Raw genomic sequence first — 216,997 nt, 5'->3', positions numbered from 1 at the left:
AGCTTGTACCAAGAGGCTTCTTTAGAACAGTACAAATGGGATATTCCAGATCTTATGTAGAGTGTGTGTTTCTCTTGAAAGAAATCCAAAATAGGAACCTTGGAGAGCAAGGCCTGGGCAGGTCAGACGCCTATAAGACCTTCTCAGGGAGATAACATCTATCCTACACAGCAGGCTGAGCACCCCAGCAGCAAACAGGAACCAAAACACAGATTGTGGTGTCCACCTATTCTTAGAACATCCAGAGTTTAAGAGGAAAGAAAAGGGAGTGAAGAGACAGAAGAATTGGTGGTCTTCCCCACATATCCCTTACTGCACTGAGTTTCATTAATTTGCTCTCTCAGAAGAAAAAAAAAAAAACCAAAAACCTAGGTATTTTTAAAAAGAAGTTCAATTATGAGGACATCCATCCTGTCTTCAAATATAATGCCTTAATCTTTCCTACTTCTAAATATATCCACAGGTCCCTCCAGCTTTGGCCTGGTACGGGTCTGAGTGACTGCATTTTCTAGGTTCTCTTTCTTCTACTCTGAATTTAACTTCCCTTTTCCTCTCCCTCTATCTTCAATTTCTTCCTGAATGCTTCTTTGGATTTCAGACTCTAGGTGCAAAGGGGAACCCCTAGGGAGATTGATTCCTAGCTCAGTCAGCTCAGTGGGAGTATCCCAAAGGCCATTCTCCCCTTCTTGAGCCTCTGGGCAAGGAGGGCGGGATCTTGGTTCCAGGGTCTCAGTACCCCCTGTGCCATTTGAGCTGCTTGCACTCATCATCTCTATTAATAACCATCCTCCCTCCCCCACTGCCAGTGCTGCCCCCACGCCTGCCCAGCTCGGTTCTCCGGTCACAGCAGCTGGGTCCTCCAAAGCTGCTGAACCCCAGGGAGAGCTGATCACCAACTAAGCAGCCGGTAAGTGTGCGGCTCTATGACTTAAGGTGCTGGAGCTCACTTGGTTAACTTCTGTGTCTGCAATTGTGATTCTTGACCCTTGGGTAGTAGCCCTTTCCCCTCCTATTATGCTTAGCTCCCAGCTGTCCAGGGGAAACCAGAGAGCTGGAAAAAGAAGAGCCCAGAAAGTTGCAGGGAGGCATTTGATGAATGGGTAGGGGTTCTGAGGCCCCAATAAGTTAGTAGAGTTGTAGATGTGTTTGTGAGACAAGACTCAGCAGAAGACTCAGCATGTCTCTACATGCCAACTGCTGTTAAGGAGGGGCTGGAGTCTCTATCTTTTCCCAGCTTGTCCCCAACCATGGCCAGATCCTATTACTATGTTCTTGTCCTCCCTCAATTCTCTACTGCTATGGTATTGACTGACTTGTGACATGGTTCAAATGCTCCTTGGTTCCCCAAACGCATTTGAGCTCTGGGGTCTGGGGAATGAGTGACTGTAGCAGCAGGGAGCACAGCCATGACCTCCCAGGCCATGTTCCAGCTGGCCCATTGGAGGAGTAACAACCTCTCCTTCCTATGGAGAATGTTTTTGGCTGAATGTCCTGAACCCTGGCAGAACATTTCTCCACCCCCTTGGGACTTGGAGGAAGACTGAGGAGAGACCAGAGCCTGAAATCAACCCCAGTCTGATATCCCAATACAAGTAAAAACTTCAAATCACACCAAACCCATGAAACTTGGGTGCACTGTCCTATGTGAGTTGTTCTTGTTTTCTTTTAAACATCCCTTTCCCTCAGCTATGTTTCTTATAAAATATTTCTATGTAAAATAGCCCATAAGAGGTTGGTAGAAGGTAAGGACAGGGTACATCTCTGTTTCCGAAGAAAACAGAACCCCTAAGACAGTGGATTTTCATCTTTTGGGGAAATACATATTTCTTTGAAAACCTGAGGAAATTTTCCCCTTAAGCCTTCTCAGGTTAAGAAATATTGCTCTACTATAAACACTTTTCCCAGTTCCTGTAAATCCTCTAAACCCTATTCCTACCCCATCCAGGTAGAATATACCTCCAAAATGCCGCTCTCAGGAACCCCAGCCCCCAACAAGAAGAGGAAATCCAGCAAGCTGATCATGGAACTCACTGGAGGTAGGCATGTTTGCAGCTCCCTCATGTGGGACTTCTTATTAAAAGCATCCCTAACCCACCAATCCAACAAATAACATAAAGTTATAAATGTGTTGGGGTGAACAAACGAGAGCAATTCCAGGGTGTGGAGTATGGGTATGAGAGGAGAAGTAAGAAGGGCAGACAGAATTCAACATTGACTACTCACCCTTCCATCCTTTTTACCTTATAATCTGGGACAATATCCTGCCATATTAGCCAGCTCAGTTCCAGGACCACAGGATCTATGGTCAGTGAGGTATGTTTGAGGAAGAAACTATGATGGAGATTGACATAGACTAAGGTTCCAGTATATGGTTAATTTCCTTACATCTTTCCACAGAGCTAGGGAACTGGTTTAACATTTAAAATGGGAAATTGCACAAGTATGTTTCCTGGGAATAAACATGAGTGCATGGATGTGAAGAGCTCCTTCTTCTTCTTCCTTCTCCTCTTGTCCTTTCTCCTCCTCCCCTCCCTTCCTCCTCCTCTTCCCCATCCTTCACTTTTCCTCCTCCTCCTCCTCCTCCTCCTCCTCCTCCTCCTCCTCCTCCTCCTCCTTCGAGTTCTTCTGATAACTAGAGGCTCTTTGAAGTCAAAGAGTCCACTAAGAAGAAGAAAAGGGAACTTAAAACAAAAGTATGTGGTTATATGTGGCCAATTCCACATAGGATTAACCTATCAACTTTCTCTCATGCCACAATTTCTTCAGTAGCTCCATCTATGATGTTCTTTTATACCTTTTGTCCCAAGCCTGTGACACTTTTTTTTTTTTTAAAGAAAGAGTGAGAGGGGCTGGGGATGTGGCTCAAGCGGTAGCGCGCTCTCTTGGCATGCGTGCGGCCCGGGTTCGATCCTCAGCACCACATACAAAGATGTTGTATCCGCCGATAACTAAAATATAAATATTAAAAATTCTCTCTCTCTCTCCTCTCTCACTCTCTCTTTAAAAAAAAAAAAAGAAAGAGTGAGAGAAAGGAGAGAGAGAATTTTAATATTTATTTTAGTATTTGGCCGACACAACATCTTTGTCTGTATGTGGTACTGAGGATTGAACGCGGGCCGCACGCATGCCAGGCGAGCGCGCTACCGCTTGACTCACATCTCCAGCCCCTGTGCCACTTTTAACTCTGTTTACCTCTCTATTCTAGTATTTCCACTGTCTCCCAGTACTCCAACTTCAAACCCAGGAAATAAAAATCTCTTATATACTAGACAGACCTTGTTCAGACATCACAGGCAACATCCAGTCCTCTAAAGGGTTTCTAATAGGACACTAGTTGTGGACAAGGTCTGCATTCTGAGTCCAGGAAACTCTACTTTTCCTCTTTCTCTTGCCTCTTTTTCCCCACCTCCCTGAAAGGTGGACAGGAGAGCTCAGGCCTGAACCTGGGCAAGAAGATCAGCGTCCCAAGGGATGTGATGTTGGAGGAGCTGTCACTGCTCACCAATCGAGGCTCTAAGATGTTCAAATTGCGACAGATGCGGGTGGAAAAATTTATCTATGAAAACCATCCTGATGTTTTCTCTGATAGCTCAATGGTGAGTTCGGAATTGTAAACACTTTCTGAAAGTCTAGTATCTTGTCTTTTTTTTTTTTTTAAACATTTTTTTAGGTGTAGATGGACACAACACAATGCCTTTATTTTTATGTGGTGCTGAAAATCGAACCCAGGTCCCGCCCGTGCTAGGCGAGCGCTCTACTGCTGAGCCACAATCCCAGCCCCCCAAGCCTAGTATCTTTTCTGACAGCTTGTTGGTGGTAGGCACCTCAACCTCTTCTTCCTTAAAATGTATAAGTTCATTAAGCCCCAGATATATTGAGTCCCCAGTAACTCTAAAGTGAATTATAGTTCATCTCTGAAACTCAAGTCTCCATCTTAGAGTCAGTAAGGGATGGAGAACACCACACCCTCAGGTAAAATATTCCTTCCCAGTATGGGTAAGTATTAAAATAGAGTTATCAGATAAAACACAGAATGCCAGTCCTGTACTTTGAGGTTAAGATTCACAATGATTTTTTTTTTCAGTAAAGTATGTCCCTTGCAATATTTGGGACAAAAGAATAAATGAAGAATTAAAAATACAGAATAATAGGGTTGAGAGTATAACTCAGTGGTAGAGTATGTGCTTAGATGTGCAAGGCTTTGGGTTCAGTCCCCAGCACCAAACAAACAAAAAAACCCGAAAAGACCCAACAAACAAAAAAAGCAAAACCTAACCAAATAAAAAAACCCAAAATGGTATACCCAGTTAAATTTGATCTTTGAGTTTATATAATGAATATTGTTTTTCTATAAATACATCTCCCTGCCCAGCGAGGTGGCATACACCTGTAATCTTAGCAGCTCAGTAGGCTGAGGCAGGAGGATCTCGAGTTCAAAGCCAGCCTCTGCAAAAGGGAGGTACTAAGCAATTTAGTGAGATCCTGTATCTAAATAAGATACAAAATAGGGCTGGGAATGTGGCTTCGTGGTCAAGTGCCCTTGAATTCAACATCTGGTGCCCCCCTCAAAAGAAAATCCCCTAGAACATTTGGAATATACGAGCAAAATAAAAATATAAGATACACATTTAAGTTTGAATTTCATAGACACATGAATAATTTCTTAGTATAAGCATGCTCCATGAAATATTTAGGATATATTTATACTGAAAAATTATTTGTTGTGCATCTGAACTTCAAATTTAAGTGGTTTCCTGTAATTCTATTTGTTAAATCTGGCAACCTTAGAAATAGTTAAATGAGTTTTACAGCCATCTCCTTCTTTAGTTATCTTTTATTAAAGGGTTAGGGTTAAGTTTTCCCTAAGGACCCCAAGCTGTGGTGACTGAAATCATCTTTCTTCAATATCCTACATTTTTGGCAGGGTGTGGTAGTATACATCTATAATCTCAATGACTCAGGAGGCTGATGAAAGAGGATGGCAAATTCAAAGTCAACCTCAGCAATTTAGCAAGGCCCTAAGCAACTTAGCAAGACCATGTCACAAAACAAAAAATTAATATCTCAGTGGTAAAATCCACCTGGGTTCAATACATAGTATTAAAAAAAAGGCGGGGCCAGGATTGTGGCTCAGTGGTAGAGCAGGTGCCTAGCATGCATGAGGCACTGGGTTTGATCCCCAGCACAACATAAAAATAAACAAATAAAATAAAGGTTAAAAAAAATCCTACATTTTCTAGTTAGGCTTCTTCTCCAACTAAAAAGAAGCAGGGATTGGAAAGGGGCAAGGTCCAGGGTATTATGGCTGAGAAAGAGTGTACATTCTCCATTTTCTTTCTTCTTCTTCCACCTTCTCTAGGTGCCTGCAGGAGAGTGGAAATAGATGCCTATGGGGCCAGGGTAGGAATGTCCGTCATTGGCCCTTACGTAGGAACCCAGTAAAAGCGCTGAGCCTGTCATATCTAACTTTAGGAGGCCAAAACCCCTCCTCTCTACTGGGTCTGGTTACACTGGGTGGAGCATAGGGGAATACTTGGTAAGATGACCAGGAAAGACTCTTCAAGAAGTTGGCGGGGTTATTTTTAGGTTTCAGGACTGAATCCAGTATTGCTCTTTTAGCCACCCTACTTCACTTGGTATAGTTTCACTGTCAGAAAGTTGTGCTCCAGCTGAGTGTAGTGGTCCATGCCTGTAATCTTTTTAACTGGGGAGGTTGAGGCAAGGAGAGTGCAAGTTCCAGGCCAGCTCAGCAATTTAGTGAGGCCCTATGCAACTTATATTTTATTTCAAAATAAAATAAAGAAAAATGGGATGGGGGTGTAGCTCAGTGATGAGCATCTTTTTTTTTTTTTTTTTTTTTTTTTTTAAAGAATGAGAGAGAGAGAGAGAATTTTTTTAAAAAAATATTTATTTTTTCAGTTTTCGGCAGACACAGCATCTTTGTTTTGTATGTGATGCTGAGGATCGAACCCGGGCCACACGCATGCCAGGCGAGCGCGCTACCGCTTGAGCCACATCCCCAGCCCAGTGATGAGCATCCTTGAGTTAAAAAAAAAAAGGAAAGTTCTGCTTTCACAGGCACCAAGTGGAGAGAGGAATAGAAAGATGAGGGAGGAGGGGGCAGAGATTTCATTAGTTCTTTAAATTAAGACTGTGTTCCCCTTTGCAGCCATGTCCACTCAGAATGAGCTGCCCCCACCCTAAGGTGTAATTAGGGAAACTGGGCTAACCAGGGGATTCTACCTCTTTTTTTTTTTTTTTTTTAAAGAGACATTTCAGCAGTGGTGGAGACAGAAGCCAGACTACCTAGAGCTAGTACAAGAAGCTTAATTCAAGAAGGGCAGGAAACAATAGAAGGGGGCTCTGTGTCAAAGGAGGTGTTTGTTTGTTTGTTTGTTTGTTTGTGTGTGGTGCTGGGGATTAGAACCCAGGGCCTTGAGCATGCAAGGCAGTCTACCAACTGAGCTATATCCACAGCCTGAGATCCCACCTCTAAAGAAATGTTTAATTCCTCTCAGTCAGATTATCCACTATCCATTTATGGGGTTGGGGAGATCTGGAATCTCAGAGGATTCATAGTCTTCAGTTTGGCTCTTGTCTCTGATCACCTCCTCCTTTGGTATATACACATTTGTCTTTGTATATTTTCCATATCCATTTCTAACCTTCCCCTCACTTTATTGTTTCTTTTCAGGATCACTTCCAGAAGTTCCTTCCCACAGTGGGGGGACAGCTGGGCACAGCTGGTCAGGGATTCTCCTACAGCAAGGGCAGTGGTGGTGGCCAGGCAGGGGGCAGTGGCTCTGCTGGACAGTATGGTTCTGACCATCATCATCATGAGGGCTCTGGGTCTGGAGCTGGGGGTACAAGTGGTCCTGGGGGCCAGGCTGGCAGAGAAGGAGCTGCTGGCACAGCAGGGGTTGGAGAGACAGGATCAGGCAAGTACTCACATCCAAAAATAATGTATCCGTTCTCTAGAGCAGAGTTGTCTGCAGAAATGAGGTCTATCCTGGGAATGGGAAGCAGGGGGAGATAAACTGAGATGTCATGAATACAGGAGGCATCCAGAAAAGATAAAGATAAAGATATATATATATATATATATATATATATATATATATATATATATATATTTTTTTTTTTTTTTTTTTTTTTTTTTTCATATTCTACTCAGAGAAGCCTTGTTTTTGAGTCACCTTTCTGGGTTTTCTGATTTGGTCACAGATCTGGCCCCAAACTGTCACTATACTATAAAACTGAAACAATTGGCGGGATATTATACTTTTGGTACCTGGCCTCAACAATTTCCCTAGTGTAAGGGTGTGGGATTAACTTTTATTAGCTACTACCTAATAGCTATTATTTGACTTCTCTCTCCTATGGTTACCAGGAGACCAAGCAGGTGGAGAAGGAAAACATATCACTGTGTTTAAGACCTACATTTCCCCATGGGAGCGAGCCATGGGGGTTGACCCCCAGCAAAAAGTGGAACTTGGCATTGACCTGTTGGCCTATGGGGCCAAAGCTGAACTCCCCAAATACAAGTCCTTCAACAGGTGAGATGGTGGGGAAGGAACTAGATGCATACTAGTGGTGGCACTGTATCCCTTAGTAAGCATGTTACTGTATTTCAAATGTTTCAGAAGGAGGCTGTGGAAGGTTGACAGGACTAAGGGAGTCTTAATGGAAAGTCCTTGCTCTTTTAACTCCAGCTCAGCTTCATCATAAGAGTGTGATAAAGGAAAAATTTGCTGGAAGTCAGAATTTGAATTTTGGTTTTTAGCTTACTTAGCTGTTTGGGCATGGAATAATCACCCTACTTCTGAGCCTTGTTGCTTTTTTTTTTTTTTTTTTTTGGTACTAAGGACTGAACCCAGGGGGCGCCTAACCACTGAGTCACATCACCAACCCTTGTAATGTTTTATTTTGAGACAGGGTCTCACTAAGTTGCTTAGGGTCTCGCTAAATTCTCAGGCTGGCTTTGGATTAATAATTATCCTCCTGCCTCAGCCTCCAAGCCGCTGGGATTACAGGTGTGTGCCACCACACCCAGCTCCTTGTTGCTTTTAATGTAAAATGGAAATTATATATAATATGTGGTTGGAGGCCTCTTTAGGTCCCCTTTCAGTCAAGGTGTGAATGCCATTATTCTCCCTGTAGTATGATTTTATTTTCTCATATCCTGTTATGGTAAGGTTCTAAGTATCTTTCTTTCTTTTTTTAATTAGGCTTCTCTAAACTATGCCTAGAAGATCTATGTCAAAGCAGATTAGGAAAGGCCTAGAGAAGTGATTTTGCATTTGGTTGTTAATTCCTTTCAGCTAGGCCATCCCCTATTCACCTGGGTTGGGGGTGGGGTAAAGGTAAAGTTGGTAGGGTCTCTACATTTTAATTTAAGGTGATCTCAAATCTTTGGGTCTGTAGTGTTTGGGGTACTTTCTCTGAAATGCTAGTCTGGGTCATGACTGTTTATGAGACTCTGTCTCATACCCACTACACTCCTTTTCTCATTATTAACTTTGGGAAAACAAGCAAACCAGGAAGGGGAAATAGGGTACTAAGGGAGAAGAAGGATAAGAGGTAAAGAAGCATCTCAGAAAAACAGAATTTATGAACTTCCCCTTCCTTCAAACTGGTTGACAAGGTTCTGTTTCTTTTGTTCTGATCCTTAATCGAATAATATGTCCCCTTCTCAGGACAGCAATGCCCTATGGTGGATATGAAAAGGCCTCCAAACGTATGACCTTCCAGATGCCCAAGTTTGACCTGGGGCCTCTGCTGAGTGAACCCCTGGTCCTTTACAACCAGAACCTCTCCAACAGGCCTTCTTTCAACCGAACCCCTATTCCCTGGCTGAGCTCTGGGGAGCCTGCTGACTACAACGTGGATATTGGCATCCCCTTGGATGGAGAAACAGAGGAGCTATGAGGTGTTTTCTAATTTGTATCGAGTTTCCCCTCTGTGGTTCCAATTTGGAGAGGGAATACTGATCAGGATGCCCCCACTGTTAATACAGTATTCTTGTGGGAATGGAGAGGGAAAGGTGGGAGAGATCTGTCTTTCTATCTTTTACTCTAAGTCCCCATCCCAATATCCTTCCTCACCAATTCAGAGCTCCCCTTTCACTCCTCCACATGAAACCTGCTCTTTTATGAAATTTGCTCTGCTACCAGTAACAGTCAATAAACTTCAAGGAACTGAATTTATTCTTCCTCTGATATTTGAGGGCAGATGAAAGTTGAGGCTGACAATGTACAAAGATCAATTAAAGCCAAATACCAAACACTCATTATTTAGACTGGACCTGAGCTCTGGCTGCTTATATATCCACACCCACAAAACCACATTCATAGGTATATACGAAGTTATACTTACTCAATAGTTCATGAGACAAATAATCATAAACAAATACATGTGCTGGCCTATATGTGGGCAAAGCACAGTGATTAAGAAACAGGTGTTAGTAATACTGGTGTTAACTCTCGGTGTAGCCAATTAGAAGCTGCAAAATGAGCAAATCAGGAAAGGAAAATGGGAAGCTAAGGAAGATGTAAGAGTTACTTTGATTATCACAGAACTAGAACATGTGAATTTAGGAATACATACGTCACAGATTCCCAAAGGGATGAAATAGAATAAAGCACCATGTGGAATCCAGAAGGGAGTGGGAGAAACCAGATGCAGTACCTTGGCTAACCAACTGCACTGCTGAAGCTCCAGTGGCAAGCTGCAGTTATACTATACCTGGCTTTGTGTGAACATAACAAGATCTGAGGATTACAATAGCACCAAAGTGGTGCCCAGAAAGCACTGATTGGAAAAAAAACCCTGAGAGCTCAACAGGAATGGCTGACAATGCTCTTTATATTGATTTCAAACCTGGGGTCTCTTGAGTCCGAGATTCGTCCTATGTTCCACAAAATAAGAAAGATGGAATGATACAGACCAGGAAGGAAGGATAATGAGATGACAGTAAGGTCTGGGAGCTTTTTTTTTTTTTTTTGGTGATGGAATTGAACCTAGGGTTTCACAAATTTGGCAAGTGCTGTACCATTAACCTACATCCTTAGCCCTGGGAAATAATTTCTAAGGAAAGCTGGTTGAATTCAGCTAATTCCATGAGCTGTTACTAAATTGTCAGACTTCACAGGAGATGGATCAAATCTTAGTGAGCTTTGGTCACATGACATTTACCCTTGTCACCTTCATTTACAACTTAATGAATTTTGGGGGATACATACATCCTCTAAACTCATACACAAAACTCTATGTGGATTTTCCTAAAGAGAGGGTTTTCATAGTTTGGATTTTTCCCCAGATTCTGAAACGAAGATATGGATACAAGTAGTTCATTTGGACTGTGTCCCAGAAAAACAAACCATACAAAAGAGTGAGGAAGAAAACCAATAAAGGGCGCTTTGGGCAAGGGGGCTGAATTCTATAGGAAATGCTATTAAAAGAATGGTCCATGGGTTGGTAGGATCAATATCTCCTAGGAGCTTTATTAGAAATGCAAAATCTTGGGCACAAGAATCTGTGTCTTATTCTCTCCAGGTAATACTTATGTGCTAGAAAATCATGAGACATACTACCTCAGAATTACCTCATTTACAGTGTGAGAAGTGAGATTATTTAGCCACCAAATTCCATTTCTCATTGGTTTTTAATGTTAATTACACTGGCATTTCCAGGCAAAGAGATATAGATATATTCCAGGTACATTTATGGCTCAAATTATTAAATGGAAAATTTCAGAAATAATTCACAAGTTTTAAAATTGCATTATTCTGTCCTGTGTGGTGGTGCATGCCTCTAATCCCAGCAATTTGGGAAACTGAGGCAGGAGGATCACAAGTTCAGGGCCAGCCTCAATGTTAGTGAGACCCTGTCTCTAAATAAAATAAAAAGGGTTAGGGATGTAGCTCAGTGGTAGAGTGCTCCTGGGTTCAATCCCCAGTACCACAAACAAAACAAAAACAACTCAGGAGAGGTACTCCCTTTATTTATTTTTATGGCACCCAGCATTGAACCCAGGGGCGCTTAACCACTGAGCCATAACCCCAACCCCTTTTATATTTTATTTAGAAACAGGATCTTGCTGAGTTGTTTAGAGCCTGGTAAATTCCTAGGCTGGCTCTGAATTCACCATCCTCCTGCTTCAGATTCCCAAGCCTCTGGGATTACAGGCGTGGGTCACCAAACCCAGTAAATTTTTAAAAAATTATAACTTATTATTTTTTGTGGTGCTGGGGATCAAACCCTGAATCCTGCACATGCTAGACAAGCATTCTTACACAGAGCAACACCAGCAAATTAGCCCTTTTAGATGGTCAAGGTCTCATGGTCTCCAGTTGGTCCTATTACTCACTACTACTATTTTACATAAGACAATGTTTTATTATTACTTGCCTAGCCTCTGCAGCCACTTAAGTTAGCAACCTCAAGGGTGACTTTCATAAACCACATGCCCATGACACCACCTTTGTCAGTAAGGTAGACTGCTCATTCATTATTCTAGAGATTAGGTCTGCGGCTTTTTAATACTGTAGTCATAAGCTGCATGGGACTATTGAGCTCTTCGAATGTTCCCAGTCCAAATTTAGATGTGCTGTTCTACTTAAAAAAAAAATTCTCAATATCACCTATTGAAATATCATTTTGAATGTGTTGGATTAAATATATTACTAAAATTAACTTCATCTGTTAAAAAATGCGGCAGCTGGAAATCTTAAATTACACAACGTGGCTTGCCATATATTTCTACTGGACAGCCATATATTTCTACTGGTCTAGAGTGAAGAATCTCATGAGAGCTATTCAGGAGATTTAAGAGGTGAAATTGAATTCACCTTTTTAAAAATTTCTATTCCCTGGGCTGGGGTTGTAGCTCAGTGGTAGAGTGCTTGCCTTGCACGTGTGAGGCACTGGGATAGATTCTCAGCACCACATGAAAATAAAGATATTAAAAAATATATATAAAAATATATTAAAAAAATAATAATTTCTATTCCCTTAGTCAACCTCCTAATCCAGCTGATTTCACTCTTCCTTGTTGACCAGCTTTCTTTAAAATCCATCTTCTGAGGCATTACTGCGCATGCCTGTAATTTCCAGCTACTTGGAAGACAGAGGCAGGAGGATCACAAATTTGAGGCCAGCCTGGACAATTTAGCAAGTCAGTACCCCCCCTCCCCCGCAAAAAAAAAAAAAAAAAAAAAAAAAGTTAATAAAAAAGGGGTAGCTGGGGATTTGGCTCAGTTTGCTAACATGCACAAGTTCCTGGGTTCAATCCCCAGCACCTCCTCCCCCCCCAAAAAAAGGGGGCGGGTAGGGATCCTGGGTTCAATCCTCCAGCAAAAACTAAAATAAAATAAATGTCGGATACTGTTCAGACTATTTACAGTAGACTGAGCAGAGATCAAAAGTCCTACAACTAACTGTTGGGAGAGCAACTAAATAAGGATGTGTGCATGAACAGAGAGTGCAAAGTACAAATCACACACCAGGTACGATTCCCTTCCATATCCTAGGCCAAACATCTGTTCTTACATGTTGGTTTTTATTGAAAATTTTTCCTATTTTGGTCTCCTGAGTTGGCGAGGCGGGGCATCAGGACAAACATTTCTGTGAAGCCAAATACTTTTTACAAATCAGGGTGGGGGAAGAACGGATGAAAACCTCTTACAAGAAGGTAATGAGGAGATGGGAAGGTCAATTTTTGGCCTGCCTTCTTCATCTCCAACTTCTCCATGTCGAACGAAAAAACCTGGAAAAACGGAACTTCCGTTAAAGATACTGATCTAAGTTTGAGAAGTTTGAAAAAGAAGGCTATATCCCTAAAGTTATGCCGGTACAGAGTCCTCCATACTAACTCGCACCCGCCCGAACAGACCATTCCGCTTCCAATAATTTTCCGACTTCTGGTCAGTTCAGGGTTGATCCTCGTCCGCGCCCCACCTCCAAATATTTCCAGACAACCCGTGGAGCGCCTTCCGTCCGTCCGCCATTTTAAAACACTACTATCGCGAGATATACTTAGCGCTCTCGAGCCTGATTAATTTACTTTCTTGCGAGACTCTCTTCTCGACTGTTCTCGCCGTAGCTGAAGAAAGTGTCGCGAGAGCTGGTTGCCTTGGCTCCCTGTAGCTATAGCAGCCGCGGCGGTTTAGGATGCGGCGGCGGCGGCGGCGGGAGCAGTGAGTTCGACAACCTCAGGGGGGCGGGGCCGAAGGTAATGGGGTGCTGGGGGTAGCGCCTGTGGAGGGATAAGGGAAGGGTCGGGTCTTAGGGGAAATGAACCCTAGTGTGACGTGTGGGGAAGGATCCAGGTCCCGTGGGTTCAGGGACAGGGCGCGGGTCTGCGCCGGGGCACGCGGGGAGGGCTGGAGCTGCTGGGAAGTCCAGGGGGAGGGACCCGGGTGTAGTAACGCTCGAGGGACTGGGCCGAAGCGTAGAGGGGTGTGTGTTGGGAGCGGGCGGTGGGTAAGGGGACTCGGAACTGGATAAAGACACCGGGCTAGATCGGGGAAGTAGTGGGAAGAAATGGGGTACAGTGAGGAGGAGGGTATGTTAAACCGGAGCATAGAGGTTGGGCCCAGTTTGCTCTCACTGTTTGGGAGGTTGGGGTGAGCGGTGCAGGGAGAATCAGACCTTTACAGCACTCTGGGCTACTCCTAAGGCTGGTTGGGTACAGCGCACCAGGACCTGGGACCTAATTGCTTTGGTGGGAGTGGTGGCGCCCCAGACCCTCTCCGCCTCCCTTCCTTCTTTGCAAAGAAATACCCAGTGACCACTCCGACAGGTGAAAGGAGTCCTAGTGAATTAGTATTAGTTGAGAAGGTTTTTTTCAGTGAATAGATTATGAGTAGGATAATGAATAATTTAAAGTGTGGGGTGGGGGTGGGAGAGAAATTGTTGAGGAGGAAAAAAAAAAAAAAACACTACTAAGGTGTAATTCCCTTGGAGCGAATTGAATTGGAAGTAGGGGTTGTGTGCTAACGTCATGTTTCTTCCCAGATTCTAGTGTACTTAAAAAATTATATATGCATAGGGCTGGGGTTGTGGCTCAGTGGTAGAGCACTTGCCTAGCATGCATGAGGTACTGGGTTCGATCCTTAGCACCACATTTAAAAAAAAAAAAAAGTATTGTGTCCATCTACAACTAAAAAATTTTAAAAAATTATATATGCAGTGTAAGATCAGTGTAGTTGATATAGCAAAAGATAGAGTAGAACACTTAAACCTTCCACAAATGTAACTTAAAACTGTTTCTATTGCAGCAAGTAGGCTGAACACTACTAAATCCAGAGATAGTTTATTCACACGGATATAAAACCTTGTCTTCCCAAAGTCTGCCTAATCAAGTTATTTCCTTTTTTTTAGTGTAGATGGACACAATAACTTATTTTTAAAATTTATTTTTGTGTGGTGCTGAGGATTGAACCCAGTGCCTCACATATAGGCAAGCCACTACCACTGAGCCAGGACTGCAGCACTGGTTATTTGCTTTTTAAGCAAGTATATATATACACACACACACACATATACACACACAAATATACATATATCTGTATTTATATTTGAGGGTATTGGGAAATTGAGCTCAGTACCTAATGCTTGCTAGGCAGGCGCTCTACTACAGAGTTACATCACCAGCCCTTTTAAATTAAATTAAACTTAAATTTTATTTTGAGAAAAAAAGATGCTCCCTAAATTGCCCAGGCTGGTCTGGAACTTGCAGTCCTCCTGCCTCAGTCTCCTGAGTAGCTGGGATTACAGGCATGTGCCACCACAGGGAACTGGATGATGAGGTTTTTTTTTTTTTTTTAATATTTATTTTTTAGTTTTAGGTGGACACAATATCTTTATTTTACATTTATGTGGTGCTGAGGTTTGAACCCAGGGCCTCATGCGTGCTAGGCAAGCACTCTACCACTGAGCCACAATCCCAGCCCCGAGGTTTTATTTTAGGAGACAGAACAAGTTTCCAGTGTTTGTCAGTGTGGAAATAAAAAGAGTCTCCCAGGAGTGAAAATTACTGAGAGGGAAAAATATTTAATCTGAGTTTCAAGGGCTGAGGCTCAAGAGCAAGGTTTGGACTATTTGGTTCTTTATCTTTCATTTCTAGTGAAAACTGTGGCTTCAAGTCAGGCGTTAAAAAATTTATTTATTTATTTTAATTTACAAATACAAGTTTTTCCAATCATTTGTCTCTATCTTTTGTATGCATTAATTTGCAAGGGCTAACTCCCTGTTTTGATTATGTAACTGGATTTTGCCATGTTGAGATTCACAGATTCATTAATTAGAATAATGGCTTTTAAATCCTTCTTGAGCTAGCCTAAATGTAGTTATTCAACCCGTTATTTGATATGTATCAGAGTAAAACTTTTAATTTGTCCTGTTGGTAGCTAAACTTTAAGGTAGATGTGCTTTTCTGAGGCAAGATAAAGCCTTGTGTGGTGGTTGGGTTCCCAAAGTTTCAACATGAATCCAGCAACAAACTTTCCTGAGATCCTGTTCCATGTAGATTGCTGTGTAAGGCATTGCAGGAGAAAAATCACTTAATTCATTTATCTATTCAACACACACTTATTGAAACCAGTTTTTGTCTGACCAGGATTGACTTCAGGATTCAAATACAAGTAAAACTTTAACTCTGTCTTGGAACCTGGCAGACCCTATGAAGGAAGACAGAGAAACAAATAAGTATAATGTAATAAATGCAAGGTTCTGACCTTGAGTTTAAATAATAGTTGACAAGGGCTGGGGATGTGGCTCAAGTGGTAGCGTGCTCTCCTGGCATTCTTGCGGCCCGGGTTCGATCCTCAGCACCACATGCAAACAAAGAAGTTGTGTCTGCCGAAAACTAAAAAAAAAAAAAAATATTAAAATTAATTCTCTCTCTCTCTCTCTCTCTCTAAAAAAAAAAAAAATAATAATAGTTGACAAGACTAAAAGGGAATGAAGCATTTTAAAAATTGTAAACTAGTAACTGAAGTCTAAACTGTGTTGCATTAATAAAACAGTAAGTTTCTCAGAACAGAAAAAGAATGGAAGTTTAAAGAGAAAATTTACTTTATTACTCTTTCATTAAAATTTTTAAATTTGTGTCTTTATTACTCTTTTAAAGTAAATATCAACATTCTTAAGTCAATAATAATGGCCAACATGCATTAAGTTGATAATTAATGTGCTAGGCATTTTACTTTGTTTTATCTTCACAATGTTCTGAGGCTGGTACTAATACCTTAGTTTTTAATAATTTGTTATTTATTTATTTCAATATTTATTTTTTTGTTGTAGTTGGCCACAATACCTTTATTTAATGTATTTATTTTTATGTGGTGCTGAGGATGGAACCCAGGGACCTGCAGGCAAGTGCTCTACTGCTGAGCCACAACCCCAGCCCCTAAAATTTATTTTTTAGTACTAGGGATTGAAACTAGGGGCATTCTAACACTGAGCTACATCCCCAGCCCTTTTTGTTTTTATTTTGAGACGTGGTCTTCTTAAATTGACCAGGCTGGACGCAAATATTTGATCTTCCTGTTTTTTTTTTTAGTTGTAGATAAACACAATTTCTCTCTTTTTTAAATTTTTTTAGTTGTAGATGGACACAATACCTTTATTTGATTTATTTACATTTTATGTGGTGCTGAGTATCGAACCCAGTGCCTCACAGGTGGGAAGCAAGCACTCTACCACTGAGCTAATACCTTAGCTTTAAAGATAAGAAAACAGGTTTAATCCCAGTGTGATGGTACGAATTTGTAATCACCTGCTAATCTGGAGCCTATAGCAGGAAGATGGCAAGTTGGAAGCCAGCCTGGGGAATTTATTGAGACCCTGCCTCAAACTAAAATAAAAAGGGGCTGGGGGCTAGGGGTGTAGCTCAATGGTAGAGCGCTTGCCTAGCATGTGTGAGGCACTGGGTTGGATCCTCAATACACATAAAAATGAATAAATAAAATAAAAAAAAGACTGGGGTTGTAGCTCGGTGGTAGAGCACTCCAGTAATGGGGTGGGGGTGGGAGAATACATCATAGAACCAAAAATCAAGGTTTAAATAGTTAAGGAAATTGCCAGGTATAGTGACATAAGCCTAGAATTTCACTGACTTGGAGACTGAGGCAGGAGAATAGCAAGCTGAAACCTGGTCCAGGCAATTTAGCAAGATCCTATCTCAAAAAATTAAAAAAAGGGGCTGGTAGTTCAGTGATAGAGTGCCTTTGGGTTCAATCCCCAGTACTGTACCTCCTCAAAAACACAACAAAAAACAATGTTAAGGAAGTTGCCAAAGATCACAGAGTAGTAAATGGCAGATTAGGAATTAGAGTTGGAAATTTATGTGTTCTTAAAAACTAAAAAAGCTGTGTATAGTGGCTCATGCCTGTATAAACAGGGACTTGGGAGGTTGAAGCAGGAGGATTGCAAATTTGATCTGGCATAGGAAATTCAATGAGACCTTGTCTCAAAAAATAATAAAGGACTGGGTTGTAGTTCAGTGGTAGAGCACCCTGGGTTCAATCTCTAGTATTGCAAGAAACAAAACAGGAAAAAAACCCACCTTATTCCTCCAAAGAACTAAGAAAGAAATCCATTGCTATGGTGCTTGCCTGTAGTCACAGCTACAAGGGCATTGAGGCTGGAGGATCACTTGAACCTAAGAATTTGAGACCAGTTTGGGCAACATGGAACAAATAATAATAAAAAAAGTAAAAAAGTAAATAAAAAAAAGGAAACAAATGAAGAAAGATTTCTTTCTTCTGCAGATGGGCAGTCTCTGTGTAGAGGTAGAGAGAAGAGGTTATAGTTGAAATTGGTTAGGGTATGGGAATTCAGCGTGGTGACCAAGAAGGTATACATTTATCATGGGGTTATCTCCTTGTTTTTAATTCATAGGTATTTTTTTTAAATATCTTTATTTTGTTTATTTATTTTTATGTGGTGCTGAGGATCGAACCCAGGGTCTCTCACATGCGAGGCAAGCGCTCTACTACTGAGCCACAACCCCCTATCTCAAATATTTACACTACCTACAAGGAACTAATTTGAATATCAGCATAATTCTGATTATAAGATTGGTATTGTTATAGACAGAATTTAGTAAATTACCATATCCATGCTGGGTATAATTAAATAGGAAGCTATGTTTGGGAAAATAGTTGTAACAAGCAATTGTTAAAATATGTAAGTTTCCAGAAAGTGATCATTTTAGTAGTAGAAATACTTATCTGTTTTCATATATAGAACAAATATTCTTAGAACAGATCTTAAGATATTTAATCAAACATTTTAATTTTTTTAATAATTATTCTAATTTGTTATATACAATGGCAGAATGTAATTAATTTCATATTACATATATAGAGCACAATTTTATTTAAAATATTTTTTTTAGCAGTTGATGGACCTTTATTTCATTCACTTATTTATATGTGGTGCTGAGAATCGAACGTAGGGCCTCACACATGATAGGCAAGTGCTCTACCATTGAAACACAACCCCATCCCTAGAGAATAATTTTTCAAGTCACTGATTGTACACAAAGTATTTTCATACCATTCGTGTCTTTATACATGTACTCAGGGTAATGATGTCTAACTCATTACACCATCATTCCTATCTCTCTTTCCCTCTCCTTTTCCCTCTCTCCCCTTTGCCCTATTTAAAGTTCCTCCATTTCACCCATGCTCCCTCCCCATTGCCATTTTGAGTCAGCATCCTCATATCAAAGAAAACATTTGGCCTTTGTTTTTTTTTTTTTGGGATTGGCTTACTTAGCTTTATAAAAATCTCCAATTCCATTCATTTACCTGCAAATGTTATGATTTCTCTTTTAATGCTGAGTAATGTTCTATTGTGTATATTTACCAAAGTTTTCCTATCCATTCGTCTACTGAAGGGCATCTGAGTTGGTTCGACAATTTAGCTATTGTCAATTGTGCTGCTGTAAACATTGATATGGCTGTGTCCCTATAGTATGGTGTTTTTAAATCCTTTGGGTATAAACTGAGGAGTGGGATAGCTCGGTCAAATGGTGGTTCTATTTCCAATTTTCCAAGGATTCTGCATAGTGCTTTCCATATTGGCTGCACCAATTTGCAGTCCTACAGCAATGTATGAGTGTGTCTTTTTCCCCACATCCTCACCAACACTTATTGTTGTTTGTATTCTCTTGATAGCCGCCATTCTGACTGGAGGGAGATGAAATCTTAGAGTAGTTTTTTTTTTTTTTTTTTAAGACAAGCATTATTATGATCAAACAGTTGACTTTATTTATTTTTTAATATTTGGCAGACACAACATCTTTGTTTGTATGTGGTGCTGAGGATCGAACCCGGGCCGCACACATGCCAGGCGAGCGTGCTACCGCTTGAGCCACATCTCCAGCCCTTAGAGTAGTTTTGATTTGCATATCTCTAATTGCTAGAGATGTTGAACATTTTTTCATACATTTGTTAATTGATTGTATATCCTCTTCTTAGAAGTGTCCAGTTAAGCATTTTTATTTTGATTACCTTTTTGTGATACTGGGGATTGAACCCAGGACCTTGCTTTTGCATGCTAGGCAGTCACACTACCACTGAGCCACACCCCCAGTCCCAGTCAAACATTTTTATACTTCATTTTTTTGGTTTTGAGAACAATGTATGTATTTATCTGAGTTTATGTTACTGGAAAAGGGTCTGAGGAGGTCCCCTAAAAGCGAGAAGATGACCTCAGCTCAGCCTTGTCAGGTTCTTGACTCACACCACAGAAAGAAATTTTAGGATGTCTCAGAAGAGACACAGCCAAAATTTTATTTAAGAAATAAAGGTATTGCTGGGTGTGGTGGTGCACTCCTATAATCCCAGCGGCTGGGGAGGCTGAAACAGGAGGATCCTGAGTTCAAAGCCAGCCTCAGCAAAAAGCTTTTTTTTTTTTTTTTTTTTTGTTTGTATGTGGTACTGAGGATCGAACTCGGGCCGCATGCATGCCAGGCGAGCACGCTACCGCTTGAGCCACATCTCCAGCACCTCTTTCTTTTTTTTTTTTTTTTTTAGTTGCAGATGGACACAATACTTTTATTTTATTATTTTTATGTGGTGCTGAGGATTGAACCCAGAGCCTCACACATGCCAGACAAGCGCTCTACCACTGAGCCACAACCTTAGCTTTTCTTTTTAAAGAAACTTTGTAGATAGAGAACATGAGAACTATGTGGAGGGCTTTTGGGGACTGCAAGATCCAGCCCAACCGAGGACTTCAGATTTCATTGTCCTTTTCAGTGCTTCTTCATTACTTACCCCTTACCTCCAGTCTCCTGTAAAATGATTTGACCCTAGCATTAAAAAAAAGGGGACATGATATTAGTCTGTTGAATTCAATTATCTTAATCAGGTAGCACAGGGCAGGTTATGGTGGGAAGGGTCTTTCAGGATTTTTTTTTTCTTTTTCTTTAATTTTTTTAGTCGTTAATGGACTGTTTATTTTTATTTATTTATATGCAGTGCTGAGAATCAAACTGAATGCCTCACACATGCCAGGCAAGCACTCCACCACTGAGCCATAACCCCAGCCCTCTTTCAGGATCTCTAGGTTAATACCATCCAGTCAATAGATGATATTTAAAACATACCCATGTCATAAGTCTCTTAATATTTGCCCTTGGACTTATTTAGTCTAAAGAAAATGAGTTGTACAAACTAGCAGTGTATGTAGGCTTTAATCATCTAGATATGTAGATTCACAATACTGTATTTTCAAGGGATTTTTTTCAAATTAAGGCCTGAAGGAAAGGGAATATAGGTAAGGGTGTTCATGAAGCTTCTTAGATTAAAAGTCACATTTTCTTTTACCTTCTCTGTTAGTCTATTTATCTTTATATCTTCTCTCCTATCTCATTTATATATTTGCTTTTGTAGTTTTTTTTCACTCTGTATTCCAAAATTCAAAAACTGTTTGCTGGTGGCACATGCCTATAATCTCAACTACTTGGAAGGCTGAGGCAGGAGAATCACCAATTTGAGGCCAGCCTTAGCAGTTTAGCCAGACCTGTTTCAAAAAAATTTTTTTTTAAAGCCTGGGGATGTGGCTCAGTGGTAGAGTGCCTTTGGGTTTAATCCCCGTACCACCCCACAAAGAAAGAGGGGTACAACATTGTTGTAGTACATAATATTCTCAAGAAATACTTGCACACCGGGCTGGGGTTGTGGCTCAGTGGTAGAGTTCTTGCCTAGCACGTGTGAGGCACTGGGTTTGAGCCTCAGCACCACATTAAAAAAAATAATAATAAAGTTAAAGAAAAAGAAATGCATGCACATTGAAGGATGAATCAGTGATGTAGGTTTTTTTTTTTTTCTTTTCATTGAATTGACTTTTGGCAGTACTCCCCTCATCTGTATAGATTTTAGCTGGACTGCATATGTGTATGAATGAGATTTTTTTTTTTAACACTTTTAACTAAGTGGGCTGGGTGCTCATGTTTTTTATGTGAATTATTTTAGAAGTATTGAGACATAATTTTGCAAGAGAACCTTAGAGTAAAAGAATGAGAGCAACAACCTTGAGGATTGAGAATGGAACTTCACCAGGAAGGATGAAAATAAATGACTGATGATATATAAACAGTGGGATCTAAAAACATTTTTTGGGGGAGGGACTGAATTGAGCCCCACCCAGGGCCTTTAGCACACTAAACAAGTATTCTGCCACTAAGTTGTATTCCTAGGCCATCCCCCACACCTCACCCTTGCTTTTTGAAATTTCATTTTAAGACAGGGTCTTATTAAATTACTCAAGTGGCCTTGAATTTGAGATCCTCCTGCCTCAGTCTCCCAAATAGATGAGATTATAGACCTGTACCATCATACCCAGTTTAAAAGCATTCTTTAATTCTCACCCTTTACGGGAATTTTTTTTTTTTTTTTCTGCTTTAATACATTCTCTGGAATGGTTCTGGGTTTTTTGGGAAAGATTTTATCTGTTTATACTCCTTCAGGGGTATATAGAAGTGTTAATTTCCTATCAGTTGCATTTTAAATAGTAAATGAACATTGAACAACCCCCCCCCCCAAACAATTTATACTGCATGATAGACAAAAGCGATCCCATTTTAAATTTTCATTTCTTTGATTCAAAGGTAAACATTTCCTCTATTTATTTTTCTTTCTTGACTTCCCTGTTTATGTCTTTTTAAAAAATTCTTAAAATTGCTGGAAGTGCATGCTGTAATCTCAAACTATTCCAGAGGCTGAGGTAGGAATATCACAAGTTTAAAGCCAACCTGGGCAACTTTGTGAGAGACCCTATCTCAAAATAAAAGGGGCTGGGGATGCTAGGCACTTCAGCACACACCTGAAATCCCAGTGTCTGAGGAAGCTGAGGCAGGAAGATGAAAATTTGAGGCAAGCCTCAACCGTTCAGCTAGGGCCTCAGCAACTTAGCAAGACCCTGTGTCAAAAAAAGGCTGGGGCTATATATAGCTCAATGTTAGAGGGTCCCAGGGTTCTACCCCAGTACTAAAAATAAATAAATTAATAAAAGGCTGAGATTTTAGTCCAATGATCGAGTGTTCCTGGTTCAACCTGTTGTTTGGAGGGATAGGGGAACCTTAAAATTTTTATAAATTTAAATTTTATAACTTAAAATATCTTCAAAATGGGGAGAAAGAATATGTTCTTTATTTTTTGCAGTACTGGGAATCAAACTTGGGAAAACATTACGATTGAACTATATCTCCAGCCTTGGTCTTGAACTCCCAGTCCTTTTGCTTCAACTTCGTAAGTTGCTGGGATTATAGGTGTGTGCCATTATACCCAGCAAGAATGCATTAAAAAAAAAAAATAATCTTTATATAGGCAGTTAAGAGGCAAAAGTTTCCCTTCCTACAAATATTTTGTTTGGTGGGTTTTCTTTTGGTCCTTTTCCTGTACATTTATAACTCACCTATTTATACTTCTTTTTTTGTATCCCAGGCATTGAAACCAAGGGTGCTTCACCACTGAGCTACATCCTCAACCCTTTTTATTTTTTATTTTGAGACAGGGTCTTGCTAAGTTGCTTAGGTCCTTGCTAAATTGCCGAGGCTGACTTTGAATTTGCTATCCTCTTACCTCAGCCTCATGAGCTGCTGTGATTGATTACAGGTGTACATCACCATGCCTGGATATACCCTTATTTTTGTATGTATGTATGTTGCTGGGAATCTAGCCCAGGACCTTGCCTCAGCCTGTTGAGTAACTAGAATCACGGGAGTGCACCATTATGCCTGGCAAAGTGCCTGAATAAAATAAAATAGTATTTTCATAGTGAAGTTTGTAGAAAAAGTCATTCTCAAACTGTAGAAACAGAACTTATTTATGTGCCATTGTTTAATTTGTGACCTGGGCTTAGCTCTTATTTGTGCAGATTCATTTCATTTGGTGGTTCATTCTGCCTGAATATTGACCCATTCAGAGCTCTGTAGTACCAAAAGGAGATAATTTTTTTATCATCCTTTCCCGTTTATTCAGCCCCTTATGTTTTTCACTCATGGTCATTGAAGACCAGAAGGGTGTATTTGAACGATTGAAAATTTCATCTTGTGTTCCTTCAGTTTTGGGGGAACCCCAGAGTAAGTATCATTTTAGGCTGGGGTTTTCATCCTTCCTGGGACCTGCTAGACCTGAGGAAAGGTGGAACTTATTTTTCAGACTTGATTACAGGTGTGTGCTATAGCACCCAGCTGCGAGTTATTTTGAGTAGAAAACCTGTATAAATCAAACTCTGGCCATGATTTTAATTGAGCAGAGTATAAGAAGTTGGATTTAGAGTTGTATTTTTCTATGCCTTTTCAAACAAACTCATATTCATAACTCCTTTCTTTTTTACTCAGGTTAGAGTTGTAATTTCACGCTGACTTTTAACCTTCTATTCCTATTTCAATAGATTGTTACTGAGGATCTTTATAAAAAATTAATTTTAGCCAAGTGTGGTGTCACACATAATCCCAGCAACTCAGGAGGCTGAGGTAGGAGAATTGCAAGTTTGAGGCCAGCCTCAGCAAAGCAACTTAGGGAGATCCTGTCTTGAAATAAAAAATAAAAAGGGATGGGGGTGTAGCTCAGTGGTAAAGTGCCCCTGGGTTCATTTCCCAGTACAAAAAAGCAACAATAACAAACCCCAGCAATAATAAAAAACAGCTTTATTGAGATATATCTTAATATTATATATGATTATAATTAATATATTATTTATTATTACTTAATATTATACAATTCATCTGTTCAAGTATACAAAAGTTTTTAGTGTAGTTACAGAGATGTGCAACTATTACTATGATCAATTTTGAAACATTTTTATCACCCTAAAAAGAAACCCTATATCACTGGTGCAGTGGTGCATCCCTATAACCCTGGCAGTTTGGGAGGTGGAGGCAGGAGGATTGAAAGTTCCAGGCCAGCCTTCGAAATTTAGTGATTTCCTCAGCAACTTAGCAAAACCTTGTCTCAAAAAATGGGGGAGAGGCTGGGATGTAGCTTAGTGGTAAAGCATCCCTGGGTTTAATCATCAGTCTAGAAAAGAAAAAAAAATTAGAAATCTTGTACCTATTAGCATTCTCCACATCTGTCAAACTCTGCGTCCTCCCTCACAGCCCTAGATAGTCACTGATTTTGCTTTTATCTGTGGGTTAAGCTATTTTGGACATTTCATGTAAATGGAGTTAAATACCAATATGTGGTCTTTTGTGTCTGTATTAGTATTTCATTCCCTTTTACAGCCAGAAACTGTACATTGAGTAGACATAATATATTTTATTTACCCATTTATGAGTTAGTAGACATTTTGTTTGTTTCCACTTTTTCTCACATGAGTGAGATGCTTAGCCTACAAAATAAGGAGATAATGGTATTGTGCAATTGTAAAATTTAAAGTAGGCACTCAGTTTCTGGGTTGAGCTAGTGTAGGGTACTTTTTTTTTTTCCCTTAATATCTTTATCTTTATTTATTTATGTTTAATGTGGTGCCGAGCGAACTGAAGGCCTCACGCGTGCACTCTACCGCTGGGCTACAACCCCAGCCCCAGTAGTGTAAGGTACTTTGAGATTGGTTGATCATCAGTGGCTAATGATGGAATCAATTATGCCTGCACAAGGAAGCCTCCATTAAAAACCCAAAAGGATAGGAAGCCTCCATTAAAAACCCAAAAGGATAGGGATTGCATGTGGTGGTGTAAGCCTGTAAATCTTAGCAATTTAGGAGGCTGAGTCAGGAGGATCACAAGTTCAAGGCAAAGCCTCAGCAACTTAACAGGGCCCTAAGCAATTTAGTAAGACCCCATCTGAAAAAAATAAAAATAAAAAGGGGATAGGGATGTGGCTCAGTAATAGAATGCCTCTTGGTTCAATCCCAGTACCTGCCCCTGCAATAAAAAACAAAAACAAAAAAAGGGCTTGATTGGAGAGCTTCCAGATTGCTGATCTCATGGATTTGCCTGGTGGGTGGTACACCTGGAGAGGGTCCTGGAAGTCTATACTCTTTCCTACATACCTTGCTCTATGCATCTCTTCCTTCTGACTGTATCCTTTGTAATAGCCTTTGTAATACATGGGCAGATGTAAGTAAATTATTTTCTTCTGTGAACCACACTAGCAAATTAATTAAATGTGAAAGGTTACTGGAGATAATAAACTGATTGGTCAGTAGTGCGGGTCCCAACTTAGTACTTGTGATTGTCATCTCAAGTGAGGGAGTTTTGTGGGATTGAGTCCTTAGCCTATGGGATCCGATGCTATCACTAGTTTTTGGCTATTACAAATAAAACTGCTTGGGCAGGAGGATAGTTCAGCAGCAGAATGTGTGCTTAGAATGTGCAAGCTTCCATGGCAGAACTGATTACTTGGTGTGTGGACAAACTCCCACATATATGGTGTGAGGTGTATTCTGTGCTGTAAAAGGAATGTGAGTAGAAGAGAAAATATTTTTTTCTTGAGATCCTTTTTTTTCTGTTTTGTTTTTAGTGCTGGGTGTGGAGCACCCATGATTTCATGCAGGCTAAGTAGGTGCTGTACCACTAAGCTACATTCCCAGTGAGATCCACTTTTTTATTTGAAAATTTTATTTTACATGTAACTATAGCAAATAATACAGAGAGATCCCTTGTATATTTTGCCTAGTTTCCAAAAAGGCAACATTTGCCAAACTATTATGTACTATTAACAACCAGGATATTGGCATTGATGCATACCACTAATTTACACAAATTCCTATTTTACTGGTACTTGTTTTTGTGTGTTTTAGTTCTTTTTAAAATTTTTATTTTTTCCTTGTAATTAACTAGTACTAATTATATATATTTATGAGGTAAAGTGTGATTTTTTAAAAAAGTTTTTTATTTAAAAAAAATTTTTTTTTTAGTTGTAGATGGAAACAATATCTTTTATTTATTTTTTTGTGTGGTGCTGAGGATCTAACCCAGTGCCTCACAGATGTGAGGCAAGTGCTCAACCACTGAGCTATAACCCCAGCCCAATAAAGTGTGATTTTTAAGTACCTGTATATAATGTGCCCTGATCTGTGTTTTAGTTCTATATAACTTTATTATTTATTTAAATTTAGATGTATCTATCACCACAGTCAAGACCACAAGGATGTCTAATGTTACTCCATAGCCACCCTTATTACATCTCTGGCAACCACAAATCCATCTTTCCTCTAAAATTTTATCACTTTGAAAGTGTTATATAAGCAAAATCATACAGTACATAGATTGTTGGGATTAATTTCCTTTTTAAATTTTTAAAAAAATTGTTTTTAGTTGGACACAATACCTTTATTTTATTTATTTTTATGTGGTGCAGAAGATCGAACCCAGGGCCTCACACATGCTAGGTGAGCCACAACTCCAGCCCCCTTTTTAAATTTTTAGTTGTAAATAGACAGAATACCTTTATTTTATTTATTTATTTTTATGTTGTGCTGAGGATTGAACCCAGTGCCTCACAGGTGCTAGGCAAGTGCTCTACCACTGAGTCACCCCAGCCTGGTTAACTTCTTTTATTTATTTATTTTTTAGGTGTAGTTGGATACAATACCTTTATTTTTATTTATTTTTTATGTGATGCGGAGGATTGAACTGAGGGCTTCACACATGCTAGGCAAGCGATCTACCACTGAGCCCCAACCCCAGCCCTGATTAACTTCTTCTTCTTTTTTTTAAATTATTTATTTATTTGTATGTGGTGCTGAGAATCAAACCCAGTGCCTCATGTATGCGAGGCGAGTGCTCTACCCCAGAGCCACAATCCCAGCCCCCTGGTTAACTTCTTTAATTAGGATAGTTCCTTGGAGATTTATTCAAGTTGTGTACATCAAAAAGTTCTGGGATGTGGCTAGGGATGTGGCTCAGTGGTTGAGTGCCCCTGACAAACCGCGATACCTGCCCCCCACCCCCAACCCCCAATTTTTTTTATTGTTGAGTAGTGTTCTGTGATGTGAATATACCTTTGCTTGTTTAACCATTCACCTGTTAAAGGACATTTGTACTGATCCCAATTTTTGGCTATTATAAATAAAACTGCTTGGGCAGGAGGATAGTTTGGCAGTAGAATGTGTGCTTAGAATGTGCAAGGCTATGTATTTGATCCCCAGCACCTCATAACAAAACTAAAACCAAATAAAACTGCTGTGAACATTTGTATACAGGTTTTATAGAAATGTTAAGTTTTCATTTGTTTGGGATATGTGTCCAGGAGTATAATATTTGTTTGTATAGTAGTTGCATGTTTAGTTTTTTAATAGACTACTATTTATACACACACACACACACACACACACACACACACATATATACATGTATATCATTTTTTTTAAGTTGTCAGTGGACCTTTAATTAATTAATTAATTTATTTATTTATTTATATGTGGTGCTGAGAGTAGAACCCAGTGCCTCATACATGCCAGGCAAGTGTTCTACCACAACCCCAGCCCCCAGGAACTGCTATTCCCCCCCCCCCCAATTTTTTGTAGTTATAGATAGCATGCCTATATTTATTTATTTATTTTTTAAGTGCTTTTTTTAACATTTATTTTTTAGTTGTAGTTGGACACAATACCTTTATTTTATTTATTCATTTATATGTGGTGCTGAGGATCAAACCCAGGGCCTCGAATGTGCAAGGCGAGTACTCTACTGCTGAACCACAACCCCAGCCCCTATTTTATTTATTTTTATGTGGTGCTAAGAATCAAACCCAGTGCCTCACATGTGCTAGGCAAGTGCTCTGCCACTGAACTATAGTCCCAACCCCATAAACTGCTCTTTTTCAGAATGACTTTACTATTTTGCTTTTTAGTCCAGTTTCTTTGCATCCTCACGAGCACTTTGGGTTGTCACTGTTTTTTACTTTTGTTTTGTAATAAGGAATTGAACCCCAGGGTGCTTAACCACTGAGCTACATCCCCAAACCTTTAAAAATTTTTTTTTGAGACAGAGTCTTGCTAAGTTGCTAAGAGCCTTGCTAAGTTGCTGAGGCTAGCTTTGAACTTATGATCCTCCTGCCTCAGCCTCCAGAGCCACTAGGATTACAGGTATGTGCTACAGAACCTGGCTTGTTTTTTGTGTTTTATTTTAGCTGCCCTATGCAGACTTAAAACTTGGTGTAAAATATGATAAGTAATAATAACTATTTTCTTATTTCGAAGCTACTACTTTCATATTTTGAGACTATGATCTTTAAGTTAAAGTTCTCTTTTTTTCCAGCAAGCCCTAATGATGATATTTACTACATTTTTTTTTTTTTCTAGTGCTGGTGATCCAATCTAGGATCTCATGTATGCTAGGCAAATGCTCTGCAACTGAATTACACTCCCAGCTCCTAGTAGCTGTCTCTTGAATTATGTAAGATTCCCTGAATATATAAAGTTTTCAATTTGTGTGAAAGTAATGAGTAATAATTTTGTTGTCTTGCACATCAGGTTTATTTTTTATTTTTACTCATTAATTTTCTTGCAGTGCTGGGGATTGAACTCTGGGCCTTTGCAAGCTAGTCAAGTGCTTTACTATTGAGCTACATCCCCAACATCCCAGGGAGGGCCCCCCCCCTTTTAAAAATATTTTATTTAGAGACAGAATCTCACTATGTTTTTTTTTAAATTTTTTTTTAGTTGTAGATGGACATGATAACTTTATTTTATTTATTTATTATTATGTGATGCTGAGGATCAAACTCAGTGCCTCACAATGTGCTAGGCAAGTGCTCTACTACTGAACCACAACCCAACCCTCTCACTTAGTTTTTTTAGGACCTTGCTAAGTTGCTGAGGCTGACTTAGCTTAGGATCCTTTTGTCTCAGCCTCCTGAGTTGCTGGGATTACATGCATGCACCACCACACCCAGCTGGGTTTTTTTTTCAAACCTTAATAAATCTTGAATTGATTTTTGAAAAAAGAGAAAAGCAACAGACTTTGAATTTAGTGTTTCTTACTCAACATCTTATATTGATCAGACTAAGACCAATTTTGATTAGTTTTGTTTTTTTAAATTGTAATATATACATAATATTTACCATCTTAATCATTTCCCCCCTTTTTTAAATTAAAAAAAATATCTTTTTGTTTGTGCTAGGGATTAAACCCAGATCCTTTTTTGTGTCTTGACTCCTTAGTCTGTTAATGTATTAGAAGCTTATGGCTGAAGTAAAAATACTGCAGAGGTTCTGTGGAGGAAGACTAAGGTGAGAAAAGTTGGTTTTTAGATTTCTGTTGTAGTTCAAGTCCTGCTCAGCACCCCATCAGAGATCTTGTGTATAACAGGTCACAGAAATATTTCTTTTTCTTTTTCTTTTTTTTGGTATTGGGGATTGAATCCAGAGGCATGTTACTAATGAGCTACATCTCCAGCTTTTTAAAAATTTTTTTGAGACAGTGTCTTACTAAGTTGCTTAGGGCCTTGCTAAGTTGCTGAGACTGGCCTCAGACTTTTGATCCTCCTGCCTGTCTCCCAAGTTTGCTGGGATCACAGGTATGTGCCACCACACAGGGCCAGAAATACTTCTTGCATGACTATTTGGTACCCATGTACTTCTGATTGAAGATATGTTTTACCCCTCTTGAATCATTATGAAATGAAATGAAATCTATCTTTGGGCTAATATTTTTGTTGTTGTTGATTTAACCAATAAATAGACAGCTATGGGAGTAAGTATTTTCTTAGAGGTAGTTAAACTGAAGGGCAAACTTAATTTGGAAGTACTTAGCTCTAACTGAATATAGTGCATTTAGCTGCCTTGGCTAGACTTGTGGACAGAGCAAATGGAATAGAGAAGATACAGAGAGAGGCACTACATTCCTCATTTAGGAAAATGGGTTATAAATTTTGAATGAAATAGTGATTCCGGTAAGGTCTGACAATGGGCAATGGGCAAGGACCTATTGAAATTAACAGCTCTGTTTCCAGGGTGGTGGTGAAGGACCTGACCTCCATTATAACTGAGAATAAAGTATTTCTCTAATGAGGCCATAATAGCAGCCACAGCAGCTGCTGCTGCCACTTCTGTCTGAGTTCAGTGGCAGTCAGTACGGGGCCAGAGCAGGATATGACTTCATGGTACTAGGTAGGTATGTACAGGGAAGAGGACTTGTTTTGGCTCTGGCCATGTGATTGCACAGGTTGTGGGTGTCACTTTAAACATACAAAGACTTGCTTGCTGGAGGAGGAGCAGCTTCTTTGAGGATCAGGTGCTCTTCTGAAGGGATGAGCTCATCCTTTTAACCAGACCTGCCCTAGATGCTGAGTGAACATTTTTCTAATTGCAAGGCCTGCAGCTGGGAGAAGCAGGAAATGGTTAAGGCTTCAAGCATTTTGTGAGTAGCAAAAAATAAAGCAAAGTAAAACAAAAGAAAATTTGGGAAATCTTTTGAAGTGTGAGTGACTCTGAATATCGGGTTGAAGGTTATCCATGCACAGTGAGCCTTTCTTAAGTTGCAAATTGCAGTAAAGAGCATGGTAGGTTGAAGGAAACTTTGGTGGTGGCTCTAACTTTATTCTAAGTGTTTTTTTTCTCCTCCCCTTTCAATATAGGGTATAGAACCCAGGGACTTGTGAGTGTTCTACCACTGAGTTGTGCCTCTGGCTCATTGAGATGACTTTTTAAGACTTAATAAATTTGTTTCCAATATTGTCATTTTTTTGGTCTGTTTTATCTGTTACTTATTTAATTACCCACCCTTCCTTTCTTCCTTCTTTCCTCCCTTTCTTCCTTCTTTCCTTCCTTCCTTTTGCGGTGCTGGGGATTGAGCTCAGGGCCTTGTGCATGCTAGGCAAGCGCTTTACCACTGAGCCACATCCCCAGCCCTCTTGTGTTGTCTTGACTGATTTTGTTGCTTTGGGAAGTAAGAATCCTAGGGGTCCCTTTTTTCATTTCCAAGGTTCTCTATGGCTTATTTTAAAGCTTATGTTAATGGGGTTTATCCCACTTTTCAAGTCTTCTCTGTTGGATTTTAAGCTCTGATGAATGATCCTGTTTCATTTTGTTTTAATTTATTTAAGTTTTCCTATTCAGTTTAAGGTTTTTAAAGATGAAAAGTATAAATTATTATTATTACTATTATTTTAATATACTAAGGATTGAAACCAGGGCCTCACACATGCTAGGTAAATGCTCTACCACTGAGCTACATCCCCAACCTCTTTAAAAATATTATTTTGAGACATTGTCTAAGTTGTCAGGCTGGCCTTGAATTTGGGATCCTCCTGCCTCAACCTCCCCGGTAGTTGAATTACAGGTGTGTCTGATAGTTATTTTCTTTTTAAATTAAACTCTTTATTTTGAGAGAATTCCAGATTCACACAGTTATAATAAATTATAATTAATATAGAGTGATCTGATATATGCTTTATGTAGTTTCTTCTAATGGTAAAATTATAATGCAGCATCACAATCAGAATATTGAGATTGCTACAATCAAGGTACCAAATATACACACTCTCTCTCACACATCCACCCCCCCCCCAAGTTTGTATATATATATGTATATTTTGATCCAGGGTCTCCCTGTGTTGCCCAGTTTGGTCTTGAACTCCTGGGTTCATGTAGTCCTCCCACCTCAGCTTCTCTAGTATCTGGGTCTGGAGGTGCACACCACTGCACCTGGCTCCCTATTGTGCTTTGATAGCCACTCCCACTTTCTTTCTAGCCTATACGTTCTTTACCTCCTGTCAGTCACTGATCAAAAAATCACTTTTAGGGGCTGGGGATGTGGCCCAAGCGGTAGCGCGCTCCCCTGGCATGCGTGTAGCCCGGGTTCGATCCTCAGCACCACATACAAACAAAGATGTTGTGTCTACCGAAACTAAAAAAATAAAATAAATTAAAAAAACAAAAACAAAAAATCACTCTTAGCCAGGTGCAGTAGCAAGTGCCTTTAATCCCAGCTACTTGGGAGGCTAAGGTGGGAGGATTGCTTTACCCAGGAATTTTAGACTAGCCTGGGCAACAACATAGTTAAACGTGACCTATATATAAATAAATAAACAAATAAGTAAATACATTAAAAAATTAGTTTTTAGCAAAAATTTAGTTTTGTATTAGTGATCTATGTGCTTTATGAAAAGAGCCCTAGACTGCAATAGGTTATTTTGGTTCATTGTAACTCTTTGACCTTGGGAAAATAATTTTAATTTCTCTGTGATTCAGTTTCCTTATCTATAAATGGGGAAATGGTATATTAATTTCTATCTAACCCATTTTATAGGATTTTTGAGAAACTGTATAAAGTTTGTTAAAAAACATACTATATAGATTATTATTAGCATCCAATTCAGTAGTTATTAAATTAGAAAGTATATATAGCAAATTGAAAACTCTGGGAACTATACCACAAGATGACGAAACTCAACATTCCCTATCCCCCACCCCTGAGGTGCTGGGTATTTTCTTTTTTATTTGTTCTTTTCAGATATATATGACAATAGAGCATATTTTGACATATTATGCATATATGGAATATAACTTGTTCTAATTAGGATCCTATTCTTGTGATTGTACATGATGTGGAGTTTCACTGTTAGGGTATTCATATATGAACATAAGAAAGTTATGGAGGTGCTGGGTATTAAATTCATCTCTCATGAACACTAGGCAAGCACAAGAGTGAATATTTGTGTTTCTTTTTTAGAGCCAGAGGGGTCTCAGTATTACCTAGGCTGACCTTGAACACCTAGGCTCAAGTGATCTTCATCAGCCTCAAAGTAATTAGGACTACAGGCATGTATCACCATGCTCAGAAAGAATGAAACAATTGTTAGGTAATGTGATGCATGTCTGTAATTCCAGTGGCTCAGGAGGCTTAGCAGGAGGATCACAAGATCAAAGCTAGCCTTAGCAACTTAGTGAGGCCAGCAGCTTAATGAGATCCTGTCTCAAAAAATAAAAAAGGGAAACAAATTTTTAAAAATTAAAACATTAAACATAAAATGTCATGGAATATGAGGCTTTAATTCTTCTTCCTTATGTTCTGAATGTTAATGTAATTTGGGGATTATATCATTGTTTTCAGTATTTGGGATTGAACCTTCTTGCACTTTATAACTGAGCTATGTTCCCAGCCTTTAAAAATTTTTTTGAGACAGGGTCATGCTAAGTTGCTGAGGCTGGCCTTGAGTTTATAATTCTCCTACCTCAGCCTCCCAAGCTGCTAGGATTAACTATGCCACCATGCCCAGCTCAGTATTGTTTGTTTTACACAAATATTGAATCTGGGCTACATAAGGTCCTATGACTATAATAATTTTGTCGTACAATTTATTTTCCTTAGATAAATAATTGTCTTGCTTTTTACATGTGCTCAGCTTTTAAAAAACTAATTTTTTTTTTTTTCAGCATTGGGGATTAAACCCAAGGTCTTATGCATACTAGGCAGGTATTCTACTCCTGAGCTACCTAAATTCTCAGATCCATTTTATTTTTTTTCAGCTTCATTTTATTTCATTTTTATAAGAACAATGATAGCCCAGCTTGGTGGCCACACTTGTAATCCCAGTGTCTTGGGGGGCTGAGGCAGGAGGAGGATCACAAGTGTGCAGCCAGCCTCAGCAATTTAGCAAGGCCCTAAGCAACTTAGCATGACCCTGTCTCAAAATAAATAAAAAGTGCTGTGGTTATGGCTCAGTGGTTAAACACCTCTGGGTTTATTTCTCCATATCAAAAAAAAAAAAAAAGAATAAACGATAGAGCTGGGTATGGTAGCACATGCCTATATAGTCCCAGTAACTTGGAAGGTTAAGGAGGAGGATAGCAGGTTCAAGGCCAGCCTTGATAATTTAGCAAGAACATGTATCAAATAATAAAAAGGGCTGGGGTATTACTCAGTGTAGACACTTCACTAGCATTTGTGAAGCCCTGGATGAAATCCCCAGTACCATAAAACAAAGAAAAAAAAAATGGACATTTATTAAATAAACATGTAATTTTTGGTAAGGCAGATTGTGGATAGGATTTGCAATATGTGCATTTTACTTTGAAATTCTACAGAAAATTATCATGGATTTGGGATCAGACTGACCACTGAAGTAGTTCATCATTCTCTCTCTCTCTCTCTCTCTCTCTCTCTCTCTCTCTCTTTTGGTAATGAAGATTGAACCTAGGTGTGCTCAACCACTGAGCAACACCCCCAGCCCAGCCCTTTTTTATATTTTATTTAGACAGGGTCTTGGTGAGTTGCTAAGTGGCTCACTAAGTTGCTGAGCCTGGCTTTGAACTCACAATCCTCCTGTCTCAGACTCCCAAAACACTGGGATTGCAGGTGTGTGCCACCGTACCCGGCCTCATTCTTTCTTTAAAAAGCTTTATGTTGGGCTGGGGATATAGCTCAGTCGTTAGAGTGCTTGCCTTACAAATCCCCTGCAAAACACACACACACACACACACACACACACCAAAAAAAGAAAGAAAGAAAAAAAGTTTTATATTTTTATATTGGTGGGCATGGTGTTGCATGCCTGTCATTCCATAGACTCAGGAAGCTGAGGCAGGAGGATTACACGTTTGAGGCCAACCTCAGCAATTTATAGTGAGGTCCTAAGCAACTTAATAAAAAATAAAGATAAAAAGGGCTGGGGAGCCCAGGGTTGTGGCTCAGTGGTAGAGTGCTTGCCTTGCATGGGTGAGGTACTGGGTTCGATCTCTGTCACCACATTAAAAAAATAATAAAAAAAACAAAACAAAGATATTGTGTCCATTTACAACTAAAAAAAAAAAAAAAAAGGTGGGGAGCTGGGGCTGTAACTCAGTGGTAAAAGTCCTTTGGGTTCAATGTCCAGTAAACTCCCCCACAAAAAAAGTTTCATATACATAAAATTTATTGTTTTAAGCTTTTAAAAAAATTTTGTTGTTGTTGTTGATGGACACAATACCTTTATTTTACTTATTTTTTTATGTGGTGCTGAGGATTAAACCTAGTGCCTCACACATGCTTGCAAATGCTCAACCTCTGAGCTACAACCCCAGCCCTGTTTTAACCAAATGTGTAGTTCTTTGACATTAAGTACATTCATTGTTATTATTCCATTCTGATTCTCAATTTTTTTGTGTATGACTCTTTCTTCCTCTCTAGAAGCATATAGAAATTTCTCTTTATCCGTAATATTATGCAGTTTAATTTTGTTTGTGCTTTAGTATGGATTTTTGAAATTATTTATTTATTTATTTATTTTTGTTTTTTGCTGGAGATTCAATCTCCAATGGCTTTGTGCATGCCAGGCAAGTGCTCTACAACTGAGCTACATTCTCAGCCCAGAATTTTTTTTTAATGACTGAATAATATCCCATCGTTTATGTATACACCACATTTTCATCATCTACTCATCTGTTGATGGATACCTACGTTGATTACATATCTAGGCTATTGTGAATAGCTCTCAGTGGATATGTAAGTTCATACTAATTTCCCTCCTTTGAATATCTATGCAGTAGTTGGATTGCTGAATCATATGGTAGTTCTATTTTTAGTTTTTGAGAAATCTCCATACTATTTTCCATAATAGATGTGGTAATTTACATTTCTACCAGCAGCATGTGAGAGTTCCCCTTTTTCTGTATCCTCACCTGCATTTGTTATTTTTTATCTTTTTAATAGTAGCCATTTTAACAAGGATAATATATTTTTGTTTTGATTTGCATTTCCATTGTGATTAGTGATGGTGAACATTTTTTCATTTATATTTTGGCCGTGTGTATAACCTACTGAGAAACCTGTATTCAGTTTATTCACTCATTTTAAATCAGATTATTTGGTTTTGTTTTGCTGTTTAGTTGAAGTCCTTATATATTTTGGATTTAATCCATTGTCAGATTAATTTGTGAATTTTTTCCCCATTCTGTATGTGGTTCATTCATTCAGTTTTTTTTTTTTGTGGTGCTGGGAATTGAACCCAGGGCCTTATGTGTGCTAGGCAAGTGTTATACCACTGAGCTACTCCCCCAACCCCAAGCTCTGAAGCTTTTTAGTTTGACATATTCTATTGTTAGTTTTTGTTTTTGTTGTCAATGCTTTTGTGGTCATATCCAAAAAATCTTAGATCAGTGTCCTGAAGCATTTCTCCTATATTTCCTTTTAGTAGTTTCAAATACTATTATTTAAGTCTTTGATCAATTTTTTTATTTTTGTGGTGCTGGGATTGAAACCAGGGCCTTATGCATATGAGGCAAGCACTCTACCAACTGAGTATTACCCCAGCCCTCATCAATTTTAAATTAATCTTTATATATAGTGAAAGACAGGGATCTAATTACTTTTTTTAAAAAATATTTTTTAGATGTTGATGGACCTTTATTTTATTCATGTATGGGGCTGAGAATTGAACCCAGTGCCTCCCGCATGCTAGGCAAGCACTCTACCACTGAGCCACAACCACAGCCCTGGGATCTAATTCCTTTATTCTACATATGTATATTTTATTCTAACACCATTTATTGAAGAGGCTTTCCTTTTCCTAGTGTATATGCTTGCTGCCTTTTAAAAAAATCAGTTAGCTCTGGGATTGGGGATATAGTTCTGTGGTCATCAGCACTGGGGGAAGAAAATCAGTTGGCTGTAAATAGGTGGATTTATTTTTGGGTTCTCTGTTCTGTTCCATTACTTTATGAGTCTGTTTTTATGCCAGCATTGTGCTATTTGTTTGTTTGTTTTTAGTACTGGAGTTTTAAACCATAGCCTTGAACATACTAGCTAGGCCAACACTCAGTGAGTTACAGCCCTAGATCTTTAAAAAAAAAAAATTATCATGGGACAGAGTCTTGCTTAGTTGCCCAGGCTGGCCTCAAACTTGGTGATCCTCCTACTTCAGCCTCCCAAGTAGCCAGAATTATGATTGTGTGCCTTCACGCATGGTCCATGCTATGTTTTGAAGTTCTGGGGATTGACCCCGGGGTTGTTCTACTACTGACCTATATCCCCACTCCTTTTATTTATTTTTTTTTAAATTTTGAGATAGGGTCTTACTAAGTTGCCCAGGCTGGCCTCAAACTTGTAGTCATCCTACCTTACCCTCCAAAGTTGCAGGGATTACAGGAGTGGGCCACCATATGGGCTAACCTTGTGAATTCTTAAACTAATTCCTCTAGAGTGTTTTTGATGGAGATATGACATTACTCAGTGTTAGTTAAGATTTTGTAAGGGTATAGCCCTCCACAAAACTGTCCTCATTTTAGATAATAGTTGCAAGTTTGAGTATCCCCAGACATCCTGTGCTTATCACAAAGATGCTACAAAATCAGGGGTTCTTAAAACCCCTTCAAATTTGATAATTTGTTAGAACAACTCACAGAACTCAGGAAAGCAATATACCTAATGATTAAAGTTTTATTATAGCAAAAGGTTACAAATGTGAACCGACAAAAGAGAGAGATGCACAGAGTGAGATATGGGAGAGTCCTAAAGTTAAGCATCAGTGTCCTTGTAACCATGAAAGGTCCAGTTCTGCTGCTACCTCTTGTAGCCAGAAACTCAAGAGAGTAACAGTAGAAGAAAGGACTTTATTTATAATAAGCTAGCAGATGAAGGAAAAATTGCATCTTTCCGGGGGTGTAGTCACAAAAGCTCATATGAAGTTTCTGGGGAATCTAATTTATTCATAGATGGTAGGCACTGGAATGTTCATTAATTTTTGTAGTGATCAGTTTTCTGTGTTTGTATATGCAGTATTTGGATTGAAGCCAGAGCCTTACACATGCCAGCCTTTTAAATTTTTATTTTGTTTATTTAGTTTTTGGTACCAGGGATTGAACCCAGGGATGTTTAATCACTGAGCCACAGCCCCATCCCATTTTATTTTGTATTTTGAGACAGGGTCTTGCTAAGTTGATGAAACTGGCTTTGAACTTTCTATCCTCCTACCTCAGCCTCTTGAGTTGCTGGAATTAGAGTTATGAGCCACCATGCCCAGCTTATTTTATTTGTGGATAGACTCTTGTTCAGTTGCCTAGGTTGGCCTGGAACTTTGATCCTCTTGCCGCTGTCAGCCTTCCCAGTAGCTGGGTTTCCAAGTGTGTGCATGATGCCTTGCCAATGATCAGTTAACAGGTTTTTTTTCCCCTGGTTGTACTGGAAATTTTATTTTTTATTTGTTCTAATTAGTTCTAAAGGACAGTAGAATGATTTTGACACATCATACATAAATGGAATATAACTTCTCATTCATCTGGTTGTAAATGATTTAGAGTTACACAGGTCATGGAATCATATATGCACATAGGGTAATAATGTCCAATTCATTATATTATTATTCCTAGCCTCATATCATCTCTTCACTCCCCTCTATCTAGTGCAAAATATCTCTATTCTCCCTCCATCCCTTATTGTGAATTAGCATCCATATATCAGAGAAAACATTTGGCCTTTGGTTCTTTGGAATTGGCTTATTTCACTTAACATAATATTCTCCAGTTCCATCCATTTACCAGCAAATGCCATAATTTCATTCTTCTTTATGATGGCTGAGTACTATTCCATTGTGTATATGTACCACATTTTCATTATTCATTCATCTGTTGAAGGATACCTAGATTGGTTCCATAGCTTGGCTATTGTGAATTGCACTGCTGTAAATATTGATGTGGCTGTGTCAATGCTATATTATGCTGATTTTATGTCCTTTTGGGTATAGACCGAGAGTGGGATAACTGGATCAAATGGTGGTTCCATTCCAAGTTTTCTAAGGAATTTCCATACTGCTTTCCATATGGTTGTACCAATTTGCAGTCCCACCAGCAATATGTGAGAGTACCTTTCTCCCCACATCTTCGACAACATTTATTGTTACTTGTATTCTTGATAATTGCCATTCTGACTGCAGTGAGATAGAATCTTGGTGTGGTTTTAATTTGCATTTCTGTATTTGCTAGAGATGTTGAACAATTTGCATATATTTGTTGATTGTATTTCTTTTGTTAAGTGTCTGTTCATTTCCTTTGCCCATTTATTAGACTGGGTTATTTGGGGTTTTTTTGGTGTTAAGTTTTTTGAGTTATTTACATATCCTGGAGATTAATGCTCTATCTGAGGTGCATGTGTTAAAAATTTTCTCCATTTTGTAGACAAAATGGAGAAATTTATTGATTGCTGTGAAGAAGCTTTTAGTTTGTTTCAACCCATTTTTTGATTCTTGATTTTACTTCTTGTACTTAGGGGTCTTGTTAAAGAAGTTGACATGATGGCTATTTGGGCCTACTTTTTCTTGTAGTAGGTGCAGAGTCTCTGTTCTAGTGCCTAAGTATTTGAGTCACTTTAAGTTGATTTTTGTGCAGGGTTAGAGATAGGGGTTTAATTTCATTATGCTATATGTAAATTTCAAGTTTTCTCAGCACCATATGTAGAAGAGGCTATCTTTTCTCCAGTGTATGTTTTTGGCGCCTTTTTCTGGTATGAGATAACTGTATTCATATGGGTTTGTCTCTGTGTCTTCTATACCACTGGTCTATGTATCTGTTTTGGTGGGTACTGGAGATTTAATGAACATACCTCCAGCCATTTTTAATTATTAATATATTTATATTGGGGATTGAATCCAATAGCACTCAACCACTGAGCCACATCCCCAGCCCTTTTTATTTTTTATTTTGTGACAGAGTCTTGCTAAGTTGTTGAAGATCTTTCTAAATTGCTGAGGTGGCCTTGAACTTGCCATCCTCCTGCATTGTTAGAATTATAGGTTTACTCCACTGTGCCTGGGTCTTGAGGGATTTTGACGTTGTCCATTGGTCATCAGGTATTCCAGGCTTTCCTAGTTCCTGTAAACCTAAAGAAAGATTACTGATCGGGAAGTTGAATCACTGGTGTGTCTGTTTTTTTTTTTTTTTTTTTTGGATGTTTTCCTTTATTATTATTTTCAGGAAAGGATAACTTTATTGGTTAATTATTTGAGGAGTGAATAAAAGCAAACAATGAAAAACAGCCTTGTTAGTGCTAGGAGAGAGTTAACCTGTTTGTTCATCATCTTCATCCTCAGGCTGTATCACCCTCCTGACACAGTGTATATTACCAGCCATGGAAGCTCACAGAGCCTCAGTGTTCAGAGTTTTTATTGGGGCTTCATTGTGTAGGCATGATTAATTGAATCATTGACCATAAGATTAAACTTGGTGTCCAGCTCCCTCCTCTCATAAGAAGTCAGACTGATTATATGACTGAAAGTCTGAGCCTTGTCATCATATGGACTTTTCAGCATGGCCAGCCCTCATCTTGAAACTGTTTAGGGTCTCACTATGAGTCGCCTGGTTAGCATAAGCTCATTTGGTCCCTACCATGAATAACACAGTCAGTCATATCATTTGGGAAATTCCAAAGGTTTAGAGACTATATCCTAGAAACCTAGGACAAAGACCAGTCTTTATTATACAACACTGTCAAAACTCAATTCGGTTATTATTTTCTTTTCTTTTTTTTAAAGAGAGAGTGAGAGAGGAGAGAGAGAGAGAATTTTTAAATATTTATTCTTTAGTCATTGGCGGACACAACATCCCCGTCTGCACGTGGTGCCGAGAATCGAACCCCGGCCGCAGGCATGCCAGGCGAGCACGCCACCACTTAAGCCACATCCCCAGCCCCCGGTTATTATTTTCTCTGTAAACTTTTTATAGACTTCTCAAGATACTTTATTCATATCTCTAGTATGTGTTTTCTTTCTCTTACTTTGGACAGTGAACGTTTTGAAGGTCCCATGATTTTTAGGCATCTTTGTATCTCTAATACTAATACTAATACTATGTCTAGCTTATAGTAAATATATACAGTAAATATTTATTTAAGATATAACTTAATGACATGAGACATTCATTATAGAAGTCTCTTAGACTTGTTTTAAGAGTAAATAAAATCAGTAATATCATTTTATTCCTTCTGCATTTGTCTTGGTTTAATCTTTAAATATTTTCATAACATTTTTGTTTTCATATTTGTAGTACCGGGGAATATTTTCATACTTTTATGTGGACATCAGATTTACAAAAGAAAGGAAAAGGAGATTTTGATTTTATAAATTTTATAAATTTGCTTTTATAAATTTTGTTTGATATAAATTTATATTCTTAAATAATGAAGCTTTTGTTCATTTAAAATAAAATTCCATTTATATATAGTTTATAAAGATTATATTATTGTTGGTGGGTACCATACTCCTGTAATCTTAGCTCTTGGGGAGGCTAAGTTAGGAAGATCACAAGTTTGAGGCCAGTTTGAGCAACTTATTCAGGCCCTGTCTCAAAAAAAAAAAAAAAAAAAAAGGTAAAATAAATAAAAAGGGTTGGTAGTGTAACTAAGTGTTAGAGTGCTTGCTTATTAGCATGTAGTTCTGTTTATCCCTAGTACCCCCAAGGCAGGGATTGGGAGAGGATTTACCTTATTATCTAGTCATGTAAGCATTCTCATGCTTAACCTTTCTGAATCTCAGAAGTTCTTTATGGTTCCATTTGATTCTAAGGATGAATAAGTTCTTTTTTTTTTCTTTTCTTTTTTTTTTTTTTTAGAGAGAGAGAAAGAGAGAGAGAGCCACATCCCTAGCCCATGAATAAGTTCTAATGATTTCCTGTTTATCTTGTTTGTGCATAGGAAATATTGAGTACTTAATAAAAATGTAAACATATTCCCTAAATTATTCTCTTTGTGGTATGACTTAAAAAATATTCTGAGTATCTTTATCATAATGTAAACTAGTTCTTGTATTTCACAGGGCTATATCATTTTTGGAGTATGATATACACTAGAAATTATTTGCATGTCATATATTTTTCTTTTGTGAGTTAGTTTTCCATTTGTATGTGAATTTTTAGAAATATGATACTGATTTTTATTAAGTTCATACCTTTTTAAAATAAAAAAAATTTTATACATTTTTGGGTACTGGGGATTGAACTCAGAGGCATGTTACCACTGAGCCAAGTAGTTGCCAGCCCTTTTTTATTTTTATTTTGAGACAGAGTTTTGCTTAGTTGCTTAGGGCCTCACTAAGTTGCCGAGGCTGGCCTTGAACTTGTGACCTCCTGTCTTAGCCTCTTGAACTGCTTGGATTACAGGTGTGCACCACCCCTCCATCAGTTCCTACTTTTTAAAATAAATATTAAAACCAGATTTTATTTGTAGAATAGTTTTAGATAATACAGTTAAAAAAAAAAAAGTTGAGAAGATAATACAGAAAATTTCCCACTATTCCCTCGCTTAGTTTCCCTTATTATTTACACCTTAAATTAGTTCAGTATATTTGTTATAATTGAGTATCTATTATTGATATGTTATTATTAACTAAAGCTTATAGTTTATTCAGTTATAGTGTTCTTTTTCTGTTTCAGGATCCTGTTCCAGATATCCATTTACTCATTTGTACATTTGCTTATATACCCTTTCTGCTCCCTCCTCCACCCCCCAGTACTGGGGATTAAACCTTGGGTTGCTCTACAACTGAGATATATCTTCTGAGCACCCCTGACCTTTTTTTTTTTTTTTTTGGGTATTGCTGCAGAGTGAACCCAGAGCCTTATGCATTCGAGACAAGCACTCTACCAACTGAGCTATATTCCTATCCCTCTAACCCTTTTTGTTTTAGAAAAGGTATTGAATTGTCTATCAGATGTTGAGGGCCACAGCCTAGGATGACGCATGGCATTTTGCCAGAAGGAAGTGGTTGAGGGGTGACATCAGCGAGCCATTGAGATGATGATGGTTATGTTAAGCTGTGTATTCAATTGTATATAGACACCTGCTGTCCGCCTTGGGCGCCACTACTTTGGAGTTCTCTGGGGGATTCCTGGGGAGTTCGTGTTGGTTGGTGAAGTTCCGGTGGAGGGAGTTCCGGTTGGTGTGTGGTGCTCCTGGAAAGGGCCACTTGGGTGGCATTCACTGGAGTTCGGAAATAAAGTCAGTTCCTGCTTGAGTGGCTCATGATTTGTGCCCAAACAGACTGCGGCATATCTTCATGCCTCAGCCTTCTGAGTAACTGGGATTACAGGCATACATTACTGCATCCAGCATCACTTACCCATTTTCATGTATAGTGGTTTTAGAATTATTAACCTGTATATCTGTAGGAAAGTTTTGTTAGCAAGTATACATTGTTGATGTACAATTCCTTATGACTTCTTAGTTTCAACAAGCTTCAGTCTTTTTTTTTTTTTGGTATTGTTCTTTCTAGCTGCACATGACAGTAGAATGATGTATTATACATACAGGAGAATAATTTAGTCTAATTAGGATCCTTTTCTTGTGGATGTACATGATATGGAATTTTACTGATCATGTATTCATGTATGAACATAGGAAAGTTATGTCTGATTCATTTCACTGTCTTTTCTATTCCTACCCCACCCTTTCCTTCATTCCCCTTCTTCTAATCCAAAGAACTTCTATCCTCCCGCCCATCTGTGTTAGCATCTACATATCAGAGAGAACATTTGGCCTTTGTTTTTTGGGGGGATTGGCTTATTTCATTTAGCATGATAGTCCAGTTCCACCCATTTACCAGCCATAATTTTGCTCTTCTTAATGGCTGAGTACTATTCCATTGTGTATACATACCACATTATCCATTCATCTCTTGAAGGACACTTAGATTGGTTTCATAGCTTGGCTATTATGAATTGAGCTGCTATAAACATTGATGTGGCTGTGTCAATGCTGTAGTAGGGTGATTTTAAGTACTTTGTATATATACCAAGGAGTGGGATAATGGGTCAAAAGATGGTTCCATTCGAAGTTTTCTGAGGAATTTCCACACTGCTTTCCATAGTGGTTGTACCAATTTGCAGTCCCACCAGCAATATATGAATGTATTTCAGTAGTGTCAATCATAGTGTTCAGTAGTGATGATATTTCATTTTTCATCATGAATTTTAGTAATTTTGAGTTTTTCTCTTTATTAGTTTGGCTAAAGGTTTATTTATTTATTTTAAAGAACCAACTTCTTGGTTTGTTGTGTTTTTTTTTAATATTTATTTTTTAGTTTGTAGTTGGACACAATACCTTTCTTTCTTTATTTTTTGTGTGGTACTGAGGATTGAACCCAGGGCCTCGCACATGCTAGGTGAGGGCTGTACCTCTGAGCCACAACCCCAGCCCATGGTTTGTTGATTTAAGAAAAAAAGTTTTTTTTTTTTTTTTTTGTTTCAATTTCATTGATTTTGCTTCTGATTTTAATTACTTCCTGTGTTATACTGCATTTGGTGTTGATTTGTTCTTCTTTTTCTAGGGCTTTGAGATGTAATGCTAGGTTATTTATTTGGTGACTTTCTGTTCCTTAATGGATGAGCTCAGTGCAATGAACTTTCCGCTTGACACTGCCTTCATAATGTCCCATAGATTTTGAAATGTTATATCGCTATTCTCATTTACCTCTAAGTATTTTTTAAAAATTTCATCCCTGATTTCTTCTGTTATCCATTGGTTATTCAATAGCATATTATCTAGCTTGTATTTTTTATTTTATCATTGATTTCTACTTTCATTCCATTATGATCTGATAGAATGCCAGGTATTATCTCTATTTTTTTTTATATTTACTAAGAGTTGCTTTGTGGTCTAAGATATTGTATCCATGGCCTACTAAGAAGAATGTATATTCATTCGTTGGTGTATGAAATATTTTATATATGTCTATTAGTCTAATTGTTGTGTTTTTTAGTTCTGTAGTTTCTTTATTTAGTTTTTTTTTTTTTTTTTTAACGTACGGGAAACTTTATTACATTTTTTTAAGAGAATTTTAATATTTATTTTTTTTTAGGTTTTTTTTTGGCGGACATAACATCTTTGTTTGTATGTGGTGCTGAGGATCTAACCCAGGCCACACGCATACCAGGCGAGCGTGCTACTGCTTGAGCCACATCCCCAGCCCTACATTTTAAAATTACACTTGTCCATAGTTATTGGAAAATTATAAAACTAAAGACAAGCTCTTCAAATATTAACAAATCTTTCAGTTACAGATTGGGAAAGAGTGTGTGTTTTCTATTTATGTGCTAAAATTGAAGCCCAATTGCCTAATAAAATAATATGTATCTTATTTTTAAAATAAAATAAAGCTACACAAAACAACAGAGAATAACATCAAAACTAAAAGCTCCCTGTTCCCATAAGCCTTAGTCTTAATATTCCATGCTAGACCACATCAGCGCTTCCTTGGTTATCTTGCAAGTTTTTATCTTTTATTTAGTTTTTGTTTGAAGGATCTATCCAGTGGTGAAAGAGGCATATTAAAGTCACCCAGCATTATTGTGTTGTGGTCTATTTGATTCTTGAAATTGAGAAGAGTTTGTTTGATGTACACAGATGCTCCATTGTTTGGGGCATAAATATTTACAGTTGTTATGTCTTGTTGATGAATAATTCCCTTTAGTAGTATGAAATGCCCTTCTTTGTCCCTTCTGATTAACCTTGGCTTGAAATCCACTTTATCTGAATTGAGGATAGAAACCCCTGCTTGCTTACAAGATGCATGTGAATGACATATTTTTTGGCGGGGGAGTACCAGGGGTTAAACTCATGGGCACTTGGCCACTGAGCCACATCCCCAGCCCTATTTTGAATTTTATTTACAGAGTCTCACTGTGTTGCTTATTAGCACTTCACTTTTGCTGAGGCTGGCTTTGTACTCCATCCTTCTTGCCTCAATCTCCTGAGCTTCTGGGATTACAGGCGTGTGCCTGGTGTTTCCGCCCCCTCCCCCCATCCTTTTATGTTCAGTTGTGGATATCTTTGCCTAAGAAGTGAATCTTTTGGAAACAGCATATTGTTCGGTCTAGTTTTTTTATTTTTTCTTTTTTAAAGAGAGAGAATTTTTTAATATTTATTTTTAGTTTTTCGGTGGACACAACATCTTTTTTATTTTTATGTGGTGCTGAGGAGCGAACCCAGGTCCCGCCCGTGCTAGGCGAGAGCTCTACCACTGAGCCACAATCCCAGTCCCTGGGTCTAGTTTTTTAATGCAGTCTTCTGATTGATGAATTTAGGCCATTTACACTCAATGTTGTTATTGAGAAATGTTTATTCCCTATCACTTTGATTTATTCTCATTTTTAATTTGAATTAGTTTCTCCTTTGATTGAATATTCTTCTAGTGTAGTTACTCCCTTTGCTGGTTTTCAATTTTGTTTTTCATTTCTTCTTTATGAAATATTTTATTGAGTATGTTTTGTAGTGTAGGCTTTCTAGTTGTGCTTTTTTTTTTTTTTTTTTTTTTTGAGAGAGAGAGAGAGAGAATTTTAATATTTATTTTTTAGTTTTCGGCGGACACAACATCTTTGTTTGTATGTGGTGCTGAGGATCCAATCCAGGCCCGCAAGCATGCCAGGCGAGCGCGCTACCACTTGAGCCACATTCCCAGCCCCAGTTGTGAATTCTTTTAAACTTTGTTTATCATGGAAGGTTTTTATTTCATTGTCAATTCTTTTTTTTTTTTTTTTCTTTTGGGGGTACCAGAGATTGAACTCAGGGTCACTTGACCCTTGAGCCACACCCCCACCTCTATTTTGTATTTTATTTATAGACAAGAGTCTCATTGAGTTGTTTAGTGCCTCACTGTTGCTGAGGCTTGCTTTGAACTCGTGATCCTCCTGCCTCAGCCTCCCAAGCTCCTGGGATTACAGGTATGCACCACTGTACCTGGATGATCACGTTCTCTTAATATCTTTTCTCCATAGTTAACTTCATTTTCAAGATTATATATTTTTTCTTCATTGCTTGAAATTCTTCCAAGTGATGCTAGTGATGCTTTCCTTTGAATTTTTTATTTGGTTTATTGATTCCTTCATTTTGAGGATTTTTGCTTGATTTTTTTTTTTTTTCAAGAATCTTTATCTATTGAAGTGATCTTTCACTTCGTATGTTTTCTCTCTGATTTCACTCCTTGCATTGTCCTTTACCTCACAGATTAGTTTAACTCTGAACATTCTAAACTCCTTCTCTGACATTTCTTCCACTGTGGAATCTGTTATTGGAGTATCTTGGCATATTTGGGACAATTTGTTCCCTTTTTCAGGTTGTTGTGTGTCTACCTGTCTGACAATATAGATCTGAGGCAGTAGACTTTCTACCCTGTAGACTTATAGTGTCCCTGAAGGTTTCCATTGCCTCACCATTTAGGGGCAGACACATAATAACAAACAACCAATGCAAGCCGTATATAGCATTAACACAAATAGTTGCTGCTCTCACATCTACAGTGTTTTAAGAGAAGAATAATGTCTTTATTAAATTGAACATTTTGTCATATCTTGATTGCTTGTTAGCAGAAACCAATAAGGAAAGGATGTGGGATCTGACCAAACTGAGCTTTTCAGCCTGTGTTCTTCTACTCTCCTTCCCTCCTTCATTGAAGGATTTTTCTTAATTCCTTTATTCCAATCTTAGAGGTAGATTGTGCTTGCTAATAATAATTATAGTTTTTCACAGGTCTTTGCATTTTTTTTCTTTTTTTGTACCAGTGATTGAACCCCAGGGTACTTAATCATTGAGCCACATCCCCAGTCCTTTTTATGTTTCATTTTGAGAGGGTGTCTCGCTAAGTTGCTTAGGGCCTCACTAAACTGGCTTTGAATTTACAGCCCTCCTGCCTTAGCCTTTGGGCCACTGGGATTACAGGTGTGCAGCACCACACCTGTAGCCTTTGTCTTTTATGGTTTGAAGTACCCAAAAACATGAAAAACATGACTTGCTTAGTTTTTGTTTGAAGCACAACTTTCAAAAGTACTGTTGTAACTAGTCATCCAACTTGAGAATCCCTGGGTAAACAAAAACTACATGACTGTTTCTTGACTTAGCAATCATATAGTTAGTTAATATGATACTTACTAGGCACAGATCTGTAGTTGCCCCAATTTATTTTCACGTGCAGTATTCTCTCTGGGTGTATATCATGTGCAGTCTTGAAGGAATAATATATAATCTCCAGTATAACTTATAAAAGGCAGAATGTGAGTGCTCTAGGAGATTTTTATGGAAGCGTTTTCTGGGGGGCTTCAGAAAAGATTACAATCTGTAAGGGTGAGATTTCCCAATGGATCATTTCTTCCTGTCTGAGATGTGAAAAGTCTTGCTATTTAGTTGCATTACAAAGTTGAAACTCTGTAACTGTTCTAGTACTCTATAGTTTTATTTGGTTAGTTCCACAAAGAATATTCTCTTTTTTCTTTTTCTTTTTTTTTTTTTTTTTGTGGTACTAGTGTTTTTTGGGGGGGGTGGGGTGGGTGGGTATTGGGAATTGATTCTAGGGTCTTTCACTTGCAAAGATGCAAAGTACAGACTCTTTTACTGATCTATATCCCAGCCCCTTACAATGTCTTAATAACTAGAGTGCTTGACTTTAATGTTTGTACATGTTTTTGCATTTAGTACTGATCAGTAGAAATCCTGTGTTTCACACTTGAGATGGCTCTATCATACCCTTCCCAGCCTGGCACTAAGAGACTTAATTAGAATGCTGATAGTTAGCAAGAGAAACCAAGTTGTACACTTTTTTTTTTTTTTGTAACAGGGATTGAATCTAGGGGCACTTAACAACTAAGCCACATCCCCAGCTCTTTTTTAGTTTTCATCTTGAGATAGGGTTGCACTAAGTTGCTTAGGGTTTCACTGTGTTGCTGAGGCTGGTTTTGAATTTGCAATCTTCCTGCATTGGCCTTCCAAATCACCGGAAGTATGCTACCATGTCTGACATCAGTAGTACCTTAAAAAAAAAAAAAAAAAAAAAAACAAAACTGGGGGCTGGGGTGTGACTCAGTGATAGAGCACTTGCCTAGCATGTGTGAGGCACTGGGTTTGATCCTTAGCACCCCATAAAAATAAATAAAAATAAAGGTATAAAAATATAATAACATTATAAAATTGTCACCTTGTTGCCAAAGGACTACTTTAGTTTATTGTTAAATATTGTTAAAATGTAAGAGTTTATTTGGGGGGCAATGTCCATGGCTGTTTAATTTTACCCATAAAATCTTAAATATTTTTTTAGTCAGCTTATATTGTCTCTCAAACTGTAGAAATATAATAGACCTTCATATCTTGCAAGGATTCTGCTGAGATTTTTTTTTTTCATCAGTATGCTTAGAAAACAAATTCTTTCAATAAAGTTTCAATAAAGCTGTTGTATAACTGGAGTAATACATAAAAGAGTGTGTTTTGGTCCTCTGAGCCTTTGTGTCCTGCCTGCAAATGCAAGTTTGGGTTGACTGATCATTTGTTTGGGGGTGGGACTCTGTTTACTGTTTGTTCTTAGTGATGTAACTTGGTCTCTTCCCTGAGAGGGGTGGGGAGCTTTCACTGTTCTCAACTTTGGTTTTTTTCTCTTTTTCTTTTTCTTTTCTTTTCTTTTTCTTTTTTTTAAACATTTTTTAGTTGTCAAGGGACCTTTTATTTATTTATATGCGGTTCTGAGAATCAAACCTAGTGCTTCACATATGCTAGGCAAGCACTGTACCACTGAGCTACAACCTCAGTCGCTCAACTTTGGGTTTGAGAACCTTGAGATACCAAACATTTTAAATTGATTAACATGATCCCAACAGTTTGGTTTATATAACTTCTTTGGTAGTGTGGCCTCTTTTAAGGTTTAAGACAGTTGGGGGAGTTTTGCCTATCAATATGATTTGACTTAGATGTTCAGATAGTCTTGGAATTCTGAATTAGGGATTAAGAATTGTTTTAGTTATTCTGTAAAGCACTGTAAAAGTCTCCCCCGCTCCTTTTTTTTTTTTCCCCAGAGTAACAGACATAATTTATGCTTTCCTTTCCTGCCCTCCAGTTTTATTGGGAGTACCAGGGAAGATTTTCTAGAGTCCCACCCAAGTCCACCTTCTGTCTTGAAAAAGTCTCTTTTAGTATTCCTTTTGACTGACTGTAGTGCAAAGGACTGCTTTTTTTAGGGATGACTTTTCTTTGGAAGCAGTGGCCACCTCAGAAAGCCTTATTGTTTAATGACTTTTGTCATCAGGAATGCCCTTAGAGGAAACAACCTCATACTTTGTTTTTCTTAAGCCTCTAGTAAAATTTGTGATTTGTCCTTTCAAGTTACTTTTGGTTGGTTTCCTTAGTTTACTTTTGTATTTAATTGGAGGCTCTCCTTTTTAGTATTATAGTGAATTGTCAGTGCTGAGTTCCTGGTAGTTAGCTAAAAAAGAATTGTATTCTTTGATATCCTGTTCTGTGGGAAGCCTTTGTGGTTTAGATTAACAGTTTCCCATTGTTGCTAGTTGCAGTTGTCTCCTCCCTCCATACCCTTCCCTCCTGTTCCTGTATCACTTATCCCACAAATGCCTTGTGATTGCTTGAGGTCTTTTGCTGGCAGTTGTGTGCTGTCTGGTAAGTATTGTAGTTTTGGTAAAACTGGGTGGATGGAGGGATGTATCAATCTTTGTGATGTGTTTCTTTTAAAGGCAACAGTTTATCCTTTGAAACAGACACTTTAGGACTCTTTTATGAAATGTCTTTCATGCTGACTGTTGTTTCTGCTTATTCTTCCTCTTTTAATTGTTAAGTTTTGGAATTTTGATTTTTTTTTTTAATCCATCTTCGTAGATTTTCATGAACTTCATAGAATTAGAGGAAAGAATTTGTGAGTTTAATATTTAAAATTTTCTTTAAACAGAAAGTTGTGAGAAGGTTGTTTGTGGATTTTTTTTTTCTTTTTCCTCTCTCTCTGTTTTTTTTTTTTTTTTTTTTGGTGGAACTGGGATTAAACCCAAGGTCTCACGTAGGCTAGGAAAGTACTACTATATCACTGAGCTCTATTCCCAGCCAGTCTTTGTATTTATTTTTCAGTATTAACATACTAGTTAGAGAAATAATGGAGAGTCTATGTTGTGGCTAACTGGAAGGTAGCATTTACTTCTAGAATCAAAGCGATTCTTTTTCTCCAGAATGATGTTGGCAGACTTTATTGGGATTTTGGCAATAGGTTGTCAATTCTGGGAAGTGATATTCTGAGAATTTCTGGGTAGCAGATGTTTCTGGGAATTATTTTTGGAAGTTAAATTTGTTCTTTATTACCTGTTCTTTTTTTTTAATATTTCTTTTAATTGTACACAATACCTTTATTTTTATTTATTTATTTTTATGTGGTGCTGAGAATCGAACCCAGGGCCTTGCACGTACCAGGTGAGGGCTCTACCACTGAGCCACAACCCCAGCCCCAGTACCTGTTCTTTTGAGGTAGAAGGTCTATAAACCTCTTGAGTAAAATATTTGATATTTGGTATTCAGTTTCAGTCAAATATCACTTTAATAATGTTTCATAATGGGCTTTTCTTTAGGTTGTATGTTTTGATCTTCAGCTAAGAAACTGTGTGTGTGTGTGTGTGTGTTTGACCAAATAGATGATACTTTGGTATTTCAAGGAGTTATAAGTGATAAGCCTTGGGTTTTCCATAGGTACCACTAATACTGTGAGGAAAAACTTGTTTGTGGAATTTTATTGCTGTTCATTTGTGTCACTTAATCAAATGCAGGTTGCACTTGTACAATAGTGATCTCCTGAGATCCTGTTAGGCAAGTACTAGGTCCAATGCTAAATGCTATGAATTTTTTTACCAATTCCCAGTAAGAATACTCTATTAGGCAGTATTGTTTACATGGGAGAGTCATACATAGGTAGGAAAATCATGTTTACCCCACACTGCAAAATGAGAAAATGATTCCTATTAGTAGGAGGTTAATTCTGAGAATTAAAATGCATACTATATATGCATTGATGTTCATTACATGATAGTTAATGTTATAATTTTGTAGCTGAAAGAGTCAGAGAGGCTGAGTGGTGTGGCCCCTCAGTTGTAAGCGGAAGAGCTAGGATTTGAACTGGCTCAGAACTTGGGGTTAAATAGCATGTTTTCATTTGAATACTCTAAAGGCTTTTAGAAGATATCAGTATATCCCTGCTCATCTCTCCTCTCCCTGCCCTCACTGCCCCCACTGAGGAGTGGTTCTTTAGATGTCTTTTTTCCTTTGGTATCCTCTGTCACCTTCCCAGTCATGTGCTTGCTCTCTCATACTGGAATTGCTTGTGCCATTCAGTACCAGTGTTATCCCAGCAGATATGAGTCAAACTGGTGCTGTCATTGCCTTTCTGTTCTATTTTCCACTTGTTGATACAGGCATCATACTTACATTATTTGTGCTGAAATAACTTGAGTACTGATGTGCTCATGATTTTTAAATATAGTATAGTTAAAATCAAGTATTAAATTTAAAAAAGCATTTCTTAATGGTTTAAAAATTAGAAAAATAATTCTGCTTGTAAGTTTTTGAACCAGAGTGTTATATAAGACAACTTTATGGAATTCATGGTTATAATTTTGCTACTTAGGAGCCTAATAAGTTGCTATCAAAACTCTTTTCCTTTACCTATTGTGACTTTGCCTCTATTGGCTATGTAGTTGAGAAAGAATGCCCTGTTTTTTCTACTAACCATAAAGGAGAGTGTCTTTCTTCCATTCTTTCATAGATCTTTTAGAAAAACAAAGTATGATTTTATTTATTTATTTATTTTTGTACGGGGATTGAACTCAGGGGCACTCAACCACTGAGCCACATCCCCAGCCCTATTTTTTTTTTTTTTTAAGTATTCGGCGGACACAACATCTTTATTTTGTATGTGGTGCTGAGGATCGAACCTGGGCCGCATGCATGCCAGGCAAGTGCGCTACCTCTTGAGCCACATCTCCAGCCCCCCAGCCCTATTTTGTATTTTATTTCAAGACAGGGTCTCACAGAGTTGCTTTAGATCCTCCTGCCTTAGCCTCCCAAGCTGCTAGGATTACAGGTGTGTGCCACCACACCTGGCTATTTTTTTTTAAATTTCTGTTTATTAAAAATTTTTTTTGTAGTTGTAGATGGACAGAATGCCTTTATTTTATTTGTTTTTATTTTTATGTGGTGCTATGGATTGAACCCAGTGCCTCACAGGTGCTAGGCAAGCTCTCTGCCACTGAGCTATGACCTAGCCCCTGATTTAGGTTTGATAAGTTTGATTTAGGCAGGAGGTTCAGGGAAGAACTAGAGAGGTGATTGGTTATACCTATAACTGAGTTATCTCTAAACTGAAACAGGGAGTTTGTTATATTTCACAATACTTAGTTCTTCATTTTTTTTTTTTTACTTAACAGGTATCGAGTGTTAGGCAGTGTAACTTTCTATACTACATTTTAATAAAATATTTATGTACTAGTTAATTACTGATTAATGAAGTTCCTAGTAGGGAAAGATGAGGAATGATATTTAAAAAGATAATCCTTTGGAAAATAAATTAATATAAATGGTTACTTCTTCCTAATGATTTAAGATTATTAGTCCTTGTTACTATAAGTTTCTGTCTTCAAAGTTTGTTGAGGGGAAGAGATTGCTCATATTAGGTAGGACTGGGAAGATGGGATGGGGAGGAGATAGCATTCTTTATTTAGCAAAATGCTAGGCATATACACGAAACCATTCTTTTTGTGTATTTTAAGAGTAGTGATAGAAGAGGATAAAATTGTGCGTTGGAAAAGATTGTGGAAGGATGTTCAAAACCGAGGAGTTTAGATTTTATTTTGTCACTGAAGTTTTTTCTTTCTTTCCTTTTTTTTGTACCAGGGATTGAACCCAGAGGCACTTAATCACTAAGCCATATCCCCAACCTTTTTTTCTATTACTATTTTGAGACACAGGGTCTCACTAAGTTGCTTAGGGCCTTGGTAAATTGCTGAGGCTATCCTTGAACTTTCCATCCTCCTGCCTCAGCCTCCTGAGCCACTGGAATTATAGGCATGTACCATTGTGCCAGGCATCACTGAAGTTTTCTGAGTTAAATGTGATTGATCAAAGTTTGCTTTTGGCAATACTCTATAGATAGGATTAGAGAGGAGGGAATAGTTAGGGAGTTATTACAATAGTTTAGGCAAATTGTATTGTGATTGCATTGTTTTTAGATTACATTTTCCCCTGTTTTCATAGTATTTGGGTTTGTACTGTACATGATTATTTATTCTTTTTTTTTTTTTTTGTACCAGGGACTGAAGCCATGTAAGCTTAACATTGAGCAACATCCCCAGCCCTTTTTATTTTTTATTTTGATACAGAGTCTCAATAAGTTGCTTAGAGCCTTGCTATGTTGCTGAGGCTGGCCTCAAACTTGCAATCCTCCTGCCTCAGTCTCCCAAGTCGCTGGAGTTACAGGTTTGTGCCATTATGCTAGCTTAGAAACTGAACTTTTAACTGCTATGTTCTTCTTGCTACCATGCTGCCTCCCATAGAGGTGGGAAATTTTCTACATAGCTCTGGACCTGTACCTCTTACTTCTTAGTTCTTACATTTGTCAGTTTTAACAAAGTGAAAATATCTTTTGTTTTTATTTTTTCTTCATCTTGTTTCAGATAAATTGGTTATTAACATTTTTCTAAGTGCTTTAATAAGAAAAGTAATGCTTTCTGTCCTTTATCAACATATAGTTCTTATTGTACATGATATAATAATTTAAAGATGCCAAAGTTTAACACTTAGGAAATTGTTTGAGTTGAATAATCTTCACTGGGGAGTTTAAGATAACCAGCTCATAAACCAACAAATACCTTCACTTTTTTTTTTTTTTTTTAATGGCTATAATATGGTTATCTCTCTTTTCTTTCTTTCTATTTTTTAGTACTGGGGATTGAATCCTGGGACCCCACTGTGCTACATCCCCAGCCCTTTCAAAATTTTTTTTGTTAGTACCCAATTTTATTGTTACAACCAATTTTTATTTACAGAATATAAATCTTTTAAAAAAGATACATTGCTTTATTTAATCAATGGTAAAAAGAATAAGTAGTTACCTTCTGATTTTTATTTTGAGACGGGACCTCATTAAATTGCCAAGCTGGCTTTGAACTTGTGATCCCTTTTCTCAGCCTCTTCAGTAGCTGGGATTATAGGCATGAGCCACTGTGTCCACCATGTCTCTATTTCCAAGCTCGAATCATAAACAAAAAAAAAAAATATTGATTACAGGGGCTGGGGTTGGGGCTCAGTGGTAGCACAATTGCCTGGCATGTGTGACATACTGAGTTTGACTCTCAGCACCGCATATAAATAAATACAAAATAAAGGTCTATCAATAACCCCCCCAAAAAAATCTTAAAAAAATATTGATTCCATTACAAAAAGTTATTAGTATTTCAAGCTAGATATGGACTTTTGTGGACTTAGTCTATTTATTTATTTATTTTTGGTATCAGGTTGAACCCAGGAGCACTTAACCACTGAACCATATCTCACTTCTTTTTTTTCTTTCTTAACTTTTAATATTGAGACAGTTCTCACTAAATTGCTTAGGGCTTTGCTAGGTTGCTGAGTCTGGCTTTGAACTTGGGATCTTCCTGTCTTAGCTTCCTGAGCTGCTGCGATTATAGGCAAGGCCAGTGGCCCAGCTTGTGGACTATTTTATTTAAGGAGAGTCAGAATTTATTAGGATGTTGGGATTGGTTGTTTTAGGTACTTATCCCTTTAAACAAAAAGTTTTTTTCTTTCAGTTATACTTATTATATCCAAACTTTGTAGAGCAATACTCTTAAGGAATGTACATTATAGGCCATGTATATGAATAACTGAAACATGCGGTAACATGTGAATTTGTAGTGTAAGCTCCACATGCACTGAGAAAACAAAGAGGAATGTAATAGATTTTGAAATTGGAAAAGTGATAGAAAAGACCTGGGATGCCCCCTCCCACTCCACCCATTTCCTTCCCTTTCTCCCCTCCTCTTCACTCCCTCCCCCCTCCTTTTTTTTTTTTTTTTTGTACTGGGGATTGAACTCAGGGGCACTCGGCCACTGAGCCACATCCCCAGCCCTATTTTGTATTTTATTTAGAGACAGGGTCTCCTTGAGTTGCTTAGCACCTTGCTTTTGCTGAGGCTGGCTTTGGCTTAGGCTGGCTTTGGCTGAGACTGACTCGTGATCCTTCTGCCTCAGCCTCACAGCCGCTAGGATTATAGGTGTACGCTGAACCCGGCACCTTCCTTCTTTATTATTATTATCTTTATTTTCAGACACAGAGTCTCCCTATGTTGTCCAGGTTAATCTTGAACTGTTAGGCTCAAGTGATCTTCCTGCCTCAGCTGGGGAGGCTGAGGTCTTTTGATGCAGCTATTTTTATAGGATAGGTATCATTTTTAACATGAGGAAGTGGAGAAGAAAGGCATTCAAGATAGAGCAAAAGCAATGAGAACATTGAGTCCAGCATGTATTCAATATATGGAAAGGAGTCTTCTTTACCTGGAGGCGGAATATGAGTGAGAAGCAATAGATTCAAAGGTGGTGAGGATCAGAACCTTAGTAGCAACAGTGAGAATAAAATGAAAGGAAATAGAAATCCAATGAAATAACTCTTATCAATAAGTGAGTGAGTAGAAGAAGATCCTGGAAATGATGGTAAATGTGGTCCAGTGGTGCAGAGGTGGTAAGGATCTGAACCTTAGCAGTGACAATGAGAGTAAAATGAAATGAAAGGAAATAGTAATCTAATGAAATTTGATCAGTGAATAATTGAGTAGATGATGAAGCTGGAAATGATGGTAAGGTCCAATGATTCTCAAGTTGTGTGCCAGTACAAGACATTCTTTTTCTTTTTTTGAGACATGGTCTTGTTAAGTTGCTTAGGACCTTGCTAAATTGCTGAAGCTGGCCTTGAAATTGTGATCCTCTTGTCTCAGCCTCCCTAGCTGCTGGAATTACACCAGCATCTGGTCAGTACCAGACGTTTTAAATTTCATTTTATAAATTAGAAATTAATTTTATTGACAGGATATGTTAGTATCAAAAATAAGGACTGGGGATGTAGCTCAGTGATAGAATGCTTGTTCAGCATGTGCAAGGCCTGGGTTTGATTTCTAGCACTGAAAAGAAAAGGCAATATAGGGACTTGGGGCTACAGATCCATCTAGCACACTCAAGGCCCTGGGTTCTATCCCAAGCACTGCTAAAGGGAGGAGGGACCTCCCTGATAGAAAAATTTCAATAGTGGGCCGAAGTTGTGCCTTAGTGGTAGAGTGCTTGCCTAGCATGTGTGAGGCACTAGGTTTGATTCCCAGTACCACATAAAAATAAACAAATAAAATAAAGATATTGTGTCCATCTACAACTAAAAAACTATATTAAAAAAAGAAAGAAAAATTGCATTTGTGGCATGAGTCTATAAGATCTGTCAAAATAGGTTCAGTTGACTCTTCTTTTTTTTTTTTTAGTTTGCTATTTGTTCATGTTTTTGTTCTGCTAGCAGTAGACTAAGCAGATAAGAATAAAATCATGAGAGAAACTTATGAAAAAATCCATCTATATATTTCTCTCCCCATGAATTGTAAGTTCCAAATGCAGTACAGAACATTTTCGTATATTCTTCACCTAGCTTCTTCTAATGTTATTGTCTTTTTTTTTAAACTTTTATTTTATTTATTTATTTTTTATGTGGTGCTGAGGATAAAACCCAGTGCCTCACACATGTCAGGCAAGTGTTCTACCACTGGGCCACAACCCAGCCCCGTTACTGTCTTAAATAACCATAGTACAAAGATCAGAACCAAGAAATTAATATTGGTACAATAATTATATTGAAACCTTTTTTTGAATTTTACCAGTTTGTCCACCATTGTTCTTTTTCTGTCCTAGTGTCTTACCTAGGATTACTTATTGCATTATAAGTGTTTTTTGTCCTTACTCTCTTGTATTTTGTGAGACACTTCTGGAGAACACTGATTATTTTGTCAAATAAGCCTTAATATGGATTTGTCTGTTTTCTCATGATTGGACTGAGATTATGTTGTTTAGGTAAGAATACCACAGAAAGAGTTACATCTTTTTTATTGCATCATATCATGGCATTCATAATGTCAGTATTTATATCATTGTTGATTTTTAACATTGATCACTGGTTAAGGTGGTTTCTGTTGGGTTTCTCCACTATAAAGTTACCGTCTTTCCCGTTGTAGTCAATAAATATCTTAGTGGAGGTATTTTGATATTACATTTACTTAAATGTTATATAGTTCTCTGTACATGGAATTAGTTTTATCTACTCATGAGCTTCTTTTAGTCATTGTAAAGTAAGTTCCCTGAAAAGGTCTATCCTCTTCTAAGCGTTCTGCATATAATACCTGGTTTCATCAAAGGGCCCCCAGATTTTGCAGGAATAAATCTTGTTTAGTCTTTATTGATCTTAGTCCCATTTATCATGTAGTCTCCTGTGCTATAGATCTCTGGACCTCATTTACCCTACTGCTGGGCTCCTCCTGACTCAATGTCCTTCCAGGCCTCATCTCCCTTGATGCCCAAGCCAGTTTCATTTGAATGACTGTTTTTGGCTTTTTTAGAAATACAGGCTAAAAGAAGCTGACTTTGTTGGTGAGGAATACAGGGGTTGGAGGAGGATATTGGGGTGGCTATAACTGGAGTCCAGTTTATTATTTAGGCCTGAGAAAAATGACAATAGACTGTACGGTACTGTGTATACTTACTGTGTTATCCCCGTGGACTTTGGACCCCTTGTAGAAATACCGTAGCCACAAAGAATTCAGAATCTAAATACAAAACGAACATCATAATTTAGATCTATGTTATACTAGCAAAATGTATTTAGTGAATAACATATTAGGTACTTATTTGATTAATAAAATATAAATTTATAAGTATTACTGAATTCAAAGTGGCTTTTTGAATTATGTAATTTCTCATGTAACATATTCTATAAAAGCCTAATTTCTGTAATATGGAAAGATTCAGATTTTTTGGGGTCTGAAGCTTATATAGTTCAGCCCCCCTCCCCTTTTTTTCCAGTGCAGGGTATTGAATTAAGTGCCTCATATATACTAGGCAAGTGCTGTACCACTGAAATATATTCCCAACTCTTATAAAATTTCATTTTGAATCAGAATTTAGCTAGGCTGCCCAGTCTGGCCTTGAACATGTGATCTTCCTGCCTTTGCCTCCTTAGTAGCTGGGATTGCTGGCATGTGCCACCACACCTTTCTCAGGGAGTCCTCTTTAAAGGAAAAAAAAAAAAAGATAATTAAATATTAGGCTTAGCATGCTCCAGGCCCTGGGTTTGATCCTTAGTATTGCCATACATACATATATACGTACATACTTGCATACATTAAAAAAAAAAGATATTGGGCTTTGAGGGCCTGTGCAAGGGAGAAGCCCTGAAGCTTAAACTTCATTAGTGTCTTTAAGTGTGGGGGTAAGTGTGCCTTTAAGTGTGGGGCCTTGCAGTAAAGATTGGGGCCACTGTTTTTCATCATCAGGCAGGAAAAGATTTTTGGTTTGCTTACAAGAGGCCAGCATTTTTCAGATTTGGTTTGCTCATAAGAGGCCTGCGTTTTTCAGCTAACTTAGTACATCTACTATACAAGGAAATAGGTAATAATGATGGAATTTTTCCTTCCCAAATTCGCCTTCTACCTTCCAAGAAGTTTACCTGATATTAGGGACAACACAGTAATGAATGACCAACAAAGTGGTGTTTTGAAGTCATATATCCCAGGAACTAGGTAGTAATGATAATTAAATATGAGAATTTATGAACAAGTTTATTTATGTAGAGTTTATTCAGTAATAGTAAAATATAGTTTGCTGTATCTTTTTTAGAGTTAAAAGCAACAGTGATAAGACTATGATAGACTTTCTTTTCTTTCCACCTATGATTGATTACTCTGTACATTTTTGAAATTTACCAGAAACGAGTAAAAATGGATAAGGATAATGATAGTTTCTGCAGAAAGACTTTGGTAGTAAGCAATAATTTATTCTAGAGGCTGCTTCAGGATACTATGAACCTTTTGGCTACTACTGCTACAGCCAGAGCAAAATCAGACAGGCAATAGGCTGTCTGGAACAGTTTTAATTTAAATTTGGATAAATTTGCATGTGCAACTTAGTTGCCATTTTCAGGTGGTAGAAATTCTTTATTTTTTAATTTTATCTTTTTATTTTTTGGTACTGGAAGTTGAACTAGGGGCACCTTAACCACTGAGACACATTCTAGTCCTTTTTATTTATTTTGAGATAGTGTTGCTTAGGTCCTTGCTAAATTGATGAGGCTGGCCTTGATCTTCTTGCCTCAGCCTTCTGAGCTGTTGGAGTTACAGGCATGTGCCACCATGCCTAGTTTATTTTATTATTTTTTTAAAAATGCATAATACATAATAATTGGGTTAATTTTGACACAATCGTATATGGTACTTGATTTGCTCTATTTCAGTCCCCAGTGCCTCCTTTTTTTCTTCCTTCCTCCCTCCCCCTGTTTCCCTTCCCCTACTTTAGCATTCTTCTATTTATTTATAAGTGGTTGGTGTTCTTAAGCATCACATAATTGGCATAAAAACCAAGCAAGATTCTATATTAAAAACTTCTATATGAACAACTTTAGGAACAAATTGGACAAATAATATGTATTTAGGTTTTTGTTGTTGTTGTTTGTTTGTTTGTTTGTTTGTTTTGGTCTAGTATCTAAAAGTAGTGCTCCTGACTGCATTTGCACAGAACTGTCTCACTAGAATTTCAAAATGTGATATCCCTTCAAGTATTTATATTGATAATGAGGAATGCCTAAAATTTTAACTGAGTCACATTAATATTAGAATATCTTGCCTTATAAGATGAAGAGAGATAGTATGGAAAGTTTAAAATATATATATATTTAGAATTATTCTTTTTAATTAGAATTGCAGTTTATAAATAGATGGGTTATATGGCAAATAAAAGAAACTATAAAATCCTGTGATAATAATCAAGAATTAGAATTTATCATTGTTGGCTTCTGACCTTCACATATTCCCCATTCTCAGATGAGGCGGTATATAGCCCCTAATTGTCTGAGAGTGGAGAGAGGTACCTGGAAACATTGGTATATTAGAAACATTAATTGCCCTTCAAATTAGGTAAATTTAGGAGTTCAGAAATGGGAGAAATCCCTTCAGGCTTGGTTAGTCAAGGAAGGTTTCACAAAGAAACTGTATTACCTAGAGGGGAGGAAGGATAATGAGCCCCCCAAGTAGGTAAAACAGAATTAATGAGGTCATAAAAATGAAAAAAACACATTCAGAAAAAAAGTTTACGTAGGGAAACAGGAGAAAAATAGAAAAGGTAAGTTAAGGCCAGATTGCGTTATTGAAGATCAGATTAAAAGTTCAGATATTTTCTGTAGAAGAGGGACCTGGGAAAGTTTTTTGTTGAAGATTGAACCCAGGTGTGTTTTACCACTGAGCTACATTTCCACTACCTTTTTATTTTGAGACAGGATCTTGCTAAATTGCTGAGGTTAGCCTCTAACTTGAGATGTTCCTGTCATAGCCTCTTGAGTTGCCGGAATTACAGACATGTGCCAATGCACCTAGCTGTTCTTTTTAAATTGATTCTTTAGAATGAGTTTTCCATTTATTTATGTATTTATTTTGGTACTGGGGATTGAACCCAGGGCCACACACATGTGGGCAAACATTCTGCCACATAGATACATCTCCATCCCTTTAAATCTTTTTTTTTTTTTTTTTTTTTTTGAGATAGGGTCTTGTTACTTAGTTACCCAGATGGGCCTTAACTTGCCATACTCCTGTCTCAGCTTTGGTCACAGGCATATGCCACTCTGCCTAGCTAGAATGTGTTTTGCTTTATTTTTTTGGTACTAGGGATTGAAACCAGGGGTGCTTAACCATTGAACCATATCTTAGCCCTTTTTATTTTTATTTTTTAATTTTGATATGGGAACTCCTAATTTTTTTAAAAATCTTTGTCAGTTTACATAAAATTCACCTTTTTTTTTTTTTTTTTTTTTTTTTTGCTGTAGAGTTCTGAGGTTGGTTTTATGTGTGTGTATGTATTGCTGTGATTGAACCCAGATCCTCACACATGCTGAGTAAATGCTCTACCACTGAGCTACATCCCTGTCCCAAGTTCTGAGTGTTGCCAAATGCATATAGGTAGTTACATTACCACCATAATTAAGATGTAAAATAATTAAAGGACTAGGGTTGTTTGTGACTTAGTGGTAGAATGCTTGCCTAGTATATGCATAAGATTGTGGGTTCAATATTTGGTACTGCAAAATAAAACAAAACAAAGCATTATAGAACAACTTCAACACTCTTGTACTACCCCTTTGTGATCAGCTCCTTACATCACTTAACTCATGGCTTATTTGTTTTCTGTTACTGTAATTTTGACTTTTCCAAAATGTCATATAAGTGAAATCATACAATATACAGCCATTTTTGCAGTGCTGGGGATGAAACCCAGGGCCTTGCACATGTTAGGCAAGTGCTCTACCACTAAGCTATATCCCTAGCCCCTATTTATTTTTTATTTTGAAACAGTCTTGCTCTGTTGTTGAAGGTCTTGCAGAATTGCTGAGGCTGACCTCAAATTTGGAATCCTCCTGCCTCAGCCTTCCGAGACTCTGAGATTATAAGCATGTACCACCTCTCCTGGTTATATCAGTATTATTTCCTTTTTATGTTACAGAGTAGTCCATTATATGGAGGTTCACCATGTGTGTTGTTTCTAGTTTTGGGTGATTTTATATAAAAAGCCACTATAAATATTTGTGTATAGGTTTTTGTGTGAATATATGTTTTCATTTCTTTTGGGTAAAATATTTAGGAGTGAGACTGCTCAATCATATGGTAAAGATATATTTAATATTAAGTTAATTAGTAACTACATACTGTGTGATTTTACATTTCTATCAGCAATTTAGGAGAGTTCCAGTTTCTTTGATTACTATAAGCTCTTGTTATTAGCTGTTTATTTATTTTTGTTTTTGTTTTTGTTTTGAGTAATGTCTGTGTTGCCCAGATTAACCTTGAACTTCTGGGCTCAAGCAGTTCTCCTTCCTTAACCTCCAGTGGAAGTGGGACTACAATCCCAACCATCATGCCTGGCTTAAATAATTAAAAATAATTTTTTTTTGGTTGTCGATGGATCTTTTTTTTTTTTTTTTTTAATTTTAATATTTATTTAGTTTTTTTAGTTTTCGGCGGACACAACATCTTTGTTTGTATGTGGTGCTGAGGATCGAACTCTGGCCGCACGCATGTGGGGCGAGCGCGCTACCGCTTGAGCCACATCCCCAGCCCCTGTATCTTTATTTTATTTATTTATATGTAGTACAGAGAATCGAACCCAGTGCCTCACAAATGCCAGGCAAGCGCTCTACCACTGAGCCATAATCCCAACCCTGGCTTAAATTTTTAATTTTGTGTTGGTCTTTAGTTATTTTAATAAGTGTATAGTATGTTTTTAATTAATAAGTATATAGTATGTTTTTAATTTCTATTTCCCTAGTTATTCGTAATGTTGAATATCTTTCCATGTGTTTGCTGCCTATCTTTGAAGTGTCTGTTCAGATCTTTTGACCCTTTTTTAAAAATTGGGTAGTTTTTCTTATTAAGTTTTGAAAATTTGCTCTCTTTTTCTCTCCCTGCCTCTCCACACACATATATCATTTTTCTGTCTTGTGATTTGCAAATATTTTCTTTCAATCTTTGACTTGTTTTTATTCTTTCTTTATTTTCTTTTATGGATAATGCTTTTGTTGTTGTATTTAAGGAATTTTTGCCTAAATAAAAGTTATATATTTTTTTCTCCTGTTTCTTTTTGTAGATTTTATAGTTTTGTTTTTAATTAAAGACTATGATCTATTTCGAGTTGTTTTAGTATAAGATATAGGTATAGTGCATGCCTGTAATCCCAGAGACTCAGGAGGCTAAGCCAAAGATATTGCAAGTTTGAGGTTAGCCTCAGCATTTTAGTAAGACCCTCTCTCAAAAATAAATGAAAAGGACTGGGGATGTAGAGCACTCTTGAGTTCAATCTTCAGTGCTTTTCCCCCCACAAGAAAAGATATACGGTATGAGTCAAGGTTTAGTTGTTTCTTTTTTGTTTTTGTACCTGGGATTGAACTCAAGGGTGCTTAACCACTGAACCACATCCCACAGAGTCTTGCTGTGTTGCTCAGGGTTGCCTCAAACTGGCAATTCTCCTTTGTCAACCTCCCAAGTAACTTGGATTACAGGTGCACCACCACACCCAGTGCAAGGTTCAGTTTTGTGCATGTGGGTGTCCCAATTATTCCAATCACATTTGTTGAATGTGCTTTCTCCATTAAATTGTCTTGTTTCCTTCATCAAAAATCAGTTGACCCGGCTGGGGATGTGGATCAAGCGGTAGCACGCTTGCCTGGCATGCGTGCGGCCCGGGTTCGATCCTCAACACCACATACAAACAAAGATGTTGTGTTCGCCGAAAACTAAAAAATAAATATTGGAAATTCTCTCTCTCTCTCTCTCTCTCTCTCTCTCTCTCTCTCTCTCTCTCCCTCTCCCTCTCCCTCTCCCTCTCCCTCTCCCTCTCCCTCTCCCTCTCTCACTCTCTCTTTAAAAAAAAAAAATCAGTTGACCAAACCAGGCATGGTGACACATGCCTGTAATGCCAGCAACTCAGGAAGCTGAGCCCATCTCAAAATTGAAAAAAATAAAAAGAATTGGGGATATAGCTCAGTGATAAACCACTCCTGGGTTCAATCCCCAGTACCAAAAAAGAAAAAAAAAAATCAATCCTGGCCTGGGCTATTTAGCAACATCTTGTCACAGAATTCAAAAAAAAAGCGGGAGAGGGTTGCTGGGGATGTAGCCAAGAGGCTGAGTGCTTGCTTAGTATATGTGGGGCCTTGAGTTCAGTCTCCAGTCAGGGGTAGGACAGGGAGGCTATCTTTATGTGGTTGTCTTTTTTTCCTTTTTAGAGAGAGAGAGAGAGAGAGAGAGAGAGAGAGAGGAGAGAGGAGAGGAGAGGAGAGAGAGAGAGATTTTTTTAAAAAAATATTTGTTTTCAGTTTTAGGTGGACACAACATCTTTATTTTATTTTTATGTGTTGCTGAGGTTCGAACCCAGCACCCCACGCATACCAGGCGAGTGCGTTACCGCTTGAGCCACATCCCCAGCTCCTGTGGTTGTCTTTAAAGGGAAAAGAACTCATGAAAAAGAAATATTCGAAAAGCAGTAACAATATAATAATTTATATAGCCATTACTGAATGTCAGACATTAACACTTTGCATATATTGTCTCATATTTAAATCCTCACAATAACCTTTAAGATACTATAGATATCATTTGGAATTATTGATGTGTGGAGTATATCAAGGAACTCAGGTAATTGGGCTGTTGATTTACCAATATAGGTGTTTTTTCTTTTTTTTCTTTTCTGGACAGTGCTGGGATTAAACCCAGTGTCTCAGGCATGAAAGGCAATTGCTCTACCACTGAACTGTATATATCCACAACCTTTACAAATATGGCTTCTTGAGTAAATTGCTGTTTAGAGTACTAGAAACTAGAAGTGTGAAAAACTTGTGGTTAAACTCTTTGTATATCTCAGTATTGTATGTCTGACTTTCTAATGTTTGGGTTACTATTAGCTTAAAAAAAAAAAATACTCCCCCAACCCCCAGTGCTGGGGATTGAACTTTGTGTACATGGTAGACAAGAATTACATGTCTCGCTTTACTTCCAGCTTTAATTACTCATAATGGGACTACTGTCTCTTCTTTAGAAACTGATATACTGTTCATGGTTTTCCATTTGATCATTGATGAATTGAACCTGGTAATTTTTTGTAGGCCTTCTTAAATGTGCTCTTTTTCCTTATAATAGGCTCAATTGTTTGCCTTTTAAAGTTAAGATTCATATTTTAAAAATAATTGTGAAATTCAGTTCTTTCTCCTAGAATGTAGTTTGTTAACATATTATTCACACTTTGTGAGATCAATTATGCAATTATTTTTATGCAATTAGAAAATATATCCTTGGTAGGTTACAACTTTCTGGTATTCTGAGGTTCCCAAAACAAAATTTATCTTTCTTTCTACCTCTAGTCATTGGGGCTCATTCATTCAGTGAACTCATTATTTATTCTTTGTTTTCAAATTTGCCAATACTGTCATTCTTCTGCATCAGATCTCAACACTGTATGTAATAGATATTCTACCTCTGTTTTACAGACCCAGAAAACTAAGTTCAGGGTATTTCATAATTTGTATGAGATTATACCACATAGAAAAATGTGGAAATTGAACCTTGTCTTCTGTCTTCAAGTTTAACTGTAAGTCTTCTTTGTGTTGTATTAGTCTTCGTCATTTGCTTTTTACAACAACTTGATCTTATACTGTATTTTGAGCGCTCTCTCCCTCCCTTCCTCCCTCTCTCTTTTTTTTTCTTTTAATTTTTTTAGTTGTAGTTGGACACAATACCTTTATTTTATTTATTTTTATGTGGTGCTGAGGATCAAACTCAGTGCCTCGCATGTGCATTCTACCGCTGAGCCACAACCCCAGCCCCTCTTTTTTCTTTTTTTAAAAGGCTTTATTGTGCATCTTTAAGTACCGACCCCCCTGCCCTTTGTTTTGTGGTGCTGGGAGTTGAACCCAGGGCCTCGTGCATGTGAGGCAAGCTCTCTACCAACTGAGCTATATCTCCAGCACCCCCCCACCTCTTTTTCTTAAAATATTTATTTTTTAGTTGTAGTGGGACACAATACCTTATTTATTTTTATATGGTGCTGAGGATTGAACCCAGGGTTTTGCACATGCTAGGTAAGCACTCTACCACTGAGCCACAACCCCAGCTCTCTCTGTCTCTCTTTGAGATGGAGTCTTGCTATGCTGCCTAAGCTGGCCTTGTGCTCTTGGGGATCCTCCTGCCTCAGCCTCCCAATTGGCTGGGAATCCTAGGTGTTCCACACTTGGCTCTGAGCTCTACTTTTCATGGAAAGAGTATTCAAGCTTCATTCCATTTTATTTTATCCTCATACTTTTTTGTTCTTGTCTTTTTCTTGTTTTGTATAGAAATCTCTCTGTGTGTATGTGTAAAAGTATTTCCTTCCTTTCTGAATCATTTGAAAGTGAGTTGCAGACATGCTTTTTTATCCTGGAATACTTCAGTTTTGCCTGAAAAATTCTTTTTAAGAGCAGATTTTTAGAGCTATATAGATTGAACTGTAACTTACTTGCTCATATAGCTTCAGTAGATGGCACTGGAGAACAATTATGCTATTTGGTGCTGGACCTAGAGCTGAACATTTCATTTCAAGTGAAATGTTTTTGTCATCGGTATTTATCTAGACCATTTTTACTGACACTCCTGCCTTTTTTCTTTTTGGCTCTCACCACTAGTTTCTGACACACCTAGAGCAAGTGTGAGAACTTATTGCCTTACCCTACATAATGCTACCATTCAGAACCTAAGAATCCTTTTTCTGCTACTGTCTTTTCCCCTTTGCTCCCAGTACTCAGGTGTGTGTCATAGGGCAGGCTGAGTTTCAGTAAGCTTTTAATGTGGATACTGGAAACCCCATCTGCCTGCCAAGTTCTTTTGGCTCTAAGCAAAGTAGAGGCTTGGTACTTGTCATTCCTTTGCAGCAGTTGAGCTGAAGGAATGCTGTACAGCTTGTTTAAAGTTCCTTAGTGGCCTTGAGTGGGATGTGTATATGGGTGTGTGTAGAGATGTGAGGGTCTTATAATCTGTGTGGGAGATGTGGCTTCTTTCTCAGTGTCACATAAATCAGTAGGCACATGGTAGACAAGTGCGCTAACATTGAGTTACATCTCCAGTCTTACTTTTAGCTTTAATCACTTGTAATGGGACTACTGTACCTTCTTCTTCTTCTTTTTTTTTTTTTTTTTGAGAGAGAGAGAATTTTAATATTTATTTTTTAGTTTTCGGCGGACACAACATCTTTGTTTGTATGTGGTACTGAGGATTGAACCCAGGCCGCACGCATGCCAAGTGAGCGCGCTACCGCTTGAGCCACATCCCCAGCCCTACTGTACCTTCTTTAGAAATTGAAATACTGCTCATGTTTTTTTCCATCTGAATCATTGATGAACTGACCCTGGTCATGAGTGCCTCCTTATGATCAGCACTGTGATAGAAGATTTTGGAATAGTATAATAAAATACATAATTGACAGTGCATAGTGAAAACAATTCTGGCTCTGCCACATACTAGCTTTGAATTGGGCAATTTAATGTCTTTAAGCCTCACTTTATTCTTCTGTAAAATTGAACTATTAATATCTACCTGATAGGGCTATTGTGAAGATTAAATGAAGAAGTGTATAGTGTTTAGCATATGTCTGCCACTGTTATTATTGTGTTTCATGTAGTCATATTCAAGACACATGACTGATACCATATAAAACAAATGGAGTAATAAAACACAGTGAATAATATGACAGTATGGTGTATAATCAAATCCTTTGTGATGTGTGACGATTATAAATAGTCTGGGAATTTAGAGAAGAGAAGGAACAGTTTTGTGCAACTATCTAATATTCTTGTGAGTTTTTCCTCTGGACTTCTATGGACAATTTTAGGTTCTTTCCTAGAATGTGATTAAAATGTTAAAGCATTTTTTTTTTTTAAGTGGTACACACAGTGGGAAGGAAGTGAGAAACTTGAATAACTTTAGAAATTTATCACTTAATGTTTTCATTTTTTTTCTTATGTGGATATGCAGGTAATAGGAAATCTTAAAAGCTAAAGATTAGATGATTTCCTTCCAGGAAAGGTGTTTGCTTTGATATTATTCACTGTTGCTTCATGGGCATTTTAGTTGAAAACTATAGTTGGCCTCAGTGAGCCCTTCTGGTATAATCTAAGGATTAAATCATTTGTTACTCAAATTATCTCTCTGATCCTCTGTCAGAAATCATTGAATAAAAAAAAAAATCAATCAAACAGAGGGTGGGAGGAGATTTAGTTCTGTTGGACGTGGTGTTAAGAAATGTGGTTTACAGCTGGGATTGTGGCTCAGCAATAGAGCGCTCACCTACCATGTGTGAGGCCCTGGGTTCGATCTTTAGCACCACATAAAAATAAATAAATAAAATATATTGCGTCCAACTACAACTAAAAAATAAATATTAAAAAAAATGTGGTTTACTTACCAAGAATGTTTCTCTGAGATGCGACATCTTTACTCAGAACAAGAGTTCAGATAGCTAACTTATCCCTCCCACCTTTAGAGTTTTTCAAATCCATACACATGGAAAACACTTTTTAAAAAGTGCTTTACTCCAAACATCCAAAAGAAATGTAATTCTAGTTTGGAGTGTGCTTACCTAATGATTTTTTTGTTTGTTTTATTTTTGTTAGCCTGATTCTGGAACATTTGTATTTTTAAATTTTTATTCATATCAACTCATCAACTTTATTTTCCTTCAAGAAAATTTCAGAGAGGTTTCCCAAGAAAGTAAAACTGTTTATATCATTTTTTTTTTTTTTTAACATTTGAGTGTTTCTCTTTTTTTGCTGCTGCTGGTACAGTTTTTTTTTTTTTTTTTTCCCCTTTTTCTTTTTTGGCATTGTTTGCCAAGGTTTCAAGTTTATAGTAAGAGGTGAGGCAACGTTGATCTTGGCAGAACAGTGCAAAGCCAGTAAAGTCATTAAGTGACGCAAGCTTTTGATTTTTTTTTTCCCCTTTCTGTTGAAGCTCTCTGGCACAGCTGGCTATTCTAGTTCCAGAAGAAAAGAAACATTCTGAAGATCTGGTTGGGAAGCTAGAAGAAATTTAGGGCACATTAAAAAGAAGCAACAGAGAATAACAACAACAAAAATTCTTAGCTTTGTGAGATTTTGTCAGTTGTTCAGAAATTGAGTTTTTGTAGTAGAGGATGATGGGACAAGGTAGTGGAGGGCAAGGAGGGTTATGTTGGATTCCTGCTTATCTGTCTACCTCTCCTTCCAGTTGGAAAAAATCTTCAGTCCATAAGAAGCATTATAAACAAGACTGAAGAACATGTCTTTCCCTGATTTTGGATGCTGCTGGAGTTGAGGATTACGTCCATTTCACCAGGACTTTTTGGAGGAAGTTCAAGAAAAATAGAAAGAAGCAATACTAAAGAACTTCTCTACATTAATCCTGTGCTTTGTTACACTTTGGACAGTGGGGCAAGTGAGGGATAGCACCATCATCTGGACCTAAGAGGCTACATGAATTCCTTGAACTACGTATTTGATGTTTGGAAATTTATAAAGTCAAAGTGTTTCAACATAAACTCACCAAGTTCTGGATTCTCTATCTTTTGAGGATTTCAGCAGATAAAATTTACCTGCCCAAAAGATACAAAGCCTTCTCTGTGTTTTCAGGCTAAATGTGAACAGTTATGTCTTGGAAAAGAAATTATTTTTCAGGGGGCCGTGGCAGTGTCCACGGGATGTTTGCACCTCGAAGCTCAACCTCCATAGCCCCCAGCAAAGGCCTCAGCAATGAGCCTGGGCAAAATAGCTGCTTCCTCAATAGTGCCCTGCAGGTAAGAGTATTTTTTTTATTTTTAGTGAACGTTAAGTTTTTGTTTGCTTATGTTATGTTTCTGGTACTCTTTTAAATATAATAATTGACAGTGTGAATCATTTTTTTAAGTTTATCAGTGTGATCTTAGGCAGGTCTTTTTATTTTTGGAATTCCAATTAACTTATTTATAGAAATGGGAATAATAATGATACTAGAAACAACAGTAACTATAACTACTGCTATTTACCTACTTAAATAGTATTAGTTAATAGATCAGGTGATCTTTCTACTTGCTTATTAACTTTTATCCTAAATAGGATACTACTGTTTCCTTTTTGAGACAAGATGTCTTATCACCCTAGTTGTATTTCTCTAGTACAGAGAACAGAGTTCTTTCTACAAGTTAGAGACTTTCAATGTTCATGTCTCATATATTTAAAAAAAAATTTTTTTTTTTTAGTTGTAGATGGACACAATATCTTTGTTTATTTATTTTTATGTGGTGCTGAGGTTCAAACTCAAGTGCCTCACAGGTGCAAGGCAGCCCCAGCCCCTGTTCATGTCTCATATTTATGTTCTCTCAGTCTTCGTTCGCTCCTTCATCTTCTCTCTCTCAGCCTTCCTGTATTGGCTCATGATCATTGTGTCTGGTTAAATATGCTTGAAAAGAACTAGAGGAAAGTAAATTCCTTAAGGTAATTATCTACCCTATGTGTTCCCTTTTTCTCTTGCATGCCACTTTAGTGGTCTCAGAATCTCAAAGTTTCTCCTCTGCCCATTCAGGCCCACAGATTTTTGTTTGTTTGTTTGTTTATCCCCTCTGGTCCAATTCTCAAATAATTACTTTCTCTTCTTTTCTCTCTGTTATTGTAAAAGTAAACCAAGTTTGCTATCCAAGACAATTACACTTGTGTGAAATTATTAGCATGATGTCTCAGCTTTAGTAAGAAAATAGGTTGCTATGAGAGAAGAAAAGATAGCACAATGTATTTGCTATAAAGGATCCTGGACTAGGAAATTAGGAGACTTGGATTCTTATTGTAGCACTTTTATAGACTAGCTGCATGACCTTGTACAGGTAATACTGAGTTTCTCATTCATAATACAAGAATCTTGTAAGCTTATCTATATAATAAAAGTTTTATACACTTTCTCAATTTTCAAGTTTTTATTTGGAAACATTAAAAAATTCTATGTTGTCAAACCTATAGAAAGAGCTTAAGTGTTTTTCCTAAAATTTCAGATAGTTAGATAAGATTGATTAGATTTTTTCTCCCAGATAATACATAGTAGTTTTTTTTTTGGGTGGGGGGGCGCGTACAGGGAACTCAGGGGCACTCAACCATTGGGCCAGATCCCCAGCCATATTTTGTATTTTATTTAGAGACAGGGTCTCACTGAGTTGCTTAATACTTCGCTTTTGCTGAGGCTGGCTTTAAACTCAGTGATCCTCCTGTCTCAGCCTCCCGACCCCCTGGGATTATAGGCATGCACCATGGTGCCAAGCTATCCCTAGCTTTTTTTAAAATTTTGAGATAGGTCTTGCTAAGTTGCCAAGGATGGCCTGGAATTTATGAGTCTCCTTCCTCAGTCTCCCAACTGGCTGGGATTATAACCATGTGCCACTATGCCCAGGTTGTATTGGAATTTGTCTGATGTTTTTGTCACGATTAGACTGGGGTAATGGATTTTGAAGAGGAAGACCATAGAAGTAAAGTATCATTCTTTTACATCATATCATGAGTACATACTATGAATATGATTTATCATTGTTGATATCACTATTGTTTTTTATCCTGTTGACTTCAAGTGATCACACCTCAGAAGTTAAAAAATTGTGAATTTTTCATACTGTAGTCCAAGCTGCTCCTCCTACTGTTTTTTCTCCTTCCCCCACCCCACTCCCAGTCCCTCATACCTGGTAGGCAAGCACTTTCTCACTGAGTTATATCTTTAGCCCTGTTTATTTTATTTTGAGACTTACTAAGTTGCCTATCCCAGCTTTGAATTTATAATCCTCCTGCCTCAGTCTTCTCAGTAGCTGGTGTTATGGATGTGAGCCACTACAGTTCAAGCTTCTATTATAAGTTTTAAAATATATTTGCTTTTCTTGTGTGGACTATTAAAATAAAATCTATATTCTACAGTGTTTTCTATTTTTCCTTTGTCGTGGTGGGGATCAAACCCAGGACTTCACACATGCTAATTGAGTGCTCTACCATTGAACTATATACCTAGCCCTATTTCTGCACTTTCAATCTATAAATTTCTTCTTCAGAATCACATTTCATATATGTCAGACCATGTTTTTTTTTTTTCTGTATGACCTATATTTCATGTTCAAATTAATGTTTTCTCCAAAATACTTTCATTTATTCTCATGTTATTTACCTCACCTTTTTTTGGTGTTTGTTTTAATATATTAGGATGAGCTTTCTCTTGAGAATAAAGATTGCTTCTCCGATCATTACTTATGTATGCTTGAGTTGTTGAATTTAAAATTAAACAGTGGCTTTTTATAGAGAAATGAAGTGTTTTCACTTTCTTGCTAGGTTTTGTGGCACCTGGACATCTTTCGTCGTAGCTTTAGGCAGCTGACAACTCACAAATGCATGGGAGATTCCTGCATCTTTTGTGCTCTCAAGGTAAAATACTTCAGATTTGTTTCTTCCACTGTCTTTAGATAGTCAAATTGTCCATATTGAAAGGGTTTGATTAATTAGGGCAAAGTCAGAGTTTGTTACTGAATTATCTGCCTGTGATTTAGAGCAAAGATTGATGTGATTAGTTTTGGTTGCTTCAAACTAATTACTTTGGTAGTCTTTTTCTTCTGAACCTTTTTTCTTGTATAGCTCTATTTGACATGATAGGATTCTATTCAGGTGGGCTTCTCCTTTGAGTATTAACCTGAAAAAACAATATTAAATTTCACATTGAAAGAATAAATAACTAAGGGTTTTTAATGAAAGTATCTATTGTGTGTTAAAAATTATTTAGGGCTGGGGATGTGGCTCTAGCCATAGCACGCTCGCCTGCCATGCGTGCGGCCTGGGTTCGATCCTCAGCACCATATACAGACAAAGATGTTATGTCCGCCGAAAACTAAAAAATAAATGTTAAAAAAAAATATATTTATTTTTTAGTTACCTTTATTTCTATGTGGTGCTGAAGATTGAAGCCAGGGTCTCACAAGTTCGAGGAGGCGAGCGCTCTACCACTGAGCCACAACCCCAGTCCTTAATAGATTCTTTTTTTTTTTTAAATTTTTTTTTAGTTGATGGACCTTTATTTTATCCATTTATTTTTATGTGGTGCTGAAAATTGAACCCAGTGCCTCAGACATGTGAGGCAAGTGCTCTACCACTGAGCCACAACCCCGCCCCCGCTCCCCCCCCCCCCCCCAGCCAATAGATTGTTTATATCAGTTCTCCACCTCATGTTTTATCTGGCTCTAAGGCTTTCATATCTGAAAAAAGAAGAAAATTGGGATTTGTTTAGAGATAAGGAAAATGAGAGATTTTTATATCAGATTATACACACACACACACACATATATATGTATGTATTTTTTTGTTTGTTTGTTTTTGTTCCTTTTTCGTGGGGATATCCGATATTGAACTCAGGGGCACTCTACTGCTGAGTGACATCCCCAGCCCTATTTTGTATTTTACTTAGAGACAGGATCTCACTGAGTTGCTTAGCACCTTGCTTTTTTCTGATGCTGGCTTTGAACTTGAAAATGTACTGCCTCAGCCTCCTAAACTGTTGGGATTAATTACAGGCCTGAGCCACCATGCCCAGCTCAGATTTTAGATATATTGTTAAAGAGAAAGAATTATGATATGTAAAGGACCATATATTCACCAACATATAGGTTGCTTACGTATTTTTGGTCCAGGTATACAATAGATTATTTGTGTGTAGACAAATTTACATCTTTCATATTGAGTTACTAAGTTTCTAGAGTTTTGTTTTGTTTTTTTGTCTCTTGAAGTCTGGATTCTTGGTTTGTCATAGGGATACTTCATGTGATCTTCATATATTTAATTTAATTGCTTTTATATTTTAAGTAGAACTTGTGACCAGAAATAGAATTTCCCAATTATATTGGTTATTTTTCAGTTACTGACTCAAAAAACTTTTCAGCACATATCACTTTAGAGTTTTATTTTCCTTTATTTAAAATTGTAGATGGACATAATACCTTTATTTTATTTATTTATTTTCATGTGATGCTGAGGATTGAACCCAGTGCCTCACACATGCTAGGCAAGCACTTATACCACTGTGCTACAACCCTAACCCTGCTTTGGAGTTTTAAATCCATGAATAGGACCTTAGAAATAGTTAGATGAGTCTTTTGAACTTTTTTTTTTTTTTTAAAGAGAGAGAGAGAAAGAATTTTTTAATATTTATTTTTTAGTTTTTGGCGGACACAACATCTTTGTTTGTATGTGGTGCTGAGGATCGAACCCGGGCCGCATGCATGCCAGCCGAGCGCGCTACCGCTTGAGCCACATCCCCAGCCCGAGTCTTTTGAACTTTTTTTTTTAATATATATTTTTTAGTTCTTGGTGGACACAACATCTTTGTTTGTATGTGGTGCTGAGGATCAAACCCGGGCCGCACGCGTGCCAGGCGAGCGCACTACCACTTGAGCCACATCCCCAGCCCGAGTCTTTTGAACTTTTTGCCACTTGGATCACAAACGTCTTTCTTTCTATCCTAGTTGGAATCATTATAACTTGTAGCAAAATATAGAATATAGATTGGTTAATTGAAGAATTTAAAAAAAAGTGTATGTGTGTGTGTATATATATGTATATGTATGTATTTTAATACTGGGAATTGAACCCAGGGGTACTGTATCACTGACTTGCATCCCCAGACCTTTTTATTTTTATTTTATTTTTTTTTGAGAACAGGTCTTGTTATGTTGCTGAGGCCGACCTTGAACTTAAAACCCTCCTGCCTCAGCCCCTAAGTAGCCGGAATTACATGTATGTGGCACTATGCCTCACCCCAGCCCTTTTTTATCTTGTGATAGAGTCTTGCTAAGTTTTGCATTCTGGCCTCAGACTTTTGATACTTCTGCCTCAGTCTCCTAAATAGCTGGAATTACAGGCATGTGTTACCGTTGCCAGCTAAATATGATTTTTTTTTGCATTTAAATAACATTTAATGATATGGAAACAATATCCTGATAAGTGAAAAGCCTAAATATAAAACTGATTTTATGGGGTGGAGTTGTAGCTCAGTGGTAGAGCGCTTGCCGAGCACATGTGAGGCACTTGGTTTAATCCTCAGCACCACATAAAAATAAAAAGGAATAAAATAAAAGTATTTAAAAAGAGTAATGTTACAATATAACCCTAACTTATTAAAATTTTCTTTTTGCCTTTGTACATCAAAAGCTCAGGGTGTTTGGAAACCATATATTAATAGTGATGATATCTGAGCTAAATATGAATTTTAATATACCAAATCTTTTAAAAGTTGACTGTAATATTCCCTATGTGTCCATTCAGACAGAAATGCATTCAAAAGAGCATTTGACCTGATTTTCTAAGTGGTACATCGATTGATATTAAGTATCTTATTTTAGATAACTTCAGTATCCCCTTGGTCAACAAGACCAAGAGAAGTCTGATTTGTGGTATTAAAACTATTCTAGGGAGATACTTTCTAGGTAGATGTTAATCCTGGAATGATTCTCCCGAAACTGGAAACTCATCTACAAAAAGGAAAGAAGGAATTATATATTTTATATGACCATTGACATTCCCTCCCGCCCCGCCACCCCTTTATTGTGGTCCTTGGGGTTTAACCTAAGGGAGCTCTACCACTGAGCTATACCTCCAGCCTTTTTTACTTTTTATTTTGAGACAGGGTCTCACGAAGTTGCTGAGGCTGGCTCAAACTGGCAATCTTCCTGCCACAGCCTCCAGAATCACTGAGATTACTGGTGTGCACCACTTCACTATCTTCTAACATTGCCTCTTTGACTAGTTAGAACTGTCCAGGAGGGATTGTGGAAAACTATCTGCCACACTTGTTTTGTTTTGTGGAGGGACAAATTGTCAGTTTAATATAAATCAGTATTATATAAGCCAGAGAGATGAAAACCAACCATCAGACTTTGCAGGATCCTCTTTGAGAATCTGCTAGAACTGAGGAAATTTCTTCAGTCCCTTTCAGAGGAACAGTTGCTTGTGATGGTAGGTTAAATGAACTTTGGGGATCAAAGACTATATTTTGGGTCTTTATAATCCTGGGGATGTTAGAATTCTCATTTTCCTTGGTACATTACTAAGCCAACTAAGATTTAGTGCTCCTTCGGCAGCACATACACCAACTAATTTATTTTCCTTATTTAGTGCTCGCTTCGGCAGCACATACACCAACTAATTTATTTTCCTTATGTGCTTCTGTTTTATGTTGCGAGTATATAAAATACCGATTTCTTCCCCCCAAAAGTACTTGTTCGCCCTGCAGTGATATATGATAATTGGGCTGTAGTCTGCACACATTTCATGCTTTAGATGGCATTGTTTGTATTCTTTTAATTTTCAAATTTTTAATTTGAAAATTATAAACAGACTTATAATGCAAATGGATTAATGTGAAAGTGCAAATGAGTTCAATTTAATTTCATTATTATTTACTTATTTTAAATAAATTTTAATTTATTAATTTTTTTGGTACGGGGGATTTTTAAAAAATTGCTTTTATTTTTTAAATACATGACAGTGGAATGCATCACAATTCTTATTACACATATGGAACACAATTTTTCATATCTCTGTTTGTATATAAAGTATGTTCACACCAATTCATGTTTTCATACATGTACTTTGGATAATGATGTCCATCACATTCCACCATCATTGCTAACCCCAAGCCTCCTCCCTTTCCCTCCCACCCCTCCACCCTACTTAGAGTTTGTCTATTCATCCTAAGCTCCCTCTCCCTACCCCACTATGAGTCAGTCACCTTATATCAGAGAAAACATTCGGCATTTGTTTTTTTGGGGGATTGGCTCACTTCACTTAGCATTATCTTCTCCAACTGCATCCATTTACCTGCAAATGCCATGATTGTATTCTCTTTTATTGCTGAGTAATGTTTCATTGTGTATGTATGCACATTTTTTTTTTTTTATCCATTCATCTACTGAAGGGCATCTAGATGATTCCACAGTTTAGCTATTGTGAATTGTGCTGCTATAAATATTGATGTGGCTGTGTCCCTGTAATATGCTGTTTTTAAGTCCTTTGGGTATAGACCAAGGAGAGGGACAGCTGGGTCCAATGGTGGTTCCATTCCCAGTTTTCCAAGGATTCTCCATACTGCTTTCCATATTGGCTGCAACAATTTGCAGTCCCACCAGCAATGTATGAGTGTACCTTTTTCCCCACATCCTCACCAACACTTATTTTTGTCTTCATAATAGCTGCCATTCTGACTAGAGTGAGATGGTATCTTAGTTTTGATTTGCATTTCTCTAATTGCTAGAGATGATGAACATTTTTTTATATATTTGTTGATTGATTGAATATCCTCTTTTGAGAAATGTCTGTTCATGTCCTTGGCCCATTTATTAATTGGGTTATTTGTTTTTTTTGGTGTTTAGCTTTTTGAGTGCTTTATATACCCTAGAGATTAGTGCTCTATCTGATCTGTGAGGGGTAAAAATTTGCTCCCAAGATGTAGGCTCTCTATTCACCTCACAGATTGTTTCTTTTGCTGAGAAGAAACTTTTAATTTGAGTCCATCCCATTTATTTAATCCAGGGACACTTTACCACTGAGCCACATTCCCCAGCCCTTTTTATTTTTTATTTTGAGACAGGGCCTCACTAAGATGCTGAGGCAAGTTTTGAACTCATGATTCTCCTACCTCAGTCTTTTGAGTTGCTGGGATTATAGGTATATGCCAGTATGCCTGGCTGAATTTAATTTTAGTAGCTAAGAAATTTAAATTATTAGAATCACCATAGTTTTTAATTGGTAATCCTTCATTCAAACTATAGGGCTTCACTTTTTGAGAGAAGGGAAGAAATGATAAGTGTATGAAGGAGAATCCTGGGAGGGACCATAAGTGCTTGGATTCTCCTGAGGGATATCTCTTACTGTTTCCCACTTTAAAACTGTTTTTATAAGTGGGGCACAGGGGCATATAATCCCAGTGACTTGGGAGGCTGAGGCAGAAAAATCACAAGTTCAAGGTTAACCTTAGTAATTTTTTTTTAATATTTATTTTTTTAATTGGACACAATATCTTTATTTATTTGTTTTTTGTGGTGCTGAGGGTTGAACCCAGGGTCTTGCACATGCTAGGAGAATGCTCTACCACTGAGCCACAACCCCAGCCCCTCAGTAACTTTTTTTTTTTTTTTTAATATTTTATTTTTTAGTTGTTGGCGGACACAACATCTTTGTTTTTTGTATGTGGTGCTGAGGATCGAACCTGGGCTGCACGCATGCCAGGCGAACGCGCTACCGCCTGAGCCACATCCCCAGCGCCCTCAGTAACTCTTTTTTTTTTTTTTAAAGAGTGAGATAGAGAGGGAGAGAGAGAGAGAGAATTTTTTTAATATTTATTTTTTAGTACTTGGCAAACACAGCATCTTTGTTTTTACGTGGTGCTAGGATCGAACCTGGGCCGCAGGCATGCCAGGCGAGCGCGCTACCACTTGAGCCACATCCCCAGCCCCTCAGTTACTCTTAATAAAGCCCTAAGCAGGTTGGCAAGACCCTGTCACCAAAAAAGAAGGGCAGGGGGTGGCGGCGACGGGATGTAGCTGAGTGGTAGAATGCCCCTGGGCTTAATTCCTTGTACCCCCCCCCCAAAACAAAATGAAAACAATAATTTTATCAATAATTAGATTCTAGTCAGTGTAATAAGACAAGAAAAATTAAAAAGAAAAGATATAAAGACTGGAAAGAAAGAAAGTTGTCATTATTTGCAGAGGAGGTAATTGACTATTAAAGATTGAGAAATGTAGCTCAGTGGTAGAATGCTTTGCTAGCATGTGTGAGGCTTTAGATTCAACCCTCAAGACGGGGGGGGGGGGGGGGGGGGGGGGGGGGGCGGATTAAAAAAATTCCAGGACTGGGGATGTTAACTTAGTGGTGGACTGCCAGCCTAGCATACCTGAGGCCCTGGGTTTGATCCCTAGCAGTGAGAAAACACACAAAAAACAAAACAAACAACAACAAAAAAATAAAAAGAAAAGAAAAAAACATCCAAAGAGGCAAAGGAAGTGGCTCGCACCTGAAGTACCAGCTACTGGGAGGTGGAGGCAGGAGGATTTCTGGTGCCCAGGAGTTCAAGTCCAGCCTGGGTAACATAGTAGACAACAAACAAAAGCTCACCTTGTTTTTGAAATTTTGTTATAATGGAATGATTCTGTTTAAAATTTCTGTGTGTCTTTTTTAGTTGATATATTCAAAATCATCCATGTGGGGGCTGGGATTGTGGTTTGGTGGTGGAGTGCTTGCCTAGCAAATTCGAGGACCTGGGTTTGATCCTCCACACCACATAAAAATAAACAAAATAAAACTATTAAAAAAAATTATCCATGTGGCATGTAGTTCCAGTTGTTTTTATTATTATATTGTATTTCTTTTTTTATTTAATTTAGTTATACATGACAGTATAACTTTGTCTAGTTTAACCACCATTTGACCCATTATTTGTGTAAATAAATCAGTGTTTGTCCATCTTATTGCTGGGAGTCATTTGAATTGAATTGTTTCTAGTTTTGTATTTTTATGAACAATTTTGCTAAAGAGCATTCTTACACATATGTATACACATATCTTTTGTGTACATGCCCAGGAACAGGATTAGTGGATCATAAAATTTATATGTTTTTAACGTTTTTAGATAATGTCAACTGTTTTCCAGTATTTCCATATGTTTTACAATATGGTGGTGTTAATGTGTATTCTGATCATCAGTTTTTCCTGGAAGCTGAGAAAAGTCAATTCTGAAATTTGTATGACAGTGAAAAATAAGACACTCCTGAAGAGTAATAACAAAGTGAACAACTTGCTGAATGTATTGGTCACAGTATTTATTTCTCATTCACATTACTTGCCCATTGTACATTAGTAGGGAAACCTTACAAATTATAATCAATTAGTAACTCAGGTGATGTAGGAACCTAGCTTGACATGATAATAGCTTTCTTATTATCATGTATAGATGCCATTTTACCCACCAGCTGACTCTGGCATGCATTTTGAATCTTATATATTGGATAAATAAAATTGTTAAGATAGCCTTGTGCAGTCGTGCATGCCTGTAATCTCAGTGGCTAGGAAGACTGAGACAAGAGAATCATGAATTCAAAGCTAGTCTTAGCAACTTAGTGAGGCCCTAAGTAACTGAGCAAGACCTGATCTCTAAATAAAATTTTAAAAAGAGCTGGAGCAGGGCTGGGATTGTGGCTCAGTGGTAGAATGCTCGCCTAACATGCATGAGGCACTGGGTTAGATCCTCAACACCATATAAATGTAAAATAAAGATATAGGTCCACCTAAAACTAAAATATATATATATATATATTTTTTTTTTTAAAAAAAAGGCTGAAAGGGCTGGGGTTGTGGTTCAGTGGTAGAGCCCTTGCCTGGCATATGTGAAGCACTGGGTTTGATTCTTAGCACCACATAAAAATAAATAAATAAATAAAATAGGGTTCTTGTGTCCATTTACAACTAAAATATATATATATATATATATATATATAAATAAATTAAAAAAAGAGCTGGAGATGTGGCTCAGCGGTTGAGTCAATCCCCAGTAATCAATCAATCAATCAATCACCCCCCCAAAAAAAACCAAACTATTAACATATATCAGTTAAGAAATAATTCAGGCATCAGTGGCAGGGACAAAACACTTAGCTGACACCCCCCCCCACCCCGCTTTTTTTGGCCACATTCCCAGCCCTATTTTGTATTTTATTTAGAGACAGGGTCTCACTGAGTTGCTTGGTGCCTCGCCATTGTTGAGGCTGGCTTTGAATTCACAATCCTCCTGCCTCACAGCCTCCTGACCTGCTGGGATTACAGGTGTGCCCCACTGTGCCTGGCAGTCTTTTTTTTTTTTTTAATAACTTTATTTTTATTTGTTTGTTTTTATGTGGTACTAAAGATCAAACCCAGTGTCTCATGTGTGCTAGAAAAAGTTCTACCACTGAGCCACAACCCCAGCCCCATGTTAATAGTTTTTTTTTTTTTTTAATATTTATTTATTTTAGTTCTCGGCGGACACAACATCTTTGTTTGTATGTGGTGCTGAGGATCGAACCCAGGCCGCATGCATGCCAGGCGAGCGCACTACCACTTGAGCCACATCCCCAGCCCATGTTAATAGTTTTTGAGAAAGCCTAGGTACATTCCAGTTGGCCATAGCCTAACTTTGTCTAGTTTAACCACCATTTGACTCAACTATCCCTCTCCTTGGTCTATACCCAAAGGACTTAAAAACAGCATACTACAGGGATACAGCCACATCAATGTTTATAGCAGCACAATTCACAATAGCTAAACTGTGGAACTAACCTAAATAAAATACCCTTCAATAGATGAACAGATAAACAAAATATCCTTCAATAGATGAATGGATAAAAAAATGTGGCATATATAAACAGTGGAATATTACTCAGCAGTAAAAGAGAATAAAATCATGGCATTTGCAGGTAAATGGAAGCAGTTGGAGAAGATAATGCTAAGTGAAGTTAGCCAATCCCCCAAAAAACAAATGCCGAATGTTTTCTCTGATATAAGGTGACTGACTCATAGTGGGGTAGGGAAAGGGAGCATGGGAGGAATAGAGGAGGAGAGGGGAGAGGGGTGGGAAGAGAAGGGAAGGGGCATGGAGTTAGAAATGATGGTGGAATGTAATGGACATTATTATCCAAAGTACATGTATGAAGACATGAATTGATATGAATATACTTTGTATACAGCCAGAGATATGAAAAATTGTGCTCTATATGTGTAATAAGAATTGTAATGCATTCCACTGTCATATATAAATAAAAAAAATTAATTAAGAAAAGTATTACTCAGAAATACACACACACACACATACACACACACCCCTTCCTCCCGCTTTGGGGTGCAGGGATCTTCCTTTCTTGCTGCCACCCAAGACAGTGCTGTTCTTAGTGTGCTAATAATTTGCAGTCTTGGATATTTGTCTGCCTCCTTCTTTGTTCTCTTTGCATACTCCACCTTTGGCGGCTAGTTCTTGGACACTATATTTCTCTGAATTAGGTACCAAAGCTGCAACCCTTTTGAATATTATTGGTTGCTAAGTTAGAGGGACAAAAAGTTCTGTAGAATTTTGTGTGGGAAATTTAAGTGTTCAGCAGATCTCTTCTACTCACAGCTCATTAAGCAGAATGAATCATCTTGACCTGTTGAACCAAGTGGATCAGGAAGCATGATTCTTTAATGATCCCTTGAGCAAGCAGTATTGATGATTACACTTTACCAGAAATCAAAATTTATAAAACGGTAGTAAATGTTACTTGTAGTACAATACTATTTATAAGTAAACAAATGGAATAAAATCAAGATTTCCGAAACAGAAATATTAGAGACTTGCCACTTGCTTATGAACCAAAGATAAAGTGAACGTTTCAATAAACGGTGCTTAGATAATTGTTTACTCATAAAGGGGGGGGGAGAAATTAGATCCCTACTTCATATTATACAAAATTTTAAAAATTTTAGAACTATGAATTTTAAAATTGATACATTTTACTATAGAAAATTCAAGAATTTCTCTTCACCAAAAAGACTCCATAGGGAGAGAATAAAGATAAGGCTATAAGCTGGACATAGCGGTTCATGCCTATAATTCAGAAGCTCAGGAGGGTGAGGAAGCAGGATTGAAAGGTCCAGACTAGCCTTGAAAATTGAATGAAATCCTGTCTTAAAATAAAAATTAAAAAGGACTTGGGATGTAGTTCAATGATAGAGTGATCCTGGGTTCAATCTCCAGCACAAGCAAAACAAAACAAAAAAGTGGAAGGAGAATACCTGTAGTATGTACAATCAACAAAGAATTAGTATTCAGTACAGAACTCCAGAGAAAATTTCCTATAAAGAATGAGTAAAAGATAAATGAGTCAAGAGAAAAATGGGCAAAGATATAAACAGGTATGTTTCAGAATAGGAATCTCAAATGATCACTAAGTATGTGTAAGATGTTTACCCTAATTAGTAATTTAAGAAATGTAAGTTAAAACATTCTTTTCAGGGGCTGGGGTTGTGGCTCAGTGGTAGAGCTCTTGCTCAGCATGCGTGAGGCACTGGGTTTGATCCTCGGCACCACATAAATATAAAATAAAGGTTATTATGTCTACCTACAACTAAAAAAAACAAATATAAAACAAAAACAAACCTAATACTTTTCATGTTGATAGGAAATTAAAAATCTGATAAAATTAAATGTTTCCAAATAGGTAGAATAATGAGAATTTGTATACATATATTGTTGGTTGGAATATAAGTTAATGTCATTACTTAAGAAAACAGTTTGTCATTACCTGGTAAAATTGAACTTGCATATAACCCAGCAGTTCTATTCCGATATAGGCATTGTAGAAGACTTCTTGATACATAATATCAGATATATTCAGGAATGTTGAAAGTAGCATCTCTAGTGATTACAGGAAAATAGAAACAACCTGTTCAAACTACTGTAGAATGGAATTTTAAATTATGGTTTATCCCCATAGTAAAATACTATATGGTAGCAAAAATGATGACTCGCCATTACATACATCAGTTTGAATTAATCTCAGAAACACCACATTGAATGAAAAAAAATCAAGTCACAGAAGATGGTGGATTTAAGATAAGGTTAAGCGCTTCTGGGTTCAATCCCCAGTACCAAAAACAAAACAAAACAAAACAAACAAAAACGGGTAAAAAAATAAACATTGTTTAGGGATACATGCCTAATAAAATTGTAGAGAAAAAGGTAGTGATTTTCATGAAAGTCAGAATAGTAGTTGTTCTGGAAGGTATAGTGAGAGGAATGTCATTATTTGGGGATTTTCAATCTCCTTAATTTCTTAAATTGAGTAAATGGATACATGGACATTTATTATTCTTCTGTGCTATGTAAATAAATGTATATGTGGATATATAATGTTTGCCCCTTTTTTGTGGGGTGTTGGGGAGGGTACTGGGGATTGAACCCAGTACCTGAACTGGTACTCTGTCACTGAACTACATCCCCAGTCCTTTAAATTTTTTGTTTTATTTTGAGACCAGGTCTTGGTAAGTTGCTTGCTTTGAACCTTACTATCATCATGCCTCAACCTCCCAAATTGCTGGGATTGCAAACATGTGCTTTGTACCTAACTGTTCATGCTTTATTTTTAGGGGGTGAGAGGGTACTGGGGTTTGAACTCAGGGGCAACTACTGAGCCACATCTCCAGTCTTATTTTGCATTTTATTTAGAGACGGGGTCTCAGTGTGTTGCTTAGTGCCTTGCTTTTGCTGAGGCTGGCTTTGAACTTGTGATCCTCCTGCCTCATCCTCCCCAGCCACTGGGATTACAGGTGTGCACTATTGTGTCTGGCTATTGGTGCTTTTTAAATAATGATTTTTTTGTCATAAAATATAGAATAGTATTACAGTCATTCTAGAAAGCATACTAGAATAGCAGAGAGCTGGGGTTGTGGCTCAGTGGTAGAGCACTTGCCTAACGTGTGAGGCACTGGGTTTGATTCTTAGCACTGCATATAAAGTAAAATAAATAAAATAAACATCCATTAACAACTAAAAAAATGTAAAGCAGAAATCTGTAAATTGTCTTAATTCCATTTCAGTGTTAGTTCTCTTAATGCTCTCTTTCTACTCTGTGATATTTCTTGTAGTAAGTCTTTTTGTCCCCTGTTTTTGTAAAAAGGTTTTTTTTTTCCCTTCTGGTCCCTAAAGTCTTCTATTTCTGCAATATCTTTCTTTTTTAAAATTTTTTTTACTATTTATTTTTTAGGTGTAGTTGAACACAATACTTTTATTTATTTATTTTTATATGGTGCTGAGGATCAAACTCTAGCATGTGCTAGGTGAGCATTCTATGGATGAGCCACAACCCCAGGCCCCTCCCCCCCATATCTGCAATATCTTTCTACCAAATTTGTTTTAACCTAACAATAGCCTGGAATACTATGTGTGTGCATGTGTATTGCTAGGAATGGAACCCAGGGGAACACAACCACTGGCCTACATCTTCATGCATCATCCCCTTCTTTTCTTTCTTTCTTTCTTTTTTTTTTTAAGAGAGAGAGAGAGAGAGAGTAAATTTTAATATTTATTGTTTTATTTTTTGGCGGACACAACATTTTTGTTTGTATGTGGTACTGAGGATTGAACCCGGGCTGCAAGCATGCCAGGCGAGTGCGCTACCACTTGAGCCACATCCCCAGCCCCATATATACATATATATATATTTTTTTAGTGGTACTGGGGATTGAACTCAGGGCCCTTGTGCATGCAAGGCTGGCACTCTACCGACTGAGCTATATCCCCACCCCATATCCATCCCACCCCCCTCCGCCACACTTCTTTTCTTGAGAACAGGGTCTTACTAAACCTCTGAGGTTGACTTTGCAAGACTCCTACTCTTTAGCCTCTGCAGTTGATGTGATTAAAAGCGTGGGCCAGTGCACCTCGCCTGGAGTACTTTTTTTTTTTTTTAAGTATTATTTTAAAATTACTATTTTATAAACTTTAAGTGCCTCCTAGTTATCTCTTAAATCACTTAAAATTGCATGATTATAGACTTTTTAAAGCCTAATTCCATGCTTCTTTTCCTCTCCTTTACCAGGTACTCTGAATTTCAGCTGTGATAGCAGATAGCATACCTGGTATGACTATTTCTTGACAAATTTTAGGTGTCATTCAGTTTGCCTGCAGTGTTTGCTCTCCTCAGAAGTTACTTTTTTTTTTTTTTTTTTTTTTTGGCATACTGGGAATTGGACTCAGGGCCTAGTGCTTGCTAGGCAAGCACTGTACAACCCGAGGTAGTATATTAGCATCTTAATCAAGAAAGTAATTTTAGGGCCTGGGGATATAACTCAGTGGTAGAGTGTCTGCCCATCCCCCACCTCAGAAAAAGTAATTTTTGTGGATAAGGGATGTGGCTCAGTGGTATAGAGTTTGCCTGGCATCACAAGGTCCTGGGTTCAATCCTTAGCACATACACCCCCATAGGCAATTTTAGGGTTTATGGGAAGAGCTCAGTGGTTGAGCACTTTCTTATTATATGTGAAGACCTGGGTTTAAACAGTTTCCAGAACTGCAAAAGAAAACAAAACATTCTGTGTCTTAATCTTTGACTTACTAATATTTATCTTAGCTGAATGAATTTTTAAAAAATATTTATTTTTTAATTGTACACAATACCCTTAATTAATTAATTATTTTATGTGGTGCTGAGGATTGAACCCAGGGCCTCATGCATGCTAGGCAAGCTCTCTACCGCTGAGCCCCTGCCCCAGCCCATTGAATGAATTCTTAGGAAAGTATCTTAGCTCTTCTTCTCTTTTATTGTTCCTCATGGTGCCTCACACAGTGTCTGTACCATAAGAAAAATACTCTACTTTGCTGGGTTGATATACTCTTTTAAAATAGTTCTTGGATTTTAGTTACAGTTTTTAGTACTTTTTTTTTTCTCTTTTTCCTTCTGTCTTTCTTGATCTCTCTTACTCTTTTTTTTTTTTTTAAAAGAGATCTTTATATTGTGACTTTTGGTCTCACTTTTAAAAATTCTACTAATCTAGGGCTTCCTGCCTTGTTTGGTAAAGGAAAGGTAAAATTATATACAAATGTGTATAATGGTGTGTGTGTGCGTGAATGTACTAGGGGAATGAGATTGGTGGTAGGAAAGATCACCAAGGGAAGAGTGAATTCCTGGGATTCCGTTAGCAAAGTAATCATCTGGTATACTATGGTTAAGTTCCATTTTACTTTGTGCTGTTTACAGTGTGGGAATAATTATATATTTAAATCCCCCCCCCTTTTTTTTCACTGCTTCCTACTTAAAAATTGAAGGACTATTTGGTAAGACTAATAAAATTCCTTTTTGCTGGCTCTTATAACTTGTTTGCATTCTTTAATATTAAAGTTGATATTTAAAATTCTTATTAAGTAGAATTTATTATTATTATTATTTATTATTTTACTTTCAAAACAGGAAAGTCCAAAATTCCTCAATCTGAAGTACTCTATGTACGAACTTGCCATTCTGTAAAGTCAGATTTCATTATGTTAGTGCACAATTGTTCATTCTGGTACCCACTGTTAAGGAAAAAAAAAACCACATACATGTACCTAGATGATCAAAGAATAGCCAACTTTCCAAAACTTGATCTTTCAGCCCTTCCATGTACAGCTAAAAGATATGTACTCGTCTTCTTTTCCCAGTTATGTGCTTTACCTTGCACCAATCCCTAAAATGCACTTATTGTTGGCCTTCTGTGAACATCTTTTAGTTCATGATGTCTTTACTTTTTTTGCTTTTTTCTTTTGCTCTGTAAACAGGGCAATATTCCTATTCTTTGTGATCCTCACCAGGTAGAATAGAATAGGTTGTATCTGGTGCTTATAATTGCTTTATGGGGACTTGTACATAATATTTATGATAATCCATTTATTTTGATTCTGTAAAACATACTGTTTTTTCTCTTTTACTTGGTTTTAAGTCAGTAATTTCAGCTTCAAAATCTTATGTGTATGCAAGTTACTAATGATGGCTTTTACTGAAAAGAATTTGTGTCATTGTATTGTTCTGCTTACTTTGAACTATGATGGCTGTCAACTCTGGCTTATTAGCAAATAAAAGGTTGTTTACTAATTACCTCACCCCCAAATTTATTCCCACCTAATATCATTAAAAGATTTTTCTTGACCTAAATTGTCATTGCCTAGAGCCCAGAGCTCTTATTTATTATTCATATTGGATCTGCTCTTATACCCCCCAGCCCCCAGAGTATGACTTTACTTTGGTGTTGGCTTATTTATTTATCTCTGTTCAGGGGAGGAAATCCGTCCTCTGTACTTAGTATGCTACAAAGATTTTGTTCTCCTTCCAGGGATTGTACTAGAGGCTTTGCAGTGCCAGGATGTAGACAGAGTGTTTTTTGTTATATGCAAAAAGAATGTTGCATTGATTGATTAAATTCAACAAATCTTCTCAATTAGTGATTTTTTTTCCCTCTTAAGAATGCTAGTGTAAGGCATAAAAGCTGGGGAATGGTGCTAGTAGAGGGTGGTTGCTAGGGATAAAATAGGGTTTTGTAAAGGAGGTGACCCAGAATATCTGTAACTAGAGACAAGACAAAGACTGTTCTTATGAGGCAGGCAGGTATCTGTTCTGCTGATAGACTACTTGTTAATTAGGGGAGATTTGAGAGTTCAGGGAGCAAATCCCTTAATGTTTTTTGAGTTGTACCATGTAGCTTTTGCTTTATTGGGTACTGAAAGATAAGTACAGAGGATAAAGTGGTGAAAAAATTACTCATTGTTCATTATTTATCTAGCCTTTCCTTTTTTATACACAGTGGAAATGGAAGGTTCTTCATTTTCCTTCATGGCCAGTGTCAGGGAAGAGAGGAGTAAACCCATTATACTGGACTGAGTTTTTTTTTTTTAAAGAGAGAGGGAGGGAGGGAGGGAGGGAGAGAGAGAGAGAGAGAGAGAGAGAGAGAGAGAGAGAATTTTTTTTTTTTTAAAGAGAGAGTGAGAGAGGGGGAGAGAGAGAGAGAGAGAGAGAGAGAATTTTCATATTTATTTATTTTTTTTTTAGTTATCGGCGGACACAACATCTTTGTTTGTATGTGGTGCTGAGGATCGAACCTGGGCCGCACGCATGCCAGGCGAGCGCGCTACCGCTTGAGCCACATCCCCAGCCCCTGGACTGAGTTTTTAAAGGAGGAGATTATATTTGTAGCATGTTCCTTGGAAATTTTAGCTAGTAATAAAGAGCACACATATAAGAAGTATATCATTATGTCTGATTCAAATGTCATCTACTAATGTTTAACTTTCTTCTTTTGATTACCTGTGGATATGAGTATATTTGTGTTGGTCTTTTGATTAACCTTCTTTACTAGAAAGTCCTAGTAGGCTGTGGCTAATCTGAATATTCTCAACTAATTTAACCATTGATACAACTTGAAAGTATAAAACTGAATCCTTTGTTCTTTTTCAAAACTTGGAGTTCAGAATTGTGCATGATATTCAAATAGAAGGTATAATTGCAAGGAGAAATGTAGGAGACCATCATGATTGATTCTTTCCTTTCCAGAACTTTTGGCAGAGTCTAAAACTTACACAATTTCAAAATCTTTTTGCATTTCCAGAAGAGTCCCCTCTTTTAATTTCCCTAGTGGGGTAAGAGGATATGGTATTGATTTTTAAAATTTGATTTGAGTATATATTCTTTGTATCTATGAGGGTGCTGTATTTTCTATTATGGCAAAAATTAGTAAATTGATTATTATATTGTATAAAATCTCATCATTAGTTTATGATTTCCCACTAAAGGAAGTACTGTCTTCTGGTAAGTTTTGCCTATCCTTGTCCCTGTGTCCCTCCCTTGGTCCATTGTCTTAAAATCTTGTGGTTTCTCTCTTTGTATGTATGTAGGTGGCTGGCTGTTCCGCCTTATTAGCAGGAATGAGTGTGATAAGTAGCTTTTGATAGTCTCTAACCTTACTACTGTGTCCAAAATAATGGACTTTGAATTAAATGTAAATAAAACTTTAAATTCAGGCTGGGGTTGTAGCTTAGTGGTAGAGTGCTTGCCTAGCAGGTGTGAGGCACTGAGTTTGATCCTCAGCACCACATACAAATAAGTAAAATAAAGGTAAAAAAAACAACAAAAAAAGATGACATCATTAAAAAAAAAACTAGGGAGATATGATGTTGATAAATGAATTTAATTTAAAGGGACCAGTATAGTTTACATGGATGTTTTTCTAATCAGGAAGCTTAGAAGACAGCTGTTTTTATACATAAGGTTTTTAGAGAATTCCAAGGGAGAAACTAGCCAGCTGTTTTTTGCCTTCCCCAAAGGAGGTAACTTTTTTTCCTTATACTGGAGATTGAACCCAGGGATGCTCTACAACTTAGCTACATTCCCAGAAAACCCCTCACACTTTTTTTTTTTTTTTTTAAACTTTGAAACAGGATCTCTCCTTTGAGAGAGATCAAACTTTGAACTTGTGATTCACCTACCTGAGCCTCTCAAGTCGCTGGGATTACAGGTGTGTACTACTGTATCCTCCTCCAAGAGTTATTTTTTAGAGGTATAATTTGAAATATATACTGATAAAATATAGCATTTGTTTCAAAATAAAGTCCTTTGTTATTGTTTTGGGTGCCAAAAGGGTGTACGTTTATTTACTCTTACCTGTCCCCAGCCTTGAAAAAGAACTTTCAGCATTCTTCTTTTTTCCCCTGGCACTGGGAATTGAACCCAGGACCTCATACATACCACTGAGGGGCTGAGATTGTGGCAAGAATTCTACCACTGAGGGGCTGAGATTGTGGCTCAGTGATAGAGTGCTCACCTAGCACATTCGAGGCGCTGGGTTCGATCCTCAGTACCACATAAAAAATAAACAAATAAAATAAAGATTTGTGCCCAATTATAACTAAAAAATTTTTTTAAAAAAAGAATTTTACCACTGAACTATATACCCCTAGCCCTTTTAAAATTTTATTTTGAGACAGGCTTTCACAAAGTTGCCCAGGCTGGCCTTAAACTTGTGATCCTCCTGCCTCAACCTCTTGTCAACATTCTTTTGAACACGCAAAAACAATGAAAGTTTTTTTTTTTTTTTTTCCTACAAACATCCTTGATGACTCTTCTTTCTATTTTACTTCCAGAGAGTCATGTTTACGAACAGACTAGATTAGCACATTTAGGTTATTTGATTTCCACAAAGTATGGAGGAAAGAGTGATTAGAAGGGCCAAAATGAGCAATGTACAAAGCCCATATCAAAAAGAGAGACCCCATTCTGACTGGAGTGAGATGAAATCAGTGATTTGCATTTCTCTAATTGCCAGTGATGATGAACATTTTTTCATGTGTTTGTTGATTGATTGTATATCATCTTCTGAGAAGTGTCTCTTTAGGTCCTTGGCCCATTTATTAACTATTATTTATTTATTTTTTGGATGTCTAGTTTTTTGAGTTCTTTATATACCCTAGTGATTAGTGCTCTATCTGATGTGTGAAGGGTAAAGATTTGCTCCCATGATGTAGGCTCTCTATTCACCTCAAACAACAGTAAGTATTGGCAAGGATGTGGGGGAAAAGGTACACTCATACACTGCTAGTGGTAATGCAAATAGGTGAAGCCAATATGGAAAGCAGTATGGAGATTTCCTGGAAAATTGGGAATGGAACCACCATTTGACCCAGCTATCCTTCTCCTTGGTCTATACCCAAATGACTTAAAAACAGCATACTACAGGGACACAACCACATCAATGTTTATAGCAGCACAATTCACAACAGCTAAATTTTGGAACCAATCTATATGCCCTTCAGTATATGAATGGATTAAAAAATGTGACATATATACAAAATGGAATATTACTCACAGTAAAAGAGAATAAAAATCATGGCATTTGCAGGTAAATGGATGGAGTTAGAGAAGATAATGCTAAGTGAAGTTAGCCAATCCCCAAAAAGCAAATGCTGAATGTTTTCTTTAATATAAGGAGGCTGATTCACAGTGGGATAGGGAGCGGGAGCATGGGAGGAATTTATGAACTCTAGATAGGGCAGAGGGGTTGGAGGGGAAAGGAGGGGGTATGAGGTAATTAATGATGGTTGAATGTGATGATCATTATTATCCAAAGTTCATGTATGAAGATACAAATTGGTTTGAATATACTATGTATACAACCAGAGATATGAAAAATTGTGCTCTATATATGTAATAAGAATTGTAATGCATTCTGCTGTTATATATAAATAAAAAAGAAAAAAATTAGAAAAATAATAATTAAAAAAAGAGAGAAACCCCAAGAATTGAGCAAATGGCAGGGCCTAAAGTGTGTCATGCCTTTGTAGAAGGTATTGTTGGACACCTGTCAGGGATGAAGTAGCCTCTTGACTTGGGCTCTTTCCAAAGGCTGTGGTCTCATGAAACATTGAAACTACGACAGCCTCTCTTCTTTACCCCCCACTCTCTCTACTTATGACTTCTTTTAAATGGAAGACTAAGAAATCTTGAGAGAGAAATAAACCACTGTTCTCTGCCGGCAAGGGTCTGTGTTTTAGGGGAAAAAACTTAAGCAACAGCTGCATTGGTAGATGCCAAAAATCAAGGACTTTCTGTCTTTATGACACTTCTATTTTATTTGCATGGTTTTTACTAATCCAAATAATTATGTGCTCATGTGGAGAGAATTGTTTGCTACTTCATCCAAGAGAGATGGGTGGGGAAGCACCTGCTTTTAGTCATTAAAATCTTGTTGCTTTTGTACCACATCCAAGAAAATAGTTAAGAGACAAAAAGTAAATTGGTATTTTATGAGAATGAAAAGAAGACCTCTTTGGTTTCAACATGTGAAAAAGAGCAGAGAAAAACCTCAAAGGTGGGATTTTTTTTTTTTTTTTTTTTTTGCTTATTGAAATGAAACCATTAGGGACACCACCAGGAAAAATAATTCCTGGGTTTTGGTTCTTCCTGCTCTTTCTTTCTGCCATAGAACTCAGCAATTGGAAGAATACCAGTTTTTGTTCCTTATTGGTACTGCCACCTGTTCTTACTGCTGAACTAAATGTTCTTGGCTTTCTTTGGTGTGAACAGGATCTCCCTCTGGGAAAGGTGGGAGGAGGGTAAAAAAGGAACAGAAGGAGGCCCGTTCCAGCCCCTGTGCTCATGTGAGAGGGACACACAGAGGTTAGTGTATTACCCTAACAGAGGGGCTTTGTGCTACAGCTTCTTCCAGAGCTGGAGCTTCACAGATGCATGCTGGGCAAGCTCAGCCTGCTTCATCCATAATATACTTGCTTCTTCCTAACAATAGTATGGCAAGACTGACAATAATAATTAAAATAAGAAAATAAAGAAGATTCAGTCAGAGGCTTTTCTGAATGCATTCAGATACTCAGTTTATATGGAGAAGGTTGCCTATAATTAAGAGGTGAGAAAAGAATATAACAGAGAGAGATCGATGCCATTGAACACAAGATCCAAATCTGTTATTGCAGATCTACTGTGGGTGTAGACAGAGCTCTGACCCAGACCTTTTCCTTTCTCTGCTGAAACCTAATTATCTAGGTCATGGGAAATCTGTTTCTCTTGCGTGGGAGCAACAGAACAGAAAATAAAGTAGTCGTTCCCTTATCCAGTTCTCAAAGACTGAGGAAGTAGCTCAAGGTAGAAAAATCTGAGTGAGGGCCTTTGTTCAGCATAGGACACTGGTGGACTGACTTTTTATTTTTAGTAACTTAAAGTTACTCCTAGGGCAGGGGTTGTGGCTCAGTGGTTGTGGCTAGAGTACTTGCCTCGCATGTGTGAGACACTGGCTTCGATTCTCAGCATTCTATATAAATAAGTAAATAAAGGTTCATCAACAACCAATAAAAATATTTTAAAAATTACTTCTAGGGCTGGGGTTGTGGCTTAGTAGTAGAGCGCTCACCTAGCATGTGTGAAACCCTGGGTGTGATCCTCAGCACCACATAAAAATAAGTAAATAAAAATGAAGGTATTAATAACAAAAAAAACTTAAAAAAATTACTCTTAAAGGGGTTGGGGTTGTGGCTCAGCAGTAGAGCGCTTGCCTAGCATGTGTGATGCCCTGGGTTCAATCCTCAGCACCACATAAAAATAAATAAATAAAACAAAGGTATTGTGTCCAACTACAACTAAAAAATAAATATTTTTAAAAATTACTCCTAAATATAATAATGATGATAAGAATAATACTTTCTGACAGCAAGTTTGTGCATGTGCATGCATACCCACGAATGCATATATTCATTTTAATCCTCAAATAAACCTAGGAGATACTTAACTCTTACAAAATTGAGATCTAGAAAAATTAAATAATTTGCCCAAGGTCTTTTTTTTTAAATGTTTATTTTTTAGTTGTACACAACACCTTTATTTTGTTTATTTATTTTTATGTGGTGCTGAGGATCAAACCCAGGGCCTTGCACGTGCTAGGCGAGTGCTCTACCGCTGAGCCCCAGCCCCAGCCCCTGCCCAAGTTCTTATAACAACAGTACCTTATATATCAGGGTTGGGAGTTTGAAAACAGTTTGGCTTCAGTATCCAAACTCTTAAGCATTATATTATATTTTATTATATTTAGTGCTTTTGTGTGTGTGTGCTATTTTGAGACAGGGTCTCACAAAGTTGTTTAGAGCCTCTGTAAGTTGCTGAGGCTGGCCTTCAATTTGCAATCCTCCTGTCTCAGCCTCCTGGGTTGCTGAGATTATAGGTGTGTCCCACCAAGCCTGGCAATTTAGCTATTATATTATGCCATCTCTGAGTGGAGCCCTCTCCTTTCTCAAACAGGGTCTTCTGAACCACAGAACACAGAAAGTGACTGTTTTCTTAATTCTTCCTAGGATGGTATATAGCTAGTGTTATGCATAGGAGAGAAGTTATTTCATCAGGAATAGCGGATGCCTTAGAGTAACGGCTTAATTCTTAAAGAAACCTCATTGGGAAAGACTAAATGGAGTGAAGTGTGTAAATGTCAGCTTTGTACAGAGCTATCCTGGAAATAATTTCCTGTTGGGTTGTTTTGGAGCCAATTTTGAACTCCAAACAAAGGACCAAATCTAGCTGGCCTGGTGGTACACTCCTGTAATTCCAGTGGCTCAGGAGGCAGGAAGGAGGATCAAAAGTTCAAGGCCAGGGTCATTCTCTGCTTGGAGGCAATTCACTTTGCTTTTACTTTACTTTCAATTATAATAAAGTTTTCTTGCATAGCAAAAAAATGAAAATATAATAAACAAACAAACAAATAAATAAAATAAAGTTTGAGGCCAGCCTCAGCAACTTAATGTGGCCCCAAGCAACTTAATGAGACCCTATTATATTTTTCAAAATAAAAAGGGCTGGGGATGTAGTTTAGTGGTTAAGCATTCCTGGGTTCAATCTCTGGTACCAAAACAAAACAAAACAAATCTCATCCATTCTTTGCCCTGGAGATAGAGTTTTAGAGCTTTTGTCAGGGGAGTGGTAATGTCTTACCAATAACAATCGAGAAGAGCAATAGGCTGGGAAACAGTTTTGCCAAGCTAGTGTGACTTTATTTCATCCAATTATCAGTTTATGAGACCACATGCAATTTGTAGAAATAGTTCCTGCTTTTTTCACCTTCCTCTTCCTTTTCTTCACCGTATTCCCCTAAAATTTCAAAATCTAAAGATCACTAGACAGATATCCCAACTGTTTACCTGTGGACCTAGACATTTTCTTTTGGTCTAAAGCAGTCTCTCATGGACATTCTTTCCCTTCCAGTAACAAATTATGGAAGGCTCTACTCTGTCTTTACTTGAATTTATAATAGGCTTGTGAATAGATTCCTAGGTTGATCCAAAATATCTTGGAATAACTGTGATAGATTTCCCCCACAACTTATTAAATAATACTAAATATGTATTGCTGGTGCTGACTCTTCCACATCATATGGAATCATTTGTAGGTAAATAATTGTAAGTTACACAATTCAAGTAATCTGTGCTTAAACTGCCTCAGGGATGGATATTGAATGTGTACAAGGAAGAAAGATTCTAGTGCGTGGATAGAATGAGGAAAATAGTTTTGATTTCAGTGCAAAGTCCTGGGTCCTGAACATGCACGGTGGGTTTGGGGCACTGCAAGAGACTTGTGTGGCTTGTATGGGATGAGCCCAAAATAGACTAGTTGGCCAGGTAATGTATGGCTTTATAACTTTGACTTTTACTCAGTATTCAATGATAAATCTTTTAAGTGTTTGAGAAGAAGAATGGTACTATCCGATTTATATTTTTAAAAAAATCATCTGACTACTGTATTTTTTTTTTAATTTTAGTTGTAGTTGGACATGATACCTTTATTTTATTTTAATGTGGTGCTGAGGATCGAACCCAGGGCTTCGCACATGCCAGACGAACACTCTACCACTGAGCCACAATTCCAGCCCATGACTAGTGTATGAAACTGCTGTTTCTTTGAGACAAAGGGGTCAGTCAAGAGATTGTTGCAGGGCTGGAGATGTGGCTCAAGCGGTAATGCACTCACCTGGCATGCGTGGGACGATGGGTTTGATCCTCAGCACCACATAAAAAAAAAAATTAAAAATAGCAAGAATAAAGGGATGAATTGGCTTGAACTAGCATAGTAGCAGATGAAATGGATTTACAAATCCAGAATTCAGGATGGAGATTTGGGCTGTTGATGTAAATGTGGGCATTGTCAATGTATGTGTGGTATTCAAAATCATGATTGTAGATGAAACTACTAAGAGTGCAAATGACTGACTGTAGAGAAATCAAGAGATCTGAAGCCTGAGTCTTAGAATTGGTAAGAAACTGGCAAAGGAGAATGATGAGTGACCAATGAGGTAGAAAGATAAACAGGAGAGTTTGGTACTGTGGATGCTAAGGGAAGAAAACATTTTCAAGATCAGCTAAGTTAAATGCTGCTGATAGGTCAAATATCATAAGGACCAAGAATTAGACATTCAAGCTTGGTAGGTCCTTGTATTCTTAGATCACATTGTAGGTTTATAAGGTGGTCTTGTTTCTAGTCTCATTAGTATTGTATCTGAAAAATAATGCTGTTTTTTTTTTTTTAATCTGAAGAATTTCTAATCCTTTGAAGAGATATACCTTCTTTTGTTGGTATGTAATGCATTGCTCAGTGGGTCATTTATCTTTGTAGTTTAGTGAGGATGTGGGACACATAATGTTAAGGAACATGTTCTAGTCTCAGGGGAGAATCTAACACCACCTGAGAAGCACTCATCAAGCCAAGTGCCACTTGTTGTCACTTTTGTTTTCATTCTCTGGGCATTGCCTTCAAACGGGGTTCAGGTATAGGTAAAGCCAGAGAAGATAGATAACACGTAATTACACTGAAATAAAAAGTGACTGTGCATCAAAATAGACTGTAACCAAGGTCATTAGGCTAGAAGATATTTGCATGCTAACAAAGAACCCAGAGAGATTAAAAGTAGTTAGAAAGACTAGCATTAGCCAATCTAACAGTATTCATTTTAAAAAATATCTATTATAGTTGTTGATGGACCCTTCCTTCCTTCCTTCCTTCCTTCCTTCCTTCCTTCCTTCCTTCCTTCCTTCCTTCCTTCCTTCCATATTTTTTTAGTTGTTGATGGACCTTTATTTTATTTATTTGTATGTGGTGCTGAGAATCGAACCCAGTGCCTCACACATGCCAGGCAAGCGCTGTACCACTGAGCCACACCCCCAGTCCCCAGTATTCATTTTTGACAGTATTTTGAATATGATTTTGAATATGGGGACATTTATGTCATACACTACTGGGAGTACAAGTTGTCATTGCCTCTTCTTTTTTTTTTTAATTTTAATATTTATTTTTTTAGTTTTCGGCGGACACAATATCTTTGTTTGTATGTGGTGCTGAGGATCGAACCTGGGTCGCACGCATGCCAGGCGAGCGTGCTACCGCTTGAGCCACATCCCCAGCCCCATTGCCTCTTCTTAATAGCAGAAAAATTGGAGACTGCCAAAATGTCTGTTAATAAAGAGATAGAATATAGTTGTGGAATTGTCACTTGATTAAACAGAATACAGTTCAAACTGAAAAGCTTCTTCCCAGCAAAAGAAACAATCATTGAGGTGAAGAGAGAGCCTACAGAATGGGAGCAAATTTTTACCCTATGCACATCAGAGCACTAATCTCCAGGATATATAAAGAACTCAAAAAACTTAACACCAAAAAATAACCCAGTCAATAAATGGGCTAAGGAACTGAACAGCCACTTCTCAGAAGAAGATATACAATCAATCAACAAATATATGAAAAAAATGTTCAACATCTCTAGCAATTAGAGGAATGCAAATCAAAACTATTCTAAGATTTCATTTCACACCAGTCAGAATGGCAATTATTAAGAATACAAGCAACAATAAGTGTTGGCAAGGATGTGGGGGAAAAGGCACACTCTTATGTTGCTGGTGGAACTGCAAATTGGTGCAAGCAATCTGGAAAAAAGTATGGAGATTCCTTAGAAAGCTTGGAATGGAACCACCATTTGACCCTGCTATCCCACTCCTCAGTCTATACCCAGGGACTTAAAAACGGCATACTACAGGGATGCAGCCACATCAGTGTTTATAGCAGCACAATTCACAATAGCTAAATTGTGAAACCAACCTAGATACCCTTCAATAGATGAATGGATAAAGAAATAGTGGGGGTGTGTGTGTGTGTGTGTATGTATATGGAATATTACTCAGCATTGAAAAAGAATAAAATTATGGCATTTGCAGGTAAATGGATGAAGTTGAAGAATATCATGCTAAGTAAAGTAAGCGAATCCCCCCAAAACAAAATCTGAATGTGTTCTCTGATAAGTGGATGCTGATCCATAATGGGAGTAGGGGGACAGCATGGAAGGAATGGAGGAACTTTGGATAGGGAAAAGGGGAGGGAGGAGAAGGGAAGAAACCTGGGGGTAGGAAAGAGGTAGAATGAGATGGACATTATTTTTCTAGGTACATGTATGAATACATAAATGGTGTGACTCTACTTTGTGTACAATCAGAAAAATGAAAAATTGTGTTCCATTTGTATACTATGAATCAAAATGCATTCTGCTGTCATGTATAACTAATTAGAACAAATAAATAATTAATTTTTAAAAACTGTGCAGGAGCTAGGGTTGTGGCTCAGTGGTTGAGTGCTTGCCTACCATGTGTGAGGCACTGGATTCAATTCTCAGAACCACATATAAACAAATGAACAAAATAAAAGTCCATCAACATCTAAAAAAATACGACATGCAGTAGAGAAGAAGAATGTTTTTGAGATTTATCAATGTGGATAGATATCAAAAACAATGCTGAATTTAAAAACAAAACACAAGAAACATTCAGTGTGATAGTTTTGATGTGAACAAAATGTACACAGACACAAAATTATGCTATATAATTATATATTTGTATATAGAGGTATTAGAAACAGAAGACTATGCAAAATACTCATTATACTGTGACTAGTAGAGATGGGGAAGTCTTAAAAAAGACTTTAGCTTTGTAGATTGAAAGTAAACATGATGGAATGTTTATTTCTAGGTGGTAGACAACAGGTTTTTGTTATATTCTTTTTTATACTTTTAAAATTTTATGTTAGCTGAAAAATTTCAAACAAGTGGGCCAAGTTTCATAGGATGAGCCCCCAAAGAATAAGTTGCCAATCCATTTACATGTAACTTACCCTTTTTTGTTTTTTAACCTAAATATCTACTTCTGTCTATTATGGGAATTAAGGTAACTTCATTATGTTAATGGTCTCTCCTAATGTGTGTCCTTGGCATCACACTCAGATGGATGATCTAATAGCACAGATTGTACCCTTCATTCTGACTCTTGATTTTTATTAAAAAATTACTAACTGCAAGCATATCAACCCATGGGAAATATTTTTGCTTCTATAGCTGTCAGTACAGAGATGCTAACATGACAAAGAGGTGTGTGTAGAAGCTTAATAACAGCATTGTGCTTTTTCACTTGTCTAATCTTTTCTCTACAGGGAATCTTTAACCAGTTTCAGTGTAGTAGTGAAAAAGTGCTTCCATCTGATACTCTCCGCAGTGCTCTGGCAAAGACTTTCCAGGATGAACAGCGTTTCCAGCTGGGAATTATGGATGATGCTGCAGAGTGCTTTGTAAGTGCTGGCCTCTGGCCCTTTTTGATATGGGACAGGTCTCCTAAATGGTCTCCACCAGGGCTGACTACTTTATGATGAGATTAACTATGCTCTGATCTTTATAGTTATAACTAGGAGTTCTCTAGTTTCCCATAGGTCTGTAGTGTCTCTCCTTTGCAGTGTGACTTGCCTAATGACTTTATTATCTCTCCTTCAGGATTAGGGTAGTTTTATGCATGCCTTTGCATAAAACAGTGGCTCTTAGTTTCCAAGGAGCCATTAAAATACAAATTGCTGGATTGTACCCTCAGAGCTTCTGATTCAGTAGCCTGGGATAGGGCCCAAGAGTATCTATCTCTAATAAATTCCTAGGTGATGCTGATATTAATGCTGCTGGTCTGGGGACTTTTTGAATTTATCTGGTTTTAAAAATAGTCAACAGGGAATAACTGAGTCCCTAATATAAGTGTGATATGCTAAATAGACATCTGTGTTGCCCCCAATGACTCAATAGAAGATCCTAACTTTTCTGAATTGTGTGTTGTACCTATCAATCTTTAAAAGACTTTGTGGAACAAATAAAAACATCTAGACTGATGTACATCCCATCGAAGGATAAATATTGGTCCAAAAATTCTCAGAGATACTCCTGAGAATTTGGATTCTTGAAAATGGCATCTCTACTCTGGAAAAGTTTGGTCATTTCTTATAGAACTAAACATGCAAACTCTACCATATGACACATCAGTTGCATTCCTGGACACGTATCCCAGAGAAATAAAAAATTATGGTCATAAAAAAATATATACATTAATGTTCATAGAAACTTTATACATAGTAGTAAAAAAATGGAAGTAACCCAAGTGTCCTTCAGTGGATAGATAATAAAACTGTAGTACTTTTATGCCATGGAATACTATGCAGCAGTGAAAAGGAGTGAATGGTTGATTTATGTAACAACTTGGATGGATCTTCAGGGATCAGTGCTGAGTGAAATGTAATATCAAAAGATTGTATACCTTATAATCCCATTTATATAACATTTTCTCTCCCTCCCTCCCTCTTTCTCTCTCTCTCTCTCTCCCCCCTCCCCCACCCCGTACCAGGTATCGAACTCGGGAGCACTTAACCACTGAGCCACCTCCCTAGCCCTTTTTTATTTTTTATTTTAAGACAGGTTCTCACTAAGTCTTGATTGCGGTGAGGTTACATGACTCTATACATGTGATAAAATTGCATAAATACACAAGTGCATGTAAAACTGATAAAATCTGAATAAATTAAATCATATTGACACCCATTTTCTGTTTTATTTTGTTTTAAAATAACTTTATTTTGTTTATTTAGTTTGTTTATGTGGTGCTGGGGATTGAACCCAGTGCCTCATGCATACTAGGCAAGCACTCTACCACTGAGCCACAACCCTAGTCCCCATTTTCTGTTTTTGATAGTTTTTTTTTTTTAAATTAAAGCCTTATAGTTATACATAGTAGTTAGGTTAATCCTAACAATATCATACATGTATAGAATTTGATTTCAGTTCATGTTCCTCCACTTTTGCCTTTCCTTCTCCCTCCCCCAGTTTTCCTTCCTCTACGGAGTTTCCTTTTGCTTATCTATTTGTCTTTTATTTGTTCTTTCTGCTTTATACATAAAGGTGAAATTCCCTATGGTATATTTATATCTGCACATAGCATGGTTTTAAAACATTCATTCTGCGTTCTCTTTCCTGTCCTTCTCTCTATCTCCTTCTATTCTATTGATCTTTCCTATTTCTTTTCAATATCAGATCCTCCTTACCTCCTTTCCCTTATTTTGTTCTAGCTTCCACATATGAGAGAAAACATTCCACCTTTGATTTCCTGAGACTGGCTTTTGATGTTGTTTTTTGAAAAAAGGTTAAAAAAAAATCAGTGGTACTGATTGGGGTTGAGGCTGTAGCTCAGTGGCAGAATGCTTGTCTAGCATGTGTGAGGCACTTGGTTTGATCCCTAGCTCCACATAAAAATAAGCAAATAAAATTAATGTATGCTAAAAAAGAATCAGTGTTCTTCCTCCTTTCCAGGAGGATTACTATTTTTCTGGGTAAATTGTTTACTAGTTTGTCCATTTGTCTGTTTAAGTATTGTTGGTATATTGCTTTTGTTCTTTCCCTGTTAGGAAAACCTCCTGATGAGAATTCACTTCCATATTGCTGATGAAACCAAAGAAGATATATGTACTGCCCAACACTGCATTTCCCACCAGAAATTTGCAATGACGTTGTTTGAGCAGGTGATCCCTTATCTTTGCCCCCATTTCTTATATCTTTCCTTCAAGAACACTTGATCCTGGGATATGGGTTATTAAATGGGTTACAAAACATTGTGACTGGCTGTTTAAGTTTTGTTTTTTCTCCCTGGTCCAGTGTGTATGTACTAGCTGTGGTGCCACTTCTGATCCCTTGCCTTTCATCCAGATGGTGCATTACATCTCCACTACTTCCCTTTGGTGAGTTTTAGAGAGTTCTCTGTTATACCCTTAGACACTCCACCAGTTTTTTGGACTTTAACTGAAGGCCACCAGATAACATATATCCTTATTGCTGAATCTGTGTTCTGAACTCAGAACACTTATTTATTTAAAAATAACTTTTGTTCTCCTTCTTTCCCCTCCCATCCCTCCTCTTTTCTTAGGCTCAGTTCTGGTCAGCAAAGTGGGAGGAGAAGTGGGGATTCTATGAGCTTTGGATTTTGGGACAGGTAGCAGTACTCATTGTGTTTGTGGGACACTGAGGCCGGTCAGGATAAGGGGCTGTGGATTTTGGGCAGAGGAAGAAAATAAAACATGTGAATTAGGAGTTTGTATGAATGATTTTTTAAACAAATTTAACCATGACTCAGTACAAGTTCCACCATTACTCCCCTCTGTCTCCCCCCTGCCCCATCTTGAAGCAATCAGGCTATTTGTATGCTGGAAAGACGAGAAAAACCTTCGCCAAGCATGTTTGGTGAGCTGTTGCAGAACGCCAGCACCATGGGGGATCTGCGGAACTGTCCTGTAAGTTAAGTTGTGGGGGTTCAGAGTAAGAAGGAGAATCTTGACTCAGTGGAATTGAGGCAGAGTCTTGTTGATTTAGCCTGGTATATGTATTTCAGAGTAACTGTGGAGAGAGGATCCGGATTCGCCGTGTGTTGATGAATGCTCCGCAGATTATCACAATTGGGCTGGTATGGGACTCCGACCATTCAGACTTGGCAGAAGATGTTATCCACAGTCTGGGCACCTGCCTTAAGTTGGGTGATGTGCGTGTTAGTTACCTTTATCTCTGACTTAGAGTTCTTGTATCTTAGTATTGCTCAAGCACTGAATAAAAAGGTATGTCTTAGATGACACGTATTATAGAGTTTTGGATGGATATACTCATGCTTATTTATATAGATACCTGTACCTGTATGTATATGCTCACATATTTATACTCATGCTTATTTATATAGATACCTGTACCTGTATGTATATGCTCACATATCTCCTTTGTGAAGGTGGTAAAGGCTTTTTAGAAGAAATGGGATGATTTTGACCTTAAAAAGGATAGGATTCGTAGAGCTTAGCTCCTGTTAAAAATGAATTAATCAATAGAGTTATTGCATGCTCTATTTATTGTTGTTTATAACAGCATGGTATAGCAAAGTATATATAACCAAAGGTAGTAAGGTCAAAGGAGTGAGCAATCCTGACCATAGCTGCTATGGGATTTGAAGGAGTTGATACCTGAGCCCAGGCATATAAAAAACCAATATCTGTTGAGAAGGTAATGATGCAGCTTAGAGGAAAATTTAGTGTTTTTATATATATATATATATATATATATATATATATATATATATTTTTTTTTTTTTTAGTTGTAATTGTACACAATACCTTTATTTTTTTTTATGTGGTGCTGAGGATTGAACCCAGCACCTCACACGTGCTCTATACCGCTGAGCCACAACCCCAGCCCCAATTTAGTGGTTTTTGAGGTGTATTTATTTAGGGAAGTAGGGAAGAAGTTTTCAGATTGGATCTCTACTTTATCCAATCTATGCCCTAATGTAGGTACAGCCAGGGTTTTCCTTCAGTTCAAGAAAAACTAGAAAGTCTAGCTTTTTTTTCTACTAGTTTCTCTCTAGGATAGTCCTTTGACTAAGGGAAGCCTTCATTGTTTTAAAGTTAACCCATTATTGAGGATAAATGAACTATCTGGGAACTTAATTTAGATCTCCTCAAGGTATCTGACCTGAGAAGGCTATCACAACAAAATCTCTTTTTAAAAATTTTCTATAGTCTGCATATTCTGTACTTTTTGGTTTAAATTTTATGTTTATTTCTCAACCATTTATGTTCCTCAAGGCCAGAATCCTTTTCCTCAAATGTTTTTGTGTGGCTCTTAGTACTCAGGACAATGTTGGGTACCTAGGAATTGCAATGCTGGTAACCATAATTGTTGTATTGCTCCTCTTAAGGATTTTCTTCCCACTGCTTAAGTTCTTATAGGAAATGTAGGTTTGTGTGGTCAACTGATAAGAAGCCTTTGAAAATTAAGAGCGTTTAAATAAAAACACTTTCTAGGTTCCTGATAGGCTTCAGGCATCACCTCTTGCCAGCTTACTGACCACCATCTGTCTTGCTTTTCCTTCCTTTTTCCCTTCTTAAGTTATTTCTGTTTTTAAAATTTTTTTTAAAATTCTTTTTAGTTAGAATCCATTTTGATATGTTTATATAAGTATGAAATATATCTTATTCTAATTAGGATCCCAGTCTTGTGAATGTTTAGGTTTATTTCTGATGATTAATCTGGACTAGTAAAAAAAAAAAAAAAAAAAAAAAAAAAAAACTTAGACTGAAGGGAGGAGGAAGCAAGTTGGTACCTTAATTAGATGTTGATGGAGCCTACTGAGAGGTGATGTGAAATGGTTGAATATGTAACAGTTCTTTCTTTTCTTTTTTTTCCTATAGCTATTTTTCAGAGTGACAGATGACCGGGCCAAGCAGTCTGAACTGTACTTAGTAGGAATGATCTGTTATTATGGCAAACATTATTCTACATTCTTTTTTCAAACAAAGATACGCAAGTGGATGTATTTTGATGATGCTCATGTCAAGGAGGTAGGAATAGTCAAGGCTGTCTTGAAGGGTTTGGTGACTGCAATGAGAAAAGCAAGAATAGCCAGGCACAGTGGCACACACCTATAATCCCAGTGACTCAGGAAACTGAGGCAGGAGAATCTGATTTGAGACCAGTCTCATTAATTTATTTGCAAGATCCTGTCTCAAAATAAAAAGGGATGGGGATATAACTCAGTGATAAAGCACCCCTGGCTTCAACCCCCAGTACCAAAACCAAACAAATAAAAACAAGGATATTCATTTATCTTCATTTTTCATTTTTGTAATTTTGAATGGTGATCCCACCCATCTCTTTAAGATGTACTTTATATTTTTATCTTTCTGGGTAACTATATGCCAAATTTTATATCAGTATTATTAGTTTTGTCTTCTCCAATTGATGCCTAGTTCTTTGAAGACAGGATCAGTGTATCTTCTGTTATTTTTTCTGCATCCCTTCATCAGAACAAATAGTCCTGTATTTATAGTTGATGAAGTATTTTTTAAAGTGTGTTAATTAGTTCACTTGAGTGGGAATAGGCTAATCTCTCAAATTTGGGTATAAGGTCAACACAAAATTTAGAATTCCAAATCTTGGAATGGAATTACCAGTGGGCAATACTTTGTCTGAGGGCTGATATACATTATTGTAGGGAAAATACGGCCATAATGATACTTAAAGCAGGAAGCTTGGTATTATCTAAAGCACAAAGTGATCTGTATGAGTAGGAAGCCCCTTGTGATGATATTAGCAACTAGGGGGAACTTCTGAATATACCAATTCATGGACTTGAAGCAGTATCTTTATCAAGTTCTGTTCTCTTCTCTTCTCTCTCTCTCTCTCTCTCTCTCTCTCTCTTCTTTCTCTCTCTCTCCCTCCCCCGCTCTCTTTGTTGTTATAATTTGGGGAGACATATAAATTATGTATTAGGTTTTTATTTGAAAAATACTCTTATAAGGTATTATAATATTTGTGTGCGGGGCTGGGGATGTGGCTCAAGTGGTAGCGCGCTCGCCTGGCATGCGTGCGGCCCGGGTTCGATCCTAGCACCACGTACAAACAAAGATGCTGTGTTCGCCAAGTACTAAAAAATAAATATTAAATTCTCTCTCTCTCTCTCTCCCTCTCTATCTCACTCTTTCTTTAAAAAAAAAAAAAAATTTGTATGCTTGCTTCAGCAGTACATGTACTAAGATTGGAATGATACAAAGATTAGCATGGCCCTTATACAAAATTGATAAGCAAATTCATGAAGTGTTCCATATTTTTATAGCAAATTATTAAATAAAGTTTTAAAACAAAAAAGGTTTGTATGGGGAAGCATAAATGTGTTTAATTAAAATAATGGGAATGATATTGGCCAAGTTATATTGTATTATGTGCATGTAGAAATCTGTAACAGTACATTCAACTATTATGTACAACTATAATATGTTAGCAAAAAAGTTTGGGGGGAGGAACAAAAATAAAATAATATAATGGTACCTCAGTTATAAATTTATTGAATATCTGCTATGAATAAAGCACTGTTCTCATTGTCTAACTGCTACAATATAGGTCACATTTAAGAGTGTGCCTGATTCAAGCTTAAGATGGGATGAGCATGGGGATTTGGTTGGATTGTTGTTTCCACGGCTGTTCTGTTATTCTTTTCCACTGTGATAGCAGAGCTGAATCCATCATAGGCTAAGACTGAGAGGTTCAGCTGTCTATTCTAAGCAGTTTGACATTTTATGCCCTATCATGTGTGAACTCTGAAACTGAATGCCATTTATTCTATATCAGTCTGCAAGAGAAAGCCTGTGTGCTCTTCAGCTTCTTAAAAGTGATTTTAATATATAGGAGTAAATAATAGAAATGCAAAATTCAAATGAAGGCTTTAATCAAATGTCTGAGAAAAGAACTTGGTCATTAAGGCAACTGAAGTTCAGAGCTTTTATTCATATTTTAAAACTGAATTGATGTTTCACAGAAATAAAAGTTATTTTATTATTTATTTTATGGGATTTTTTTTTTTTTAGTTGATGGATCTTCATTTTATTTATTCATTTATATGCAGTGCTAAAATCGAACCCAATGCCTCACACATGCTAAGCAAGTACTCTACCACTGAGTTATAGCCCCAGGCCCAATTTTATGGAATTTTTAATGCTTTCTAAAAGGATTTAGCAAAAAAAGATTAAACAAAAAGATTTATTAAGTTTAGGTCTAAGATCTCTTTTGTTGTTTCTTTACCCATTTCTTTTCTTTAGTAAAGTTGCAGAAGAAGATATGTTTTGAATTGTGGATATGAAGTATAATTGTCATGTTTTTCTGATTGTTTTTGATATAGATTGGCCCCAAATGGAAGGATGTGGTAACCAAATGCATCAAGGGACATTATCAGCCCTTGCTGCTGCTTTATGCAGACCCCCAGGGTACCCCAGTGTCTACCCAGGACTTGCCTCCCCAAGCTCAGTTCCAGTCATACAGCAGGACATGTTATGATAGTGAAGATTCAGGTGAGCAACCTATTTTTCTACCTCTCCCCTCTTCCCATTCCATGTGTTCAGATAGTTGGGACTCATATTTGGGTGCTTAGCATACAGCGTAGCTTGGAGTGAGAGAGGATCCATTATATATAAGAAAGAAGTGACAACTTGTGCTGAAACCTAACTTGTGTCAGGCTTTGTTTTCTTCTGCCTTCAAAGGTATGTTTCCTAAGTAAGTTTGCCCCAGCTCAAAAGTGAGAAGGAAACTATGTTTATTTACACCAAGAAACTAAGTTTGTGAGGGAGACCTCAAGTAGTTAGTCTTCTAATGTTAGTAAAGAGGGTTGATTTTTACTAGCAATTTTAACAGTGACTTAAATGAATTGTTAAGACAAGAAAAATTGAATCATTGTAAAGCTAATCATTTTGGGGGGATGGTAAGAGAATTTTGTTTTAAAATTCCAAATGCAAGAGTGATATTCCTTCGCTTATAAATCAATTTCTCTTTTCTGAGTCAATTTTTTAGAACTTAAATGATTTCCTATGCAAACAGTTTTCAGTTTGATGGCTACAGTCTCAGACTAGCCCACAGAGGCTCTTAATATTTGAACTATAATCCTAATAGTTTTGGTCTGATTTCTGACAAGGAAGAAGAAAAAAAAATTTCCCTCTTCTGGATATAGCAGTGACTCTTAGTATATTTATGAAGGAGAAGATATTTGGATTTGACATTTTTCTCCTTCCCTACTGCTTGATATCTGGTGCTTTCTTCATACTTGTTGTACCCCACATAGACCTGTTTTACTTCTCTCTTAAATCACTCATTTGTTCTACTGTGCATATTTCAGTCAGGTGTTTGAAAGAAAGCATTCTGACTGAACTAATTAAAACCAAAGATTAGATATCTGCCTCATAATTTCTCAGTGGTATTAAAAATGCATATAATGTCAATTAAAATTTTTTTAGCAACATTCATGGCAGTTTAGGAAAAATATTATAGGATAGGGTTGGCCTTGGACTTTCCATCCAAATCAATCCTACTTCCCACAATGTTTTCATTTCTTCCACTTTTCCCCATAGGTTTTCTCAAATCCCACAGTTTTGCACAGTGGCAGGCAAAGTGAGGGCTTTAGCAAATTAGGGGCAAAGTGGAAGGAATTTTATGTGTGTCTGGAATTTAGGAAGAATGACTCTGTAATATATCTTTCTCACCCTTCTAGGAGGTTCTTGCTTTATAGTCTTTTGTTGCATCCATTTCTTTTCCTCTTTGTCACTGTCTTTCCTCACTTTTGCATATGTGTTTCCTCCTTCCCTTAGGGAGGGAGCCCTCCATCTCAAGTGACACTCGAACAGATTCCTCAACAGAGAGCTATCCCTACAAACACTCCCACCATGAGTCTGTGGTCAGTCACTTCTCTTCTGATTCTCAGGGGACAGTCATCTATAATGTGGAGAATGATTCCATGTCCCAGAGCAGTCGGGACACAGGTAGGGACTTACACAGAGGACCCTTCTTGCCTAATTCAATTCCTGCATAGAAGCTCTCCCAAGAAAAAGAAACAGAGGCAAGTCAGAAATGTTTGCCATGAAGGGTAGAAAGGCACAGAACTTGGGTAATTATGTGGAATGCAAGGAAACCACACACTTCTGAATGAACAATGATACTCCATTGCACACACTCCTGTCAACAGCAACAAATCAATAAGGGCCATTGTAATATGATTGTTTGATGTGATTATTTCTGAAGTCTGTTTTTCTCCTGTTATTTGCTATCATTGTGCATTCCACACAGAGAACATTCTTAAATTATTTTATCTGTAGGAGAGTATACCTGCGTCAGTGGAAGAAACCAATATAGTGAATACAAGAAAGAATAGAGTGAATCCTGAGATGAAAAGTTCATTGTGGGAGATAGAACTATCTGAGGCATAAAACAGTACCCATATTCTTTTTTTTTTTTTTTTTTTTTTTTTTTGGTGCTGGGTATTGAACCCAGGGCAAGCACTCTACTAACTAACCTATATTCCCAGCCTTTTTTTTTTCAATATTTTTTTAAATTGTTGATGGACTTTATTTTATTCATTTATTTACATCCAATGCTGAGAATCAAAACCAGTGCCTCACACATGTGAGGCAAGCACTCTACCACTGAGCCGCAACTCCAGCCCAGTGCCCATGTTCTTAAGAAATTGGGGAATTTGTGAGTTTCTGACTTCATATTGGGGAGTTATAATCTCTGTCTGGCCTTTTTTTAAATTGAGAATTTCACGCATTCATAAGTATATAGAAGAGTATATACTGCCCCTCTAGGTACCCATCACTTAGTTTAGTAATGATAATTCATAACCAATTTAGTTATACCCACTTTTCCCACTCCTGAATTATTTTGAACCAAATCCCAAGCATTGTATTTCTTTCATAAATAGTTTGGCATGTATTGCCAAAACATAATATTTTTTTTTTATACAAAGCATTATTACATTTAAAAATAGTAATGAGAGCTGGGGATATAGCTCAGTGGAGTAATGTTTACCTAGCATACATGAGGCCCTGGGTTAGATCCTCAGCACTGGCCCCACCCCCACAAAGAAGATAATTCCTTAAAACCACTAAATAGCCAATGAGTGTTCAAATATTATTTTATAAATGTCATATTTTAAAAATTATTTTTGTGTTTCACATAAAATCCAAATGAGGTCTGCACATTGTGATAGGTTGAGTCTTTTAGGTTACTTTTAACTTATAGGCTTTGCCTCTGTTTTTTTCCTTGCAATTTATTGTTGAAGAACTAGGTATTTTGTTCTGTACATTTCTTACATTTTGAATCTTGCTGATTTTATCCCTAGGTATACTTTAACTTTTTCTGTCTCTTATTTCTCATAAATTGGTAATTAGACCTAGAAGGTGATCAAATTCATGTTGGATTTCTTTTGATGACTGCTGCATAGATGGTGTTAGGTGTGACTATAAGGCCATATTTCTGAAATAGTGAACCAGGGAGAAGCCAGACCAACGATAAACTGGGTGCTTTTTCTAGGAAAGTGAGGTTTATGTTAAATAAAGGTTTGATTATGGGACCTGTCTTTACATTGTAAGATTTAGTTGCTCCAAGTAATTTCTTCCTTCCTTAAATCTTTTTTTGTCAGCCCAAATACAACAAGAGAAAAAAAAGCAATAAAAGAATATATGGAGCCATTGGTAGAAAATAAGTATCCATATCACTACTTTGATGATACTTGAATATCAACAAGGATTTTCATATACAAACATGAAAACAAATTTCTGTTAACTCTATGTGTATTTGAGAATCTAGGGAGTTTTCTCTAAGCATGTCTTCAAATTTAATTCACCTTCTGGCTTTTAGCAGCTTAGTTAACTATATCCTTTAGAACCTAATCTTTGTTGTAAAGTCAGAATCATACTCAGGACATTTGTCTGCTATGGGCATGAAGCAGGGCAAGTTGCATAAAATATCCCAGCCTCCCTGGGTTTCCTAATAATTACTATTGAGGGACTATGAAATATAATGTCTGGGTGAAGTCAAGTCTGGCAAAGCGTGGGTAGAAGATGAAAAAGAGAATTAATCAAAATTGAAATGTCTTTTATTTTTTGAAATTTATTTACTTACCTTTATTTATTTATTTATTTTTATGTGGTGCTGAGGATCAAAACCAGTGCCTCACACATATCAGGCATGTGGTCTACCACTGAGCTACAGCTACAGCCCCTGAAATGTCTTTTTAAGTGATGCTTATTTAAGGACTGTTTAGAACTGGGTCTTTAAGCCATACATAATCAGAACTCTTGTGGTCAAATGCTGGGGCCCATGAGATAATACAAAATGTACTAAAAATCCAACCTCACTTAATATATGTTGCCAAATAAAGAAGAACTCTTTATTCAATTTGTGAAATAAAAATATATATATATAAGTACATGACATTTTAATAGAAGCTTTAAAACTTACTTTTAAAATTTACCAAGATTTGGGATATATCTGGTAGAGTACCTGCTTAGCATTTGCGAGGCTCTAGGTTTGATTCCTAGCAGTAAAGAGGCAAACAAAAAGTTACTAAGCATGTGTCTTTAGTCCTTCTGGTCACTGAAAAGATTATGAGTGTGGTTTGAGTCTGGTAATTGCTCAGGAGACATTTTACGTTTGTTAAATATCTGAGTTTCTCTGCATTTATCTACAGAGAGAAACCTATTCATAGATAGCTTTGGCCACAAATGCTTCTAATCTGTGGTACTGCCATGAATCCCTAGGTTCTCAAGGGGATGGAGGTCACTCAGATACCAGCTTACTCCCATTTCCTTGTTCTTTTAGGACATCTGACTGATAGTGAATGTAATCAGAAACACACATCCAAGAAAGGGTCCCCAGTAGAGCGCAAGAGGAACTCTGGCCGTCTTAGGAGGAAAGGTGATGAGCCACAGGCCTCAGGATATCACAGTGAAGGCAAGCTTCTGCATTTTCATTTCCTATCAAACTTGTGTCACATTTAGACCGTTGGCTTCTCCTTTCTGTTCAAAGGGTTTTTCCTTACTTTCTGAACTTTAGGATCTGGGTATTTCTAATCACTTTAAACATCTATATTTGATTCATTCTTTGTGTTTTTAGGAGAAACACTGAAAGAGAAACAGGCTCCTAGGAACGCCTCCAAATCATCCAGCAGCACCAACAGGCTAAGGGATTTTAAAGAGACAGTCAGCAATATAATTCATAACAGACCATCCCTGGCTTCTCAGACCAATATAGGATCTCCCTGTGGGGGTAGGGGAGGAGACCAACCTGACAAAAAACCTCTTAGGAACCTGTCTTTACACTCTCGTGATTGGGAAATAGAGAGTACCAGCAGTGAGTCAAAATCCAGTTCTTCTAGCAAGTATCGTCCAACATGGAGACCCAAACGAGAATCTCTGAATATTGACAGTATTTTTAGTAAGGACAAAAGGAAGCATTGTGGCTATACCCAGCTTAGCCCTTTTGCTGAGGACTCAGGTAAGGAGATAATTAGGGAAGAATTGGACTTTATAATAAAGATGATGGTATTTTTAAGAATTTGATTTTCTGATATACCTGGCAAGGTACATTTTTACTCTGATGTCTGGTTTGGGGGGAATGTGAGTTCAATGAATGAGTAGTTGGAGGGAGGGATAGGTCTTTATATAGGCAGATGTTTAATTTACCTCCTTTTCCTTACTTGTCCTTTCATTGGGATAGCTAAAGAATTTACACCAGATGAACCAAGCAAGCCACCTGCTTACAACACTAAACCTGTTGGACCAAGCCCTCAGTACAAACCCTGGGGCTCAGCACGACTAACCTCTCATCTTTTAGAGCAACAACCTCGCCTAATTCAGCGAATGGAATCTGGTTATGAGAGCAGTGAGAGGAACAGCAATAGCCCTGTCAGCCTGGATGCAGCCTTGCCTGAGAGCTCGAATATTTGCAGGTATTGTTTGGATTTTGAATAGAGGTGTTGTCCCTTGCAGCAATGTGAGCCACCTAATTAGAGTTTTCAACCATGGCTTAAATAAATTGAGAAATGGGCTTTAATATTATCTATGTGGTTTACCAACTTTATATAGCAGCAGCACCCTCTGCTGGCAGGAAGAACAAAGGTGCTTAAGAAGTGAGAAAGCTTTCAAGAATCAGATATAAAATAATTCTTTAGTGCCTACTTCAGCAGCATCTGTACTAAAATTTGAAGAATACAAAAAAGATTAATATGGCCCCTTTTGCAAGGATGTGTAAATTTGTGAAATGTTCCATATTTTGCTGGGCTTGATGGCTCATACCTGTAATTTCAGCAACTCAGGAGGCTGAGGCAGGAGGATTACAAGATCAAGGCCAGCCTTAGGAATGTAGCCAGGACCTAAGTAATTTAGCAAGAACCTGCCTCAAAATTAAAAGGGTTGGGGGGTTGTAGCTCAGTGGTAAAGTACCCCTGATTCGATTCCAAAAACAAAGTAAATGTTTCAAATTTTCCTGATACGTAGGATGAACAAGTTTAGAGTTCTAATATACAACAATGAGGAATATAGGTATTAACATTGTACTGTATATAGAATTCATGTTACATGAGATCTTAGCTGCTCTTGCCACAAAAATAAGAGTAACTATATAAGATGATGGTTATGTTCATTTTGCTTCACTTACAATAATCTTTTTATCATCTATGTGTATCTTATAACATAATTTTCTATATCTTAAATATATATAATTTTAAAATGTATTTTAAATTACTTAATAATTTTCAATGAAAGAATCAATTAGTGAAGCAAACCTTTATAATTCTATAATCAGAAAAAAACCAACTATTACTTATTCTTGCTTTCTAATTTGAAAGAGTTTTTGTTTTTGTTTGGTTTTTTGGGTAACTGGGTATTCTGGGTTTTATGAAGCCAGTGATATTCATAATCCTATAAGATAATGGTGACAATTTAGACAGAGTTCATTCCATTCTACTTGTAAGGCAGTTTGTTCTATGTGTTTTTGATCTACATATATTAGTTTTACTGAGTTGCCACAGACACGATTTCACTAATAGTATAGCTGTTCTAAAAGGAAAGATTATATTTTCTGCAAGGGTGATATCATATCCTCATTCTTTCCCACTCTTCTTCTGTAGGCACAGGACCCTTTTCAGTTTTGCACATGAGATGATGCCAAAATATTTAATAAGATTGGGCTGGGGATATAGTTCAGTAGTAGAGTACTTGCCTAGCATGCACAAGGCTTTGGGTTTGGTCCCCACCACCACAGGGGAAAAAAAGAATAAAAATTTAGCAGGAAAAGGGAAGATAATATATAATATGTTCATTAATTCATTTAATAGATTTTGAGTGTCTATTGTGTCAGATACTATGTATGTTAGAAGCATAAGATGTAAATGAGTTAAGATAAAATGGAGGAAATGAGTGGAATTGAAAATGGAGGGATTGTAATATTTTTCAATTTCCAGAAGAAGTTTAGCAGAAGCGTGTGTGTGTGTGTGTGTGTGTGTTTTATAGTAGGATTGAACTCAGGACCTTACACATTCTAGGCAAGTTTTGCTTACCTTTGAGCTACATCCCCAGCTTCCCCTTCCCCACCCTTTTTTTAAAAAGAAGGGCTCTTGCTATGTTCAGGCTGTCTTTGAACTCCTGGCTCAGACAGTCCTCCTGCCTCAGCTTCCTGAATAGTTACGACTGCAGGTGCGTGCTGCCATGCCTGGCTCTCAGAAACTTTAATTATATTAGTTTGATGTTTTGTTGTAGGAATTTAGTCTTGTTAGTATTGCAAGTAATCACCCTTCTGATGCTTCTGCTAAATTCTGGGTTCTTTTTTGAAGGGATCCAAGTGCTAAGAGATCAGCTGGGATAGTCCCTTCTTGGCGTCATATCCCAAAGTCTCACAGCAGTAGCATCCTAGAGGTGGACTCCACAGTATCCATGAGTGGCTGGACAAAAACTCAACCCCTTTCAGGTAATCAGAAGGACAATAGATTTGGAGGATTGAATTTGAAGATTAATTCTATTTGGGGAACAGCCTTACCTGAGTAGATTTAAATAAGTTAGAGGACAGTTATAGTTTGAGTATATCTTCAGAATGTTAACACGGAGGTTTTCTAGCTGCTCCATCTTTGGATTTATCTTTTTTGTTGTTGTTGTTCTGTATCATGACTTGCCTCAGTGTTTCTACTTTGGGGAGAGTCCTTGTGGGAAAAAAAGGAGAAAAAATTGGTGAACAGCAGTAATAACAACTCCATTCTTAAAAAGAATAAATCTTAGTGTTTTCCTTAGTATAGGGGTAGCTTCCTCAGAAATTAGTTTATTATTGATTAGTACTATGAATTGAGATACAGAAAGGACATATAGGCTATGGGCAAAACTGTGAAATAAGTGATTCAAACTTAACATTGCCCTTGCCTGTACATCCTAGTCTTAACTACCAAGTCTCTTGACAGTTACTGAAGGTTCTTACAGGTGGTTGGATAGTGCCGCAGTCTGGCTGGGCACAAAATAACCGAGCCACCACACACCTTGTAGATTCAAACAGCAACTCTTTATTCTCAAACTGTCACCGGCACTCTACACACACGTTCTGGGAAAATCCACACACTCCATGGGGCTCTGCATACCAAATACTCTCTGAATCCCGCGAGAACTCAAGGGGAACTCAAGGAGCTGGCGCCTGAGGCAGCAGGATACGCCCTATTCCCAGCAGGATCCACCCTAAACCCGGATCCACCCTGGTCCTTGAGCAGGGTCACCTTTCTCAAACATTCATACAATGTCACTGCAAATGACCTGGGTCCAAGGCAAGCCCATTTCCACAATGGAGAGTCCTCCCTCTAAGCAACAGTGGGTAGACTGACAAGGAAATTGCCGTGCGTCATTCCTACTTGGCTATGGCTCTCAGCATCTTGCCCCTTCTGATTAATTAAACAACAAGCAATGTGGCTTAGGGACTGTGCCTGTTAGGTTGTCCAATTCAACATATGGTCCTTACCCGTCATCGGATGATCTGACCTCTAGGCGTCAGCCTCCTGTCTTAGGTTGGTACCACTGCAATTGGATCATACCCGTCACTGACTACCGGTCCAGCATACAGCCATACTTGTGGATAGGCCTATGCACCAGTGTGTGGGGGGGTGAGTTTCTTTGCCTCACCTCTTTTGGCTCCCAAATTTTAGACCATCACTAGCAGAAGGGAGGAGGATACAGAAATGCCATGACACCAAGCCAATTGACGGATCCTTTGGAAAAATTGTATCACCGGTGACACCATCAGCAAAGATATGCCAGCACTACCACAATTCGCTGCACCAACAGATAGTTCACAATGCATACAAGTGATACATAGTCCAGGCAAGTTCTGCAAGCAGTTCAAAGCGGAGGAATCTATCAATATGTCCATTTCCTCCCAAAGTAAATCTACTCCTTGATTGAGCATTACTTGTTATTATTCATTGGTGCATCAGTTTATAAAGTTTACTGTGATAGCTATCATAGAAGCTGTAATTTGGTTTTATCTTTGTCTTCACTGGCACTGGGATGAAGATAGGAATTCTGGCAATGATGCTAAAAAGAAATTATGTAACATTCCAACAGGTACTAAGAAAACAATTTTCTGAACAATTTACATTATCCTGAACAGAATTATTAAATATAATGAAAAGGAAAGATGAAAGTAAACAAACAGATCTGTTAACCACCTTTAAAAACAATCCTTAACAGCTGTTTACCTAATTTAAATTAAACCATTTAAATCACGTGAATAAAAAAAAATTCGGATCCATTTTTTCATGAGCGCTCCTCATATATGATATATGGACATATGCATACACAGACATACAACATAAAACACAAGAGTGCACACAAACGTACAACACATAAGACAATAGTAAAGACCTTGTAGCTTTACACAGGCGAAATTTCCATTGCAGTGTTTAAAAATTCCACAGTCAAAAAATAAAACTGATCAGAAAAGCATTAACCTAGGTCTGTATGAGCTCAAAAAATAAAATAAAACTTTATGATGTGGGAAAAGGCAATAATAAAATAGATATTGAAAAAAAAACATCCTGGTTAATCACTGTTGCAGATGTAAGAATAGCCAAGCTGGAGCTCTGGATATCAGCTGTTATGGATTTGAGTCAAATCATCTTCTTTTTGGTCTGTAGAAATCGCTTTGGTTAGTCTCTCTGGAATCCAAATTGGCTGCTGTTCTCCCTGTGGAAACACACAAACAGAACCCCGACTCCAGACAATCACTGGGTCAGGACCTTTCCATTGTCCTGTTAGAATATCTTTCCAAAGAACCTTAGGCTTATGTACATTTTTTGAATACATATGTCTTTCCACAGCACTAAGCCCTGATGAATCCAAATTTAAAAAGTTTAGAGTAAAAAGTGTTATCTTAAGTTTATCTTTGGGAGATATATATCCCTTTCCAATTCCCTCTTTTTGATTTAATAAGTACGTTTTAATAGTTTGATGAGCTCTTTCAACTATGCCTTGTCCCTGAGGATTGTATGGAATTCCTGTTATGTGTGTAATACCAAATGATGAGCAAAATGTTTAAAAGAGGTAGAAGTATAACCAGGACCATTATCTGTTTTTAACTGTTTTGGAACGCCCACAGTGGCAAAATTTTGTAAGCAATGAGCTATAACATCTTTAGTTTTTTTTCCGGCATGAAAGGAGCCCATCAAAAATCTGGAAGAAGTAGCAACTGTAACATGTAAATATTTTAATTTTCCAAATTCTGGCAAGTGTGTGACGTCCATCTGCCAAATATGGTTAGGCATCAGTCCTCTAGGATTGACTCCAAGATTAACTTGTGGTAAAAAGGTCACACAATTTTGACATTGTTTTATTATATGTCTGGCTTGTTCCTTAGTTATTTTAAAACGCTTTTGTAAAGTATTAGCATTGACATGGAACCTTTTATGAAAATTTGTAGTTTCTTCTAATGTAGAGAAAATATGTATGTCATGTGTAGTTTTATCTGCTAAATCATTGCCCAAACTAAGGGCTCCAGGCAATCCTGTATGTGCCCTGATATGTCCTATAAAGAATGGATCTTTTCTGTCCCAGATTAGACTTTGTATAGTGGAAAACAAAAAGAAAACAGTAGAGGAAGGGGAAATCCTACCAGCATCTTCAAGGGATACTATAGCATTAACTATATACTGACTATCAGAAAATAAATTAAATACAGAATCTTTAAACATCACAAAAGCTTGTAAAACTGCATTAAGCTCTACCTTTTGAGCTGATTGTTTTGGTACTAAAAATGTAAAAGTTTGCTCAGGGGTAACTACTGGTGCTGTACCATTATTTGACCCATCAGTGAATATATTTGGAGCATTCATGATAGGGGTTTTTCTTGTCATTTTTGGAAAAACTATAGGATGCTTAGACCAAAAAGACAACAAAGGATTAGATGGTAAGTGATTATCAAAGGAAACATTAGATTTACACATGATTATTGCCCAAGTATTTAACTCATTAGCTAACTCATCAATTTGATCCATAGTATACGGAGTAATAATTTTATTGGGAGAAATTCCAAACACTCCCTTTGCTGCTTTTATTCCTTTGAGTATTAATTGTCCTACAGCCTCAGGATACCTAGTAAGAATAGTGTTAGGAGAATAAGATAAATGTATCCACAAAAATGGACCTTCTTGCCAAAATACTCCTGTAGGAATATTTTTTGTTGGTAGTACAATAAATAATAAAGGCAAACTTATATCAATTCTATCCAAATGCATATTTTCCATATATGTTTCAATAATTTTTAATGCCTTTCTCGCTTTAGGAGTTAACATGCGGGGTGAATTTGGATCTGATGGACCTTTTAGGATATCAAATAAAGGTCCCAACTCTCCTGTTGGTATGCCTAGATAAGGCCTTGTCTAATTTATGTCTCCCAATAACTTTTGAAAGTCGTTAAGTGATTTGAGTTGATCTACTTGTACTTGAATTTTTGGTGGACAGACCATGGTTGAGGATAATAGAACTCCTAAATAATTAATTTGAAAATTTAATTGTACTTTATCTATTGCTATCTCTAGATTATAATTTTTTAATAAGTTTGTAAGTATGGCATAACATTCCAGCAATGTGTTTTTATCTGTATGTGCTAATAATACATTATCCATATAGTGAAATATTTGTAGTTCAGGATTTTGATTTCTAAATGGCTGGATTGCTTTTTTAACATAGATTTGACACATAGTTGGACTGTCAGCCATCCCTTGAGGGAGTACTTTCCATTCATATCTCTGATCGGGACCTTCATGATTTAGTGCAGGGATAGTAAATGCAAAACATGGACTATCCTCGGGATGAATTGGAATTGAAAAAAAAACAATCTTTAATATCTATAGCTAAAACATACCAAGTTTTTGGCAAAGCAGATAATTGGGGAATCCCTGATTGAGCAGGTCCCATAATAACCATCTCATTATTAATGGCTCTTAAATCTTGCAATAATCTCCATTTACCAGATTTCTTTTTGATGACAAAAATGGGAGTATTATGGGGAGATACAGAAGGTTGTATATGTCCTTCAGCTAATTGTTGTGTGACCAGATCATGGGCTGCTTGTATCTTTTCTTTAGTCAGGGGCCACTGAGGAACCCATACTGGTCTTTCTGATTTCCAAGTAATTTTGATTGTCTCAGTGGCCCCTTCTGAAAACCCAATCCATGTCTATTTATTCCTTGATCTATTTGAATTGGTGCTGCTATACCTTGTTCTTGTTCTCCTAATCTTTTTTTTCCTAAAACCTTGTCTAGCCCTAGTAGTGGGCGCATTAGGATTGATGTTATTTGTTAATGTCAAACCTAATTGATCTAGGACATCTCATCCCCATAAGTTTATAGGAAGATGATCCAATACATCTGGCTGTATAGTTTCTTCACATCCTTCAGGATCCTTCCAGTCTAATACCATTGCACTTCTGTGGGGATTAGTCGCCACTCCTAGGCCTCGAAGCGTTTGAGTGGCTTGTTGTAATGGCCAATGTTTTGGCCATTCTTGATGAGATATGATGCTAAGGTCAGCACCTGTGTCCAGTAGCCCATTAAATTCATGTCCTTGAATATTTAGTTTTAGCATTGGGCGAGAATCTAAATTTAAAGATAGCATAGCCCAATCTACACCTGTGGAGCCTAATCCCCTGGAACCTCTTTCTACACTATGACTAGAAAATTTATCATGTAGGCTGGGTATTATTAACAACTGTGCTATTCTATCTCCTGGTGAAATTACTGATATACCTCTTGGAGAACTAGCTATAATTTTTATTTCACCTACATAATCGGGATCAATTACCCCAGGACTTATCATAAGTCCTTTTAGTGTAGAAGAACTGCGTCCCAATAATAAGCCTACTGTTCTTTGGGGAAGAGGTCCTTTTACTCCTGTGGGAATGATTTGAACTCCCATCTCTGGAGTTAGTAATGCTCTGGCAGAGGTGCAGATGTCCAACCCTGTGCTCACTCTGGTTTGTCTGATGAGGGGTTTAATGGACAATGTGTCCTGGGCACTACCCTGATGGTGTTGCTGGGTTCCTCCACTGCCCCGTATATTTGTGGTTGTTGGCCCCGGAGCATTGGGCCCCCCAGTCCGTTTTTTGGCAATGGAGCCTGATGCCTTTCTCCACGATATCATGGGTAAATACCTGATCCTTGTCTGTTTTTTGATAAGGGAGTACCCCCTCTGGTGGTTTCAGAACGGCATTCATTAGCCCAATGTCTCCCTCTACGGCATCGTGGGCAAATACCTAGTATTCTATTCCTTTGATACCTAGTTTTGTTAAATCCTTTTCCTACGGGGCAATTTCTTTTAAAATGTCCTGTTTGTTCACAATTGAAGCATGTTTTTGGCCTGGCATCTAAAGCCTGTTGTACTGCAGCTGCCAAGACTTGCCCTTGTTCATTAATGTCTCTACATAATTTAATATATGTGTTTAAATCTTCATGTCTCCATGGTGTAATGACCTCTCTGCAGTAACGATTTGCTTGTTCATAAGCCAGTTGTTTTATTAATGGCATTGCTTGTTCTGTATCCCCAAAAATTCTGTTAGCTATTTGAATAAGCCCATCTACAAATTCAGCGTAAGGTTCATTAGCTCTATGTATCACCTTAGATAACTGGCCTTGTAAATCTCCATGTCCTTGTAAAGTTTTCTATGCCCTAACTGCGTCTGCAGCAATTTGTGCATATATAGCAGGATCATATTCAGTTTGTTGCCGTTGACCCTCATAAGGTTCTTTTCCTAACAACATATCTAGATTTCTTCGAGGGTAACCGGCTGCTGCATTTCGTCTAGCTGTGTCCGTGCAAAATTCCTCATTGGCAACCTTCCATAACAAATATTGTCCTCCATTTAGCACAGATTTACACATTCTAGCCCAATCTGCTGGTGTCATGTCCAAGTTGGTAATGGATTCGACCATGCTTACCATGAAGGGTGCTTGGGGACCATAGGTTGTTACAGCCTCCTTTAACTGCTTCATTGTTTTGAAATCTAAAGCACGGTGAATTCGCTGCCCTCCTGCCTTTTCAAGTACAGGGCATGCTAATCTTTGAGGTCCTGTCTCAGGATCCCATTTATCAACTACGGGGGTTGAGGGCCACTCAGCTGTCTCCATAAGTGGAGCTGTTGGTTGAATTACGCCCTCTGGTGATAGAACGGAGTTAGTAGCAGCCTCCTGTTGTAGCTTTTTTCCTAATAGCTGTTTCTCCTCTAAGCTTTTTTCTTTAAATTTTCTTCCTCTATCTGACTAGCTGGAGAGACCTTCTCTTTTGCTTGATCTAACATGTTTTCTACCATAGTCTGGACCTCTAACAATTTACTTAACACTCTTTCAGTTTGTTTTTTACTAATTTCTAATCTACTATAAAGATAACGCAACCCAATAAGATAACATAAAACAAAACCAAAACTGAATGAAACAAAAATGGAATAAAAAATCGTTGTATCAATTTTCTCTTCCTCAGGGCCGAAAAACTTCAAACCTTGAGCCAACCATTTTTCCCAGTTTGCTTGAGAAAATTCTAGGGATAGGCAGCTTGAAACAAAAACAAAATAAATCAAAACAAGAACACATTGTTTTTTGAAATGGTCACCCATTCTCTCACTTTCCCTCAGGGACAAGCAATTTCACTTACCTCCAAGCTTCAGACGTTCCCTGCATGGGCCGCCAAATGCCGCAGTCTGGCTGGGCACAAAATAACCGAGCCATTGTAGATTCAAACAGCAACTCTTATTCTCGAACTGTCACCGGCACTCTACACACACATTCTGGGAAAATCCACACACTCCACCGGGCTCTGCATACCAAATACTCTCTGAATCCCGCGAGAACTCAAGGGGAACTCAAGGAGCGGGCGCCTGAGGCAGCAGGATATGCCCTATTCCCAGCAGGATCCACCCTAAACCTGGAACTGCTTTATTCCCAGCAGGATCCACCCTAAACCCGAATCCACCCTGGTCCTTGAGTAGGGTCACCTTTCTCAAACATTCATGCAATGTCACTGCAAATGACCTGGGTCCAGCAAGCCCATTTCCACAATGGAGAGTCCTCCCTCTAAGCAACATTGGGTAGGCTGACAAGGAAATTGCCATGCGTCATTCCTACTTGGCTATGGCTCTCAGCAGGATAGGAGGGATGCAGCAGTATTATTAAAATACACAAACCATTTTAGTTTTTTAATATGTGTGCTATAGGTTGCTGACATCTGGTAGAACAGAGTAATACCCATAGAGTCATATACGTTAGGAATACTGGGTTAAGAGTAAATTAGAGACCAGTGGAAGAAATTTATGCTTCTCAGTGAAGTTACACATTTGGTTTGTTTGTTTCCTATATTTTAATTTCTTTCATGTTGAGTGACATTCTTTTAAGAAACATGTGATCATGCATAAGCATATTGCCCTTTTTTTCCCTCTTCAGATAGTCAGTACCTTTGCAGTATACTAAAGAGTGAATCTCATGATTTCCCCAGTAAGCCTCAATTCTGGATCAGCTACATAGAATCTGACAGGATTTCACAACAAAATTCACAACAAAAAAAGTTATGACAAAATTCTTTCCCTAACATATAATTCCAAAATTCTTCCCCTAACATATAATTCCACCATCCTCTTTGTATAATAAGCCCTACATATCCCACAGTTTGATCTAATCATTCTATTAAGGCACTTATTTTTTAGCAGGGGGTAGTACCAGGGATTAAACTCAGGGACACTTAACCATTGAGCTACATCCCCAGCCCTTTTTTTATATTTTATTAGAGATGCCGTCTCACTGAGTTGCTTAGCAACTTGCTTTTGCTGAGGCTGGGTTTGAACTCACAATCCTCCAGCCTTAGCCTTCCAAGTTGCTGGGATTACATGTGCACCACTGCACCTGGCATGTCACTTTTTATCTGAGGTTCAATCACTTAAAAAAAAATAAAAAACTACAATCACATGTTTTTTTCTCATGTGGAAGCTAGAGAGGAAAAATGAATAGAAAAGTGAGAGGTATCTCCTAAAAATTGAAGGGAGATCACTAGAGTAGAGGAAAGAGACCAGAGGGAGGAAGGAGGGAAGGGAAAGGGAAATACTGAGGAGTAATATAGTCCAAATTATATTGCTCTATTATGTGCATGTATGAATATGCAACAACACATTCCACAGTTATGTACAACTATAATGCAACAATAAAAAAATGAAAAAACTATAGAAGTAAATCAAGTGCAATAATTTATTAACCTTCTTTTGCCTCCTGAAATCGAAGGTATCAGTATTATCATTATGTTATATATATTTCTACCTCTTTTTTTATGCTTATACAGTACATACTTTAGGTATATATGTATGTATGTGTGTGTATAAATATATATATATTTATATATATGGGTCACCATCATTTTTAAAAAAATATTTTTAGTTGTGGATGGACACAATACCTTTATTTTATTTGTTTATATGTGGTGCTGAGGATCGAACCCAGTGACTTACATGTGCTAGGCGAGCACTCCACCACTGAGCCATATCCCCAGCCCTCGCCATTATTTTTTGTTTGTTTGTTTTTTATAGTGCTGATGATCAAATCCAGGTCCTTACGCATACTAGGCAAGTGTTATACCACTGAATTATATCCCCAGCTTCTCAACACCATTTAAAAAAAAAAAATGTGCCGTGCATGATGGTGCATGCGTGTAGTCCCAGCAGCTCTGGAGGCTGAGGCAGGAGAATTGCGAGTTCAAAGCCAGCCTCAGCAACTTAGCAAGGGACTAAGCAACTCAGTGAGACCCTGTCTCTAAATAAAATTCAAAATAGGGCTGAGGATTTGGGTCAGTGGTTGAGTGCCCCTGAGTTCAATCCCCAGTACCAAAAAAAGAAGAAATCATACTATACATATTATATATATTATTATACATACTATACATGATATAATACATGATAAACAATTTATCATGGATAAATGATAAATTTATCATGAACTCTTATGCAGTGGAGTTTTTAGTACTGTGGACATTTTACAAATTCATTAAAGAGAAGATAGAAATTAAGGGCGAGGGCTAGGGATATAGCTCAGTTGGTAGAGTGCTTGCCTCATATGCACAAGGCCATGGGTTCAATCCTTAGCACCACAAAAAAGAAAAGAAAAGAAAAAAGAAAGAAAGAAATTAAGGGTGAGAAGCCCCAATGACTTGCTTGAAGCTCTGATAGAGTGCTTCCTACTGGTTAAGAGCATGGATTATGAATTTAACTTAGTGATTTGAAGTTACCTCTACCTTTTGCCAACTGTGTTACTCTTTTCATGACTCAATTTTCACATTCCTAAAATGAAGGTAATCTCATCTTCAATTATGAATGTTAAATAATATATGTAAAAGTGCTTAAAACGGTTCCTAATACATTGAAAATGTTTAGCAAAGTGTTAGGTGTCATGTTGTTATACCAAATGTTCATAGTTTTTTGTTTTGTTGTGATTTTTATTATTCAGGGCCCAGAATTTGATATGGATATCAGTATTCAAAACATTTACTTCAAATTAAAGAGAAGAGTTCCAAAAGAAAAAAGAAAAAAAAAAAAACTTATATCAAAGTAGTCATAAATTCAGCAGGTGTTTTATCTTTTTTATAGAAATGTTGATTTAGCTTCTCCTTTGCTTATGTCCTAGGTGGGGAGGTATCTTTTAAAAGTGAACTGGATGAATTGCAGGAAGAGGTGACCAGGAGGGCCCAGGAACAGGAACTTCGAAGGAAACGGGAGAAGGAATTAGAGGTTGCTAAAGGGTTTAACCCTCATCCCAGCCGCTTCATGGACTTGGATGAACTGCAGAATCAGGGTAATTGTTATGAGAATTAGGTTGTTAGTAATGCGAACAGAGAAAAAAGGTATGAAAAAAGATCCAAGCTTGTAAGTTCCCTGTGTTCTCTTTAGAAGTTATATATTTTTTTTAAGTCAACCGTTCCAGTGAGAGTTAAAGAGGTGACAAGTCTTGTGATAAGAGATAGATACTAATTTTGGGCATGTCTACTAAAGCCCAATAGATCAGAGGTAGTATATTATTCATGAAAAATATATTCCATGAACATCTCTACAGAAGGTATAAATGAAAGTAGCCTCAATTCAAAAACAGCAAAAAAGAAGTGAGCCACACTGATAGTGAGGGAAATTCTATTTGCTGGAAACAAAACAAAACAAAACAAAACATACCTGAAGATAACCTCACCTGGAGCTTCAGGGAAGTAGATCTGTCAAATAGGATCTGAGAACCCAAAGCCTAATTTACTTTTATTTTCCTAATTTACTTTTTACAAAAATTCATGTGGTGCTGGGGATTGAGCCCAGACTCTCATGCATGCTAGGCAAGTGCTCTTACATTGAGCTCTACATTCCTAGCCCCTTAATTTACTTTTTCTTTTTTTTTTTTTTTTTTGTACCAGGGATTAAACCCAGGGGCACTTAACTACTGAGCCACATCCCCAGCCCATTTCATTTTTTTTCTTTTGAGACAAGGTCTGACTAAATTGCTTAGAGCCTCAATAAGTTACTGAGACTGGCTTTGAACTTGCAATCTTCCTGCCTCAGCCTCCTGAGCCCCTGGGATTACAGGTGTGCACCACTGCACCCAGCCTTATTTTTTATTTTGAAACATGGTCCTGCTAAATTCATCAGCTGGCTCCAAACTTGCAATTCTCTTGTCTCATCTTCCCATGTCTCTGAGATTTCAGGCATGCTCCATCGTGGCATGCCCAGCAGTCCTACTTTTTTTTTTTTCCCCTCCACAATACTTTTATCTTATTTATTTATTTTTATGTGGTGCTGAGGATCAAATTCAGTATCTCACACAGGCTGGGAAAGTGCTTTACCATTGAGCCACAACCCAGCCCTCAACATTCATACTTTTTTTTTTTTTTTTTTTTGTGGTGCTGGGGATTAAACCCAGGGCCTTGTGCATGGGAGGCAAGCACTCTGCCAACTGAGCTATATCCCCAACCCCCTACTGTCTTTGATTCAAAGCAACTGTCATATATTTCCCAGGTATTGTATTTGTTTTAAAATGAGTTTTAAATGCCCAATTCCTAGCTGGGCAAAGTGGCACATGCCTGCATTCCCAGTGACTCAGAAGGCTGAAGTAAGAGGATCACAAGTTCAAAGCCAGCTCAGCAACTAAGCGAGGCCCTACGCAGCTCAGTGAGACTCTTGTCTCCTAAATAAAATATTAAAAAGGACTGGGGATGTGACTCAGTGGTTAAGCACCCCTGGATCCCTGGATTCAATCCCTGGTACCAAAAAAAAAAAAAAAAAAGGCAAAAATTAAAAAATAAAAATAAAAATGCCCAATTCCTTAGTTGTCTCTGTATTTGGGTAGTCTTTTCTTCCATTTTGACCTTTAGCTAAATCACTTTGGTGTCACAAATTTATATTATTTTGAAAGAGGGATCTTGTCATCTTTCTCCTTGTCTTTTCCCTCCTCTGTCAATTGAGCAGTACAGTTTAGAGGGAATCTCCCTGCCTGTATTTGTCAGTTCTTCATACATTTTGGATCTCCTGAGAGAATGGAACAAAGTGCTACGATTTTGGATGATAAAAATTTAAATCCATGGGGCTGGAGATGTGGCTCAGTGGTAGAGCGCTTGCCTAGCATGTGTGAGACACTGGGTTCAATTATCAGAGCCACATAAAAAATAAATAAGTAAAATAAAGGAATTGTGTCCCTCTACAAGTAAAAAAAATAAAAATAAAAAAAGAATTTATATCCAGTATAGTCATTAACTATAGTTTGCCTAAGATCTTTTCTTTCCACCTGGGACTTTGTGAAGGCTTAATTTGAATTCCAATTATTGGTGAACCTAAATAATAGCTTTCTACCAATTTACGGTTATGAGTGAGTAGAAGGCAAGGATGTTAAATAAATTTCAGCATTCATTTTATTTTTGCAGGTCTGGGGATTGAACACAGGTCTTTGTGCATGCTAGGCAAGTGCTCTACTATTCCTAGCCTGTAAACTTATTTTTTTTTTAATGGCTTTAGCTACCATCTCTGATTATATTGGTAGTATAAATTCAGTTGATTCCAAATATAATGGAAGAACTTTGGACCTGGGGATGGGGAAAACCACACTTCTATTGATGAGGTGAAACCTGAGTGCCAGCTTCTTCAGAACTAACCTGCTACTTCTGCTGTAGTAGTGGAAGTACTTTCTAAAAGCCAGGGTGAATTAAGAAGGGAATTTTAGGAATATGGAAGATCTTTTCTTAGCATTTCCAGCTGGAGATAAGAAGACATTATGGAGAAGAATGATTAAGACAGTTTGATCCCTGCCCCACAGCCCCTCCCCCTTGTAAATGTTCAGTGTCAATCCCAGTGGTAGATGAACTTAAATTATAGTTTTTTACCAATTTATGGTTATGAGAGAGTAGAAGGCAAGGGGGTAAATAAGCTTCAGGGTTCATTTACAGAAGTTGCCTTTACTTATTTCCTTGCCTTTTCCTCCCTCTGGACTCTTCAGCAGCTGCTTTGAAACTCATCCACTTTGAGAGGAGAAAGGAATATCCTCAGCTTGCTATATGGGAAGGTGACTTTTGGGGATAGTTTTGATGAGCAAGGGCATGATAAAAATAAATACTTAGTAGTGCTGATGAAAGGTATGTTTATGTAACAACAAATGCGATTCAACTGCCATGGTAGGAACTGTAGACCCCCTGTGCCCAAGAGTTTTACTGACTTTCTAGTTAAGGGTGATGAAGAGATCTCTGTGAATTGCTATAGGAAAGAAGTGATATGGAATACTTTTCATAGAATAGTGAAGCCATCTTTACCATAACAGCATTGGAAGTCTGTGGTGTTCTGATACTCTGGCAGGATGTATACTGTAACACTATGGAAGAGCAGTTCAGTTTTAGCCATGAGAACTCATGTTGTTATAGACATATTTTGTTCTTTCATGGAGGGAGTCCCTGAGAAGTCTTTGAGTTAGAACATGTGGCTGGCAATGACATGCCTCCTTTCAGGGCCTTGGAAGATCTTGGGTAAAGCAAAAATGGGTGTCATACTTGTTTCAGGGACTTCTTAATAGTAATGGACAGTTGAAATAAGGATAGACCAATGACTTGGCAACAAGGATCTGTGTGCACCAAAGGGAAACAGCAGTACATAGATGAAGTTGGAATTAATTATAATGAAAACAAAAAGTACTGGCCCTTTCAGGGAGGAGTGACGGCTTTGAGAGGTCTCTGCAAGAGGCAAATTCAATGTTTGAAGAGTCGCTGCATCTGGAACAAAAGGGAGACTGTGCTGCAGCTTTGGCTCTTTGTAACGAAGCTATCTGTAAGTAACTCTAACCGCTATGGCTATGGCATTTTTTACTAACTTCATAATAGGTATTAGTGTTGTCGCTCAGATGACTATAAAAATAATTTTTATGTTTCTTAACTCTCACATTTCCAAAGTGAGGCCCTTTAGCTATCTATGCCCTTCAGATTTCTTTTCCCTCCCCTCTCTTTCCCTTTTCCCTCCCCTCCCTTTCCCTTTTTCCTCCCCTTCCCCTTCCCCTTCTCCTTCTACCTCCCCTTTCCTTTACCTTCTCTTCTCTTCCCTTCCCTTCTCTTCCTGTCTCTCTTATGTTTTTGGTACCAAAGATTGAACCCAGGGCACTTTGTCACTGAGCTACATCCCCAGCCCTTTTTATTTTTTTACTTTGAGACAGGATCTTTTTAAATTGCTTAGGCCCTCACCACATTGGCAAGGCTGGCCTTGAACTTGTAGTCCTCCTGTTTGAGCCTCCCAGGTTGCTGCAATTATAGGGATGTGCCACCGCTCCTGGCATCCTTCAGATTTCTAAATGTGCCTGGCATTGTAACTGTGGCTTGTGGATATTTACTGGAATTACCCTCAACAGGAATCCATAGATGACTTCTCCAGCCATGCCTACCTTCTTATCCCAAGAAGAAGTTAGACTTCAGATAGCAAGTTAGTCTGCTCTTTCTCTAGTGGTTGACTAGTAAGTTGAAACTTATGGCAGAAAAACTGAGTTAATTGGCCATGACTTCCCAGGCTTGTAACTTTCCACTGCAATATTTGATTCTTTTTGTTTCTCCCCTGCCTTCTGGTATGCAGCACCATAATGTTACAGCCAGGGAATAAAGTTTAGAATTGGTAACCAATTTTATATGACCACATGAAGCTGTGCTCTGTAAAGACAGATGCAGGTTTGGATCTTATTTCTGCTGTTGGCCATCAGGAAGGGGGAGTTGGGAGCAGTGTGTGGAGACCAGAGTCGAACAGGTCAGTTGGAAAGGACAAGAGTGACAATCTCTGAGCACTAGTTTATCTTCCTGATTTGTTTTAGTTGGGGTGTGTGTGTGTGTGTGTGTGTGTGTGTGTGTGTGTGTGTGTGTGTTTAATAATTTAAATTAACTTCTTTGGCCTCCATAGCTTCCATGTATGTTCCTTATAGCCAGAGCTAGCTCTGTGCCCTGGACAGTGTATGCATGGTCCATGCCTTGCATTCTGCTGCATATTTTGTTTTACTGCATATCTTTGCTTCTTTTTGATTCAATTTTATTTGTTTTATTTTTATTTGTATTTTGTGTTCTGTTTCTGCTATATTTTCTTTTGCATTTTAGCTAAACTAAGACTTGCCCTGCATGGTGCCAGCTCTAGCACGCACAGCAGAGCCCTAGTCGATAAGAAGTTGCAAATCAGTATTCGAAAAGCAAGGAGCCTGCAGGATCGCATGCAGCAACAGCAATCATTGCAGCAGCAGCAATCATCGCAGCAGCCGTCGCAGCCCTCAGCCTGCCTCCCATCACAGGGGGGGGCCATCCCTCAGATGACAAGGTAGTGCTTGGGAACCACATGAGTTCATAGATGCCAGGGGAGAAAGTGACCATGGGTACTCCGCAGCAGAAGCTGTCATTGTCTCAGTGACTACAGGGGAGAGAGAGGTCTATTCAAAAGATTAATTAGGAAAAAAGCCCTAGTAGCCATTGATATATTTCACACATCTTGGCCTTTAAATTTGGCTTTTAATTAGAATAAGTGAATTTAAGTAAAAATTAAATTTGTCTGTTAATAAGTTTGAGTAGTTTTCAAAATAAAAATATAATAAAGGCATCCAACCCTGGGCTGTGTACATGCTAGGCAAGTGCTCTTCCATTGAGCTATACTCCAGCCAGTATTTTGTGAACATTGCCTAGGATTCAGGCCTGAGCTAAGCACTTTATGTATTTTATTTCATTATCAAAATATCCTTATAAGATAGGGACTATAGGGCTGGGGTTGTGGCTCAGCAGTAGAGTGCTTGCCTTACATTTGTGGGGCACCAGGTTCGATCCTCAGCACCACATAAAAATAAATCAAAATACAGGTATTTTTCTGTCTACAACTAAATATATATATTCCCCCCACACACACACACAAATAGAAACTATTAGTTAGCATTCTTTATAAATAAGGAGACTTGAGCTCAGGAAAACTAAGATTACTTGGCTTATAATAGTAGAAGTATAGAATTCAAATCTAGGTCTGTCTGTTTGGTGCCAAAATGTATGTCATCGACCATTATGTAGTATGCCTTTTATGGTTAGATTTTTCCATACAAGTATATGTTACAAGAGTGACTGGGTGACTAACATAGCATAGTTTATAGCATATAGGTCATATATACTTTATCCAAAATACTTGGAACCAGAAATGTTTCAGATTTCAGTTTTCTCCCCCAGATTTTGGAATATTTGCATGGTCTTTACTGGTTGAGGATTCCTAATCCAAAAACTCAATTCCAAAAAAAAAAAAAAAAAGCCGGGCATGATGGTGCATGTCTGTAATCCCAGCAGCTTGGGAGGCTGAGGCAGGAGGATCATGACCAATTTAGTGAGGTTCTAAGCAATTTAGTGAGACCCTGTCTCTAAACAAAATATAAAAAAGGCTGGGGGGTGTGGCTCAGTGGTTAAGCACCTCTCGGTTCAATTGCTGGTACCAAAGAAAAAGAAAAGTCCAAAATACTCTGGAATCCAAAACTGTTTCAGTGTCTTGTCTGCACTCAAATGGTTTCAGATTTTTTGGAGCATTTCAAATTTTGGATTTTCAGATTAGGAACCTGAAAATCCAAAATTTCACACATTTTGGAAAGCAAAATCCTCATTTTTCAGATAAGGATGCACAGGTTGAGCATCCATAATCTGAAAATTCAGAATTTGAAAAGTTGGGATTTTATTTAAGTGCTTGTAACATTGCATTTTTGGGGGTCAGAAATATAAAACAATTAGAAACCAACTAAATCTTAAGAGAATATGGTATATTATTTTAAGAAAACATCTGAGTGAATAATACAGTAAAACCTAGATAATAAAGACAAATTTGAAGTAGTTGATTTGTGTAATCATGTGAACATGAATCACCTGTATTCTGTATTTGTAGCCTCTTGGTTCCTTTGGTTGGGCTACCTCAAGGAACCTTATGCAGCATTTCCCTCCTTGTATAGCATCCTGGATTTTTGCTGTTCTGTGTGAAAATCATTCATTTTGCTTACCTTCTGTTGTCATCTGCATGTGAGACTAGCAATTTTGATTTTTAAATTTTCAATTAGAATGTGTTTGGAAAGGGACTTTAATGTAGTGAAGAATATTGGCAAGGACTGTACTTAATATTGCTGTGTGCAACTGTGGTGAAGGATTGATATTACCTGTTTATCTGACTGTGAGTGGTATATCTAGGGGAGTCTTTTCTTTTGTTAACCTCTAAATTATTGACCCTACTTGTGCTTGTCTTTCCATTTCTTCCTTTGTTTTATAAATTTAAAAAAAATTTTTTTTTTGGTACTGGGGCAATCCCTAGTCCTTTTTATTTTTTATTTTGAGTCAGGGTCTCACTAAGTTGCTGAGGCTGGCCTTGAAATTTTATCCTCCTGTCTCAGCCTCCTGAGTTGCTAGGATTACAGATGTGCACCATTGTGCCTGGCTCTGTTTCTTTTTTTATTTTCTTGTTTTTTACCCCAGTACTGGGGTTTGAACTCAAGGGATCTCTACTACTGAACTATATCGGTAGCCCTTATTTTCAGTTTGAGACAGGATTTTAAGTTGCTGAGGCTGGCCTCAAACTTGAAATCTTCCTCAGCCTCTCAAGTTGCTGGGATAACAGGTGTGTACCATTGCGTCCAGCTTCATTTATTTTCATCATTCCTTCTGTGGATAACTATAAATGGGAATGGAATGAACAGTTCTTCTTGGAAGTGTTCTTGTCAATCACCTTATGACTGGCTTTCTCCATTTGTTTCAGTGAACAGCCTATCCCGCTCCAAGTATTGTTAAGCCACGAGGCCCAACTGGAACCCTGCACGGATACAGATTTTGGGGCCAGTTCTTCTTTCTTACACTCACCTGCTTCCTGCCATGAGTCACACTCATTACTGTTCCCAGAGTTACCTGCTTCATCTGCCCCACAGCACAGTTCCCCCAGTAAATCTGCCTCAAAGCTTCTGACTTCAGTTGAGGTGGACAACACTGACCCTTCTGTATTCCATAGGCAGTGTTTACCTAAAACACCAGGGAGAACTGAGAATTCTCACCTTGATTGTGTGTCATTGGATGCCTCAGAGGGTAAACTGCCAGGGCAAAGGGGTGATAACAACAGTTACAGCAGGTTCTCTCTACAAGAACGAAGGAACATTGCTCAAAAACAGCCATTCCAAGAAAAGAGGAATCCTACTGACTCATCCCTGGTGATGTCTTGGTCACACCTAACAGGAAGAGCCACCTCAGAGAGAGGAGAAACACACAGCCTAGGCTATAGTCCTTCAAATTCATTAGTTCAACCCAGTATTCCCACATATAGGGCCTGCCACCCCATAATGTCTGCTGCTGCTTCATCTGTGCTTCATTCTTCTGATCCTGTGCAGAAAACTAACCAATGCCTCCAAGCCCAAAGCCTCCAAACTTCTCTGACTTCAAAAGTGGATGGAAGCAGTGAGGAGCCATGTAGACCAGAGTTTCCCAGTACAAAGGGACTTGTCCGCTCACTGGCAGAGCAATTCCAGAAGATGCAGTGTGCCTCCATGAGGGATGCTTCAGTTTCCCAAGAGAGAAGTCTTGGAAATCTAAAGAAGAACTCTTTCCCTTATGACTCTAAGCCTTCTTTCCAACAAGGTCAAGGGAAAGGCCATTGTCTCTGGGCAAAAGAGCAAGCCTCTCTGGATGGTAGGGACAGATTGCCTTCCTGGGAAGATCCTGCTGACCACCATCTTTCTCTTGCCATGGACTCAGGGCAGCCAAACAGTGAAACTTCTAAGGGAGGACAGCCCAGGTTGGGAGAGCCAGTTATATACCAAGGAAAGCTATCCCAAGCAAAAGATCCAAGGCCTAAGGAGATTGGTAACAGTAGCAACTTGGGGACTTCCTTGCCTTTGGATTCCTGGGTAAATGTCACAAGGTTCTGTGATTCTCAGCTTAAACATGAGATCCTTGGGCCAGGAATGAAGTCCTCTCCCCATGATTCTCATACCTGTGTAACCTATCCAGAGAGAAATCATATCCTTTTACATCCACATTGGAACCAAGACACAGAGCAGGAGACCTCGGAATTGGAATCTCTCTACCAGGCCAGTCTTAAGGCTTCCCAGGATGGCTCTTCTGCATGGGTGCCACAGAATGTGGCTTGGCATCCACTTAGCCAAACAGGTAAGAATACATTTCAGGGGAAGAAGAAATAGGGGTTATATAAAAGCTTATATAAAAATAAGACAATATGAGAGGAGTGGTATTCTATACAGGTAGTATTTGTAGCTTGGTAAGAGGTAGTAGAACTTCTGACTTTACTCATGAGCTTCAGGACAGGTGCTGAAAGAAAGATGTTTTTCTTGATAGAGTGGATAATGGGGGTAGAAATAGGAATTTGCAAATGAATTCCTCCTTTTAAAGAAAGAGACCATTAAGTATCCATGGTTTCTCTAGTATGCAGTGCTACAGCATGGTTCACAGGTCTTTAAGAGTGACTCAGCATGGAATTAGGTAAGATGAGAGGAAATGTCATGTTGTGGTTTAGAGGTTAAACCAATCCCAAGATTGAGCCTCCAGGTCTGCCTTGCAGCTGGGGTGTCCCTATTGAATGACATCTCTAATATGAATGGCATTTCCAGATCATAATGAACTAGTTATATCAAGAACTTCCTTTATTCCATTAGGAATTTCCAGAATTCCTGTCTTCACAGAATTTTCAAGGTATTTTATAGGGTAGCCTTCACAGACTCTCCTTAAAATAGTACTGAATGAGGAGTCAAAGCTACATCTCATTCACCTCACAGATTTAATTCTGGAAATTGAAGATATGAAGAATGTTTGAAATTTTGATTGCATGCACTAACATTAGACCCAGAGTTATTTTCCTGATACTGACATTACTTCTGAATATAAATTTGATACGTAATATCCCAGGAACAAATTTTTACTTGAAAAATGAGAGAAATAGTTCAATGATTTTTTTAAAAAGATCTATTCCAACTCTAAAATGATATGTATTATTCTGTAAAATTTAATTCAGAGAACTTTGTCTTCAGCTTGTGTAGGACAGCTTTTATAATTGTACAGGTTCCTTGCATGCTGACAACCAGTATTTAATTATAGTCATTTTGTTTATTAAATACCTACTTTGTTTCCTGGAGCTGTGGGCAAATGCCACATAAATATAAAATTTGATATTAAGATATGTTTCGAAGGATTTGCTTCCTAGTGCAGATTTTGTAGTCACATTTATTAAGTGCTCTAGGTACGTGGATGGGGTGATATTGGGAATATTCTAAAGAAAAGGAAAAGCTAGCGTGTGCTTCAGTGAGCTTTCTCTCTGATATAAGGGAGAATAAATACATTAAGTATTTTAAGAATGATAATAACATAAAATAATACATTGTAAATTGAACTAACTAGTTGAATGTTAAATATTATATTTAAAAACAAAAAGCCCTTATAATACTCCAAAGAGCAACCTTTTTAATTGTAGTTCTAAAATATCAAAAATCCTTGCTAGTCTCACTCAATGTTTTAATGTTTTAACCTTTTTAAAAAAAATACACATATACTGTATTTTGTTTGTGTTTAGCAAAAAGCAAGGTAAGTATAAAGTTTAGTCTCATGGTTTTCTTAAATTATATTTATGAGCATTTTTCATAAAAATCAGTTTTATGATTATAATGTTATATATGAATGTACAATAACATTTATTTTGCTACTGAATAAAAGCTAATACCTAGTTCAATTTTATAAACTTTTTTTTCTTTATTGGAGATTGAACCCAGGGGTGCTTTACCACTGAGCAACATCCCCATCCCTTTTTATTTTTAAAGACATTTTTTAAGACTGAGTTGCTGAAGTTCTTATTAACTTGCTGAGGTTCTTGCTAAATTGCTGAGGCTGGCTTCAAACTTGAGATCCTCCTGCCTGAGCCTCCTTACTTGCTGGGATTATAGGCATGTGCTACTTCTTTATCTTATCATAAAGCATTTATTAAGCAACAGATTATTTCTTTAAAAAAGTAAATACTTTATAATATATAATTTACACACCATCATTTCCCCTACTTGAAGTGTATAATATAATAGTTTTTAATAGAGTTGTTAACTCAATGCAGTAGTTCAGGGTTTTTTGGCTTTTAATTGTTAACCTCCCCCCAACCCTTATTTTTTCTTTTGGCATGCTATAGATTGAACCCAGGGCTTTGCACATGCTAGGCCAGCACTCCACCAGTGAGCCACATCCTCAACCCACTACTGTCTGTTTCAAAATGTTACTATCATCCTAAAAAGGTTACTATCATCCTATACCCATTAGCAGTCATTCCCCTGTACTCCATCCCTCCCCTCCAACCCCACAAATCTATTTTCTGTATCTTACCTGTTCTGGACACTTCATATAAATGGTGTCATATAGTTTGTGATCTTTTCACATGATTGTAAGTCCTAAAAAAATCTAAACACCACTCTTTTTCCCTTTTGAAGTACTGGGCATTGAATCTGGACCTCACATATGCTAGGCTGTACTACTGAATTACATCACCATCTCTTTTTATTTTCTGTTATTTTAAGACAGGATCTTACACAGTTGTCCAGATAGGCCTCCAACTTGTAATCCTCCTGCCTTAACTTCTGTAGTGGCTGGAATTATAGGAGAGCATCATTATTCCTGGGTCCTTGCCATTTATTTGTTGAAGAAGTTTGTTCATTTGTCTTAGATCATTTTATATATTATAGGTTTTACTGATTGTAGTTTGGTAGAGTTTTTGGTTTTTTGAAAAACATTATTTCAGTTTGATTTCCAGCACCACAAAACAAAAAAATTTAAAAATAGGTTCTTCTAGCCCCCATTTCTCTTATAAGTTGGTACTTAGAATTAAGGCTGCAATTAAAATCAGGTTCTTTTTTTTTTTTTTTTTTTTGGGGGGGGTACTTGGTATCATATCCTGGGCCCCATGCATTATAGACAACTCTATCACGGAGTTACAGCCCCAGTCTTTTTAAAATTTTTATTTTGAGAAAAGGTCTTGCTATGTTGTACAGGCTAGTCCTAAACTTGTGATCCTTAGTTGGAATTTTAGGTGTACACCAGAGTGGTGGCACATACCTAAAATAAATAAACACACACACACAGAGGACCTCTCAAATGCTTAGCAAGCAAGGTATCACAGAACCACATCACCAGCCCTCATCTTAATTTTTAAAAATAAGATTATTTAATAGGTAATACTTACTATACAATATCAGGAAATATATAATATTGAGCTTTTTGGTTTATTTTGTTACAGTTGATCAGTGAGTAGGTATCATATTAACCCCACTTCTGTTGAATATAGAAATTCCCTCAACGATATCCTCTGCTCAGTTACCTCAAAAAGAATTAGAATCTGCTCACATTGCATTTGTCTAATGGCCACCTCCTTGTCTATGAATCACTAAGCTTAATTAGAGTAACACGAAATTCTAACCATTACAACTGTAATTTATTATTAAATTGTCCACAGTCATCATCTGAAGAATGGCTTTAAAGTGTGTGTGTATAAATATATGGGGCTGGGGTTATGGCTCAGTGGTAGAGTGCTTGCCTCAAATGTGTGAGGCACTGGGTTCGATTCTCAGCACTACATACAAATAAAAAATAAAGGCCCATCAACAACTGAATAAAATAAATAAAATTTTAGGGCTGGGGATGTGGCTCAAGCGGTAGCGCGCTCGCCTGGCATGCGTGTGGCTCGGGTTTGATCCTCAGCACCACATACAAACAAAGATGTTGTGCCCGCTGAAAACTAAAAAAAAATAAATATTAAAAAATTAATAAATAAATAAATATATAAATAAAAATTTAAAAAATAAGTGTATATATATATATAAGCATATATATACACACATTATATATAAACATATGTATAAGTATATATATATATAAAGTATATATACACATATGGAAATAATTTTATATAAATGGGATCATAGTATACATGCTATGTTTTGTGCTGGGATTGAAACCCAGGTCCTCTAGCTTCTAGGCAAGTACTCTGCTGCTGAGCTATACCTCCAGCCGTACATGCTATCTTTAATATAGACAGTTTTCTTATCTATTTCTTTTTAATATTTTTAGTTGTTGATGGACACAATACCTTTATTTTATTTATTTATTTTTATGTAGTGCTGAGAATCGAACCCAGTGCCTCACATGTGCTAGGCAAGTGCTTTACTACTGAGCTACAACCCAGCCCTATTTCTCTTTTTCTTAAAACCAGTTCTATGTTCACTTCCCCAAGTAACAATATAGTATGCATACATCTGTATTTTTTTTGTTCTTATAATCCTATGTAGACCTGCATATACTTAGTTGTTTTTGCTTGGGGATCATATGACTTTTTTTTTTCCTTTTAACTTAACATTTCATGAAAATTCTCCAAGTCCTCTTGTTTAACTTAACTCATTTTTTAGTGGCTGGGAAGTAATTGCTAAGGATATAACAATTTATTCAGATTGTTATAAATTTGTATTTGTTCTTATTCTCATGAGTAGAATTATTGGTCAAGAGAGTATATTTTCAATTTATTATTATTTTTTGTACTGGAGATTGAACTCAGAGACACTTAACCACTGAGCCACATCCCTACATCCCCAACCTAATTTTGTATTTTATTTAGAGACAGGGTCTCACTATGTTGCTTAGTGCCTCGCCATTGCTGAGGCTGGCTTTGAACTCGTGATCCTCCAGCCTCAGCTTTCCGAGCTGATAGGATTACAGGTGTACACCACTGCACCCAGCTTATATTTTCAATTTTTAATAGATATTTCCAGATTGCTTTTTTAGGAATACTATGACATTTCCTTTAATAACGTTCAAGGATATTTTTCTACACTGTTTTTTTTTGTTTCAAAAGCAAAGATTCCTAGATTCCAACCACAAAGATTCTTATTCAAGTCTGTAGTGAGGCTCAGGAAGCTATATTTCCTCCTTCCCTCCTTTCTTCCTTTCACCTTCCCCTTCTTTCTTTTCTTTAAAAAAAAAAAAAATATATATATATATATATATATATATATATATATATAGTTGTAGTTGGACACAATATCTTTATTTTATTTATTTTTATGTGGTGCTGAGGATCAAACCCAGGGCCTCACACATGCTAGGCAAGTATTCTACTGCTGAGCCACAACCCCAGCCCCCCCTTCTTCCTTTTCCTTTCTCCCTCTCCTTTTCCCTTTTCTCTTCCTCCCTTCCTTCTTTTTTTTTATTATTAGTTGTTCAAAACATTACAAACTCTTGACATATCATATTTCATACATTTGATTCATGTCCCTTTCTTCTTATTGAACTCTTAGGCACACTACAACTGAGCTACATTCCCAGCCCCGCCACCCCCCCCTTTTTTTTTAAAGAAAGGTCTACCTAAGTTGTAGAGACTGGTTTCAAACTTGCCTCATCTTCCTGAGTTGCTGGGAAGCTGTACTTTAAAAACTCCCATGTGAATCTTAGGCAGTATCAGAACCACTGCATGTGAGTACAAGGAAATATTAAAAACAACTGATTTTCAGTACTTATATCAGCATTATCATACAACAGCTATGTATATATATATATTAATTAGAATGAGACACAAAGTGGCCATGTACATTTATATCAAATGTAGGTCAAGGACATGTACATTTTCAGAATAGAAGACTTAATTAATTGGATTGGGGAGTCTCTTGGAAGTCACATATCCACTTTAGAGCCACATTAGTAGTTGTTTAGAATGTGATTGAGAAAAAGTGGGGTAAGGGGAGATAAAAGAGACTTATACATATCAAATATTCCTTAAGAGCTCCTTTTCAGAATGATAGGAAGAGTACTGTACTAAAAATTAAGATATGAGTTTTAATCCTGAATAAACTTCTACCTACCTATCAGACTCTGGAACTCATTTTCCTGTTATATAAAATGAGGAGATTTGATATATAATTATTATAATGATCATTTCAATTCCAAACTAAACTGGAGATAATAGTTTTCTTTATCACCAGAGATACTTTAGAAAATCACTACATCAGATAATTTTATCACTACATACTACAAGTCTTGGACTGAATTTTTAAAAAAATTTTTTTTTGTTGTAGGTGAACACACAATACCTTTATTTTGTTTATTTATATGTGATGCTGAGGATTGAATCCAGGGCCTCACACATCCTAGGAGAGCACTCTTCTGCTAAGCCACTACTCTAGACCTCACACTGAATTCTTCCAGAAGCTGAGTATGTTTACAAAAATGAAGTAAGATAGGGACATTCAGCTGTCTGTCCATAGCCTTTTATAAAGTTCTTGAAGGGCTATGTGACCTATAGAAGTCTATCCATACTCTGAAAATTATTGTTTCTAAATTCTAGGAGCATCTTTTCCCATTGGATTCAGGAATGCATATTTGTTACTTAGTGAAAGAAGAACTCCTGAGTTTGTGCTTCCAGGCTCAGAGTTTAGGCCCCAAGAGAGAGATGGCTTTACCTTATATTTATGTTTTCTTTCTCAGGCTCTGCAGATGGCATGGGGAGGAGATTACACTCAGCCCCTGGGCTTGACATCTCAAAGACCCAAATAGCAGAAATGGAGCACATTCTCCTTGAAGCCAGCACAGTGCCTGCGTCTCAGGTAGCAGCCTCAAGAGCTAAGGTGATAGACCTGGTTGGTATGTTAGGGAAAGAAGAGTACAAAGGAATGAATGGTAGGGTTGTTGATAAAGCAGAGGCATTGTAGTGGGGCTGCCAGAAGAGAACAAGGTATGAGATTGGACTGCTTTTGATTGAGAGGAGATCTTTCAATTATATCTAATTCAGGTGTTTACTGGAGAGTCTTATCTAAATTTCTCCCATATCTCCAAGGACAGGGTCTGTGGGAAAACCACAGGTCTGATGTTATGTATCTGCCTGTGTGTGTCTATATGTTTGAAGGCTGCAGCTTGCCGAGGCCTCAGCAGGGAGTATGGGGATGATGAACAGTACAGTGCAGAGAACTTTCGCCGCATCTCACGCAGTCTCAGTGGCACCATTATCTCAGAGAGGGAGGAGGCTCCAGTCTCTTCCCACAGTTTTGTAAGTAGAATCAGGATCTGTCTATTAAAACACCCCCATCTTTGCTAGGTAACAAAACAGTGCTGGTGAAAGAACAGGGAGAAACTGAAGGTTGTAATTTGGGGAAAGCCATGTGCACTCAGCAAAAATGAGGACACACACTCATTATTTTACTTACACATTTGGAGCCCAGAGGAGTGTTTCTTTTCTGGAGTAGTTCTAAAAGGGTATGTTTTAGGGTTCCCTAGGGTGAGAAGAGTCATTGTAGCCTTGAGAAGAATCTGAGAAGCAAAGCCTAGTGGTTGGGTCAGAATCCATGGTACTTATTAAAGGAAGAAATAGGATAGGATATTGTTTAGCATTTTACTCCTCACCCCAGTACATGACTGAGTGGGGTTAAGTGTGTTTTTAATCTAAAGTGAAGCAAATGCATTATCAAGAAAAGGAAAATGATTTAAAATCCTTCTCTTTGAGATATTTCAAATTGAGTACTAATATAATAATGTATAGATAGGTAGAAGGGACTAGAAAACTCAAACCAGTAGAGATAAACAAACTCAAATGCTGTCATTGATTGGATTTATAGTCTTATCATTTTGAGAATTTCACACACTTGACCAAGACAAGTTGAGTTTTCGTTACAATAGAGATCAGTAAGCAAAGCACTGAAGCTAATCTCTCTGGTCAGTTCAATAAAAATGCAAAACCAGGTTTTATTTTATTTTAAATTTTTTTGTGTGTGTTGGCTAGTGAACCTAGGACCTTATGCATACTGTGCTAGTGCTCTGTAACTAAGCTATGTCCCCAACCCCTTTAAAATAATTTTAAATACATGGTATTAAAATAAAAAGGTACAAAAGGATACACGGAAAAAGTTATGTCTCTGGCCTATCAGTCCCTTCTGATCCACATTCTCTCCCAAGGCACATTTTTTTTTCCATTTTATTGTTCCTAAGTACCTAAATAATTGAACAGCTTGCTATTCTTTTTTGAGAAAGTGGTTTCTTCTGTCCACCATTTGTTCTCAAAAATTTTCAATGTATTTAATACAAAATACTATTTTCTTAGGAGAATTGGCTTCCTTTCTTCTGACTTCTGTATCATTTATTTATTAATTGATTCATTTTTTTAAGCAAATGCTTACTAGGTTTATATTCCTGTTATTGTGCCAGATGCTAGGGATACTGTGATGAGTTAGATACAGCCCCTGCTTTTATGAAGCTTACAGTTAACTAGAAGGGACATATAAATAAGCAATTATATGGAACATAATGGAAAGGATGTCTAAACTGAGACTGAGGAATCAGGGAAGCCTTCTTGGAGGAAGAAAAAAGGATACAACAGGTAAAGGGACCCAAGGCAAGTATTAACTGAATTAAAAGAGGTTTTTTTGGTATGGCAGGATTTTAGAGTCTAGAGAGGGGATGTGATGGAGAGTGTTGGCAGTTGGGAAAGAAAATAAACAACTTTCAGATCACAGACCACAAAGAGCCCTATATCTTACAGTAAAGAGTTTGGAAGAATAGAGAATTAAATATTAGAGAAATGGGGCTGGAGATGTGGCTCAAGTGGTAGTGCGCTCGCCTGGCATGCATGCGGCCCGGGGTTCGATCCTCAGCACCACATACAAACAAAGATGTTGTGTCTGCCGAAAACTAAAAAAATAAATAAATATTAAAAAATTCTCTCTCTCTCTCCCTCCCTCCCTCTCTCTGAAAAAAAAAAAAAAAAGAAAGAAAAAGAAAAAAATAAATAAATATTAGAGAAAGGGTTAGGAAGTAAGCATAAAGAGACTTGGTACATGTCTGCCTGGATGTGGGGAAAAGGGAACCAAGGATGATAACAAAGTTTTTTTCTTTGTTTTTAAATATTTTTTGTTTTAGTTGTAGATGGACACAATATCTTTATTTTATTTATTTATTTATTTATTTATTTATTTAAAGAGAGAGTGAGAGAGGAGAGAGAGAGTATTTTCAATATTTATTTTTTAGTTCTCGGCGGACACAACATCTTTGTTTGTATGTGGTGCTGAGAATCGAACCCGGGCCACACGCATGCCAGGCGAGCGCGCTACCACTTGAGCCACATCCCCAGCCCCATTTTATTTATTTTTATGTGTTGCTGAGGATCAAACTTAGTGTCTCACACATGCAAGGAAAGCACTCCACCACTAAGTTACAACCCCAGTCATGATAACCAAGTTTTAAGGCTTGATAATGGTATATTTGAGGAAGATATATGTTTTTTTTCTAGTGGTATTATGCATGAGTGGAGAGAACTAGTAGGTCTTTGGATATAAGACATATGAGCTAGAAATGGAGATTTGGGAATCCTAGTCATAGAAAAGAGGAAAAGAACATTGCAAAGAGAGGAGAGAAGTCAGGACACAACCTTGAAGAGCATCAGATTTAAGGTGGCTTTTATTCTGAAGAACCCTAAAAGGAGACAAGGTGTGTTTGTGTTTTCTCAAAAAAGACACCAGAGAGCTGGAAGAGAAATCAGAGAAGTATGGTATTCCTTCAGAAATTCTCATATTTCCTTGTTATCCATGATAGGTGTTACGTGCACACACTGATGAAACAACATAAATTCTGCCCTTGAATAGCTTGGAATCTATTAAACATATTGGCATATAAATTGTTTTATTACCAAGTGTAAGGGATACTGACTGAAGTGAAAAAATGTATTCTATTAGGGGAGAATGACAATAAACAAACAAATATAATTCCAGACAATGATAAATATGAAAAAGAAGAAAGAAAAATAAGGTGTTAAGGAATAAAGAGTCAACAGAGTCAATATTTCCTCAGGTTTTTTTTTTTTTTTTTTTTTTTTGTGTGTGTGTGTGTGAGTGTGTGTGTTGGGTATTGAACCCAGGGCCTTGTGCAATCACTCTACCAAATATCTATATCCCCAGCCTCTCAGGGCTATTTTTGATAAGGCAGTGAGGGACTTCAGCTTTAAGGAAATAACATTTGATCAGAGATCTCGGAGATGTGAATGTTTGAACCATGGTAGCAGAAACAGTAAGTGTAAAGGTCCTGAGGTTGGAATGAGTTGGTGTGTTTGAGGAACATTAAGAAAAAGTATTAAGGATACAGGAATGGTGGGGGATAGAGTAAGAAAAATCAGCAATGTGATATCACATAGAACTTTGTAGGTCACAGTAAATAGGTAACAGGAGACAGGAAGATCAGATTGAAGTCTGTTGTGGTCTAGGTGAGTTTAAATATGAAAACCATAGGTAGAAATGACGGTACTTGCCAACTAAATGGAGTTGTCAATGGGAAGTGGGAAGTTAAGGGCAATGTCAATGTTTGTGCCTGATGACATAAAATATGGTAGTGGGAGGGGGAGTTTAGAAGAATGTTCATTCAGTTTTGGGTGTATTAGTGTTGTAGATGCTAAAGGAGATATTTCTAGGTCTTTACCACAAATTTGAATAACTAATACAGTATCCAGCAGGACATAAATATCTATGAATACAAACTTGACAGGAAGATAAAACTGAAATGCAGTAGTGGCAGGATAGAAGATGGAGTAGAGTTCTTGATTCTATTTCAGCAGATACATTTTAGATCCCCATTTTTTTTGAGATATTTTTCTCAATCTGTCTGGATACCTGAATGTTAGGAAGATGGCAGATATGATGAAAACTGGTAATGGGAAGAGGATCTGAAGTTTGCAGTTTCCTAGAAGGTCTGACAGGGGGAGTGGCTGAGTAAATTGGCTCCCTCCCTAGACAAGGTGTGTTTGTGTTCTAGTTCCCTCCATTTCCTCCTGCTTGCCTCACTGTGTTTACCCAACCTCATCCTGCTTTGTGTTAATCCTCATCTTTATGTTTTTTTGTCTTGTCTCATTATAAGGATCCATCAAACCTGAAGAAAAAGCCTTTGGAAACCGGGCACCGTTGTTCCAGCTCCTCTTCCCTCCCTATCATCCATGACCCTTCTGTGTTTCTCTTTGATCCCCAACTGTATCCTCCCCAACCACAGTTCCTGTCCCCAGATGTCCTGATGCCCAGCATGGCAGGGGAGCCCTATAGACCCCCAGGTAACTCCCCCAAAATCTAATATTATATGCCAGAATGTCGTACCTTCCAGGGGATTCTGAAGGGTCAAATCGGTACTCCTTTTTGGGAGGGTGAGGTGTCCCAAGATGGGACTGGGATCTAATCTGACTACTCATGAGAATAAACTTTTTCAGTCATGATAAGATAGCTTTTAAAAGACCAAGGGGAATAATACCCAGTTTTTGGGATCTGTTCAAACAGAAAATGTGATCTCTATCATCTATTTTCTCTCATCCTATTCACTGAGTCTCAGTTGAAGGATGGTGTAGGAGAACAAGGAGTATGCCATGCATATAGACCCAGATGATGCTGGGCAAGATGGGCAGCAACATTCTGGCTTTCTTTGACCCTTCATAGTAAGACATTCTCCTTTTCTTCCTCTTGGGCTGAATCTGTAGCTTAAGACAGTGGTTCTCAATGGGGAGAGAGGAGGAACTACTGGTACTTCATGGGCAGAGGCCAGAGATGCTGCTAAACATCATATAATCCATAGGGCATTCCCTTCCCTCCCCCAACAAAGAGCTACAGCCTATGATATTCAAAGTGCAACATCAAATAAATGTAGAAAGGGCATTCTACGTTTTGCATGTGGAAGGAGTAACGTGAACAAAAGCATGAGATGAGATTGAGCAAGAATATAAACAGAGGCAGCTTAACTGGGATGAAAGTATCATGTTAAGAAAAACTAAGATGTTAAGAGTAGTTGCTCCTCAGAAAAATGAGAAATTATACCCCATCTGATTCAAATGTATGATATGTCAGGATCATTGTACTGTCATGTGTAACTGATTAAAACAAATTAAAAAAAAAAAAGAAGTTATAAAGAAAAAAAAAAGAGTAGTTGCTCAAGGAATAGAGTCCTCACAAGGGGAATATATTTGCTAGATAAGAAATGCATGTGGATATGTGAGTGCTGGAGGAGAGATTATGGTGGAGGGAGGTAGGTATGGCAATATCCAGGAGACTGTTTCATTTGCCCAACTTGGAGGTAAGAGACTTTTTGTGGTACTGGAGAATGAACCCAGAGCCTCGCACATGCTAGGCAGACACTCTATCATTGAGCTATATCCCAGCTCTTTTTAAAATTTTGAGACAAGGTGTTACCAAGTTGCCAGACTAGCCTTGAACTTGTGATCCTCCTGTCTCAGCCTCCTAAGTAGCTGGGATTATAGGTGTGTGCCACCACACCAGGCTAAGACTTGATTTTTTAAAAAGATTTTTTTTTAATTGTAGATAGACACAATATCTTTATTTATTTTTATCTAGTGCTGAGGATCGAACCCAGTGCCTCACATGTTTAAGGCTGGTGCTCTACCATTGAGCTACAGCCCCAGCTGATTTTAATGTATATTAAGAATTTTAAAATATAAAATCAAAAGCAAAGCTAAGTTCCTTCTTTCCCTTATGTTAATGCTCTTGGAGGAGTGAAGAGTTGGGCAGAACAAGAATGGTCTTCTGGGAGGGACAATTATTTTCTGAATATGCTCAAACTTCGGGTTTCTTTTCTTTCCCCAGGAAATTCAAGGAGTGTCCAGCAGTTTCTGGCTATGTGTGACAGGAGTGAAACTTCCCAAGGGGTCAGATACACAGGAAGGACTTTGAACTACCGGAGTCTTCCCCATCGTTCCAGAACTGATGCCTCCTGGGGACCCTGGTCAGAGACCAACCAGCAAGTTGGGGCCAGATTCCTAACTACTCCAGGGTGCAAGCCTCAGCTAACCCACACTGCCACACTACCAGAAAGAGGCCAGGGCCTTCAGGTTCCTCATACTCACTCCTGGGGGGATCTTTTTAATTCACCCTCTTACCCTCTGTCTCCACCATCTAGCAGGTCAGCTTGGAATTTGGGTCCTGTTCTGGGGTCCCGAACCCATGGTCCTCGAAGAGTAGATATACCTCCAGATGATGACTGGAGGCAAAGCAGTTATGCCTTCCAATCTGGACACAGGACAAGGGAAGAGGGGCTTCTCTTTGTTCTAGCAGATCCTCCTGGAAGAGAGCAGAACAGGGCTAGAGTCCTACAGCATAGCAGGTGGTAAGGGTCACCCTTTTCCTTTTCTGGGGCCACACCTTCCTCTGTAAAACTGTACTGTGGCAGAGTTGGTATCCTATGTTCTTGCCATGATTGTGATAGTCTTATCTCAACATAGAATTGGCAGTTTCTCCAAGGGGTGCCAGGAACTTCTAAAGGAGAGACTTGGCTCCTTGGGAGGGAATTTTTGAAATTGTAACTTTAATTTCCCTAGCCAAAGGAAGCAGCTGCTGTTAGGGCTTTGAGTCATTTTAAAGTTGAATTCATTACATTACTCGACACTAGCTGCTCCTTGATATCTTAAGGTCATTTTATTCCTGGATGCTTTTGTCCCTCACCTCCACCTGAACCCTCATCTTCAGATCCCTATTTTTGTTTTGTTCGCTTACCTTTATCACTTGACCCTTTGTTTTCCTCATCTCCTATCCTTAGAGAGACCTATAGCTCTGGGGTCATGGTCCTAATCACATCATTCAGGGGAAATGGGGGAGGGCATGGACTGTCATCCTTCCTTGTGCCCCAAACCTTAGCCCTAGAATGTGGAGCTGCCAGCCTAACATTCGCCCTTTTGAACAGATGGAGTCATGCACACTAACATACCCTCTTGTTCTCAGCAGCAGAGTCATTACTGCCACTTGCTCAGTCACTGTTGTAAACCCTGAGTCAGCTGAACTATTAGGGCCAAACATATTGTTTTTGTAAAATATTTTTCATTAATAAATCTATAAGATAGTTCTATTTAATTCCTTGTCTTTCTTCCCTTTGTATACTCTTGTTCTTTTGTATTGGGGTAGGGAAGCCTGAAATATATGAAATTACTTTTGACTGAGTTAAAATGAGGAGCTGAAGAGGTAATGAAGACATTTAGGGTGGAAGTTGGTGGGCCTTATATAAAGTTTTTCTTTTTTTTCTTTTTGTGGTGCTGGGGATTGAACCCAGGGCCTGGTGCATGCAAGACAAGCACTCTACCAACTGAGCTACATCCCCATCCCTAGGTAAGATTTCTTATTCCTTTCCTGACAGAGGCACTCAATGTAATACACTTCCTTTCTCCATTCCTGAGGGAAACTTTCTGGGCAAACTCCCTACAAACTCATTCCTCATCCAGGTATTCTTGGTAGTACTCTCCCTCTTACAGGTTTGTGCATTTTTTTTTCTTTTTTGATGGTGCTGGGGTTCAAACCCAGGGCCTTACACGTCAGGCAAACGTTGTAACACTAATTCACATCCCCAGCCCTACCTTACATGTTTGTGATGTGCCTCCCTGTCCCTTCCTTGCTCTATTCCCATGGCCCTTGTCCCCCCTTTTTTCCCTTCCCTTGGGGAGTTGTGTCACTTCCATGCCAGAAGAATCCACCTTCTCTCAGCCTCATCCCCAAAATCCCTTCTCTATAAGATATTTTTTAAAAATTATATTCATTTTAGTTGTTGATAAACCTTTATTTTTTATTTATATATGGTGCTGAGAACCAAACCCAGTGTCTCACACATTCAAGGCAAATGCTCTACCACTGAGCCACAATCCCAGCCCCTGTAAAATATTTTTTTGAGCTGTCTTTGCAGAGTACCTGTTAGGGGCTAGGGATATAGCTCAGTTGTTAGAGTGCTTGCCTTGCATGCACAAGGTCCTGGGCTCAATCCTCAGCACCATGAAAGAGTACCTGTTGGGAATTTCCTTCCCTTTTTTTTTTTTTTTAAATCCCAGGTGCCGGTCATTGAGATTGACACAAAGGAATAGAAAGGCACTGAGACCTTTATTCTACTGCTTACCTCATTACTACAATCTATTATGAACAGATTCTGAGCACATGTTTTATTGAGCAGGATGATTTGCAGGAATTTCACCCTCCATCCCACTTGGCTCCTAAGCTGTCATGATATACACACACACACACACACTCTATATCTTATAAGATAAACTAGTTTCTTTCTTTGATTAAACACATCTGATGTCATACACATACTATGCAAAGTTCTTCTACCTCCTTCCCCATGACTATTAGTCACCTTGGACTAAAGTTCAACAAGTCACTTGGGCCCAGATTCTGTGTATGCACAGAGATAAGGAACTAAGTTTTAATTCTCTGTTTATCCCTCTGCCTTCCAAACCATTTTTCTGAATGAATCGAGGGAAATTATGTGCTTTTCAGGTGAATTCTGCAGATTCTTTGAATATCTTTTGGTGTCATTCCCTCACTTCCCCTATACTGCTTTATCTGCATTGTTAGTCTGTTCCTTCAAACTCACTTGACAATTCCAAACGCTAAACACAAGAGCCAAAATTCCATTTCAAATTCCATTTTGAATGGTCATGTCTCTGCTCTAGAACCTGCAACTCTTTGGCACTCATATCTAATAGCTAAATTGTTATACTTTTCTGTTAGTGGGAGGTTCTGTCTGAGGTTTGATCGCGTCTCTCCACTTTACTGGGTAATTTGTGAGAGCGAGTGTCATTTTTCGTTGCTCTTATTAATCGCAGCAACCAGCTAAGGACTGTTTCCTCTACTCACTTGCAAAGAATTTTAACCTGATCCCTTGGCCTCGTCCTGTTTCTTTCCTAGCTTCAGTAATTTTGCCCAACTCCCTAGAGCCTGCCCCGCCTCCGCCCCCGCACGCGCGATGCATGCCGGTCTTAGCCCCTCTGAAGGGAAAGAGGGTCCGCCATGTTCCCCGGCGGCGCCGCCGTTTGGCTCTGGTAGCCGCCGCCCCCGCCCCCAGCCCCGCCCGGCCCCGCGCCTAGCCGAGCCCCGGGCCCAGCATGGCCGCCCCGGAGCCGGCCCGGGCTGCACCGCCCCCACCCCCGCCCCCACCGCCCCCTCCGGGGGCTGACCGCGTCGTCAAAGGTGAGAGGTGGACGAAGCCCTGGGGGCCTGGCGTGAGGAGCTGTATGTGAGGGCGGGTGGGAGCCCGTCCCCTCGGGAGCGGGCCCGGCGGGGCGGGCGAGTGACTGGCTGCCTCCCTTGGGGAGTGGCCCCTGGGCGGGCCCCTGCTGAGCTGGGCTGAATTGGTGGCTCCGCGGTCTCCCGCTGCCTTCAGGCTGGGGCGGCGGTTTTGTTCTTGGGGTTTCCTAGCCCAGGGTTTGAGGCTATTGCCTGCTGTGAGCCCCTTTCTTTTCTTATTCGGCCTGTCACAGCGGCCACGATTAGCTTCCTGCTCCGCGACAGCTGCACTCTCGGCTTGCCGGGGCAGACGGAGGGGCTCGGAGACCTTCAGCTACTCTGGGCCCGGCGACTAGCAGTCCGAAATCGCTTCAGCTTTGGCCCACGCTTGCCCGTCCGTCCGCCCTATCCGCGCCTAGCTAATGCCTGCCGCAGGGGTTCGCGCTTGGCCTGCAGTTGCCTCCCTGCGCTGAAATTGGGGGAACAATATGGGATTGGACAAGGTGAAGGGTCCAGGCAGGCCAAGATAGAATTGGCAGCCCAGACTTTAAAGCGCAGAATGGTGGTGTGGGGGGTGGGGGGGGCAGCATTAAAAAAAAAAAAAAAAAACACCATCGTGGATAGGAAGAATTATTAGAAAACTGTCGACAGTTTGGTCAATAGGCCTTCTCCTATAAACACACATCTACACCCTCACCCTAGAAGAAGTTAAACGTTTCTGAGCCAGGGCAGACTTGATGGATGTTTACACATAATAGGTAATCAGATTTGTTTAAGATAAATTGAGGGCTGAGAGTTGCTTAAGATTCTAAGCGCTCTGGGAGAGCCCATCAACTTAATACACTACTGTAGAGATTAAAAACAATTCGAACTGGTTTTTCTTTACATGTAACTTGGTAAATTGAAATCATTGTAGAATAAAGATTCCCCCCCACACACACCACTTTTTTTTAAGATACTTATTTTGTTATATGTTAGTTTTTTCACTCAGCCTCTCAAACATATTAGTACAGTGTTTAAACACTGTTAGCACTGTTTTGAAATCTGAATGTATGCCTCCATTAAAATGCTTTAAAACAAGAAAAACTTTTCCCTTTTCATGTTTTTGTTTTTAAATTTAAAAAGTTCAATTTGAGCTTCTTTTGATTCTTTTTTTTTTAATATTTATTTTTTAGGTGTAGAGGGACCCAACACAATGCCTTTATTTTTTAATGTGCTGAGGATGGAACCCGGTTCCTGTCCCTGTCCGTGCTAGGGGAGCGCTCTACCCTGAGCCACAATCCCAGCACCCCCCTCCCTTTTGATTCTTAAAAGAATGACATTGATTTGTAGCTAGGCTAATAGGTCTTCTAAAAGCTGGTAGTCTGTCCAGTTGGGCCAGGCATTGATTGGAATGAGCTGAATAAAGCATTAAGAGAGCCAGGCATGGTGGTGGACATCTATAATCCCATCACCTTGGGAAACTGAGGCAGGAGGATCTCAAGTTGGAAGCCAGTCTTACCAATTTGGCAAGACCTTCAGTAACTTAAGACCTTGCTTCAAAATTTAAAAAAGGACTGGGGATGTAGCGCAGTGGTAAAGCACTCATGGATTGAATCCCCAATAAATCCTGCCCCTGAAGTTATAGACTCTTTGTTCTGAGATAAATCTTTAAGAAGAGAAAAAAGAAATTGGTAGTTCATCCTACCAAAAAATCCTGTAATTCTAGGGGGATGGGAATAAAGTATACTATACAGATTGTTTCTGCATTTTCTTACTGTATTTCTGTGTTCACTTCCCTGGCCATTTTTTACCAGACTGTGAAATAATCAGTCACATTTCATGAATAATGAATTTATATTATCCTTATACTTGTGAATCTTCTTGTTCTTGTCATATATATGATAATGTTTTCTACATGCAATAAAAATGAGGTTCTAAGGATAAAGCTGGTTTTTTAGGGGTGAGTTATGAGTCCAAGACAGTCATATTTATAGTGTATTGGCATGGGGCAAAAAGCCATATGCTTTAGGTAAATAGAAATGGAGCTTGTTAGTACAGAAAATCATAGTTACGGGGTTGGAGTTATGGCTCAGTGATGGAGTGCTTACCTAGCATATGTGAAGCACTGGGTTTGATTCTCAGCACCATATAGAAATGAATAAATGAAATAATGGTTCATCGACAACCAAAAAATATTTTAAGAAAATTGTAGTTAAGTACAGTTTATGGATATCATGTATGTGTGCTTAGTTGTATACTCTTGGTGAAGACAGCTTTCATTTCTTTATGGAATTCGTTAGCCAGTTGGAATTTATATATGGATCACATTTTGAAAGATAGTGTGTAGTAGTAGTAGTCTACTGTAGTAGACTAGTTTGCAGTGCTCATGGAGTCTTACACCTTTCTCTGAAGTTACTTGGAAATCCACCTTTCATATAGATCCCCCAAATCCACTTTTGAATTTCATTTTTAGGCTTTTTTTTAATCTTTTTTATTCGGTTTTTGTACCATAATGTTACAGTTGACTGTCAAGAACATTGGTTCCTGAAGAAAAATTATCATTGTGCTAATTCAATAAAAGTTTAACTTGTTAAAACAAAGATTTCATGTAATTCCAGGATGTGATGCTCGTTTTGTATATGTACCATTTTATAGTAATATTATAGAAACCATCATAGGTATTGAATACAAGTAATCTTTTACTCCCTGGAACTTCTCCATACTGTGTTGAAATTTTAGGTTTTATACTTCTAGTCAGAGGGCCTACATTTCATGGTCACATAGGTTTTTAAAGGGATTTCAGTCTTCCTGTGTTTAATATCAGATGCCTGAACTTCACATCTTACAAAGTTCGGGAGATTTGAATACTATAGGTGATTCATGTTTAAATGGGACAAGTTAGCTCATCACTAAAATTATTGGTAGCTCAAACAACTAGAATGGAATCATCATTTGACCCAGTATCTTGCACTTCCATGTATAGCCAAATGATTTAAAATCAGCCTACTACAGTGACACTGCCACATCAATATTTGTAGCAGCTCAATTCACAATAGCTAAGCTATGGAACCCACCTAGGTACCTTTCAAAGATGAATGGATAAAGAAATTGTGGTACACATACACAATGGATTATTACTCAGCCATGAAGAAGAATGGCTTTTGCCAATAAATGGATGGATCTGGAGACTGTCCCCAGAAACCAAAGGTTGAATGTTCTTAAGCTAAACCACAATAAGAGAGGAGAGGGGAAGAATAGATATTCAGTAGATTAGACAAAGGGAAATGAAGGGAAGGGAGGGGGAATAGGAAAAGAGTGGAATGAATCTAAAATAATTTTCCTGTGTACATATATTAATACACTATAGTGAATCCCACCAACGTGATATCCATAAGAAGGGGGTCCTAATTAGAACAAGATATATTCCGTGCCTGTATAATTATATCAAAATGAATTCTATTCTCATGTGTAACTAAAAAGAACCAATAAAAACATAAATAAAACTATTGGTAGCAATTCCATGTCACTGATTATGGATGATTAGGCTCCCTAGTTAAAACAAATTCAGTTTTAGGCCCAGTCCAGCTGCTGGCTCAGGTCAAAAACTTTTTTTTTTTTTAAAGTGGTTCATAATGGTTATACTTAATGATGGGATTTGTTGTTATATATTAGTACATGAACAGGTCAGATTTTTTCTGTTTAAAAGTTAATGTAGGCCAAATGATTTAGGTGAGATTTATATGACCTTTTAACTATTCTGTTTAGCATTTTTCTGTACATTAGTTAAGTTGCAAATAAGAAAATGGAAATAAATTAGGAAGTATCTAGCTGTATCTGCACCAGTACCTTACTGCCAATCAGCAAAATTTGTGTGGGTAGTTAAAATACAAAAACCTGAATTTATTTATATTACTTTTCCTCCTCCTTTCCAAAGTTTACTTGGCCTGAATTGTTTAAATTCTTTTCTTCCCCAGTTACTCTAAAAATGGACTTTTTGTTATGTAGACTAGGTCCCAGATTTGTGAAGTTGGATTTTCCTTGAGATTATCAATTCTGTTAGTCATAATACAAAAGTCACCGTTATCACTCAGAGAGCATGTTGTATATGTTCATTTTAGCATGTACAATGTGACAACTTTCTTTTACATTCAACATTTTCCCCTTATAGGTTTTATTGACTATATATTATCTTACTTTCTTACTGAACCAAGGTGCTGAAATGTGTATTTTATTTTAGCTTGATGGTTTTTTTTTTAATATTTATTCTTTAGGTGTAGATGGACACAACACAATGCCTTTACTTTTATGTGGTGCTGAGGATCGAACCGGGTCCCGCCCATGCTAGGCGAGTGCTCTATCGCTGAGCCACAATCCCAGCCTGCCTGATGTGTTTTTGATGGGCAGCCTTATGATTTATTTAGGTTGTGTAACCAGCCATTCTGTTTATTAATCTGAGATCATTTGACTAAACTGTTTTCCAGTACCTTAGCTTTATTAGAATTGTTTATTTTTATTAGAGATTTTCTGGTAAACCAAATAGGTCTTGGGGTCTCATAGCTACTTTAGTGTTTCTCACTAGATTATTATTTATTTGTTCATTCTTTCCCAAGTATGTGCTACCATGCTCAGCTGTTTGTTATTTTAAAGCAGATTGAACTTTAATTTTTGTTTACAAAGTCTGTTTTGGAGACTTATCTATATAAAATGATAACTCAACTCCTGGAAATGGTTTTTCTTCTTTCCTCCCCCATTAAAATGTTGACCATACTAAAAGCTTCAGTACCATGTGTCCTAGAGAAAGCAAAGGAACAGAGAGTACGTGTGTGTATGTACGAGAGAACACTATGATAACAAGTTATCTTAGAGGGAAAATGCCAAGTAGGAAATAAAGCTCTTCAGTAGAGAGGCAAAAGCTTCAGGTTTTAGAGCTATTGAATGAATTGGTAAGAGTTGTAAAGTTTGGTGAAAAGAACCTTGATTTATTAAATGAGCTATGTTCTAGTGCCAATCGTATGACTTCATTTCACCATAAAAAAATGGTTGTTTATGCACAGAAATGAAATAGGCTGAAGCTAATGGGGCATCCTTGTATGATATATAAAATATATTTTGAAATATCAAAGTAACCCAGTAGCAACTTTTCTTAAAACTCCTGCTGTGTGCTTCAAAACAGACAACAGATGTATACAACAGGCAACATAAGAATAAAAGAATAAGGGCTGGGTTTGTGGCTCAGTGGTAGAGCACTTGCCTAGCATGTGTGAGGCACTGGGTTTGATTCTCAGCACCACAAGGCATTGTGTCCATCGATAACTAATAAAAATATTTAAAATAAAAGAATAAGAATAAAAGGTAAAATATAGTTAGGGTCCTTGGGGAATTCAGTACTCATGAGAAATTAATACATATCATAAGGACTGGCATGATTAATAATTGCCAGATAAAGTGGAAGAGCCAGCAAGTTGTCTGAGTCTGAAGGAGGTAATAATGGCTCTGAACCAGAATGGTCTAGGGAGAGATTTTTTTGGTACCAGGGATTGAACTCAGGGGCACTCGACCACTGAGCCACATCTCTAGCCCTATTTTGTATTTTATTTAGAAACGGGGTTTCACTGAGTTGCTTAGCGCCTTGCCATTGCTGAGGCTGGCTTTGAACTTGTGATCCTCCAGCTTCAGCCTCCCCAGCTGCTAGGATTACAGGCCTGCGTCACTGCACCTGGCTTGTTTTTAGTTTTGTCAGGGCTGGGGATCAAATTCAGGGCCTTCCACATGTTATGCAAATGCTCTTATCACTGAGCTACATCCCCAGCCCTTTATGTAGGGTTTTTTGTTTGTTTGTTTGTTTTATAGGCAGAAAGAGGCCTTGAAGGATGGGTAGGATTGAAATAGGGGAAGTGTGGGATCATTTACTTGTACAGCATTTTTTGAGCACCTGCTTCAAAGCAGGCATTGTACTAGGTATGGAGATTGCAAATTGAGTAAGATATTAAGTAAGATTCTTTTACAGTGCTGGCAATCTAGTAGGGGAAGACATTATTGTAAGTAAATGATAAAATGAACTAGAAACAAACTGCTGTTGAAACCACAAATAAGGAATTCACAATCTTAATTTGAAAAGAAAGCATCATTGTTTTGGGACAGTTCTTGGAGAATGTGTGGAATTTCTTCAGGCAGAAGGTAGGAGTGGAGAAAACAAGCAGGAAGGCATGGAACTTAGGGGGCAAAACAGGAAAGGCATGGCAATATATGTAAAGCGCTTGACAGGAGTGGCTGATGAAGTTGGAAAGGATATTTTGTATACCAAGTTCGAGCTGAAATTTAAGCTAGAAAGCAGAAAGATTGCTTCTAAATAATCGATTTGGGATACAAGCTCTGGAAGTCAGACTGCCTGGGTTTGAATCCTAGTTCTACCACTTGATAATTGCCTTACTGTGGACAAGATACTTAACATTCTAAGCTTTAGTGTTCCCCCCTCCTACTTACTGGGCTTCCTGCAAGCTAGTTAGGCAGGTGCTCTTCCAGTGAGCTACATCCCTCAACTACCCCCCACCTTTTTTTTTTTTGGACAAGGTCTTGGTAAATTGAAGAGGTCAGCCTAGAATTTGTAAACCTGGATTGCAGATGTTTGGGATAATAGGCATGAAACACACCTGGCCCTAGTTTTTTCATTTATAAAATAGAGTTGTTAGCTGGGCACAGTGGTACATGTGGGTAATCCTACTGACTTGGAGGCAGAAAGATTGCAAGTTCAAGGACAGCCTCAGCAATTTAGTGAGATCCTATCTTGGGGTTAGATTATGGAGAAGCTTCAAGGTTGTAAGAAAAGGTAACTAGCTAGAAAGAGAGAGGCTTTCCAGATTCTTGATACAATCAAAGACTAAATGAAGAAAAGGGAGTGAAACTGGAACATTAGAGATTTGATAATTTAGTCAGATTGCAATTCAGGATTTTAGAGGTAGTGCATTGACTACGGAGTAGAGTTCAAGCCTCTCAGTTCTTAAATTTAATTACATATTTATTTTGTTGTGCTGGAGATTGAACCCAGGGGTGCTCTACCACTGAGCTACACCCCCAAAACCCTGTTTTTGGACAGGGTCGTGGCTGTGTTGCCCAGGCTGGCCTCATCCTCCTGCCTCAACATCCTGAATAGCTAGAATTATAGGCATGCACCACGGCTTCTGGCCAGTTCTTCAATTTTAGATAGGTCATTCACATGGATGTTGATGATGATGGAACTTAGGATGGAAAGACTTGTGAGCCAGGACCCTGTTTAGGATGAATGTAAGTGATGACTAGAAATTAAGTAGATGGCAGGGACAAAGGAAAACTAGCTAGAAGGCATGAACTTCAAAGGAAGGAGGCATTCATTTCCTTAGTAGAATGATGATGTTGGAAATGGTATTGAAGAGCTAAAAGAGTATGGAAAAATAAGCATCTACTTTGAAAAAAAGTATTTGAGAAGTATCAGAAGCACATCATTCTGTGAAGAGCTGTGTATGTGTTTAGGGTGAGAAGGAAATATACACATATATTTTAATCTTACAATAAGAATTCTGGAGGCCTCAATGATAATAATTAGGAGGGAGAACAGCCAGAAGAAAATGGTGTGAGGTAAGGGAATATAGAGAAAAGTCAGTATATGAGGATAACGACTGTAGTATTTTTGACTGTTGCCAAGGAAGGCAAAGATAGGAAATATAGTAGAATGAACTGACCTCAGGCATCTTGATATTTTGTTCAGTTTATACAGCACTTCATTGGAGTTGGAGGCCCCTTAGGTCTAAGAGTTTGAAGCTTTAGCTTAGTGTTAGGGAACATGATTAGTTAATTCCTAGAATTCCTTGTCAAGTGGTAGAAGCAATAAGATTTTGCCTCCCCCTGACCAATCTGTGGTTTGGTTTTCCAGCTTCCTAAATTCAAGTGTATTTTAGGCCTTGGTTTTTTTTGTTTGTTTGTTTGTTTGTTTTGTTTTTTGTTTTTTAAGAGAAAAGAGAGAGAGAGTTCTTTAATATTTATTTTTTTAGTTTTCGGTGGACACAAAATCTTTATTTTATTTATATGTGGTGCTGAGGATTGAACCCAGCGCCCCGTGCTTGCTACTGCTTGAGCCACATCCCCAGCCCACAGGAAAAACTTTTAAAAGCCTGAAAACAGGATGAAATGCTTTAAAATGCTTTATGTGTTAACAGAAGAAATTATTGGTTGAGATTTTTTTTTTCTTTTTCCTTTTTTTTTTTAAACAAAAAACAAGCATTCCTGGGCAGTGGTCCTGGAAATGCCTTGACACCCTAGGTGTGAGCCCACCCCAACCACACTGCAGCATGGGAGAATATTAATTGGGGCGGGGAGTACTGGGGATTGAACTCAGGGGCACTTATCTTAACCACTGGGCCACATCCCCAGCCCTATTTGATATTTATTTAGAGACAGGTCTCACTTGGTTGCTTAGTACCTTGTTTTTGCTGAGGCTGACTTTGAACTCGTGATCTTCCTGCCTCAGCCTCCCGAGTTGTTGGGATTACAGGCATGTGCTGCCGTGCCTGGTGAAAATATTAATTTTTTTTTTTTTAAAGAGAGAGAGATAGAGAGGAGAGAGAGAGAGAGAGAGAGAGAATTTCAATATTTATTTTTTAGTTATCAGCGGACACAACATCTTTGTTTGTACATGGTGCTGAGGATCGAACCCGGGCCGCACGCATGCCAGGCGAGCGCGCTACCGCTTGAGCCACATCCCCAGCCCAGAAAATATTAATTTTTGATGAAAAAAATTAACTCCATATTGAACAACTTACTTTAGACCAAATTCTGTTTTGTCAGGTTTTTTTTTGCCTGGTTGGATTACCTGCTTCTTCCAAACACTACTGTACATGCCTTGTCCCTCTCATTTTCTTATTCATGGATATATTAAAACTTAGTCCTTTGAAACTCCATATTCTTCACTTTAGTGTTGTATTGTTACAACAACTCTGATTCTCTGTAGTTTTCATCTACTTTTATGGAAAAAAGTACCCACTCAACCTGTACCATTCCTTATACATAGCCCAACTGGTTTTGAAATGTAGAAGTCTGCCTTGAGTTGGGAAAAAAAGTAGAAAAGTATAAGTCTGTAGATAAGTAATTCATGGGTATAGAGGTAGTTTATGCTTTTCTCTTTTTTTCAGGTGAAAAATAACAATATTGCTCTTGGATAAAGAAGTGACAACACCTTGGTGTGACTTAGCAAGCAGTCTAACATTCAGAGTGTGCATGAAAACATGCAGTACTACTTGTATCTGACAGAGTAGGTGGAAAAGAGGATGATGTCCCAGGTGGTTTTTAGGAAGTTCTGTATTTTGAACAGAATTCAGCCAAGTGGAATTATGTTGTTGATTGTTAGAAAGTATGATCTGAAATGCTGCACCTTAAAACCAAACAGTATCCCTTTTCCTGAGTACATTGATAAAATTTTTTAAAAATATTTATTTTTTGTAGTTGGACACAATAACTTTATTTTATTTATGTATATGTGGTGCTGAGGATTGAACCCAGGGCCTTGCACATGTGAGGCGGGTGCTCTACCACTGAGCCATAACCCCAGCCCCCAGTGATAAAATTTTTTTTGTGGCCTAATGAGAAAAATATACTATCTTGATCTCCAAGAATTTGTATTGAAGATATATTTAACCTCATTTTTATAATGTCCATAGAGTAACTCTTCATTTATTTAGCAATTGATTCATTAAAATGTATATTTTTAAACATACTTTAACTGAGGCTTTTATTTTATTAGGATCTTGTCATACTATTTTTGGAGGAATAAAATGTCTTTTAATGCCTTATTCTAGATGAAGCAAAAAGTAATGGGAATAAAGCTGGACATGGTGATACATCCTAGTGGCTTGGGAAGTTGAGATGTGGGGATCAAAAGTTTGAGGCAGCCTCAGCAATTTAATGAGACCCTGTCTCAAAATTTTAAAAAATAAAAAGTGCTGGGATGTGGCTCAGTGGTAAAGTGTCCCTGGGTTCAAGCCCCAGTAAACCCCTCCCCCCCAAAAAAGGAATACGTGTGTTTCTATATAAATGTGGAGGGAAAATAAGTATGTTCAGATTTTGTTTAACTGAGTATCAAAAAAAGAAAGAAAAAAGCAGGGGGATTGATTTCAAAGACGTTTAGAAAGGATTGGCATCCTTCTCTCTACCTTAGTTCTTACCTCAACTTTGTTTTTGTTTTAAAGGCTGATTTTATTTTTATGTGGTGCTGGGGATAGAACCCAATGCCTCAAATGTGCTAGGCAAGCACTCTACCACTGAGCCACAACCCTGGCCCCTGTTCTTATCTCACTTTTGAAGGGTCAAGTTTTTCCAAATTTTTTTCCTAGTATGATGTGGTTATTTATTTTCTTTCTTGGGTAATTGATATCATTCTAACATAGCTCCCGCCCCTTTTGTAGTTTGTTTAAATTGAAAAGGAGCTGTTGGTCCTATATATTTCAGGCTTCTATATGATAATTGCTAATCACAGTGATGACCCTAAAGTATCAAGAAAATACTATAGGGGAAAGGGAAAAAAATACAAGGGGGAGAAATGAGTTACAGTAGAGGGGGTAGAGAGAGAAGAGGGGAGGGGAGGGGGGAGGGGGGAGGGGGGACAGTAGAGGATAGGAAAGGCAGCAGAATACAACAGACACGGGCTGGGGATGTGGCTCAAGTGGTAGCGTGCTCACCTGGCATGCGTGCGGCCCAGGTTCGATTCTCAGCACCACGTACAAACAAAGATGTTGTGTCCGCCGATAACTAAAAAATAAATATCAAAAAATTCTCTCTCTCTCTCTCTCTCTCTCTCTCTCTCTCTCTCTCCTCTCTCACTCTCTCTTAAAAAAAAAACCAGACACTAGTATGGCAATATGTAAATCAATGGATGTGTAACTGATGTGATTCTGCAATCTGTATACAGGGTAAAAATGGGAGTTCATATCCCACTTGAATCAAAGTGTGAAATGTGATATATCAAGAACTATGTAATGTTTTGAACAACCAACAATAAAAATTAATTTAAAAAAAGAAAATACTATATATTGTGTGCCCAATTAAAAGAGAATTTTTTTCCTTAACAACTACCCCCACCCCCAGAAATGAAGGGGTTCTTACATTCAGTCTTTACTTAGTGGACTTTGACCATAAATTTCTCTCTTTATTTTGAAAAAAACAAAGTACTATTTGATAAAGAGTCTGAAACTGCAGCCCAAGTTGATTTTGAATGCTTAAAAGAATGCACCTATTAGGGAAACCATCCCCTTCACAAAAGCCTGGAAGAAAATACTTAGTAATCAGTTTAACAAAATGGGCAAAAGATCTTTCCAGTGAAAACTACAGAACGCTAAAGAAAGAAGACAACCTTGGAAAATAGAAAGATCTCCCATGTTCTTGGATAGGCAGAATTAATATTGTCAAAATGACCATACTACCAAAAGCACTATACAGATTTAATGCAATTCCTACTAAAATTCCAATGATGTTCTTCGTAGAAATAGAAAAGGTAGTTAGGAAATTCATTTGGAAAAATAAGAGGTCCAGAATACCCAAAGCAATGTTTAGAAAATTATGCAGGAGGCATCACAATACCAGACCTTAAATAATATTAAAGAGTTGTAGTAACCCAAATTGCATGGTATTGGCACCAAAACAGACATGAAGACCAGTGGTACAGAATAGAAGATACAGAGACAAACCCACTTAAACAAACTTAACTCATACTAGACAAAGGTGCCATAAACCTATATTGGAGAAAAAGAGCCTCTTCAACAAATGGTGCTGGGAAAACTGGAAATCCACATGTAGCAGAATGAAATTGAACCCCAACTCTCAGCTTGCACAAAACTCAACTCAAACTGGGTCAAGGACCTGGGTGTTAGACCAGAGACCCTGCACCTACTAGAAGAAAAAATAGGCCCAATTCTCCATCATATCAGCTAAGGAACTGGCTTCCTTAATAAGACTACTACAGCACAAGAAGTAAAATCAAGACTCAATAAATGGGATGGTATCAAACTAAAAATGTCCTTCATTGTAAAGGAAACAATCAAGAACATGAAGAGAGACTCTATAGAATGAGAGAAAATCTTTACCACCTGAACCACAGAATATTAATGCATTAATCTCCAGGTTATATAAAGAACTCAAAAAACATAACACCAAAAAAACCCAAATAACACAATTAACAAATAGGCAAAGGAACTGAACAAGCACTTCACAGAAGAAGAAATATGAGTGGTCAAAAAATACGTGAAAAAATGTTCAACATCTCTAGCAATTAGAGAATTGCAAATTAAAACTACATCAAGATTCCATCTCACTCCAGTCAGAATGGCAATTATCAAGAATACAAGTAACAATAAATTCTGTTGAGGTACTCTCACGTATTGCTGGTGGGACTGCAAATTGGTGCAACCAATATGGAAAGCAGTGTGAAGATTCCTTAGAAAACTTGGAATGGAACCACCATTTGATCCAGTTATCCCACTCCTCGGTCTATACCCAAAGGACTTAAAAAATCAGCATACTACAGCATTGACACAGCCACATCAATGTTTATAGCAGATCAATTCACAATTGGCTATTCAAAATAGCCAAGTTATAGAAACAACCTAGGTATCCTTCAATGGATGAATGGATAAAGAAACTATGGTATCGGGCTGAGGATGTGGCTCAAGCGGTAGCGCGCTCGCCTGGCATACGTGCGGCCCGGGTTCGATCCTCAGCACCACATACAAACAAAGATGTTGTATCCGCTGATAACTAAAAAATAAATATTAAAATTATCTCTCTCGTCTCTCTCTCTCCTCTCTCTTTAAAAAAAAAAAGAAAGAAAGAAACTATGGTATATATACACAGCCGTAAAGAAGAATGACTGTGGCATCTGCCAGTACATGGCTGGAACTGGAGAATATCATGCTAAGTGGAATAAGCCAGTCCCACAAAATCAAAGGCCGATGTTCTCTCTGATATGTGAATGCTAACCCACAACAAGTACATTGGTTAGACAAAGGGGAATTAAGGGAAGGGAGGGAAGAGGAGAATTAGGAAGGACAGTAGAATTAATCGGACGTAACTTTCCCAGCCTTGTATTTGAATACACAACTAGGGTTACTCCGCATCATGTATAACCACAAGAATAGAATACTAATTAAAATAAGTAGTACTCCATGTGTGTATAATATGCCAAAATACATTCTACTATCATGTATATCCAAAAAGAACAAAAAATAAATAAATAATTTACCTGTTAGATTCAGTAAGAAAGGAATCAAATTTAATAGATAAGTAGTGACTTTTCCTAGGTATATAATCTCAAAATTAAAATAGACCTTCCTATTTTCCATTGCATATTACAGTTGGTGATTACTTGTCAAAATCATAAATATATATTGCAGGAATATAAATACCTACTGAATAGTTACACCAAAGAGAACTTTTGGATAAATTTGCAGTGCAGTATTTTATATATTAAAATATACTGTATCTCATCCAACTTAGATGAAAGTGAAAATGATTTGTGTCTGAAAAGTATGTTGGATGACTCAAAAAGTAACTCCAGTGATAAGGAATACATTGATGTTGAAGATGTGCATAATGACTTTGAGTGAAAGGGTTTTGTTAAATATAAGTAGGAGAAAAATTATCTGCAAATTACCAAATTTGTTATTATAAGTCTAAAATATATGTGCTATGCTAAATAATGTTAAATTTCATAAGTAAACATTTGACTTTTATATACATCCCTAAAAAATAGACTACATTGTTTTTTATGATCTTATTCGGAACATGGTAGATCACCAAATATTTGGGATTTGTTTTTTGGGGGGGAGTATACCAGTGCTTGAACCCAAGGGTGTTTTACCACTGATCCACATCCCCAACCCTTTTTCTTTTTAGTTTGAGACAGGGTCTTGCTCACTTAGGACTTTGCTAAGTTACTGAGGCTGGTTTTGAACTTGTGATCTTCCTGCCTCAGCTTTTGAGTTGCTGGGATGTCAGGTGTGCACCATACTCCCCTCTGGGATTTCTTTCTATTCAGGTATATGTAGTATTAAATTGTATTTACTGAACTTGGTTTAAGATTTTGAGAGCTCTGCTGAAAATGTTTTGGCCTAAAGAAAAACCTTAATTGTTTTTTAAAAGAGTTTTAATTTCGTGAAACAACTCATTCACCTAATCTTTCTCAACAAAGAAAATGTTATTCTGAGCCCGGCACGGTGGTGCACCCTTGTAATCCCAGCGGCTGGGGAGGCTGAGACAGTAGGATCGAGAGTTCAAAGACAGACTCAGCAACAGGGAGGCTTTAAGCAACTGGGTGAAACCCTGTCTCTAAATAAAATACCAAATAGGGCTGGGGATGTGGCTCAGAGGTTGAGTGCCCAAATTCAATCCCAAGTGCCAAAAATGAAAAGAAAAGAAAATGTTACTCTGTATAGCTCAATAAAAAGTACTGTTGGCTCTGGATTTAGCTCAGTGGTAAAATGCTTGCTGTTATGTTCTAGGCCCTGGGTTCCATCCCCAGTACCATAGGAAAAAAAAATTTTTTTTGATTACCCTTTTAGGAAAAAAGTCATTAAACACACACACACACTCTCACTCACTACTCCATAAATGAAGAAGAGACAAAACCCCCTGCTTTTCAGTGTTTATTCTTATTTATTTCGGTCCAATTGATTAGCTCTTATGTTAATATATTGTTAGTGACTAATTTTGTATTGATTTAAAAAAAAATTTCAGCTGTCCCTTTCCCCCCAACACATCGCTTGACATCTGAAGAAGTGTTTGATATGGATGGGATACCCAGGGTTGATGTTCTGAAAAACCACCTAGTAAAAGAAGGTCGGGTAGATGAAGAAATTGCACTTAGAATTATCAATGAGGGTGCTGCCATCCTTCGGAGAGAGAAAACAATGATAGAAGTAGAAGCCCCAATTACAGGTAAATTTATTTATGTTTTAGATATTATTTTTATTATGTCATTATTTATTTGCCTGAATATAAAACTATTTCCTTTTCAGTCAAATCATATACTGAGTTAATATTACATGGACAGTACCTTGAATTTGTGAATTATTTTATATACTTAAGTTTCTGCTAGATTTCAGTGAATAAACATGATCCTAAATATAAGTACTGAGATTAGTCTAATATGCTTTTGTGAAGGTTTTATCAGTTGTACTGGCCATACTTCAATTTGCTTCAACACTTACTTGCCATTAGTCATTAGGGGCAAAAATACTTTTGTCGTTTCAGATAACAAAGGTGATAGCTTAAAGGTTAACAAAAATTACTGAGTTAGCATTGAGATTTTACTACCACTATAATAATTTTGTTATCCCATGACTTAAACACATCCTTGGCTTCCTAAAGAGGAGCTTTTATAAATTCAGAAGAAAAGTTTGTTACTGATGATAAATTTGTTATTTCTGTTACATCTTGTTCCAGGTGTTGAACATAGGAACACTTGGTTACACATCATCCCTATATGATTCTTCATAGACCACTTCTTAGACAATTCTTTATAGCATTTACACTATTATATAAAGGAAATTAGAATTTAAGTAATATTTGTTATTTCAGAGGGTTTTTTTTTTTCCACATCTAATAATCTTCTTGTTTCAGTGTGTGGTGACATCCATGGCCAATTTTTTGATCTGATGAAACTTTTTGAAGTAGGAGGATCACCTGCTAATACACGATACCTTTTTCTTGGTGATTATGTGGACAGAGGTTATTTTAGTATAGAGGTAATAATCATTTACTATAATTTGCTTTGCTGTTAAGTGTTAACATAGATGACTTCCATTAATCCCTGGCCCAGTAAGTTCCTAAAACTATGTTGGATTCTTTCTAATACCTGTTCATATTCTGAAGTTTATAAGAAAAGCTATTATTTATTTCTCCTTTCAGACTATTAAATTAGTTTTCTTTATGTTACTTTGTATAATTATAATTGACATTTTTCCCAGGGGAAATAATGAGAAAACTGAGAGGTCTTTATTGCCCTGTTATCTCATGGCTCTAAGAAGCTAATGATGTTTATTTTTGTATCTATTTGTCTCTTTTGCCCCTAAAGACATTAAACTATAGGGGGGAAACAACAAACTAAATTCCATCTGTTTAAATAAAATATAATAATCTTATTGCTTAAGCTTGTATCACTTATCATGTACCTATTAAGACCCCAGTATAACCAAACAACAATAGACCCAAGTATATCATATGTGTAATCTTTGTGTATTCTGAATATATTATATGGAATCTTTGTATATTCTGAAAGGATTAATTTGTGTTTAAAAATTGACCTGTTGATCATCAATTGACAGTAGATGATTCTTTGTCTCCCTTTTCTTTTTTAATTATATGAAGTATGGGAAATGTAGAATAATCTGAAATTTTCTAACATATGCACCTCTTCTTGGGACCATATTATAACATTGTTCTGTAACTTGCTTTTTTCAAATACATCATCCCTGCACTATGAATGTCTTTCAAAATCAATAAATATAAATCTATAGCATCATTTTTAATATTTGCATTGTCTTTCATTGAATAAACAAACCATAATGAATTTCTTGTTGCTAGACACTTAAGGTGTTCCCAACATTTTGTGTCATATAAATGATGCCTCGGTGAGCCATTTTATTCATATATCCGTACACACTTCCCCTTCTATTTTTGTAGAACAGTCGCCTAGAAGTAGAATTGCTAGGTCAAAGCTCAGTTGATCCATATTTATTTTGTACATTTTAAATTTTCCAAGCATATTCTAAGCACTTAGCAAATATTGATCAATCCTCACAACATTTTTATGAGGTAAGTAATTTTATTTTATTCATTTTGTAGATGAGGAACCTGGGGCTTGAAGAGGTTAAGTAACTTGCCCAAAGTCAGTCATTAGTATAGTTAGTATAGTCAGGCAGTCTGATTCAAAGCTTATACTTTTAATCAGGTCTCCTAATAGATATTGAAGGTTTACCAGATGAATCTCCATGCTAGTTACTGTTGTTTATATCTACTTTTCCAGTGTTTTCAATATACTTTCCTTTCTGAGGTTTACTAAGATTGCCAGTGTGAAAGGGAGTTCTTGACTCTGTCCATCTTGTCTCCCTTAAGAATTTTATTATCCTGAGTTTTTGTTTTTCTTCCCATTCATAATTTCATTATCAGCCCCCTTAACCTTCTCTGAATTACCTTGGTGCTTCAAGAAACTGAGAAAATGGCCCTGACAAAAATTTCAGGGCATTTGGTAAAAACAATACACAATTTTAGGAACTTCAGTTGATAACTAAGCTTGTTGTACTTGTGAATTTTAGTTGGTGACTAAGCTTGTTGTACATGTGTACTGTTTTATAGTTATGATTCATTTAATATATTTTATTGTTGTAAAAAGAAAATAATAAGAATCAAAATAAACAACATGTTGAACTGGGTGCAGTTGAACATGCCTATGATCCCAGCAAATTGAGAGGCTGAGCAGCCTGGGGAACTTAGTAAGACCTGTCTCAAGATAAAATTTATAAAAAGAGTCTAGGAATGTAGCTCAGAGGTAGAAAATTTCCTGAATTCAATTCCTAGTACGAAGAGATGGGGGTGGGGGCAACATATTAAGTAAACACATACTTAATAAAGTATTTCACTTTGGGTTTTTGTTGTTGTTGTTGTTGTTACTTTTTTTTCTCGTGAATAAAGTTAAGGTCTGAATAGTTACACATTTCAACATGTATTAACTTGTTAAAAATATTTTTTTATTTTTATGTATTATTATAAAAGCTACACGTTATTTCCATATGAAATAGTCCTTCCTGTTTTTTTAAGCAAGTAAGTAAAATGTTAGTCTCATTCTTATGATGAATCTAGCTTTAAAAGATAGCTACTGCACTGCTTCCTTTATTATAAAAATTGCATTTTCTTTGATTGGTTTAGATAATAGGTGTGTACCTTATGTGAGGCAACATTCATAATCAACCAAAAAAACATGCATACAAAACAAACATGGCCCTTTCCTTTATTAGGCAGCATAGCATAATGCTTAAGATTAGAGGTTTAGAATCCTGTTTCCTTTACTTAGGACTTTTGTGATTTTGGACAAGTTACTTAGCTTGTTGCTTCAGTTTCTTCATTTGTAAAACAGATAATATTACATACTTCATGGTGTTGTTTGAGGAATAAATGAGAGGGATTAATTACATTGTAAAGTACTCTGTAAATGTTTCCTATTATTTTTGACATTATTATATTAATTTATCTAAGAAAATCATTCTGATAGTTGATTTTCATATCAAACAACTTGTAAATCTAAAGTAATAGTTTATTTGACTCATTGATACAACAAATATTTATTGCTCTTCTATTTGCTAGGTACTTTTCTAGGAATGGAGAATCAGAAGGAATAAGACAACAAAGTCTGTGATCTCATGGAGCTTATATTTTAGTAAAGGACAAAGAAAAATAAAAAAGAATAATAGATTGTAAGGGTAATACAGTTTTAAAAAAGGGTAATATGATTAAAAGGAACAAAGATTAAATTATTTAGTTAAGCAAAAGTACAAGATAAATTTACTGGAAACATTTTCTTTTGCAGTGTGTCTTATATTTATGGGTTTTGAAGATTCTATACCCAAGTACATTATTTCTTCTGAGAGGCAACCATGAATGCAGACACCTTACTGAATATTTTACCTTTAAGCAGGAATGTGAGTACTTTTAGGAGAAATATTTTCATTTTCTAAGTATTCATTTGGAATGATGTAGGTAGTAAGATGTGAGTTATAAAGACTTTGCAGTGCAACATATGAGAACAAATTTTGTGCCCACACATTTAAATCTTTGAGTAAGATTGTCAGGTACTTTTTAGTGTTTAATGCTATTTAATTCAGAGGTTTTTGTTTCAATATTTTCTATTAACTTTAATTCTTATAAATGTACTTAGGAATAGTTTGGAGTTTTATATGTATTTTTAAATTTTTTATTTGACACATGATAATTTTTACATTATTTAGGGGTTTATATGTAGCTTTCATATTAAGAAAAAAATTTTTGGTTATTATTAGATTGCAGATTTTTGTTCCCCAGTCTTGAGAAGTTCCTGTGAAGATTCTTTTTTTTTTTTCCATATTTTTTTTATTGGTGCATTATATTTGTACCTGTGAAGTTCTTAATAGTTATTATTTATCCGTCATTATTAACTGTGTGATACAGAACAATACTTGGCCTTTTTTCACACCTTAGATATAATTTAATGTTTATTAGTATTCATAACTTTATTAATAAAGTTTTAGAGTTAAGTTCTAAAAATAGGAATTCAGTCAATCCTTGGTATCGGTGGGAAACTGGTTCTAGGACCCCATAGATACCAAAATCTGGAGATGCTCAAGTCTCTTATATAAAATGCTATATTATTTACATATAACCTCTGAGCATTTTCCTGTATACTTTAAATAATCCCTAGATTACTTATAATTACTAATACAATGTAAATGCTATGCAAATAGTTGCTATACTCTATTGCTTAGGAGTAATGATAAGGAAAAAGGTCTGCATGTTTAGTATAGAGACAGTTATTTTTTTCTGATTTTTTTTTTCTCTAACATAGGTGTATATTTTCTTTTATTATTTTAAACTCAGGAGCACTCGATCAGTGAGCCACATCCCCAGCCCTATTTTGTATTTTATTTAGAGACAGGGTCTCACTCACTCAGTTACTTAGCACCTTGCTTTTGCTGAGGCTGGTTTTGAACTTGTGATCCTCCTGCCTCAGCCTCCTGAGCCGCTGGGATTACAGTTGTGTACTACCATGCCTGGCTTTTTCTGAGTATTTTTGACCCGAAGTTGATTGAACTCATGAATGCAAGACCCATAGATACAGAAGACCAAATGTAATTCTTAAATTAAGAATCAAATAAAGGTATTAATAGAGAATTGTGAAAAGAAAAATAGCAGAGGATAATGGCAGAGATGGCATGCTTATACAATTTCAGGAAAGAGGCATATTACCTAAGTGAATAAGATGAAACCTGTGGAAAGCACATACTTGACCTAACAGTGAACAAGTTAAAATTTTTATTGAAACATAGTTGTGGGAAACAGGTCTGTCAGTAAATTAGCAAATTTGGAACCTCCGGTTGTTGGATATGTATTTTCCTATATTTAAATGTTAAAATACTAACCAAAAGATTCTGGGCTAATCCTCCTTTTCTGCCCCTACTCACAGACATTTTCCCAGAAAAAGACACATAGCTAGCCAAAGACCCTTGGGCCTCCCAACACTAAGTCTTTTAACTATTGCACCCTCTGGATCAGCTTTGTATCATCAAGAGGTCATAAATAAATAAGTAAGGGCCTGGGCTGTATCTCAGTGGCAGAGCACTTGCCTAGCACATGTGAGGCCCTGGGTTCAATCCTTAGTGCCACATAAATATAAACCAAATAAATAAATAGAAATTGTAATGAAGCCCTTTTTATTCCTCTTAGATAATTAGTAAACCACCACCAAATTCCCACCAAAACAAAATATATAGGAATTTAAAGGTATAATGTAATAAAGACATGTGCTTATGTTTCTAAAAGTAAACAACAGATTTGGTGGAGTTTTATCTATCTTGTGTTTCTATATTGAGTTCCTGCTTCACTGCCCATTTTAAGCCTTCATTTTAGGGAACCCATCAGCTTCTCTAACATAGGTGTATATTTTCTTTTATTATTTTTAATGGATATACCTTCAGTTTTACAGTAATGTAATGGTCTTGCCTGTAATAATGATAGTCACTAACTCTTAGAATAAAATAATGTCAGTATTAAGATTATTTTAGTCTTATCAGGCACAGTGTTGCACACCTGTAATCCCAGTGACTCTGGTGGCTGAAGCAAGAGAATCACAAGTTCAGGCCAGTCTGGGCAACTTAGTGAGAGCCTGATTTTAAATGAAAAGGACTTGGGATGTATCTCAGTGGTAGAGTGCTTGCCTGGCATGCTCAAGTTCCTAGATTTAGTCCCCAGTACCACAAAAAGAACAAAAAACACAGCAACAACAACAAAACCCTATTGAGCCATAAGTACAGTTATAATTTTGCCTTATTTGGCCTATAAAGGTGAAGGGTTGAACTGTTTTTAGAGATTTTTATGACTCTCTGCTGCATATCCATAATATATTTAAATAGGGGAAATATTTTTCTTCATAAGACTTGATAACATTGCTTATATTTATTGGTTCTTGTAGGGGAAGTGTCTTTCTTTTTAAAAATATATAAACAGTAAAATTCACTCTTTATGGTGTTTATTTCTGTGAGTTTTGACAAATATACAATATTGTCCATCTCCGTAGTCAAGATACAGAAAAGTTTAATCAGGCTATAAATCCTTCTTGTGCTCCTTTTTTTTTTCGTGCCTGGAATTGAACCCAGGTGCTTAACCACTAAGCCACACCCTCAGCCCTTCTAATTTTTTTATTTTGAGGCAGGTTCTCGATAAGTTGCTTAGGGCCTTGCTAAATTGCTGAGTCTGTCTTTGAACTTGAAATCCTCCGGTCTCTGCCTCCTTAGTGGCTGGGATTACAGGTGTGCGCTACTGTGCCTGGCTCTTGCTGTTTTTTTTGTTTTGTTTTGTTTTGTTTTTGAAGAGATTTTTCTTTAATGGGCCTTTATTTTGTTCATTTATTTATACACAGTGTTGAGAATCGAACCTAATGCCTCACACATACCAAGCAAGTGCTCTACCACTGAGCCACAACCCCAGCTTCTCTTGCTGCTTTTTTATAGTTACCTCTTCACCTACTCTCAACTCCTGACCACTATTTGTGTGTTTTCTCTCTCCATAGTTTTCTAGTTTGGGTTTTAATTTAGAATATTTACCTTTTATAATTGAAACTGTCCTATCCATATCTCAGTATAAACACAATATAAGGGAGAAGAGAAAGCAAGAAATAAAAATTTAATATCAGTATCCATCTGTTTTAAAAATGATCTAGTAGTGATGTATATTTCAAATATTTAATTTTTTTCTAGGTAAAATTAAATATTCAGAAAGAGTTTATGAAGCTTGTATGGAAGCTTTTGATAGCCTGCCTCTTGCTGCACTTTTAAATCAACAGTTCCTTTGTGTTCATGGTGGACTTTCACCAGAAATACACACACTGGATGATATTAGAAGAGTAAGTATATATTTTTGGTTCCAAAGTTGATTCCTATTTATTGTTCTTTGTTAAGTAGAGAGTCAGACTTCAAATTTCTCTTCAATGCCAAGATTAGGTAATGGTAAAAACTAGTATACTGATATTTAGGGAAATAATCTTCTAATCATTCAAAACAATGTAATATGTACTACATTGGAAGTTGATACCACTTTCCTTTGCACATTCTATCCCCAACTTTTGGTGAGTTATTTCCATTCTTTATTTCTTTTCTTCTTCTTCTTCTTTTTTTTTTTTTCACAGTTAGATAGATTCAAAGAGCCACCTGCATTTGGACCAATGTGTGACTTGCTATGGTCTGATCCTTCTGAAGATTTTGGAAATGAAAAATCACAGGAACATTTTAGTCACAATACAGTTCGAGGATGTTCTTATTTTTATAAGTAAGGAAAAATATGCAAGATTAATCACATTTTAGTTCTTTGAAATATCATATGCTTTATATACATACAAACATTCTTTTACTTAATTTACTCTTTTCCCCCAACAGCTATCCAGCAGTGTGTGAATTTTTGCAAAACAATAATTTGTTATCGATTATTAGAGCTCATGAAGCTCAAGATGCAGGGTAAGAATTTTGTTTCCCTGACCCAAATTAACACCTTGAATACAAATCAAACTTAGTAACCATGATTGATGCTTTACGATGCATATTAAGCTATTTGTTTTGCAGCTATAGAATGTACAGAAAAAGTCAAACTACAGGGTTCCCTTCATTAATAACAATTTTTTCGGCACCTAATTACTTAGATGTCTACAATAATAAAGGTAAGATGTTGTTGATAAAAAATTGTTAAGCAACTTAGCATTTTAATATACTTATTTTTAAAAAAAATATAATAGAGAAAAAGGGCATTGTTTGAATCCATCAAAATTTCATAAAAAAATAGATATAAGGGAGGGGAGAGAACAAAAAATAAAAATCCAAAATGTGAAACTTCATTATATGTTAACCATTCCACAACTTAGCATTCATAAAAGTTGTTTTTGTAAAAAGTACTCTGAGTTAAGTACATTATACAAAACAAACACGATTTTCTTAAGCTCCCCTTTCTTAAATCTTTCCCCTTATAATCAAGAGAAGGTTTTTTTTTATTTGTATAATACTGATGCTGCTTTGACCATTTTGTTTATTTGTACCATCTACTTATTTAGTTTATTATGTTGATTGTTTTATATTCACTGATGTAGATTCTTTTCCTTCTTATTTCCCAGTCTTTATCATTGTCCCATGAAGATATGTATTTGAACTTTCTTTGATTAATCCACTTTGATGTCCTTTTAGAAATACATTCGTCTCTATCCTTTGTTTACACTTTTTTCCTTTTATCTGTTTTCCTTATCTTGTGTTACAGTGGTTTCCATTTCTCCTTCTTCCTTCCTAATTTGATCTGTCTGTAATGATTGGATCTCATTTTATTCTGAATATAACTATTATTGACAGATAATGCCAAAGGGTCTTAATCTAGTTAAGTATGTGCCAAGGACACTGAAGATGAGATTGGGCTAATGTAGATCAGTTTCAGAGGTGGAAATTAAGAGGCTGGCTCCTGTTTTGTCTTGACATGTCTGGAATTCAGTTGACTATTTCATAGCTTCAAAGTAAGGCTATAGTAGATGTGCCAGGAGAAAGGAAGAGAAGGTTAAAGACTTTAAAAAGTACATTTATAAAGATAATGAAGTCATTGCTAAATATGGGTCATGGTATAAGTTCGGAACAGAAGCAGAAGGTTTTTTTGGATGATGGGAAATGATGGGTAAAAGATTAAAACATTTGCCTGAGATCAAATAGCACACTGGATAATTTAGAATATGCTATAAGAATTTATATGTGATGAAATGTGGCTTCATTTTTGAAAAGAAGAATATCTAAGTTTTGACTCCATTCTCAAGAACAGAATTGAGCACTACATTTAACTTTATGCCAATGCTCTATTCCTCAACTATGACTTACCATTGTCAGTTTTAGAGCCTAGTTGATTACTCCTTTACTGGTTTTTCTTTTTCAGTTTGACTCAGGAGGTTAAGGAATCAATTTTTTTAGTACTTAAAAGTGAAACTCAAACCACTGACTCTCTTTTCAAAATCAAATGTCTCTTAGTTATTCTGAGTCTGAACATAAGTAGTGTTAACTACTTCAGTGTTTACATAGTATGGGCATGTTTGTAATGTTTCATTTCTACTGATAAGACAATTTTCTAGATTTTTCTCTCCTCTCTAAGTTCTGAAAGTTTGGTATAAAAACTGAGGCTAAGTTTAAATATTATTTCACGTGGCAGTTTTACAAGGGAAGCAAACATAATACATGTTAAGTTAGTAAATGCTAACATGTAGCAGGATTATATTTGGTCCTGTATTAGCCAAAATTGCAGATCTTGGAATTTAACAGCTGCATTTCAGTACTTTTCATTAAAGTGAAAAAAAGCAACTAGATAATCATTATAATATTTGCAAAGCATTTTGTACTTTCATGTAGTTTAATGTGAAATACCTTCTCTAATCTTAAAATAAACTTCTGAGATAGACTAAGTGGACATTTTAGTTTCTTTTTACTTTATTTATTTATTTATTTATTTATTTTGAGGTACTTGGGATTGAACCCAGGGCTTTACACATGCTAGGCAAGCCCTGTACCACTCATCTACATCCCTAGTCCCCATTTTATAAACAAAACAAAACAAAACAACCCAGATTAAATAATTTATCACATATTGTACAGCTAGTAACATGCTGTAGTTTAGATTAGAATCTAGTGCTTCTAACCTCATGTTTCATAAAGTAATAAAACCAGTGGCTGAAATCTGTGAAGGTTATTTAAGATATTAATTATCTAAACATTGTAGTATTAGATTTCTGAAATTGAGATGAATATATTATTATTGAATTATTAGTTATTTTTCCCTTCTGGTATTTTAATAAATTTTTTTCTTAATGAAGTAAAATACTTCTTTGTAATAATTTTACCTGATTTCCTATATTAAACAAAATAAATACATTGGTACATCCATAAATAAAATATTTTATTTATTTGTTTGCTTTGTTACCATTCAGGTACCTTTATCAGGTTGCCTACAGCTAAAAAGATCCTCTTTAATTCTTTGATTTATTTGAACTTTAAAAACCTAGAAAATTGCTCATTGTCATTCTTTGTTTCTTTTAACAATTGAGTTTTCACAATTTTGGATTTAGTAAAGGTGCATGTTCATTATTGAATTATAAAGTAAAACAAACAGTCTGAAAATAACCTAAAAATTTCATTAATAATAACTTAGATATGTTACTCTATATAAAAGTGTGTTAAAAACAAAAAGTGTGTTGTTATGGAAAATTAGTTCCTCCCTCCACCAGCCCAGATTCTACTCATCCCTCAATCCTCCTCCCTCTTAAAAATATATATATATTTTGTTTTTATGTATTTTTTATTTTTGAGGCTAAAGCTGAATTGTTATGTTGACATTTAACTTATCTTGCAGCTGCTGTATTAAAGTATGAAAATAATGTGATGAATATTCGGCAGTTCAACTGTTCTCCACATCCTTACTGGTTGCCCAATTTTATGGATGTCTTCACATGGTCTTTACCTTTTGTTGGAGAAAAAGGTATGATTTTTACTTTTTTAAAAAAGGAACTGTTTCATTACCATTATATTTACTCCAGTTTACCATCACTGGCACATACTTGCTAAAGGATACTGAAGTCTGATTTCACTGTGATTACAGTTCTACTTGTGTCTGTGAATGTGGATATAAGAGCCTCAAAGATATTTTAGTTAGCTGTTTACAGCCCCCATGTGAGGGGACTGGAAGAAGACTTATAAATAGCCTGATGTTGTCTTCAGCTGTTGGATTTTCTTCCTTTTTGTTTTCAGTGTAAATCTTTTATGGAGGAATATCTTTAGATTGGATGGGCCTCTTCTGCATATTTTGACCCCATTTTTTGGAATGCCATAGCAATTTATTGGAGAATTTAATAGCCCTTATTTTGGCAATGTTAGTCATCTTATAGTATGCATTGAGAAAAATGATAAAGAGAGATCTCAGTTCTAACCTAATATTTCTTCTCCTATATCAGAAATATGTATAAAATTTTAGTAGTGAGCCTTTCTGATAATTTAAGAGAAATACCTATTAACTAAATAAGCTTTTAATAATTTTTTAATAAGAGAGAAAATAAATGCTATTTAATAAATTTATGTCTTTATTTTCTAGTTCTGTAGAATTCTTAGGATCTTGTTACTCATCACATTTTTCTTTTTCTATTTTATCTATAATTTTTTTTCACAGGGCAATGCCTCAGTTTTCATATAAGACAAATGACAGCATGAGAGTACAGACATGATTATAAAACATTTTGTTCTATATCCCCCTCTTTTTTTCACACCTCTTCATGTTACAAAATGTTCCTTTCTGTATGATATGTCACTTCTTCCAAGACAATTTTTCTTTCTAAAATTCAGAATTAATATTTAAACTGTGTGTGTTAAATAGATTTTCTGCAGATTGCCTTTGGTCTTCATTTACTTAGTAAGTCTGATGTTAATTTAATATGGAGATAGAATTACTTGCTTTAGCATTTGAGAAGAGGGGCAGTTGAGGGCTTAGGTGCAAGGGATGCATTACACTTAATAACCTTCTATCTTTGGTATATGAGAAATAGTTCAATCATAGCATCATCAAGCTAAAGGGAATTTAAGCATTCATCTTGCTTACTCTCTGGCCTCCAGGCTAGACTACAACTCAGCTATTTTAATATAATATGGGGAGGAAAGCTACTGGGGGCCAGAAAGATAAGTAGGAAGAAAAGGGACTTTTGAGAGTCTCTATAATTTGATTCTGTGATGCCTCCACTTAAGGAAATGTTTCATTATATCTAACTTAAAGGTTGATGCTGTGAATGTTTAAATAAGGAAAGAAATAAAGGTTATAGGTTTTTCTCAATGTACCTGTGAAAAACTAGGACATCATAGTGTTTTAGAGCTCATAAGCAAACTTAATTATGTAGTCCACCTCCTTTTGAGAGATGAGAAAATTTAATTTCTGTGGATCTCCTACAAGTGAAATGAATATGGAGAATATTATTGATGTTCCCACATTTCAATTCTACTAAATCATCTTGGTTCTTCTTTTGCCACTCTAAATCATTTTATCTCATAAGAAATGGAAATATTTAAATCTTTTGACCATTTTTGTTATTTTTCTGTGTGGTCTTTTCTAAATTAAAAAAGTGAGGCTGAGGCAGGAGGATCACAAATTCAAAGTCAGCCACAGCAACTTGGTGAGACCCTCAGCAATCTGTTGAGATCCTGTCTCAAAATAAAAAATAAAAAAGGGGCTGAGTAGCATGTGTGATGCACTGGGTTTGATCCTCAGCACTACATAATAAATAAATAAAATAAAGGTATTGTGTCCAACTACAACTAAAATAGATAAATAAAAGTTTTTAAATAGGGGGCACTAAGGGTTGTGGCCCAGTAGTTAAGCAGCCCTGGGTTCAACCCCTGGTATGGTCAAGGGGGAAAAAAAAGAGAGAGAGCTTAGATTTTAATATTGCGTACATGGAATCCTAGCCACTTTCTAGAGCATTAATAGAATTTTCTCAAACTCTTCAGATTTAACTTTTTCTTTTTTTTTTAGGGATCAGGGTACAGGGATTGAACTCAGGGGCACTCAACCACTGAGCCACATCCCCAGCCCTATTTTGTATTTTATTTAGAGACAGGGTCTCACTGAGTTGCTTAGTGCATGCTTTTGCTGAGGCTGGCTTTGAACTCAAGAGCCTCCTGTTTCAGCCTTTCGAGCCACTAGGATTACAGGTGTGCGTCATCTCGCCTGGCTTCAGATTTAACATTTTAATACATGATAGCTGTTTGTTTAGCCTAACTATTTTTTTTAATTGGTGCATTACAGTTGTACATACGATGGGGTTTGTTATGTATTCATACATACACACAATTTAACAATATAATTTGGCCAATGTCAATCCCTAGTACTTCCTGCCCCCTCCTTATCTCCCACCCTCTCATCTCTTTCTTTCACTGATCTCTCTTTGATTTTCATGAGATCCCGCCCCATCTTTTTTTTCTGCATGTGATAGAAAACTGTAACCCTGACCACCTAAGTTTTAGCCTAAGTACTTCTTGTTTCTAAATAAATACAAGTGACATTTCATGTGTACTACATACCACTCTGTATGTGTACTACATACCACTCTGGTCTAGACCCTGGGAAACAACTAACCTAAGCTAGAGACTTCCTGAGAGGATGGTTTAAAGTGTATGGGATTTAACAACCTGTTGTTTTTCTTTTTTTGCGGGGGGCGGGTTGGTATATGAGAAGTAGTTCAATCATAGCATCATAGATAAAAGCAGAGTTTCTTTAACCTTTTTTGGAGGATAAGAACCCCTTTTTAATTTCATTTTTTCCCATATTTTTGTTGGTGTATCAAAACCTTAAACTGGAAAACTCTGAGCATATATGGCCAATCTTATGTCATTTATATCCCTATCCACTACTCTCCTCCCTATATATCCAAATTATTTTGAAGAAAATCACAGCTAGTATTTTTTTGAATTTATATGTACTTCAAAATATTTCTTTAAAATGATTCATTTTTTAAAAGTAACTATACCCAAAAATTTCAGTTTCTTAATATAGAATTCTTTCTTTCTTTCTTTCTTTCTTTCTTTTTTTTTTTTTTTTTGGCAGTGCTAAAGATCAAACTCAGGGCCTCATGCACATTAAACAAGCACTCTAGCACTGAGCTCCATATCCAGCCCACAGAACCCTTTTGAGAAAGGGGATATTCGCAGAAACATGTCATACTATACAGAACATTTTTAGTATAGTCATACATCTGAAATGAATTGGTAATTTGTCTTAGGTTTACTGGCCCTATTGAAAACCTCTGTTTTAGGGAATCCAGAATGGTGTGCTCTTCCAGAAACTATCATACATGTAGACCTACTCATTTAATTTTTTTTTTTTTTTTTTGTACTGGGGATTGAACCCAGGGGCTCTTTACCACTGAGCTATATCCTGTCCTTTTCTATTTTTTTATTTTGAGACAGGATTTCACTAACTTTCTGAGACTGGCCTCCAATCTGTGGCTCTCTTGTCTCAGCCTCCTGAGGTGCTGAGATAGCAGGCATGTGCCACCATATTGGCTGTTGAATACATTTTTTAAAGCGTCTTTTTTATTCAGGGTACTAAGATATAAAGAGACAAGTAGGGCAGGGGTATAGCTTAGTTGATGGAGTGTTTGTCTCCCATATACAAGGCCCTGGGTTCAATCCCCAGCACCACAAAGAAAAAAAAAAACAAACAAGTAATATTTGCAGATTAATAGAAGACTTGAGATACATAAATAATGATGATAAGATGTAATATGGCTAGAGAGTACTAGATAAAGTATGAAAGAAATTGGAACTTTTTTTTTTTCCTCCTGCCTCACCCTCCCAAATTGCTGGAATTACAGCACGTGCCACTACAGTCAACTGAATAGTGACACTTTATTGGAACTTTCATTGTTATTTTCATATGAGACCATTTTCTTGTGAGATATCTGATGATATATTCCATAAGATAATTTTCAGTTTTTTTTTTTTAATTTTTATTGTTGGTTGTTCAAAACATTACATAGTTCTTAACATATCATATTTCACACTTTGATTCAAGTGGGATATGAACTCCCATTTTTACCCCGTATACAGATTGCAGAATCACATCGGTTACACATCCACTGATTTACATATTGCCATACTAGTGTCTGTTGTATTCTGCTGCCTTTCCTATCCTCTACTATCCCCCTCCCCTCCCCTCCCCTCCCATCTTCTCTTTCTACCCCATCTACTGTAATTCATTTCTCCCCCTTTTTTTTTCCCCTTTGCCCTCACTTCCTCTTGTATGTAATTTTGTATAACCATGAGGGTCTCCTTCCATTTCCATGCAGTTTCCCTTCTCTCTCCCTTTCCCTCCCACCTCTCGTCCCTGTTTAATGTTAAACTTCTTCTCATGCTCTTCCTCTGTACTCTGTTCTTAGTTACTCTCCTTATATCAAAGAAGACATTTGGCATTTGTTTTAAGAAATTGGAACTTTAATAAATTATTACAAGACACTGAAACAATTATGACCTTGGTAGACATTTAGAAAAAAAATCCTGAGCTGGGAATTTAGTTCATTGCGAATTTAGTTCAGGTAGAGAGCTTGACTAGAATGTGCAAGGCCCTGAGTTCTAGCACACTAGCCAAAAAGGAGAAAAATTGTGGTGGTGAATGAATTGGATGGAAGAACTAGAGACTGGGAAACCTATTATGAAGCTACATCAAAAGTTAAGTAGAACTTGGCGTGGTGGCGTAAGCCTGTAGTCCCAGTGGCTCCAGAGACTGAGGCAGGAGGATTGCGAGTTCAAAGCCAGCCTCAGCAATGTCGAGGCACTAAGCAATTCATTGAGACCCTGTCTCTAAATAAAATACAAAATAGATCTGAGTTCAATCCCTGGTGCCCAGCTAGAGACTTAATGAAGCTGTGGTAGCATTAGGAATAGAGAATGTGGAGAACCAAAAGAACTGTGGAAGTAGAAGCAATGAAAAAAGATTACAAGTTTAAGGAGTAGAAATCGTTGAAGATGACTTGGATATTTTGAATCTGGCAAAGATAACGCTAGTGAGAAAATTCTTTTTTGATACAACTTTCCACTCTAGTTACTGTTTTTCTTTCTCTTCATTGGGATCTCTTGGCCTTTGTCATTTTCTTTCTTTCTTTCTTTTTTTTTCTTGATTCTAGGTATTGAACCCAGGGGTACTTTACTACTGAGCTATATCCCTAGTTCTTTTGAATTTTTTGAGATAGGGTCTCACTAAGTTGCTTAGGGCCTTACTAAGTTGCTGAAGCTGGACTTGAATTTGCATTCCTCCTGCATTAGGCTCATGAGTCACTGGGCTTACATGACTATGTTATTTTCTTAATAGTTGGATCTCTTTTTTGACTTTCTTCCTTCCTAACATAATGTCAAACTCCTTTCTCTCCTTTGTCTACTTCATTTGTCCAATCAACTTTGGCTCTATTTAAGTACAGCCATCCATTTTCTTCATTATTACAGCCCAGGTATAGAGCAGTATTGGAGATATTCATACAGCCTTACAAATTGGTGCCACCCCTTGATTTCTTTTTTTGGGAGGGGCTAGGGGGAAGGTACTGGGGATTGAACTCAGGGGGGGCCACTTGGCCACTGAGCCACATCTGCAGCCCTATTTGGTTTTTATTTAGAGACAGGGTCTCACTCAGTTGCTTAGGGCCTTGCTCTTGCTGAGGCTGGCTTTGAATTTATAATCCTCCTGCTTCAGCCTCCCAAGCCACTGAGATTACAGGTATGCTCTTCTTTGTCCAACCCATCCCTTGATATCTAACATTACCTGAGCTCTCAGCAGTATCCAAACATTCTTTAGGTTTATAGTATGCTTCTTCCATTTTCCTTAGGATAGAGCCTAAATTTTCATCCTTTCTCTTCTTAAATACTTCTTCCAGCTATTTTCTTCACTCAATGAACATACTTGTCAGTAACAGCCACTTTCTCTCTTTATTGTTTCTACTTTATTAGAATACTCTTCTTGAATTCTTGTTGAGAAGGTAACCCTTCTATCCAAAGGCTTGCCCTTCTAACTTGTCCTTAGATTCTCTTACCTTTCAGCTCCTCCTGCCCCAGGAAATTTGATTTATCATTCACATTCTCTGCTCTTCAGACTCTCTCTCTTTTTTTGGGGGGGGGGGATGGGCGGGTAGCCAGGAATTGAAATTAGGGGTGTTTTACCACTGAGTCATATCCCCAGCCCTTCTTATTTTTTATCTTGAGACAGGGTCTCACTAAATTGCTTAGGGCCTCGCTAAGTTGTTTAGGCTGACTTTGAACTTGAGACCCTCCTACCTTAACCTCCTGAGTTGCTGGGATCACAGATGTGTGCCACCACACCTGACTTCCTCAGATCTCTTGACTAGCTCTTTTATGAATTATTCAGATCTATCTGATTTTAAACTAAAAAATAAATAACATTTCTCTCATTTGACATTTTTCTCAAGCTACTACTTGGCTATGACTTTCTGGCCATTCTTTCCCAATCAGGATTCTAGATGATAAATATTATTTACTTAAAATATACTATTTTAGTATTCATAAATGTTTCTATATAACTTTCAAAATGTACATTAACTTGTTACACAGATTCTTTGACTTGAAGTTTCTTCAGCCTTATTTCCTGCCTTTCTGTTGCATATTCTTATGTTCCAGCTATAACACAGAATGGATAGTTTCTTTAAAAATCAGCTATGTCTTATAAGTTTTATGTTTTCATCCTCCTTCTTTATTTTTCATAACAGTCTTATTGAAATATATATCATATACCATATGATGGATCTATTTAAATTGTATAATTAAATGTTTTTTAGTATATTCTGTAGACTTTTTTGCAATCATTACCAGTCAAATTTGGAACATTTTTTTCATCATCCCCTTAAAGAAATTCTATCCATGCCTGTTAGCATTTATTTCCCCACAACTCCTCCTTGCCATTAGGCAGCGAACTAATATACTGTCTCCATAGATTTGCCTGTTCCAGACACCTCATATAAATGGAAATACAACATGTGGTTTTTGTGTGGTTTCTTTCCATAAAATTTTTAGGTTATCCATGTTGTAGTATGAACCAGTTCTTTTTTTTTTTTTTTTTTTTAATTTTTTTTAAATTTTTTTTATTTTTTAGTATTTGGCGGACACAACATCTTTGTCTGTATGCGGTGCTGAGGATCGAACCCGGGCCGCACGCATGCCAGGCGAGCGCGCTACCGCTTGAGCCACATCCCCAGCCCCATGAACCAGTTCTTCATTCCTTTTTATGACTAAATAATATTCTATTATATGGATATACCCCATTTTGTTTATCAAATCATCAGTTTTGGACTTACTTTGACTATTATGAATAATGCTGAGAAGAACATTCATGTCCAAATTTTTGTGTAGACTTTATTTTTCATTTTTCTTGGGTGTCGTCCTGGGAGTGAAATTGCTGTGTCATATGGTAACTCTTTGATATGATTAACCTTTTGAAGGTCTGCCAAACTGTTTTCCAAAGCATCTGTATCATTTTACAGCCTTACCTGCAGTGTGTAATGATTCTAGTTTGTCCATGTCATTGCCAACACTTGTTATTGTTTGTCCTTTTTATTGTTGCTATCATACTAAATATAAAGTGGTTTACTTTATTTATGTTTAGTTATAGATGGACACAATACCTTTATTTTATTTTATTTTAAAAATATTTATATTTTAGCTGTAGTTGGACATAATACCTTTATTTCATTCATACTTTTTTTTTTTCACAATACCTTTACTTTATTTATTTTTATATGGTGCTGAGAATTGAATCCAGGACCCTGCATGAGCTCGGCGAGTGCTCTACTGCTGAGCCACAACCCCAGCCCTCATCCACTCATTTTTATGTGGTGCTGAGGATTGAACCCAAGGGGCCCTGCACATGCTAGGTGAGCACTCTACCACTGAGCCACAACCCCAGTACCTTTATTTTATTTTATTTATTTTTATGTGGTGGTGAGGATCTAACCCAGTGCCTCACACCCACTAGGCAAGCACTTTACCATTGAGCCACAACTCCAGTCCCTATAAAGTAGTTTTGAATTGTATTTCCCTAGTGAATAAAGATATTGAACATCTTTTCATGGGCTATTGGCTATTTATATATCTTTACATGAATGTATTTTCAAATCCTTTGTTCATTTATAATTAGGTGTTTTTTCTTCTTTTTTTTAAACTGTTGTTCTTTTTTTTTTTTTTTATGTATTCTAGAAGCAAATCTCTTATTAGATAAATGGTTTGCAAATATTTTCTCCCGTTCTATGGGTTGGCTTTTCGTTTTCTTAACAGTGTCCTTTGAAACACAAGACTTCTTGTTTTGTTTTATTTTTGAGACAGGATCTTACTATATTGCGCAGGCTGGCCCCAAACTCCTGAGCTCAAGTGATCCTCCTGCTTTAACCTCCTGAGTAGCTGCAGTTATAAGCTGGTGCTACCATGCCCAGCAACATTTTGATAAGTACTATTTATCTATTTTTTGTTTTGTTGTTTATGCTTTTGGTGTCATATTGAAGAAACCATTGCCTAATCCGAGCTCATAGAGATAACCCCTTTGTTTTTTACTGAGTTTTATTTTGTTACTAAGAGTTTTATAGTTTTAGCTGTTATGTATGGGTCTTTGTTCCATTTTGAGTTAATTTCTATAAGTATCGTGATATTTTGTTCTTTTTCAGTGGATTTGTCATTTACCAGAAGTCTTTCCTTTTCCAGAAGGTCTTTGATATCTTTGAATACTTACAGAATAGTTTTTATCACTCACTTTTGTTTGATATGTTGGTCTCCCTTGGTAGTTGATAAGCCTTTTATGGTTAAAGACTGCCTTTCATATCTGAATCCCAAAGGCTTAGCATACTTACCTAGCATTGGTTGTGCTTTTAATACATTTGTAGAAGGAAAAATAGGTTTGTAGCAGTAATACTGAATTTTATTCTGGGTATATTCATTTCAGAACATCCACTGGCTAATAGTCAATAGATATTTTTATTTATTAATTGAAACTTAATTCTTGTGTGTGTGTGTGTGTGTGTGTGTGTGTGTGATGCTGGGGATTGAACCCAGGGCCCTGTGCATGCGAGGCAAGCAGTGTATCAACTGAGCTATATCCCCAGTTCATATCTTTCTTATTTTATGGACTCATTTGTTAGATATTTATTGGGTGCCTATTTTGTGCCAGACATTGTGTTAGGCTCTGGAAACCAAACCTAAGTTTGGAGAACAAAACAATGTCCTGCACTCATGGGACTTTCAATTTAGTAGGGAAAGCAAACAATATACAAATGGTTTAAGACAGTTTGGCAATAAACTATCAAGGAAATCCAGAACCTGAAGAAGAGATCAAGAATGGAAATAAAGATTTTGGAATTAGCTGGGCATGGTGGTGCACACTTTTAATCCCACCTACTTGGGAGGCTGAGGTAGGAGATCCCAAGTTTGAGATCAGCCTCAGCAAAATAACGGTATCCTATCTCAAAATAAAAAATAAAATGTACAGGGATAATAGCTCAGTGGTAAAGTACTCCTGGGTTTAATTCCCAGTATCACAATAGTGGTGGGGGTGGGAGAGATTCTGGAATCATCTGCAAGAAGGTGATATTTAAACTGTAATTGTAGTAATGGATGGAATTGTTAAGAAATGGGACTTATAAAAAGAATAAGACTCCAGAGAGGATCTTGAAAAAAGTACAAATTTTGTTTGAAAACATGGTCTCACAAGTAGGAAAACCAGAAGAGTAGATTCCTGGTAACCAAAAAAAGAGAGAAGGGAAATTTAATTTAATCAAGGAGAGGAATAATAAGCCTATGAAAGAACCATGGATTCTGATTGTCACATGGTCATTAGTAATCTTAGAAATAAATTTGCTGTGGCTGTTCATTCTCATATTCATATATATATATATATATATATATATATATATATATATATACACACACACACACACACACATACACAATACTTTATTTATTTATTTATTTATCTATTTATTTATTTTTAATATGGTGCTGAGAATCGAACCCAGCACCTCATATGTGCTAGGCTAGTGCTCTATCACTGAGCCACAACCCCAGTCCCTGTGGCTGGTTTTTGAAAGATTGAATCCTGGGACATTTTTGAAACAGGAGATCTGTGCCATGATTATTTTCTTACTCTTTAATGCCATATCCACGAATGAAGACTTGAAATATGTACATTCATCTGTTATTTCTCTGTTCTCATCTCTTTGGGGTTTGATTTTTTTTTGTTCCTGAGGGACTTGAAAATTTATTCCATAGAAGAATTGCTTTCTCTCAGACTTCTTATTCCTGCTTTCCATTTTGAAAGCCTTTACAAACTTAATTTCATTATTCCTGCTATCAGAATGTGTCGTCTTGAGTTAAACATTATTTGACCTTTTGTATGAATCCTTGCTGTGCATTCATAGACAGTTTTTATGGGCAACTAACATGTAACTTTTTTTCTTTTTTGAATAGTGACAGAAATGTTGGTAAATGTTCTGAGTATTTGCTCTGATGATGAATTAATGACTGAAGGTGAAGACCAGTTTGATGGTATGATTACTTATCTTACTATTTTTTATTTGAAATGGTATCTCTTAACTGTTCAGCCTCAATATATACTTTATTGCAAAAGGAAAGTGATTGTTTTCAGATGGCTATCCTGTTTGATAAGTGACAAGTCACTTTCAGATAACGTTTAATATTTTTAAATAATTATAAGTATTTTTAAATAGTGATATGGAGAAAAAGGTGAATTTTAGAAAAGGGAAAATTTGAAAGATAGAACAGAAGAGGAAAATTGAAAAATATTAGTGGGATGTGGTTCTTTATGAATATGAACACTGCTTTTTGAAGTCAGGATTTAGTGTAGTATTAGTAAATTAGAAACATGCATGAACTCCCAGTATTGCTTTCACTTCTTCTTTGCAGACACCAAATTAAGCTATTCTCAATTTAGTGTGGTTATGTTCTCAAGGACCATTTGTTAGTTTACTAGAAATTATGAAATGATTTTTTTTTCCATAGAAACAAGGTTATATATGGTTGCTAATTCTATATAAGCCAATAAGTCTATGTACCCAATGCATATTTATAATATAAGTGAATACCATAGGGAATAAAATTCCTTTTTTCCTGTGTTGTTTTATTGCTGCTTTAGTTTTGACATTTTGAAATTTTTATTTAAGACTTTAACTAGTAAATAAAAAGGTAAACAAATTATAATTTGTTTGTTTTTACTGTTTTTTATAGTTGTCAGTATTTAAATATTTTCATGTGTTAAATATGGTCTACATATTGGTAAGATTTAAGAGCTGCATCTCCCTTTCTTCTTACCTCCTTCCCTTCTTTCCTTCCTTCTTTCTTTTCTTCTTTCCTTTCCCCTTTGCTTTTCCCTTTGCCTTTGCCTTTACCTTTTTTGGGACTTGATATGTTGCCTAAGCTGGCTTCAAACTCCTGGGCTCAAGCTATCCTGCCCTAGCCTCCCTAATAGCTGGGACTACAGGTGCATGCCATCACACCCAGCAATGCCTATATATTTCTGTGTTTATTAATATGGCAAAATTTTCTTCATTAATCTCATATTTGGCAATTGTGCTGTCCTAAATTATCTTTATTATGAATTGTAGTGCAATAACGTATTTGTATAATAGCTTTTATTTTGCTACTTGGAAAAATTTCATGATGGAAATTATAGACTTAAAGAATATGAATATTAGCCTCACTATTTTATGTGTTAAAAACCACATTGCTTTGCAGAAGAATTGTGAACAATATGAATTACTTTAGCAGTGAATCCCTGCACCTATGTCTCCATAGGTCCCACCTCTTCGAATTTTGGTCATTTTTTCTTATTTTGCTTGATGGCTGTCTAGTAGGAAATTAAGAGTTGGATAAATTTACATTTCTTTGATTTTTAATGGTGCTATTTTTCTAGCTGTGTAAACTATTCACCTTAATTGATCACTTATTGAACAAAATCTGAGTAAAAACTATGCAAATTTTTTTCTAACCACAACAAGTGTTTTATTTGTTTGCTTTTGTTTTTGTTGTGCTAGGGATTGAACTCGGGGCCTTTGGCATGCTAAGCAGATACTCTACCACAATGCTATATTCCCATCCACAAGAGTGATTCTTACACACTTGTAAACCCATTTGTTGAAATTGAGGAGTGACTGTATAGAAATGTTACTGCTATCTCTTGGTGGCAGGCAGAAAGATATGCTTTTACTCTTATACATTTATATCAGTTATTTTTTGGTTTGGATAATAAGCTTAGTAATAATATTTTATGCTTTTTATTTTCTTTCAATGTTTGTGTAGAAGATTTTTAGCTTAATGTATTTTGTCAAATGCTTTTTATTAAAAATTTTAAATGATTTTAAGTAAATATTTCTTTTTCCTGTTCTAATATCACTGTTGTAAGTTCCAGGCTCATACTGTAGGTTCTTACAATGAGTGTGTGGCTTCAGGCAAGTCACTTAACCTCTGTTTCCCTTCTCTTCAAAGTGAGGATAATACCTACTTCAAAATATAGGCATTGAGGTAATGAGTAATCGAGAGTCATTGAACTAATTCTTGGCACATCGCCTACTAAATTTGTTAGGTAAAGTTTTTTAGTAATTTGTCAAATGCTGTGAAATACCAAGTGAGTATTTCAGTTGGTATTATATAACTCTACACCTGTATCTTCCAAACTAAAGATATCTATAAAATAACTTTATTTACTATAATTACTCTATCAAATATGTAATTATTTCATTTAAGATAATATGTAGTTTTGTTTAGAAAAATGATTATCATCAAGTTAAATTAATACTTTAGTATTTTATATTCCTATTATTATAACTGACATTTCTCAGCATATTTTCTAGCTATATAAAGTAATACATTATATATTTGTGGACTTATATTCAACAATTTAGGTCAATAGAATTATTTTATACAGCAATTTTTAATTATTTTCCATAACTTTTAAAATATATCATTTACATAAAGATGATATTATTACTTTCTTATTTTTAACCTTTCCTTTCCTTTTTAAAAAAAATTAGATGTACACAATACCTTTATTTATTTATTTTTCATAGCTTTATTTATTCATTTATTTTTTTATGTGATGCTGAGGATTGAATCCAGGGCCTCATGTGTGCTAGGCAAGCGCTCTACCACTGAGCAACAACCCAGCCCTCCTTTCCTTTTATCTTTAAAAATTCTTAGCAATGTCAATAGTATGTTGAATAGAAATAGCAGAAGGTAATGCTTTATTCTTTTTTCTATAATAAAAAGCAAAGGCTGGGCTGGGGATATAGCTCAGTTGGTAGAGTACCTGACTCGCATGCACGAGGCCCTGGATTCAATCCCTAGTACCACCCAAAAAAAAAGCAAAAGCTGGATGTAGTGGCACACCTTCCCAGCTACTTGGGAAACTGAGGCAGGAGAATTGCAAGTTTCAGACTAGCCTTGGCAACTTAGATCTTATCTCAAAACAAAAAATAAAAAGGGTTGGAGAAAGTGGTGAAGTGTCCCTGGCTTCAATCCCCTATACTCCCCTCCCTGAAAAAGCAAAAAGTTTTTTTGTTTAAACTATGTTACTTGATTTTAGGTACCAATGATTTATATGAAAATAGACACTAAATCATTTTTTTGAGATTCAACCAAGAAATAAATATATCATATTCTTTAAAAAAAAAAAAAAGAAAGGTAAATGGGTTGGGGTTGTGGCTCAGTGGTAGAGCGCTTGCCTAGCATGTATGAGGCACTGGGTTTGATCCCCAGCACCACATAAAAATAAACAAATAAAATAAAGATATTATGTCCATCTACAACTAAAAAAATATTTTTAAAAATCACATAAATGAACATACAAAATGTATTACCCTCTAGTTAGAAGATTTCATGCATATTAATGTTTTTCTATCAGTGTGATATATTATGCTAATTTTTCACTTTTTACATCATTAGATTCCAAGGAAATTGAATTTGATTATTAGAGAAACATTATGACTTAATGAAAAAGATAATGATTTAGGTATCTTGTCACTGCTGTTTACTAGCAGTATAATCTTGGAAAAGTCACTTAATTTTTTGGGATCTTCTCATCCATAAATGAGAATAGAGAAGATGAAAATTATTTCCCACTCTTAAGTAATTTAAAATCTTTTCAGCACCATTTATGACAATGTTTCTATGGGAAAATACATTGAGTTCCAGCTTTGAATACTAGAAATAGATGTTCCTTCACAGCCAACATGACAGGTGCATTTATTCCTCATTTTTTCACCTTTGCCCTATAAAGTATTAGGAGCAGGAACTCTTTTTTTTTTTTTTTTTTTTTTTGATTTGAGATTACACTTTATTAGAGGATAAAAACAATCAATAATAAATGTAACATATAAGTAAAATACATGCTGTATTTGATAAAGATAAATGCTAAGGAAAATATAAAGTGGTTATTATGGGCTGAACTATGTCCCTTGAAAATTCACATGTTTTTTTTTTTTTTATTTTTTTTATTTTTTTAATTAATTTTTATTGTAGGTTGTTCAAAACATTACATAGTTCTTGATATATCATAATTCACACTTTGATTCAAGTGGGATATGAACTCCCATTTTTACCCCATATACAGATTGCAGAATCACATCAGTTGCACATTGATTTACATATTGCCATTCTGGAGTCTACAGTAGAGGGGAGAGAGAGAGAAGAGGGGAGGGGAGGGGGGAGGGGGGATAGTGGAGGATGGGAAAGGCAGGAGCAGGAACTCTTAAGAAAAAGTTTTAAAAATATACATGTAGGTGTTTGCATGGAGGAATGGAAGTGATTTGGGAGATGAAGAACATGGAAGGAATATGGGAGAGGATATTAGGGTAGATACTAAGGTTTTGAAAGGGATTAAGAACAGAGCTACCAGAACTAGGTATATTTCTCCTCACTCATATTTCCTTATTTCATCCCCCTTATCCCATTCCTCTTTTCTCCTTTTCTTTTACCATGATGGCAGGGCTTCTCTTCACCTTCCTCTTTTCCTTTGTAGCAATGGAACCATCCTTGGATGGTCTGGGAAGAAATCTGACTTAAGAAAGAAAATTTGATGGAATGGGGTTTGCTATGGAGACAGAATGAGGATTTAGCTTTTCTTTGGGGAAAAGGAGGTAGCGAATTAGTGATTACATAGTGGCAGGAAAGAAAGAGCATTTTTTGTATGTTCAAGTCTGAGATTAGGTAAAGGAATAAGAATCTTTATTCTTATTCTTATCTTTGGTACTCTAAATTGTTTAATGTATGTGTGGGGTTGTTTTTAAGACAAATTTGTATGAACATTGCATGTAGAAATGCATATAGCTTCCCTTTTAGAGGTATTATTTAGTCATACAATTTTTTGAAGACTGATAATTAGAATGCCTACTATTTCTTTCAGATATTTAACTTTTTGTCTTCAGTTTGGTAAAGAAAATACATAATCCATATGTGTTATAGTATTACTAATCTTTGCATTTCCTGTAATGCAATCATGTGTCTTAACATTAGAATGAAAGATACCTTAAATTCAAATGAAACAACCAGTACTGCCTACTCTTAGAGCTATTACTTGCTTTGAAACAGTCTGTTGCTATTTTTGCAAAAAGATGTCCCCCAAACTCCCAGACTGGATTGAGAACATTAAGTGCATGTTGCTTCTGATTATATGCAAAAGTTCTGCAATTCAGATTCAAGAAAACATGTATTCTTATATAGTGTAGGAGGCTGAGCTTTTGCTTTATTTATTGAGAATAGGTAAGGTTTTTTACTGAGGTAGTTTATAAAGTTACCTGTATATACTACAGGTTTTGCAGATGATGTTGTCATTGAAGAACCACACAAGTTTGTATCTGATTTGTGTCATTACCTTTCACTTAACATACTTCCATGGATGACACATTTCTTTAGGGGTATGAGTATAAATGTGCGATTGTTGTTAGCACAGTCTTTTATCAGTCTTATGTGTTTTCACGTGTTTTTTTCTGTCCTTAATTATGTCTACTTTCATCAAATATTATAACCATTCTGTCCATAATTTCTTCTGAACACATATCTTTTAAGAAATCTCTACTTTAGAGCTTTATTCAGTGGCATCCCTCTTTTATTCTTCAGATTCTACAATACTACATTTTTCAAATTTTCAAATATGAGGGCCTTCATTATTCTCCCTTTCTTTCTACATTCATTCTTCAGTACCACTGCCAAGTTAAATCTCTATCTTTTTATTTGTCTCAACCACCTTTTCTCCATCATTCACTTCCTTTTTTCTGGACTCTCCATCTGAAGAACGGCTCATATATGGCAATAAAAAAGGTACAGACCAGACAGAGTAATGTTGTTTTGAAATATGACTTCATAGGTTATCCTCATGTCCATGTAAGTTAGCACATTCATTCAGGAATGTTTATGCAGAGTCCTTTTGGACCTTGTGCAAATTTAGTTTAAGTTTTATCAGAATTAGTATTGATGTTTTTAGAAGTCATATTCCAAGATATCTGTCTTTCTGTGCATGGAAATATTTTCCCTCTTTTCATTCCTCTTGTTTTAAAATTTCATTCTTTTGCTTATTTGTAATGTTTTATACTTTTCCCTGCATGATTAGGGGTGTTTGATTGTCTGTCTTATTCCCCAAAGTAATTTTACTGTGGACATTTACTTTAATATGTAATATGATGCATGATGTGTTTGTAGACCGATTTAAAATCCTGATTTTTACAGTGTTTTATATTCTTGTGAATTTTTTTTTCATTTGGAATCAGTATAGTTTATATATAACTTGGTTTTGTAGACATACAAATTAAACCTAAAGATACTAATGTACCTTGTTACAGCCATCCTTCCCAGTCCCCTACTGATCACCCCCAGTCTAGCTATTTGAAAACTTATGTCAATTTTAAAGCATAATGTTTATATTAATTCATTAGAAGAAAATTAGACATACCTTGTATCCTTGGACAAGTCACTTAATAAACTTAATGTCTTTGTTTATAAAGTGAGAATGAATTTTACAGTGTCCCTAATGTCTCTTCAGACTCTAATATTCTATGATTCTTAGGTTTTTAATAATTTTTTTTGGTATTTGAAAAAATATGTATCTAGTGCTGTGGTAGGCACACAGTTTTGCACTTATAAAAAGCTGTAGCTTTAGTGCTCATAGTATTATCCTTTAGAACATCATGAACACAGTCATGGAGCCTTTTTCTCTAAAACATATCTGTTATTTTCATCTTTGAAATTGGATTTCTTTTTCTGTTTCCTGTGATCAGTTCCAGTGGTCATCTTAGTTTTTAATTATATGTATTTGTACGTTGCTTGAATTTTAAATGAAATGTTTTAGCTTAGAAGACTTAATAATTGTTCAGATCTCTGTATATCTAAGGCCCCTTTTGCTGTAGCATCTTTAGCCTTTCCTTAACATTCTCCTCAACCATGGTGCTTCCATATGTGTGTTTTCATCATGTTGAAGCACAACTTTAAGGAACCACATTCTTGGGTCCACAGTGATTCTGATTGCTATATATGAGATAACAGGACAGATTGTTTTTCTTTCTGGAGGCCAAGGGAAGGAAGATATAATCTTTGAGTCTTCATTCAGTCAAAGATCCAGTTGTTTTGGTATATTCTGTATCAGTGATAGTACAACTAACCCTTTAGACATGAGGTAGTAGTGGTCCTTAAGCCAGTTTTTCAGAAAGTCTTTTCTCATTGTTCATACTCACCTACAGTTTTAAGAGCTCATATATACTTGCATGACCTTAGAGGACAACTAGTCAATGAGGTTGAGATATGCATTGTTGTTAAAATGCTGGTATGGTCTTTAGTTTGAGATTGCCTGCATTGTAGTCCCTTTATATCATTATTTTTAGATCAAGTTGGAGCAAGGAAGCTTATTCTTTCCTAGTATGATGGTTTATTTTCAGCCTGCATGTTAAAAGCTTTTATGATAGTTAGGGTTAGACTATAGAAGACTGATATCTTGTCTGTTAGGCTGCATGCCTGTAGGCTCTCATGAAAGTTAAAGACAATATAAGATTATTAGTAGTTTTCTCCTCTAGTTTGAGATGCTGCAAGTTGGGCTTAAGTTTTTTTCCCCCATTGCTGTTTTACTGATTAGTGAGTAGTATGAGATAATTAAAGTTTGTGGGTTACTTTTCATCTGTTCTGTGTCAGACTTCAGCATTTGACCCATGTTTACCAGAACTAATACTGAGGGAGCAGGAAACTTTTTGGCATGAGTCTCTTCCATGTGAGCTGGTGGCAGGGGACTTGGTATTATTGGTTCAGATGAATGTGGAACAGGCTAACAGAATAATGCAAGTGTGGATGCCCTAAACTTGAGTTTCTCTTTCTATTTATTCCATTGAAAGTAGGTTCAGCTGCAGCCCGGAAAGAAATCATAAGAAACAAAATTCGAGCTATTGGAAAGATGGCAAGAGTCTTCTCTGTTCTCAGGTAATGATATATTTTCCTGATTATTTGTTTTGTAGAAATTGATTTCATTGTTCTTTATTTATGAGCATCATCGTGGTTGACATCTAAAAGCAACATGGTAAAGAAGTTAGGCTGTACATTTATGTGCTGAAGAAGGGAACACAAGTTCTTTTAGTTCTTTTTTTTGCGGGAGGTGGTACTGGGGATTGAACTCAGGGACACTCAACCACTGAGCCACATGCCCAATCCTATTTTGTATTTTGTTTAGAGACAGGGTTTCATGAGTTGTTTAATGCCTCGCTGTTGCTGAGGCTAGCTTTGAAACTCGTGATCTTCCTGTCTCAGCCTCCCAAGCCACTGGGATTACAGGCGTGCATCACCGTTTCCGGCTAAAGTTCTTTTAAATCTAGGGGTATTTTGTTTGTTTGCTTTTGGATTTTTGTTGTTGTTGTTGTTGTTTGTGTTTTGTTTTATGGTGCTAGAGATTGAACCCAGGATATTTGCATGCTAAACATGCATTTTGTCACTGAGCCACACCCTGGCCCCCATACTAGGATTTTTGACTTTAGTGATTTGATTCTTCATTGCCAATTTGGGTATCTCTTGTTCTGTGATGAAAGCACTAAATTTACACCTTGAAAATTAGATCACAGCCAGGTGCAGTAGTATACCTTTGTAATCCCAGCAGCTTGGGAGGCTGAGGCAGGAGAGTCATGAGTTCAAATTCAGCCTCAGCCACTTAGCAAGGCGCTAAGCAACTCAATGAGACTCTGTCTCTAAATAAAATACAAAAATGGGCTAGGGATGTGGCTCAGTGGTTAAGTACACCTGAGTTCAATCCTCAGTACTCCCTCCCTCCGCCAAAAAAAAAAAAAAAGAAAATTAGATCAGAATAAGAAGGAGGGGAAATACTCTATCTTTAGAGTATTTCTAATGATTTTACTTATTCATATAGAATGTCCCTTTTGCTGGGGCCTCATATTAAGTTTTCTGGAGTTAATTTAAGAAGACCAAGTTTAATCATGCAAATGAATAAGCCAATCCTTAAAATTTTGTTTGCAAACTGAGTGTGGTGGTGCATTTCTGTAATCCAGCCACTTGAGAGGCTAAGGAAGGAGGATCCCAAGTTGAGGCCAGCCTGGGCAATTTAGCATGACCCTGTCTCAAAACGAAAGGACTGGGAATATCGCTCAGTGCTTGCCTAGTATGTGGGAGGCTTCAATCCACTGCATCACAAATTAATTAATTAATATGCAAAATTGATTATATCAGACACTTGAACTTTCTGGCATATGAAATATTTTCTGAATTGTATGATGTCCACTGATAATCTTACCACATATTTAATAAAGCTTTTGAGGAAAAACTCTTAGTTTTAAGGTATACTCTTATATCAGAAACATTTAGAATATGGAAAAATATGTCTTTGAGGGAAATATGGTAATAACAATGAGTATTGTAAAGTATATATGGCCTGTATCCCTTCTTTTAAACCAAGTACTTATTAGAAATCTTTAATGTTTATTTTATTTCTCTGCTGTAGGGAGGAGAGTGAAAGCGTGCTGACACTCAAGGGCCTGACTCCCACAGGGATGTTGCCTAGTGGAGTGTTGGCTGGAGGACGGCAGACCCTGCAAAGTGGTAATGATGTTATGCAACTTGCTGTGCCTCAGATGGACTGGGGCACACCTCACTCTTTTGCTAACAATTCACATAATGCATGCAGGGAATTCCTTCTGCTTTTTAGTTCCTGTCTCAGCACCTGACACAGGCAGGTTACTATATGATAGGTAGTGTCTAATTAATACCTGACTATGGCAGAATATTGATAGACTGGATAGTTCTTTCAGTTAAAAATAATGGTCGGGTCCTTAGCTTTTCATGAAAAGATATGGGAGCAGCTTATAAAGTTTGAAATATATATTTATTTATTCATTTGTCTAATTCACCCTTTTCTTTTAAAAGCCCCACATTAGAATGTGAATCAGGGGCATCCATATCACTAAAATGGAAATGTAATTCCAAGTTTCTTATTTTTTTTAATTCATGTAATTGTATTAGATAATGCTATATTTTCAAATTCTTTATTTTAGAATTAACAATCTACTTAGACCCTAGAACAGTACTTATGTTCTTCACTTGCCAAAAGATTTTATGCAAGGTTTTGTACCATGGTAAAATGATGCCAAAGTTTGTTTTCTGTGGTGTTTGTCAAATGTTCTATGTATAATTGACTGTCTGTAACATGCTGTTTCCTTCCTCTGCAGATGTAGCTGCTTTCCTAAATCTGTCTGTCTTTCAATAGGTTAGCTATATGTTTGTAAAAGTATGTTCAGTTAAATTACTCTATCAGACTCTTTGTCTGTCTTTTGATGTAGAAGCAGCTTTGTAGCACCTTGTTTTGAGGTTTGCTGCATTTGTTGCTGCACTTTGTGCATTCTGAACATGAATGTAACATTAGATATTAAGTCATTGTTATAAGGGGTTGAATTTAAATCCTGTAAGTCAAAATTGAAAGGGTGTTATTAAGTGTGCCTTTATTTTGCATGAAAATAAAAAGAATTATGCGTAAAGCATTTCTGTAATCTGGCTCTTTGAATATTTTATATATTTTTTAAATGAACTTTTTGGCATAAGTATTTGTGTAATTACTGGGTTAACTTTTTAAAGCCCATTACAGATTAAATAGAAGAAAGTGATGTGAGTGTTGTAGTCTATACACAGTAACTCGGATTGTAAATTTCTTTCCCTGGTGGTTGGAAACAATAATTGTGAAGTGAAAAGGCCTGAATTTATATTTTATTGTAGCCACTTCTGACAGCCCTCCAAGGGTCAGTGTTCTATTGAAAACAGGCAGCAACAGACTTGATGTTTTACTTGGTATGAATAACAGTTTCTTTTTGGTGTTGTAATTAGAGAATTTTTTTTAAAGTTAAAAAAAATGGAAATTAAAAAATTTTTATTAACTTCTAATTAGATTGACCTTTCACAGTTTCATTCAGTCCCATAATAAACCCTTTTTAATAAACGTGGTTTTTTTTTTCTTTAGACAAATGATTTTTACTTGTAGTCTATACATGTTCTATTTTATATGTTACTGTATTGTCTGCTTCCACTACTGGCATATTGAAGAAGTACAACTGTTTTGAAATTATAGTTTCAAATTTTCATTTGGAATGAAATTTCTTACTTCCCCTTCATGATGTTGGGCATTAAATCCAGCATGCTAAGCACATACTCCACAACTGAGCTGTACCTCTTGCCCTGTTTCTTTCTCTTTTTTTAATTAATAAAAAAACTATACTTTATCTTGACATTACTTGCCCTCCTTTAAAAAATTATGAACATTAGAAAACTAAGCTAAAAAGAATTTCATGAATGTACATAAAACAAATTAAGAAGACTTTAAACATTCAATAAACCTAGCAAAAATGTTAATTAAAAAAGGAGGACTCTTAGTAGCTTAAGAAATGTTATACTTTTCTTCTTCTTTGTTTAGGAAAAAAACCTGAAAGGGTATCATGCTTAATAAATCTACACTATAAACATCTCTCAAGTATCCTTGAATATATATATATTACTGCTTTTACATTGTGTCCATAGCAAACTTGCTTTAAGATTTCACAGTCAGTATCTGGTAATTATATGGTTTGTTGATAACTCAGTTCTTCTATTTAGTTTTAATTGTATGCATCCTGAAGCTCATTCCTCCAACTTGGAAACCACCCTAAACTACAGGGAAGGTTTGAAAGACAGCAGCTTTACTGAAGGGACTGTCTATTCCCAGCATAGAGTGAGTTACTGGAAGGAGCTGAGTTTCAGGGGTCTAATTTGGGAAAGTGGATAGCTCCCTAGTTCTGCTAGTGATGGCTTTTGGTAGTATGGTTTGAACATTTCCCTAGCATAAGATAAACCCATTTTTTTAAGCAGATAATAAAACTCATACAGTAGCTGTGAGATTTTTCAAAAAATTATCTAACATTTTTAATTTCAGTAGATATGTTCCCTGATGTTAATGTGTACAACTGAGAGTTACTGAAAAAAGAAAACTTAATTCTGAGACCTCAGTTCTGTTGTCAGGAAATAAAAATTGTCTTTTCAATAACTTTAAAGTTAATTTACATGTTATTTCTTGAGTGTTTTTACAAACAACACATTTCTATTGGGGCTGGATTTTATGTTCATATTTTACATACATTTTTCTAATGGAAATTTTATTTGATGCTAGCCCCATAATGCTGCCTTCACCAGGACCTGTTTGGGAAAATATACCATCATCTTTATTTTATAATGTCAAATTCCTCATAGCCTTATCCTATGTTGTATTCAGGAATACAGTTTAAGATAGCACTATACTTACTAGGGCTATGTCAAGGTGCCCTAAGTAAGTGAAAATATATAGGGGAGAAATAAGAATATTCCTTTCAGTAGAATTTTGCCCTTATCACATCTCTTTCTTTCCAACTTAATATTGTGGCTTCAAATGCTCATCTTTTAATTCTAAGCGTTCAAGCTTGACATAAAGTGTAGTTTTGATATCCATGGAATTGATTTTAGAAGTATATTATGACATTTCATAATTTGAAAAAAATTATGAACAGACTTTTAAATAACTTTATAATTAAGTAGACATCAGTTCTCATACTGAGATCATTTTTATTCTTAATTTATTACCATATATATAAGTTTTACAGTTTTTCACATAAAGTAACTTTTATTTTTTGCAATAATGAGGACTGAACTCAGGGGTGCACCACAACTGAGCTATATGTCCAATCCTTTTTTTTTATTTTTTAACTTGAGACAGTTTCTTATCAAGTTTCAGAGGCTAGCCTTGAACTTTTGACTCTCCTGCCTCAGCCTCCTGAGTCAGTGGGGTATACACCAGCACGGCGCTCACTTTTGTTACCACTGACTCTTTAAAAACATTCTGAGAGTCATTTTATTTCTCCCCAGTTTTTAAATTATAAAGTTAATTGTTCATATTTGAAGAGTAGAAGTTTTAGAATTATAAGAGTAATTTCCAGTGGTACAAGGCTAGTTTTATTTTTCAACAGGGATTTGAATAGTGGGCATAAACTAAGAGTGATTGATTTACACTATAACAGTTAAGGAAAATTAACTCTTCCTTTATTCAGTGTTATCATACTTCTTTTGGATCCCCAATTTACTTATCATCTGGTTAAGATCACCAATATTTTCTAACTTAGTCTATGTTAATTTCCTTAGTTCATCTCTGTCCTCTCCATATTAAAAACTTCTTTGGATAAAATGTATCATTTCTAAATCACATCTACTCCTAAAATGACATTTCAAGAATAAATATTCTAATTGGCCTCATTTTCAAGAAGCAAAGTAGAAAGGATGGGACATTATTGTTACAAATATTCTAAATAATGAACAATATTGTAAGGCAGTATTATTCTCTGCAATCTTAGATCCTGGTCCCACCTCTTTGTGAGCTCATTTTACAATTTAAAACCAGCAATGAATGAGCTAATAGAGAACTTTTGACTACAAAATGTACAACTAAATATGTTGAAGTTTTTAAAATTAGTTATACTGATTAATACTAAGAATATATTTTTCATTTATAATATGACCTATGTCCCTATAATGAAATAATTAGAATTTATTGCCTGAAAAACCTCTGTTCCATCCCTTGATGCCTCTATAATTGGCAGGCAAATGGATTTGAAAAGATGTTCATTAGTCTTTCTTTCTTCAATTAAGAATGTAGTTCTTTTTTTTAAATATTTATTTATTTAGTTAGTTTTCGGGGACACAACATCTTTGTCTGTATGTGGTGCTGAGGATCGAACCCAGGCCGCACGCATGCCAGGCGAGCGCGCTACCGCTAGAGCCACATCCCCAGCCCAAGAATGTAGTTCTTAAGACAAATTCAAGTTCATGATAAACTGAATATAAATGGGTCTTTAAGGTTATAGATATTTAACTAATTGGATTATCAGTATTAGAATAATAACTGGGCATGGTGGCATGAAAGCTCAGGTAGGAAGATTGCTTGAATCTCAGGATTTGAGGCTAGACTTGGCAAGACAGACTGACTCAAAAAGAAAAAATTTGATAGAAAGGGAAGTTCTCAGGAGATAAGTAGGATAATTTTTATTTCTCTGTGTAGAACAAAGCTACAGAATGATTTTATTTACGCTAATTCATCAAGGTTATGGCCCTTAAATTTCATTGTAACCACACCAGCTTTTTCTGCTTATGCTTTATTTAAAAATAATAGGAACACCATTGCTGACCCCTTCTAGTTTGTATCTTAGGGAACCAACTGGTGTTGAGTATTGTTTCCATTAGGAATGAAAGAAAAGACTTTCTTGTTTGCTTTCTGCTACAATTCTGTCATCATAATTTTACCCTACAGAATTTTCCTGTTATTGTATTGAATTTGATATAACAAACGTAATGGAAAATTCTAATGCTATCAAAATACTAAATTTGCCATGGGTAATTAAAACTAAAGTGCATCTGCATGAGTGCTGAGGTGTCTGTGTTTACAGTAGGTCTACATGTTCTGTGCTCTGAGTGATGTTAGTGCTGTGTGTAAACTGTGCTGTGTCAGGAATTGGGGGATTGGATGGGGCTCTCTAAAATGGGTACTATTTATGTTAAATTGTAAATGATGATGTAGTATGGGGTACTGTGATATTTTAAGTGATCATTGCCTTTTCTGCTGTACAATATGACCCTTCTCATCTCTCTCATTCATTTTGCATGCCTCTGCTCACTTCTGTACAGCCACAGTTGAGGCTATTGAGGCTGAAAAAGGTACGATCAGAGTCCTTACGCTGGGCAGAGATCTGTGGTGTGTGGGTGGGCATCAGAGAATGTCCTGTGGGTGTGTCTTACTCCTAGCTTACACAGCCCAAGATGAATCATACTCACTGACTCATCAAGTGTAATAGTCACATTCTTCTTCTTTTAAAAAAACAAGAACACAAGGGCTGATATCCATAGTCACAATTTGTTTTTTTCCCTTTTCTAGTATAATGTGCATCCAGAATTTAACCTTCCTGATTTCTTTAGATTACAGCATGTTATGCTATGTATTACAGCATTTAAAATTGCCTATTTTGATGGAAATTACTAAACTGACCCTGCAAGTAGAGATTTGCTTCATATTTTGTATGATTCTGTACTGCTCAGATTTTTTTCCCTAAGTGAAACCCCATCTGGATAAAGAAATGAATTTATAGGAACTATTACTGTATAATCTGATTTTTTTTTTTTTAGCTATAGTTTGGGCTATAGTTTACTGATGAAATTATATTCATGTATATCATATATTGGCTTATTATTATACATTACTAAATGTTTTCTTACCCCAGCTATTTGTTTGGTTCACAGGCATAGACTGAGTCATAGGGGTTGGTCACACGTATAGAGCAGCCAAATTATAATTGACTTATCAAATTTGCATTTGTAGTAATATGAAAATTTTTTCTGTGAACATTTTTAATAATGGAAGGTGAACCATTCCGTATAAATTGAGTAAGAAACCAGAAAAATTGGTGAAGAATTGTTATTTATTTTGGATTTCCAAAGAATTTGTAGTAAATAGTTAGTGAATTAAGGAAGACATACGCTAAAATATGAAAATCTAAGTACTTTTTGCTATCAGCCAAACACAGATCTAACTTCTGGAGGCATTTCTCACCTTTTTCATTTCATATCAGTGGTAATAGAGTGATGACCTCCAAACTAGTACTGATCTACTAAATTTTAACTTAACTTTACCTCTTTTTCCTCCCAAACTCTTGGTACAGATTTGTGTGTTGAGGATTAACCTTGTTTAGCTTCCTCACTTGCCCCTGCTCTTGTTGGTATTTAACTGTGATAGTCACTTGTGATCTTATAGTCTGAGATAGGTTTAGTAAAAGTCAGACTGATACCCTGAGACCATTGCCTGGAGACTAATTTTTGTGAACAGGGAAGATCATTTTTGTGTTTTTTTTTTCTTCAAGGCTATGCTAACACTTGTCATCTGTAAAACTATCATGTTTAAATTTAGGTTTAAACAAGCATTCATATTTTAAGGGGAAGACTGGAATGGGGATAGGATTCAGTTAAAGATTTAAGTACTGCTACTTACAGCTAATTTCTTTCTTCTTAAAAATCATTAACAATGTTTTTGAAATCTCAGAATTGTTTTACAATTACTGACTTATCAAATTTGCATTTTGTTAAGCAATACGAGGATTCTCTCCACCACATAGAATCTGCAGTTTTGAAGAGGCAAAGGGTTTGGATAGGATCAATGAGAGAATGCCACCCCGGAAAGATGCTGTACAGCAAGATGGTTTTAATTCTCTGAACACCGCACATGCCACTGAGAACCACGGGACTGGCAACCATAGTGCCCAGTGACCAGCGGCTTCCCAGGGACTCTCACATCTCGGGCCCCAAATGGACAGATCACCCGAGGAGCTGGAAGGGTGGCCAAGTGGACTATAAAACTCACAGTCCCTCTGAAGAAACCATTGTGCTTTTTGAGACCCCAGCCCCCTTCTTGGATGGAGTCTTGAGGGCCCTGGGACATCTTGTGCTTGCTGTCTGATAAGATTGGGTCATCGCTGCCAAGGTGGAGAGCAGTGAACATGGGGCTTGGGGCAATTTCCAGTGGAGGGCATCTACACCTCCATTTATGCTTGTGGTTCACACATTTAAGTTTACAATGAGATTTTTTTTTTCCCCTCCGTAGAATTAGATTTTTTTCAACCATGACTTCAAATGCAATCCTAAGAGTTAATGTAGCCTTTTTTTTTTCTTCCAATGAAATGTCTTTAAAGAATGAATTAGCATGGTCTTAAAATATATTTCTGAGGTTACTAGCTGTATTTTGAATTGTAGGCAAATTGCTAAGAAACCCAGTTGGCGTTTATACAAAAATGCTGACCTCAGGTGTGTTGTTCTTAAATGTGGCTAATTCTGTAACATAGTCAATATTTTTCAATTATGAATGCATAAACTATTTCTAGAAAGACTTACTTGAACTAAAATCTTAAACTAATTTAGAATCTTTTTTGCCCAGATCTTTTGAGCTTTACACCCCAGAGATTTAAGAAGAAAACCTAAATTTCAAAATTATGAAGAATTACAGAATTACTCATTTAAGGTACTTTAAAAGAAGTTTGTACATTGTCAAAAGTATATTTTAATTCAAACCATGTCTGTAAAACTTGACGTATTTTGTGTATGCATGTTTTCCTTTTGCAAATATTTAATATATAGACCTATGATGTACAGGTACAACATGTAGTATAGGTTATTTAGATGTTATGAGAAATTTTAGTTTATTGTGAGTATTCCAGTTGCTTAAATAGCCACCAGGGTGATTTGCTGCTGGCTTTCTATCATTTTTATGTTTTAATGCAAAGGAAATTTTAAAATGTTCTGGAAATGTTTTTGATTAAGCAATGCAGCCTAGAAGCAGTGGTTCTGTTCAGTCCTTCAGATGTTAGTGGAAGCATAAGTCAAGACTGCATGTTGAATTTTTTCTTTTGATAGTTACAGAACTGCTTGGTTAAACTAAATGGAACCATGTGCTAATTTTACACAATTATTGACATGTATTGATTGCCACTGTAGTTTGGTATTTCCCTTTACTTTGTGGCCTGCTTCCCTCATGCCCTGGAATACAACTCAGAGCTCCAAGCAGCGGAACCATCTATTGTTTTGTTTGCCAGAAAGTGCACCCTGTATGGTCTCTTGTCTAAGTTGGAAATATTATGCATGTGCAGGACTATCCGAGTATTTTATAAACAGTAGCACACAATAAATTCCATGCATGGGCCGCTGTTCCTATCTCCGTGTTGGGTTTTATTTGGAAGATGCAGTCTGATTTGACCTTTTTCTGCAAATCAAAAAAAAGTCTGTTAATAAAGCCGGTATATCCTTCAGAGAAGATTATATCCCAGATATTTTATGGTGATTTGGTGAATTAAATTCTTATCTTCATAAATTTCACCTCGTTTTCCTTAAAGTTTTAGTATATTTGTTTTTTGTGAACATTAGTGATTGAGCACTACAGGACTTCGGGTGCCTTCTACAGGCCTCATAAATATAATATATAAAATCACTATTTTGATTCATTAATTTTTAACTGAAAGAAAATGTTCTTGTGTAGAATTCTGTTACAGTGATATTGAGAAATTATTGGATGTTTTAGCAATAAGTAAAAGAAATATTAATGATATTGGATTTTCTTGTCATCATACTCCTCCTTTTCCATAATCAAGTACAGGATTTTGCAAATTGAGGGAAGTAAATATATTGCTTGTATTTTATAATTAATCATAATTTGATTATAGTTCTGAATAGTCATTACAGTGATATACATTATAGAGCATTCACATAAAGATTAATTTCCCTAAGATAACAAACAAAACTTCTCAAATGATTTGTTATTTTTATTTGCTGTAACATTAGCTTACAAACCAGCCATGAACTGCTTCTAAATTTATTATGGACAGCATACCTTACAGAGCTTTCTTAATATTACTGTTTTATGAAAGTTATGCATCCCTGAAGTTGGAATTTAATTAGTATACCAGGTACCAGAAACTTCCTTAGTCCTTAGGTTTATCACTAAAGTTAAATATAGTGTTTGTGGGAAACATGGGTAAACATAAACATCATTAACAAATTGGAGAAATTATGGATTGATAGTAAAAAATAGGGAGAGGAAAGTAGAAGAAATGACCAATTCACAGTATACATGAAGAGTGGGGGAACATTAACCAGCCTCATAGACCACTTCCTACTACTGAATGGGAACCTCTTTGTAATCTTTCTTCATAAGAGGTTTCACAGAAAACTATTGGTGAAGTATTTATTAATACATTTTTTTAACTCATGATAAAAGAAAATTATAAAATTTTACATCTTCCTAAATTATAACCTTGGTCAGATGCATGGCACACATCTATAATCCCAGTGACTTGGGAGACTGAGGCAAGAGGATTACAAGTTCAAAGACAGCCTCAACAACTTAGTGAGACTCCTGTCTCCAAAAAAAAAAAAAAAGGTATGGAGGTGGGTTTAGTGGTAAAGCCCTCCTAGTTTCAATCCCCAGTACCCCCACCAAAAATTATTTTGAATGTCTACCAGTGCAAGTAGTAGTGATGATAAAATATAAACATTCAACATCAAAAATTTCACATGTTATTCTCCTTCATAGTCAAAGATGATACTTTGAGCTGGGCTTGGTGGCCCACACCTGTAATCCTAGCAGCTAGGAGGCCGAAACAGGAGGATCACAAGTTGAAAGCCAGCCTCAGCAAAAGCGAGACGCTGAGCAATTCAGTGAGACCCTGTCTCTAAATAAGATACACAGTAGGCCTGGGGATGTGTTTCAGTCTTGAGTGCCCCTGAGTTTAAACCCTGGTACCCCCCACGCCCCCCCCCCCAAAAAAATGACACTTTGAATTAGCAAAGTCAGTCTCTGACTTCTCTTTTCTTCTACATTTCAGCCATTAATAATATAACTCAAACCCCTTTAAGTTTCACAGTTAAATTTTGAGGCCAGTTAAGTTTGAAGTTGGCTTGAAACCTTTGTTGAACATGAATCACTCCTAATTTATTGAGGATTTTTGCCTACTATAACTGATTCTCCTTTGTTCACAGATATGCTACATAATGTTTTTTAACTCCTTAACACTTTTCTTCCACCTTCCCTGCTTATCATTTGTGCTTTCTACAGTTTGGGATTCCTTTAGAATCCATTTTCTGCATCAAAACTATGTGGATTGATTGGCAACATTCTAAGACCTCGTTGCAAGAGGTCTGTTCCCCAGTTTGATGATGTTCATGGAGGCAGGTAAGTCAGAAGGTCAGATTTTGGAGTCATATAGGATGACTACCCCCAAAGTTTCCTGTTCTACAGCTCAGTAACTCTAAATACAAAGGAGCTAGGAATGTGGAATTGAAATCCTGTATCAGCATCCATTACAAGAAGAAATGAGAAGATAATTGGTTACATTGATTGTTTTCTGTTTTCTGTTTCTAGGAATAATAGGCATTTTCATTCATTAACTAAAATGTTATTCTTAATTATATTAATATTGCAAAAAGACTTATTCCTTTTTTGATGGAATAAATGTGCATTGGAATGGAATGTCCTTGATAACACTCTCACTTAGAGAATAGCTTACTCTCCTTTTAAGAAAAGTGAATTATTAATTCTGGATATTTCCCCTACAGTTAGTTGTCTTTTGTGCCATTGAATACCCTTTTTTTTTTTTTTTCTTTTCTTGGGTAATTATACTTGTATTTAAACCTGGATTGGACATAGATGAGTTCTATTTAAGCAGTGCTTGTTATGCCAGAAAAGGACATTGGACTTGGGGGAACTCATGCTGGGTCTAGATTGATATCCACAAACTCCAGAGATTCCTGTACCCTCCGTCATAGTGCCTGCCCTTTCTAACCAACTATTGCCTTCTAAACTAATCCCAAGGATTTTTTTTTTCTTTTTATTCCTCTGGTACTATACACTGAGCAAAAATATTACCTTGAGAGAAGTCCAAGAAGCAGTAGGTTTCATCTTCCCTCAGTCTGCCTGGCTTTTGGTGAATTTGGGAGTGTTGACAGTCTTGAGCCTTCTTGGCAAAGTCAGGGTCAGAAAGAGAATCCCTTGGGCAGGGGTCCAGATTCTTACTTGCCTCGTTAGGGAGAATTCAGTTTTGGTTGGCTGGCTGACTGGCAGGGCACACTTAATCACTGAGACCCAGTATTTCATCAGTTTGTAGAGGAAAGTGATATGAAGGAACAGCTGCAAGTAAGCCACAACCTGGATCTGAGAAGATCAAGCACTCACTTCACTTGGAGGAAAGAGAGAAGGAAGGAAACCTAGGGCTTAGCAGGGTAAGTTACTTTCCCATCAACCTGTCTTCTTCCTTAGTTTATAATTGAGTAAAGTATTTATCACCCCAGGAAGTGTTAATCACTGATTAAGCAGCTGAATCATAAGGGCCATGTTCTTAATTTCTTTCTTTATTTCCTTTTGTCTTTCCCTACCCCTTTGAGGATCCCCAGTGACCAGCTTTACTCCTCACCTCACCAGAGATATTTTGTGTTTGCTAATAAATCAGAGAAATTTAGATGGGTCCTAGTGGTCTGCATTTAGATGATGGTGATTTAGGTGAAAATTGGGGTTTTTATTGGTACGGGAGAAAAATGGGTTAGGGTTAGGGTTAGGAATAGGTTAATATTTTAGTTTGTAATTTGGAGATGAAGGGTATAACTTTTTCTAGGCAGTCAATTTCGTATCTCCTTCATAGAACTTGGTATTGGTATTTTCTCTTTAAAATAGTGGGAATAAGTTGGAGCCTAAGTCACCAGGGATGACTAGGAAAAAAATCTAAGGTGATTCCCTTTCTAGGTAGGATAGATTGAACTCTGGAAAGTTCTGAGAGCTTACCACAATTCTTTGCAGTTTCGCTCTCATCACACTTCTGTTTTTTTTCCCTTTGCTTCTGTTTCTACTCCTTGAACTTGGAGGAATCCTTGCTCTTGGCAGGAAAGTTAGAGCCAAGGAAGCTGTATTTGGACCTGGGATACACCAGCTCAGACATGACTCTAATGAAACTTATAGAGATGCAGATGCAAAGACTTGCTTCTTATTCCTGCCATATTACCTTCCTGTCAGAGTGTTAGCACGTTTGTCCCATAGATCATCAATATACACTAGGCATAGCAAGCCTGTGACATTAAGGATTTCATCATTGCCAATTCTTTTCACCAAGCTGTATGCTCCTTTTACCTTCTAGCTGGTTCTATTAACCCCGTTTTACCAAAAGTTAATCTTCGAAGAGTTAGTCTTCCATTGGAGAAAGACATCCTTGGAAATGGAGTTGAAGCAATACCTTTTGGACCTTAATTGGCTTGCAGCAAAAAGGCTTATAGTTTAGCATGGGGAAGATGGAGATAAATCCTGGAATTCAAGACCTTTAAATTGTCTCAAATTAAAGATACTTTCCTTCTATAACAGTAAGGGGGGAAAAGTGTATTTTTTAAACCTTTTTAAAATTTTTTTAGTGATGGTGCAAATTGAGCTCAGGGGCACTGTACCACTGAGCCACATCCCCAGCACTTTTTATTTTGAGGCTGTGTCTGGCTAAGTTCCTGAGGCTTTTGATCCTTCTGCACCAGCCTCCCAAGTAGCTGGAATTATAGGTGTGTACCACCACACCTGACCACTCTTTCAACTTTTAAGGTGTTATATTGACTTGAAATATGGTAAATAGAGCAGATAAATGTTTTTATTTATTTATTTTAGAGTGGCAGTTATTCTGGAAATACACTGAGAATGTGTGGTGATTAAAAGTGGAGGGTAGATGGGCAGAGGATAGCTTAGTGGTAGAAGGCTTGCCTAGCTCGTGTGAGACCCAGGGTTCAATCTCTATTACCATAGGCACAAAAAAATAAAAATAAAAAATTTAAAACGGAGGACAGGTCAGTTATTGGGAACAGGGTTCTAAGGTATGACAGGCAATTCTATCTTCCCTTTAGGCAAAGGGGCATGACCCTTAAACCTTAATATAATCAACTATCATTAGATGTAGTATTTTCTTCATTGGCAGTAATGTACAGAATATGGTATGCACATGAGCTTAGCTATCTCTATTCTGTTGACTCAATCCATTCACCATGGATTGAAGGGAGACATTTAAAGGGTAGATGGAAACATAAGGGTGAGAGAAAAGAAAGTATCAAAGGAAGTATAAATTTATTCTTTAGACCAGGAGTTTGTAAGAGCTGTATAAAACACAAGTATGAACTGAATAATTATGAGAAATTTTATTTGTTTTTACCATCTACATCTACCTCAGTTAAATTATGATTCTTGGATTTTTATCCTAACACATCAGTTTAGAAGGATCAAATGTCAGGCCATTTTGTAACAAAACATGATCCATGATTTGAACTTTGTTACCTTGTTCATAGTGAAACCAACTGCTGCCAGTGTTTTTATCCTGCATCATTTCCCCGTCCCTGTAGGCAGTTAATCTGGATATTAATAACTTTTTAGCCTCTCTGGTGTCTATAGATTCCCTCCTTTTTTTCTTCCTCCCTCCTGCCCTCCGTTACTTGTTAGTTTTAAGGAGAAATTCATATAACATAAAAATAATTTTACGTTAGCAACTGCATGCCGTTTAGTACTTTGCAGTGTTGTGCAACTACTACCTCTGTGTAGTTCCAAAATATTTTCATTGCTCCAAAAGAGAGCCCCATAAGTGTTAAGCAGTTACTTCTCACTTACTTGGCAACCCTCAATCTTCTTTCTGCCTTTATTCTTGGTATTTCATATAAATGGCATCATATAACATGTAACCGTGTCTGGCTTCTTTCACTTAGCATAATGTTTTTGAGGTTCATCTACATTGTAGCACGTGTCAATATTTCTTTTTTATGACTGAATGATATTTACTCATATCTCTCTTTTGTCTGTTTCTCTCTCTGTATGTGTGTGATCTCAATATGTTTACCCATTTATCTATTGGTAGATTTGTTACTCGTTCCTACCTTCTAGCTATTATGAATGGTGCTGCTATAAACTATAAGTTGTATAAGCCTTTGGGCACTCATTTTTAATTATTTGATGTATATACCTAAAAATGAAATTTGTGAGTCATAATAGTAACTATATGTCTACTTTTAGAGGAACTGTCATACCCTTTTCCACAGTGCCCTAGCTAGCTAGGTGCACACATGCCTGTAATACCAGCTTCTCCGGAGGATGAGGCAAGAGGACTAAAAGTTCAAGGCCAGCCAGGGGAATTTAGCAAGATCCTATCTCAAAATAAAATTCAAAAGGAGATATGGATGTAGCTTATTGGTAAGAATACTTGCCTAACACATCACAAGGCCCTGGGTTCAATCCCCAGTACCACCAAAACAATTAAGAACAAAATAGAAAATAGCAAATGTTAATGAGGATATAGAGTAATTGGAACCCTTGTGCACTGTTGGTAGAAATGTGAAATTTTCCATGGTGAGGGCATTCATGGGAAATATTATAGCAGTTCCTTTAAAAATAAACATATAATTACTATTATGACTCACTAATTTCATCAACATTTGCTTCATGAAGTCTTTCTATAGCTCACCCACTAGAGAGACTCTCTCTGTCTCATTGCCCATTAGTGCTTTAGTTGCATTTTGCTTAGAGGATTTATATAGTACTTTATATTATAGTCTATATTTAATCCCTCTGCAAGACATTTTGATGATATATTTTTTCATACCTGTTTCCATATAGTATTGAAAGTGATTTTATCTGTCCATCAATAAATATATATTGAATGAGTGGATGTTTTAATTTTTACCAATGTGGTCCCGTGAGTCTACTCAACCCTTGTGGAAATCGTGGGAGAAAACAAGGCAGGAGAATTGGACTTTAGAGTCTCAGCTCAGTAGTAAGTGGGAATGGCCTTATTTTTACTTCAGAACTTACCTCTTTAGGAAATTTTCTTTATAATTTGCCTGACTTGCTTAGAATATGTAACTCTTTGCATTATGTTGCTCGTTTTGTATTGCATTTAATTTCTATTTCTATTGGTTTATTGCTTATCAATGTGATGATAGGTCTTTTGGAATGAATGTTTCATCTTTCCACTTCTCTTTTAAGTTGATTTTAAAAATACAATATGCTGCTGGATGTTGTGGCACACATCTGTAATCCCACAGACTATATGCGAGTCTGAAACAAAAAGATCACAAGTTCAAGGCCAGCCTCAGCAACTTAACAAGGCCCTAAGCAACTTAGCAAGACCCTGACTCATAATTAAAAAGAAAAAGGCCTGGAGGTGTGGCTCAGTGGTTAAAAGCCCCTTGGGTTCAATCTCTAGTATGAAAAAAAAGTATTTGAATATATTCTCCTTATAGAAAAGTTAAATATAACAGATAAGACTAAAGTCTCATTGATCAATATTTTTCATATTCCACTGCCTTCTTCCCGTATTCAGACTTAATTACTGTCATCAGTTTTCTAAAAGCCCTGACATAACTTTTTCTGTGTACTTACATATATATGTGAAAATACATATGTATATTTATATATGGAACTTCATATATAGCACATGTATAAATTTATATTCATATACATTTAGTTTTATTTTTCACAACTGTCTGTGATGATCAACAATCCATAATTACTAAATAAATCTTACTACTAACCTGACTAGAACAGGAAGTAAAAGGTCAAACATTTGAAAACATGTGTCCACCTTGCAGAATTCCATTCCATATCTGTTTTGCATATAGTTCCCAGGTATCATTAGACAGGTCATGGCTCCACGCTTACGGCGACGGAGGCACAAGAAATCCCCAACAGTGGCTCCCGTGGTTGTGATCCCTCCCACAGTTGTGACTCCTCTGCCTCTGACTCTCTCAAAACCTGGCCCTAGCATTGATGCACATGGCTTCTTCTCCTTGGACAGTAATGTTCCTGGTCTGTCCCAGCTGATCCTTCAAAAGCTGAACATGAAAAGTTATGAAGAATACAAGTGAGTGACAAAATGTGGAAGAGGGATATATTGTCTTTAGGAGAAGTGATTTCAAAAGGTAGAGTATAATTTGGTCAGTATGGGATATTTGTAATGAGGGATTTTCCCATCCTGACTTTTGCCAGTTTTATTACTACAGAAAAAATATAATTTGTTTAAATAAGAAATGATGGGACTAGGAGACATAGGAGTATGTGAAAATGTACAGAAGGCACGATGGGGGACATAAGAGATTTTGGAGACACTCTTTTCCCTATTGCCGTTCTTCCATGCTGTCTCTACAGGTTGGTGATAGATGGGGGTATCCCTGTATCAGGCTTTGGATTTCAATGTCCTCAAGAAATGTTCCAGAGGATGGAGGACACATTCCGATTCTGTGCTCACTGTAGAGCACTCCCTAGTGACCTTTCAGACTTCAAAGTTCTTCGGCACTGTAAGAGGTGATTTGTGGGATACTAACTGGGGAGACATTCAGAAATGATCCTATACTAAATCCTCATTATAAAAGGAAAGGTCTAAGAGTGTTCAGATTCATTTAAGGCTCATTCATCATTTTGTGTGAACCACAATACAGACAGATTAGAACACGGTTATAATCCTGCTTATTATTTTTAATGTTGTGGGGAGATGAGATAAGAGACAAATACCTTCTTCTCTACTTCCTCTTCTTGAGTACTCAAGGAGTAAGACTACATCTGTTCTGGGGTGCTTGGGGTTGTGCCATATACATGATTAGAGAGCAGCTGCACATTGTTGGTTTGTTTTTGTGCTTTTATTTTTCCTTAAAGTGATGTAAAAAGTAAGTTGTTCCAGATAAAGACAGAGGTATCACCCTGGTCTGAGAGAACAATTGCATTCCCTGTTCCTTCTGCCTCCTCTTTATTCCCCACACTTGGGGCACAGCTGTTATTCTTTTCTGCATCCTCCTTACCCATTCATTAATCTTTCAACCTAGGTGCAAGAATATCAGTTCCCATCCCTGGACATATCCAATTAACTTTATGGTACAGGACCATTTATTTCTGTGGCTTATTCCTTTAGGTGCAGAAATGTCTATTACTGTGGCCCAGAGTGCCAGAGGTCAGATTGGCCAGTACACAGAAAGGTTTGTCAAGAGCTTCGTCTTGTGGCTGTGGATCGTCTCATGGAATGGCTTCTGGTTACAGGTGGAGTGGTAGTATTGGGGAAGTCTGCCAAAATTATCTTAGTTGTTTATATTCAGAGAAAAATATGAAAGCATGTTGTTATGAGGAGGAATGAGGAACTGGGGCAAGGGATGGGACACCTGTGGTCACAGGTTTGCAAAATGAACATGGAATGATTATTGGTTATAAGTGAGGAGAGAATTTTGAAGCCAGGGAAGGATTGGGTTACTTCTTATTCCTTCTTCTCTACAGGTGATTTTGTCCTACCCTCAGGACCTTGGCCATGGCCGGCTGAAGTTGTACAGGACTGGAATACCTGGTTTTCTATGAGGGGGTTGCAGATAGATGCTACACTGAATGCTATACTAGGCAGTCATGCTATGACCTCCTTATGGGCCAGTGTAGGAAGGCCGAGGCCAGACCCAGATGACTTGAAGGGCTCTTTGAGGCGACTCCTGACAGATGTTCTGTCACGGCCTTTGACTCTGGGCCTAGGATTTAGGGTCCTAGGGATAGATGTTCGGAAGACTGGAGGAAGTACAGTGCATGTGGTTGGTGCGTCCCACGTGGAGACATTTCTCACTCGTTCTGGGGACTATGATGAGCTTGGCTATATGTTTTCTGGACACCTTGGCCTCCATGTGATCATGGTGGGTGTAGATGTATCTGCTGACTTTTTACACAGCACCTCAGCTTCACCTCTGGAACCTGGCACAATTCAGCTTAGTGGCCACAGGAGCCTCTATCATTACTTCTGGGAAGAGCAGATAGAGACTGGGAAGATAGCCTATCCAGATATGGTGGTGGCATTCCATCCAGGTAAGCACCATTAATTCAGAGAAATACTGAGTGACTCCCCTGAGATTTTCCATCCTGATTCTTGTATCTTCTATCTTTAGAACCCTATTCATTTGGTCTTATTAAACACACTATGATGATGACCTTAATTAATTTGCCATATGTGCTAACTACATCTTGGTTCAGAATGTTTCATTGAAGAACCTAATGGGGATGAATGATGATTAATATTGGGGTGAGCAATGTGAGGATTGGGGTAAATGCAGTCAAAGAAGTATCTTGCTCGTAAGGTCTACTTCAGCTTTTCTCCTCAGTATTCCCTTTTCTACTTTTGTTCCATAGGTTTCCATGCATCCCTGAACTTGATGGAAGCTTGGCTGCCTACCCTGCTGCTACTTCGTGACTATAAGATCCCTACATTGATTACTGTTTACAGGTTTTGACTTATTTATGATATTTTCCTGACACACTCCTGCCTCTCTGTACATATTAACTCATTTTGATCCCACTTGCTCATCTCTTTTCTTATGAAGATGCATGTCTTCTCATGAAGATATTCTTCCTTCTACCTTGTGGCTTATTCATCCCCTTGGAACAAAGTCCTGTGCTAATCAGTGATTTAGTGAGATGTTTGGGAGGAAAAGATAGTCATGTCTTAGATAATTCTTGTGATTGATGAGTAGAGAAATATTATATTCTTAAGCAGTTTCTATTCTCTCTCATAATCAGTAAGAGTAATTTTTTTTATCTCTTTCCCACAGCCATCAGGAATTGGCAGCCTCTTTACAGATTTTGGTGAACCTTGATATACATGTCACTGCATATGGAGCTAACCCTTTCACATCCCTTAAACCTGAACAGGTCTATTCCAACCCCAACAAGCAGCCAGTATACTGCAGTGCCTACTACATCATGTTTCTTGGAAGCTCCTGCCCGCTAGATAGAGACAATTAGAAGAGAAAGTGGATGGTGTGGCTTAAATAGCTGAGCCAAATCTTAACTGGACATCCGGAAAGTAGGGAAGTTGTAATGAAATTACCTTGATGATGCCAAATTATTGCCAACTTTAAAACATACTGTATTCTAAGCCCTATTCACTGCCTAGGTACAGATTATAGACTGAATAAGAGCTCTACTACTTATCTAACAGTTTGGGCTAGAAAATGGAGATGTCAATGACTTGAAAGTCATGTAAGAATGGGAAAGTTGGGCTGGGGATGTGGCTCAAGTGGTAGCGTGCTCGCCTGGCATGCATGCAGCCCGGGTTCGATCCTCAGCACCACATACAAACAAAGATGTTGTGCATGCCGAAAACTAAAAAATAAATATTAAAAAAAATTCTCTCTCTTTCTCTCTCTCTTTAAAAAATAAATAAATAAATAAATAAATAAATATATATATATATATATATATATATATATATATATAAAGAATGGGAAAGTCAGGGAAATTATTGGGAACATAGGGAAAGCTTAAGGATTGGTATACTGTCCTATTTCTTATTTTTGTTTGTTTTCATCTAGAGAAATGTTTCATTTTCCTATTGTCTTTTCAGGAACTCTGATACTAGAGTGGCCCTCATATTGTAGTCTAGATATCTTGGGCATATCAATCTTTACCTGAGTATATTGAGTTGTTATCTCCTTTTATACCACAGTTAACTCATTTGGGGGCTTTTTTTTTTTTTTTCTTTTTTTTTTTTTTAATGACATGGAGTCTCTCTATGTTGTCCAGGCTGACTCTGAACTCCCAGGCTTAAGTGATCCTCTTACCTCAGCCTCCCAAGTATCTGGGTCTATAGGTACTTACCACCATACCTGGCTACCTTGGGGCTTCGCAAATCACTTGTTTTCTTTTTCTTTTTTTTTTTTTTTTTTTGGCGATGGGGCATAGGCCAGGGATTGAACTAAAGGGCAGTCAACCACTGAGTCATATCCCCAGCCCTATTTTGTATTTTCTTTAGAGACAGGGTCTCACTGCTTTGCTTAGCGCCTTGCCGTTGCTGAGGCAGTTGGCTTTGAACTCGCAATCCTCCTGCTTCATCCTCCCTCGACACTGGGACTGCAGGCATGTGCTACGGTGCTTTCTGATTTCCTGTTTACTGGCAGGTATTGCTCATCTGCACACAACACTTCAATATTAGAAATTTTTCTCTTGCCAAAGAGTGATTAGCATCAATCTGTTTGGTCCTACCACTTTACCATACACTTGTCTGTTGTTTTCCTTCTTTTTTTACCATACTCTCAGGATTAGGAAATTCCCTAGGTATTCATTTCTAAAATCTTGCCTTGACCTTCACACACACGCACACACACAAAACCTGTCACTTCAACACACACACACATATATATACTCTTAACTGCCCACTCATATGGGGTAATTTTAGAATTCATTTATTTAT

At 37.1% G+C, this 216,997-nt stretch overlaps 4 protein-coding genes, 1 long non-coding RNA gene and 2 other non-coding genes across 23 annotated transcripts; 6 read left to right on the top strand and 1 right to left on the bottom strand.

Annotated features, from left to right (window-relative positions):
* Positions 1–796: 796 nt before the first annotated feature.
* Positions 797–9,202, top strand: Myoz1 (myozenin 1). 2 transcript variants are annotated; one of them, XM_076834768.1, is made up of 6 exons: positions 797–907; positions 1,950–2,036; positions 3,418–3,596; positions 6,695–6,938; positions 7,391–7,556; positions 8,697–9,202. In XM_076834768.1, exons 2-6 carry the CDS (start codon positions 1,964–1,966, stop codon positions 8,926–8,928), a joined length of 894 nt encoding a protein of 297 aa, XP_076690883.1. In that variant the 5' UTR covers positions 797–907; positions 1,950–1,963; the 3' UTR covers positions 8,929–9,202. The 2 variants fall into 2 exon arrangements, with proteins under 2 accessions (XP_076690883.1, XP_076690882.1); XM_076834767.1 differs by having other exon boundaries at positions 1,946–2,036.
* A 3,315-nt stretch (positions 9,203–12,517) lies between these two features.
* LOC143381014 (uncharacterized) lies at positions 12,518–13,076 on the bottom strand. The gene is made up of 2 exons (XR_013088775.1): positions 12,893–13,076; positions 12,518–12,766 (listed from the first exon to the last, which is right to left on the bottom strand). It is a non-coding gene; the product is annotated as an uncharacterized LOC143381014 (long non-coding RNA).
* On the top strand, positions 12,934–148,713 carry Usp54 (ubiquitin specific peptidase 54). Of its 9 annotated transcripts, XM_076834258.1 has the most exons (23): positions 12,934–13,231; positions 70,237–70,801; positions 73,335–73,427; positions 100,583–100,717; positions 102,860–102,973; positions 103,107–103,189; positions 103,633–103,738; positions 103,837–103,983; positions 105,677–105,826; positions 108,160–108,328; positions 109,616–109,786; positions 112,626–112,757; positions 112,920–113,300; positions 113,523–113,754; positions 115,636–115,769; positions 125,980–126,147; positions 129,516–129,635; positions 130,934–131,147; positions 133,587–134,983; positions 141,329–141,447; positions 141,747–141,887; positions 145,733–145,919; positions 147,454–148,713. In XM_076834258.1, exons 2-23 carry the CDS (start codon positions 70,655–70,657, stop codon positions 147,975–147,977), a joined length of 5,064 nt encoding a protein of 1,687 aa, XP_076690373.1. In that variant the 5' UTR covers positions 12,934–13,231; positions 70,237–70,654; the 3' UTR covers positions 147,978–148,713. The 9 variants fall into 9 exon arrangements, with proteins under 9 accessions (XP_076690373.1, XP_076690376.1, XP_076690375.1 ...); XM_076834261.1 differs by lacking the exon at positions 109,616–109,786; XM_076834260.1 differs by lacking the exon at positions 141,747–141,887.
* LOC143381709 (U6 spliceosomal RNA) lies at positions 106,991–107,096 on the top strand. The gene has a single exon (XR_013088877.1). It is a non-coding gene; the product is annotated as a U6 spliceosomal RNA (small nuclear RNA).
* On the top strand, positions 113,976–114,080 carry LOC143381720 (U6 spliceosomal RNA). Its single transcript, XR_013088884.1, has one exon. It is a non-coding gene; the product is annotated as a U6 spliceosomal RNA (small nuclear RNA).
* Positions 148,714–150,608: 1,895 nt separating the features above from the next.
* Positions 150,609–204,950, top strand: Ppp3cb (protein phosphatase 3 catalytic subunit beta). Of its 8 annotated transcripts, none has more exons than XM_076835252.1 (15): positions 150,609–150,813; positions 165,583–165,783; positions 166,468–166,592; positions 169,430–169,541; positions 172,848–172,993; positions 173,276–173,415; positions 173,523–173,600; positions 173,712–173,800; positions 176,506–176,631; positions 187,140–187,217; positions 192,975–193,001; positions 195,056–195,140; positions 196,663–196,760; positions 201,885–201,914; positions 203,335–204,950. In XM_076835252.1, exons 1-15 carry the CDS (start codon positions 150,729–150,731, stop codon positions 203,511–203,513), a joined length of 1,599 nt encoding a protein of 532 aa, XP_076691367.1. In that variant the 5' UTR covers positions 150,609–150,728; the 3' UTR covers positions 203,514–204,950. The 8 variants fall into 8 exon arrangements, with proteins under 8 accessions (XP_076691367.1, XP_076691365.1, XP_076691364.1 ...); XM_076835250.1 differs by having other exon boundaries at positions 173,706–173,800; positions 195,059–195,140; XM_076835249.1 differs by having other exon boundaries at positions 173,706–173,800.
* Positions 204,951–207,777: 2,827 nt separating this feature from the next.
* Positions 207,778–215,905, top strand: Mss51 (MSS51 mitochondrial translational activator). The gene is given in 8 exon segments (XM_076834541.1): positions 207,778–208,010; positions 212,412–212,653; positions 212,938–213,093; positions 213,695–213,819; positions 214,051–214,617; positions 214,939–215,032; positions 215,358–215,536; positions 215,539–215,905. Coding segments are annotated over 7 exon segments (1,377 nt in total). The 5' UTR covers positions 207,778–208,010; positions 212,412–212,435; the 3' UTR covers positions 215,577–215,905.
* The last annotated feature ends 1,092 nt before the right edge of the window (positions 215,906–216,997 follow it).

This window comes from Callospermophilus lateralis, chromosome 15 (assembly GCF_048772815.1).
Source record: "Callospermophilus lateralis isolate mCalLat2 chromosome 15, mCalLat2.hap1, whole genome shotgun sequence".
NCBI classification, from domain to species: domain Eukaryota; kingdom Metazoa; phylum Chordata; class Mammalia; order Rodentia; family Sciuridae; genus Callospermophilus; species Callospermophilus lateralis.
This window is presented reverse-complemented; position numbering and strand designations above follow the sequence as displayed.

Excerpts from the sequence above, each read along its gene's own strand:
- Myoz1 (XM_076834768.1), top strand. The coding sequence starts at position 1,964 with ATGCCGCTCTCAGGAACCCCAGCCCCCAACAAGAAGAGGAAATCCAGC. Across the intron at positions 2,037-3,417 it reads GATCATGGAACTCACTGGAG|GTGGACAGGAGAGCTCAGGC; the intron begins GTAGGCATGTTT and ends CCTCCCTGAAAG. Across the intron at positions 7,557-8,696 it reads AAATACAAGTCCTTCAACAG|GACAGCAATGCCCTATGGTG; the intron begins GTGAGATGGTGG and ends TCCCCTTCTCAG.
- Usp54 (XM_076834258.1), top strand. The coding sequence starts at position 70,655 with ATGTCTTGGAAAAGAAATTATTTTTCAGGGGGCCGTGGCAGTGTCCAC. Across the intron at positions 108,329-109,615 it reads TTATGATAGTGAAGATTCAG|GGAGGGAGCCCTCCATCTCA; the intron begins GTGAGCAACCTA and ends TCCTTCCCTTAG. Across the intron at positions 131,148-133,586 it reads GCCATCCCTCAGATGACAAG|TGAACAGCCTATCCCGCTCC; the intron begins GTAGTGCTTGGG and ends CATTTGTTTCAG.
- Ppp3cb (XM_076835249.1), top strand. The coding sequence starts at position 150,729 with ATGGCCGCCCCGGAGCCGGCCCGGGCTGCACCGCCCCCACCCCCGCCC. Across the intron at positions 187,218-192,974 it reads AGGTGAAGACCAGTTTGATG|AACGGCTCATATATGGCAAT; the intron begins GTATGATTACTT and ends CTCCATCTGAAG. Across the intron at positions 201,915-203,334 it reads GGCTATTGAGGCTGAAAAAG|CAATACGAGGATTCTCTCCA; the intron begins GTACGATCAGAG and ends CATTTTGTTAAG.